Source organism: Podarcis filfolensis (assembly GCF_964270895.1).
Source record: "Podarcis filfolensis genome assembly, chromosome: 13".
Lineage (NCBI taxonomy): Eukaryota > Metazoa > Chordata > Lepidosauria > Squamata > Lacertidae > Podarcis > Podarcis filfolensis.
The window spans coordinates 35,790,673-36,007,699 of record NC_139615.1 but is presented as its reverse complement, the minus strand read 5'-3'; the positions used below and the strand labels follow the sequence as shown (position 1 = coordinate 36,007,699).

At 46.0% G+C, this 217,027-nt stretch overlaps 6 protein-coding genes, 1 long non-coding RNA gene and 1 pseudogene across 30 annotated transcripts; 5 read left to right on the top strand and 3 right to left on the bottom strand.

Annotated features, from left to right (window-relative positions):
* The first annotated feature begins 200 nt into the window (after positions 1–200).
* Positions 201–47,192, top strand: PRR12 (proline rich 12). Its single transcript, XM_083582315.1, has 14 exons — positions 201–505; positions 10,588–10,700; positions 13,015–13,176; positions 14,761–18,239; positions 22,133–22,751; positions 24,383–24,702; positions 26,191–26,307; positions 27,558–27,691; positions 28,575–29,038; positions 31,470–31,595; positions 35,695–35,792; positions 36,369–36,497; positions 42,246–42,341; positions 43,891–47,192. The coding sequence occupies exons 1-14, from the start codon at positions 420–422 to the stop codon at positions 44,029–44,031; spliced, it is 6,084 nt and encodes a 2,027-aa protein (XP_083438441.1). The 5' UTR covers positions 201–419; the 3' UTR covers positions 44,032–47,192.
* A 1,255-nt stretch (positions 47,193–48,447) lies between these two features.
* Positions 48,448–59,560, bottom strand: RRAS (RAS related). The gene is made up of 6 exons (XM_083583634.1): positions 58,892–59,560; positions 56,478–56,565; positions 54,852–54,954; positions 53,240–53,348; positions 51,743–51,861; positions 48,448–50,038 (listed from the first exon to the last, which is right to left on the bottom strand). Exons 1-6 carry the CDS (start codon positions 58,994–58,996, stop codon positions 49,951–49,953), a joined length of 612 nt encoding a protein of 203 aa, XP_083439760.1. The 5' UTR covers positions 58,997–59,560; the 3' UTR covers positions 48,448–49,950.
* Positions 59,561–70,029: 10,469 nt separating this feature from the next.
* SCAF1 (SR-related CTD associated factor 1) lies at positions 70,030–95,808 on the top strand. 3 transcript variants are annotated; one of them, XM_083582415.1, is made up of 11 exons: positions 70,030–70,236; positions 73,720–73,877; positions 78,643–78,709; positions 81,191–81,318; positions 83,132–83,250; positions 84,008–84,120; positions 86,532–89,756; positions 91,333–91,415; positions 93,258–93,542; positions 94,811–94,939; positions 95,050–95,808. In XM_083582415.1, exons 2-11 carry the CDS (start codon positions 73,740–73,742, stop codon positions 95,224–95,226), a joined length of 4,464 nt encoding a protein of 1,487 aa, XP_083438541.1. In that variant the 5' UTR covers positions 70,030–70,236; positions 73,720–73,739; the 3' UTR covers positions 95,227–95,808. The 3 variants fall into 3 exon arrangements, with proteins under 3 accessions (XP_083438541.1, XP_083438542.1, XP_083438543.1); XM_083582416.1 differs by having other exon boundaries at positions 70,074–70,313; XM_083582417.1 differs by lacking the exon at positions 70,030–70,236 and adding an exon at positions 70,797–71,347.
* Positions 95,809–98,642: 2,834 nt separating this feature from the next.
* On the bottom strand, positions 98,643–112,528 carry IRF3 (interferon regulatory factor 3). Of its 4 annotated transcripts, none has more exons than XM_083583196.1 (11): positions 112,109–112,330; positions 110,593–110,764; positions 107,955–108,129; positions 107,748–107,845; positions 107,535–107,589; positions 106,240–106,305; positions 105,823–105,933; positions 105,138–105,254; positions 103,472–103,840; positions 101,827–101,945; positions 98,643–99,912 (listed from the first exon to the last, which is right to left on the bottom strand). In XM_083583196.1, exons 2-11 carry the CDS (start codon positions 110,755–110,757, stop codon positions 99,748–99,750), a joined length of 1,440 nt encoding a protein of 479 aa, XP_083439322.1. In that variant the 5' UTR covers positions 110,758–110,764; positions 112,109–112,330; the 3' UTR covers positions 98,643–99,747. The 4 variants fall into 4 exon arrangements, with proteins under 4 accessions (XP_083439322.1, XP_083439323.1, XP_083439324.1 ...); XM_083583197.1 differs by having other exon boundaries at positions 105,138–105,248; positions 112,109–112,324; XM_083583198.1 differs by lacking the exon at positions 106,240–106,305 and having other exon boundaries at positions 112,109–112,528.
* A 6,405-nt stretch (positions 112,529–118,933) lies between these two features.
* Positions 118,934–172,704, top strand: LASP1 (LIM and SH3 protein 1). 2 transcript variants are annotated; one of them, XM_083583548.1, is made up of 7 exons: positions 118,934–121,444; positions 128,822–128,916; positions 144,951–145,035; positions 159,138–159,245; positions 165,719–165,884; positions 167,029–167,132; positions 169,012–172,704. In XM_083583548.1, the coding sequence occupies exons 1-7, from the start codon at positions 121,376–121,378 to the stop codon at positions 169,183–169,185; spliced, it is 801 nt and encodes a 266-aa protein (XP_083439674.1). In that variant the 5' UTR covers positions 118,934–121,375; the 3' UTR covers positions 169,186–172,704. The 2 variants fall into 2 exon arrangements, 1 of the variants encoding a protein (XP_083439674.1); XR_014541066.1 differs by having other exon boundaries at positions 121,053–121,444; positions 167,029–167,689; positions 168,537–172,704.
* Positions 172,705–177,486: 4,782 nt separating this feature from the next.
* LOC310747635 lies at positions 177,487–179,003 on the top strand. The gene is made up of 2 exons (XR_014540968.1): positions 177,487–177,716; positions 178,259–179,003. It is a non-coding gene; the product is annotated as an uncharacterized lncRNA (long non-coding RNA).
* Positions 179,004–183,189: 4,186 nt separating this feature from the next.
* Positions 183,190–183,502, top strand: LOC310747225 (large ribosomal subunit protein eL43-like; annotated as a pseudogene). Its single transcript has one exon. The product of its transcript is annotated as a large ribosomal subunit protein eL43-like (transcript).
* Positions 183,503–183,933: 431 nt separating this feature from the next.
* On the bottom strand, positions 183,934–207,108 carry FBXO47 (F-box protein 47). Of its 17 annotated transcripts, none has more exons than XM_083583216.1 (13): positions 206,778–207,108; positions 205,029–205,097; positions 204,799–204,909; positions 201,631–201,838; positions 199,723–199,893; positions 196,773–196,849; positions 196,579–196,656; positions 195,169–195,277; positions 194,516–194,692; positions 191,316–191,462; positions 189,535–189,677; positions 186,914–187,073; positions 183,934–185,439 (listed from the first exon to the last, which is right to left on the bottom strand). In XM_083583216.1, the coding sequence occupies exons 3-13, from the start codon at positions 204,856–204,858 to the stop codon at positions 185,330–185,332; spliced, it is 1,440 nt and encodes a 479-aa protein (XP_083439342.1). In that variant the 5' UTR covers positions 204,859–204,909; positions 205,029–205,097; positions 206,778–207,108; the 3' UTR covers positions 183,934–185,329. The 17 variants fall into 17 exon arrangements, with proteins under 17 accessions (XP_083439342.1, XP_083439338.1, XP_083439330.1 ...); XM_083583212.1 differs by lacking the exon at positions 206,778–207,108 and adding an exon at positions 206,680–206,743; XM_083583204.1 differs by lacking the exon at positions 206,778–207,108 and adding an exon at positions 206,680–206,699 and having other exon boundaries at positions 205,029–205,093.
* Between the last annotated feature and the right edge of the window lie 9,919 nt (positions 207,109–217,027).

Below are 217,027 nucleotides of genomic sequence, written 5' to 3'. Positions count from 1 at the left end.
GAGCGGAGCGCAGACAGACGCCCAGCGAACATGGCTGCACCATGAGCCGCCTCCCAGAGGCTCGCCGCCGCCGCCGCCGCCACCACCACCGCCGCCGCCTCCTCCCGCCGCCGCCGCCTCAGCGCTAGCGCCAGCCCGAGGCTTGAGCCCAGGCCGAGCGGCGGGGCGGGGCGGCGGGGAGCGCCGCGGCCGAGGGGGGGAGGCGGAGGCAGAGGCGGAGGAGGGACCCCCCCTCTCTCTCCTTGCCTCCCTCCCTCCCTCCACGGTCTCCTCCCCGATTGCCCCCCCTCCTCCCCCCGTCGACCGACGCCGCCGCCGCCGCCGCACGGGGAGGCGCTGTGGGGACCCAGACTGAGCGCGGAGACGGGCCGACGGACCGAGGCCGGCCCCAGGCGCCCGCTCCCCGGCGCCCGCTCCCCATGGATAGGAACTACCCCAGCGCCGGCTTCGGGGATCCGCTGGGCGCCGGCCCGGGATGGAGCTACGAGCGCTCGGCCAAGGCCAGGTCAGGCCGACGGACGGGGAAGGATGGGGAGGCGGGAGGGGGGGAGGAGGGAAAGGGAGAAACAAACCCCCCCTCGCAGTCCCGGGCAAGCGCTGGGTGGGGGGGTCAAAGAGGGAACCCCCCCCCCCTCAGCCAGCCCCTCCTCGCCTGCTGCTTCTGCTTCGCGGGCCTCCACTTCTGGGCCTGGGAAAGCGGGGTGGTGGATGGGTGGGGGGAAGCGGGGTGCAGAGTGCGGGGTGGGGGCCCGAGGCAAGGCCAGGAATAACCGGAGGGTGTGCGCTTTTTGCCCCCCCCCCGAAGGCATTTGGGGGGACCTTCCTCGCGTCGGGAGGGTTGCCTTGTGCAAAGTGGGGGGAGGGAGGGAGGGAGAGAAGAGGCCTCTAGGCCATGCAGAGGAATGGGGGAGCCACTGAGGCGCACGGCTCCCCGCGGCGGCGGTTGGAAGTGGGGGGGTTGTTTTACACGCGAACGGGTGTGCAAAGGGTAAGGGGGGTGCAAGGGAAGGTGAGGATCCTCGGGCTTCCCCCATCTCCCCCCGTGCAAGGCAACCCGGCAACCTCTGCAGGGAGAAACTGTGCTCGGTTTCATGCAGGTGAGAGAGGAGCAGGGAGAGAGAAAAGGAGCTGTGTGGTGGGGCTTTTTGGGGGGGGCGTCCTCTGCTTCCTTGCCCCTAGGGATACACACGCTGAGAGGTGTCCGGTGGGGGACACTCCTTATCCCCTTCCATGATGCTGGCGTTGCATCCCCTGGATTTCCTTCATGCGATGCAAGAAGCTTTTGCAACTCCCACCTACATCCGTGTTTGGGGGGGGCAGGGAACGTGGCCCTGGGAAAATCAGCCCTCCTTGGAGAATTTTTCTCCTTTGCTAGGAGGACTGTGCAGAACTGATCTCCCTCCTGCCTTTCAGAAGGCTTTGCATTTGGGGACCTCTTTCCACATTTCAGCATTCTTTGCACCAGAAGAGAAATCCAGAGTCAGGGCCTCTCGCAAAGTGGGAGAAACTCCCCTTCTTTTATTCACATGGTGACATGTATGTACCCCCTTGTGCAGCGTTGAGGGTGGTTCAGAGTGAGGTTCCTTTGAATTTGTGTGTTGATATCTGGTGTTGGAAGTTGTGGAATATAGGATAAGCCCTTTGGTTGGGGGGTGGAGACAAAAATATAGAGGTGTTTGTAAAAGGCTTGGGGAGGTATGCTCTAAATGAAGGAAGGAAGTACAGGACATTGGGAACCACCTATGTTTCCAGGGACTTCCCTGTGAAATAAGGCTCTGATGGGGGAGGCAAAGATCCTGTGACCCTCTTTATGCTGTGCTTCTTAACTGGGACACATATCCTCTATGTGGTTTATGCCTGTGATGGCATCATTCAGCCGTAGAAGAGAGCCACAAAAGGGGGGAGTTGGCCACCTGAATCTCTGAGACCTAGTGGAGGAGGGTGGAGGCCTTTGAATCTTCGAACTTTAGATCTCTGGCGATTTGTTCCTGGGAATGCTTCTTAGGAATGAAAATAACTTGTGGGGGAGTTCCACCAAGTACAGATCTGTCCTACCCCATTTACTAAGAAAAGTGGGAGAAGATTGGCTACACAAATCCCCATCCCCATTGCTACAGGACACATCCCACTTGCTCTCTCAGAGAGAAATACAATAGCCCTGCCCCCTCCCTTTTGAAGAACCCAGTTATTTGGATCCTTATACCCTTTGATACCTCTGCTCTGACAAATTAGGGCAGGCTCCCTCCAGATGTTTTGGACAATACAACTCGGACTGGCTGGGGCTGATGGGAGTTGTAGTCCAAAACACCTGGAGGGCACCAGGTTGAGGAAGACTGTATTAGGCCTTGCTCCCCACTGGGAGAACCCAGGAATGCTGGATTCCAATAATTACTGCTCTCTTTCTGTAAGGAGTCCTGGATCCCTAATCCCACCTCTCCTCTAAAGAACCTAGCAAGAGTGGAATGGTCTTTCCTCCCTTCCAGTAAGCGGGAAGGGTCATAGCTCACCTGCTTTGCATGTGGATGGTCCCAGATTCAATCCCCAGCATCTCCAGGTAGGACTTTCTGGGAGAGACCCAATGTCTGAAAGGCCAGAGAGCCACCGCTGGTCCATGTACACAACACTGAGATGGGTGGACCTAACAGGCTGTCTTGGAATAAGGCAGCTTTCTATGTCCAAATTTTCTTTCTCATTTCCCACAACATTCAGGAGTTCCATCTCTCTCTTTTTTGCACCAGAGGCCAGTTTGCTTCTTCTTCATCCCCTTTCCCAGTAGTGCTTTTACAGGTAAGGAGTGCAGACGGATGGCGTGTTGTGCCGTGTTACTTCCACACATCTTGTGCAAACTGTTTGAGGCAGCCCTCATGCTTGTTAGCCTTTGATAAGAAAGTGGCAATCTGAGACTTCATTTAAATGAGATACTGGCCACAAGAAGTGCTTAACCCATATAAACATTCCCTGAGGCCGCCATCCATCTCGTATAAATGCACTTACTGCGTGTGCTGCCACACATGGGCAGAGCGCTAGTGTAGCAGTGGTCCACGCAGGTGCGTTGCTGGAATGCTTGTGCTGCTGGAACTTGTGTGTGCCAGCACATGCACACTTAAATGTGCATACTTGTGTCCAGTGTGCATTATGGATTTCCCTTGCAGCAAGTGAAGGACCATGGGAGAGGCAAGGTGGTGGGGCCCAGAATCCCTGGCTCCCCTTGAAGTATATGGTCCAGTGCTTTAAGAATAGTGGATTTTCAGAGGCAGCGCTTTAGAGTTTTCTGGGAAGGGGAACTGGGGTCAAGTGAAGGTGGAGAAATGAGGTATCAGATTCCAGACAAGCCACCTCAAAGATTCTTAGTGGGGCACTGCTCCAGTGTTTATTTGCAGGGGTCATGGCTTTAGACATGTACATATGTATATATACATTAATCTCAAATGGGCCAAGGAGCAGAGTGAGACCACCTGGGCACAGATTGTCTCCAATGTACAATATGCATGCAGACATACAGGAAGCAAATCAGGAGGCTACATTTATTATCTCTCACATTTATTGTTGCATTATCTACCCCAAAGGAGCCATCCTCTGGTGCGTACAAGCTTTTGGCTTCTCCTCAGCTTGTCTCCCTGAAGAACCCTCTTCCTCCTTTTTTCTCCTCCTGCCCCTGGGACGAGGGCTGCTGAGGGATGATCTATATTTATTGTGCAGTTCAGTTACATTTGTGGAACTTTGGAACAGTTGTGTTTGTGGCTTAAGGTGGGGGGCTCATCATCAGTATGTCAAAACATGGAGAATTCTTGGCCTTTCTTACTTACTGCTGCCTTGGTGGGGGTGACCTTTTAGAAGCTGATTGGGATCACCTTCATTTCCTTTTGAAAGCACAGGTATGTATTTGGTACTGGGCATGGGACAGCAGCTTCTCCCCTTGCTGCAAGGTGCATCTGTGTGTACACAGAATACATTTCAGTCAAGTCTCTGTTCCCTTTGCTCCCAGTGCAGTAGGACTTTACCTGTCTGAGGCTGGCAATCAGAGTTTCCAGGTTGGAGGGCATGTTTTCTAGGTAGTCTTGAGGCCCGGGATTTCACTCTTTGCCTTTGGGCCTGAGGTGAGTTGGTTCTGTGGCTGTGTCTGCGAATGGCTTTGAGGCAGTCTTGAAAATAAATCTGTAAAAGTTGCTCGCCCAGTAAGTTTGTATTATCTGCCAGCCTGCATGCACAATCTTTGATGTCAGGCTCATCAGTAGTCTTAAGCGGAAAGTGCTCTTTTTCCAGTTGACAGAGGCTTTCTGGCCTTCCTTAGGAATTACAGGCAACCTAGACCAGTGGCTGTTTACAGGCCTTCTTTGGAGGCAGCAAGAGGCTGAGTTGGTGTGGTGGGCAAGCTTTTGTGTTGAGGAATCAAGCCTATAACATCCATTGCTTTGTTTCCTAGTGGAGCTTTGTACTTTGGTCTGTTGATTCCCCCTCATTCATAACTTAAGTTTTTGACGTGTTTCTCTTAGACTTAATTTACACCTCACCCTCAAACCTGCATCTGACCTTAAAAAGCTCACACTCTCCTTCGCAGGTTTGTGATGCTCTTATGTCACAAGGCAGTGATACTCAGTGTGTAGGCTTTGGCTTTGGGGTGTGTTTCCTGTAGATGTTTCAGCCTGCAGGGTGAGTGCTCCTTCTCTCGTAAATTACGCTTTGACTACCGTGCGTGCACCTGAGTCTCATAGCGTGATGATTCTGCCACCACCACACAAACCCGCAACAGATAAAGTTAGTGTGCTTTCTGATACAGTTGTTTGTGGCGTGTATCTAGAGAGTACCCCATTGCTGGGACTTGTGTGCCATACGTTTATTTTTAAAACGTTCTCCGAGGCAATTCAGATTTTCTGTCAAGAAAAGCAGAGTTTGAAAACTTGCATAAATGATGCAGATTTGCATGTGTTTTGCTTATTTTGCCTAATATGTGCAGCTTCAGATAAGGAGAAAGGCGAAGGAGCTACTAGGCAGGCTGCCCAAGTGCAGAGATCCAACTCTACCAGCTTTGGAGACTTCGCTAGGTGCTGAAACCCATCTTTGTATCATCATTACGGGACAGAAGTTTCTCAGGAGACTGTGCCCAGCACGCAATATTAAATACTGTGTTTGCACAGTAGTGCATACTGTTCACAGCTCTTGTCTGCTGCCAGCTTGTATTCCTGCACTTCGGAATACTAGAAAGCTGTGTGGTGTGTTTATATCAGGGGTTAGCAAGCTTTCTCAGCAGGGGGCCGGTCCACTGTCCCTTAGACCTTGTGGGGGGCTGGACTATATTTTGGAAAAAAATAATAATGAACGAATTCCTATGCCCCACAAATAACCCAGAGATGCATTTTAAATAAAAGCACACATTCTACTCATGTAAAAACACCAGGCAGGCCCCACAAATAACCCAGAGATGCATTTTAAATAAAAGGACATATTCTAATCATGTAAAAACATTCTGATTCCCAGACCGTCAGCGGGCTGGATTTAGAAGGCGATTGGGCCGGATCCGGCCCCCGGGCCTTAGTTTGCCTACCCATGGTTTATATCCTGCCACATATGGATTGTTGGACTGGCAATCTCTTGATGTTACCCTTGAACTTGCAGCACTACATGCACATTTTTGTTTGCCCTCCCTGAGATGCATCCTACCATAATTTAAGAGTTCCGCTCCCCACTGTCTCCACTTCCTGTGTCCATGGCTTGCTTATTCCTGTGCATCATTTTGCATGGATCACACACCTTGCTCTGCAGGTATTTGAACACAATTAACCAATAGCTGTTGGATTTGTAGCTGCACTTGCAAGACCTGCATTTAGGGAGTCCACTTGCAGGCTGCACTCATGGATTGTAATACAAAAGTTCTGCAAGTAGAACATTGGGCCAGTTGTCCTTTCAGTTATGTTGTGGGTGCTTTTTGTGCAATGCATTTTCACCTGCAATGATTATATTTGCTTATCATGTAGCTTCTGTGGAGGAACTAAGTGGTTGGGACAACGATGCATGTGTTTCTGTACAGTTGCATCTACAAAACCTTATGGCTATCATTGGGCTCCAGAGCTCTTAAGTGCACGTTCCATTAGCTTACATAGAATCCTGCATGTATGTGTGTTTCTCAAAAACTGCAAGTTTCTAGTTCTCATGGGGCTAGGGATTATTTGAACAAAGCTCAAGTTGATTCCTTTCCTTGGGGGGGGGGGATCCTGCAATCTTTCTTTGCCAGCCACCTTCCTCTGTTCCTGTTTCCTTCCACCTTATTTGTTGTTTCTCCACACACACGCATACCATATTAAGAAAGACAGGGTGGCAAAGCATGCTCATTTGTAACCTTTTATTTGCTGTTAAAATTTTCAGGTGCACACTGCAGGTGCCTGGCTGCATCCTGGTGGGGAATACCCCACCTTTGCTGTTCCTCCTTTCCCCGCTACAGACAGCTGAACATGCATCTTAGGCTCCAATCACATGTCGTGTATTCTCAAATAATTCCTTACAAACCCTCAATAACCACAACTCCCACCTGTATGATGCTGGAAGCAATCCCTGTAGAAAGGTTGCCCCGCAAGAGAGGAAGAAATCTTGGTAGTATTCTAGGTTGTGGTTTCCTGGAAAGCGGGGGGTGGTGTCCAACTCTGATAGGTGGTGGTGTGTTTTTTTAAGTAAACAATCCAGGAGTAGGGATATCTATTTCACTTTTAACTGTAGTCTATATTATTCTCCTTCCTAACTTCAGCTTCTCTGTATTAGAAGTGAAGAGAACGGTATTTAACAGTTTCAACTAGTGTTGTTTGTGTGAACATGGTGCTTGCATTTAATGCTAATGATATTTTACTGCTGTTCTGCATTTCTTGCAATAAAACAGGGGCTACATTTAAAGCAATATCATACCACTTTATTAACAGATCTTGCTTCCCCCAAAAGAATCCTAGGAACTGTAGCCTGTTACAAACTCTGAGGGCTTCTAGGGGACTCTTATTCTCTTGACAGAGCTGCGGTTTTTAGTGTGATTTAACAGTAACCCTCCCAATGTAAGGCAGGCATAGGCAAACTCCTGCCCTCCAGTTGTTTTGAGACTAAATTCCCATCATTGCTGACCACTGGTCCTGTTAGGTAGGGATGATGGGAATTGTAGTTCCAAAACATCTGGAGGGCCGGAGTTTGCCTATGCCTGCTGTAAGGGGAATAAGAGTCTCCTAACAACTCTCAGAGCCCTTAACAAACTACAGTTCCCAGGATTCTTTGGGGCAAGCCATGGCAATTTTAAGTGTATACTGCTTTGAATGTATAGTGCAAGTGGGTCCAGGGTTAGGTTTGTAGCCCTCTGCCACAAAGGATTTGTCCGTAACGTCATTCATCATCCTCAAGCTACTCTGGGAAACGGGTCACTCGTCTTCCTCAGTTACAGGTGAGGGAAACTGTTGCTCAATAAACAAGACCCACTGACTTGCTCAGCATCCTCTCATAGCTCCCAGAGGTCCAGTGGTTTATCAGCTGTTGCTTATGTCATCTGGGTTTTTTGGAAGGGTGCGACCTCTTTCCTTCTGCCAGGAGCTGTGTAGCTTATTAGTGGCAGACCTTGTAGGCAAGATCCAGTGTCCTGAGCAGGGAGAGGGCTAGGATAGGTGGTATTTGGGCCTGGGGGGCCTGAACTCAAGTGTTGACCCATGTTTTGTGTTTATTGTGTGGCCTCGGAAAAGTCACACACTCTCAGACTCAATCCCCGGGCTCTGTGCAGTGGGAACATCAGTGGCCTGCCTAACTGGATTGTTGTGAGAGTGAATTTAACAGAGGTCATAAAGCACTCCTGCAAATTAAAAGTGTTACTATACCGCAACTGAAAATGGTATAGAGCAAAATTACCTCCTTCTGCAGACACCCGAACGGAGCATGTCTCGCATGTGTGGATCCAGTCATCTGAATCTTTCTGCCTAGTTACTAGAGTTCACTGGTATGATATGCATTTGCTTTGCCATCTCTGCCGAAAGGGCTTTCCCCATCAGCTACTGTCTGCTTAAGTGAGGAATCGGCGCTTAGTGCAGAATTGGGAGAGTTCTCTGTTCTGTGCTAACCGTCACCGAGGGAGGCTTGATTTCTATTCGCCATGACGGCTGTGCTCTTATCTCCACAGTTGGAGGCAGCAGTGTCTCTGAACACCAGTTGCTGGAAATCACAAGAGGGTAGAGTGCTCTTGTGCCCAAACCTTCCTTGCTGCTTCTCTCCAGGCAACTATTCGGCCCCTGTAGGAACAGGACGATGGACTAGACGGGCAACTGGCCCGATCTGGCAAGCTTTGTTTACGTTTGTGTGCGTCTATCTCTTTCTCTGCCTCGGGATGGTTTTCCATTCAGCTGTTGACACAGTGCTCTGTAGCAAGCGAGACAGTGAGGAGGGTGAATGAAAGACTCTCTTATTTCCTGTTTCCTGTAACCCTTCGCAGAATGGCCCTCTCGTGGTTGCTACAGTGCAGTCCATCCCTCGGCTGCAGGCAGGCATGCTGTGTGCAAAGGGGGGTTTGCCTGCTTTCATGGCCAGCCGCCTCCTTCCTTGCCCTCCCTGCCTCGCTTTCGCATTGCAACCTCTGTAGCTCCCTGCGAGTCTCCCCGCCCGCTAGCAGGTAGCTGCATTCCTGAGACAGGCGCGCTTGCTGCTGCCGCCAAGATCACTCGTACCACCTGCATTCCTCCCTGCAAAGAGGGGTGCACACCCCACGTGGCTTCTCCTGTCCCAAAGCTGTGCTTGCGTTTCCTGCACGGCACGTGCATAATTGTGCGTGTGTGTCGAGGCATGTGCCACATTTCAGAAAATAAGTAACGGTGGCAGGTTGGTTTGGTGCTGGGAGGAGGGGAGTGGCAGCGTTGTACATAATTAGGCACATGAAGTGTTTCCCAAAGGGAGTGCGGAAAGAGAGAGCATGGCCTGGGTGTTGTGTACAGAAAGCTGGGAGAGTGGCGGGTGTTTCTGTGAAGGAATATCTCTCCCCCCCCCCAATAAAACTTGGCAAACCTGTGTGGCGTACCAGGCCCCTCTGGCACATTATTTACTGCCCCAAGTGAATAGCTGTCTGCGGTTTAGGGTGCGGTGCTGTACCCTCTTAACCCCATTCACTTCAGTGGGACTTACTTTGGAGTAGCCTGTACAGTGGTACCTCGGGTTAAGAACTTAATTCGTTCCAGAGGTCTGTTCTTAACCTGAAACTGTTATTAACCTGAGACACCACTTTAGCTAATGGGGCCTCCCACGCCGACGCTGACGCGTGATTTCTGTTCTCATCCTGAAGCAAAGTTCTTAACCCGAGGTACTATTTCTGGGTTAGTGGAGTCTGTAACCTGAAGCATCTGTAACCGGAGGTACCACTGTATAGGATTAAATTTTAAGTGTGTTAAATCCAAGCGGCTGGGAGCTCTAGCACCTGTGATTTCTGATAAGAGCAGACGAACTGTCAGCTGGGCACATATATTTGGGGCGGGAGGCAATGGGAGAGTATTGACTTCTTCTTTTTTTCTTCTAAAGGGGTGGTAAAATCCAGTGCTTTAGAGCAGGTGCTTAAGAGGCAGGGCCTGGGAAAGGGGATTTTTGTGGCTTAGAGCAGGGAGCTGGAAGCAAGGCCTTTTGAGCTCTCAGTTTTCTTGACCTGGTCATTTTTTTTAAGAGTGCATGTGTGTGAGAATGTTTCTACAAATCACCCAAGGTGGAAATGTGTGTATGTGTGTGAAGAGAAGAAGAATTTCAGGTAAAGGACAAGAGTCAGCAGCATCAGAAGCAGGGCTGAACTGGCTGGGTTGCAGATAAGGAAAGAGAGAGAGAGAGATCTCGGCAGCACCTACAGCTGAGGAAGCAGGTCAGGAAAGAGGGGCGTTCTTCTGTGAGCTGCGATTGCTGCGTTTTGGCCGCTGGGCTAGACAGCTGCGTCCTCCTGTGCAAGGCGGGGGAGAGGAAGGGATGCGGGTCACATGCAGAGGCTGTGGGAAACCAGGAGGTGGGGACTACATTTCCCATCATGCATCACTGGTTACACATTCCAGTCTCTTTTCCTGCATATGTGAGTTGCTAATGAAAGAGGATAGAGTGGGGGGAGTATGCTTGGGGAAGTGGGAGGAGGTGCCTTGATCTTTTTCCGAGCATCAAAACAAGGCAAGGCGAAACCTTCTCCTGGTGCCTGTGGTGTTTCAGTATCAACTGTGGCACTTTTGAACGTGCAGCGTGTTTTGGCTTAATGTAATTATTTCGTTCCTCTCAAATGAGGGCATTGGTGTGCCCATTTTATGGGTGAGGAGCTCACGCCCATGGCTGCGCAAGGTCACCTAGAAAGTTAATAGCTGAGCAGGATCCTGAACTCTAGAGCGCATGTTCTAGACCCCGCACTTCTGTGCACTCGAAATTAAAGAATCCCATATAATTGGGTTCCTTGACCTCAGCCACTACCAGGCTTTCCGCTGATAAGCTTTGCATGAAACCTTTTGTGCATATAATCAGGATGTCCAAACTGTGTGAAGTGCATCAGATGATCTCAGCCACATTTCAGCCACATTCCCAGAGAAGTTGCCAAGTCTGACCAAGTCTTTTCTGTGTGTCTTTGTCCTTCAGCCTGGTGTACGGTGGATCCCGGAGCTCACACCCAGACACGGATATCTTACACCGCCAGGCGTACGCCACCCCCCATCCTCTGCAGGGCTACGCCACAAACCACCACCCGGCAGGTACTGTGGTTCTGTTTCTCTCTCTCCATTGGCGTTTCTCTTTATGCACATGTGTTTTAACCAAGCCTCCCCTTCCTTCCTCCTCTCCCCTCTCGCTGTGCGTTCGCCCTTCTTGTGCAAGTGTGAATGACCGTCATGCCTAAGTTCTCTTCCCCTGGTTCACCTTGATTGCACTCCTTTTGCCCTACACTTTCGGGGCGAATTCAGGTTACAGTGATGCAGTCAGTGGTACTTCTGAAATGCAATTGCTGCAAACCACAAGAGAGTAGGGTGCTCCTGAACTCAAGTCCTGCTTGCGGACTTCCCACAGGCATCTGGTTAGCTGCTCTTGAGAGCAGGGTGCTGAACTAGATGAGTCAGATCCAGAAGGGCTCTTCCTCTTAACGCATTTTTTAAAATGTGCGTAGCGCACAGGACATTCTCTTTTAACCCAAAGCAGAGGGTGGGAATCCAGATCAGAACTGTGGCCTGGGAGAAAGGGAATCTAATCCTTTTCTCCATGCCCTTTCCCTGCCTCTCCGCCCAAAGCTATTAATTTTCTAGAACAAAGAAACCACGCTTCTCTTTCCTAGTCCCCACTGCTGTTGATTTCGATCAAGAAGTACTGTATTTTTCCATGTATAACACCCCCCCCATGTATAAGACGACTTCTGTTTCTGGGGACCACAACAAAAATGGAGGGGGGAGAGATTGCCCAGAGTTGTTGTGCTTTTCGGGTGGGGGGGGAGATTGCCACCAATCGTCAGCACGCTAACTGCTGAAAGCCCACTTGACACAACCACAGCCGATTGCACGCACAACTCGCCGTAAATCGACCACCCAGTTGTCACAGCCAAAGCCAATCATCAGCAGGCCTTGCCGCAGCAACCAATCACACGCCCAGTCGCCACTGCCAATCTCCTGCTGGCTGCTGCCACCAATTGCCCGTCCCCGCTCTGCTGTCCGTGTATAAGATGACCCACAATTTTTGCCTATTACTTCTAAGGAAAAAATATCGTCTTATACACGGAAAAATACAGTAACGTGCCTGTGTTCAGCACACAAAAAGAAACAGTCTGGCCAGTGTAAATTATAATTTGGCCCTCAGTTTATGTGTTTCCACCAGAGCCAATTTTCTGACTTTCCAGCCTGTCAGTTTTGTCTCAGTTCCTCATTTGTCCTTCATTTCCTTCTTTTTCTGACTTCTCCCGTCTCCCTTAGCAGCCACCTGTCTAGCTGTCTATAACTTCTCATTTCTCCCCCTTCTGTCTGTGCATGCCTTGCTCTTGGCTGAGTCTCCCCTTCACCACCAAAACAAACAAACTAAAAAAAACACCACCCCAAACCCTCTGTGGTTGGTGTGTCTTCTAATGGTGCCAATGTTTCTTCATCCTTTTGCTGCTCCGTACCACTGTCTGTCTCGAGGCTCTCCTGTCTGTCCAAAGTGGTGCTCCTCTTCCTGCCTTCTGTATCAGGCGATTTGGCACTTCAGGCCCAGAGACCAACTGCGGCCCTCAAAACTCTCTTCAGGCCACACCCCTGTCCCCTGACCCACACTCTTCACTGACTTGCCTTCATACACAGAAAGGTTTTGCCCTGCTGGAAAATGTCATTGAACTTTGATAATGCTTTCTGTTTCCTGGATGGAAGACAGAGAGGGGTGTGGATAGAAACTAGCCTACAGTACAAAGATAAAATCCACATTTTATTTACAAAGATTTAATTTACCAAGATAAAATTTACATGGACTGAAAATTAAAGAGGATGGGACAGGAAAAATCTTGGACAGAGTGGGCTGTGCAGTTAAGAAGTATAGGGAAAACGTCTAAAGAAAGCGAGCTATTAGGTTTTCATACACTCAGAAAGAAGGAAAGGAAATTTATTTTAGAAATAATTATTGATCTTTTGTGGATTGACAATCTGATGAGCAAACTCACTTCTAGATATTTGAAGTGTTACAATATTGTACGTGCAGGAATTGGTAAATGGATAGCTGATGGCTAAAGAAAAGAAGTTAAAAATGACCAAAAAAATTTGTAATATAAGGTTAATTTTGGAAAATTGAATTTATTTTAATTTGTGGTTGATTTGTTGAAATTTGGAAAATTAATGAAAATGTTTTGGCCTTTTTTTTTTTTTACATTTGTTGCTCTGCCCAGATTTGCCTCTGGCCATACCTACCACTATCATGTGGCCCTTGTATTGTTGCCTCGAATGGAATGCGGCCCTTGGGTAGAAAAAGCCTCTCCACCTCGGATCTATCTTTTCTTTTTCACTGTATTTCGGCACCTGACCTCCTTTCTCTGTCTCCTTGATTCCCGCCCCCCTCCCCCAGGTCTCTCTGGCCTGTTCGAGACAGGGCTCCATCATGCCAGCAGTGCCACCCCGGATGCCTCTGTCATGAATCTCATCTCAGCGCTGGAGTCTCGGGCACCTCAGCCGGGCCCTTCTGCCTCTTCCCTGCTCTCCCAGTTCCGCACCCCATCCTGGCAAACAGGTAACTACCGTAGCACACCTTCCAGAGGCACAGAAAGGACATCATGGGCTGGGCTGAGCTTTCACGAGAGGGCTTTTGTTGATGCACTGATGTACAAAACACATGGTGGCTTTGTTTTACCTCCACTATCAGAGCACTATGCCTCTGAACACCAGTTACTGGGAATCACCGGTGGGCAGAATGCTCTTGTGCTCATGTCATGTCCTGCTTGCAGGCTTCCTACAGGCATCTGGTTGGCCACTGTGAGAACAGGATGCTGGACTAGGTGGGCCATTGGTCTGGTCCAGCAGGACTCTTCTATTCTTATGTTCATATAAAGGTAAAGGTAAAGGGACCCCTGACCATTAGGTCCAGTCGTGGCTGACTCCGGGGTTGCGGCGCTCATCTCACTTTATTGGCTGAGGGAGCCAGCGTACATGTGACCGGGTCATGTGGCCAGCATGACTAAGCCACTTCTAGCCAACCAGAGCAGTGCACGGAAACGCCGTTTACCTTCCCGCCAGACCAGTACCTATTTATCTACTTGCACTTTGACGTGCTTTCGAACTGCTAGGTTGGCAGGAGCAAGGACCGAGCAACGGGCCACCAAAAAAAAAAAAAAAGGACCAAGCAACGGGAGCTCACCCCGTTGCGGGGATTCAAACCGCCGACCTTCTGATTGGCAAGTCCTAGGCTCTGTGGTTTAACCCACAATGCCACCCATGTCCCTTATATGTTCATATAACACCAGTCTTAAAGGATCTGCATTGGCTCCCAGTATGTTTCCGAGCATAATTCAAAGTGTTGGTGTTGACCTTTAAAGCCCTAAACGGCTTTGGCTCTGCATACCTGAAGGGGTGACTCCACCCCCATTGTTCAGCCCGGACACCGAGATCCAGCTCCAAGGGCCTTTTGGTGGTTCCTTCTCTGCAAGAAGTGAGGTTACAGGGAACCAGGCAGAAGACTTCTGGGTGGTGGTGCCTGCCCCATGAAAAGCCCTCCCATCAGATGTCAAGGAGATAAACAGCTAACTGACTGTTAGAAGACATCTGAAGGCAGTCCGGTATAGGGAGGTTTTTTAATGTTTGATGCTATATTATGTTTTTATATGTGTTGGAAGTAGCCCAAGAGTGTCTGGGGCAACCCAGTCAGATGGGAGATGGGCGGCATATTAACAACAACAACCTCTGATAGGAGGGACCAGGTGGTAGAGTGTCATCTCTTGAGCAGGGGTCGCCTGTAGCATTGGGTCATGACTCTTGATCCCAGCTTCCCAAGGCAAGAAGCCTTTCCCATAATCTGTACCTGCTCCTGAGCTTACTGGGAGCGAACATGGAAGCTTCTGCATGCAAATCACATGCTCTTATTCCTGAGCTGTATCCTGCATCGCAGAAACCCTGTCTCAACAATGAAGCACAAGGTGAGCCTGCCTCAACATGTCTTTCAGGAGCGTGTTTTGTTGACTCTTTGGGCACAGCTTACTCCTCCTCTTGTGAGTAGGCCAAGCTCTGTGCCTTTACCCCCCGCCTCCCGTGTAAGTGCCTTGCAAATCCTGCAGCTCTGTGCAGAGAAATCCAACTAACCCGATGCCTTTGTTTCTTGCAGCCATGCACACTCCAGCGCCCGCCGAGCTCTTCATCTCGGGGGCCCTCCCAGGCTCCGGCACCTTCCCCTCCTCGTCGGCACTCTCCGCTTACCAGCACCCAGCCTCCTTCAGCGGGCGCAGCTTCCCGGTCACTTCCTCGCTCACCCTGCAGGATGCCACCTTCAGCCCCACCTCCAACGGCCTCTTGTCCCCACATGACCCCCTGCTGCACATCAAGTCCTCCCAGCCCAGCGTCCCCTCCTCCCTCAGCTTTGACCGGCTGGGCAGTGCAGTGCTGGGCACGGGCTTGCCCTCCCAGAGCTCAGCGTACCGCAGCGCTCAAGAGTCGGCTTCCCGCCACCTGCCCTCCCAGTTCAACCTCCTGTCGTCCTCGCTGGGGCCCTCCGACCAGACATCCCAGCTGTACAACACCTCCGTCTTCTCCAGCTCGCCCGCCTCCTCCATCGACAGGGCCATCCCGCGCCAGGACAGTGTCATCAAGCATTACCAGAGGCCCTCCAGTGCCCAGCCCCAGCTGCCCGCCGCCCATTCCCTCCAGCACTACCTGAGCTGTGGGGGCAGCTACCAGCAGATGCCCCACCGTTCCAGTCTTTCGTGCAGCCCCTTGGGCGAGCAGTCGCCCGCCAGCAGCGAGGGCTCGCAGCAGCAGAAGACCTCCCAGGCCACGCGGCAAGAACCCTCCCAAAGCTACCGCCCCATCATCCAGTCCCCCGGCTACTCTGGCACGGCCTCCTCTTCCAAGTCCAAGAGCTACTCAGCCTCCCGCCAGCCGCCACGCTCCACCGCCACGCCCAAGTGCCAAAGCAACTACAGCTCATCCACTCCTAAGCCCAGCTCCGTCATCGCGAGCCAGTCGCAGGCCTATTCGCCCGGGCAGCCCCAGAGCCTGCTCTCCATGAGCCAAACGCAGAGCTACTCAGTCAGCCAGCCGCAGAACCTGTCTTCGGTCAGCCAGGCCTCACAAGGCTTCAGCAGCAGCCAGGCCCAAGACCTCACAAGCGTGAGCAAGGCACAGAGCTACTCAACGACAGGGCAGGCCCAGCAGGGCCAGGCCGGGCAGGGCGGGCAAGGGCTGCAGACCTGTCAGAATCAGACTTACTCGCCAGAGCAGCTCCAGGGCCTGTCGTACAGCGTCCAGGCCGAGCCTCATGTCTCCGTTAGCCAGACGCCGAGCTACGTGCCGGCGCACTCGCAGGGGATGCCCACAGCCAGCCCGTCACTGAGCTACAGCACTGGCCACTCGCCAGCCATGCCAGGGCACAGCCAGTCCATCGGCTACTCACACAGTCAGAGCCTCCCGGACTCGAGCCCTTCACAGATCATCCGGCCCCTCCAGTCGCCCACCACGAACCGGCCCCAGAGCGTGGCGTCGCCCGGGCAGTCTCAGAAGTACCTCACCTCCGTGCTGTCTCCTTCGTTCATGCAGCCGGCCCACACCCAGAGCTACCAGAGTTCCCAGGGAGGGCTGGAGAGGGCAGCGTCCTATGGCAAATCCAAGACCGACTCGGACCTGCTGTCCTCGGAGCGGACGGAGGACGAGGAGTTCCTGATCCAGCACTTGCTGCAGTCGCAGAGCCCGCCCCGCGTGCCCCCCGAGGGCATGGTGGAGTGCGAGGAGAGGGCCGGGAAGGGGATGGGCTATGAGCTGAGCAAGACAGAGGAACGCTACCACCTGCAGAGCGTCATCCGGACCAACTCCAACCTGGACAACCAAGGCCTCGAGATGTCCCTGCAGGGCCTCAAGGACAAGAAGAAAGGGGAGCGGCAGAAGGAGTATTCGCACACGCGCTCGACGCCAGAGTCCCTGGCCACCTCTGTGGTCCACTACAGCCACCAAACTGGCTCCATGGACTCCTACGGGCAGGAGATCAAGAAGTCGGTTGAGCAGCACCTCCAGGGAGGACACATGGACACGGGGGGCAAGGAGATATCGCAAGCACACTCGTACCTGCAGAAGACCCCGGAGCATGCCCCCCAGCCGCACCCCATGGAGCCTCACGGGATGATGCCTGGGCAGCAGGGGGGTGCTTTGATGTTGGACTCCCCTCCTGACCTGCCCCCGCTCTCCCTCTCGCAACAGCAGCAACAGCAACAACAATCCCAGCTGCTCCAGTCGGTGCTCACTCACACACAGAGCCAGCTGCACTCGCGCGGGAAGGTGCGCACCCCGCTGGACGTCCACCTGATGGAGCCGCAGCGCATGCACCAGGCTGAAGCGCCCTCTCCGCAGCTCCAGATGCAGGCGCTGGAAGCCCACCTGCACCAGGCGCATGTGCGCTCGCAGAGCATGGAGGCGCAGCTGCTGGAGCCTCAGCAGTCGCCACAGCTCCAGGGCCAGCTGCAGCAGGAGAGGATGCAGTCGGAGGGCATGGAGGTGATGCCCCAAGGCAACCTTTCCCAGTCTCAGGAGATCCAGGATTTCCTGGAGCCCGAGCTGAGTCTGGAGTCCCACCTGGGACAGAGTGGCTCGGTACAGAACCAGCAGCACCTCCTGCCCGACGCCGGCCTGGACCCCGACTCCTCCCAGCAGGTCCCTCAGGGCCAGCTGGAGGGCAAGGACCAGTTTGAAAGCCCCAGCCCGCAGGGGGCCAAGCAGCGCTTTGTCCCCCTCACCTCCATCTGCTTCCCGGACTCTTTGCTGCAAGATGAGGACCGCAGCTTCTTCCCGGGCATGGAGGACATGTTCGGGCCTCCTCCTTGCGCCGGAGACGAGTTCCCCAAGCCGGACGACGGGACCCAAGGCATGGAGAGGGGAGAGGGCATGAAAGGCGGAGGCTACGACATGATGCAAGGGGGGCAAGGCTACCAGAGCTACTGCCAGTCAGAGAGCGGAGATGGGCAGCACTTGGGCCTGGACTCTGTCTCTGTGAAGCATGAGCTGCCTTCGACGGTCAACACAGAGCAGCTGGGCTTGATCCAGTCAGGGCAGCACGGGACGGCCCCCGTCTCGGAGTCCAAGTCTGGCCTGACGTCGCCCATCTTCTGCTCGTCCAAGCCCAAGAAGCTGCTGAAGACCTCATCCTTCCACCTGCTCAAGAAGCGGGAGCCCCCCTTCCAGCCGCCCAAGAAGAACTACGCCCAGGAGTACGAGTTCGAAGACGACGAGGACAAGGAGGACGTCCCGGCCGACATCCGCCTCAACAGCCGCCGCCTGCCGGACCTGCTGCCGGACCTCATCTCCAGCTGCCGGACCAACCGCACCAGCCTCAGCCCCATGGGCGACATAGACTTCTGCCCGCCCAACAGCGGCCTCCTGGAAGGGCCCAAGCGCCGCGGCCGCAAGCCGACCAAGCCCAAGCGGGAGGGCCCGCCCCGACCCCGCGGGAGGCCCCGCATCCGGCCCCTGACTGAACCGCCCCATGGCGTGGCTCACGATGGCACCAAGAAGCCCCGTGGCCGGGGGAGAGGGAGGGGCAAGAAAGCCGGGGAGGAGGGGGTTGAGCCAGGAGCAGGCTTGGAGTCCCTCAAACCACTCAAGGTAAGCGGGGACTGGGAGGCAGCGGGGTTCATTTTTTAAGTGGCAGGGCTGGCGGCGGGGGTGGGAGGGCTGTGGCTCCTCTCCTTAAGAGGCTGGTTGGATTGGGACCCCCTCACCTGCCTCGGCCGAGGCTTTTGGGGGCTGCAATCCACCCAAAGCCCGGGGGGGACACACAGCTTCCCCATCCCTGACTTGCAGCGGGAAAAGAATAATTTGAAAAATAAAGAGATTGGTTCTGAGACTAGAGACAGACAACGGGCAGAAACGAGCTGTAGGGACGTGTGGTTTCTGGCTTCTGCAGAGTGGGCTTAGTGAGAGAACCCAGGGAGTTGCCTTAACACCAGCTGAAGTCTGTGTGTGTTATCTGATCAGGGTCCTTTCCCATCAATTGCTGACTGGTCCCTTTTAAGTGGAGATGCAAAGGACTGACGCCAAGGCATTCTGCAGGCAGAGCAGGTGTTCTGGCGCTGAGCTATGGCCCCAACTTGCGTACAGGAAAGGGAGCAGGCAGATTTTTGAGGCTCCTGGTGTTGTTGGCTCTGGAGAATCTGTCACAGGCAGTAAACTACTACTTGACTTACCAAGTGCCATTCATGTGTACCTATAGTGTTGCGCTTGCTGCTGGAAATTGCTTGTGCGCAATCTGGGCTCCATAGGGCTGCAGGAGTGTTTCAGACTTCTTTCCAGGAAACACACCGGTGTCTGAACAGCTCTCATAGATACGTTGCACTGATGTCTGTACTTAACAACGCTCTCCGTGCAAACACTGGAGGGGTTTTCTGGGGGCAGCCACCGTGCCATGGGTACACATGAAATGGCTCTCGGAATTCTCTTCTGTGTGGATTACAGTGGCGGCATAGCCATATATATGGAGTGGGTAGGTGAATTGTTGGCTGGAAGGAAAAGTGAAAGTTTGATGGACATGGTACATATTTGCAGCCGGGTCTTTTTTCCATGTGTTGTTCAGCCAGGAGGGAGAACCTCAGTCCTGGGGCACTTGGCTGTGCTTGCTTTTTGGTTAGGGTTCCAGTCATGACTGGCATGTGGCCCAGATAAGGTTGCCCCTAAGAGAATGCAGCCCATGGCCTGAAAAAGACCCCTCCCTCCATTGCACACCAGCTTGTGAATACAGAAACTATTCAGATTCTGTGCTTAATGTTGTGGAAAGCAGCAAGTTGTTCAAAGTTGTAAGTCTTAACACATTTCACACTTTGAAGTGGCAAGTCTAAAGGATGCTGCTCTCCTGTTCATTAAAAAAGCAAAACAAAACTGGAAGAGAGTGAATTTGGAGGCAGAAAGTGGCACACTCCTCCCTACCTCTAAATCTACCATATAAAGTTCATTTGCCACCCATAAACCTTGCCTTGCATAGCTGTTTCAGCATCCAAAGCTCCTCCTTCTATTGAACAGCTTATTCTGTGCTCTTGCACTTACAGACTTTTGCATTAAGTTTGGCAAACGTCACGGAGGTTGCGTTTTTACTCTGCAATCCAAGGCACACCTACATTGAACACTGTGAGTGAGGCTTGCTTTGCAGTTAATTCGCACAGGATTATGCTGAGTTAATGTGCACAGGGCTGTTGGGTCCCCCCCCCCGCCCTCTTCATTATTCCCTTTGCTTATTTGTCCCCATCTTGGCCGTTATTGTTGCACAGAGAGGTTTGCACAGATGCAAAAGGTACCAGATCGTGTCTTGGGCAGGGTTTGCCATGTGTTGCATACACACCTCCTCTCTATGGCCTGCTACCGCTCTCCCAACCCCATGCTGGTTGGCTCTGGGTTTGAGGAGGGCTCTCTTTTCTCCTACACCAGTGGGGCCCCTTGGCAGGCTTAGCTAGGGATGGCAATAGCCGTCTGGTAGAGGTCATCTGGTAGCCACCATGTAAAGTTCCTACATTGAGAGCACTCTGGAAAATTAAAATGACAGCACCTTGAACTCGCTCCACCCACCCTCAGGGCCTGCCACTCAAACGAAAAGGGAGATTTTGAGCAGCGAGCCCTTCCCAGGGCGCTGATGCCAGGCCCAACTTCATGACTCCTAATATCATGCACCTACTCCTTAATACCTTTCCTGTCTCTCCTGAAAACCATGTCACTGCCACTTCTTGAAAAACAGCCATTGAAATGCCGCCAACACACCATGCACATTCAGAGGTGCACAGCATGGACGTTTAGTAGCGTATTCTGATGGTAAAAATATTTGGGTCTCGCGCCTGTAAAAATTTCCTGTACTTTATTGCAAAAAAAGGAACTTACCCAAGAGGCCTTGCTCCTCTTGTAAAATCTTCAGTTTAACGGTGTTCCTATTTGATTCATTAAAACCGATGGTTCCTTGCCTTTCCATTAAATAACCCTCAAGGCAGCTTGCAGTATCAAGCAAAATCATCCTGCTACGAGTCAAGGTGGAGAATTTTGAGAGGCCGACACTCTGAATGGGGCCTGAGTCAAAACAGGCAGCAAGGGCTGCTGAAACAGCACTAAAGTGGTGCGATCAGAACACTTTACGCCAGACAATAGTTTGGCTTCCACATTCTGCGCCCGCTGAAGTTGCAGTTCACTTTTCAGAGGCAGGCCATGTAGAAAGCATTACAGTAATCCAATCGGAATATAAGCTAGGACGTGCATCACCATAGCCAGGTCTCCAGGAAGAGATGCACCTGGTGCACTATCCCAAGTTGCTGAAATGCTGTTTCCGCCAGCTTGAAATTCAGGAGTAGCGCCAGATCCAGAAGCACTGTACCAGATCAGCAGACCCCCTGACCAACAGTTCTTCCACCTTGTAGGGATTAAGCTGTCCAGTCCATCATGGACACCAGGCACCGATTTCAGGACTTCCTCCACCTCCCTTGGGGGAGATGAAATAAGTGGGCATACTGACAGCACCAGCCCAAATCTCTGGAAAGCCTCACTCAGCAGCTTAATATACACATTATGGCAGATGAGATGGGAATTCTTTCTTAAGGACACAGCTCGGAATGCGTCCTTAAAAAAAGTATCCTTTCACCTAGCTGTTGGTTGTTTCTAAAATCTAAGCGGAGTTTGAAAATAAATAAAATAGCACAAATAAAATAGCCTTGCAAGCTGTTACTATTTGCACACTTAACATAAGCATGGCTGTTTCTTGGCACAAGAGTTTGGGTTTCTAGAGTGCAGGATGCTACTAGGACAGGATGGCAGGGTTGGTAGATGGTAGGGATCCTAGATTGATGTCTTGGGAGTGTGTGAAACTAGTTCAGTACATTGTGCATGTTTTGAGGACTAGTGAGTGAGGCGAGCTTGCCGGTTGCTAGATCTGTGTGTGAGCAAGCCATTCATTTCGCTCAAGCACAGAATTTGTTGCTGAATGTGGTACCTAGTAGATTTCAGGTTCTGTTTTTCAAAAATTTGGTTTCTAGTCCTCGTGTGAGTGGAGAAGATAGGCTGTGTCTACAGTGGGGTGGCTTCAAAGCCAGAGATGAGCAGGGTGGGGCTTCCAGTTGGCTATAGGGTGGCTTCCGGTGCCGCACAGAGCTTTCCTGTTGTTCGCTTCCTTCTTATGTGAGCTGACTCCTGGGCATCCTGCAGTTCTCTCACTCTGTTCCCTTTCCATCTGCCACCCAGCTCCTTCAAAACAAACAAAAAAAAAAACCAAGCCAGAGCTCTCAGAAACCCAAAATTTTGGAAGCAGAATAAATGGTGAAGATATATGCAAAATGTATCTTTGATTTGGTTGGAAAATGGTGGGTCCAGAAAGCTGGTGAATGGTGAAGCCCTAAAAATAAAATAAAAAGGAGAGAGAAAAACGGAGGTCGGTTAAGTCAAGAGGCAAAGCCAACATTGGGGGGCGAGTCCAGGAAGTCTCCCTGAGACTCCTCCTCCCCTCCCCCAATTCCTGTCCCTTCTCTTTTCCTCAGATCAAACTTCCAGTCCCCAAAGGTTTGGAGGGGTCTCAGTTGGAGGCTTCCACACCATCTCATCAGCCCGCTCAAGAGAGCAGTCTGGATAGCAGCCAGACCCGAGAGAAGATCAAACAGAAGATCAAGGAAGTGGAAGAGAAGCAGCCTGAAATGAAGTCGGGGTTCATGGCCTCCTTCCTGGACTTCCTTAAGTCGGGCAAGCGTCAGACGCTGCCTTCCTCTGCCTCCTCCACCTCCTCGGCCGCCACAGTCGGGGCCCCCGGCACGGCGGTTACCATGGTCGCGCCTTCAGGCAGCCCCTCCAAGACGCCCCGTCCCCCATCAGCCACATCCTCGTCCTCCTCGTCCCAGCCGCCGCCTCCCTTCAGCATGGCGCCCCCGATGCTGCCTGGCGGCTTGGATGGGCCCGAAGGGGACCCTGCCGGGCTCGTGATGAGCTGCACCAGCCCCTGCAAGCGGCTGGATGAGGAGCTGAAGCGCAACCTGGAGACGCTGCCCTCCTTCTCGTCCGACGAGGAGGACTCCGTCAGCAAGAACCAGGACCTCCAGAAGAGCATCTCCTCAGCCATCTCGGCGCTCTACGACCCCACCGACCGCAAGGAGGGAGAACCCAATGGTGAGCGCTGGTCCCCTGTCCAAACCTTGAGTTGGTTCCCAGGCCATTGTTTATCTCCTAATTTACATAACCTATCTCATTTCTTGATTTCGGGAGGGCATTAATTTCTGAGCAGAATAGACTTCCATCTGATATTTAGTATGCATTTTTTTTCTGCATTCTTTTAACAGTTCTTGCATCCTGAATGTAGACATTCTTCCCGATCAAATGCCTTTCTGCTGCACACAGCAGTGTTAGAAATTAGCCAGGCGCCAGGCGCGTTTTGCACCTGGCGTGGGTCCAATTGCAACTGCACAGCTTTGGATGCCAAGTTGGCAACCAGGAAAAGCAAAATGTCACTTAGAGAGGGATCTGAAATATTTCTTTGAAGCTTGAATTGACCATAGCCTAGGTTTAAGGTGCCATTTGGCAATTAGATTATGTATCTGAGTTTCTAAACACTGCACACATGCTCCCTTATATTTTCCTAATAACCTGTCTACTTACCATGTTACTTTTCTCTTTCCCGCAAGACCCAAGCGCCACCCCGCCTCAAAACTCAAACTCTAGATAATTTTATGCAGTATTGATATGAAGTAAAAAATAATAATCAAGAAAGCCCTGCTCTTGTCAGCATAAAAGGGAACACATTTACTAATCCAGTTCCAGGCAGAAAACTTTCTGGGGGATTTTTATTGGAAAATCAATAAAAATTATTATTATTTTTTAAAAGAAACCTTTCTGGGGGATTTTCCACTACTAAATTTTTCTTCTGAAAAATGTTCCATTCTGAAAAGAATAAGATAAGGAATACACATAGAAATACAGAATTGTAAAGTTGGAAGGGACTCCAAGGGTCATCTAGTCCAACTCCCTACAATTCAGGAATCTCAGCTAGATCATACACAACAGTTGGCCACCCAGCCTCTGATTAAAAACCTCCGAGGAAGGAGAATCCACCACCTCTCATGGGATCCTGTTCCGCTGGCATAGATCTTAAAGACTGATGAATTTATTATGGCAGACTTTTTCATGAATTGCAGTCCACTTCATCATATGTGTGAGGCGTGATTCCCTAAGTTACTAGTATATATGTGCATGGTTTGCAGGGAGGATTGGTAAATTAAATTCCAAAGTACCCATTTCTTTAATTGATTGGTGTAGCTTTGCATCAATAAATACTCCCTGGGCATCTTGCAAGCAAAACAACGCTTTAAAAATACCATGTATAATAATTAAAAACCATCCAAGAAACAAATAAAAAACAGCAAAAAAACCCACCAGCCAATCCACCCTTTCTGGTGATACAGCCAGCATGGCATAGTCCTGATTTAAAACCAATTAAAAAGCCTAGGGCAGAGGTAAGGAGTCTGTGGCCCTACAGGTGTTGCAGGACTACAGCTCCCATCATCCTGCCCATTGGCCATTCTTGCTGGGGCTGATGGGAGTTGTAGTCCAACAACAGCTGGAGGACCATATCCCTGGTCTAGGTGGATAAAAAGGTCTTTGCCTGACTCTAGAAGGACTATAGAGAAGGTGTCAGGCAAGGCTTTCTGGAGAGACCATTCCCCAGCTAGGAGGCCACTGCTGAGTAAGGTGGATTTCTGTTCTTGCTTGCTTGCTAACCCCTGCCACTTCCCCCACCACCATAGATGTGCCACCCGTGGAGGAGAAAATCCCCAGCCCAGCTCCCTCAGTGGAGGCTGATGTCCAGCCAGAGCTACCCCCGCCGCCCATCTCCCCAGCTCCCTCGCCCAAGGAGGCTCCACCTGTCCCCGAGGAGCCACCTGTTCAGGCGTCTCCTGAGCCTGAGGACCCTGAGGACACACGGCCTCTTCACCTTGCCAAGAAGCAGGAGACAGCGGCCATTTGTGGAGAGACGGACGAAGAAGAGGCAGAGAGCGGTGGGGAAGGGATCTTCCGAGAACGCGATGAGTTTGTCATCCGCGTGGAGGACGTTCAGGCCCTCAAGGTGCGTTAAGGATATATTATTATTATTATTATTATTATTATTATTATTATTATTAATTTATTCAGAAAATTTTCAGTGAACAAATAAAGAAGCGAGGAATAAAGCAAGAAAGGAAAAAGTGCTTGAGGTTTTAATACAATATAACATGTTGGTAAATAAGTACTGCTATTACTACAGTCAGTATACAGTTATTAAAGGTAAAGGGACCCCTGACCATTGGGTCCAGTCGTGGCCGACTCCGGGGTTGCAGCGCTCATCTCGCTTTATTGGCTGAGGGAGCCGGTGTACAGCTTCCGGGTCATGTGGCCAGCATGACTAAGCCATTTCTGGTGAACCAGAGCAGCGCACGGAAATGCCATTTACCTTCCCGCCGGAGCAGTACCTATTTATCTACTTGCACTTTGACGTGCTTTTGAACTGCTAGGTTGGCAGGAGCAGGGACCGAGCAACGGGAGCTCACCCCATCGCGGGGATTTGAACTGCCGACCTTCTGATCAGCAAGTCCTAGGCTCTGTGGTTTAACCCACAGCGCCACCCACGTCCCATACAGTTATTAGCAAGTCATAATTTTTATAAATGCGTTCAAAATAACATTCTATTTATCCATGCACAATCTGCATTGAAAAGCAAGTCCGTTCCTATGTTGCGGGTGGTGCTGCGGTCTAAACCACTGAGCCTCTTGGGCTTGCCGATCGCAAAGTCGTTAGTTCGAATCCACCCGACGTGGTGAGCTGCCGTTGCTTTGTCCCAGCGCCTGCCAGCCTAGCTGTTCGAAAGCAGACCAGCCTAGTAGTTAAATAGGTACCACCGCAGCGGGAAGGTAGATAGCATTTCCGTGCACCAGAAGTTATTTAGTCATACTGGCCACACAACCCTGAAAAGCTGTCTGCAGACAAACGCCGGCTCCCTTGGCCTGAAAGCGGAGATGAGTGCTGTACCCCATAATCAAATTTAACTGGACTTAACTGTCCGGGCTCCTTTGCCTTTACCGTATCTTCTATTCATTGATCAAAGCGGGCCATATTATTATCTTTCTGGGCTTGGAGCAGAAACAAAGCCTTAAAAGCATAAAATGTGAATGACATTTTCAAGCGTTTCACGTATTTCAGTGTCTTGAATTCTTTCTCTTGGGTAAGTTTTAGTTTGAGCTTTTTTAAAAAAAATCATAATAATACTTAAAATCAAAATGTTACATTGGATCTGACACTAGTTTCCCTTCTGAGGGACTAAGTAGGATCCGCACTTGGGCTTATAACCATGTGCTGTAAATCACAAGCGAAGAGGGTTGCTGATGCCCTCAGATTCTGCTTGTGGGCTTTCCATGGGTGTCTGGTCAGCCGCTGTGAGAGCAGGATGTTCGACTAAGTGGGCCTTTGGCCTGATCCAGCAGAGCTTCTTATCTGCAGAGTAGTTGCATCACAGCAGCTAGGCTTGTTTGGGGTTCTTTCCATCCCTGTGACCATCACCCCTTTCTCTGCCCTCCTGCAGCTCGCTCTTCAGACTGGGCGGGAGCCGCCGCCAATCTGGCGGGTTCAGAAAGCTTTGCTCCAGAAGTTCACCCCTGAAATAAAGGATGGGCAGCGACAATTTTGCGCGACCAGCAATGTAAGTGTCCCCATTACTCCCTCACCATACAAAAAATCGTACTTTCAGTGAATGTGGGCAAAAGAACTTCAGAAGTGGGAGGTCTACATGAGCTTTACGCAATTGTATTCAGCACAATGGCTTGATTTCTGGGTTTTAACCACCAGCGCCTCTACCATTTTGTATATCCCTTCTTTTCTTTCTCTTCCCACTGCTGAAGAAACACATACTTCCACACCAATAAGTTTCTCTCTCCACTCCCGTTTCAGCAGGTTTCTGCCACAACTGTGGCAGAATTTTTTCCCTATTGCTTTTATTTTATTGATTAGCATTGCTGTGTTATAGCATTCCCTGATTAAAAGTCTTGATGCAACCCTACTCTGGTGTTACTTTTAGCAACAAAGAGTGGATAATAAATATTTAAATAAATAAAGTTGTTGTTAATTTTCTGCCCTTCACATTAAGTTTGCAGGGCAGGTAATGACATTAAAACACAATATTAAAACCTAAAACTGTTGGGTGAAGGGCGGACAATTAACAAGAAGAAGAAGAAGAAGAAGCAACTTCCCTCGCCACCGCCACCAACAAGAATAATAAGCAACTTCCCTCAAAACGCCCCCCCCCCCAAGATTTTATTAAAGTTTCCACAATACAGTAAAATAATATTTGGAATAAAGAAAATCAGAAAAACAAAAAGGAAAAGAGGAAAAAAAACAAGAAAAGATAGAGAAAGAGTAAAAAGAAGAAGAGAGGAAGCAGAGAGAGAAGGAACATTAATAATAACACCAGTAATAATAATAATCATGGTGAAACAAAAATTATATATATCTAGTCCTCGTATCATAATTAAACCTTAATCTTCAACCCACATACAAAGAAGTGAGCCTTTCCAACTCTCACCTGAAAAAGCTTCCACCTTCCTCAGCCTCACACCCTGAGGAAAACTCACTCTGACCTGTCTCCCACCCAGGTTTCTCTCTCTTATCCAACACTTCTCTGTAAGAATAATATTAAACAACTTCATAAAAATAAGGCAGTTCCTAAAAATATACACCTCAAGGGTGTGAGGTAAGCTAGAGGCAGACATACTTTTTTGTGCTTGAGGGAAGTAAATCTGCTTGAACTGACTGATATCGTGGGCGAAGGATTGGGTTTTTCTGCTGTGTATCACCTCATTATTTCTGGAGGTGGGAAAGAGCTGTGTTGCAGACATTCTCTCCCCGCCACCCCCATTTTGATATTCAATTCCTTCCTTCCCTGTCCCCCCTCAGTATCTGGGCTATTTTGGCGATGCCAAGAACCGGTACCAGCGCCTCTACGTTAAGTTCTTGGAGAACATCAACAAGAAGGATTACGTCCGCGTCTGCTCCAAGAAGCCTTGGCACCGGCCCCTGCAAGCTGTCAGGTAAAGGAGCAGGAAGTGGGGGGGGGTGTCTCCCATGTGAGAGGCCAGTTCCACTCGCAGGAAAGCACCAAAAAGCATTTGAGCCACTTCCTCATGTTGATTTATTCCAGTTTGTGAAGTGCCCCTTTTCCAGAATTGTGAGTTCGATGGCTGAAAATCACACCTCCCCACAAAAAACCCCTTCCCTGTATTAAACTGTTCAGGTGACATGCCTGGGGGAGATTTTTCCTCAGATCCTTTACCTCCCCCTCCGCTGCCACCCTCTATTTCTACAGTTATTTTACCTGACACGCGGGAGAGTATTTAGCTCCTCACCTGAAGGAGCAAAGAGCCCAGCCTCTTTGTTTTCTCACCTGCCTAGTCATGAAACTGACTCTGTACCACGCCTCTTCCACCTGTCAAAGGAACGAGCTATTCCAGGCATAGGCAAACTCGGCCCTCCAGATATTTTTGAGACTACAATTCCCATCCTCCCTGACCACTGGTCCTGTTAGCTGGGGATGATGGGAGCTGTAGTCCCAAAACATCTGGAGGGCCGAGTTTGCCTATGCCTGGGGTATACCATGACTGCCTTCCTCACTAGCCTGTGTTTTTCTGTGCCACGGCCTGTTCCCCTCTTGACTCCAGCTTGAACTGTGAATTGGATGGTAGCAAACACTCCTTTTTTTCACAGAATTAACAGTATATAAGGCCGGCCTTGTCCTCTCAGCTCCCCAGCCCTCCATCGCCCCACTTCTCCTTTTCCCCTTAAAGCCTCCCTTGCACCCCAACACACACACACACACACACACACACACACACACACACACACATGCCTCAGCAAACCTGTCTCCTGAGGCAGAGCCTGTATTTGGATCTCATGGCTATGTCTGTCCTGTTGCAGGAGACAGAGCCAGCCCAAGGCGTCTGGCCCCAAGACCCCGGTGCTGCCCAAAGTGGAGAAACCTGAGAAGCTGGAAGTCCCAGAGAAGGCCGAGAAGCCTGAGAAGCCCGAGAAGCCCCCCAAGGCCGAGAAGCCCCCCAAGGCCGAAAAAGCGGACAAAGCCGAGAAGCCCCCCAAGGCCGAGAAAGCGCCGAAGCTGGAAAAGCCCCCCAAGGTCGAGAAGTCTGAAAAGCCCCCCAAGGCGGAAAAAGTGGCCAAAGTAGAAAAGCCCCCCAAGGCGGAGAAAACTGACCCCCCTGTTCCCGTCCCCACAAAAGCTTCCCCAGCCGGCGGAGCGTCGAAACCCAAGCCTAAGCCAGCCAAGGTGAAGGCTGAGCCCCCTCCCAAGAAGAGGAAAAAATGGCTTGCTGAGGCAGCGTCCTCCTCTGACTCAGATTCCAGCCCTGACCAGCAGAGCGAGGAGGGTGAGTAGACTGATGCAGCCCGGCATCCATTGGTGCCGGAAGATGAGGCGGTCCTTGAAGTGAGTTGTGGGCCCACGGAGAGTTTTTGAGGGGAGAAACTCTCCGTGGTAGAGTTGAAGAGAGAGACTTTTGACTTGAAAGCTCAGGGAGAGGGAGAGAGAGAAATTCATGAAGGATTGCCCAGTTGGTTAGAGTGTGGTGCTGATAACACCAAGGTTGCAAGTTCGATTCCCATAAGGATCAGCTGCATATTCCTCCATTGCAAGGGGTTATACTAGATCATTGTTTCCCAACCTTGGGTCTCCAGCTGTTTTTTGACTACAGTTCCCATCATCCCTGACCACTGGTCTTGCTAGCTAGGGATGGTGGGAGTTGTAGTCCAAAAAAACAGCTGGAGACCCAAAGTTGGGAAAAACTGGACTAGATGGTCCTCGGGGTCCCTTCCAACCAATTTCTACGACAGCCTGATGTTTGTTTACTTACTTACTTACCGTATATACTCGAGTATAAGCTGACTTTTTCAGCACATTTTTAATGCTGAAAAAGCCCCCCTCGGCTTATGCTCTAGTGAGGGTCCTTTCGGGCTGCTCCTTCCTCCTCCTTCGCCTTTGCCGCTGTTGGCAGCGGAGGAGGAACAAGCAGCCTGATAGCAGCCCTTTTGGGCTGCTTGTTCTTCCTCCGCCGCTGCCGCCACCAGCCTCTGCCTCTTTGCAGCACCCTAGGTGGCAGGGGGACAGGAGGGGCTGGGGGGGGGGAGAGAGAGCAGCACCCTCTGCCATGTGTGCATGCGCGCGCACACACTCCGGCCCACCAGGAGGTTTGTGGTGTGGTGAACTGGCTTATACTCGGGTCAATAAGTTTTCCCAGTTTTTTGTGGTAAAATTAGATGCCTCAGCTTATATTAGGGTCGGCTTATACAGTGGTACCTTGGGTTTAGTACTTAATTCGTTCCGGAGGTCCGTTCTTAACCTGAAACTGTTCTTAACCTGAAGCGCCACTTTAGCTAACGGGGCCTCCTGCTGCTGCCGTGCCGCCAGAGCACGATTTCTGTTCTCATCCTGAAGCAAAGTTCTTAACCCAAGGTACTATTTCTGGGTTAGCGGAGTTTGTAACCTGAAGCGTATGTAACCTGAAGTGTATGTAACCCAAGGTACCACTGTACTTTAGTATATATGGTACTTACTTATTTACTTGCTGCCACTTACTTACTTAGCACTGCAATTTCTAAGCAGTGTACAATGAGTTTTCAAATAGATACAAAGGAGAGAACATCTCCCTTCTTTATTACATTTATATGCTGCCTTTTCCTTCCAAAGATCAGAAAGTGGTGTACATGGTTCTCCTTCTCCCCATTTCATCCTCCCAAGAACCCTGTAGGGTAGGATAGGCTAAGCGATGGTGAATGGCCCCAAGCTTCTCGGCTGAGTGGGGATTTGAACTCCGGCCTCCCAGGTCACAGTCCCAACACTCTAACCATACACCACACACTGGCTCCAGAGTATTATCCACACTAACTGGTGGCAGCTCTGCACGGTTTCATGCTGGGGACATTCCCCAACCCTACCTGGAAATGTCAGGCATTGAATCTGGGACCTGCTGCGTGCAAGGCAGATGCTGTATCACTGAGCAGCTTGTCTCCATAATTAAAATCTTAGCAGTTTAAATCAGCCATAAAATCAGAAGAGTGCATGTTAAGAGACTTGCTGAGATAAAGGTCGTCACCAGGCGCCTGAAGGTTTGGCAGGGAAGGGCCCACAGTACTGAATACCCGGGAGCACAACTAACCACAACTCTCTCAGTGACCTTGGTGATCAAGCAGGGAGATTAGGCACTGAGCAGTCCTTGAGTTCTCCCTGGATCCAAGTTAAGAGCCTTGTAAATAACGTGCGATGAAACTGCAAAGGTTTAGAGCAGGTGCGAGGAACCTTTTGAAGGTTGCTGAGCTACACCTCCCACAAGCCCTTGACCTCGCTTGCTGCGGCTGATGGAAGCTGTAGTCCAATGGTGTCTGAAGAGCTAAAGGTTTAGAGAGCCGCACATTGTGTGTGTTGGTGTTGGTGTCTTCCTAGTGACCCTGGAGCCAGACTGAGGGAGATTCTTACAAAGACCTAGATGTGAGGAGGGAGGAGTAAAAGAAGGAATTCCCCTGTCCCTAAATGGACTTGCCCAGAAAAAAAAACCACTTTAAAATACTGTTATAAATAAATGAATACAAAAAGTAATATCTGAAGGGCCAGGTTGAGGGAAAATTCCACTCCAGTCAGAATAATAGCTGGACTGCGTTCTCTCTTCCGTTATTTTATTTGTAACGTTTTCCTGCCCTTTCATCGTGTGTCGTTTTTTGTGTCAGCCGCCTCAGAACGTTTTTAGGAAAGCCCGGGATGTTAGTGCCTTAAATAAATGCTAAGCTAACGCTCCCTCTCCTATCTAGAGCGTGTGCCGACGGGCCGTATTCTGAACACGCGAGCCATGAAGGAGATGTACCGCAGCTACGTGGAAATGTTGGTCAGCACTGCCCTCGACCCAGACATGATCCAAGCTCTTGAGGATACAAACGGTGCGCATTCGTGAATGGTGGTATATTGATCGGCCCTGCGGGTCAGTCGCCTGCCCCCACAAATGGCAGGGTTTATTTGCTCAAAATTGGCCAGGCCTTGGGAGACCTCTGGAGCCCTGCGCTTCCTTTCTCTGCCAGCGGGGCTGAGCTGCCCATCTCTGTTATGTCATTGTTGGCCTCTTGGAGGTCCAGAGGCTTTTGCTCCCTGTAGAGATGCTTGCTTGGAAAACTCTGAAGCTGCCCGAATGATAGGCTTTCCTTTTCTTCGTTGCCATAGTAAAGGCTGTAAGTTTGCCCTTCTTTCAACATTAAATGCTTTAAGGCAGGGGCTAGCAAATGGTGGTGTTGCCTTCAGCTTCATTCAGGAGGCCTGCAGCACCTTAAACCTAGGTTGTGGGTACAACAATGGAATCTCGATGCACACTTTTTTATATATATAAAAAGAATATGAAAATGAATGAACTGCAGCTAAAAGATTTCATTTATTTCGGCCATAGGCCCATACAGGTAAAAACAACACATAAATAACAGCTTGTGCCGTAGGGGGGGGAAAAAAGCAATTGCTAAAACACCACTATAACAATAAAATACTATAAAATGGAAAGGCATACTACGCCTTAATTTGCTTGTAGTGCTCCTTGGCGTCGCTTTTGGGAAAGGACTGCAACTAGGAACCTAGCCACCTTCAGGGTTGTGTGGGTATCCTTGTCCTGCAAGCTAAAAGATTATGTTCATTTTTCATATGATCTAGTCCTTCTCCTGCCCACCCCCCTAATATTCCTAAGAAGGTCTCTTCTCCAGTCTTCAGAGAGTAGCTGGAAGTGGGGAGGCAGAAAAAGGTCCTTCTTTCCTTCCACTCTGCAGCTTTAATCTGAAATCGTAGGCGCAGTACTGCACCCAGGATTCAGAAACTGCTCACCCTAATGAAATTCCCTGTTGCAAAATGTGCCTAGGGCAATGGGAGTTTCGAACACTGCCTGCGGCCTGTCTGTGAAGAATGCAAACTGCAGTACAGCAAAATACAGTGTAATAAATTAAAAGGCCAATAAGAATACCATTAAGAATTGCAATTGCTACAACGGGTGGTGTGTGTCCACCAGCAATTTTCAAGGTGGTGGGTGGAGGTGGCGGGTGGAGTTTGGAAGCCACTGTTTTAAGGCCTAGGCCAGCTACTTAGCTGATACCTTCGTAGGTTGTTGTTGTTTTAATAGGTTTACTGTTGTAGAATTGACTCAAGAGCCTCCGCATCTCATGAGCTGCCTTGGGTGTTGCATTGCAGTGAGGTTACTCTTTATAAACAAACAAACAATAAGCATTTTTTTTGTAAATAAATAATAACAAGTAAATAATGGTTTTAAAATACTGCATAAAGATGCCAGATTTCACACTGCGCAGCAGCCTTGTAAACAAGTCCACAAAATGTACTAGTCCACGTAAAATGTTTTACTAGCCTGCTGGGGCTTCATGAGAAGGGGACTGAGGGCTCTGTTCATCCTCCAGCACCTCTGCATTTTTATGCAGGAGGAAGGTGGCTGTTAGTATTTGTAATGTAGTTTCCTTGCGAATGTGTTTCACAAAGAATACCGTATTTTTCTTCCCATAGGATGCTCCGTCCCATAGGACGCACCTGGTTTTTCTGGGGGGAAATAAAGGAAAAAAAATTTCCCTTTATTTCCCACCCAAAAGCAGGTCAGAGAAACCGAACCAGGTTGAGGAACAGCGGGATGGCAGCTCTGCGCCTCCCTGCTGTCCCCCGAGCTTGTGGGGCTGGCCGATGTCTGTCCGGCGCGCGGGGCACTCTGCTTCAGGGCGCCCCTCGCGCCGGGTGGCAGGCTGCTATCCGCAGCGTGGGGAGCCCTGCGGGGAACTCCCGCAGGGCTGCCTAGGCTGCGGATGTGTTCCCGAAGCGCCGGGCGCTCTGCTTTCAGCGCGCCCGATGCTCCGGGAAGCAGGCTGCTATCCGCAGCCTAGACATCCCTGCGGGACCTCCCGCAGGGCTGCCTAGGCTGCGGATGTGTTCCTGAAGCCTGGAGAGCGAGAGGGGTCGGTGCGCACCGACCCCTCTCACTCTCCAAGCTTCAGCAAAAGCCTGCATTCGCCCCATAGGACGCACCCAGATTTCCCCTTCATTTTTGGAGGGGAAAAAGTGCGTCCTATAGGGCGAAAAATACGGTAGATGGTGCTGGAGAAAGGAGGTGGCATTTGGAAATTGGCACTTGGGGTTTGGTTGGTTACTCTGCTAGTCCTCTCTTGACTGTGAGGGTGAGAGGTGTGGGGACTTCATGCAGACGCTATCTGGAGGAGTTTGTAAATCATACTGACAGTGGCTCCCCTCCTTTGCCAGCCTTCTTGCACCACCGTCATCATCATCAGATAACAATAATTTATTATTATTATTTGTTTGCAAATTGTTGTTTGTTATTATTATTATTTGTTTATTATAGATATTTGTTTGCATGCCACTTTCCCACCAAATTCTGCCTGAGCAAATGAACAATTAGCATGGCCACTCAAAATGCAGAAATTGCTCCCTTTGGTAGGCGCAGAGGCGGAACAGAGAGATCACTCCTCATCTACCACCTCACTCCCTCACATTAAATTTCCATGTCGCCTCTGGCTACCAGGCCTGTGCTTCAATCCAAAGCTGTTGCACAGTTTAATCACAGCTTTGACCTCTTGCAGGTTAAAGCCTTATGCTTCTCTGGGGCTGGAAAGGAGAGATATGTTGCCACAGCTTCTCAGAGGAATCAAAGCACTAAATACCAGAGGACAAGAAGAGACAGTTGAATATGGTTGGCGTTTTCCTTAAAGTGAAATGATTCTCTTATTAATGTGTAGCACAGGAAGCTCCTTTCAAGGAAGTCAGATCCTGCCCAGGAGTTCTTGCACCATCAGAAAGCAAATGCGGCATTTTAAATATTTCTCTGTGACTTCCCCTTCTCCGCAGAATTCTGGCTGCAGAAAATTGGATCCCCTTAGTGCAAAATGCTAGACATTTCTGGCTTTAGTCACAGGTTTGTTTGTGTTCGATACTTGTTAAGGGCCTAGAAAAATTACTTAGTGAAAACCACAGTAACATTTTAAAGTATACCAGTGTAGAGATAGATAATTTATTACAGTTGGAGATCAGCTTATATAACACACTTGGGGATACAGTCACAGAAGGAAAACAAACAATTAAAACAATGTACAGCAATAAATTGAAAATTTATAAATGCGATTAGCATATAGACACTTAAAACTTTAAGATAAACTACCGCAGGGAGCTGACCCAGAGTCATCCATGGAACCGTGTTTGGGGATTTTCTTAACGGACTAGCTTGAGTCAGGAGATGGTCTGCGCCTACAGATCTGTACACAGAATCTGGCAACCATCAGGGTCATCTTCTGATCTTTGCCTAACAGGCAAAGGTCAAATTTTTGCTTTTCCGGGAGGTCAGCGAGCCTCACCATTAGGGGATCAGTGGTCTTATACTATGTGCCTCTTCATAAAAGGGATGTCTAAAGAACAAGTGCTCTGAGCTTCCTATCTCCCCCAATGAACAGGTGCAAAGTCTCTGAGTGTATGGAACTTTTTTAAAAGCTCCTTCCAGGGCCGGCGAGGGCAGAGCCGAGTTCTGGCGAGTGTAAAGGCCCTTTTTGCATTTTTTACCAGTGTATGATAAGAGCCCACGATAAATTTGAAATCCAAGCCACTATCTCCCCATCCTGATTTACAAAGCTGCAACCAAATTAAAATATAAATTGGCCTTTCCCAAGCATGTGCTGGCTGGGGCTAATGGGAGTTGTAGTCACTATCTTTGGGCAAAGGGTCATATAAATCATAGGAGTTAAAAACGTGACCCAAGAGCAGCGAGGAAAACTACAAGAGCTACACATTGAGATGATTCATTTGCTTTAAGGAAACACCAACCAAAACATGGTTTTTAAAGCCCTGGGAGGTTAGAAAAGTCTTGGATGCTGGAAAGAACACACTGTGGATGTCAGGCAAGCTTCCGCAAGGAGTGCTCCATAACTGGGGGCCAAAAGTGACCACTGAAATACCCACCAAGGACACTGTGTGTGATGCTTAAAATCTCTTTTGTCAATCCTCCCGCAGATGAACTTTATCTTCCGCCCATGCGAAAGATTGATGGGATATTGAACGATCACAAGAAAAAGGTGCTGAAGAGAGTATCTCTTAATCCATCGCTACAGGTATGGAAATGGGGCAAGTGGAAAATGAGATAGCATTGTGTAGAAATGCCTATTTTAGATACATAGTTTTCTCTATTGCTAAGGCCTGTCTTGGATACTTCCTTCCAATTTACCTTCACAACAACCATGAGAGAGTGAAGTCCGGAAGATTTGTCGTGCGACCGTGGCTTAGGTGATGGTTCCCCAAATTTCTGAGTTCATTGATGCCATTGAGGAGCTTATAAAGTTGTTGTTGACCCCTTAGGAGTGAAAGTGAAGTAAAGTCAGGGAATATCCGTATATAATCAGCATTTGTTAATCCTCAACCAGCATTACTAAGCATCATAAAAATTAAAAATAAAGAAATAAAACGTGAAAGTAATGACACCAGACTTTTCATTTAGCAACATGGCCTGAGATACTGTTATGTCATATTGGTATCTTACTCAATACAGAGGCTCATAGTTCCTAATTACATTTTTAGCACTATACCACATAAACTACCTCTGGCCCTTTTTGACACAGGAGGTCAGTCCGACAGCCACAGGTTATGTGAAATCTGCTGTCTCACAGTGAATATTTTTGTCCATCATCCAGGAGGCTCTCCACACGTTCCCCCAACTCCACACCGACACGTGCGACACCACAGTCAAGTTGCGCCTAGGGGGCGAACCTTACAACCGCAAGACACTCAACAAACTCAAGAAGAATGTATCCAAACAGCAGGTAGGTGGGAGCCAAGATGGAATCAAGGACCTGCAGCAAACTGATCAACACTGAGTACGGTTCTAGATGCTGTTTTTTTGAGTGGGAGAGAGAGAGAGGCAGGCTCAAGGTCACCCAGGGAGAGCTTCATAGCTGAACGAGGATGTGAACCTGGCTCTCCCCACTCCTAGTCTGAATCTCTACCAACTGCAGCATATTAGCCACGTTTGCGTGCCATGGTAAAATGTAAACCATAGCTTACTGTGCCCGAATGAATCACTCTGCTCCTCCCAGCTTGCAGGAGGCAAACTACAACTACTGGCTTAACGTTAGGCCCAAACCAGGGAACGTGGTTCATGTCACTCCTAGCAAATCACAAGTAGTACGTATGGAGCAAACCTAGGCTACAAATTGTGGTTTGTTGGGAGTGGAACAAGTCATTATCCCTGGTTCAGACAAAACATTAAGCCAGGGGGTTGTGGTCTGTTTCCTCTAGAATAATAGAATTAGAATTAATAATAGAATTAGATTAATAGCAATAGAATTATAACTTCCAAGAAAAGTCTTAACAGTTCAAATATTCATCCAAGAGAAGAGAATATTGACGCTGTTTAAAGCCATGCCATGGTCTCTGTCTGCCTCTCTTTCTCTTTTGCTCCCCAGCTTTCTTGCTCTCCTGTTACTTGGGTATGGTAGTTCTGTTATGTAGAGTGCTAGGGATGTCTAATGAAGATTTTTCAGCACCCTCCCCAAAATGCAGCAGCCCAGTGCTTGGAGTGCAATCTCTCATCAGTCGCTCTTCCTTCCTGTGTCTGAAGGCATGGACAGAAAACTCTGAATGGAAACCGTGCAGTGGCTTATGCAAGAGACAAAAGAGGGAAACCAGGAAGTGCAGAAGCACAATCCCTAAAGGCCCTAACTGGAATTGAGGGGAGGGAGAGAAAACCTCCCATTTTAGCATATGAGAGGGTCCTATGCTCCCACCAGTGAACAAAATGGAAATGGAGAGTGTTGACTTTTCTTTCTTGTTTAATCAAGCAAGCCAGTTGGGCAAGGGGTGCCCCAAAAGAGGTTCTGTGCCCGGACGGTGCTCACTCTGGGACACCTTCTTAGCATTTTAACAGAACTTTTTATGGCGCCCATCTCCCAAAGGAGGCCTTTGCTTTATACAAGCGGGTCAGCTCTGTAGTGGAGCACAAAGGTGTGAAGTGCAAAGTCCTTCCCAAAGACCTGTTGTTACGTCTTCACACCAACCCCACCCCAGCGGTGCACAGCTCAGCAAAGCTGACAGTGTGATGGCTTGCCTTCCATCAGGAATTCCACCACAATGGAATTTTAAACCACCAGCATGCCAGTCTTCAGCTGCCCAGGCTACAGGAGACTCCCTTCTTCTAACCAGCAAGCAATGATGGTGGTGGGTCTCTAGTTCCTCATGCCTTTGTGTAGTAAAAATTCAGAGCATGGCATGCATCTCAGCCTAGGGATGGACAAACAGGCTAAGTCTGTTTTCCTCTGTAGCTGCATGTGCACAAAAGTGAGTGCACCATCCTGATTCAGTGTACATATTTTAGGGGAAATCCTGCAGCCATTTCTCCCCTGCGAAATGTACCCAGGGGAGCTCACTCCAAACTAAGGAGCAGACAAAATCCTCCCTCTTCTTACCACTCTTTTTCTTGGATGCAAGCAGACTGTGTTAACAAAATTAATAGCATCCACATCCTGTGCTGCAGTGCTTGTATTTGGAAGAAAAGAGGCATGAAAATTTCTAAAATATGCTATTTTGATTACACACCAGGAACCCACAGTGTGTTAAAACATATTTATATTTTTATTTTGGAAATGAGAACCGTTGAGCACTGCATCTTCAAACCACAGAACTCTAAGGAATTTCTCATTTAGTCTGTATCTCGCATTTCCGGCTCTGAGGAATTAAAACATTCTCAAGGGAGCAAATGTTCAGAACTCACCACTTTCAGTTTTGAAAAATAAATAAGGGGTTTTTGCAAACTTGAATATAGTTCTTCCTCACCGTTCTCGTTCTTGGTTTCGGCCACAAGAATGCCTGTTGGGTCTCTTGCTGCTGTTGTCGTTTTCTGCTCTTTGCTGCCTGCAAAAGTAGTATGATCATAAGAACCTAAGATAAGGCTGCCTGATCAGTCCTGTTCTCACCATCACCAGCCAGAAGTCTGTGGGAAAGCTCTCATTTTTTTTCTTTATTCTTTTTTGCATGGGAAGCATGCAGTCTTAAGAAAAATGGGCAAAGGAAGGAAAAGTAGGTGAAATTCAATGAAGCAACAGCAGCTGTCAAGGATAAGAGAGGGTTAAGAAGTTCAGAACAGGCCTTGTGGGAGGGAAGGTGTTCTGGAAGGGTGGTGGGCGGCTTGGCATAGAGACAAGAAGGCCGTTTCCATCGTAGGGAGGGAGCAACAAGATTGCAGGAGAGGGGAAGAAGGCAGCCTTGGAGCAGATTATGATCTGTGGTGTGTGCCAGGAGAGGGGAATAAAGGGGGGTGAGTGAGGAAGCAAGGGGCTGATGGACACATGGAAGAGGATAAGCGGGATTTCACCACTTCAGATGGCAGGCAGAGATCATATTGTTGGAATATTTCCCTTCATAAGAAAATTCCCTGCAGGTAAAATAACTAATTAGGGAAACAGGATTCTAGTTCACCCCCACTGCCTTTCCACTTGCAGGGAATTGTTTCATTTTTGAAACGTTGGGAGGGGTTTGAATATTATTGTCAATTAAATTCATTAATCTCTTCCTATGAAGCATCTCAAGGCAATTTCACAGTACAATGAAAATATGTATAAAGCAATTGCATATGTAAGAACTGTTGCCCCAATTGCATAAATAGAAGCAGTTTGAAATCCAGTACAGATACAAACTGAAGTAACAAAAACAACTGCTTGAAAGTTTTGTTGAAAGAGGAAAGTCCTCAGCAGAAGCTTCCCAATAAATAACAGGAGAGAGTTCCAAAGGAAATTTGATGTCACCCCCCACTCCAGTCTGAAATAGTACATCCTATCAAACCACCTTTTTAGTTCTGCTATTTAATTCCCTTGTCATTCTACTCATTTCAGGCCTCGGTCAGGGCTAGGGAGGTGGAGAATCTTGAATATTGACTATCTGTAAGCTAAGGCAGCTATCGCCAGCCTTTTCGGACCAGTAGCCACATTCCTAATTTTGTGTGATTGCTGAGGGTGCCATTCACAAAACGGCCACCATGGAGTACTGCAACATGGCTGCCAAGGGGTGTGTGACATAACACAATATTGTCACCGCTGCTGTTTCCCACCGCTAGCCATGTCCTGCTAGGCCTGATTGTGGAGGTACAGCTGTTAAAGGCACAAAACCTTAAAACAAAGCCTAGACTGCTATCCAGCACCCGCTTACCTGGCAGTAAAGGTAAAGGGACCCCTGACCATTAGGTCCAGTCGTGGCCGACTCTGGGGTTGCGGCGCTCATCTCGTTTTATTGGCCGAGGGAGCCAGCGTACAGCTTCCGGGTCATGTGGCCAGCATGACTAAGCCGCTTCTGGCGAACCAGAGCAGTGCACAGAAACGCCGGAATGGTACCTATTGATCTACTTGCACTTTGACGTGCTTTCAAACTGCTAGGTTGGCAGGAGCAGGGACCGAGCAACGGGAGCTCACCCCGTGGCGGGGATTCAAACCACCGACCTTCTGATCGGCAAGCCCTAGGCTCTGTGGTTTAACCCACAGCGCCACCCGCGTCTCTTACCTGGCAATAAGCTGCATTAAAAACAGAGAGACTGACTTATGAAGTACGCCTGTGTGGCCTTGTATTGTAAGTTAACCATACAAGGAATTTTTAAGGAGTGCCTGCACAGCAGCAGACACACCTGAGCCACTCTGTCAATATTTCACGTTTTGCATTTGCCATTTTTTTCTTTTTTGCATGGGAAGCATGCAGTCTTAAGAAAAATGTGCAACAGAAGGAAAAGAAGGTGAAATTCAATGAAGCAACAGCAGCTGTCTAGGATAAGAGAGGGTTAAGAAGTTCAGAACAGACCTTGTGGGAGGGAAGGTGTTCTGGAAGGGTGGTGGGCGGCTTGGCATAGAGACAAGAAGGCCGTTTCCATCATAGGGAGGGAGCAACAACATCACAGGAGAGGGGAAGAAGGCAGCCTTGGAGCAGATTATGATCTGTGGTGTGTGCCAGGAGAGGGCAACAAAGGGAGATGGGATTCTTTAATAGCCACACTTACGGTTAAGTAGTATTTTCAGAAAACAACTTCTAGGGAATGCATGATCTCGGACGAACCCACCACAGGAAAGATGTATCCTGGTTGCTAGGTAAAAAGATAGGGCTACTAGAAAGGACTACTAGAAAGGACTACTAGAGAGAAGTAAGAAAATTGCTCTTAAAGGTGGGGAGGGAGGGTGGCAGGGCGGTAAAAAGAAGCTCTTTAGGATCCCAGAAATTCCTCTTGCCTGTCGTCCAAGATGCTCAGTTATCAATCACAGCTCTTAACTTCACTCATTGGCTAACGACTCTGAAAGGCAGAAGAAGCCAGGCTGGCTAATTTCACATAAACTGATTAGGGTACTTGCACATTTTTTTAAAAAAAATGAAGTTATGATATTGAGATGTACAGGACTCGATGGATTGTTTGAACGAAAGACTTTGTTCTGATATGCAAGACTAGATGCCAGGCCAAGACCAGCCAGCCCCTATGGAAGGAAGAATCCTCGGCCAAAGAACATAAAAGAGAAGAAGATTGGCAAAATAAATTATTGAACTATGCAGGACAAATTATTACAAAAAACGGCAATTGTTCAATGCATATTTTTTAAGCTTTGTGTACAGATTTTTACATCAGTGTAACTTTTAAAAGTCACTTGTAATAAGATGAAGAAGGTTTTAAAATTGGGTTGTTAAGTATATAAGGTTTTATGGACGTGCTTAAACAAGTACGTGCTTAAACAAGAGGGGAAGTGGAGGGAAGTCGACTAAAAATTTATGGTTTAATTTGGTTATGATTTTTTTTCCTGTTTTTTTCCGTATTGTTATTTTTGGAAAATTAATAAATTGTTATTAAAAGGGGGGTGTACTTGCACATTTTGCAACATAGCTTTCTTTCTAGGAGGGCTAGAAACTTTCCTTTTCTAAGACAGGCCTTGTGGGAGGGAAGGTGTTCTGGAAGGGTGGTGGGCGGCTCGGCATAGAGACAAGAAGGCCGTTTCCATCGTAGGGAGGGAACAACAAGATCGCAGGAGAGGGGAAGAAGGCAGCCTTGGAGCAGATTATGATCTGTGGTGTGTGCCAGGAGAGGGGCTAGAAACTTTCCTTTTCTAAGACAGCTCAGAGTCTAGGGTCCCTTCCAGAGGGTGAAGGCCTTTGCAGGCATCATGGGTTGGCAACCTCTGGGCTGAGGGATAGCCCTTCAGAAAGTTGCTGGGACATCCCTGACGATTCGCCACACTGACTGGAGTCCCACAGCAACCGGAGGGCACTGCATTGACTTACTGCTGCAGGAAGTTCCGGGCGCTGAGGTGAAGATGCCATAGCAACAGGAGGGAGAAATTAACTTTGCAGAGGCAAAAGGGGAAGACATGGCTGCGAGGGAAGAGATAGTAATGAGCAAGGGCAGGCAGACTTATTGATTATTGTGAAACATTTAGGGAGGGAACGGTATGATTCTGAGGTACTTTGGGTAGGTGAAATGGAGGAGCTTGTGAGCAGTGGGCCGTGATTTCTTGTAAGTGATTTCTCCGTTATTTCTTCACCCTTATTGCTGACAGGAATTCAGTGTGGAGGTGGAGAAGTCCTTTTTCTACACTCTGTACCATTCCCTTCACCACTACAAGTACCACACATTTCTGCGTTGTAAGGATGAGGTGAGTAAGAACCGTACCATTTTACTTCCATCACCTGGGATCCCTTTTTTCTACGGATAGAACACCCCCCCACCCCCGTAAAGAAGTGAGGAGTGGGCAGGTCTGAGGTGAAATCCAGGCTGCACAAACTCCTCTGTCTTGGCTGTGCTTATTTGGCGCAATGAAAACACGTCTTTGCACAAATAATTCCGGAGGTTGTTGCACAGAGACGCTGCTGCATTCTCTGGGAGACAGGTGCTCTTGGGGGGGAAGCGGCCAACCAAGGTGACTGGAAACTTGTTTCTTAATTTTTTAAAAAACAGATTTTTGTGGCAGCTGGGCTTTCTGGAATACCTTGGGTATGCTGGCCTTCTTAGAGGCTGGGTGTCCCTTGCATTGAGGAGAAAGAGATCAAATTGCAAGGCTCAGTCATCTTTTCCAAGGTCATCTTTTCCAACCCGCTGCAGTGCAGGACACTTTTTGCCCAAAGTAGAACTCAAACCCACAATCCTGAAATTAAGAGTCTCATACTCTACTGACTTATCCATGGTATTCAGTTAAGGTTTACTCAGAGTTAGACCCATTGAAATTAATGAACACAGCTAAATTAGGTCCATTAATTTCAGTGGTTCTACTATGAGGAGAACCTGGCTGAATTCCAAAAAAAAAATTCCCCACTGTCTTAACTCATAACAGTGTTAGTTGACAACAGTATTGTTGGTGATACCGCGAGATGTCTCCTCAGTCCTTACGGTAAAACTTTGAGCTTTCACTCTTATACTGAGGATGATGTATATACTGCAGGGTGTGCAGATCATAGAGGTGCAAAACCTGGAATTGGGTTCAGAATTCAGCTACTATTTTTAGAAAAAAAAGTTGATTGTCCCTGTTGTTGCAATTATATCCTTGTAACTTTGTGATCATGGCCTAGTAAAATCTAAAAAGCCAGAGAGGTGGTAGGATAGGATTTCCAGTGGCTAGAGGGATCTGCCACGGGTGGTTTGCATTACATTTGTACTACTCCTGTATCTAACAAATCAAGAATGAACTTGTGCATTGTAGGGGGTTGAAGTAGATGAGCCTCAGGGACCCTTCCAACTCTACAACTCTATGATTCTATGAAATTATTGAGGGGCGTGGGGAGTGGGGAATGGCATGAAGGTGCTTAACTCATACGGGTGCCTTCCATGCCAGCTTTTCAGTGCTTGCTGAAAACTTTTCTATTCCCCCAAGCCTATGCAGACAGTCAAGAGCACACAACGGTCTCTTGATGTTTGCTTTCAACTTCCTTTTGCTTCTAACTTGTTTATGACTTTATAGCTTGACTGTGTTTTTATGGTGCTGTAAACCGTTGTGCTACGTTTTTACGACACAGCGCTATATAAATATTTTTATAAACAAACGAAACACAACTTCGCTTTCTTCGGATTGCAGAATTTGGTTGGCCTGGTTGCGGAATCCGTTTGTTTTCGTGAGTCCCGTGCTGCCCACGTGTGTGTGTGCGTAATGAAGCCTCTTAGCTAACGTTTTGTCCTTCTCTTGGGGGGCGGGTGGGGCTCTCCTTCTGCAGACAACGGCGATCGAGGGTCAGGACGAGGACCTGGGCCAGGAAGAAGTGGTGCAGCAGTGCATGCGCAACCAGCCGTGGCTGGAGAAACTGTTTGACTCCTTCAGCGAGTTGCTGACTCAGGCACAGAGCAAATGTGCGTGACGCAGCCGCCGGAGCCACGCCCCGGGAGGGGCTACCTAACGCCCGCCCCTCTGCAGAGCCAGAGCAGGAAGTGGGGAGAGGAAAGTCGAGGGGTACCATCACAGGCAACGAGTTCAGACTCAGCTTACCATCACCACCACCACCACCCCTTCCCTTTTCAGGTTTTCATTTCTTTTTTAAAAAAAATCAGGACCTGGGACGCGCCTCTTTTATTTTTATTTTTTGGTGGTGGGGTGCGCGGGAGGTTTGTGATGGCAGAGAGCACACGTTGAGGAGGGTTCTCATCAAAAGGAGCGGATGGCTGGACAGCCCCCTTTCCCTTTTGCCCTGGCTGTACAGAGAAATATTATTTATATATAAATGTATAAATGTCTAATTGGAGCAGCCTCGCCCCCTGCTCTGGTGGGGACCGAGAGTAGGAGGACCCCGATAGGAAGGTCAGAGGAGTGTTGGTGCCGGGATCTGGAGCTTGTGGGGATGGGATCCAGGAGCCGTAGGTTTCATCGGGGTGACGGGGTGGGAATGGGGACGCGTGTGTTTTGGCGGGCAGCGTGAATAAACACATACAAGAGGGTCCAGGGTACTGTCCTGCATCTTGTCCATCAGGAACTTCTCCCGAGGGAAAGCCGAGTGTGTGTGTGTGGCAGGGGGTGTATTTGGCCACCCTTAACGCAGTGCCCAGATCCTTTTACCCACAGTCTGACCAGGCAATGAGACCCCACTTCCTCTCCCTGCCCGTAGACAACTCTCATCCCATCTCTGCCAAATAAACTGTTGCTTTGAGTTGAGCCTAGGGAGAGGTACTCCACTCTCACACACACACAGCGATTGCCTCTGTTATTGCTTCCAACAGGAATATTTATTGCCAAGTTGCCCCTTCCCAACCAAACGGTTGCAAAGAGCCACCCCCCAACCCACTCCCGCAGGCTGCCTCTGGAGCACCTTCCTTCTTCACTCAGCCATTTTCGTGGGGGGCGATGGCTGCTGGTGGACCTGCCACGAGCCACTCTCCCCCCTTCTTTTCTTTTTGCCCGCCGAGTTTGGGGTTCTAGCTCTTTGGGACGTGTGGAGCATCTCTCCACCCATAACCCTTCTGAATAGGTAACCGTAAATGGGGGGGGGGCACAGTGACCCCCATAGCAACCTGTCTGTATCAAGGCTCCCTACATCTCTCTCCTTCCCATCCCTTCCACTTTCCCCCATTTTTAAAAAAGACTGTTCGGACTTTCTCAACTGGCCCTCACACGGATCACGGAAAGGGGTGCGCTAGGCCGTAGTTATGTCCCTCTGTGCTTTTCTTAGAACTGAGCTCCTTTGAGGAAAGGATAATTCCCTTCCACCCCCTTCCTCGTGGTGTTTGACAAGGCAGGATTCTGCTCCCCATCCCTCCCCTCAGCTGTATATACTGTATAGGATAAAAAGTCTATGTATCATATTGTATTTGACTAACTTGAACTTAACGATACGCAGGAGTTTCTCTCTCTCTCTCTCTTTCTCTCTCTCCTCACCTGTAGCTGTGACGTTATTTGGTTTGGACTGAAACTTTTCATTAGGAGGTCGTTATTATTATTATTTTTAATCACCATTATTGTTGTTGTTGTTATTGAGGGGGAAGGGAGATTCTGTGTCCCCGCCACCCCGCAGCCTCCTAAGCAAAGATCCCTCTCTAACCCTGAGCTGAAATGCTAAAATAAACTCTCTTTAGATAGACAATTAGGTCCTTGCCCTGTTTCACACACTTTCTGCTCGCAGCCCAGCCCGGTCATTCAGCCAGCCTCTCTCATCTATCACCCATAGCCCAGCCAGTTAACCAGTTTCCACCTCGGCATGTTTTCTCCTTTAGGTTTTCCTAGTGACCTCCCAGATCCATCTCACATCTCCACGTAGATTCCCCTGCTAGATCAGATTCCCGCCCCCGCCCCCAACCAACGTCTACCTCATTCCCACTCCCCGAGACTACTTCTGATTTCGCTGTACCAGCCCAGTCTCCACACGGTTCTGTTTTTGTTTCTTCTTTGCTTTTCTCTACCGTCAAAAGGTTGCAGGTTTGATCCCCATATGGGGCAGCTGCATATTCCAGCATTGCTGAAAGCACCCACCCACCGGTTTGATTTTTTAAAATCATGGTTCCCACACACTTCCCATGGAGGAAGTGCAAAAAGGTACTCTAGGATGGAGGAGAAAACAGATCCCACCTCAGAAGAGGGCTTGGTCCCATTGCCCCAGCAGAGCTTCTTCAGTTAAGTTTCTGGACAGCACAGAAATGTGCTGGGGGCCCATCTGGCTGTGTTAGATCAGGGTCCCTTATATATACACAACTCTCCACAGCCCCCTGGATCCTACCCTTTCCCCTTAATTATTTATTGTGGATGAGTAGAGGTTGGCAAGTGTGATTGTGAGAGTGCATGGAGGGGGGTGGAACTTGGTGTACATGAGCTCCACTCAGAATGGAGTGTTTTTAAAGGGGGAAGAGGGTTGACTGGCTTCCTTTTGGATATTTTAAAAGCTTGCAATTTAGTTTTTAACACCTTTTCCCCTCACAAACCCGGTTTACTGATAGCTGTTGGGCCTTAGAGGCGACGGACTGTAGCTTGAACCTGTGTGTGGAGGTGGGGTTAGTAAGTTGAACATGGGGTTTGGGAAACGAAGGGATGGGGGGACATACACGTGGTTTGTTTTCGAGGGACATTCAGAGCCTCGATACCTCCTGGAACGACAGACTCGCACCATCAATTTCATGCAAAATTTTGCTAAGGCGTTTGCCCCCTGGACGGAGGGGCCAAGCAGCCCAAACCCTGTGCACCAGAATTGGAAGGGCCCAGCTCAGAGTTGTTTAAGAATGTGTGTGCGCGCGCACACACAAACACACCCCACAGCTTCCTGTGACGAAAAGACTTCTCCTCCTCCCCCACCCGCCCCAAATTTGGATCTTGGAAGGCCCCCTTTTTTACGATGTGTATTTCTGTGTATCTTGTTCGCGCCTCAAGGGTATTGTTCTGAGATAATGGGATTTGTGTTCTGTATTATTGGATGTTCCTATATATTTTTATTGTTTATTATTAGTGTCTGAGACGTTTTTTTCTCTCAATATGTAAAACTCACATTGTATACTGTGTACACAAACAAAATGACAAAAAACACTTTTCTTTGCAAAAATCAAATGCCTGCTGTACAGCTTTATTCCTTGTTTTTGGGGTGGCAGGGGAGAGTAAATCTGTCCAAGCTGGTTCATTTGCAGCGAGCAGTTTGGAAAATGAGAGACATCCAGGAGACCTGGCTTCTTAATTCTAGAGCAGGGGGCAGGACCTTTGGCCACCCAGATGTTGAACTACAACTCCTTGGTGCAGTTGCGAGTTTTAGTTCAGCAACATCTGGAGAGCCAAAAATTTCCCATGTCATAGAGGTTTGTCCCCCAACGAGGTCCCCCATGTTGGCTCGGTGTCTGCCTAACGAACGCACAACCTCTGGCTTAAATAAAGCAATCTAAGTCTGTTTAGACCAGGGTTTCCCAAACTCAGGTCTCCAGCTGTTTTTGGACTACAACTCGCATCATCCCTAGCTTAGCAGGACCAATGGTCAGGGATATTGGGAACTGTAGTCCAGAAACAATAGGAGACCCAAGTTTGGGGAACTGGTTTAGACTTTGGGAACCCCATTCCTTGCTCCAGATAGGTTTTTCCACTTCAAATCTCCAAAAGTCTAGTAATCGTGTCCCTACTTTAACCCAGTATTCAGTTTTCTTAACTTCTGAAAGAAAGATCGCAACAAAGGACAGTACCTGCCCCGAGTTTGATTTTATTTGCAGTACAAATACCTTTCTTTTCTTCAGGAATTAGAATACAGAAGTTGAGACTCAAAACACTGTTGCCTGAGGATAGGGGTCAGTCTTTCCATTAAGTTTTAAGTTACAGGTGTTTTAGGGCCCACTCATGAATTTGTCCAATCCTCTCTTAAAGCGATAGGTTCAGTGGTGTGCCCTGTGAAGGACTTCCTTTGGTCTGTCCTCCATCCCTCAGGTGTAGGTTGATCATGGATAGATCACCTTGAACACCTATGCTGTTCACTAAAGTCCTGTTGACCTGAGCGCCCATCGCACCTCACCATTAGCCATTTTTGCCACGGCTGGTGTGAGCTGGATCCCACGTGTTTGGCGGGCCACCGATTCCCCATTCCTGCTCCACGGGCTACATCCTGAGACTCCCAAGGCAGCCTGCTCACCCTTTAAATGTGGATGGACCATATCCAAGGGGCCACACTGAATGTCTACTCAGAAGAAAGTTCCACTAAGTTCAAGGAGAACTTGTTTCTCAGGTAAGTGTGTATCGGATTATAGCCTGAATGTCTCCATAGCCTACTCAGTGCTGCCTGCTTCCTGACCTGCCCAATTTTGTCCGCCGCCACAAACAGCAACACACACTGATTTGGGAATGACTCCCTTTTATTCAAAACCACTTCTGGGTATGTGAGAATTTCACAGCTTCCTACCCTAACATTTCATGGCCCTTTGGCCCCACTGTTTGCAAAAAAAAACCCACCCCTCTGTACCATGTGTATGTGTAGATTACATATAATTGCCAACAGAGAAGACTTCCTACAGCTGACAACGCGGACTCTATTCAAGGATGGCTTATGCCATAATAAATCTATTCGTATTTAAAGTGCCACAAGATTATGGTGCTTGAATAGGTGGTAACTCTTTGGTGTTTAACAAGCTGGAATGATCTGCAGCAGGATGCCAGGGGAATTGGCAGAAGTGACCTTCACACACATCCCTTAACTGCTTGCGGGGGGGAGATGCCTTGCATTTGGGCAGGATTTAATTTCCTTATGCCCATTTGCTCTTTAGGTGGCAGGTAGAGGATCTTAAATGGGTAGATAGCCCTTGGGGTTCATTCAACCCCCTGTCCCAGACGGTTTTTGTGGGGGGGCACCCTCCCCACAAAACTTGATTTTTAAAAAAAAGATTGCTTCTTTGGGTCCCTACTGTAATGTTGCTAACCTATTTTTGTTTTGGACTACAATTCCCATCAGCCCCTGCTAGCACGTGTTCTGGGTGGGGCTCATGGGAGTTGTAGTCCAAAGCAGCTGGAGGGTTGCAAAAAAAAATAAATTCCTTGCTTAATTTGTATTGACTGTTCCTATTAATCATGTGCTGTGCATAATGGTGGCTGTGATTTTTTAAAAAATAGATAACACCCCTTTAGATGCATTTGTACAATACGGCTTTGAACATGTCCATAAAAGTGTGTATGTGCAAAAAGCTTGCTGGCTCTGGCTGCATTGAAGGGTCTGAGCCCCTCGTTTTCCTGCCCACTCTCTCACCCATCCTAAAAGCAGACTATCCTATTCTTTCCGGATTTAAACCCATGAATGCACATTTCTCAAATTGCTCTGCCTTCTACCACGGGCAGATTTAGAGAAGCGTGACCGGTTCACCCGCACTGGGATTTGGGGCAGGGACACGACACCAAATTTTGGCATCTCTGAAAGCCCCAAGTCCGCCTCTGCTCCTACCCCCTGGTGTAGGAGATTCCCCTTCTTCCCAGTTTTCTCTGAAGACTTAACAGAGAAAGGTGGGGGAATGGGATAGGAAGGCACTGAGTACTCTTCCCGCACCTTGTCCCAGTCATCATGTATATAACCTATTTCCTGCCTATTTAGTGGGTGTTGAGGGGTACATGATTTATCTACTTCCTGACCTGTTCCAGTTTGCAGGAACGCTCTGCGCCAGACATATTGTAGTATTTGGACACAACTGCAGAATATACATTGCCAGCCCTTGTTGCATAGGTGAGGGGGGTGAGAGGTGTGGAGAGGTGGAGATAAGGGAGAAATCCTGCCGCATCCAACTCCTTAGGAGGGAACCTGAGCAGTTGTTCTTCCCTTTCCGGGCTTTGTAGCTTGGTGTGGGAAGGCAGTTTACAGCAGGGAACAAGGACAGCCTTTGCTTTCTTTCTTCTTAGGGCTGACAGCCGGGGCAGGGGGGGATTCCAGCTCATGAAACCTCCTGCAAATTGAAAGAGGAAAGAGGTGAAAATTGGGACAGGAAGCAGAGAGAGAATACAGTGGTGCCTCTGGATGCGAAGGGGATCCGTTCCGGAGCCCTGTTCACATCCAGAGCAGAACGCAACCCACATCTGCGCATGCACAGGTTGCAATTCGCCGCTTCTGCGCATGCGTGTGACATCATTTTGAGCGCATGCGGCAAAACCCAGAAGTAACTCATTCCGTTACTTCCGGGTCATCATGGAGCGCAACCCAAAAACGTTCAACCTGAAGCAACTTCAACCCGAGGTATGACTGCATAGCAAAAAAAGGCAGCATAGCTCTTATCACCCGCTCAGATTTTCAGGAAAATGCAAGTTTTCCTCATAAGTTCTGAGATTGCATGGGTGTGTGGGATGGATACCCTTCCAACTCTACAATTTTACTCTCTGACTAGGTCACAGGCAGCCCTCCAGTTGTTGTTGGACTACAATTTCCATCAGTCCTAGCCACCATGGCCTTTGGTCAAGGTTGATGAGAGTTAGAGTCTGACATCTAAAATAACACCATATTGGGTACCCCTGAACTTGGTGGCCAAATTTAGCAAGGCTCTAATTATTGGATCTTGAGGATCTAGTAAAAGTAGATACCACAAGCCACAAATCTGTTTACCCCTAGGCTAAGGGCATTGTTGTTGTTGTTTAGTCGTTTAGTCGTGTCCGACTCTTCGTGACTCCATGGACCAGAGCACGCCAGGCACTCCTGTCTTCCACTGCCTCCCGCAGTTTGGTCAGACTCATGTTTGTAGCTTCAAGAACACTGTCCAGCCATCTCGTCCTCTGTCGTCCCCTTCTCCTTGTGCCTCCATCTTTCCCAACATCAGGGTCTTTTCCAGGGAGTCTTCTCTTCTCATAAGGTGGCCAAAGTATTGGAGCCTCAGCTTCAGGATCTGTGCTTCCAGTGAGCACTCAGGGCTAATTTCCTTAAGAATGGATGCGTTTGAGGTTAAGGGCATAGGGATATATATGTGTGTGTGTGTGTGTAAATCAACTTTCACCAAGCTGTGTTGGCTGGGGCTGATGGAAACTGTAGTCCAAATTATTATTATCAGCAGTAGTAGTATTTCATTTATTTATTAAATTTGTATACGGCCCTATACCCATAGATCTCAGGACTGTTCACAACATAAATTACAAAATAAAAACATAGGATACATAATAAAAACAAAGACAACCCAATAATCTGAAACATCTGGAGGGCACCAGGTTGAAGTAAATAATGAAATAACAGTACAAATAGCCACAAACGGCCTCCATATTGATGTTATTATCAAAGGAAACTGCTTCCCCCAGGCTTTGGGGAGCCAATTTTATTTACGTATTCATTATACAGTCGTACCTTAGATCCCAAATGCCTTGTGAGTCAAACATTTTGGCTCCCAAACACCACAAACCTGGAAGGGAGTGTTCCGGTTTGCAAACGTCATTTGGAACCCAAACGTCCACTGGGGCTTCCATGGCTTCCGACTGGCTGCAGGAGCTTCCTGCAGCCAATTGGAAGCCACGCCTTGGTTTCCGAACATTTTGGAAGTCGAACGGACTTCCGGAACCAATTCCATTCGACTTCCAAGGTACCACTGTATTTGACACCCCTGCCAAAAAAAAAAAAAATTTGTCTCAAAGCAACCGATTTAGTCGCACGTCCAGCAAGTCACCTGTCCTCTTACCTGATGGCCCTGACCAGCTCATAGAAAGATTCATCCACATTGAGGCGGATTTTGGCAGAGGCTTCCGTGTATGGGATCCGATTCTCCCGGGCAAAGCTGAGGGCCTCCTCCTTGGGTACCTGGATAAGAAAGCAGTGATGAGAAATAGCAATGGATACCGTTACACAGCGGAAGAGTGTAGCTGCGGTGGTGGGAGGGAGAGAGCAAAAGGAGAGAAACAAAATGGCGGCTGGCATTGGGTAGTTGTAATGTTTTGGTTGTACAGCATCCCACATCCACCTCATTTCTGACCCCTGCCCCACATTTTTAAGGGAACTGGAAAAGCGGAGATACTGAAGGGGCATGTAAGGAGGCATAGGTGCCTCGTGGCAGCCAAATCTTGCCCACTCATGGCTGCTCACAAAGATAAATTTTCTCTCAGCCAAGCTCTCCTAATTTTGGAGACCAACTGGGTCAAATACAACACTCCTTGCTGCATACCATATAAAACAGCCAGGGAATCGCAATTATTCAATTTTATTTATTGTCATTTACAGTGGTACCTCGGGTTAAAAACTTAATTCGTTCTGGAGGTCCGTTCTTAACCTGAAACTGTTCTTAACCTGAGGTACCACTTTAGCTAATGGGGCCTCCCACTGCTGCCGTGCAGTTTCTGTTCTCATCCTGAAGCAAAGTTCTTAACCCGAGGTACTATTTCTGGGTTAGCGGAGTCTGTAACCTGAAGCGTCTGTTAACTTGAAGCGTCTGTAACCCGAGGTACCACTGTATTATATTTATTAGTTGCCCAGATTTGGATGACCTGCTAAGGCAAATCACGGTTCAGCTCAGGGCAACAGCAGAACGAACGCCGGAGGAACAAAGTGGTCATCATTTCCCTGTAGAAGTCCACCCACCTGCACGTTCATCCTAAGCCATGGTTTGGCTTAGCATCATGTAGTCAGAACTTGCAGCAGAGCAAAAACAAATGTAGCAGCAGCAAAAGATGTTAAATCAAAGATGGCTTAACCTGTGGCCTTCCACATGTTATTGGACTCCAGTTCCCATCAGCCCCTGCCAGCATGGCCAATAGCTAGGGATGATGGGGTTACAGTCCAACAACATATGGAGGGCTGACGGTTCCTTCTCCCTATTATCCATTACAACCGGCAATGATAAAACTGGGTGTGAAACACACACAAAAATCCCCCATCAAAATAAAAGTGCATCCCATCTCTGACAAAACACAGAGGGAGCCTGATGAAATAAAATTGGGAAAGCATTCAGGAGTTGTGGTGCCACCACAAAGAAGGCCTTGTCTCTCAAGCTCATGCCTTGCCAAATCTCCCTAGAGCGAGGCATTACACATTTATCTTAATTCTCAATCTGGTCTATATGGGTTTCCCAAACTGAGACTGGAGAGAGAGGATTCAAAATATTATCGACTCATGTACCACCCCAGAGTCCCACCACGCAGAGACTGATATCACGATAAGTGATTGAATGCTATGGAAGGCTCACCTGCCGATAAAGGTCAAGGTCAGCCTTATTCCCCACAAGGATCATGGGAAAGTCGTCACGGTCTTTCACTCGAAGTATCTGAGTGTGAAACTTGTGGATCTCATTGAAACTGTGGCAGAGAGGCAAAGAACACAGGTGAGAGAAAAAAGAAGAAAATAGCATTTATTTATTTTGTTGCTATAAGAACCAGTAAGAGGTTGACTTAAAAAAACCTGACTTTTTTTCCTCACCAAACCATGTACAAAAAATGGGCTTGTCAAAGGCTTGAGGGAAGGGGCAAGGGTAGCCATGTTTACAGACAGCTGGGGCTGCCCCTCTTTTCCCAGATACATGGGTATTTGGGACCAGAGGCAACTTTTAAAAAAGGGGGGGGGGACATAGAGACAAAAAAGAAGAAGGAAAAACAGCTGCAGGGATGGAATGGAAGTCACTCTGAAAGGGGTTCTGTATTTCCCCAAGTCCATGCCATCCCTACAGTCTTCTCCACCCTGACCCCCAAACACACACACACAGAAGAGGGCACAACTTGCATTTACAGTGCTGCCATGGGGAGGGGAGGGAAGTGGCCAGCTTTGTGCGCAAGTCTGAATTGTTAGGGGAGGGTTAAAAAAGGAAGGGAAAACGTGGAAATTAAAAAATACATATATATATATATAAACACAGGTGAGACTTTTCAATAAGATACTCCCTAAAAAGGACACTGTTCTAAGTTTGGTTAAAAACTACTAAGGTTAGGGGAACTGGAAACATCGTGTGTGGCTAACCCAGAGCCAAATCCTTTCTTAACCGTAAGCTTACTGGACAGTCTAGAATAGGTTACTCTCAGTCTCAGTTTCCCCAGCTGTAAAATGGAAATTAGAACAGTCTGTTTTGATGTTGTGAGGATAAACAATATAGAATATTCTGCAGAGTATATGTGCAACGTAAGCTATTAACTGGCAAAACTGTTTTATTCCAAAACTAGATCTTTGCATCTTTTAAAATGTGCATGTTATAACCTCATAATTAATTGAGGTTTTATTAATGTTTTAAATTTCATAAAATAAAATAAAATCCTTCCAGTAGCACCTTAGAGACCAACTAAGTTAGTTATTGGTATGAGCTTTCGTGTGCATGCACACTTCTTCAGAAAGCTCATACCAATAACTAACTTAGCTGGTCTCTAAGGTGCTACTGGAAGGAATTTTTTTTATTTTGTTTCGATTACGGCAGACCAACACGGCTACCTACCTGTAATTAAATTTCATATATTGTGTATTTTATTGCTGTAAGCAGCTTTTGAGATCTACGTGGTGAAATGCAGGATATCATGTTTTAAATATACAAATAAGAGTCCTGTTGAGCATTCTGGCAACAGTTACTTCATTTAAGTAAATGTAGATGTTTAATTTGGCACAGCGAGGTGTTCTGTTGTACCTGGCATTATCAAAACTTGCGGTCCTAGCGAAGCGCCAACCATTCTAAACCAACTGCAAATTAAACACCCCCTCCGAAAAGCACCAGAACAAAACACACCAACTCAACTCAGAACCCACAGAAAGCTTTCCCCCCCCCCATCCTTTGACCACTGAGAGGACAGGACCTTCTAATGTAACCATGGCTTGGGTCTTACCTGCCACGATCATTGATGGCATAGACAAGGAGGAAGCCTTCCCCAGTACGCATATACTGCTCTCGCATGGCCCCAAACTCCTCCTGGCCAGCTGTGTCCAGAACTGAAATCATAAGGGAAGCAGTTTAGGTCTGAGTCATTCCAAATGTGATGGGTGTGAAACAAGAGACAGCCTTCTGGGACTGATTGGGTCCACCAAGCCTTCCCATTTGGTCTGCTATGATGCCTTGGCCTAGTTAATGCTCACCTACCCTAGATGATGCCAGGTGTGGGGCAGGTAAATATGATGGACTGCAATTCCCATCAGCCCCAGCCAGGAGGGCCAATGGCCAGAGGTGATGGGATCTGTTGTCCAACAAACATTTGGAAGGCACAATGTTGGCTATCCCTTCCCTACATTCATGTGCTCTCCCACATCAAAACAGACAGACAAAATATTCCCTGCAAGTAAGAGGCAACCAGCACCACCCCTTCCATCAGCTGAGGGAGAAACCACTAGTTTTGTGGGGGTAATTTGCTATTTACAGAGTTTAGGGCACGGGCAGGCAAACTAAGGCCCGGGGGCCAGATCTGGCCCAATTGCCTTCTAAATCCGGCCCACGGGCAGTCCAGGAATCATTGTGCTTTTACATGAGTAGAATGTGTGCTTTTATTTAAAATGCATCTCTGGGTTATTTGTGGGGCATGGGAATTTGTTCATTCCCCCCCCCCAAAAAAATATAATCTGGCCCCCCACAAGGTCTGAGGGACAGTGGACCGGCCCCCTGCTGAAAAAGTTTGCTGACCCCTGGTTTAGGGTCATTGTTAGTGTGGTTTTAAGTGCAGAACTGGTACATTCACCTGGAGTTCAAAGTGGTACACTCCACTCTTATCACTTGCAGACCAGGCCATAACCATTATGACATCATTATCTTTATTCTTTGTATATTGTATTGTTGTTTTGTTGCTATGGCCGGTGGCTGATGCAAATAAAGATTCATTCGTTCATTCCTATGTCCTTCTGATATTGACACGCACCCCTACTAAACATGTACCTCCTATTCACCTTTGAGAAAAAACATTTGTTCCAAATTCCTTTATGGTTCCCCCACACCCAGTAAGTGCTTCCAGATCTTTAAGCCTCCATGCAGTAGCATGGGCTACCCTTCTGTCCAATCAGATGATTTCATCAGGAAGGGACAGCTTTCTTGCGAGTTTGTTGCAATAAAGCACTTGGGACATTATAACTGTCTGAGCTCCCTCAATATGGCACTTCACATCATATTGTTCCCAATCATCCCTTTGTTGTTGGGTGATTCTCCTCTCCCAATACTTTCTGTCTAATTTCCCTTCCTCAATTTGCTTCTCATGGAGCCGTTTGTCACACAAACTGAATGTCCCCCCCCCCTCATTTGACCACTGATGGAGGACACTGGAAATGGGGGAAAGCATAACAAAGCCCCATCCCACAAAGCTGTGGTCATGATACACTCGATGTCCCTCCATTCCTTTATAAGCAGTGCTAAGGAAGGATGCTGCCCATTGCAGAATGCAAGGTTCGTGTTCTCCCAAGCTTCTGTCTCCCTCAAAACATTTGCATGCAGCCTCCACATCACCTGAATAGGACGCCAGCCCAGTAATACTCACTATCCAGCCGTGTGGAGGTGCCATCGATGTTGCAGATTTTTGTGTACGAGTCCTCAATTGTGGGGTCATAGTCCGAGACAAAATATGACTGGGGGGGGGGGAATAATGGGCAAGGAAGAAAGGAAGGAAGGATGTTAAGGATGACAGAAAGAACTAAACTTGAAGACCCTTGCTACTCCATAGGAGCAAAAACAGGACACCCTACCCCCAGTATTGATCCTGTGTTCCCCATGAGAACCATAGTTTTCCAGCACAAGAGTTTCTTCAGGTCTCTTTGACATCAGATCAGTAATTTGGTCACCAGAGGCGACTAGGAATTCCATGCAGGCGAGTGAATGGGCTGGCTGAGGAGAATGAGATTGCTTTCTGTTACTCCCTGGCCAGCAAGCAGATAAAGCAGGACGCTGGAGGGATGGATCTGGCGAAAGGCCGTTTTTTGAACTATCCTGCTAGGAAGTTAGTAGCCTGGTTTCCATCCCCATGTTGGCTGCGAAGGAGAACTTCTCTCCTCCATTGTTGTCTTGGGATAGCTCAGCTGATAGAGAATGAGACTCTTAAACTCAGGGTTTAAAGCCCCACATTGGGTGAAAGATTCCTGTATTGGAGGGGGTTGGACTAGATGATCCTTGTGATCCCTTCCAATTTTATGATTCTATACTCTCTTAAAGGTAAAGGTAAAGGTACCCCTGCCCGTATGGGCCAGTCGTGTCCAACTCTGGGGTTGCGGCGCTCATCTCGCTTTATTGGCTGAGGGAGCCGGCATACAGCTTCCAGGTCATGTGGCCAGCATGACTAAGCCGCTTCTGGCGAACCAGAGCAGCGCACGGAAACGCCGTTTACCTTCCCGCCGGAGCGGTACCTATTTATCTACTTGCACTTTGACGTGCTTTCGAACTGCTAGGTTGGCAGGAGCAGGGGCCGAGCAACGGGAGCTCTCCCCGTCACAGGAATTTGAACCGCTGGCCTTCTGATTGGCAAGTCCTAGTCTCTGTGGTTTAACCCACAGCGCCACCTGCGTCTCTTACTCTCTTAGCAGACCACTAAAATGAAACAGAAACATGCTAATAACGTCTGTGGCTTTATTTGCAAGGATCTCTGCAGTCTGCTACACAAAACTTGGATTCTGGTCCTTCCCTTCCCTGCATTCTTAAAAAATTTATAAAAAGGTTTGCCTTTCTGGATCAGATCCAAATTTATAAAATAATGCAAGCTTTGCATCGGAGCCAAAGGTCATCTGATCATTTGAAACTGCCTGGTCCACCTAGCCTGGGCACATCAGCTTGAACAGTGGCTCTCCAGGGTCTGAGCAGAGATCCCTTTCTGGCCCTCGCATGCAAGATCCTTTAGCTGGAAATGCCATCCAGCCCAGCCCTTGTTTACAACAGGAGCCAGCTGCCTCTAGAAAGCTCACAAGCACAGTGTGATGCTGATGGTCCCAGTCCCGGGTACCTCCCTTTTTTCTCCACTTGATTTGGCCCTTTCCAATCCATGCCAAGGATAACTCCCTTTCCCCAACCTCCTGGGGGCCAAGGTCCCTTCGCCCCCAATAAAATATATGAGGGGACCCCAAAGTTGATCGGCATTGCCGTTCAAACAGTGTGCATGTGCCGTGTCTTGTAAGTGGGATGGGGCTTACCTGCCTCCCTCCCCAATATTTTATTCAAGCTGGCACCCTTGCCCACCCTCATCACCTGGTTCCCAATAGGGGAGGTTCAGGAGGACCCGCAATCTCAGCTTCTCCAGAGGGAGAATTTGGGGCTGCTCAGGATTGAGCAGCAGCAAACCCCAATCGCCCTTCCAGTTCACCGGCAAACATCAAAGCCCTTTTCTCTCTCACCGTGGATCCTGGTTATTTGGGAGGGAGGCAGCGACGGGATCGGCTTAGAACAGTACTGAGAAACTTTGTGGGACTACAACTCCCATCAGCCCCAGCCAGCGTGGCCAACGGTCAGGGATGATGGGAGCTGGAGTCTATCAACATCTAGAGGTCCACCTTGGGAGAAATCCCTGCCTCCGCCGCTAGGGGGAAACAGGCAACGGAGTTCCTGAGCACGTTTAATAGGAGCCCCACTGAACTTCCACGGGGATTACTCCCGAGTAAACGTGCGCACAGCGTCGGCAGTCGGGACTTGCTCAAGCCAGGCGGCTACGCGCTGAACGCTTCTCTTGGGGAGGAAAAACGTCCCAGCAAAAGCGGCAAAACTTCCTCCCAGTTTAAAAAAAAACTCATCCTCATCAACAACACAGGATCTTGGCTCAGGTTTCGCTTTCGCCACCGCCCTGTGTCACCTGAACGAGAACTTCGGCGCGGAAACATATGGTAAAGTTTGGGGAGGTTTTTAAATATATATTTTTGTCGCCATCTGCCCCCCCGGCCCCGCTCTCCCGCCCTCGTCGCCTTGGGCTCTCCGTACCTGGATGAATTGGATGGTGAGCGCGCTCTTGCCCACGCCGCCTCCGCCGACCACCACCAGCTTGTATTTCTCCAGCGGCGCCGCGCCTTCCTTGGGATTCATCATGGTCGGGGGGGGGATCGGATCGGTGAACTCAGAACCCCCCCAGCCCTGCCTCTGCCATCGCCGGCTCCCGTCCCTGCCGCCCCTCGAAAGATGGCTGAGATCCGGGGTGGGCCCTCCTCCCTGCACGATACGAATCGGCGCTCGGAGAAGCGAAGCGCGGCGATTCCCGGCCGCTCCGCTTCCCTATTTGGCCAACGGGAGCCGCTGCGGGGCGGGTCCCACGTCCGGAACAAACTCCGCCGGCCCCCACACTCCGCCCCCGCCCCGGGGTGGTGGGCCCCGTCGCTAGTGGCGGAGGGAGGTGCTCGGCAAGCGGGGAGGAGGAGGAGGAGGAGAAGGGCCGCTTCTCTCCTGTCGTGCGCTTTTCTCCCCAGGACGCAAGGCGCGCCTTCGGAAGCGCAGCTACTCCCTTTCCGCCAAAGCGCAAAGCAAAAGCAAGATCGGGTCAAAACAACAACAACGACACGGTTACAACCCTGCGGTTTAACGATTCGCACTGACCCCGGAGTGACGGCACCCCGGGGAAAGAGCAGGGACTGTGCGCAACAGGAACTAGTAACTTGACTACTGCAGCTTCCCACGTGGCGGCCTCGCGCTGACTTTCTAGGCGCGCCCTGCGCGTCGCCTGCGGCTCGGGATTTTGCTTTGCGGGGTGGCGGAGAGGTTCGGTGCTGGAAGCGTATGGCCGGACTCCTGGGTCCTTTTTAGCGCTCCGGCTATTGGAGGCGGGAAGTGGATGCTGATCCTTTGGGTGTCGATGATGATGATGATGATTCAAGGTGCATCACAGCATCGGAGATTAGTCCGTGAGACTTTATTCCCAAGGTGGCGCACATAGGATCGGTTGCAGCCATAGCTGTTTAGAATAGTTTGGGGCGGGGTGGGCTTAGGGCTGCCCCAAACCTTATAACACGCAGCGTGCATACACACCATTTGAATGGCAATGCCCAGTGCTCCCCCGCCCCCCTAGAAAAAATGTTTAGCGGTACTCTCATTTTGACTCAAGAAAATCACCATTTTATAGTTAAAATCAAGGGAAATAAATACAGTAAATGGACAAAAGTGCAAAGGTTCACCAGAAAATTTATTTTGGAAAACTGTTAAAATGATATACACTTAAATTCAACTATGGGGGTTTGTGGAAGTCACTTAACAATGTCACTAAGATTGGTTTAAATACGGTTGAGATTTATGTTTATTTGTTTAAAATTTTTGGAAAAAAAAATTGAAGAAAAAAAGTACAAAGATTCACAAAATGTTTAGGGGTATGCGTACCCCCAGAAAAAAAACACTGGCAACTGGGTTGGGGGGGTTCGAATAATTTATGGCGCGGGGTGGCGAATGGAATCGGGAGTCAAGATTTCTGTGTCCTCTGGAAGTGCGGGGAATTGGCCAGCTGTAGGGCTGGGTTCCAACCGCTCTTCTCTCCTCGTTGGACAGAGCGCAGGGCGCTAGGACCCGGCGCGGGGCGTGGCGCGCGGGGCGAGGAGCCATGAGCTCACCACCACATTCCTTTCATGTGTTGTGCGAAGGAAGTCGAGGCACCACCCGCTGCTTGTTGCCTTCCTCCCTCCCTCCATCCCTCCACCCGCCAGCTGCCTGCACAGGACCCTCCTTGCCATGCACTAAAGAGGAGAGCTCGGGGATCGGCGGAATGCGCTGGCTTTTCAACTTGGCATCTTGTTCTAGCGCACAGGCTGGGCTCAGATTCTGCAGATGTGGAAACAGCTGCGTTCACCTGGGAAACAACAGCAAGAGTTCCACTGAGCCTGGGCTGGTACTCGGGGAAGCACAGACCTATTTTAGAAACGTTTGTGCAAAACAAAGGGCCACTTTTCTGAGGCCCAGAATAAGTTTTTTTTCATACTGCTTAGTGTTTGTCTATTATTGAAGAGGGGCGGGAAATCAGGAAATACAACAGTAAAGGTAAAGGGACCCCTGACCATTAGGTCCAGTCGTGACCGACTCTGGGGTTGCGGCGCTCATCTCGATTTATTGACCGAGGGAGCCGGAGTACAGCTTCCGGGTCATGTGGCCAGCATGACTAAGCCGCTTCTTGTGAACCAGAGCAGCGCACGGAAACGCCATTTACCTTCCCGCTGGAGCGGTACCTATTTATCTACTTGCACTTTGACGTGCTTTCGAACTGCTAGGTTGGCAGGAGCAGGCACCAAGCAACAGGACCTCATCCCGTTGCAGGGATTCAAACCGCCGACCTTCTGATCGGCAAGCCCTAGGCTCTGTGGTTTAACCCAACAGTACCAAGGTATAATTGGAGTGCACATGGTTTGCACCATCCTTGGACAACTGTATCAAAGTGGTTTAAATGTTACAAACAACTTCGTTATCTTTTGTGATTTAGAAATACTTCTATAGAGATATAATAAACATGGCTCCCTGCAGATGTTTTGTACTACAACTCCCATCAAACCAGCCAGCGCATGTCCAAAGTACCGGGAGGGCACCAGGTTAGTGAATTAAGGTTTATAGAGCCAAAGATCAAGTGCTCAGGACATTGTAGGAAAACTCTGCACTCTCACCATGTGCTACAGCGGGAGCAAAACTAGGCTTTATTTCACCCCGGTCAAAGGCACAGTTTGACACACATCCTATGTACATTTGCGTACACACACACACACACACACACACACACAGAGGCTGGGAGCCTCAATGGCGCCCCTCGGGAGGCTTCATTCAGGGCAAAAAGCCTGGTTAGCCCTTGCCCCGTAGCTCTGGCTACAAACAAGTGGCCAACTCCTCTGGATCAGCACTACCAAAGACTTAAGCAGGATCTAAGAGGCTTGATAAGGGACGCGGGTAGCGCTGTGGGTTAAACCACAGAGCCTAGGGCTTGCCGATCAGAAGGTTGGCAGTTCGAATCCCCACGAGAGGGTGAGCTCCTGTTGCTCAGTCCCAGCTCCTGCCAACCTAGCAGTTCGAAAGCACGTCAAAGTGCAAGTAGAGAAATAGGTACCGCTCCGGCAGGAAGGTAATTGGCATTTCCATGCGTTGCTTTGGTTCGCCAGAAGCGGCTTAGTCCTGCTGGCCACATGACCCGGAAGCTGTACACCGGCTCCCTCGGCCAGTAAAGCAAAATGAGCGCCGCAACCCCAGAGTCAGTCACGACTGGACCTAATGGTCAGGGGTCCCTTTACCTTTAAGAGGCTTGATAAATAGGTACTGCTCCAACAGGAAGGTAAACGGCATTTCCATGCGCTGCTCTGGTTTCGCCAGAAGCGGCTTAGTCAGGCTGGCCACATGACCCAGAAGCTGTCTGTGGACAAACGCCAGCTCCCTCAGCCTATAGAACGAGATGAGCGAAGAACCCCCGAGTTGTCCGCGACTGGACCTAACGGTCAGGGGTACCTTTACCTTTTAAGAGGCTTGATAGGCTACAATAGCTCTTGGTGATCTTCAGGTCAGGAGTGTGTTATCCATAGCCAGTATGTGGCCCTCGGGTTAATTTCATATGGCCCTCACCAAACTGTTGGTTCAGACCTCTAAGAAGAGACATCTGCGCCTCTTCCTACATTCCACTGGATAAAGAGAGAGGGGGAGAAAAAGGGAGTAGAAGACTGAAAAGAGGTCACTGTTTAGCACTCTGCCCCCCCAACTTCCACCAGACCCCCCCCACATCTCATATTAACTAACAGGCAAACGGCTGCTCACCTATGCTTTTAATGGAGATGATCAACCAAGGACCATTGTGCAGAATGAAAGCAGAAAACTGATGGTACTTCGGGATGTGTGAGAATGGGAGGAGGAGTTGACAGTGACACATTAATTCACTTTGACCAAAATGAGATGAATGAAACTCTGGGAGTTGGGTAGGGAAATCTGCACTCAGGTTACCTTTTGGTAAGACCAGGGCCAAAAGGTCTATTTATTTATCTTATTATACCACTTCATAGTGGATTATATATCGCAGCAAAACTTAAAGACAGGTGCCTAGCATTGTGAAGTTTAGGCACTGATGTGTAAGCACTACTGAAGATAATTTGGTTTAAGAGTGTGACCCAGTCATTTATAGGATATTACTTGCTCATTTGGGTTTATTAACAAATTTTATTGATTTTCAGCATACAACAAATAAAAAAGAAAGAAGATTCTACAGATATACTGAATTCCTCCTTTTCCCAATCATCCCCCTTAGTTATGGTTTTATTGATTTCTTTTAGAGTTTGTAGAAAAAGTTTTTATTGCTTTTAGAGTTTCTATAAGTAATTTAATTGTTTTTTATAATTTATTTTTTGTATTTTTTCTCATTTTTATCTTAAAAGAACAGGAATCCAATACTTATTATTTTATTTTAAAAAGCACCACATTATAGGCTGCATTACCAGATTGCTTTAGGGCTACAATTTATCTCTCAGCCCATATGCATTCTGTTTACAATGTTTCTTGCTTGATGTAACAGCCATAGTAACACATCTGCTTTATTTATTGTATACCGCTTCAGTGCTCAGGCTACAAAGTGGTTTATCATTTTAAAAAAATAAATGAATGATATGAAAAATACAATACAAATTCCACATTCAAAATGAAACGAGTGATAATTGTTAATGATATTATTAAATAATAATAATTTCACATGTCAAATTACATAATTAGGCAGCAGCAGTGGCGTAGCGTGGGTTGTCAGCACCCGGGTCAAGGCAAGTAATTTGCGCCCCCTAACCCGTGGATTTGCGCCCCCTAACCTGTGGATTTGCGCCCCCTAACCCTAACCCCCAGATGTTGCGCCCAGTGCGGCCGGCCCCCCCTGCACCCCCCACGCCACGCCACTGGGCAGCAGTATCTCAAAAACTCCCGTAAGTAAAATAAATATAAACCGCAACAGCACATCGTATACACAACTTCAGCATACATGAAGGTACAACATCAAAATGCAACATAATTACAGTGGATGTCATCCTGACAACCTCATAAACATAGCAAAAGCTATGGTACAATCACCAAAATAATTCACTTACACATTCACACGACACAAAGTGAACTGAAATGCACAACTCCACTCAACAATCACACTTCCCTTACACCCACCACTGCAGTATAGTCACTCAAATTCTCACTTCAGTAAAGCACTCCTTCAGCTAACCCAGTAATCCTGCACAGAACAATATTTCTGGTCAATAAGTGCAATCCAATAACAGCAGCAAAAAATTGAAATTCATAATGCACGATTGTGTGGCGTCCGACTCGTTATATGCTCTGTACTCTAGGTTGTTGGTTGTAATTCTTACAACTAAAAAAAGTATAAAAACGTTTTGTTTAAAAAGGCTCCTCTGTTGCAAACTGCTGTACTTGAGTTACTGCATATATCGTCTCAGATTCTTGTAAACTGCTTTGGAAGGCTGTATACTTGAAATGCAGGTTACAAATAAACAATATTTTAAAAAGCAAACCCAAAACTTTTATTTGATTAAAAAGGCACCCAAAACCAGGCAGATAGGTTTTTTTAAGCTGCCTTAAGGAGGTACAGTAGAAGTAATTAAAAACTGTCTGTCCTCTTTACCATACAGGAAAAAAGGGCATCACAGCAGGCAGGATGTGTCTCAGTGTGGCTTTGGGCTGACTATGACACTGTGGTCAACAACTACATAGTTCTATGAGTGGACTTCATTGAAGTGCAGGAAGGAGCTGGATGGCAATAGGCCCAGACTTGACTTAGCCTCCCCAAACGGACTCCCAGCAAGTTCTCTTGCTACTGCTGTTGCCCTTTGCACAAACACAGAAAACCCTCTTGCTTTAAGTCTTAACGCCGAAGGCTTGCTGTTCATTTATCTTGCCATAGCCTTCCTGCAGTAGCTTTCAAGGCAGGGAAACTAATCCAGATAGGCCAGCGGTTATGGGAGGAAGCTGCGCACACTGAGAATCCATGTGGATGGATTCATCTGCACATGTGCTGGAATCCAAGACTTTGGTAGGAAGAGGTGCTGAAATGGGAAGGAATCTAGTTCATTAGTACACAGGGCAACACCTTTTTAAAAGGACAGTCCCTTCATCCCCACCAAAGGCCGAAGAATGTGGAGCAATGTTTCATCAATGATACAATAAAACAGGGACTGTTGTTGATGTATAGGGACAGCTGGAAAGTATGCATCTGTTGTGTCTATAAAGCAGCTAGCTATGAACCTTAACTCTGTAGCTGCAGCAGCCAGAAACAGAAGACATGTTTAATTCTATAAAAGCCAAGAACTGCCAACGTCTGAGAGCCTTCTCAGTTGTGGCATCCTGGCAGTGGAATAAGCCTTTCTACGGTGGCTTGCCTAATGACTCCTCCATGGACTTATTTTGCTACCAGCTTTACCATTTTATTCACCCAGGCCTTTCTACATCCTGCATTATTTAAAGAAAGCTTTCAAGGTCTGAAATTAAGTATCACTTTGATAATCCAAGCTGCTAACTGGCTTCATTCTTTCTTTTCTTTTTTTTTTTGCTGTGAGAAATGAAAGGGTTTTTTGTTTTGTTTTTAAAGCTGCATTTTAATCTTTGTACAGTAGTACCTTGGACGCAGGTGGCTCTGTGGTTTAACACCGATCAGAAGGTCGGCGGTTCGAATCCCCGCGACGGGTGAGCTCCCATTGCTCGGTCCCTGCTCCTGCCAATCTAGCAGTTCGAAAGCACGTCAAAGTGCAAGTAGATAAATAGGTACTGCTCCAGCGGGAAGGTAAACGGCGTTTCCTTGCGCTGCTCTGGTTCGCCAGAAGTGGCTTAGTCATGCTGGCCACATGACCTGGAAGCTGTACGCCGGCTCCCTTGGACAATAAAGCAAGATGAGCGCCGCAACACCAGAGTCGGCCACGACTGGACCTAATGTTCAGGGGTCCCTTTACCTTTACCTTACCTTGGGTTAAGAATTTAATTCATTCTGGAGGTCCGTTCTTAACCTGAAACTGTTCCTAACCTGAAGCACCACTTTAGCTAATGGGACCTCCCGCTGCCACCACTGTGCGATTTCTGTTCTCATCCTGAAGCAAAGTTCTTAACCCGAGGTACTATTTCTAGGTTAGCGGAGTCTGTAACCTGAAGTGTCTGTAATCTGAAGTGTCTGTAACCTGAGGTACCACTGTATTGTATTTTTTTGTTGTTGTTTAGTCGTTTAGTTATGTCCGACTCTTCGTGACCCAATGGACCAGAGCACGCCAGGCACTCCTGTCTTCATTGTATTTTAGGATTGTATTTTTATTCTTTGTTGTGAATCTCCCCCAGAATGTACATTGATAGGAGGCCATACAAATGTGGTTGGTAAATTAAACAACCTCCAGCACCATGTCAAGCATTGCCCACAAATCATCTGGAGAAGACTACACTCGACAGGACTATTTCTGCGCACCATAATTTAAGAAGGATATTGACAAGCTGAAACGTGTGGAGAGGAGGGCGACTAAGATGACTAAGGGTCAGGAAATCAGGTTTCTACCACATGCAATGAGGATTCGTCATATAACATTAACTTTAGTGTTATTTTCAGGATTTGACGAGTGGAATCCTGCATATGTGCCAATCAAGGTTTGAGAATTTGAATTTGGGTCTGGAAACCAAGCCTTATGAGGAGCAGTTGAGGAAGTGGTTGAGGGATGTTTAGCCTGAAAAAGAGGAGACTGCGAGGAGATAAGATAAGCATCTTCAAATACCTTAAAAGGGCTGTCACATGGAAGATGGAACAAACTTGTTTTCTGCTGCTCTGGAGGGTAGCTTCAAGTTACAAGAAAGGGGATTACATCTAAGTAACAAGGGAAACTTTCTGACTGCAAGAACTGTTGAAGAGTGGAATGGACTCCCTCAGGAGGAGCTGGACTCCCCTTCCTTGGAGCTTTTTAAGCAGAGGTTGGATAACCATCTGTCATGGCTGCTTTAGCATCCATGCACTGTAGGTGGTTGGACTCAATGACCCTTGATGATGATGATGATGATTTTTTGCATTTTAATTTAACACAGAATAAGCATACTATTACCACTAGAGCAAAAGCAGGTGGGATTACACCAAGTTCAAAAGTGACCGACATGTGTGCACTGCAACAGCTGTGCTTGGACCCAGATTTATTCCCCCCCCCTTTTTAACTAGTTGCTACGTCTCTCAATTCTAACCCTTAACTGTCAAAACAAAAACAAAGCAGGTCTGTTCCAGGGACGCTTTGCCATTTCCTTCTCAACCACGTTAGTCTCACAATTCAAGCATATGAGCACAAGTTTTAGAACACATCAGCTTCTGTCTGGGATCGTTTGATGGCCTAGGATCACTTGATCCTGGGATCATTTGATCCTGATTGGGAACCCATAATTGGAACATGTCAAAAATTCCTTCTTTACTTTGGGATGCCAACATCCTGAATTCAGCATTGCTGTGTGTCCCTTGGTGTTTGCCATGTCTACGATGTGCTGGTCTCCTTTTACACGCTCCATTACAGGAAAGCCATCTCTGTCAAGGACTTTGGCTTGGGAGTTGCCCGCAACAACAAGAATGACATCCCCTGTGCTGCTGTACTGCAAAGACTTGATCTGGCGGCATTTACATGGTTGCAAAGATCAAAAAGCTTGAAGAGATGCATCCATTCCAGCAAAATCCCAAAATCTAACATCATAGTCGTAGCCTCCAGTTACCAAATGGACACCCGAGGGATCCAGTCCTAAAGCAGAGACTGTTTTTGTCCCATGATGCAGTGTAATTTCATGTGAGTCAGGAATCTTCTTGACAGGATCGTGGAGGTGCCTGGGATTGAACCTGGGTTATTTGCTAGTGAAATACAGCCCTTTCTCATAAAGGTAAAGGGACCCCTGACCATTAGGTCCAGTCGTGACCGACTCTGGGGTTGCGGCACTCAACTCGCTTTACTGGCCGAGGGAGCCGGCGTACAGCTTCCGGGTCATGTGGCCAGCATGACTAAGCCGCTTCTGGTGAACCAGAGCAGCGCACGGAAACACCGTTTACCTTCCCGCCAGAGTGGTACCTATTTATCTACTTGCACTTTGACATGCTTTCGAACTGCTAGGTTGGCAGGAGCAGGGACCAAGCAACGGGAGCTCACCCTGTCGTGGGGATTCAAACCGCCGACCTTCTGATCGGCAAATCCTAGACTCTGTGGTTTAACCCACAGCGCCACACACGTCCCTAGCCCTTTCTCATATCTGTCCCTTAAAAAAGCTCTTATTTCCACTTCCTTCCCTAACAGCCCAATCCCTCCAACAGCATGACCCTTGACTCTATGTTGCTTGCAAGATCTGCCTGCATGTGATTATTTTGCATGTGACTTTTGATTATTATTTTTTTAATGTGGTTTTTCAGCAAGATCCCACCGGTTTCTGCGTGTGCATGTGTGTTTAATTACATATAATTTGATTACATATAATTTAATTACATATAAACACATCTCTAGCGATACGCCCACAGCACTCGGTGAATCGCGGGTCAAACCCCATCTCTCAGCGCGCCCGTGATGTCATCAAGGAGTGGCGTTTCCCTCCTATGACGACATGCCCTTATTTCTATGGATACGACATTGCCGCTGCGAACGGGACTCGCCCCACCCAGAAAGATTCCATCTCCCGCAACTCCCCAAGGAAGAGCCCGTCGCAAAGCATTATGGGACAGGAACTCCTGGAACTCCTGCTCCACAGTCCCGTTGCGACTCGAGCTCGGAAACGGGCTGGTCCAGTGCCGGAAGTCCAACCTCCTCCATGCCTACGTTCGAGGAAGTGAGGCGTCTGTCCCTAAGAGATGTAGAAAAAGCCAAGCGCCTCAGGCAGCTCTCACTTCCGGCTCCCGTTAGATTTCCCCTCCATGTGCGGGGTGGGGGCAAAGGATGCCGGACACTATATCGGAGCCGATGTAAACAAACGGAACCGAGCTGCCTTTTCCTTGCAGTGCTTTGAGATACCGATGCCCTGAGACACCTTCCATCCTCCACCGTTGCGGGAGGGGGGAAAAAAGGCTTATTTTGGGCCCCAAAGGAGCTTGCATGCTGCCCCTTTGATGGTTGGAATAGAAGTATTTTTATTTCCCCCCCAATGAAATGCTATAAGTTAGGCTAGAAGTACCAGAGGTCATAAAAGCTGGCACACCAAGTGTGGGCGTTAAATCCGATTCGTGCCACGAAGATCACGCGTGTTGTGTGTCGGCTTTTTTGTAAATCGATGAGCTCCCGTGTCTTTTCTGCTCTGGGATCATTTCAAGCGGCCAGAACACTGATTTTATTCTGAACCCTGTTTTGCTTTCGGTCGCTTTTCTGGGTGCAGAACAGATGCTTGCAAAGTCCTGCAACGAAACTTAAGGCGGTGGGGCAGAAAAGCGGCGCAAGCGTGGAAATGCATCCCCGCGTCGGGGGAACGGCTGCCTGTCAGGGAGAGGCGTTTGGAGAAACGCGGACCGTGATCAAAAGTGCAGATCATGCCGCCTTAAGCCCCTTTCCTTCCGATTCACCGAGTGCTGTGGGCGTATCACTAGAGATGTGTATATATGTAATCAAACACACATGCACACGCAGAAAGCAGTGGCATCTTGTTGAAAAACCACATTAAAAAATAATAATAATCAAAAGTCACATGCAATACAGGCAGATCTTGCAAGCAACATAGAATCAAGGGTCATAGAATCAAGGGCCATGCAGTTGGAGGGATTAGGCTGTTAGTGAAGGAAGTGGAAATAAGAGTTTTTTAAAGGGACAGATATGAGAAAGGGCTGTACTGTATTTCACTAGCAAATAACCCAGGTTCAATCCCAGGCACCTCCAGGATCCTGTCAAGACGATTCCTGACTCATATGAAATTACACTGCATCATGGGACAAAAACAGTCTCTCCCACCCACGGCCCCGCTCAGCCCCTCGGCCCTCGCACTGCGGGGAGCAGCCTCCACTCCATACAAGGCCCCGTCAGCGGCGCGGCTCGCAAACTACATCCCCCATCACGCCCTGCGCGCTCCCTACCCACCCCGCCCCTTTTTCCCGTGCCGCCTCGAGGCATTCTGGTCGTTGGAGTCCTGGGCTCCGCCGCGTTCTACGAGGGGCTCTCCGGGAGCAGACTTCATCTCCCAGAATGCCACGGGGGCCGCCCTCTCTCGGAGGCCCCGCCCTCCCCGCCGCGGAGCCGAGCGGAGTAAAATGGCTGCCGCAGAGGCCGGGCCCGGACAGTGTCGGCGGCGGCGGCGGCAGCGGCAGCAGCCGCGCCTCCTCCTTTTCCTCCTCCTCGTCCTCTGGTGTTGAAGTGGGCGGGCGGAAAGGCCTAGCTTCCCGGTGGAGCTGGGTAATTATGGCAATGGCTCGGGAGGGGCTGCTGGCCGAAGGGTCTTTCGCGGGGCTGGTGTGCGAGCGCGCGTGTATGTATGTGTGCAAAAATAAGCGTGTTTGTATACATATATTTATTTATTTTATTTGCGCCGGGAGTCTGTCTGTGTGCGGGTGGGGGGTGAGGCGAATAATAAGTGTACGCAATGCAGGGGCGAGGGCTTAAAAAAATTAATACAGTAATAATAATAATAATAATGGGGGTGTTCGGTTGTTTTAAAGTAGCGGTGACGGGCGGAGAAGGCCTCGGAGCGCGCCCGTTAAGGACGTGATGGGGGGTCGGGGGGGGCGGCGGGTTGGTCGGGGGCTGGGGTGGGGTGGGTTCATTTTGGCTTGGAGGCCATTCCCGTAAGCCCTAAAGGAGGGGCAGCTGTCGTGGGGGGGCGGCCCCGAGAACCGTGCCTTGTCTTGTTTTGGTATTAAAACAGTATTTTTTGGGGGGTATTGTGAGGAGATCTGTGGGGAAGCGATGCTTGTGGGGCGGCATCCATCCTGCGCCCACTTAACCTGAGGAGAAGCGCTGCTGGGGTCAGTGGGGCTTGGCGCTCCCCCCCCCCATACCCACTATACAGGCAACGGATAGGGCTTTGTTTGCACCCCCTGGGAAAGGGGGAAGAGGGCATTCAAGGGGGTGTGCGCCTGCTTCTGGGGCTGTACATGGAGTGAAACGGTGGGGCAGAGGGGTTTGAGGCATGTGGAAGAAGATGGGTGGGGGGGTTGTTTTAGTATGGCTTAGAGACGGATGGGGGTTCATTTGGGGTTGTTGGTGGCAGTCAAGGTCCTTTCTTGTGTCACTTGGGTAAGGAGGAGCTGATTTGACCCTGGGAAAGGGAACTGGATAGCATCAGTTAGACTAAATAGAATTTATCTCGTCATTCCGGGACAAAATGTTTGGACACCTGACATAGCGTTGTCTACTCTTGAGAGAGTCTCTCGAATCGCAGGCAGGGATTTTTTTTCCTCTCATTGTCCGTTACTTTTGGACTGGAGTTGCCGAGGACTGAAGCCTAGGACCTTTTGCACGGAAAACATAGCCTCTTTATCCCTGAGCTGCAGCAGTTGATGGTCAGGTAAATTCTATAATGGGAGTTGCGGACCTGAGATGCGGCTATGGTTAAGGGTGCTTTTTGTGGCTGAAGATGGCACAGAAGGCTTGTGGGTTGCCCCAAATGTGGTGTCATCAATGGGCTGTGGGATCTTGGTTGGTAAGCTGATGGAACGGCATGTCCAGGGTGAAATGACAGGAGAATTGTGAGGTTCCAAATGGAAAAATAAGAGAATGGGAAGGCTTTTCAGTGCCATGTGGTGAGAAGGTGGGTGGCAGGGGATTGATGGAAGGTTTTTAAGGAAATGTTGGATAAGCAACTTAATAGCAATTTTTAGACGTAGAATGTCTGAAGCAGAGGATTGGGCAGATGATCTGAAAGGTTGCTTCTAACTCTCTATGCTTAAAACTTTACCTGTCTTTTGGGTCTGTTAGTATTTAGAATCTAGCACAAAATTGTGCAATTTAACCAAATAATTGTTTAGGTAAATAGGGGATTGAGGATTAACAGGTCTTTTAAAGTCTCATTTATCCATACCTACTTAAGACTAGAAAATACGGTTGTACATACCTTCACACACGCCACATATCTAGGATTTGCAGATCTCCCAAAGAAACCAACATTCTATTAGTTTCGAACCTGGATCCTGGTCATTCTACCAAAGTTTCTATGTCTTCGGACAGCCTCAACATCTGATGCTGTTCAAGTTCATTCTTATTAGAAAGGAAATTAGAAAGGAAATTATTTAAGACTAGGAATGGTGGGGAAAGCACTAGTGTTCTGAGCTGAGAAGATAAGATAAGGATCAGGGTTTATAAAACTTAGAGAGTCAGCTCTTGTGAAAGAATGGTGCAGCAGAGAAGAATTATTTATGTGTGGGTGGGTAGTCTGTGATGATTAGAAAGGGGGGGAATTTACTGGGTGAAAGTCAGACTCAGGGATGGGGACTATGTGGCCTTTCAGATATTGGTGAACTACAGCTCCCATCATCCTTGACCTCTCGCCATGCTGGTTGGGCCTGCGTGAGTTGGAGTCCATCAATAACTGGACGGCCACCCCATTCTTGGTGTAGGTGGAAAGGAACTTGGAATACTGGGCTCCTAACAGGCTACACGTATAATGACAACTTTATTTTAAAATAAGCAAATGCTTAAATGTACTGAACTATAAATCAGCTAATCAGCGGGGTTCTAGCACATTATCATTGTCGATCTTAAGGACACTGCAATCACTGTATTCGCTTCTCCCACTATCTTCACTTAAGAGCACACTGCTCCACACAAACAAAAGTAATTTTAGATATGCCCGCGTACACTCTTCTTTTAGTATTATGTTTATTACCTATTTGGTTCACAAAACGGGGTATGAAACCGAGCTGCTTTCTTGGCGTTGAAGCTGGCTCAGAAAATAACCTGGAACATTTCCCTTCTCGAAGGGAGTGCTGGCAGGAGACTGTGATCTGGCTGTGCAGTAAGAAGCCTTTCCTCTTTGGCTGAGCCTGACTTAGGTGCTGTCTTACTGATTTAAATATGCAAACCTCAGGTGAGGCAAATGGCTTATATGCTGCCATGGCGTTTTAGCTACTTCCGTTGGGCAACAATTAGAAAAGCATAACTGGAACACTGAAATACCGTATTTTTCACCCTATAGGACGCACTTTTTCCCTCTCACTCTCCAGGCTTCAGGAGAGCCCCACCGCCAGCCCCACAAGCTCGGGAGACAGCGGGGAGGCGGAACGCCGCCATCCCGCTGTCCCCCAACTTGGTTAGAAGGCTGGCGGGGGGGGGGGGAGAGCCCCGTCGCCAGCCCCGCAAACTCGGGGGACAGCGGGGAGGCACAGTGCGCCATCCCGCTGCCTCCCGACTTGGTTTGGAGGCTGGCGGAGGGCTTCCCCCTCCCCCAGCCCCGCAAGCTCCCAGAGCGATGCCAAAGCTGCATGCAGCTTCGGCATGGCTCTGGGTCGCGTTCTGGGGGCTGGGGTGCGTCTAGGTGCGTCCTATAGGGCGAAAAATACGGTGGTTCTTACGGAAAGCCAGTTGCTACCTGCTCAATCCCAGCCCCTCTTCCCTTTGTTGCTTAGCTGAATTATGGACAGTGGAGACCTAGATCCCGTGTTGCAGCAGTGGGAGCAGGCAGAGTTTTCTGTGAAAGAAGCAGGGCTCTGGCGGATCAAAACATGGGCTGGCAGTCTTGCAAATCATGAATTCTTTTGGAGGAACATGAGGTATTGAGAGGATGGGATGGGGACTTGTTGCGGACTGGGTGTCCGGATTTCAGAGTTCTATGCAAAGGGACTGTATTTCATCTAGTCTAGTTGAACAAGCTGTATCTGAAGAGGATAGGTAGGTCAGAAACTGGATTGTCAGTCGCTAATGTCTCACTCCGTCAATATCTAGGATTTGCAGCTCCTGCAGACATGGAAGAGGAGGAGAATCGACGCCCCCCAGTAAGGGAGGATCCTGCACGAGGTGGCGAGAAGCCAGCCAGTGAACCTTCTCTCGATGCAGATTGGGACCAATCGGGTGCCCTCTGTGCTGGCCAAGCTATCATTCTGGTAATGACTGCTCAGTTTCTCAAGGGGTTGTGGGCTGGAGTGATGGGCATAGGCATTGCTTAATATTTATATTTCGAATGAGTAGTTCTTGCTGGGAAGCTTGTGGTTCCTTGAGGTTGAGCACAAATAATAGGTCCATTTTGAGCCATTAGTGGTGGTTTTGCTCAGAGGATTAATTTGTATTTCCACATTGCGCTGCTTTGTAGATGCAGACGAGTTTACGAAAGCAGGGCAGTTAAGTTAACATATGCAAAGTAACCAGTTGGGTGTTTGGAGATGCTCTCCCCTGCTTCTTTCTTACAAAAGTTAGTCCAGTGTATTTTCCAATTCAACCCCTTTACGGGCATGTAGCAAGTACTGAAATGATATATTGATTAAAAATGTACATGGCGCGTTTCTGAAATACACCAAGAAGGGGTTGTGGCAATCTGGAAGAGGTGACACAGTTCGCATTGGACTTGAGTGGCTTCCTGCCATAGGAACAGGAATGGGCAGTGAGAAGGACCCCAGGTCCCATCAGCCCTAGCCAGTATGGCCAGTGGTCAAGCATGATGTGAATTGTAGTCCCAACAGCGTATGGAGGGCCCTTCCCTATTCTGCACAGTCAACTACAACCACAGGACTCTGAAAATGAAGTTTGGAGAATGTGGGACTAACATCCTCTTAAAAAGCAAGAGCTCTCACTCAACCTGTTCACACACTTTTTTTGACAGCTGACAAACACCCATTTGTTAAAGATACTGCACAAATAGCAAGGCTGGAGATCTTGAATGATGTAGTTTTATTCAGAAAACAAGTTTAATGGACATTGTGAATGGGCTCACTGTAGATAAATGAGAATCATTATCATGTAGAATTATAATTCATATCGTTACCCCCGCCTTCCTCTACGGTTTTCAAGGTGCTGTATAGGAGTCCCGTCCCCAAATTTTTATGACCACAACGTATCTCAGCACAAAATAGTTTCCATGTGAAATAAGTCTGCTGGGCAATAGTAAAGAGAGAGTGGATACTGAAAAACGAGGCAGCCTCACAATGAGAAGATTCACCTTCCCCCAAGAAAGCAGTCTCTTAAGTTGACTCTTGCTTTCATAATACGGAAAGAGTTTCATAGGTCTACTTGCATGTATTTGGATACATTGCTAGACTTGCTTAGTTTTTTAACCTGAAAATAAAACTTTTCGTTTACTTTTGTGTCAATTCCTAAACATGAAAATTCATCATATGGGCTGAGATCCCAAAGGACCATGCACGCACTTGCGTTTTTGGGAGACTTCCTTTCCCATTGTGGCCTCCTGTGTAACCCAAACACCAAATTCCAAAGGGTTGTCATACAATTGCCCGATTCAAATGTAACGATAAACAGTGGTATATAGTTATGTGCACAAGCTTTGGGTTTATGCTTTTTCTTCTACACCTCTGTTCACTGGTGCAGACACAAGGAGGAAATTGGAAGCTTATGTGTTCGATTGCGGTTAGCCACAGTTCAGGATTGTGTCTTGAGTGTTAGGTTAAGCTTAAATGTGACTAGTTAAACAAGGTAGCTTCATAAGCTATGAAGCTGGCTTATTTCAACAGATCGTAGTTAATATTAACCCCCGTTTAGTGTCATGTCCAAACCCTAAACTGGGGTTATTTGGCATTGAAAGCAGTTCAGTTTCCTCCTGCTGATGTTGTGTGTAGTGTGTGTGTAGAGTGTGATTTGAAGCTTATTGCAGCTCATTCCTGCCATGATAAAACCATGGTTTACTGTGGTATCCAAACTAAGCTAATACAGGCAGAGATCATTTTGCATGGGGGTTCTGTATAAGCCCGCTCCGCCCTGTTCTTCCCTCTTCTGGTTCCAAAAAGACCTGCACGTCAGGACAATTGAACACACCTAAAATGGTCACTGCCTGTATACGTGTATCAGGATGATTTTTTTCTATCCATACGTGAAGTGTTTTTCTGGTTGCACATGGTTTTTTTGTATGTGTGTCACAGTCATTGCTTCCTCCCTAACAGTATTATAAATCAATCATTAGGCTTTCCTTACAGAAATATGTTTAGGCTGCTATGTTTTTGTTTTTTTAAAGTACACATCACTGCCATGTAGAGTTTACTTGAAGTAAATATTTTTTTCTTTCATTCCGTCCTACATTTGACTTCAGAAACCATAATTTCTTTGTTTTCTTTTCCACCTCTCCCTCACTTGCGCATCATTGTTCTTTTAACTTCTCTCTTGGTGCTTGCCAATTGTTCTGTGGAACTGTTTGTTTAGTTCTGCCAGCTGGTGTGGCGTTCCAGAAAGAAAGAAAAATCTGTAGAAGAGCATTAAAAAAAAATGGCCTTGCAGATAAGGATACAGAGATTGTAAAACTCGCCAGCCCACACATGTGGCTTCTTGCTTAACCAGCTTTCAGCAAAACAGGCTCCGCTTAGTTTTAGAGCTTGAAAAATAACGGTTCAGAAAACAACTGTTTTGGGTTTGGAGGGTAGAAGGAGTTGAAAAACAGAGAAATACTGGATATATTTCCCCATCGATGTAATAAGCAGCTCTTGCCAAAAATGAATAATTTTTTTTTTTTGCCCAGACATTATATGTGCAACCCAATATTGTATATGATTGAAAGGAAGTCTGAACTATTTTCATTGGTGCTTACCTCAGGAAAGTGTGTATAGCAGGGCATTTACATATTATTTTAGTGTCCAAATGGAAACTTGGACAAAGCTCTTGGATGTGTGACATTCACAAAGTAGTATGACCTTTTTAATGAAATTAAATAGTACCAGTAGAGCACAGCAGTATATCACACACTAATTCTTAGGTTCTTCACAAGCAGTAGCATTTCTGGAAAACATCTGAACAAAATCTTTCAATATGTAGTGTGATACCTCAATATTTTCTTCTGCTGCGGTTAATTCCCGCCCCCCCCAGGAGTCTCACTTTTGTCAGAACAGAAGTCAGTAGAAAAAGAGATTCATTTAAAGCATTGGGGGCTCTGCATACAAAATGTAGTAGACTATTAATATTTACATTAGTAATAGGATAATAATATCAAATTTATAAACTAATGTGTGGGTCAGGGTATTTTTCATATATATCCATATAATGCTCTCCCTCCTCCCCCCCCCTTTACACAATTTTGTGGCTTTTTTTTCTTTTGGAATCACTTTAATGCTTTATAGTTGAAAATTCTTGGATAAAATATCACTTTTTTAAAAAGCATCAGGGCTTCACTTTTTGGAAGATTTGCTTGCAGACATGTGTACGTTCATGTAGTTAGATTTTTATCCTCTGTGCACCTACTTGGAAATAAGCCTCACCTTGAAACTTGGTGAGATTTTTTATCTTTTATCAGCCACCCATTGTGCATTTAATATGCTTAATTAATAATTACTTCTAAAAGAAATGTCCTAGGGACAGGGAAGTCTGGAACGAACATGCATTCAGGTAGCGTCTTTTGAAGCCTTTCCCCCTAAGAGATAAAGAGCAAACATTAAAAGATGCTTGGCCTTGGGGCATGCAGAAGAATGCAGCTGGAAGGGAAAAAACAGCCTACAGCTGTAAACTTGCACAACTAATTAAGCTGAGACCGTGATCTTGGATCATTGGATAGGCACAAGATAAATGAGACAGGTGACGGTGACAACCAAGCAGGAGGCTTCGGGTTCAAACTTCAAGGTATTGGCTCAGTCTTGGGTGCTGAAAGCACATCTGAGTGCAGAGAAGACCACATGCAACGGATTTTGGTTAATTTTTTAAAGTCCTGGCTACAAAGCTACAAAGGAGAAATTCTGGATCAACGTTGGCTTCTTAAGGATGGTTTCTACTTGCCCCACATTCGTGGCAATTTGCAGGTCTGGTTTTAATAAAAATCATCTATCTCCGTCAGGTTCAATTTTTGGGTTAGGTTTTTATTATATTATAATGTATATAAAACAGAGAACAGGGATAACTACGGGCAAAAATTAAAAGACAAAAAACAAAATTATGAATAGGCACTTGAAAGAGTTGAAATAGTAAAGACAATCAACGTTATCAGATAATCATGTATAATTCCAGATTTGCCAGGCTTGTGACCTGTTGTCTTGAAAATGGTGGTTCCATTGTATATGTCATAAAGAAATGTCAAATCGTATAAAAACCAAATGTTGTAATCCTTGTCAAAATCTACAGCTATGTGTAGTTTTCTCCATTATAGCTATATTCGAGAGCTAGTGATACCAAGCATCCAGTGTAATTCCATTGAATTGCAGTTACTATTCTTACTCCCAAGATCATATATATAAATCATTTTTAAACAATATATTTACATTGGTGTCATCAAAAATACTCAGTAACATTAATTCTGGACAACAAAAGATTTATTTTTGACAACCTGCACTGTTTCTAGCGAATCGTTCTTTTTTAATGATGAGCCATTCATCACTCAGTGTGTATATTTAACTACATCCTTAATGTGAGCTTTATGTCCAGTATTGCAGTGTAATAGATTGCTTGTTATCATTGTTCTGACGTTTCTTAAAGTGGCGCTTAGGCTGGAAACAAGACCTCCAAAGTTCTTGGGCAGTTTTTGTTTTATTTTGCAAGGTTCTCATGTATAAGATTTCTGTCTTGATTTCATATCAGCCTTTGACTCTTGCCCCATTGATTGTCCCTGTGCAAACCCATCCAATGACCGCCAATGAAAGCTAGCCGGTCACTTTCAGTTGGGCTTCTGGGAGTTGCAGTACTGGATGTTCTCAGCAAGAGCTAAGGGTTGCTGCTTTTTTGTCCTTGCAGAAAGCTTTGCAGCAAGCTGTGGGCAGCGGACTGCCAGGTGAACTGCAGGATCCAGCCAGTGAGAAAGGTAACTCAAAATCAAGAGGCAAACCAAGGGACCAATGGGTTCGTCAGGTGGATTAGCTGCACTTTCAACAATAGGCGCCTCTGCTGTGAACATCACAATTCAACATGAGCATAGCAGATCTCAGGCCAGGCTTGAGGGATGTGGGCTTTTTGTGGGGAGGAGCGGTGGAGAACAAGAAGTTGCCTTTTACCAAGTCGCATCAGTTGCCCATTTAGTTCAGTGTTGTCTGCTCTGATTGGTAGAGTTTCAGACAAGAGTCCCTCCCAGCCCTACCTGGAGACGCCAGGGATTGAACCCAGGGACTTCCAGCATCCAACAGGTGTATTCTTCCACTGAGTTATTCACATTCGCCTTAAGTTGAAGCCACCTGTTTCTTTTATTTACTAAAAAAATTAAAAATGTCTGTCCACAAGGTGCCTGATGTTCACCAATAAAAAGCCTGAACTAAATTATAGGTGCTTAATGTGCCTAATAATAATAATAATAATAATAATAATAATAACAACAACAACAACAACAACAACAACAACAACAACAACAACAACAACAACAACAACAACAACAGCAATATATTATTTATACCCCAACCATCTGGCTGAGTTTTCCCAGCCACTCTGGGCAGCTCCCAACAGAATATTAAAAACATGATAAAACATCAAACATTAAAAACTTCCCTAAACAGGGCTGCCTTCAGATGTCTTCTAAAAGTCAGATAGTTGTTTATTTCCTTGACATCTGATGGGAGGGCATTCCACAGGGAGGGCGCCACTACCAAGAAGGCCCTCTGCCTGGTTCCCCCTAACCTCACTTCTTGCAGTGAGGGAACTGCCAGAAGGCCCTCGGAGCTGGACTCAGTGTCCGGCCTGAACGATAGGGGTGGAGACACTCCTACAGGTATACTGAGCCGAGGCTGTTTAGGGCTTTAAAGGTCAGCACCAACACTTTGAATTCTGATCGGAAACATACCAGGAACCAATGTAGGTCTTTAAGGATTGGTGTTATGTGGTCTCAGCAGCCGCTCCCAGTCACCAGTCTAGCTGCCGCCTTCTGGTTCTTTTCATGTGTCTGGTTTTCCAGGGCAACGCAAATATTCAGAATTGTGAAATGATGCTTCTCGGTGCCTGCAATGACTTCAAGACCAGGAAGCATTGAGCTTTCCAATAATACCAGCATCTTTCCCTTCAAGAGGCACAAACTGGCAAGAGATCTAGAATATATAAATACACATACATCTGTGACTGTATTTCTTAATTAAAGCTGGTGTCTGCATGGTTTAAAAGAACACAACTGTTATCCACAGCTAGTCGAGAGGAGGTGGGCACTGAAGGGGGAGGCTCATCATGCAGCCGATCCCTGTTTCAGTCCCCGGCATATTCAAGTAGAAACACTGCCAGTTAGAAGACAGTACTGAGCTAGATGGGCCAATGGTTTGACTCTGTCAGAGCAGTGATGGCCAAACTTGGCCCTCCAGCTGTTTGGGGACTACAACTCCCATCATCCTTAGCTTACAGGACCAGTCGTCGGGGATGATGGGAATTGTAGTCCTAAAACAGCTGGAGGGCCAAGTTTGGCCATCACTGGTCTAGAGGAAGTTCATGTGATCTTAGTAGTCCTTGATAATGCTTTTCGCTAAATGCTCAAAGTCCTCCTCATACCAACCGTTACTGATTTATCTCAGGCTACCCAGCAAGTTCTAGGGACGCGGGTGGCGCTGTGGGTTAAACCACAGAGCCTAGGACTTGCCGAACAGAAGGTCGGCGGTTCGAATCCCTGCGACGGGGTGAGCCCGTTGCTCGGTCCCTGCTCCTGCCAACCTAGCAGTTCGAAAGCACGTCAAAGTGCAAGTAGATAAATAGGTACGGCTCCGGCGGGAAGGTAAAAGGCATTTCTGTGCGCTGCTCTGGTTCGCCAGAAGCGGTTTAGTCATGCTGGCCACATGACCCGGAAGCTGTACGCCGGCTCCCTCAGCCAATAAAGCGAGATGAGCGGCACAACCCCAGAGTCGTCCACGACTGGACCTAATGGTCAGGGGTCCCTTTACCTTTACTTTACCCAGCAAGTTCATGACTGAGCTAAGTTCTAAGGATTCCCAGTGCATGACTCTTTAGTACTGAGGTAGAAGTTTGATTGTGGCCTACAGGTGAGCCACTATACCATTTCTGGTGGATCTCGTGGACAGGATCTTGATTTGATCTAGCAAGGCGTTTCATGTGCTCATAAGCAAAGAGTGCATCCTCTAAGATTTGTGGTCGTTCACTATTTGTGATAAGCAGTCTGGGTATGGACTCTTTTTTTAAATGAGAATTTGCAAAGCAAAAGAAAGAATGAAGTCATCCAGTCTTTGGGCTGTGTAATGGCAAGAGTTCAGCTACCTGTATAGTTCATATGCAGGTGCTTTTCGGAGCAGTATATCCCTGCAAAGCAGGCATGTCATACCTTTCTAGTGGGGTCCCTTTTGCTGTCATTGCCTCTTTTTTTCAGATGCTGAATGCAAGCACACAAGCTGGAGGAAATGGTGCAAGAGCTCCAGATCCGAAGGACTCGGAGGTACCTGGCTGGGAACTGGGGACCCTGCACTGGCCTGTGATAGGAATGCCACAATGGGTGAGGTATGTTGGCAAACACTGCATCCCTATTATAATGTGTTAACATTGGAAAGCTTGCATGTTCTGCTGCAGATCTGTGTAAGGGCCAAACAGTTTGGATTTGATATCCCGCCTTTCACTCCCTTTAAGGAGTCTCAAAGCGGCTAACATTCTCCTTTCCCTTCCTCCCCCACAACAAACACTCTGTGAGGTGAGTGGGGCTGAGAGACTTCAAAGAAGTGTGACTAGCTCAAGGTCACCCAGCAGCTGCATGTGGAGGAGCGGGGAAGCGAACCCGGTTCACCAGATTACGAGACTACTGCTCTTAACCACTACACCACAACAGTGTGACTGCTGGAGATTCCTAATGCACTGGGGTCAACTACACATGGGTTTGGTCTTACCGGGCAAATAAATTCTGGTGAATGGTGTGCTCACCTCCTTTCTTCGGTGATGGGGCCTGCTGAGGGCCTGAAGGGCCCCACCCTTGCCTCTTTCCATCTGGCTTGGGGCAGGGCCTGACAGGGTCTAAAGGACTGCTGCTGCTGCTTAGCACCAAGGGCTCCTCTTTTAAATTGTTTTTAATTTTTATCTGTGTTGTTTTAAATGACACCATCTTGGCTGTGAGCCCTGGATGACCTGCTCCCTGCCTTACTGACCCGTTCCCATCTGGCCTGGGAGAGTGGAGTGCTGGCTGACTCCAGCTACAAAAGCTGAGGCTGTTGAACAGTTTGATTCTTGGGCTGGAGGATTGTTTACAGGCGAACTATTGCTGTTATTGTTATTATTGTTGTACTGTATCTTTAGTTTTAGATCTTGTGATTTATCTGGAAATTGTTTCCATTAGGTTGTGTGCTTTTTGATGTGTTTTACTTGTTGTTTATGACTTCTGTTATGTTTGTAATTATGTAAATCTTGTCGTGTTGTAAGCCTCCATGAGCACAGTTTCAGCTGTGGAAAGGCAGCATACAAATACTGTAAGATGATGATGATGATTCATCATCTGTGAACAGTTGTGGGTTTTCTGTTGTGAATGTGGGCCTGTCATGGTGGTCTTATTATCATCATCATCATCCAAGAATACAAAAAAACCTAAAAAATACAAAATTCTGTTAAAAAGATAAAATATCACAAAGTGAGAATATGATTTGACTACAAAGTACAGTGGTATCTTGGGTTACATATGCTTCAGGTTACAGACTCCGCTAACCCAGAAATAGTACCTCGGGTTTAGAACTTTGCTTCAGGATGAAAACAGAAATCGTGCTCCGGTGGCGCAGCGGCAGCAGGAGGCCCCATTAGCTAAAGTGGTGCTTCAGGTTAAGAACAGTTTCAGGGTAATAACTGACCTCCGGAGCAAATTAAGTACTTAACCCGAGGTACCACTTATAGAGTTGGAAGGGACCCTGAGGGTCATCTAGTCCAACCCTCTGCAATGCAGGAATATGGCAGATGTCCCATACAGGGATCAAACCTGCAGCCTTGGCGTTACCAGCAACATGTTCAGTTACAATTGTTATATTTGGTAAATTGGTACTTTCACTGGAGACAAGATGCACATGATTGCTGTTAATTTACTCTTTATCATATAATTCATACCATTCGAAAGGACATAAAATATGTGGATGATAAGTAACATTATTCAGTTTCAAAGTAGACCCATTAGGTCAGTGAACTTGCATCCACTGTTTTTTTAACAATATAAGTCTGCTCTGAAAATGACTTCATTGCCTTTCACCCCATGACAATCCCAGCATTGCCTAATTTTTCCTTAATATTTATAACCAGAGGGTCCCAGTTACTCAGCACTTGTTTATTTTCCTATTCCTTCCTCCAGGTCCTTGAGGCTCCTTCTTCTGGTGTGGTGCCTGACTTGGCTGGAGTCTGTGACTACCTGGAGTGGACTTACCATTTGCCGCAGGGAGTAGAGAGCTCCATAGGAACTCAGGCAGTTTAGTAAGTGGGACTCCTACAGGGCAACTATCTCAGGGAGGACAAGAGCCCATTCTTGTGGCTGCAGTCTGGAGCTTCACAGTAAAAGCTCTGAAATTCTACCATTCAGTAGAAGTTCTGTAAAACATCGGAGCTGCACAGCTGGCAGGATAACGGTAATAACAAGGCTTTTAGAAACATAAGCCTGTTGGCAAATTAAATTCAGAAGTGCGTCAAGCAGCAAAATGCACGTATCAAAGTATCCTTTTTAGGAACTTGGGAATTAAATCTGAGTGCAGTTGCAGAAGGAGGGGAAATTGCAGAAGCCAAATGGCTTTGTAGCAGAAAAGGGCTCTCGTGAGCTACTGCCCTGGCAAATAGAATAGTATTGACTGCTACTTCTATGCAGTCCCTTCTGGAAAGGGAGCTCAACTAAGGGGGAGAAGCTGCTGGATCATGACCCAGGTCCCCTCAAGGATTTAGACACTGCCAAGCAGAGTTTAGGGATCACAGTGGACCAGAGGGAACGAGAGAAATTTCTAAGGTACATGGGACCGAAATGCCTTGAATTATGCCTGCAAGTCAGTGGAGTTTAGTGCAGACCACAATAATGCTTCCCTTATTTCTGATCATTGCCCATGCTGGCAGGAACTGGAGTCCAATATCTAGGGGGCAACAGGTTGGGAAAAGGCTGGCTTAGAATACCGCGCTGGAAATTGGGATCTCTGGGTCGCTGGCGCGGGATCCGCTTCCTAATTCCGTTTTTTGTCTCTTTCAACAGCGGGGATGAAGATATGGAAGAAGTGGAGCTGGTGGCTGAGGTGCGGCTGGGGGATGTGGGCGCCTTGTCTGGCATCTTGAGAAGAAATCTGTCTTGGAGGATGCAGAAGTCTGGTGGGTGTCTGCACATATGCGAGAAAAATGAGACAGATGAGGAAAGGGATGCAGGCGTGACTCTCTAGGATGGAAACTACATTATATGGTAAACCATAGAGAGGGGGTCAGGCAGGATGTATTAGCAAGATCCAGGGTGGCGGTGCCATTCAGCAAGTTCCGTGTCTTGCACATCCAGAGCCTGCCATCTTATACATGTGGACAGGCTGCTTGGACGAGTGAAACCAACCACCTGTCTCCTGGATCCTTGCCCATCCTGGCTTATAAAAGCTAGCCGGGAAGGACTGGGCGATGGGCTTCGTGGGGTGGTGAATGCTTCCCTCCGTGAGGGAGCCTTCCCAGACCCGCTGAAAGAGGCGGTTATTAAACCGCTTCTTAAAAAACCATCTTTAGATGCGGCCACGATGGCCAACTATCGCCCAGTCTCAAATCTTCCATTCTTGGGCAAGGTGATTGAGCGAGCGGTTGCCGAACAACTCCAGGCACGCCTGGAAGAAGCAGACCATTTGGATCCCTTCCAGTCGGAATTCAGGCCTCATCATGGGACTGAAACTGCCTTGGTCGCACTGGTTGATGATCTCCGGCGGGCTAGGGACAAAGGTGAGAGCTGTTTCCTAGTTCTGCTGGATCTCTCAGCGGCGTTTGATACCATCGACCATAACATCCTTCTGGACCGCCTTGAGGGGCTGGGAGCTGGGGGCACTGTCATACAGTGGTTCCGCTCCTTCCTCCTAGGCCGTGTTCAGAAAGTGGTGGTGGGGGATGAGTGTTCAGACCCCTGGGCTCTCACTTGTGGGGTGCCTCAGGGTTCTGTCCTCCGTCATGCTTTTCAACATTTACATGCAGCCACTGGGAGAGATCATCAGGAGGTTTGGGCTGGGTGTTCATCAGTATGCGGATGATACCCAGCTCTACCTCTCTTTTAAATCAGAACCAGTGAAGGCGGTGAAGGTCCTGTGTGAGTGTCTGGAGGCGGTTGGAGGATGGATGGCGGCTAACAGGTTGAGGTTGAATCCTGACAAGACAGAAGTACTGTTTTTGGGGGACAGGAGGCGGGCAGGTGTGGAGGATTCCCTGGTCCTGAATGGGGTAACTGTGCCCCTGAAGGACCAGGTGCGCAGCCTGGGAGTCATTTTGGACTCACAGCTGTCCATGGAGGCACAGGTCAAATCTGTGTCCAGGGCAGCTGTTTACCAGCTCCATCTGGTACGTAGGCTGAGACCCTATCTGCCTGCGGACTGTCTCGCCAGAGTGGTGCATGCTCTGGTTATCTCCCGCTTGGACTACTGCAATGCACTCTGCGTGGGGCTACCTTTGAAGGTGACTCGGAAACTACAACTAATCCAGAATGCGGCAGCTAGACTGGTGACTGGGGGTGGCCGCCGAGACCATATAACACCGGTCTTGAAAGACCTACATTGGCTCCCAGTACATTTCCGAGCACAATTCAAAGTGTTGGTGCTGACCTTTAAAGCCAGAAACGGCCTCGGTCCAGTATACCTGAAGGAGCGTCTCCACCCCCATCATTCTGCCCGGACGCTGAAGTCCAGCGCCGAGGGCCTTCTGGCGGTTCCCTCATTGCGAGAAGCAAAGCTACAGGGAACCAGGTAGAGGGCCTTCTCGGTAGTGGCGCCCGCCCTGTGGAACGCCCTTCCAGCAGATGTCAAAGCGATAAACAACTACCTGACATTCAGAAGACATCTTAAGGCAGCCCTGTTCAGGGAAGTTTTTAACGTGATATTTTACTGTATTTTTGGTTTCTATGGAAGCCGCCCAGAGTGGCTGGGGAGGCCCAGCCAGATGGGCGGGGTATAAATAATAAATTATTATTATAGCAGGGGGAAACGGGCTGCCACACTTGGCGGTAGGGTAGTAAAACGGTTTCTTTTCAGTGTTGGGTCTCTTCCCCCACCCATTCATAATTGTGTGTGTGCTGATAGAAGATCCTCTTTTTCAAGTGCTCCAGCCCAGTTTCTCTTAGGCCCAGGACCCACAAAGATACTCGTTTTTCAGGAGACCCCCCACCTCCGCTGCTCAATCCTGCCCCCATATGATCTGCTGGCAGTCCCCTGCAATAGCACCTCTCCCTTTCTGCTAACCTTGTACCTTGAGCCCAGATATGGTGAGGATAAATCCTGCAGTTGGTGGAAACACAGGTCGCTGTAGCTTGAGATTTAGACTGAGACTCTGAAGTTGCTGGCTACAGCTTTAGGCAGCTCCAGGGCTGGATGCCTCTACTGGCTAATGGAGTACTGTATGCTATCAGAGGCTTATACCCAGTTGATAGCAGCAGAATTGGAAATATCGGAACCCTGACTCCTGTGAAGCACCAGTTGTGGAATGTGATAAAATTCCCGTCGTCTTCCAAATTTGGGTGCACGCCTAACCATTTCCATTTTTGCTCCCTGCAGCCTGCCTTGGATTATCTGCACCTTGCTGGAGAGGAAGCAACGCCTGTCCCCTTGGCCACCGTTCCCTTTCAGAGCAGCCTTATCCTCTGGACTCACACAGAACTCTGCCTGTAATGGACCTGGCTCCTTGGACTTCTCTTTTAGCCAGGAGCCAAGTTCCGCAGTCCCCTAAAGCAGACAGGACTTCTCCTTCACCTTGCTTGGGCATGACTCTGGGTACTGGCATGGGGGTATCCAGCGGGGGGCAGCAACGCCCGCAGAGCGCCGCCAGCCGGGAATCTGAATCCCAGCAGCGTTCCCAGCCACCTCCCGCCAACTCCTTGGACAAGGCCGATTCCAGCACCTCTTCTTCATCATCCTGCTCTTCGTCGTCATCTTCAATCTCCTGCCACCAGGGCCTGCCGGGCGAAGGTGGCGGCGACTCTTCAAACCCCTGCCCCCCAATGCGCTCCCCGGACTTAGATATTTATGATCCCTTCCACCCGACCGATGAGGATAACCTCAATGGTGATTTTGCCTTTGGCGACTCTCCCCACAAAGAGGCAGAGGGTGGGCGGCATGACCAGAAGTACGACCCCTTTGACCCCACGGGCTCTAACCCCAGTTCCTCCATCAGCACCCCTTCGCACGAGGAGGATGACGAAGATGAGGACGACGACGAAGACGACAACGACCAACACCCTCCGGACATGTCCCACAGCATCAGTCGCATCTCAGAAACATTGGCTGGGATCTACGACGAAAACAGCCTGAGCCAAGATTTCCCCAGCTCAGACAAAGGGCAGGAAGATTCTGAGCCAGAGGTGGAAGCCGGCAGGGATTACGAAACAGAGGCAGCCTGCTCTGCTGAGCTTCCCGAGGGCAAAGAGCCCCCGGGCGCTGATTCCACTCTGCCTGAGGAGCTTCCTTCAGAGCAGGTGGAAGCTAAAGCCCCTGAGCCACGCCGCCGGGTCTTTGTGGTAGACTTGGCCCCCAAAGGACGCTTGGATGCTGAAACCAAGCCGCAGCTGGAAGGGAAAGTGTCCCTGGAGGTGGTGACTGTTGGAAACGCCAAGCTGAGGAGTGGCGAGAAGACATCCAAAGGAGGCGGGCATCATCGGGCTGGACGCCGGTCATCCATGGAGTGGGACGGGAGTGGTGGCGGCGACTCGGAAATTGAGGAAGGCGAGATTGTCCAGCCAGAGGATGAGCGCTATAGCCCCATTCGACTTTTCCGGAGCAGGTGCCGGCCTGCCGAACAGCGCGCCCTGCGGGTGGTCGAAGGAGACGACTTCCTGTCGCTGCACGCCGACTCAGATGACGAGGGAGCCCTACAGATCGACTTCAGCGAGAGCCAGCCTGACCCCCGTTGGAAGGGCGTGGACTTGAGGAGAAAGATTCTGACCCAGCGACGAGAGCGCTATCATCGGGCCCCCTCGCCCCTGCCTCCGCCACCACCGCCTCCGCCAGCCCCCAAGCGCCCTGCCTCCAAGTCTCACTCCGGCTCGAGCTCCGGCTCCTGCAAGAAATCGAAAAGGGAGCGCAAAAGGTCACGCGAGCGCAAGGCCTTGAAAACCAAGGAGGCCTACGTCTCCCCGTGGAATCCCAAGAAGAAATCCAAATCGCGTTCGAAATCCAAGGAGCGCCGGCATTCGCACCACAGGGCTTCGCGGTCCCGCTCACATCACCGAGCCTCCCGGTCCTGGTCGCCGTCGATCAGCACCAGCTTGTCTGCGGTTGGCTCCTCCCATACCTCCGCCGAGCGGCGCAAGAGCAGGAGATCAAAGTCGAAGGAGAAGCGCCGCGGCCGGCGCTCTCGGTCGCGCAGCAGCAGCCGTGCCCATCGCAGCAGGCACAAAGAGAAACATCGGGGGGATGGCGGCAGGAAGAAGAAGAAACGCTCCCGGTCTCACTCGCGGGAGAAGCACCCTTCCCATCGGTTGTCCAAGGACAAGGAACGGGAGGTGCACCTGCAGGAGGAGCCCAAGTCTGAGAAGGTCCTGATGGAACGCCGTAGAGATGCACGGACTGTGGTGCCCCCATCAATCCAGGACCTCAACGACAACGACCTCTTCACCATCAAGAGGACCATCACGGTCAACCAGCAGGAGAAGATGGAAGGGCTCTTGGAGACGCCAGAGAGAGCTAAGCGGGAAGTCCTTTACGATTCCGAAGGGCTGAGCTTCGATGCGTGCTTCTCAGACCGCGAGCCCGCGGAGGAATCCAAATCTGGTGGGGGGCGGCCAGCGGCCAAGGAGGACGTGGTCCCGTCCCGCAAGGACAAGCGGCCGGAGGAGGACATCAAGCAGAAGGTGCCTAAGGAGAAAGAGCGCAAGAGGGCCTACCTGGAGGAGCGCCCTGGTGCCCGCGATAAGTACAAAAAAAAGTTGAAGGAGGGGCTGCCCTGTTCCGAACAGCAGGAGTTGCCCAAAGTGGAGAAAAAGGCCCGGCCGGATCGGGACAAGACTGGGAAAAAGATCAAAGCTGGAAGCCACAAGGAAAGTGGCAAGTTGGGCTCCGGCCGGAAGGTGAAGCTCCAGTCCAAGGTGGCTGTTTTGATCCGCGAAGGGGTCAGCAGCACCACATCGGTCAAGGAGGTGGGTTCCATCGGTGTGAAGTTCAGCCGCGACAAGGAGAGCCGCTCGCCTTTCCTCAAGTCGGAGGAGAAGGTGCTGATGGTTGGGGCCTCGGCAGCCGGCCAAGGAGAGATGGCCGACGTCAAGGAGCCAGGCTTCAAACCCAAGAAAGTCAAAGGGCTGAAGGCCAAGATGGGCGTGAAGAAGCTGAAGGGCATCAAGCCCAAGGGTGCCTCAGAGCCCAAGAAGAAGAAGAAGCTCAAGGTGAAGACTGGGCTGAAGAAATCCAAAGCCGACAGCTGCAGTCAAGGCGCAAGCAGCCCCTTGAGGGTCAAGGAGGAGCCCTCGTGGTCTGGTTCGGAGAAATCGGAGGTTACCGCCAAACCACCTAGCCCGCAGCCCTTGGCCCCAGGCCAGGAGCTCACGCCTGACTCCCAGACGGTGGACAGCAGCTGCAAGACGCCCGATGTCTCCTTCCTTCCTGAAGAGCCCCCCGTCGAGCCCCCCAGGGTGCCAGCAGACGAGCCGGAAGCCGACAGCTTGTCCGAGACCAAAGAGGAACAGCCGCTGCAGCCACCCCCTCACCCACCTCGCAGCTTGCCCCAGCCACCGGCCCCCATGTCATGGAACCTGCAGGGTGGGGTAGACTGCACCAGTGGCGTGTTGGCATGTAGGTATATGGATGGGGCCAGGGAAGTGGGGAGGGAGTGCTGTCGTGGAGCCCTACTCATTGGTCTTTTTTAACGCATTGCTACATTGCTTAATACTAAAACAGTTTCCAAGCAGGTTACAAAAATAACTTGCGTTTGTGTGTGTGTGTGTGTGTGTGTGTGTGTGTGCGCGCGCACAGAGTGAAACTGAAAAACTGTAAAGCAAAGCTAAAACACAACACAATGCAAAACAACAAAATCCTAATGAAGCAGAAACATATCAACACATTTTGAAAATGTCTCGAGGGCCAGGTATCTCTTCCCTCTTCTCCCTTTTACCAAAGCACAGCCATTGGTGGTTTTAGTATGAATCAGAAATACGGCTGCAGACCCCTGTATTGCTTGCGTGCCATAATGGCATTGCTTTTTTTCTTTGATGGATCTTTGCCTTATGGAAGCTGTTCCCGTCCTTGCCTAGAAGGTAGAGCCTCCTTTGTGTCCCCATACAATTGGAAGAGATCTCAGAGTTCACCTCTTCCGCCACTCTGCTCAGCACACGATGCAAGTGCAGCATCCCTGGCAGGTGCCCACCAAGAGCTGCTTAAATGCAAAGGAGGGTTTGCCGCCTCCCAAGGCAAGCCTTTTCCCATTTTGGACCGCTATCAGCATAACGTCCAGCTGATAGCTGCTTCCCTCCCAGTTCTCACCTGTTGGTTCTGATCCTCTGGAGCGACCAAGGGCCTAAGTCTGCTCTGTTTACTGCATGACAGACCTCCAGATATTCAAAGACTGCTGCGTCTTGAAGGATTAAACCAGTGTTAAGTCCAGGTCACCACAAAACTTCACTGTCCACGCACAAAATATTGAATGCAGCCACAGTCTTCACAACCTTTTTGTTATGTTTCTTGGGGCTGTGGATAAAAGCCTGAAATTCTGCACTGCTCATCCAGTGAAGGGTAAAAATTCAGAGGACTGGGGCAGTGGTATGAAGTGTTTCTCTTCAGCCATAACTCGTGCGACCAAAAGTTCCCAAGTCATTAAAAACCTGAACCTTACCAGCATGAGAAATCACATAAGGAAAGTACATGCCTCTGAGTGTATGTCATTTTGCCCTAAAGGCACCTGGAACTTGTGTTCCTTGGAGCAGAACCTTCCCAGCTCTGCTAACAGTCGGAGCCAAGAAGCACAGCCCTTTTCATAGATCCACTTTCATTTTTCAGTGCATCTGTGTTTTTAAACTCTGCAGAGCAGTGTTAAAGCCTTAACTATAGGTGTTGTAGGAGATCCGCATATTTTAAAGAGCACCTAGGGGTGGGATTGAATTTGGACAGCGATAGGATGTTTAACCCCATCTCTGTTACAAGTTTATTTCTCCCCCCACCCCGGTGCTGTTTTTCCATGCTGAGTGGGCAGAGAGGGGAGAGAGAATGGAATTATAGAGCAGACCACCCCCCTCTTTGATAAGGGAAAACCCAGGACTTGAGCGCCTGTATATCGGGTGAGGAACCTCTTAATTGTCCGCCTGCACTCCCTTCTCCACCCCCACCCCATGCCTGTTTGGGAAACCGTTTCTGAGCCTCTTGTTTCTTAACCTAGTGACTGCCCTGCTTTTCAAGATGGAAGAGGCCAACCTTGCAAGCAGGGCAAAAGCCCAGGAGCTTATTCAAGCAACCAATCAGGTACGGAGCAGGTTTGAAATGGTTAAAACCGCTGTTGCAATTCATTTTCATTGTGTAGATAACGGAGATTGGTCTACCCAAAAATCACAGGGTGTTGGCACTCGGGTTACAGCCACAAGTAGCATTTTCAGTACAAAAACCTCAAATTCAGCCAAGAGATCTGGCTGCGGCAACTGTTAATTCTGGGAATGTGTGTGAAACTCCTTTCTAGCCATAATGTGGGAGGGGAGGGCAGGAGGTGGAAGGTTGTGGGGCTGACTTGATAACACAAACGAAACAAAGTGCAAACCTCTTGGAAGGCAAGAAAAAGATGACCATTGCACACTTAAGGGTTGCATCAAAGCCCAGAGCACTGTGTACTCTCGCGAAAGCAAGGTGTGCTGTCTAGCACAGAAGCTGGCACTTGTGAGAGTTGCAGCTCTTCCTTTTAAAAATAAAATTATTATTATTATTAGATTCCTGGTTCTCATAGTAGCAGGGACAAGCTTAGATGTATATGGGTGTTTTCTGGTAAAGGACTTGCATACAGTGAGGGCTTTATCTTCCCCAGCGCGAAGAGATGGGGGCTTCATCTCTCCCAGGACAACAACTGGGTCTCCATCTCCCAAGCTGGCTGCCATGTCCTTCCTGGCCTCCCTCTGCCCCTCTACTCTTTGATAGACTAGTTCCCAAATTTAATGCGAACCTGCTTTTTAAAAAAGCAACAAAAAAAGCATGGTATATGCAAAATGAGATGATGTGAACATATCACCCATTTGAATAAACAAGCATTACTCAACAGAGACTCTAGCCCTGTAACCACTTACCTGGAAACAAACCCCAGCAATCAAAGTTGGGTTTGCTTTCAGAATACACTCGGGCGATTGGGTTGTAAATTCTGTCCAATCTCAGAATGTGTTGTTTGGGGCTTCCCCCCCCCACCCGGCATCAGTGACAACTAGATCTTCCTCTCATAATCACGTGGTGTTTCAGAGCTGTACAGCTGTTACACCACATTCAGCAGCCAGTTTCTCTTCCTCCAAATCAAGTCTGGTCATTTTCTGTTTTTCTTGAATTGAAAGCCATCCAAAGACACTGAGGAAGTCGTATTGCTTTGAAAGTTCTGCTCAAGTGGTGATGCCAGTGTTTAGCTGTCATTGTAGGACCCATTGAACGCGTCTCCAATGCCCAGTTTGGGCTGAGAGGACAAATCAGCTTTGGGAAGGTTGCGTTTGTGGCTGTAGCAGGGCGCATGGCTAGCGGAGGAAATCTGGCAGTGCAGATTCCCTGTGTAAAGGGAGTTGGGTTTATCTCACTAAGAGTGAGGCACACGTGGTCCTAGGCCCAATTTCATGAGGTTGGGGGTAGCCCCGGGGGGAAAGAAAGAAGGCAATAGAGGAAAACGGTGGTAGGAGGAGCCAAAATGAATAGGAGGAGAAGGGGGGAAAGCCCTCTGCAATCAACACATTCAGACCTCTGGCAAGTGTGAGCTGGCCCCACACACTTTGGCTTGGGGGCCTGACACATTGCCCCCAAAGAAATGCAGCCCTTAGCAAAAGAGAGGTTCCTCAGGCCTTGTGTAACTATTCCCTCAACTGCCACCGGTAGGTGTAGCTTCCTCTAAGCTCTTACAGGGAGCATCAGCGCTGCTTACTGATTTTGCAGTGTGCAGTTGCACCCAATTGGGGTATCTTTTAGGGAAGGGTGATTGACAGGTCGCCCTGTCCCATCCACAGCCAGGTTTACCCATCCCATTACCTGATTGCTTCTGGGTGGCATCCCAACATCTGGCTCTTGAGTTTGGAGAAATGGAAGGCCAATGACATGCCGTCTTAACCATCTCCTCCTCCCCTCCCCTACCAGATCCTGACCCACACCAAGCCTGCTGCCTCCTTGGGCCCCCCTCAGCCGCCAGCACCACCGGCCCACCCGCCTGCCTCGCACTTGGCTGTACCGCCCGTCTCCTACCTGCTCCAGAGCTCCCTGCCTCTCGGAGGCTGTGGCTCCACCCCCACCACTCCCACTGGAGTCTTGCCCGGGACGTTGAGCCAGGCTTCGTCAGGCCCTCCCTCGGCAGCCATATTTGCCTCTTCCTCCGGCACCGATCTGGGGAGCACCAGCTCTGAAGGGCGCGGAGACAGCGACAAGGTAAGAGCTGGGGTTGTTTTTGGAACGAAGCAGCTGGTGCTTTAAGGCAAGCCTTCCCCAGCCCTAGTGCCCTCCAGAAGCTGCTGGGCTCCAGCTCCCGTCAGCCCTAACTACCATTGTCCATGCCAGCTGGGTTTGTGTCATGGACTGGCTGGACACAGAAGAAGGATGGGATGCACCAGCTGGGGAACCCCCCCCAAGGGAAGAAGGCTCAGAGCCCAGGGAGTGGTGGTGCCACGCCAGTGAGCAGCCGGAGGGAGAAGACTGGGAAGAGGAGGGGTCAAAAGCTGAAGGGGTAGCGGTTTAGTGAGCAGGGAGAGTCTGTGACAGAAAGAAGTCCAGAAACAGGAGGGAGGGCAGAGATTAGTCAGACTGGTGAAGAAGCCAGGGTGTCTCCCTCTCCTGCTTTGACAAGCTCCCCTGCCCCTGGTCTCCCAGGAGAGGCAAAAAGTGGGAGGAGCAAAGGCAGGCGCATTGGTGTAGTCTCAGATTGAGAAGGACCTTGGGGAGGAGGAGACTTAGGCAGCTGTGGGAAGGTGCAGGTTTCTTCAGTCTCCAAAACTGCCTCCTGGGGTAAGACCTACCAGAGATGAGTTGCTGTGCTAATTAGGCCCGATACTCCAGTGCAGCTCCTGTTTTGCTAAAAGTTAACTCTGAGTGATTTCTTGCTGGCCAACTTACTTACAGAATGTCGGAAGTTTGAGAGTCCCGAAACATCAGGAGGGCCACAGGCTCCTCGCTTCTGCGCCAAGCAGCATAGATTGAGGGCAGTTGCCCAGCACTAAAATCAACAGGCACGCTGGTGGCGCTGTGGGTTAAGCCACAGAGCCTAGGACTTGCCAATCAGAAGATCGGTGGTTCGAATCCCCGTGCCGGGGTGAGCTCCCGTTGCTCGGTCCCTGCTCCTGCCAACCTAGCAGTTCGAAAGCACCTCAAAGTGCTCCGGTGGGAAGGTAAACGGCGTTTCCGTGCGCTGCTCTGGTTCGCCAAAAGCGGCTTCCCGCCGGAGCGGTACCTATTTATCTACTTGCACTTTGACGTGCTTTCAAACTACTAGGTTGGCAGGAGCAAGGACTGAGCAACGGGAGCTCACCCCGTCGCGGGGATTCGAACCACCGACCTTCTGATCGGCAAGTCCTAGGCTCTGTGGCTTAACCCACAGCGCCACCTGCGTCCCACTCAAAATACCTTAGAACTAGCTTTACTTCACCTTGCGCCTGCCCCCCCCCCCGGCTTCAGCTGACTCTCCTGCCTCTGCTCCACTGCAGTACCTGAAAAAGCTCCACACACAGGAACGGGCAGTGGAGGAAGTGAAGTTGGCCATCAAGCCCTATTACCAGAAGAAGGAGATCACCAAGGAAGAATACAAGGACATCCTGCGTAAAGCCGTCCACAAGGTGAAAGAGGCTCCTGGGGTCACGCGGGAGACTTGGAAGTGGGGAGGCCCACGGTGAGAGGGGGAAAGGTATTGACTCTTTGTTTTGTCCTCTTTACAATCCTCCTCTAGATCTGCCACAGCAAGAGCGGCGAAATCAACCCCGTCAAAGTGAACAACCTAGTGAAGGCGTACGTCCAGCGATACAAGTACTTTCGAAAACACGGGCGCAAGATGGATGAGGAGCCAGGCCCCCCCAAGGAGATAGCGGGGCTGGACAAGTCTGGCTTGCCCATGCCCCCGCTCTGATTATCCCCCTCTTGACCACCAGGGGGGGGAATCAAAAAGAATGGCCCTTCTTTATGCAAATAGGCTTGGCTGGGCCCCCCTCCCCCAGCCCCCTTTCCTGTGTGTGGGGCGTGTGGAAGGGAGGGGTTGGGGCGACCCGCTTTGTTTGGGGAGGGGTGGCATTTGGAGAGTGCGGTTCTTCTGCATCTGCTACCTGCCCCTCAACACTCAACAGTTTTAGCCACAAAGCGACTTGTGTTTTACCCTGTAAATACAGATGAGAGGATGGGAAACTAATTTTTAGTTTCATCACTCTCCAGACCCCACCACCCCCATGATAAAATGGGTGGATGTTATTCCCCCCACCCCACCCACCTTAGTTTTTACTCATTTAGCATGTTTTTAATTTGACGGTTTTATTCTCGCCCTCCCTCCCTCCCGTCAGGAGTCATGAAAGAGCAGTACCGTGGCCGGCCTGTAGATGGCAGCTTCCTGCCACACTGGGCGGGTAGCACATCCCTCATCCTCCCCCCAGTTGTAAGTTCGTCTGCCATACTCTTCCCCACCCCTTTCTCTTCATAAAACTGCATTTAGCCATCTAAACCGAGCTCTGTCTCTCTGGTCCTTTAGTGAGGGGTGTGTGCATGTGTCTGTACTTTTTTTGGGGGGGGTGCACTCCCCCAGAACGCAGATGGATCACATTTGTTGCTACAACTACCTTGTGGAAGAACTGCTTTGGTTTTTTTATTCTTTAAAGGGTGCTTGAGGCATCGGGCAAAATCTTGATTTGCAGATGGCAACCCTCTCTCCGCGCTATTCTGGGGAGCAACTGCATCTTTGCACCCCTATTTAAGCAGTCACGTTAGAGTAGGCCTAGCACTCTGGATCAGCTCCTCAGCCTTTTCTTCTTCTGGAGTTCCCATTTTCTGAATTCCTCCTCCAGGGCCAAATGTTGATTCTTTGGGCTCATCCCTATCTCATAACTACCCATGAAATCAATATGAGACATCGCCTAGGGCTGGGGCGATACCAGCTTTTCAACACTGTGATGCACCGCCAGCCAAACATCATGATAAAGTGATACACTTTGCGGTGTTGCAGAGGAAGGAATGAGTTGCATCGGCCACATACCTGCGGTGAAACTGCTGCCTCTCCCGCTGAGGGAGCTGAGGCAGCTTCACCCCAGCGCCTTGTGGGGCTGCGGCCGTTGCAGCTTCTTCTTCCGCATGGCGGACGGGCTCAGGAATGGCAGCGGTTTCACCTGCGATACACTGCTGGATGAAGGCACCGTCGGGGTCTGGCCCTGGGCCATGTATCAATCAGGCCTAGTGTTGCCTGGTACTTAGTTGAACCCGATCACATTGTATAGTAGTGGGGGCTGTGGCCCTCCAGTTGTTGCCGGACTCCAAATTCCATCCGCCCCTGCCGGCATGTTCAGGGATGGGAGATGTCTGGCAAAATCTGGAGGGCCACAGCTTCGCTTTTCCTTTCCCCTTGCTGTAGTTGGTCGACTGTACCCTTTTGGTCATTGATGTTGCCATCCCCCAAGGATGCCCAGGGTCAGGTTTCCCAAGAAACACCTGAGAGGTCGGGTAATACAGGGGTAGCCAATGTAGTAGAGGTATTGGGAGAACTACAGTTCCCAATATCCCCTACCAGTGTGACAAATGGCTGAGGGTGAAGAGAGTAAGTAGGAGAGCACTACATTGGCTATCCCAGGAGGAAGTGTATAAACCAGAGTTTCCCAAACCAGGGTCTCCAGCTGGGGTTTTTGTGTGTGTGTGTTTTGGACTACAATTCCCATCACCCCAACCATTGGTCCTGCTAGCTAAGGATGATGGGAGTTGTAGTTATACAAACACCGGTGGGAGGTGGGAGGAGAATGTAAGGAAGAAACTGTGCAGAGAAGGAAGTCTATGTAACAGCCCTTCTGAGAATCCGGTATAACATTGCTAAAGGAGTCTTCTAAGCAACCCCCACAAACAGCTGCTGGCAAACAAAATTCTCATTTTCAAGAAGGTGGGGCAGTTTTCTAAGATTACGTTGTTGCTGCTGCTGCTGCTGCTGCTGCTGTTGTTACTTTGACTTCCTGCGCCAGGCTATGAATTGGAAAAGTTGAGAGTAAGAATGGGGCGGCAGCCTTGAGCCCAGAGAACCTGGGTTAATTTGCTCAGCGAAGTTCTTGCCGAAAGGGCTGCAGGAGCAGCCGTGTTGGTAGGGTGGGTGCTTCAGCTAACCCTGCAGGAGCTGACACCGGTTAGTGGGAAAGAGAGCAAAAATGGGAAATGCTGTCGGGGACAGATGTGGACTTTGTCTGAACTCACACCCCTCTGGCATTCGGGACTCCAGCTCGGATTAGCTGCAGCACCTTCTCTGTAAGGGCGCAACACAAATGTTTGGGGCTTTTCAGTTTAGGGAAAAACGTAATCAGCTGGGGGTGAAGAGACCCTATAGAGGCTTACTGCATCAAGCATATTGCAGAGAAAGCAGGTTGAAGTTTTTCTCCCCCCCCCCCCCCGAAATAGTCAAAAGTTTTGGTCATCCAGTGAAACGAACTGGCAGGTTGTTTCAGAGCAGATGAGAGAAAGTGCCACACAGTGTATAATGATTCATGGGATTCGCTGCCACAAGATGAGACAGCCGCTGACTTAGGTGGCTTTAAAAAGGGGATTAGAAGGATCAGTCTGTCAAAGGTAACTGATCGTGATGGCTGCGTGGCGTTTCCAGGTTCAGAGGCAAGATAGTTCCTTCCCAGTACTAGTTGCTGGACCTCTGATCCGATCCTGCAGGGCTTTTCTTGTATTGAATTCTTCAACTCTTTGCTGCTCTTGCCTTCAAAATCATGGCAGGTTACGGGGTTGAAATGGTGTGTACATAGTAATTTTAGGCACTTCATAAATAAAACTCAGAAGACTATGTACTGCACATTTTAGAAAAATCATTCTCTGCTTCGCAGGGTCACGCTTTGAAATCTAACCAGCATCATTAGGAAGTGAAGGGAGGGAAGAAACTGAGAAAGGGAGTACTGTATAGCCAAACCTGTAATGGCCTGTTGAAAGGAAATGCAGTCCAGAATAAATTGGCTTTCTAAAAGAAGAAACCAGAGAGGCAGAGGTAGGGAGTTCCATGCAGAGTTAGAAGCCAGTGGCCTGGTTCACACATAATGCTGAGCCATGGTTTGCTCAGCATACTTCATTTGAACATCCAAACCCAACCCAGCAGACTAACCATGGTTTGTTTTCTGGCAACCATAATGTGAAGCAATTGAGGGATTTTGTTGGCTTACAAACTGGTTTGTTCAAACCATGGTTTGGCATAATACCTGCACCCAGCAGCCTTAACTATGGTTTGTTTGGCACCTCCACCCCAGGCACTATAGAAAAACAAGGCAAAAACAGCTGGAAAACAAGTCACACTTTGAAGAAACCAGTTGTTGCTTGTTTGCTTGTCTGTAAAACTACTCTTGTGTTTATTGAACAAACCGTGGCTTAGAGGCGTGTGAACACAGCCAGAACAAATGACTGCAGACAAGAGGGGAAAGGGAGGGGACATAACCAGAAGATGGTATTTTTTAATTAAATCTTGTTCTACTAAAAGTACTCAGATCAATGAGTGGACTAAGGAGTGCATAACCAATGAAATCATGTAAGGAGAAATGGTGAGAAAGGAATAATGTCAAGAGGAGGGAGGAGACTTTAAAATAAGTTTATAGATAACAAGATGATTAGCAGAGCTGAGGACTGAAATAAGGAAAAAGGCAGGAGACCGATTGGAGTTATATTAGGGCAAACAGGGTGAGACTTGGCAAAAACTTGCTACCATCTTAGCACCATCAAAAGGACTGGATGCATCTAATGATTTTTAAGAAAAACAGCAAGCCTACATCAGAATTACTGTGGATTAAAAAGTGAGATAAAAAAAGCACACTAAGATTGCAAACAAGAAGCAGTAAAAAGTAACATTAAATCTTAAGCATAATTGGGACACTCAGAGATGATAAATCCAGTTTTTGCCATTGTTATTATTTCTTAAATTTTTATACCGGCTTTCACCTAAAGATCACATGGTGGTTTACAACATAAAAACACAAAGTGCATAACATAATAATAAAAAAGAAAAAACCCTCACATTTTAAAAGCCAGAGTGTGTTTAACAGCCAAAGACCTAGTTAAAGAGGAGTGTTTTCGCCATGTTCAGCTGCTGGTTGTGGTTGTGACGCCTACGGTGAAACCAGCGAACAATGTGAACAAGAACAGATGAAGCAAAAAAAAACCCAAACGAAAACCCCTCACAAACTCTTGAATATCCTCTGCATACAGGGATGCTAATAGAAACCGACAGCGGCTGCCAGCTGTCTCAGTGGAAGGTTTGTGCAAGTGAGCAGTGACCATCTCCACCAAAGGGGCTGCCGGTATGCCCCTTTCTCAGGACTGGCAAAGAGGAGTGTCGATTCTGCTGTGTAAGAGAAACCCCGAAAGCTGTCTGAGGAAGGAGGACCCAAATCTGCAGCTATCTCTGAAAGGGGATAAAAGTTTTGCGCAGCTAATTAAACTGCACCTCCATCTTCTCTTGCCATTCTCTCAGTTGGGCCAGATAGGATCCTTGCAGCGAATCCGATATCCTTAGGTCCGGCTCTGCTCCCTTTAATGATGAGGCCCCGTTGGACTGGCTCAACTCGTAGAGAGCTTCCAGGGTCTTAGGGATGACCTGTAAAAAGGGAAGTGGGGAGAAAACGAGAACAAAACAGTTGCTGCTACTTGTGTTCCGTTCATTTAGTTCTTCCCTGGTACTTAATAGAACTGCCTACCTTGTGTGGCAGGGCAGAGACTACAGCATTTTTCCACTTTATCCCCAGGGCTACATAAAAGGAGGGAGGGCTAGGGTACCTTAGAGGGAACCGCTCTGCCCACTGCAGTGACAACAGACTTTGGCTACAGAATTTTGCTGATTAGTGGACATACAGTGGTACCTTGGGTTACAGACACTTCGGGTTACAAACTCTGCTAGCCAGGAAGTCGTTGCTCCAGGTTAAGAACTTTGCCCCAGGATAAAAACGGAAATTGCGTGCCAGCAGCAGCAGGAGGCCCCATTAGCGAAACCACGCTTCAGATTAAGAACCGTTTCAGGTTAAGAACGGACCTCCGGAACGAATTAAGTTCTTAACCTGAGGTACTACTGTATATATACAGTGGTACCTCGGTTTATTAACATAATCTGTTCTGGAAGCCCGTCCTTAAACCAAAACCGTTCTTAAACAAAGGCACGCTTTCCCTAATGAGGCCTTCCACCATTCGGATTCCATTCTTAGACTGAGGTAAAGTTCTGAAACCAAGACACTATTTCCGTTTTTGGGGAGTTTGTAAACCAAATAGTTCTTAAACCGAGGCACCACTGTACATATTTATCAGCTAAAGAAGTACCCACAGTTGATCAGGTATCCAATTTTGCAAAAAGGTAAGTCCCTATGAAAGCTGTAGATGATGTAAACTATCTGTTGCAGGGGGTGTGGGAGAAGTGGAATTGGGAGTCCTAACAGATGGGGACCTGTGGTCCTTCGCATGTTTGTTAGGACTCCCAATTCCAGTTCTCCCACACCCCCAAGCTGGTTTGCATGACATCACTGCTTTTACCCTTACCACTGAATAATCTTATTCTCTAGCGTAAGCAGAGGGAGTCTGAGGCTTTGATTTTTAAGATACTTACAAGACTTAAAGGACCTATTACTCAATTCAAGAAATCACAGTCAATCTTAGTTTTACATAATCCTGCCTGTGTATAAAACAGTTGTAAAGATTTTCTTATGTGCTTTGATTCAAAAATGATGCATGTGTCACCTTAGCCAATATCCTAATTATTTCCCTCTTATTTCGCAATAAAGCAGGGAGGGGAAACCTGTAGTCCTCCAGATGTTGCTGGACTACAAATCCTATCATCCCTGACCACTGGCTTTTGCTGCCTGCGGCTGATGGGGACTGTAGTCGAACAACAACTGGAGGTCCACAGGTCCCATAGTGAATCCTCAGACAAAGGAACTTTCATTGCTCATGTCAACATTGCTCTGTCCTAAGTGGTAAAACAGGCTTCCTCAACCTCGGCCCTCCAGACGTTTTTGAGACTACAATTCCCATCATCCCTGACCACTGGTCCTGCTAGCTAGGGATCATGGGAGTTGTAGGCCAAAAACATCTGGAGGGCAGAGGTTGAGGAAGCCTGTGGTAAAGCTTCTCAAGGTGTGTTACCAATATCTGCTTTAGTTATCTTTATGCCCGGGTCAAAGTATGATGGGATAGCCTTTTTGTGAGTACCTCAGATCCACACCAGGCTTGGAATAAACAGGAGGAAGATGGTGCAGGAGGACATGTTCCAAGCAATGACTGTGGCAGAATTAATCTCAGGTCTTCCTTCCACCCCAGCTCATAGATGCCTCCCCCCCGCCCAATAACAGACTAAAAGTATACCGCACTTTTCAAACCATGCATGAGCAACCCTGGTTGCAGCGAATCAGCTGTGTTACATCAGTTGGAGGCAGCACTTGTAGATATTTGCTTCTGAGCTGTGGAAAAGAGAGCAGCATATTGGACGGTGCTTAAGCAAAGCATGGAAAAGGACAGAAGTACTTACTTCCACCATGAGCAGTTTTTTCTTCCAGGGCCGGCGGGTGTCTGGCCAATCTTCCCCAAAGCATAACCACAAGGTGTACTTAGGAGATCCCTGTCTGCCTTCCATATATCCAACCAGGTCTGGGGAGGCAGGGAAAGAAAGGGAGGAGAGCATTTCCTTCATATTCTAAAGCCCTATCAGTTCCTCAGCTGGTAGCTGCATGCTGATTACTATTTCTGTGGCCTTTAACTCGGCACGAGGGCTGTGGAGGGGTATCAAATGTTGCCAAGGTCCACCAAAAAGGCTGCATGTTAGATCACCGTGGTAAAGATGCTAAAACAGTACAGGGGAGAGGATGGAACCCTGCAGCCCAAGTGCCATGGGGCTGAGGAGCGTTCATCCAGTGCCACTCTCGGAACACAACCTTGAAGGTAAGAACAGAGCCAATGTAAAAAGGTAAAGGACCCCTGAATGGTTAAGTCCAGTCAAAAGCGACTATGGGGTTGCGGCGCTCATCTCGCTTTTCAAGCCGAGGGAGCCGGCGTCTGTCCGCAGACAGCTTTCCAGGTCATGTGGCCAGCATGACTAAACCGCTTCTGGCACAACAGGACACCGTGACGAAAACCAGAGCGGACGGAAACACAATTTACCGTATTTTTCGCCCCATAGGGCGCACCGGCCCATAAGGCGCACCTGGTTTTTTGGGGGGAAATAAAGAAAAAAAATTATTTCCCCCCCCCCCAGGCGCGAGGCTGGGGCGGGGGAAGCCTGAGCTTCCCCCGACCCCAGCCCCCGGAACAGGCTGCACTGCGCAAGCCAGGGGAGGGATCCCGCGGCTTGCGCGGAGCTACCCGAAGCCCCGGCGCGACTGCTGAGCACGCGGGGGCTTCGGGATAAGAGGCAGCTCTGCGCAAGCCAGGGGAGGGCTCCCGCAGCTTGCGCAGAGCTACCCAAAGCCCCGGCGCGACTGCTCAGCGCGCCAGGGCTTCGGGATAAGAGGCAGCTCTGCGCAAGCCATGGGAGGGCTCCAGCGGCTTGCACAGAGCTTCCTGAAGCCTGGAGGGCGAGAGGGGTCGGTGCGCACCGACCCCTCTCGCTCTCCAGGCTTCAGCGAAAGCCTGCATTCGCCCCAGAGGATGCACACACATTTCCCCTTCATTTTTGGAGGGGGAAAACTGCGTCCTATAGGGCGAAAAATACGGTACCTTCCCGCCGCAGTGGTACCTATTTATCTACTTGCGCTGGCGTGCTTTCGAACTGCTAAGTTGGCAGGAGCTGGGACCGAGCAATGGGAGCTGACCCTGTCACAGGGATCTGAACGGCCGGCCTTCTGACCAGCAAGCCCAAGAGGCTCAGTGGTTTAGACCACAGCGCCACCTGCATCCCAGAACCACTGTAATAAGTTGCTTTCGATGTTTTCCCCACTACATCAGTCCAGGAGGACTAAGAGTCCATGAACATCCGGGGAGCCCCATCGGTGTCCTGAAGGCACAACCATTTACTTGTATTTCAGTTGGCATGTGAGTTGAGTGCCTGTCCCTCTAGCAGTGGTGGAAAGAGAATCAAAACTTGTTGCAAAAGTTGTCTTAACAGCGAGGGTGAGCCCTTAAGACACGAACCCTTACCCAGGAGCCCTTATGGGACAGGCAACATAGCCCTTGCGTACCTTGCACAAACTGCTGCAGGCTGTAAATGGGACCTAACCGTTCCTTCGGTAGAGCACCGTGAGGCGTCTCGTCTTCAGGCATCTCTGACTGGCTCCAGGACACATGGCAATGGCCTTGGCGCATGCCACACAGAGTCATACCCTCGATATGGAGAACCACCCCCGGAGCCACGCCTCGCAGAAGGCGCTGAGTGTAGGTCACTTGCAGACTGTCGTTCAAGCAGACTGGGTCAGGCAGGACCACGTCTGCCAAATCGGGGTAGCGGCTCTGGGAGCCTGGAGGCACGAAGCACAGGCCTCGCACGTTCTTGAACACGTCAGCGAGGACCAGCCGACCCCGATAGTAGACTCGGACCTCGAAATCTGACTCTGAGGAAGAGAGAGGAATAGTTTGGGGGAGCCAGGTACAAAACACCACCCACTCTTCCTGTCTCCCAGCGGCAGGAGACACAGCCTTTGCTGTTCCCCCAGGATGAGAGCGACTTATTGCTCTGCTCGTGCAGCAGCCAGTATCATTCTGGAACGCCCGCTGAAAACAGAGAGCAGCAAATTGCCAAACCTCTTCCAGAGAAATCACCCATTCAATGTACCAGCACAGTCTTATACGTAAGTCCTCCAAAGTACAGTGGTACCTCTGGTTGAGCAGAACGCAACCCGCGTCTGTGGGTTGCAATTCGCCGCTTCTGTGCATGCGCGCGACATCATTTTTGAGCAGCTGCGCATGTGTGAGTGGCGAAACCCGGAAGTAACCCTTTCTGGTACTTCTGGGTCGCCGCGGGACGCAACCTGGAAAGATTTAACCTGAAGCAAACGTAACAAGAGGTATGACTGTATGTGGCACTGCATTCACTCACAGCTATGTGCAATAGGGACTGCAGACTATCTTCCCCAACTGATATTGTTCATTCACTACTGCATTTATATCCCACCTTTCCTTCAAAGAGCACAAGGTGGTCTACATAGCTCCCCACTCCTATAATCCTTACAACAGCCCTGTGAGGTTGGGCACTTCTGCCCCAGGAAGGTCACTTTGGTGATGCCAACAACATGGGAGGGAAAGGTTTTGAGTTACAAGCTCAACCTGATTGGCAAAATATACGAGCGCTAAGGTTTTCCTTTATCGGGGGGAGAGATCATGAGCGAGACGGATGATGGCTAGTGGGTCAGCTCCAGCTTCCAAGCTATTTTCACTGGGCTAAATATATACAGTGGTACCTCGGGTTACATACGCTTCAGGTTACAGACTCCGCTAACTCAGAAATAGTACCTCGGGTTAAGAACTTTGCTTCAGGATGAGAACAGAAATCGGGCTCCGGCGGCGCGGCAGCAGCAGCAGGGCCCCATTAGCTAAAGCGGTGCTTCAGGTTAAGAACAGTTTCAGGTTAAGAACGGACCTCCGGAACGAATTAAGTACTTAACTCGAGGTACCACTGTATTAAACAACAAGCCAATCGATTTTATTTTCACAACTTGTCAGATGGTTCCCCCCGCCTGCCAATCATCTGATGTCAAAGTTGGCCTAGGAGGGAGGGTGGGTTGGTATAAAGATCTGGCCCACCGAGCCAAAGGAGTTCTCCACCTGCTACTTTACACCCTGATTTCTACTACTTAAAAGCACAGCAGCACCAAGGGGACCAGATACTTTTTTTAGATTCAAGGAGCTCACCGAAAGTATCGCTACTCAGGAGGTTCTGCAGGGGAGATGCTGCAGTTGTGGGTGGAACTAGATTCAACTCGGATGGGGGCAGGCCTCCACAGAAAGCGGGATTCTCTGCTCCTAGTGCTAAACATGGTTGAAGAGAAAAAGACAAAGCAAGCACTTGATACCCAACACAGACACAAAAAACAGAATCGAGAGAGAGGTAAAAAAAGCTAAAGGACCCCTGGACGGTTAAGTCCAGTCAAAGGCGACTCTGGGGTTGTGGCGCTCATCATACTTTACTGGCCGAGGGAGCCGGCGTACAGCTTCCGGGTCATGTGGCCAGCATGACTAAGCCGCTTCTGGCGAACCAGAGCAGCACACAGAAACGCTGTTTACCTTCCCGCCGGAGTGGTACCTATTTATCTACTTGCACTGGCATGCTTTTGAACTGCTAGGTTGGCAGAGAGAGGGAGCCTGACAATGCCGCAATTCCCGCCACTTTCAGAACAAAAATCTACTAGATTGTTCCTAAGGAGTTGGGAACTGCTTTTTGTTGCTGTTCAGCAACTGGGAGTCGGAAAGCCTTGCCGATCTACCACAAAGCACACAGTACATCTACCTTTGGTTCCTCCCACACTAGATGAAAGGGATAATGGTTGCAATCTTGGCTTGGCCCTGACAATATTTCCTCTAGATCCAAGAAGCTCACCAAACGTAGCAGCTCCCAGTATCTGATCCAGCTGTGGCTCTGCGATTACAGGTAGATTTGTATCCACGCTGAATGGGGGCAGGCCTCCAATGCAAGCTAGATTCTCTGCTCCTAGCAGCAAAAACAACATATTTCAGAAGAACAACAAAAAAAGAAAATGTGATACTCGGCAGGCGCACACAGAAAGAGGTGGATCTAGAATGAGTGCCTGAGAATGCCAAAATTCTGGGATTTCTGGGGAGTTAGGAATGCCTAGTGCATTAGGGCAGAAGCTGCTAATAGTCAAAGGTTCTTTGGTTGTGGTTTTGGAGGGAATGGGGCAATATAGGGCTGGAATGCAGGACTCCTCTTTCCAGATCTGGAAAGAAAACAGATTCTAGGGGTGGGGTGGGAGGTGGAAAAGAGAATTTCATTCACCAGCAGCGCTCTCACAACTTTCTTCTCTACATCCCATCTGATACATGGAGCACAGGCTCGGGACAGCTGAATCAAAAAGAAAAAAATACATATGCACAAAACTATGCAGTGAAAACCGATTAAAATGGTATGTGAATCCCCTAATTACTTGACTACAGAGTGGGGAACCTGTGGCCCTCTAGCAGTTGTTGGACTCCATTTCCCACCAGCCCCTGCCAGCATGGCAATAGCTAAGCATGATGGGTGTTATAGTCTAGCAACCTTTGGAGGGGATTACAGCTTACCATTCCCAGCTCCATCCCAGTGCTGACTCAAAAAGACATGAAGTGTAACACTGCTCAGCAGAAAGATGGAATACAGTGGTGCCCCGCAAGACGAAAGGGTTTTCCGTTTTTCAATGCGCTTCGCAAGACGAATTTCCCTATGGGCTTCCTTCGCAAGACGAAAGCCCATAGCGAAATCTCCAGGACAGCGGGGAAGCGCAGCGCGTCTTCCCCACTGTCCTCGGACCTCCTCCGAAGGCTGGCGGTGGGGCGGAGAGACCTTCTCCCCGCGCCAGCCTTCGGATGGCTGTCCTGAAGACTTGCAGTGGGAGGAGGGCTTTCCTCCCCACCGCCAACATTCAGAATGCTGTTCTGAATGTTGGCGGTGGGGAGGAAAAACCCTCCTCCCACCGCAAGCCCCGGGAACAGAGGAGAAGCGCTGCGCGCCTTCCCCTCTGTTCCCGTACCTGTCCTGAAGGCTTGCGGTGGGGAGAAAAGCCCTTCTCCGCACCGCCAGCCTGGCAAGCGGTCTCCATAGGAACGCATTAATTGATTTTCAATGCATTCCTATGGGAAACCGTGCTTCGCAAGACAAAAAACTCGCAAGAAGAAAAAACTTGCGGAACGAATTAATTTCGTCTTGCGAGGCACCACTGTACAATCTTACATGTTCTCTCTAATGATGGAGCTGTGTCAAAAGTTAATACGAGAGCAGCTGCAGAAGAAGGGTGCCAGGGTGTTTTTTTTGGAGTGGGGGGGACAGACTACTTCCATGATGCGTATGGTCACCAGCCCCCAAGATTCTCTGTTCAGGTGTCTCCAAGAAAAGTGAGCATCTATATATAAAATAAGCAAAACTAAGTAAACTAAGCTTGGTGGCCTGAGTGTTGAATGTGGCTTGATTTAGAATTTCCCCTTCATTTCTTCTCCACGCTTTTATTATCTTTATTTATTTATTTGATGCATTTATACCTCACCTATTTCCTGCAGCATCCGAACCAATCCCTTTCCAGTATCCTGGATCACACTCACCTTCTGCAGGGCTGCAATATTCCAGGGAACTCAGCACGCTGTCCAGGATATCACCCTGAAGGACAGGATAGAGAAGGTTCACAGACTGTTTATTCCTCTTTCCCTGTCCTCCTCCCCCTGGTGTCTCCCCTACAGGCTGCTCTGCTTCTTCTTTCCACTTCCCCATCCCATGGCTGCAGGGACTGGGACAGGGAGGAAAGTAGAAGCACTGACCTGAGAAGAGGAAGAACTGTCTCCGCACAGTCCCGTGCTCCCAGACAGGGTAGGCGAAACATCACCAACTGCTGCCCCCTGGGCAGAGTCATTCAGATCTACAAGATTACAAACAGAGGAGATTCTCGGTCTGATCCTTGGCTCCTCCTCGCATCTTTTGCCTAGCAATCCCCATCGGAAGCCCTCTGCTCTGTCCGATCTACCTACTTGGGGCATGCAGGATTTCAAACACCTTGTGGGGGTCTTCGGAGTCTGTGCTGTTATCCTGAAACATGCGGATCCCCTCCTTCCGGTTCAGGGCTGAGCGGAAGTTCCTTTTCCACTCAGAGGGTGTCCGCTGGTCAAAGCCTGGGCGATGGCGGCCTCTGGCAATGGCCCAGTCCTGGAAAGAAAGCAGTTAGGTAGGGAGATTTCATAGGGATGCGGGTGGCGCTGTGGGTTAAACCACAGAGCCTAGGACCTGCCGATCAGAAGGTCGGCGGTTCGAATCCCCGCAATGGGTGAGCTCCCATTGCTCGGTCCCTGCTCCTGCCAACCTAGCAGTTCGAAAGCATGCCAGTGCAAGTAGATAAATAGGTACTGCTCTGGCGGGAAGGTAAATGGTGTTTCCGTGGGCTGCTGTGGTTCGCCAGAAGTGGCTTAGTCATGCTGGCCACATGACCCGGAAGTTGTACGCCGGCTCCCTCTGCCAACAAAGCAAAATGAGCGCCGCAACCCCAGTCGGTCACGACTGGACCTAATGGTCAGGGGTCCCTTTACCTTTACGGAGATTTCATACCCCCACACAGCAGACTTCTAAGCCCAGCTATAGCACCCTGCTCACCCATAAAGACAGTCTATCTGAAAGGCTCACGGTCAACTCTTTCCCTCCTTCAACCCTTGTATCATCTTGACAGATGGATTTAGGTCAGCTGCCCCCAGGACTCTCCGACCTGCCACAAAACTGGAGGTCCCTCCAGATTTTACTGCACATTCTGAGTGATTTGTGCTCAGGATGTGGCCCAGGGAAGTCACACACTGCTTCGTTTCCAATCAGTGGTTATCCCGTAATTTCCTGCTGAAATCCCGTAACCTTTTACACCACAAATTATTATTATTATTATTTATTGAATTTATATACCGCCCTTTACCCGGGGGTATCAAGGCGCTTCACAGAATAAAATCAAGATATAAAACCACGAAATACCTAATAAAAATCAAAACAATAGCGCCCCCCCCCAGTTTTGTTTTGCTTTTTAAATCAGATCAACCAAAGGTCTGGTTAAAATTAAATGTTTGTGCTTGATGCCTAAAAGTATATAATGAAGGCACCAGGCGAACTTCCCTGGGGAGAGCATTCCACAGAGGGAGAGCCACTGCAGAGAAGGCCCCGTTCTCGTGTTGCCACCCTCCAGACCTCTCAGGGAGGGGGCACACGAAGGAGGGCCACAGAAGATGATCTCAGGGTCTGGGTAGGTTCATATGGAAAGAGGTGGTCCTTGAGGCGTTGCAGTCCTGAGCCATTTAAGGCTTTATAGGTTAAAAGCAGCACTTTGAATTGGGCCCAGAAACTACCGTATTTTTCACTCCATAGGATGCACTTTTTCCCTCTTAAAAACTAAGCCTGTCTGCTGCTCTTTGGGGCCGGGGGGGGGGGGGAAATAATATTTTTTTTATTGATTTCCCCCTCTAAAAACTAGGTGCGTCTTGTGGTCCAGTGCGTCCTATAGAGCGAAAAATACGGTGATTTATAGCCAGTGCAGTCGGACCAGGATCAGTGTAATATGCTCAAACCGTCTTGCTCCAGTGAGCAACCTGAATTCTGCACCAGCTGAAGTTTCCAAACCGTCTTCAGAGGCAGCCCTACGTATAACGCATTGCAGTAATCTAACCCTGAGGTTACCAGAGCATAGACAACAGTAGTTAGGCTATCCCTGTCCAGATAGGGGCGTAGCTGGGCCACCAGCCGAAGCTGACGGAAGGCACTCCGGGCCACTGAGGCCACCTGAGACTCAAGTGACAGCAAAGGATCCAGGAGTACCCCCAAGCTATGAACCTGCTCCTTCAGAGGAAATGTAACCCCATCAAATGCCCCAGTGCTGTGTTCAGTTCTGAGTGCCGCAATTTAAGAAGGATATTAATAAGCTGGAATGTGTGCAGAGGAGGGTGACCAATGTGATAGTGTCTGGAAAGCATAAGCATGACCCAATCACTAAATATTTTGAAAGTGAATCTTCGGAGGGATGCGAATGCCCCGTGGGATCCAGTATCCTATCTCTGTTTGTGGATGGTGCAAGGCAGAGGGGAAGCCAACGCAAGATCATTGGGGAAGGAAGGGCAGAGACCTTTGTTCTGCTGCTTTGTTCAGTAAATAATAATACAGTGGTACCTCGGGTTAAGAACTTCGTTCTGGAGGTCCGTTCTTAACCTGAAACTGTTCTTAACCTGAGGTACCACTTTAGCTAACGGGGCCTCCCGCTGCCGCTGTGCCGCCAGAGCACGATTTCTGTTCTCATCCTGAAGCAAAGTTCTTAACCTGAGGTACTATTTCTGGGTTAGAGTAGTCTGTAACCTGAAGCGCCTGTAACCCGAGGTACCACTGTAATTTGTTTTGGTCTCCCTTGAACCCCATTCATCCCGCCCACCTCCCACAGCTATTCCAGAACGTTACAGTTAAAACACGAAAGAAACCTCTTCCCCAGCTTTCCCCAAGCTGACGCCCTGAAGACATTTTGAACTACAACTCCCAGCAGCCCAACCAGCATGGGACGATGGGAGTTGTAGTTCAAAACAGCTGAAGGGCACCAGGTTGAGGAAGATGGGATGCGATGTGGGACACACACCAAAGGAAACACGACAAGATTACCTCAAAGAGCTGGAAATCCTCGTCGCAAATATTCTGCCGTGAGCCGTGTTTCCACGGCACTCGGAACAGGGTCCGTTCTGGGTTCAGCCATGACAGCCCCGGGTACCGCCGGGCGTCCAACTGTTCAATTAGCCAGGGCACGATGAGAGGTCTTTGAGTACCCATGGGGGAACTGTGGGAGCAGGAGAGTAAAGGGGAGATGTCACAATGAAACGTGACGGGGAGAGAGAAGGGAGTGGTAGGATAATGAGTCACTGCAACACAGCTGCAAGGCTGTAGGGAGAGAAAAGCTGTGTGTGTGTGTGTGTGAGAGAGAGAGAGAGAGAGAGAGAGAGAGAGAGAGAGAGATTGTGTGCTTTAGCATGGGACCCCAAACTCTAGTTTGCAGACCTCCATGAGCTTCATTCAGGTGGTGGTGCCTGCAAAAACACAATTAAAAACCATACAGGCCCTAGCACTGCATACAACTGGCTACAACAGGCAGAAAAATCATTAAGTGGTCCGCCAAGTCCCTCAGCCATGTTCAAGCAGTCAGGTGGGGAGTTTGGGGACATGGGTGGTGCTGTGACTTAAACCACAGAGCCTAGGACTTGCCTATCAGAAGGTCGGCGGTTCGAATCCCCGCCACGGGGTGAGCTCCCGTTGCTCGGTCCCTGCTCCTGCCAACCTAGCATTTCGGAAGCACGTCAAAGTGCAAGTAGATAAATAGGTACCGCTCCGGCGGGAAGGTAAACGGCGCTGCTCTGGTTCGCCAGAAGCGGCTTAGTCATGCTGGCCACGTGACCCAGAAGCTGTACGCCGGCTCCCTCGGCCAATAAAGCGAGATGAGCGCCACAACCCCAGAGTCGCCCGCGACTGGACCTAACAGTCAGGGGTCCCTTTACCTTTATCTTAGAGCTTGTCCTTGATGGAGAGCGTTATGTATGGCTGACAGCGATTGTGTGTGTGTTTGAGAGAGACGGAGAAAGACAGCGCGTTACTTTGATCCTTGATCTTTTTAGAAGCCTTTTCAAACTGCTTCCGATCTTCAGGAACACAAAGAGCCCCTTGCTGGATCAGGCCAGAAACAAACCCAGCAACGCCTCCTCCCAGGAGTCCGGGGCTGGATTAAGCTCAAAGATCCCTTCATTGCAGGGGGTTGAACTAGATGACCCTCGTGGTCCCAAGTCTACAAATTCTATGATTCTATAAGCAATAAGAAAGGAAGACCGCAAAAGCCCCGCGCAACGGGCCTGTTTGCATGGTTTGGCTGTAACCCAATCATATAGCAACTAGAGGCCGGTCCCACCGAAACCGGCGTTGCTGAATTCCGTGCAGTGCTGCATTTACTTCCAAGTAAATGCGCCTCAACGAGGCTTGAGCTGCCGTTTCGGGATCCCTGCGAAACGGGGTTTGCGGCTTGGCCAGCTTGAAAAGTCTCCCGCTTGGGATCTGGAATGCGGAAGTCCAGGAAGGATCTCCTTTCGGAGTGCGGGGGAGGGAGCCCTTCGTTGCCCCCCCGCAACCAAGCACCCACCTGTCAGGATCGCTTTTGTTCCGAGACCCCCGTCCAGACTACTTCTTCCTCTCCGGCGAGCCGCAAAACGGAGCCTCTTCGCCCTTCTCCGCGGCGCCACGTGATTGCGAAAGTAGCTTTCGGTTTTCAGTCCCGACAGCCATTTTCGCCTGATTCCCCTCCTCCCTCGGCGGCGCGCAGAAAAGAGGGGATTTTCTTGTGGGGTTCCTGCGTTTTCGATTCGTTCGTTTTAAAAGAGAGAAAACGCCTAAGGTGCAGGATAGGTTTTAATAGATGATGTATTAATTGCAGTCTATCCCTCCAGGCTCACACGTGTGTGACAAGTTGTGCAAAGTTCCAAAGGCCCACCCATGGCAGCAAAATTAAAAACACAGGAATTAGGTATTTGATCAAGTCCAGAAGTAATCTGGCTTCCTCCTCCTCCTCACCCCACTTCAGAAAGACTCAGGCAACAACTTCAAAAAATCTCTACAAAACACAAAATCTGTATTCCTGCACAGTACTGAGCCCATAACCTTTGTGGGATGGGTTTTAATGGGCAGGAGAGGATATATTAATTGCAATATATCCCTCCAACCCATTAAAACCCATCCTGCTTCAGGAATTGAGATGGCTTTGGTTGTCAGTATGTTCTCCCCCCTTTTTTTGTACATGCTGACAATTCCAAAACTATGGATGCGTTCCTCTGCTGCATTGTGTGTGGGGGGGGGGGCATTATTTATCAGAAATAGAGCTTCCAGAGCAGCTTGCAAATATCTGTGATTTACCTCTCTCAACGTATGAGAATATTCCTGGTGTAAGAGTATCACTGGTTAGAGAACATCTGTATATACAGGTGTCCAACCACCTTCATCTAAAAGGAAAGGTGTGAGACAGATGATACTTACAAGACTTCCTTCAAACCAGAAGGCAACTTATTTTATTTATTTAAATTATTTTTATTTCACCTTTCAGCCAGAAAAGGCTCCCAGTGACTAACCACTAAAAAAAGGACAGCCCCTGTCCTTGAGCTTATAATTTTTAAAAGTCTTGACACAAAAGGAAAATGGATTGGGAGAGAGGAGGAAATAAGCAAACTCGGGTTCATGTTCTTTCTGTTACAAGTGGTTTTAATTACCACCTTCTGGTTTGTATGTGTGTACATATGTGTCTATGTATTTTGCATTAGGTGCTTGCTTTACTACAATTTGTGTGAATTACTAGAGTTTTTATTCTTCTGGTCTCTAACTATTTAGTCTCTGAGTAGGAGGACAGCCGCACAGGGGAACAATCATATCTCACAGAACAAATCCACCATATCTCTAGTTGACACATGGCTAAATTACTATACATGGACAATACCTTGCCACGTAGTACATAGCTTGTCATATTCCATCCTGCAGCTGCTGAAATACATTTCTGGAGGAACTTCACATGGAAATTCCAGGATGAAACTGCAAAATTACAACTCCAGCTTCTCAATAAGTTGAATAATTTAGATCTGAATACAGACAACGGTTTCTTGTTCCACTGAATTTACTCAGCAGCGCTGATTGTTTTAACACCAATTCCTGTTTTGAAATGTTGTGTTCGTTTTGCATACATTTAAGCTCTGAATTGTCAATGGCAATACTCTTTATTGACATTTGTAAAGTAGTTTATGACATAAGAGTTTTGTTGAGGCTTTAAGGATCTGCAAGACTTGGGTTGATTTTTGCAATAATATATTTAACCTAAAGAGCAAACGCCGAGGTTTATTAAATCAACAGAGGACAGATTATTGAAGTGATCTCATCTGGGATACTGCCTTCAATTCTGAGTGCAACACTTTAAGGTTGTAGACAACTTAAGAGAATGTGGTCGGAAGCACACAACACACAGTTAGGAAAGGGTGAATAAAAACAGGGTACATTTGGTCTGGAGCAGAGAATGGCTGTCACATAGAATAAGTCAAACCTGTACTCTGCCGACCCAGAGTTGGGAGCACTTACTGTAATGGGCTTAAATTACAGGAGGGTAGATTTTGGCTGACCCTTTGGGAAAACTGATTGTGCACATCATAGGTCGAGTCTGCTATGTTCAGCGAGGTTCCCCTTTACAGACATTCCTCGCCCCCACCCACAGGGCAGTGGGAGATGCAACAGCAGGGGTCAGGGGCAGGGATGCACCCCAAATCTCTCCCTCAATGTGATTGTGCGGAAGACACTAAGGGGGAAAGGCTTCAGACTCTTAGGAAAGAACATGGGAAGCTGCCTTGTACCTAAGTCAGATCATCAGTCCATCTAGCTTAGTATGGTTGATACTGACAGGGAGTAGCTTGTCCAGGATTTAAGACAGGGCTCTCTCCCAACCTCACAGGGACCTTCTGTATGTATATCAAGCAGCTGCTCTACCACTGAGCCACAGCTCTCCTCAAACTTTTAAATGTTGGAGGGTATGTAGAAACATTTGCTCTCTGCACAAAGCAGTAAGAGCAAGAACTGCAATAAGCTCTGTTCTGGGAACCTTAACTTCCATGAGATCTCTTTAATTCTATGGATTCTTCTTCGCTGTTGTTTTGGCATGCCCTGTCATTCTAATGAAATTAGAATTTCCTCCTTCAAGTCTGCTGACAATACACGAAAGTGCCCGGCTGGGTCATTGTGCTGACAGAGCAGGAAGCTGTTTGCCCTTGCTCCACTCTGTGCCTTGTTTTCAGAGAAAGGCAAAAATTTGTTCTTTTAAAATGGACGGTGGTGGGAGGGGACAGTTTGAATAGCCAGAAGAAGGGCCACAATTTGCTTTGTGAGATTTCACAGTGAAGCAGAAAGCTGGCACCAGAAACCAGAAGCAGTTTTGATCCAGTGACCTCTGGGTTGGGAGAATAACACAGTTGCACTGTCCCACTCTTGACAGAGTAGTAGTTCAGCTTCTTTCTTGATGGAGCTGTTGCCCTGGGCACTCCCAGGGCACAAGCAATGACCCAGAGAAGCAGGCTGCTGTCAACAGCACAGTAGCTAGTATTATGGTATTTGTTTTCAGAGCAGAAAACCCTGTTGTTGTTTTTGTCCTGTTGTCAGGGGTAGGTGGGCTGAGCAGCCCTTGATTCTAAGAGGGCAGGAATCTCTTATGGGAAGCAGAATCCTTTACCCTTACCCACCTTTTGCCTAAAAAACAAACAAAAACAAACAGAGCCAGTGTGGTGTAAAGTGTCAATCTAGGCTAGGGTTTGAGAGACTGGGGTTCAAATCCCTGTTCAGCCATGACCTTGGGCCAATCACAGAACTCAGCATAACCAACTTTGCAGGGTTTTTGTGAGGATTAGATTGAGAAAGGGAGAAAACATGTGTGCTACTTTGAGCTCCTTAGAGGAAAGTTGGTATATAAATGTAAGAGAATAAATAAATTAAATTACAAAGAACACTAAGCTTGTATGAACAGAAGCAAAATACCCATCCTACTAATAAATAAGTTTTTGGCTGGATAGCAGATAAGCATTTTATGGAGATGTGTTTCAGAGGAAATATATTTTTATCCCACTAGAGCCGAAAGATTGTGGGTACGCCCACATTACACACGCTGTGTGTGTGTGTGCGTGCGTGCGTGCATGTCTTGAAAACAGTTCAAAATTGGAACTGAGAACAGAGGGAACTGCTTCTGTAAAACACATAAAGGAGAGGAAGTAATAGCCATAGGAGAAGACGTCCCCAAACACCCACCCTTGAAATTTCAGCAGCAGATACAACCTACGCATTTCCAAGCTTTTCTCTACTGTCATGAGGTCTAGAAACTTTGCCTTAAATGAAAAGTTACATTCTTTGTTTTCTGATACCTGTTGAAGGTGCAAAGACTAAACACAGTGCTGAGTGAATAGCCATTACGATGGGGAACACATGTAGGGATCTGAGCATATTACTTTTAGTGGCAGGTAAAACCACACTAGCCAAATCCCTTCCTGCCGTACAGCTATTAAAAACCCAGAAACACACCTTAAGGCTACAGTGATATCATGCACACTTATTTGAGAGTAAACAACATTAAAGCCACTGACTCTAGTGCAGTAGATAGCATGTGAGACTAGAACTGGGAAGGCCCAGGTACAAATCCCTGTTTAGCAATGAAGCTCACTGGGTGATCCTGGGCCATGCACTGTATCTTGGCGTAACCTACACCATAGGTTTGTTTTGTGAGTATATGGTGGGAATAACCATGTGTATTGCCTTGAACTCCTTAAGAGGGGATGGAATACAGTGGTACCTCAGGTTAAGAACTTAATTTGTTCCGGAGGTCCGTTCTTAACCTGAAACTGTTCTTAACCTGAAGCACCACTTTAGCTAATGGGGCCTCCTGCTGCTGCCGTGCAGTTTCGTTCTCATCCTGAAGCAAAGTTCTTAACCCGAGGTACTATTTATGGGTTAGCAGAGTCTGTAACCTGAAGCGTCTGTAACCTGAAGCGTATGTAACCCAAGGTACCACTGTATAAATGTAAATGTAAGGAATAATATTATAACACACACAGGACTGTATTGTACAACTGGGAAACCTAGGTCTGTTTGGAGACTGGGGATGGAAGAAGCACAAAATGATTTGACATAGCAGATGCCTTCCTTCTCCAGGAAATACTTCTATTATTTGTTTTTATGTGTAAAAACAGTATGTTGTTGCTAAAGATGTTTCACAACCACAAATATTTATTTTGACGTTACCAAGATGTAACACCAGAGGGTGCTAATGTCCAACATTTGCTGATGGCATCATATGTTTTGTATTATTGATTGTAAATTGTTGGGTGGTTTAATTTCTTTAAGCAAAAAACCCCAAGATGGATCCAGTACACAACCAACTGGCTAGAGAATCTTCCTAACAGTCTTTTTCCATTTGTGATTCCAGGCGCCTATGCTTTCATGTCAAGAGGCACTGAAGTGGATTTGGAAACACTTGCACAGTAAAACTAAACTGGAACTCAGGGTCAACCTAGTTATAGCTTGGCTCCAGATCTGTGCTTCTAAGTGCAAGTTTTACTGAACACAAATTGTTACTGTAGGGTCCCAAATTCAGACCCTAATGAGGAAACCTAGCATAGAAGGCTTGTTTCAAGCCTAATAATGGGTGTGTGATGTGGTCATTTACAGGGGAGGAGGCATAGATGGGAAGAGGTTAATAATCTCCATGTACTGAGATTCCTGGAATATGCCCCCTACTTACCATAATTAGAGTGGTTTTTTCTTTTCTTTTGGAGCCAACCTTCTACTGAAGTCTTGTTTTCTGCAGTAGGTGAAGACAGCCAGTTCAATTCACGGTTGCTCACATGAGTGTTTACAGCCCTAAATGACTTAGACCACATATATCTGGAAGACTGCTTCCCTAAAGAACCTCTTCAGTGCTAAGATTGGCAGATGGGGCCCTCTTGGTAGTTCCACTGCCCTAGGACTTTTGGGGGGTGGGGTGGATAACCCAGAAGATGGTTCTGCTTCAGTTCCTAAGTTGTAAAATTCCTTCCCTACAGAGGTACATCTGGCCCATTTATGAATAGCTTTCCTCATATGCTAAAGAACTGCCTCTTAACTCTGACCTTTGACAGCTGAGATATATTGATAGGACCCTCCTCTTATTTCTCTGCTGTGAACTGTTTTAACTGATTTTAATATGGTTTTATTATATTATTGTAAACCCACTCTGGAACCCTTATGGTGAAGAATCCCCTATGAGGAAAGTTGGCAGCATTTGGGGCTTTATAGTTCATAGAAATTTATTAATTGATGCACGGCATGGAAAAAGCAGGTGGAGAAAAAACTTTTTCTTCCTCTCTCATAATACTAGAACTCACGGACATCCAAGGAGGCTGAACGTTGGAAGATTCGTGACGGATAAAAAAAAGTACTTCTTCATGCAGCAAATACTGTATTTTTTGCTCTATAAGACTCACTTTTTCCCTCCTAAAAAGTAAGGGGAAATGTGTGTGCGTCCTACGGAGTGAATGCAGGCTGCACAGCTATCACAGAAGCCAGAACAGCAAGAGGGATTGCTGCTTTCACTGCGCAGCAATCCCTCTTGCTGTTCTGGCTTCTGAGATTCAAAATATTTTTTTTCTTGTTTTCCTCCTCCAAAAACTAGGTGCGTCTTGTGGTCTGGTGCGTCTTATAGAGCAAAAAATACGGCAATTAAATGATGCAGCTTGCTCCCACAGCAGGCAGTGATGGCTACCAACTTGGATGGCTTTAAAAGAGGGCTAGACAAACTCATGGAGGGAAAGGCTCTCAATAAATAGCTGTTAGTCATGATGGCTCTGCTCTGCCTCCAAGGTCAGTGGCAGTACTCCTCTGAACAGCAGTTGCTGGAAACCACTGGAGGGGAGTGTATTCTTGTGCTTGGGTCCTACTCACTGGTTTCCCACAGGCAGTGAGAACAGGATGCTGGACTAGCTGGGTCATTGGCCTGATTCAGCAGGACTCTTCTTATGTTCTTAAGAGTGAGTAAGAGGAAATGGAATAAATAAATAAATACACCCCTTCTTGCTTAGATAAGCCATTGGCCCGATTATTTTGTTGCTATTGGATTGGTAGCTCTGGTCTTAGTAGTTTAGCCAATGATTTCCCCTGCACTTTCTTGTACATCTTTTGTACATTTTTAATTATATTGTAATTTTATGTTTTGTTGTTTTTAGTTGCCTCGGACACCTAGTGTAGATAGACCTTTAAACACATTAATAATTAAACTATGTGGAGCAGTAATGCTTTCTAGAGATATTGATAGGACAGGAAAAGGGGAGATAAAAGATTTGCAAACTCCATATATTGGAACACTGGTGACAGACAGAAAGTTCAACACTAAATTAAAAATAAATTGCAAAAGACATCCCAACTGTATTGAAAAGACATGATTCATTTAATATTAGAGAATTGTAGAACTAGAGGTTCACTTTTCTGGGCTTGTCCGCCCGCTTTTCTTGCTCTGTGGTTCCTCCTTCCCCAGCAAAACTATGATCCCACAAGTAAGAAGGGGCAGTCTGGGTGGTAGAAGGTGGGCTGCAACTCTCCCTTTTCTTTATTTACTTACTTACAACTAGTTTCCCCGCAATGGAACTCACCCCTCTGGCCAATGTTGGGGTGGTGCCTAGCCCCTTCTACCCACCCTGTCTTCCAGGGTGCCTGCCCACAAAGGAATATGCCCTCACTAATTCATTGCAATGCAAAATTACATCAGGTGATTGCCAGGTGGCTATGCTCACCTACTTATCAAAGTTTGGCCCTAGGTGTGTGTGTGTGGGGGGTATATTTACCAAGCAGGGAAAGCAGCACACCTCTGCCAGCCCCATATCTGATGTCGGGCCATAGGCTCCTCACCTCTGATCTAAAAGGATTTCAGGAGTGTGAAAGCCCTCAGGCTCAGACCATGGAGAGTCACAGCAGACAATACAGGGCCCACTGACAACATCATCATCATCTTATTTACGTATACCCAGCCACTCTGGGCGGCTTACAGCATATCTAAAAACATCATAAAAACATCAAGCCTTAAAAACCTCCCTATACAGGGTTGCCTTCAGATGTCTTCTAAAGGTTGTATGGTTACTTATTTCCTTGACATCTGATGGGAGGGTGTGCCACAGGAAAGGAGCCACTACCAAGAAGGCCCTCTGCCTGATTCCCTGTAACTTCACTTCTCGCAGAGAGGGAACCGCTAGAAGATGCTTGGAGCTGGACCTCAATTGTCTGGGGCTCTGGGCTGAATGATGGGAGTGAAGACGCTCCTTCAGGTATCTTTCTTCTTTGGCGATCACTCGTAGCCAAGTAAGATTGTCTTCCATAAACATGGTATAATGTGCGTTGGTCAGCGTGCACTGATCTACACACATAAAACCAATTCACGCACAGGCGTCTTCCGTCTTGTCAATTCAAGAATACTGGGCTGAGGACATGTGCCAGCCTTGAGAAATACAGGCTGCACTGGCAACATTTCTTGTGTTTCCAGAAAGCTGCACAACAGGCAGGCATTCAACAGGTGCAGATTTTCCTATTGCTTACTTGTTAACGTTTTGGCATTTTGTACCCCCCTGCTCAGCGCCTTCCCAGGGCAACTTACTGAGCAAGTCCAGAATAAAATGACCTAGTCAAACATAGCCTTTCTTCTCTTCTCTTCTCTCTCCCCTGCTTTTAAAAGCCCTGGGCAGACAGCAGCAACTCAAGACGACAGGCGGCCATTTCAACAGGTATAGCATGTCCCGCAAAGTAACACCTGCTGGAAATTCATCTCCGACCTTCTTCTTCAGGGGAGGAAAGTGAGAAAGGTAGAGATCGATGTCGTGAAGGCCGCCAGGGAAAAGAGGCGCGGTGGTGGTGGTAGGAAGCAGAGAGCAGACCATTATTTCAAAAACGTTGCCACCACAGAGAAACAAACGCCCGACTCCGCCTGAGGGTGTGTTTGGCCGTATTTCACCTTTTACAGCCTAGCGCCCTAGGCATGTTTTACTCGGGAGTAAGCCCGCACTGCGCACATTGGGTCGGAACGACCACAGACCCGACCTTTTGACAGGCGCTGCATCCTATAGGCCATTTCTCCTCAGGAGCCATGAGTCCCGCGCAGCTTACTTGGCGGCGGGAAAGAGGAAGAAGATACGACTCAATAAAGTCCTGACGACGTGGAATTAAGATTTAATTCTCCAAAGAGCCCGGCTGTGGTGGGGAACCATAAGGAGATTGGGGGGGGGGGAGAGAGACACCACCGTCATCCCCGCCGCCACCCCCACATAAGCTTCTGACAGACATTAGCCTCCTTTTCGGGTTATTCCTCCCTCTCGCGACTCGCCGCCCGCCCGCCTTTTTTTTTTTTTCTTCGTTTAGTCTGGCCGTTGCTTCAGGCGACTCACGCACGCACGCGCCGCAACCCCGCGCGCCATTCCCTCGCCGCCCCCACGGTTGGCTGGTGCGCGCGCGCGGGCGCGTCGAGGGCGGAGGCGCGTGAGGGAGCGACTGACTGGGCTGGCTGGCTGGCCGCGCCCCTCCCCTCAGTCGTTTCCAGCCGTTGCCGAGGCGGCTTCTTTTCCTTCCTCTCTCTCTCTCTCTCTTTCCCTCACGCCCTCTTCCTCCTCCCGCTCGCTTCTGCGTTACAAGCCTCGCCACGGGCGCAGTTTTCCAGGCAGCCGGGGCCAACTCCCACCGCCGCCGCCGCCGCCTTCCGCGGGGGTCTCTCTCTCTCTCTCCCCTCACCCCTATTTTTTTTTCCTGGTTCCCTCCCTTCCTTACACGCGCAGGCATTTCTCTCCCCTCCCTCCACACACACACACACGCTTTCCTCCTCGCCTCGGCCGCCATGAACCCCAGCTGTGCCCGCTGCGGCAAGATCGTGTACCCGACCGAGAAGGTGAACTGCCTCGACAAGGTGGGTGCTGCTGCCGGGTGAGGAGAGGGCGGCGGCGGCGGCGGCGGCGGCGACCGTTGAGCGGGCGGGGCTGCGAATCAGCGGAGGGGCTGAGGGCAAACTGAACTGGGGGTGCTGGTTCCCCCCCACACACACTTGCTTTGGGGGGCGGGCTTGGGGGGGGTGAGAAATCAGGCTCTTGGGGCGTGTCTCAAGCTGAGCTGGGGAAGGGGAGAGCAGGAGCAGTGGGGAAACAGGGAGGGTGGTGGTGAGGCGGAAGAGGGGAAACGACCCCAGCAAAAAAGAGGGGGGGGGAAATCTAGGGGTGTGGTGGGTCGCGGGGAGCCTGTAGGTGTATGTCAGGGAGTGTAGAGGTCTCTTGGGGAAGACTGTCGAGTGGGCAGTCCCCGAAGTGAGGAATTGGTGGGAGGGGAGAGTCTATGGTCTGGGGGGGGGGGACGGAAGGAGGGTGTAAGGCACAAAAGGAAGGGGGGCGGTTTATGAATGGCTAGAGCGGAGGGGGGGGGTCAGAGGGGTTGGGAATGGAAGACTTAAGGGGCAGAATAAAAAGAGAGAAAGGGGGGGAGTTGCTATTTGGCGGGTGGGGGAATTGGTGATTGGAGTGTAGGCCAAAGGGCATGGCAGATAAGCAGAGAGCCTGGAGGAAAGGGGTGTGTGTGTATACAGTATATGTATGTAATACACGCTCACTCACACGCACACACCCAACCCAGAAAGGTGGCAATAACAGGTTGTTCACTGAAAGGAACGAGTGCAGGGATTTTTCCCTGTCTTAGGGATCAGATCCCCTTCTCTTCCCTCCTCCCCACCCATTCCGAGAATGAGTTTCTTGGCTGGTGAATTGGAGGAGGCTTTCTGTGGATGCCCAGAGGGTGCTAGTAATGACAAGGAGGCAACTTTGAAAGGTGTTGAGGAGGATATAAAAGGTATTAGAGAGTGTGGTGTATTGCCTGCAAGGTGTGATGAGGAGCAACCTGGGTTTAGCAGCTGCTGAAATTCAAATGTTTTATGCCATGGGGTGCACAGTTGTAATGGTTTGCAGCTTTGCAGGGAGACAGTATGGGGAATGTTTAAAGAGGGCTGTGATCTGTGGCAGCAGATTCACCCCACCCCCCTCCGGGGTTGCTAGTAGTAGACAAAGCTTGAAATAAACGGAGGAATGCAGAGATTTGGTCAGAAGTGGTGGTTAAGGTACAGTTTGGGAGTGATTAGGTTAAAGTTACCAGACGTCCCTGTTTCCCGGGGACAGTCCCCGGATTTACAAAATCAGTCCTCATGCGAAATCCATTGAAGTTGAAAAGTGCCCCCGATTCATTGAAAAAAATCTGGTAACCTTAGATTAGGTATGTGTATAAGAGTGTGTGTGTGTACACAAGAGAGCAAGTAAGTAGTCTCACTCCTAGTCTTGGTAGGTTTGACAGCTCCCATTTCCTAAAACAATGGAATAAGACTGTGGATATTTAGATACCAGTAGATAGCTTGAATCACAACAGTCTGCCTTTTGAGAAAGAATCTGGCTTTAGGGGACACATATGGGAAAAGGTAAAGAGCATGTGCTGTCAACACAGCAAATCACCAAAGGAGATGCATTCTTAGATCATTCATCTGGCACTCTCTTAGATTGCTTTTCTTCCTATCAGTAGTGACTGTTAGTACTCCCCAAGCCCTCTCCCTCAAATACTACAGTCTTCCCCTTTATCTGAAGGGTGTGAGCATTGAGGTAACCTAAACAAATCTGCAGTCTAGCTTTCCCCTATCTTTTCCCTTGTTTCCCTTTTTCCTTATTTGATGGTGAATTAGATTGGGAAATAAGCAAGCTATAGCTTATAGCATTTCTACCAAGTCTTCTGTCCAATAAGAGGTGGCTGTATGGCAATATTGGAGAAAAGCACCTTCTCAATTTCTCCATTAAAAAAATCTATGGAACAACTGAATGTGATGTTGGAGGTATTCCAGTTATTCCAGTTTTGACTGCTAAGGTTAAAAGACAGGAATTTCTGAGCTGTTCTCAGCTGCTTGTGTGAACCCCATTTTAAGAAGCAGTGTAAGTGCCACATCACCTCAACTTTTTTTCTGTAATGTTCTTAAACTAGTTTCTGATAAAGCCAGTAACAAAGAGAACTTCTAGTGCTTTTTATTTTCCGCAGTTACAAACACAGCTGGGTGTCTCAACAGACAAAATGAAAAGGGACTAACAAGCTATCATCTGCTTTACATTTAGATTCTGTTCCCTTGCCTCCTCCCTCCAGATGGATTGTTCAGCAGTGTTTCAGAGTTTAAAAACTTAGAATTGGTTTTATAGATTTATTTAAAGGGCAGGCTTCCTTCTTTTTGCTGCTGCTGTTTGTGTTTGTTTAAGTTTTTTAATCTTTTATGCCATATTCCAAGACTGAAGAGAGACCAGATTTAGTTTTGCGAATGATTGTCAATACCAGAATAATTAGTAGTTCTTAATAAGTGTAATTAGTCTTAGTTACACTAATTATTTCTCCAACAAAATTTTGTAAGACTTAGAAAAATGTGTCCGAAAAATGCATATATCTCGATCACATCACTCCAAATTCAAGAAATTCAACTTCCTCCCCCCCATTCCTTGTTCCCAGTCCAAAGTGAACTTAGCTGTGTAACTGCATCCATTTTCTCTTCAGAGTGGTAGGTAGGGGCAAAATTAGACTTTATTTCAGCCAGGTCAAAGACCCAGTTTGGCACACATACAGGCTGGGAGCCTCAATGGTGCCCCTCTGGAGCCTTCACCCTGGCAAAAAAATGTGACTAGCCAGCCCACCTGCCCTGTAGCTACAGCTCTGTGGTAGGCACATCCCACCAGCACTTTGCAGTAGTCTGTCAATATACCTTTTAATTCACTTTAAACTAGATTCATTTAAATCCTAATCTGGTTTGGATATTTAAAGCAAAAGGGGCATGTGGATGAAGGAAACTTGAATTATCACAAAAGTGCACCACTTACCTCCTTATAGCCTCTGAACCCAGGTGCTTTTTGCCAAGCCATGTTCTCTAGTATCAGACCTTAAAGGGTGTGTGTGTCAGGATAGTCAATTACATGCAGAAGAGGGTTTATATCACCTGCGTTCCTTTCTTCTCTGTTTAAAGAAAAAATCACATCCACTCCCTGCTTTATCAAGGAATGCTGCAGGCATAGGTTGAAAGAAATAAGCCTGCTGACTGTCCTATAAAAATGTGTGTTTTTTTAACTAGATTAATACAAAATGTAGATGGGGTGATGCAAAATATTCCTACAGTCTTAAAGATGGATGTTTTGAGAAGAAGGGGTTGTTTTTAAAAGGGAGAGAAAGAATCAGAAGTCCTGGGTTATAGGCACTGTGCTATGTGTGTCTTGTATATTTCCAAATTGTGCAGCACATGGTTTGTTTACAGGTTCATCAGGATTATATTGTACCCCCTCACCTCCATACACATTCTGGACTTTTAAAAAAATCATATTCCTAGGTGCCTTAGTGAGGCATTTGGAGTTTTCCAGCTCCACACATTGTGCCTCTTTTGGAAAGAGCGGACAATATTTCCACAAGCTATAGCTACTGATTAGATATTTGTGTTCTGAGGTGGTAGAGGAGTGTCTTTTAATCCAACTGCGTGTTGCTGAAGTTCCTGCTGAGTTTCCTGGTGTGAACAATAGAAAGCAAAAAACCCCTTTTATTGAATGCAGTGAAGGGGTATAATTTGACATGCAGAATAGTCACTGGTCTAGTTTTCATTCAGAGCAAGTTGTACTAGTGCTTGCTGATAATAATAATTGAGCCAGTGTTTCAGAGAAGAGTGTTTATGGGGAAATAAGAGGAGGAAAGAAACTGTCCCACCTTCACAAAAGAAGAGATTTTATCCCCCCACATACATCACTGCCCACTGTTCGGTAGTGTTTATCTCATAGTGGGGATTTGCATGGCTTTGACAAAATGCTGATAGAACTGGTGTGGAATTGAGCCTGAACACTAAGTTCAGAACTGCTGTTTTAGATCTCTGTGCTTCAGCAAATGCAGAAACTGGCACACTGGCTCCCTTGGTCAGCATCAGAACTCAAGGCATACATCTGTGTGTTCTAATTTCAAAGCAGTAGGTCATAGGAGTTGCATTGCATATAAGATGAGTGTCAGGCTGTCGTTAAGGAGACCATAGCTGTCAACCTTTCCTTTTTCTTGCAAGGAATCCTATTCGGAATAAGGGAATTTCCCTTTAAAAAAGGGGAACATTGCCAGATATGTAAGGAGACAGCATTTCTGAAGAGTTAAGGTTAACTTCCATATAACCATATATGGATCCAAATGGCAGGTGATGTTGAAACGTAGATTTGTCTTAAGTTTACTGGTTTTCCTTAGTGTGCAGACCGCTGTCATATCAACTTTCCAGATATTGTCTCAAGTAGCTTCAACTTACAGTACTGGTATTCCACACAAGTATTCTGTGATCTTGGTGACTTAATTTTGGGTATAATTTCCAAGTTTCAAAAAGGTGAGGGTGAGAGGAACATTTTAATGCTGACTAGCTGTATTTCTTCAAGCATTTGCTTCCTCTGTGACTGGGGGTGGTGGTTGAATTTTAAACTTTGTATGCAGACAGAAGCTGTTGAGGATTTAAAGCATCTCTGTTAAGCTGAAGTAATGTGTGAGCACGGCCCCACACTACACTAGTTTCAGTTTTCCATTTTATGTTTAAGGTAAAGTTTAAGCCACATAGCTTTACCCAGGGATAAGCTTGTATGTGATTGCAAACTATGAGTACATACTTGACAGAATGCTAATGTTGAAGGTTGAGTAGCTTTTTGTCTTGGGGCAGTATTGGAGTTGCATGCTCCTTGGTTATGTGCTTGAGATGCAGTTTTTAGACAGCCTGAAGTCTGCATACATACTGAAGGTGGAAATGCTGTGGTTTAGAAACGTTATTTAAGGCTCTCTGCAACCCTGCATCCTTTTGGTAATGAAAGACTTGTTATTGCCCAAAGTCTGAATTGTTGCAATAGACTACAAAAAATAAATAAATGGGTACAGCTGATTTTGTCAAATCTTAAACTATTTACTTATACTAAAAAGTCTGCCAGTCTGGGGTACAAAACTTGGCAGACATTCCAGGAATGCAGTGACCCTTGCTCTCTATTGCTAATGCAGTTTTAAATATGTGTAAACATAAATGAGTCTGAAAATCTTAAGGTTTCATATATGTGCATTAGAAACAGCTAGAGGTTACATAACAGGAAGAGTTAATAACAAGTTTTGCCTGTTAGCAACCAGAGGGGCCTGTTGAGCACAATACAGAAATTCATTTCTGCAAGAGGAATTGGCCATCAGCCATAGGTGAAGGTGCAAATCTATTGCCCTGGGCGATCAAAGTGAGACAGGCTTGCTTTGCTCGAATACTGAGTCATCTCATGCTAGGTTGTGGGCATGTTTAAGTATTGGGTGTGGTACTCTCTCATTCACACCATACCGTATTTTCAATATAATGCAGCCACCACTAAATGTTGGTTTTACAAGACTAGCAAACCTAGCTGTAGATCTTGGTCATTAAATAGAATTCTGGCATTTGCTTATTATAATATTTCTTTTAAAAGCTGAAATTTTTGCACATGAAGGAAGCACAGGTCAGCTGGTAGAACCTATGGACAGAGCAACTTAACTAGGTACAATCACATCATAAAATATAAACTTCACTTTGCATGGTATCTGATAGTTTCTACAGAAGTTTGTTCAAGTCAAGTTTTTTTAGCTCTTACAGATGAAAAGCCAAAAAGGAGTCCCTGTGAAGTTTTTGATAGTGTGTTGGCTTAGAAGCCCCTTCTTTTACATACCCACGGACATATCTCTATTTTTCATGCTGCTAAGAAGGGGGCATAGAGAGGCATTATTGCCCAAACTTCTTGCTCTCCACCTTTAGAAATATGTTCCAACTTTTTTCTTCTTAATATCCCAGTCTGAGTTTTTAAAGATAATTTTATTTCTGAACCATTGACTTTTCTGCATGATCACAAACATTTACAAAATATGTTTTGGAAGGATATTGTAAAATACTTGTGATCTTGTACATTTTCTCAGAGCATGTGAACTTTTGAAAATAATTACATCCCTTTCATCATTTAGATGATGTGCCACTCCTGAACATGTGCATTATTTCCCACAATAGTCCACATATTCCCTTCCCCAAGCGGTTAGTGCTGAATAATTTTCAGAACTGTCCAGAATGGTTTGTAGAATTTAGAATGTGTTTAAGATAAAACAAGTGACTTTCTGATCGTTTGCTTCGCTTGTTTGACAGAGGTGAGTAATTGCACTTCCAAGCTGTGGAAAGTGGGAGAAATTAGCATAGATTTTCAAAATTTAGAGGCATCTCTGCTCTTGCTCTCAAAATCCAGTATCTTCTAGTCAAACTGGCATGCTGCTTGGCTATAAGAGATCTCCAGCTCACCATGTGGTTGTGGAAATCTGTATTTCTACTTATTACCAGAATAGTTGCTGGTTGACAATTCTGTGTTACCTGTTCTCAGTGTGGAGCTTTTCTCCTAGTCTGCTTTTTATAAGACATAAAATATTTCATTTAGAGGAGCATCTGGGAATCAAGGCTGCTTTAGCATCAATCTTGCATGATGAGCTATCTTTCAAGACCATATGGAAAGCCTACTACAGTGGTTTCAGAGTTACTGTGAAAGGAGACCTTCCTCAGCGTATCAGGATTAGATTTCTGTGCTAAGGCCACATATGGCAACTTCCTGTTGGGGGAGGGTGGGGAGAGAACTCGCAGTCAGGTGATGAGTTGGAAATATTTCCTAAGGCTCATCATGTGCCAATATAATACAATTTTGGTTAGCGCTGACCACATTGTATAAACTGCTAATGCTTGTTTGTTGAAAAACAAATAGGTCATTGACTGAATACAAAGGAATGTTTTCCCTAGCCTGTCTTTAAACTTTAAACACAGTGTGTTTTTGGGTTGAGTAAATGCTGTTGAAAGGCTCTTTGGTCAAGCATATGTCTAAACAGACCTTCATAATGGAGCAGACCAGAGCTTTCCAAACTGTGTGTCATGACACGTTAGTGTGTCGGCTGCAGCGTGTAGCTGTGTTGCATGAACGCTCCCAGGGCAGGAAAGGGGTTAGTTTAACCTCTGGTTTGCTAGTAAAACCTGTGTTTCTGTGTTGCAAAATGATGCATATCTAAAAAGTGTTTTACCTGAAGTTTGGAAAGCTCTGGAGGAGACAGTGCTGCAGGATACTAGAAAGAGTCTTCTTGCAGCATGCTTGATTGTAATTTCTAGAGGCTAATAGCCACTGCTGGGAAAAACATTTTCCAGCTAGGAAGAAGTAGCCCACTATAAAACTTTCTACATTAACACTTGTTTCTCATGTTTTCCCAGTTTTGGCATAAAGCATGTTTCCACTGCGAGGTCTGCAAGATGACTCTCAACATGAAAAACTACAAGGGCTATGAGAAGAAGCCGTATTGCAATGCGTAAGTTGCTGGTGTTCACATTACTTTGCCCTTCTACTCTGTAAAGCTGGTTGTGTATAGCTGCAAGTGAAAAGTATATTTCAAGGGGCTGTATGTATCTGGAAATCTCAATGCAATTTAGTTGTTGAATGTGGCAGGCAAGAGACACAAGGAAAGAAGCTGAGCTGATACCTGTGGAGGTATTAATCCTAATTAGTCCATCCTTTCAAAGTATCCTTCTAAACCCTTGTCAGTGACTCTGAGAGAATGGAATTTGTTATTCATTAGGAAGCTAGTGCCAACAGCATGATAGGTGACCTATTTTATTTTTCAAAAATTCTGAACTTTATCCTGACAAATTCCAGTGTGGTATGCAATAATAAAAATACAGTAGTATAAACATCAAATCCCACATCCTTCATAACAAAATGAAACTATAGCACAGGGGAGGGGAGTCTCCAGTCCAGATTTGGCCTGCAGTTCGACTTATTCTGGCCCTTTCTGTCCCCTCTCACCCATCACTTCTTCAGCTGGGAGATGCATTTCCTCCCCCATCAGCTGTTTCATGTTAAACAGCTGATCTGTGCAATCAGCTTAGCTGGGGGGAAAGGGGAAGAGGGAACCAAAAAGAGAGGGAGAGTGTACCATTGCATTGGGAGGTGGGGGAGAGACTTTCTTTACAACCTCCTTTGCAAGATGTGAAAATGCAACTCCTTCCTGCGCAAGGAGATCTTCTGTAGGAAGTAAGAAACTCTAGCTACGTGAAGACTTGAGCTTGCACTTTGCTAATATGCAAAAAGTTCTCCATACATTTTGCAATTGTTTACATGCAATTTTGGGGATGCAATTTCATTTTGAAGTTTGAGACTTTGAATAGTTGTAAGGCAAGGTTTGCTATTCAGCTGTACATTGTATTCTTCTGGGATCGCTGAACTTTTTTGACAGGTAAAAGGAAATCTTTCGTTCTTACAAGATTGGTTTTTTTAAAGTCTTTGGAGAAAGTGGAAGATGTAACCTGAGTGCAGTTACTAAGAATTTAACATATGTGTCTTTCCACGGGAAGTAGAATTTAATCTGTGTGAGATTGTCAGTGATGTATGATTATGTATGACTATTGAAATGTGGCCTCTGACAGCTTTTCACTGGGGTAATGTGGCCCTCCATCCCAAAAAGTTCCTCCTTTCCTGCTGTAAAGCAAGTAGAGGCAAGGCAATAAAACTAACTTAAGACCTGGGCAAATAAATATGTCTTAACATGGCACTGAAGGGATTGCAACAATGACACAGTCCACAAAGTGATGTGCTCAGTACTAGAATGTTGGTAATTTTAAGCATAGATGGATAATGCAAAAGTCATGGGATAGCAAGAAGGATATATGGATTAACTAGTGGCCGTGATTCAAGAAAAACTCTGAAAGCTGCAAGTATTTCAGAAAAGGACATGAAAGGGAAAGATCAACGGTGCCAATAGCAAAAGAACAGGAAGATGAAAATCTTCAAAACTAAGTTTGCAGTGGAAAGTAATGGAGATCATAAAAAGAGATGGCATGGAAATATTTGGGTCAAGAAAGCTGCTTCAGAAGCTTTCTGAAAAGGCTTAGGGACGGGGAAGACTTGGGAGCAAGTCAGGGTTAGGAATTTTTGGTAAGGAGTAAAAGTTATACATAAGTGTAGGCGAAAGTATGTGGCAAGATTCTGTTCAGGAAAGTTGCCTCCAACCATTCTGAGGCTGCCCCCACACCACAGCCCATCCCGTTCAGCAAATTCCCTTAAGTCCCTGTGTTGCATGCGTGGGTAGCGGGGACTGCCAGATGTAGGAGGTGGTGGGAAGTAGATTTCCACCAGTCCCATTAGCACACTTAACTCTGGATCCAGCCCAGAATAACTACATCATCTGGTCCAAAGATGAAAGCGAGATGAGAATATTGTTAAGAAGTGACAGATACATTTAAGAAACAAACAGAACATGTGATTAGCCACAGTGGTTTGCTATTATAAACATGGGTTTGAGTAAAGCCTGTGAAAATGGTGACTGCCCGCAACCCTTGACCCATGTCTGTTACTTGGCATTCTCAAGAGGTGGAAAAATTAATTTCCCCCTTCAGCTTCTATAAGACCCACTCACTTGTAACAAACAGAATGAAGCTGTGCTTTACCAGCAGCTTATGGCTCATTTAGACAGATCTAAATGCTTGGGAAAGCCTCATTTCCAGTGTTTTTGCTTATGCTTCCAACCGCCACTTCTGTCTGGAGATATGGGATACTTTAGTTCACAACTGGTCTCCTGATCAAGACAGATGCTGTCTTCCCCAGGACAATTGCCATGCTCCTGGTTGTGTCACTAATAGTCAAGATGGCTGCAGGGTGACCTCCTCTCCTCCAGTTCATCACCTCCAAACCTTCAGTTTTCCATTCAGCTTGCTATGCCCATGAAGGTAGCTTAGACTATGGTAAAGCTTTGTTCTTGCCCCATTCTTCTTGTTGAAAACTTCAGCAGCACTGGGTGGGAAATTTGAGTATTTAGATAGAGCAGCAGAATATGGAGTTGTCCCTTTATGGGCAGCAATTCAGGAAGTGTGTATGTGGGACAGAACTTCAAGAGAGGCTTTAAGGGCACCCAGAATCCATGTCCAGAGCAAGGATATTTTAGGAGGGTGGGGTGCTACTGGGTTTTTCTGAGCTTAGTTGTATCGCATGCCACATTCAGCATCCGTCAAGAGAGGTAACATGAATTGTTTATTCCTATGGTTCTAGATTCAGGTAGATAGTTGTGTTGGTCTGACGCAGTCAAAATATATTTAACATTTTTTAAAAATTGTCCAGTAGCACCCTAGAGACTGTTGCAGGAATTTATGTATAGGTTGGGGGGGTTGCCCCTCCAACAGATATTATGCATATGCAGCCCACTACCAAAATCAGCACAATCGCTTTTGTGACTTTTGTGATTTGTCCCCACAAAACACTTCATCACAGTTTCTTCCTATCTATTCAAAGGGCCTTTGCTGCATGATACCAAATGTAACAATTCACTGATAAATGTATCTATGTACTGGCTCACTGGGAAAACTTCAGAAATTCATATAGACATGTGAGCTCAGCTACTCATCAGCCCCTCTGCCTGAGTGATAATCCCTGGCATCCTAATACCTGAGTGCCAGACAGGTAGCCATTCCAGAAATAACAAACCCAGATGAAGACAAAAGGGTGTGATTAACTTGGATGGGAAGCAGGGAAATGTAAATATCTTTTTTGTTACACTTGATGGGTGTTTGGTGGAGGGCAAGGAGAACCATGGGGCAGGGTCCAGGATGCTCAGATTACTGCCACCAGACCTCCCCTTTCATGATGTAACCATGATGTATGAGTGATGTAGTTTAGGGTGTGTGACATGGGGATTAGCAGCTAATAAAAGTTTGGGGGCTCTTTTGTTTGGGGCTTCTATCTTGTTCCACCTTGTGGCAGTTGGGAGTCCTGTCACGACAGTCTTCAATAAAGACCAAGCCTACTGGCTGCTGTTTTGCTCTGGTATTCCTGGCTGGTGTCCTTGTTTTTTTGTCTAAGAGAGCCCTCAGATTTCTCCGGTAACAAGACCAACTAAGTTTGTTCTTGGTATAAGCTTTCATGTGCATGCACACGAAAGCTTATAGCAAGAACAAACTTAGTTGGTCTCTAAGGTGCTACTGGACAATTTTTATTTTTATTTTTTTGTTTATTCCTATGAATCTTTTGGTTAAAAAACAAAACAAAAACCTTCCCAACTAGGTTTCAAACTTTAATGGAAAATATGATTAGGTTTCTGATTAGGTCTGTAGTATTTAATTGATTTAAAAAACACTTTGCTATTGATGTCCCCCCATTAATCAGGCAGCAGAATTAAAAGTATTATAATAGAAGTAGTGAAAAAATATAGGTTGTAAATGCCATCTTAGAAGAAATGACCCCTTTTTCTTCTCACAAGAAAAGATGGTGGCTCTTCTAAGATGGTTGCTGTTGTGACATGCATATACACTATTTAAAACACTGTTTTTCTTAACTTTTTTATGCATATACTTGTTTCTTCCTATTTAGTTAAACGGCTTATGATTAACTTGGCTAGGATTTCTTTGACCAGGTGTGTTCCCCAGGTATGTGAGGGCAAGATTGAAAATAGACAGATACTGTATATTCTCAAAAGTTTGAGATTCAGAGATAAAGAATTGCCCTTCTTTTAATTAGTGCTCATGTTTCCCTGTACTCATCTCCTCTTCAGACACACTGCTCCTTACCAAAGTGCAGAATTTTGCCAAATATAAAACACTAGATTTTATATAAAGTGTGTAAAATAGCAGTTTGAGACCAAACCCCCAATTTATGTACTCTTTGGCATAATATTTTGGGGTGGGGGGATTCCAACTATGGTCAGTGCTGACAGAGTCTTGTACAAGGCCCTCCTTTCTAAACATCCGCCATAAAAAGTGGAATTGTACAATGAATGTCCTATCATTTTCTGTGGAGTGGGGAGGGAAAAGGCCACGTTTATGCTGGCAGGAGTAAGCTTGCTTTTTCAAACATGTCTAATACAGGCTTTCTTCTGTCCGTGCTCTGGCTTCCTGCCAGGCCGTAAGCTTATTTCTCAGTCAGAGCAGTAGGAAGAAGGCTGGGCTTCCTCTTTGCTGCCTTGATGCCATACGGCAATCTGAACATAACCTTCCAATGGCGCCTTTGCTGTGTGGTTTTGCCCTCTGAGGCTTTCCTTCATCAATGAGGTGGGGTGAACAGGGCATGTTTGCTCTGATCTCAAGGGCTTACTTCCTAGCATCTTCTGTCAATAGTGTCTTTGAAAAGCTAGATTAAATGATATACTCTGTTAGCCCCACTTTTACAGAGTTAGTGTAGCATATAAAGATAGAGCCATGAATTGGTAAGCTCCTGATTTGACTGTTGCTACTTCTGTGAATTAATTAGTATTTCTCTGACCCCTATCTGTAATATAGGGATAATTCTGGCTTACTTTACTGGGTTAATGTAAGGATTACAACAAAAATTAAAATACACTGATCAAAAACTGTATAAGCTTGACTCGGGCTTCCAGTAATGGAATTTTGCATGGTTTTACATTGTTACCTCACTCTTCTTTGAGTGAGCTCAGAGGTGGTAATGCATGGATGTGGGCTAGCCCCCCTTGTCTTCACAACTCTGTGAGGTAACTTAAGCTGCCTGTGTGTAACTGGCCCAAGGTTACCGAGTTAACTTCATGGCTGTGTGGGCATGTGAACTCCTTGGACAATGCTGACTCAGAACTCTTCCATCTCTAATTTTTCCATTTGAGAGATTGTATAATTCTCTCTTCTTCAGTTCAAGGATTCTTAATGTATGAAAAGAAACATCTTGCAGCAGCTCAGTTCCATTTGCCCTCCCCCCTTCAAGCTAAGACTGATTCAAGTGTGAAGGGGAAACTTCCACAAGCTAACATTATATCTAGCTTCTCCTATTATGCTAGTGCAGTCCTAGCATAAAATGAAAGCATCATGTCCAAAGTGTTGACTATTAAGACATAAAAATGCCATGCGCTCAGATTTTTTCAGTAATTGAGTTTTATGTGACTTCATGTATACAGTACTTCAGCTTTCTAGCTGTTTTGGAAGTACCGTATTTTTCGTCCCATAGGACGCACCGGCCCATAGGACACACCTAGTTTTTTGGGGGGGAAATAAAGGAAAAAATTTTTTCCTTTATTTCTGCCCCAAAACCAGGTCGGGGAATCCAAACCAGGTCGGGGAACAGCGGGATGGCGGCGCTGCGCCTCCCCGCTGTCCCCCGAGTTTGTGGGGCTGCTCGATGTCTGCCCGAAGCGCGGGGCGCTCTGCTTCAGCGCTTCCCGCACTCTGTGCAGCAGGCTGCTATCCGCAGCCTAGGGAGGCCTGCGGGAACTCCCGCAGGGCTCCCTAGGCTGTGGATGTCTTCCCGAAGCGCTGAGCTGCGCCAAGCCCTGGAGCGCAAGCAGCTCCGTGCAACCCTCCGGAGCCCGGTGTGGCTTTACGCCGGGCTCCTGAGGGTTGCGCAGAGCTTCCTGAAGCCTGGAGAGCGAGAGGGGTCGGTACGCACCGACTCCTCTCGCTCTCCAGGCTTCAGCGAAAGCCTGTATTCGCCCCATAGGACGCACACACATTTCCCCTTCATTTTTGGAGGGGAAAAACTGCGTCCTATAGGGCAAAAAATACGGTACCTTAATTTGGAATAAATGGCTCACCCCAGTTTTGATTTTGAGACAAACAAATGTTCTGTTTTAGGTGTCATTTTACTAAGGGGTTTGGGTTACGTACATGCTGTATTGATTACATTTAAATATGCAAACCTCTGATGGGTGTGTTAGTATAAAAGTTATTACTTGTGATGAAAGAAAACACCTCCTTTAAAACTTCTGTTTTATGTGACCCAGAACTAAAGTAGCTTCTGCAAAAAGTGTGTTTATAATTCCATTGATCAAAATGAGCCTCTGCTGCTTTGCCAGAGGAGGCTGCAGGCTGGAGTGTGTTCCTGTTGCGATGTAGCTATGTCATAGGATCAAGTAGGCTAGGTTTTTGCGGTTTTGACTAGTTATAATACAGTAGTGGGGAGGGGTGTAAAATCAGGCTCTTCATTTCTCACATACATTTACTTCAGAAACAAAACATACCTTGTCAGTAGTGAATGCCTCATAATATTCTACAGAGCAACAATGCACACTATTGCATAAAAGCACACTTCATTCTCTACATCTCCAGTTTACTAGTAAGAAGAGGAAAGTTCAGAACAGAACATGATTTTTCTGCACAGAAGCAGCAAAGTTTCCTAGAGTTCTGGAACAGGCTATTGTCAGTCCACACTAAAAGGAAGTGGGTGCTGGTAATGAATTGCTTGAGTGTGGTGAATCTGGAAGGCTGACTTATGTACACTCCACTGAGCAGACCTCTTTATTTCTTGAAATGCTGTAGAATAGATGGCAGGAAGTGAGTGGCCTAGTTGCACAGTTATTTCCTCTTCCCCCTCCTTGGAAGGAAGATACAGCACTCCTTTCTGCAGAACAGCTGCTTTAAAACGGTTTTTGTCTGTTTATTTGTTGCGACTTTTACTGGATGAATTAATACTGTTGGATGACTACATTTCCGTGTTTCTTTCAGTAGCATCTATTTCTTGTTTCTCTGTTTTGGGAAACTAATATATGTGGTTCCTTTTAGTAGAAGCGATTTATTATCGCCATGGAGGGGGGAAATGCATGACTGGTTTGCCTCTTTGGTGTCTTTTATCATTATTCTTAGACTCCATGTGGCTGTCCCCATGTCCTTCCCTCTGTTTTGCAGTTATAATTGCACATAGGAAGTCAAATGCTGTGGTGCTCTGTAAGATCAGCACTTTTAGGTCTTTGCTCTCTTCGGGGGCATGTTCAAAGTATTTGTTTTATAATCCTCAACTGTCTAGTGTTATTTCTCTGATCTGAATATTGCAGCTTTTTTATTTGCATCCCTGTTGCTCTTAAAAATGGCGCTGTACTGGGGAGATCTTATTACTCTGTTGTGCTGCTGGAGTGCTAATGTTTGATGAATGCTATTGCTTGATGAATGAATAACTATTATTCAATTAGTCCCTGTCATTTGGAAGAAACCATCCCAGAAGTGATCTTCTCTTCAGTTCTGTACTAGCTTTGCTGAGAATCCAGGCTCTTTCTTCCATCAGTTATCACTTGGCAGCAACCATTACATCAGACTGTAGTAGAGAAGGGATGTAGAGCCACTCTATCAGTACAGTGGACCCTCGGGTTACGTTACCTTCAGGTAATGGACGGTAACTTTTGGGTTGGGAACATGGCAAACTTCTGGGTTTCGCCATATGCGCAGAAGCGCTATATCGCACCGCGCACATGCGCAGAAGTGGCACCTCTAGATGTGGACTTTTCAGGGTATGTACAGACCCCTGGAACGAATTAAGTTCATATCCGGAGGGTCCACTGTACAGCTAAGCGACCAGCAGCTTTTGGCTTCTGTTCTTGAACTCTTCAGTCCTAGCAGATCATTATAGGAACTTGTAACTAAGAACTTGAAAATGGATTTGCCCGCCCCCTTCCAATCCATTTTATTTTTGTGTCAATTTTTATTATTTTTTATTTTAGATTGTAAGCCTGAGGATAGGCACTTTCTGTAGTAAACTGTAAGCTGCTCTGGGAGCTTTTTTGACTAAAGAGTGGGATGAAAATTCTTTAAATATATAAAATTGTCTTCCTCTTGGAATGATATTTTGGGAGTATCATCTCATCTCGAACCTTTCCTTTAGGTGAAAGTTGAGCCTGGATTAGTCACAAACAGCATGTATGACTTGAAATTGATTCTCACTAGAAATCAATATGGGAATTGTTCTGTTGCTGTTGGTGAATAAAGGATACTTTCATTTCTAACTCAGGAAGGAAATGAATGATTCCCAAACTGAATCAGAATCTGTGATTGAATTGTATGGAACTTGCAGGATGTTAAGGTTGTCAAAGGCTGGCTCCTGAGCTGTATACGGGTCTTTCTGGAAAACTATGGCATTTTAACACACACGTTTAGTTAAGAGTGACTATTTGAAATCTCTCCATTCATGAATCTGTGCTCCAAGTTAATCTGCTGTATTATTTATTGGATTTATATTCTACCCCCCTTCCAAATCAACCTCATAGCCTGCTTTTTCAGTTCTTGAAAGCTTTTTCTCAGAAATTGCAAGCCTTCATACAAATGTCACATTTTGCAATGCATGATGCTAATGATTTGCTTTCAGTAGAGTAGGAAGATTTTAAATAGCTGTCACTTACCTATTGTGTCTGCTTCTAGGTAACTGTAAAAAACTTGTCATATTTTCCAGTTTTGTTTTCCCTTTTAAATACAGATCTTCCAGTATACAACCCAATGTCATATCTGCACCTCCAAAGTATTATAGGATGTGTGGTGTCAAGTATTTGGTCAGCAATCAGCATGCTTCCCACCTGTTACATTGTTTTCTGCTTTGTAGCCTTCCTTCAAGAACTTAGGACAATGGATGATATTATTATTTATTTGACTTATTAGTTGCTTTTTTGCAACTTACAAAGGAGTTGCTGGTAGCACAGTATTATATGAACTAAGACTGATCACAAGCACCTGCAGTAAAGATAAAGGTGGAAATGGAAGAACTTTCATATTTAATTTTTTATCTAAAAGCTTTCTAAAGTTTCATGTGGAAATACATTTTAGTAATGAGGGTTGAAGTGCATCACATTTTTAGAAAATGAGAAGGCCTTGAACTTTTTGCATTGTTGTTAAGCCCCTCTACCCAACTTAACGTATTTTCCCCCAATTTTGCACACTCTCAGATTAATTTTCTCCATTAAAGAGTTCCTCCTCAGCGTTCTGAAATGTGTGCAAGCCAGTTTGTGACTTAGGGAATTAATACAGTACGTACTGGGAATTTTCTCTTTACTACCTTTTGATACATTATAAAAGTGTGTCAGTTTCATCTCTTTATCTTGTGGTGGAAGTGAAATGTAGGTATACTTTAATAACTAGCTTATTCAATAGAAAGTGAGCAATACAAATTCTCCCCCCCCCCCCCGCCGCCCCTTGCTATGAGGTAGCAAGAAGTAGAATCTACAAAGGCTGAAGGTGGACATTTGCTAAGTGATAGCAGATGATAGGGGAGGGTTTTTGGTTTTTTTAGGAATGGCATAAGTATGGAAGTGAAGGCCACATTTGTTTGGTAGAACTAAGAGGTAGGAGCCACAAAAATGGCTTATGTTATTGGAGACCACGTCACTTGCTAATTAAAACATTTAAAATAACTGCAGTGCATTTACTGCAGTTCTTGTGTCTTGAGTTCTTGTGCAGATGAGATCTGCTTCTGCCTTATTCTAAGCATTTGTATTTATGCTAGCTATTCAAGAGTTACATGGCTACTCTTATTCATATTATGAAGGAGAATCCAAACTTTTCCTCCTTTACATTTGGACTCATTTTCTGTCTCTTGCTTAGTAATTATAGTAGCAATATACATTTTCCACAGAGCAGATTTCAACAACTGGTTCTGCCAAAATAACTTGCTGCTGTTCACTTGGGCCTCTTACTGAAAGTGGCTGGTTTTGGGTTTCCCCCCAAATATTTAGTCTTCTGGTCCTGATTCCAAAAATTCATTGCTAATGCCAGTACTTAAGTATCTTTTGAGAAAATGAAATCTATGTGGACATGCTGCATTTAGTAAGAAAGTATCTTTGCTCTAGTCTAGCTCATGGGTAGGCAAACTAAGGCTCGGGGGCCAGATCCAGCCCAATTGCCTTCTCAATCCAGCCCGCAGATGGTCCGGGAATCAGTGTGTTTTTGCATGAGTAGAATGTGTCCTTTTATTTAAAATGCATCTCTGGGTTATTTGCGGGGCCTGCCTGGTGTTTTTACATGAGTAGTGTGCTTTTGTTTAAAATGCACCTCTGGGTTATTTGTGGGGCATAGGAATTTGTTCCCCCCCCCCTTCAAAATATAGTCCTGAGGGGTCTGAGGGACAGTGGACCAGCCCCCGGCTGAAAAAGTTGGCTGACCCCTGCTCTAGCTGTTAGGTCAACCACTGACAATGTTCCTACTGCAAGGATGAATTTCCACAGTGACTGTTCACTGTTAAATCCATTACGCTGCCACGTGGATTCAAGTAGTGATTCCAAACAACCCTGCAATATGTGAAACATTTAGCATTCAGAATAATTTTTTAAATTATGAGCTAGTATCAGACCCTTACCCTTATTGTTTCCTTCAGTAGTTTATGGGACTATGCCAACCTGATATGTACAGGAAACAATTAAATGCTGGTGAAATTGGGTGTTTTTGATGCAGAAGTTATTTAGAGAATAGAAAACTAAGTTTAAACATGAATGTTTTAATTCCTGATTCTGATAAGCCAAGTCTGTGGTTGTGAGATTTTCCCTTGCATTACACTGCTAATACTCTTGAACTGCAATTATTGGCAGCGATACTAGGATTTCAAGTACCAACTCCCAGAACTGAATTGTACATCTCTTTAGAATGCTAACAGATCTCTTTGGGGAGTTTGCGTGTTTGTTTGTTTGTTTTTTTTTAAATTCCTGCACCAAAACATGTGGCCACTACTGGGAACCCCCTTCTGGAACACAAGCACTGGAAGTGGTTGCCATGGCAAGCTAAGAAATTTGGCTCTTCATAGCAGCAACATAAAGCTCACTGCACAACCATAAATGTTCCAGTGTGTCTGTCTATAGTCTGTATCTTTGGTAAGCTTTTGGAAAAAACAGGTTTGAATGAACATCTGGTAGCTGCCTTCCATAGAATCTTTTCTCATTGACAAGCAAATACTGACAGTTAAAATGTCCTGACGAAACCTATATTTCCTCTCTTATTTGTCCCTTTTACTCTGTTATTGCTGGCTTCTGCTGTATCTTGCTACCCAACAAACAATGAATGGTAGCTAGACTGCATCAGCCACCCTTCCACCTACCCCACGAATAATATTTAATTTTAAAGTACAAAAATGCATATTGAGGATAACCAGATAAATATAAAATTAAAATACACTCTAACCATATCCACCACCTAGACTTGTTAATTATAAATACACTGTGTATGATCAGGACTTCTCTCAACCTAGAAATGCGTTTGCACCAAGGTTAGAATATGTTGATATATAGACTAGCTGTGGCCATAAGCTTTAATATAAGAGCCCGCACCACCCAAAATGTATATCCCTGCCTGCTCCCAGGAAGTGCTACTTGGATTAACTACTGCCAATTAGACAGGAACTAAAAGGTTGCCTTAATTTTATCTAACTGAAATATAAACCAAATATAACCTAAAATATAAATGGCTAGAAGATGGGTGTGTGTGCCAGCTTTGATTGTTTCTTGCAGAGTTGATGTTTGTGGTGCAGTACACTATTCAAAGTCAGTATCATACCACCTGACCCAGTCAAGACACATGTTCAGATTTAGGCTTGGAATTGGTTCAAGAGGAGCAATTTCTCAAGCCTCCCACTTAGAATCTTAATACTATACTAGAGACCCTGCATGTTGCTCTAACTGCTGGCAATTTTTTAAAAAAAAAATTCAGATGTCTTGCTTCCACCTTCCCCTCTGTCACATCTGAAGCAGGATATGAATGCAAGAGCACTCTCTCTACTTGCATTCCTCAGCAACTAGCACTCCCATATGCCACCTCCAATCCTAGTGGTAGTACACAGCATCACAACATAGAAGAGTTCTGCTGCAGATTCACGAAAAGGGAGAGCTAGACATCTGGCTGTTTTTGGCAGCAGATGCAGGTTTAACTTCAAATTTGGCCCTAAGCTAATTGGAGCAGAGAAGTGACAAGGATTCAAAATGGCAGCCTTCTGTCCACATGATGATCCTGCTCTTCAGGGATTTCAGCTTGGGTTCCTAGCAATCTCGTTACACTGCATTACAAGATTGCCTTGAAAGGGATTCAGAATTGCAAAATCACTTAGCATTTTTATGCTCTCATTAATCGAAAAAGAAAAGTGAAACCCATATCTAACTCTAATCCACATACTGTATTGAGATGCTATCTTAATTTCATTCATTGGCAATTATTCTTTGAAATACTATTTCTGTTCCATACTACAGATTGGGGCACTGAGTGAGAGTGGTTTGCTACAAGGCTGTAGCTGAAGAACTAAAACCTAAATCTTCAAGGTCTAATGCTCTTATGTGGGCTCAAGCTAGCTATCCCTCCTGTTCTGTGACGATACTGTGTGTGTACGCAGAATATCTCGCTGCTCTAAGCGGGTTAACCTGAATTGGGATTAAGGGGAATTTTGGGGGTTTATATTTTAGGGCAAACATAGGAACTGCATAATTCTTGCTCATGCATTAGTCTTGTCAGGTTTGCAGGCTAGGAGCTGGAGGAGATGGTCTTCAAGCAGGCAAGCTGCTTTCTGCTTCACCAGTACTCAAAATCGTAGTGCATTGTCAGACAGCCCTTAAATTAAGGCACATTTTCCACTTTTTAAAAAAAGGGTGGTTTTCTGTTCCTCTTCCTATTTTCTCCCTTCAGGGTTAGACCTCTCCATAGATCTTATTGAATAGCATTTAGCTGCCACAATTTCACTTCTTTTCTCTCTTTCCTCCTTCACTTTTTAATATGTGGGATGTAATACCCTTAGCTAGGTGGTCCCTTCTGTGTCATGTCACCCAGTGTAATCTACCGCTGATGTCCTTAAATTGCACAAGAGAGGGCCAGAAATAACAGCATGGCCTGGAATTGTATACTTTGTGCCCCGCAACTTGTGGGGAGGGGAATGTTGGTACTGAGCATGCAGTTGCTTGCTGCGTGCTTATTTTGTAAGCACAGTTAAACATATACTCATTCTTAATTGGTCTTTCTGAGTAGTCAGTTCTATTTTTAACCCTGAATTTCCTGCCTTTCTGCTACATTGTGCTCACAGGTTATTTTTCATCCTTGCTGTGGCTAGTGGCTTATCTTTGTGTGGTATCGGTGGATAATACTGTGATGTTCTGCAGCTTTGCAAAGGTGTGGTATAGAGGTCTGCGTGTGCATAAACTTGAATGTAATAAAATCCAGTGCGTGCTTTGAAATCAGAAAGGGCAGGGGGCTCTCTGCTCCTGGAGTATTTAACTTCTAATGGGTTCATCCAGAGTGTTAAAAGTGGAGGTTATCCAATGAGCGGAGGCTAATTCTTGTCACAAGAATATAGTGGAACTTTATATGCCAAGAAAGCAAAACTGGCAGTGCTCATGAAGGGGATGGGAAAAGCAATTGGCTGTTTCATCGGTGTGGCTCAAGGACAGATGAGATTCACAGAGCCAAACAGTTCTATGTAGACTGCATTTTAAAATGCCTCTGAATTTTGCATCAAGGTAACCCAAATGTTGTGGTGCAAAAGAATTGTGAATATTTGTAGATCCTTGCTTGTTTTATTTTGCTAGCTGTAAAGAAGGGTGCTAAAACCTCCACTTCTTAGCAACTGGAATCGTGTTCATGTGATCATAAATTCACCAATCACTGGCCGCATTTTCAAACTTTACACATAAGGGCTAGAAATTTGCTTTTAAAGAAAATGAGCCCTGAGCTAAAGATTCTACACCAAATAACTGCATTTCTGCAGGCATGTTCTTCTAAGTGGTTTTGATTGGCTACAATGCCCTCTAGGTTGGAGAACCTTTATTTTTGTGCAATGAAGGCACAAAAAATGTCCAACTATGTAGATGTAGGCCAAATAACAACCATTAATTTCCCCAAATTATTGCAGTTGCAAGATCTCGCTATTCTTTTTTTTTTTTTTTTGCAGTTGTGGGGCATTAAGTATGCAGAAACAACCACTGTATACCCACATGTAACATGCTTCTACTTTCTGAATTTTTAGCAGACTGATGCTGACTTTGCAATCATGGCTAAATGTTCTGCATAAGACAGCTAGGTTCCCCAGAAGAAAACAACAATTAGAAGTCAAACCAGAAATAATTTTATTAAATATATTTCAAGATAACAATCTGGATTTACATAATAATAAAGAATTAACATGCCAGTTACTACAAGCAGTGAGACACAACATAACCAGACACTGGAAACACCTTTCTGGCACAATGATAGACAGTTGATACAAAGCATTTTGGAAACAGCCCTCCTTGAAAGATTAACAAATAAACTATGGTTGACTTGTGGGCAGATCAAGAAAAATGGTGTAATTTCATAACATATCCCAGTATTCCAGAAAATAAACAACCCATCAGCATTTGGCTTAGTCTGGTTTATCTAAATTTTAACTTTAAACATAAATTATTACCTTCTGTTTGAACCCCTTTCCCACATTCATCAAAATACCAATGCTTTATATTGTTTCATTGGTAACGTAAGAGGAAAAACACAATCACAAGGGCTCCTGATTAGGTGTTTAGCTATGTAATGTTGAATGTTATCGGTTACCTCTGTTGTATCCTGTTTCCCTTTTGATTTTGTTTAATCAATTCATGAACCAAGAACCTATACATTGACCACTAATAATGAACCATACATTGTAGATATTACTGCAGATTTATTGTGCTATTTTTGTGATATACAGATAACATGAGAAAACTTGGTCTATTCATTTGTATTATTTATCATTCCTATGATCCTTTTAAATAAAATCCGATAAAAAGTTGTTCTAGAAAATCTAGGTTCCTCACAGTACAGTGGCACAAATGTGTGCCCCACTGCTAATAAGGAGGGAAATGCTATGAAAGCGAAATTTATGGATTAAAGTTTGAAATGTATCCCTTATTCGCCAAGCACCTTAGATATATGTGAAACAAGTCCCCTGTTGAGCTCCCTGATTTGTTGACTCTTCTGGAGAAAGAATCACATGATAGTTTTATGCTCGTGGAAGCTAAATTCATGATACTGTACTAGGTCAGACTTATGCACATCTTCAGTGGTTTTGCACATAGCGCCCCATCTGAATTCATGGACCAATGCTTAACTTAGCTACCAAACAGCATGGATTAGGGAAGCATTACAGGTTGTTTGACAAATTTTGACTGGCCTGATTTGTCTCGGTTGCCCCCAGCTGCTTTTACACTTGCCTCTTAAGGTAGGCAATGGATAATTGCATCTAAATTTGGATATATTTAAATGAGCTAAATTGTGGGGAGAGGCATAAGTACAAAACTTGCCAACTAAGAGTATAGTTTTCACAAGGTATCTGTGCAGGAATACATTTTATCTGTTCTTACTTCCTTCCCTACTCCCTGGATTTTGGTACACTGTAGCTGAGCCAATTCAGTGATGTCACAGACGCTACATCAAAATTTTCCTTTAAGTTTTTGCGTTATTCCTATCAATCTTCCACAGTACTAAAGACAGTATAGCAGCATCCATTATATTAGGTGGACAGAGGCACCTTGAACAGCTGAGTAAAATCCACAATTGGTCTGTTTAGGAGTTCACAAACTGGGGGTAGATGATATGTATAGAGACTGTGCTGGTGTTGGTTTCATCTAATCTGGCCAAACCAGATTAAGAATGATTCCTTTTTAACACAGCCTATTTTTTTTCCTCTTTGCAGACACTACCCAAAGCAGTCCTTCACTATGGTGGCAGACACTCCAGAAAACCTGCGCCTTAAACAGCAGAGCGAGCTTCAGAGTCAAGTAAGGCTATTAAAGTTTCTTCACATGTTGCCTACTGCTATATTCTCTCAGTTACAGTATTTTCCTCAGTGGTCTTCTGGAAACAGCACCCAAAGAGGATGTGTGTATATTCAACCTCTTTTAAAAATAGAACTCTCTCCTTAGCTGTCAGAAAGGAAAACTACTAAAATATTGCCTGAGGAAATGAAATTATCAAAGCTGAAATGAAATTAACAAGCTCTGACAAGCATCCCCCCTACAAACAGATGATATTTATGATACAATAATTGATGGACAAGAATTTGAAGCACCAATAAAAAAGAAGAAGCAGCAGCTGAGGAATCTGGAGAAATGGAAGGAGTTGCAAATTAAAATGTACCCAATAAAACTGCTCAGTGAAATGTGCAGGCTGCAAGTGTGCAGTAATTAGGTGAGCAAATAAGTTGTGGGTAGCACACAAGCCAAGCATTCTAGAATATTATAGTCAAGATGGGGATAAGATGAAGGTGGAGAAGTATGGCCAGAAATTAAGTGGCATTGGGGGATGAAATCAATGAGTTTCATACCCTGAACAAAGTACTGGCTGCCATAGTCAACTCTGAGGACTACAGGACACAAATTATTTTTCACATAGCACTCTCTATCATGATCATAATGGCACCTCAGGATGCATCTCATCCTTTAGCCTGTTTCTTCACTGTAAGTGGGTAGACAAATAATCTGCTGCACAGGTTTGTTGGAAGGCTGGGCAAATGACTGGAAAGCTCTTTGCCTGCTAGAAATGCCAGAGAAGGTTACCAGTGCAAGAATAGAATCTGGGATGTTGTACATTGTGTATAACATCAGTGAGGAACCTTTAGCTCATCGGCCTAATTAGACTCAGTGCTAATTTGGCCCATGAAGCCGCTTCCCCCAAACTGCACGTACCTGATGTTATCTGTGATGTCAGGTGTGGGGCAGGTAAGTATGCAGCTGCAAAGGAACTATCAAGAGCATACTTTCAGTTTCCGATGGTTCCTTGGCAAAGCAGAAAACCCTGATTGATCAACTGGTCAATGCTTACAGTGAGCCCCATCTGCAGATAAAGTTTGAATTCAAACCATGCCTGCAAACAGTTTTCTCTGTGGATCAGTTTTGAAGCCATCTTTGTAAATCTGCAGAGCAAAATGTCCATTTGTAGGCATACTTTGAATCCCAGCCACACCTGAAAATGACAAAGCAGTGCTTGTTGTCGGTGGCAGTCAACTAATTGTCTGGATAGTGAGCCCAGTTCCCTGGTGCATAATATGCTTAGTGACCTTTAGTCGAGGAGAAGTGGGCAGGGTGCATAGAGTACCTACTTAGTAGAGGATGGAAACATTTCTTCCCTGTGAGTGGGTGACAACAACCGCCTAAAAGAAAAGTTATCCTGGAATGTCCAACTAGAGGATGCTGCTTGGTGCTTTAAAAATTAATAGTGACAGTTTATTATCGGTATCTCTCCCTCTGAGGGGTGTGATAATTTATTCTGTCCCATGCCCTACTTGACTAGGAATTGTTATGAGCCACAAGAAACTTTGGATAGCTTGAAGAGGGGGGGAAACATGTTGTGTTGAAGCTTTTAATGTGATCTGGCTACAGAATTTGATGCTTAGATATGATGGTATGAGACTGTAGATTCTCTTGATACACCTGCACACAAATACATCTTGTCCTTCTTTATAATTGTTTTAATGCTATTCTTTTTGGTCTAGATTGCTCGGTATTTGGGAATTCGTATGCTACTCTAACTTAGGGTTCAGTCAACCATTAGGGCAGTGATTGCCAACCAGTTGTCATGTGAATAGCTTTGGAGGGGGGTGGTTGAAATGACAGCCACTTCTTCACTGGTAAAGAGGCCTTTCAGAGGGGGTGCACGGTGTGTGATTAAGAGAGATGGACAAAGAAAGAGATTCGTGTGGCTTGTGTGGTTTGTATGAGTAACTGAGAAGGCGGTATACCGTATATGTGGTCTGTGAGAGGGAGAGAGGCACTTGGAAGAGAGAGGAAGAGGTGCATATGTGAAGTGCATTAATGCATGAGAGAGAAATACATGTGTGTGGTGTGGTCAACATGTATCCTGGTACAGTCAAACCTCGGTTCCTGAACGGCTCTGTTTTGGAACGTTTCAGCTCCCGCACGCTGAAAACCTGGAAGTACAGTGGTACCTCGGGTTACATACGCTTCAGGTTACAGACTCTGCTAACCCCGAAATATTACCTCGAGTTAAGAACTTTGCTTCAGGATGAGAACAGAAATCGTGTTCTGGCGGTGCTGCAGCAGCGGGAGGCCCCATTAGCTAAAGCAGTGCTTCAGGTTAAGAACAATTTCAGGTTAAGAGCAGACCTCCAGAACAAATTAAGTTCTTAACCCGAGGTACCACTGTAAATGCTCTGGTTTTCGAGCATTTTTCGGAAGCCAAACGTCCGACGCAGCTTCCACTTGAGTGCAGGAAGCTCTTACAACCAATTGGTAGCCATGCCTCGGTTGTCGAGCATTTCGGAAGCCGAACGGGCTTCCAGAACGGTTTGACAAGCGAGGTTTGACTGTACAGTCGTACCTTGGATCCTGAATGCCTTGGTACTTGGATGTTTTGGCTCCCAAATGCCGCAAACCTGGAAGTGGGTGTTGCGGTTTGCGAACATTCTTTGGAACCCGAACATCCAGCGGGGCTTCCGCGGCTTCCAATTGGCTGCAGGAGTTTCCTGCAGCTAATCAGAAGCTGCACTTTGGTTTCCAAACATTCTGGAAGTCAAACGGACTTCCGGAATGGATTCCATTCGACTTCCAAGGTACAACTGTACTAAAGAAAGCTCCCTGTTAGATGGCAACTGTGTGTATCTGTGTAATGTATGATCCCCACAGTCAGGACCAACAGGACATAGGTGACTTCCCACAGCAATCATGATATTTTCTGGGGGCAGTGGAGTAATCAAGCACCTATGACTTTTGCTCTTAAGTTGTGTTATGCCACATCCCCATGGCAGCCATTTTGTGACCAGTGCCCATAGCACCGTCTCAAAATTCAGAACATGTCTACTGCTTCAAAAAGGACGGCAGACCCTTTATTAGGATAAATTAAATAAATAGGGTTCCACAATGGCTTAGGTAGGTTGTTTTTCTTCAGCTGCTTAATCTCTCCCTTGTCATTTTCAATCCCTGACTGGATTTCTTTCCCCCAAATCACTGTTTTTCTTATCTTAACCTTGATCTCAAAGTCATCTGAAAAAGGGTCACACAGTGCCATGTTTAGCAGACATTCTACCTAAATGCTATTGATTGTGGATTGCAACCAGGAGGTCTTTCAGCAGTTTGTGTGTGTTTTAATGCTGAAGTTCTTGAGGTGTTACTTTTTGTGCAGCTGTACTTTTTGGAATGGCCTTGCTCTGGGTTCCTCTAGTTAGAAATCCTCTTTGCTGAGGCCACATTTTTGTACTGGGGCAGGTAATCTGACTTCTAAGGTGGGAATGTTGTTGTTTCTTATACCACTTACTTGCTAAAATGGTTTCTAAGCAGTTATAAAAATATATCAGCACACAATCAAAATATGCAATAAAACCATTTTATTAAAACATTGAAAACATTCATAATAAGCCCACACAGAGATATAAATAAGACTAAAAAATTTTTTTTTTTTTTTTTTCTTTCTTTCCAGTAGCACCTTAAAGACCAACTAAGTTAGTTCTTGGTATGAGCTTTCGTGTGCATGCACACTTCGTCAGATACACTGAAATAGAAGTTGCCAGATCCTTCTATATAGTGAGAAGGTGGGGAGGGGTATTACTCAGAAGGGTGGTGGGAATGGGTGGTTGGCAGATAGCTGAGATGAGCCTGTTGACGGCTCTTAACGACTGCAATAGGTCTTACAGGAAAAAGCAAGGGGTGAGAAGGTGAAAAATGGCTTTGTCATGTATAATGAGATAAGAATCCAATGTCTTTGTTCAGACCAGGTCTCTCCATGGTTTTAAGTTTGGTAATGAGTTGCAATTCAGCAGCTTCTCTTTCCAGTCTATTTCTGAAATTCCTTTGTAGTAATACAGCTACTTTGAGATCTTGTATAGAATGTCCTGGGAGATTGAAGTGTTCTCCTACTGGTTTCTCTGTCTTGTGATTCTTGATGTCCGATTTATGTCCGTTTATTCTTTGGCGTAAGGTTTGGCCTGTTTGTCCAATATAGAGAGCTGAGGGACACTGTTGGCATTTGATGGCATATACAATGTTAGACGATGAGCAATTAAATAGTCCCGAGATGGTATGTGTGATGTTGTTGGGGCCAGTAATGGTGTTGTCCGGGTGTATGTGGCAGCAAAGTTGGCATCTGGGTTTATTGCAGGCTCTGGTGCCAGTGTCCGTGTTACGTCTGGTTGTAGTATTATTGTGGGTTAGGAGTTGTTTAAGATTGGGTGGCTGTCTGTAGGCAATGAAAGGTCTTCCTCCCAGAGCTTGAGAAAGAGAACTGTCATTGTCCAGGAGAGGTTGTAGATCTCTGATGATGCGTTGTACTGTTTTGACTTGGGAGCTGTATGTGATGACTAGAGGTGTTCTGTTATTTTCTTTTTTGGGTCTGTCTTGCAGCAAGTTCTCTCTGGGTATCTGTCTGGCTCTGTTGATCTGTTGTCTAACTTCATCTGCTGGGTATTTTAGTTCTAAAAAGGTTTGCTGTAGATCTCTTAGGTGAGAGTCTCTGTCTGTAGAGTTGGAACAGATACGGCTGTAACGTAGTGCCTGGCTATATACAATGGACTGTTTGGTATGTTTGGGATGGTAGCTAGAGGCATGTAGATATGTTTGTCGGTCAGTTGGTTTACGGTATAAGGTGGTGTCTATGCGTCCATCCTGTATTTTTATAGTAGTGTCCAAAAAATGTATTTCTTGCATAGATTGATTCATTGTTAGGTTGATTGTGGGGTGAAAATCATTGAATTTCTGGTGGAAGGTGTCCAGGGTCTGTTGACCATGTGTCCAGATGATAAAAATATCGTCAATGTATCGCAGGTACAAGAGAGGTTTGAGTGGGTAGGAGTTTAGGAAACGTTGTTCTAAATCTGCCATGAAGATGTTGGCATACTGTGGGGCCATGCGGGTGCCCATTGCTGTGCCGCTGATCTGAAGGAACAGGTCATCACCGAATTTGAAGTTGTTGTGGGTAAGGACAAATTGGCAGAGTTTGGTGGCAAAGTCCGCTGTGGTTTTGTCTGAAATGGTGTTCCTTATAGCTTGTAAACATAATTAACTATTTAATTGCTCATCGTCTAACATTGTATATGCCATCAAATGCCAACAGTGTCCCTCAGCTCTCTATATTGGACAAACAGGCCAAACCTTACGCCAAAGAATAAACGGACATAAATCGGACATCAAGAATCACAAGACAGAGAAACCAGTAGGAGAACACTTCAATCTCCCAGGACATTCTATACAAGATCTCAAAGTAGCTGTATTACTACAAAGGAATTTCAGAAATAGACTGGAAAGAGAAGCTGCTGAATTGCAACTCATTACCAAACTTAAAACCATGGAGAGACCTGGTCTGAACAAAGACATTGGATTCTTATCTCATTATACATGACAAAGCCATTTTTCACCTTCTCACCCCTTGCTTTTTCCTGTAAGACCTATTGCAGTCGTTAAGAGCCGTCAACAGGCTCATCTCAGCTATCTGCCAACCACCCATTCCCACCACCCTTCTGAGTAATACCCCTCCCCACCTTCTCACTATATAGAAGGATCTGGCAACTTCTATTTCAGTGTATCTGACGAAGTGTGCATGCACACGAAAGCTCATACCAAGAACTAACTTAGTTGGTCTTTAAGGTGCTACTGGAAAGAAAGAAAAAAAAAAAAAAAAAAAAATTTTTGTTTTGACTATGGCAGACCAACACGGCTACCTTTCTGTAACTATAAATAAGACTGTTTCTTTCAATCCACTTGTGGCGAGAACTCGGAGGTGACTGAAAAGGAAAATGAGTAACGACAAAGAGTTGAGAAGATGGGACTGAAAACATCATTGTAAACAGGAAAGCAGCAGAAATATGGATGATTGGGCTCCTGACGATCGCGAAGCATGGGTACCCCACAAAAAAATTTTAATTTGGAAAACATTTGGACTTTATGATGTGTATTGATACAATTTGGACTAATTGGTATGATATGTTTAATTTGGTAAATGGAAACTTAATTAAAATTATTTTTTTTAAAAAAAGAAAACATTCATAATAAAATGCACAATAAAACCTGTTAAAATAGCAATTAAAATAATTAGATCAGGGTTTCAGGTCAGGAGATCAGGGGAATGCACTTTAGAAGACAAGCCTGTGTAGTTTTTTGCAAGGCAGCTTGTGAGAGGGAGGCCATCAAGGAATGGTTCTTTTTCTCCTCTGCATGCCATGTGAGAGACGAGGAGGCTGCCAGCTTGATTGCATGTTGCCAGTTAACTGCTCTCTGAATTTGTAGCCTCATCTAGATGGGAGTGCTGTGTTTCTCTAGGAAGTCTGATGTGCCCCCTTTCTGTTTCAATCTGCCACCTGGAGACGCTAGGTTTTGATTTCATCATCTGTACCCAATTGTAGTGGCTTCAGGGAATGAAGGATGCACAGCTAAGTGCCAAGATGTTCTCTTAGAGGAGAGCTTTGTATAGCTTAACAAAGTGACCCAGAAGTTTCTGTCCCGGATGCCCAGAGCCCAAGGCCTAGTGAGGAGTGACTCAGTACTTGAATCTGCTGTGTGGTGCCTGTTCTTAGTGTTGCAATCTCTTATCTAAAAGCAACTAAACTATTAGAAAATTCATGGGAAGTTTTACATTTTTTCCCCTTTTGGACAGCAGTGTGAAGGTTGTTAAAACATTTCAGCAGAGCACATAGCAATGGATTGAAAAGGATCACTCATACTCTTCTTCCCCACTCCCCCCAACACATATATCTTCTCTAACTGTAGTAGAACTCGCTGTTTTTGTTTTTGTTTTTTATTTCTTCTACAAAATACAATGTTATCAAATAGGATCTGGGGACAATATACTTAGTCCATATACAATTATAGATCACTGTTTAACAAATATAAAATAAAACCAAAATTAACAAACCACAGGTATGGTTACAGATAGGTAGCCGTGTTGGTCTGCCATAGTCAAAACAAAAAATTTTTTTTTCCTTCCAGTAGCACCTTAAAGACCAACTAAGTTAGTTCTTGGTATGAGCTTTCGTGTGCATGCACACTTCTTCAGATACCACAGGTATGTGAATGTGTGGAAGGTAGCAAATTATAGTGACTATTATGTCTATGTTATAAATCAGTGATGGCCAAACTTGGCCCTCCAGCTGTTTTGGGACCACAACTCCCATCATCCCTAGCTAACAAGACCAGTGGTCAGGGATGATGGTTGTAGTTGCTATTTCTACACATTCACATACATGTGGCTGCACTTTTCTTACATTTTTAGTTTTATATTACTGTTCCTCAGTACATGGCCCTTGCACACATTAGGCTTTCTGAGCCTTTTATTCCTTTTCGTTTTCTGTGTTCCATATATTTTGCTGCTTGGGGTAGTAGTAAAACCCTGTCTCCTTCACATTATTTTCTTCTAATGGCGTTATGTGTGAGCATATTGGGGAACACAAAACCACTATGAGTTGGAGTGGACACAGGGGAGGTGGTAGCCCTGAAGTGTTAGGTCAGGAGGTGGACTGAGCTGCCCCACAGGTGAAATAGCGTTGTGTTGTAAGTTTGCTGGCTGAGGCAGATAGCTCTAGGTTTGCTTTTTGTGTGACAGGAATTCTAGAAACCGCTGGATGCAAAAGTGGCTTAGTTCTTGCCAGAGGGTTTAGACTTTTTTGTCCACTTGTCCATCTGGTAGCTCCTACTAGACTTCCCCCAAGGGCATCTAGGGCAGAAATAACCACACTGAAGGCCCTCCCACATACCTCTCTGAGTTCTGTGCACCGTATTTTTCGTCCCATAGGACGCTCCGTCCCATAGGACGCACCGAGTTTTTTTTTGGGGGGGAATAAAGGAAATTTCCCCCCTTTATTTCCCCCCCAAAACCAGGTTGGGGAAACCGAACCAGGTCGAGGAACAGCAGGATGGCGGCGCTGCGCCTCCCTGCTGTCCCCCGAGCTTGTGGGGCTGGCCGATGTCTGCCCGGCGCGCGGGGCGCTCTGCTTCAGCGCGCCCCGCCCACTGGGTGGCAGGCTGCTATCCGCAGCGTGGGGAGCCCTGCAGGGAACTCCTGCAGGGCTCCCCACGCTGTGGATGTATGCCCGGTGCGAGGGGCGCTCTGCTTCAGGGCGCCCCTCGCGCCGGGTGGCAGGCTGCTATCCGCAGCGTGGGGAGCCCTGCGGGGAACTCCCGCAGGGCTGCCTAGGCTGCGGATGTGTTCCCGAAGCGCCGGGCGCTCTGTTTTCAGCGCGCCCGGCGCTCCGGGAAGCAGGCTGCTATCCGCAGCCTAGACAGCCCTGCCGGAACTCCCGCAGGGCTGCCTAGGCTGCGGATGTCTTCCTGAAGCCTGGAGAGCGAGAGGGGCCGGTGCGCACCGACGCCTCTCGCTTTCCAAGCTTCAGCAAAAGCCTGCATTCCCCCCATAGGATGCACGCAGATTTCCCCTTCATTTTTGGAGGGGAAAAAGTGCGTCCTATAGGGCGAAAAATACGGTATTTATTTTAAGTAGTCAAGAAGGCGTAGCTAGTTCCGATAGCTTGCCAGAAGCACACAATTACTTTCTGTGTGAGTAAACAAGTCCACCAGTTGGACTAATTTTAACGCCTTCAGCCCACATATGACCATGAAATAAGAGGGCTTATTTCCTGTGGCTTGGCTTTCTCATGTGTTGAAAATAGTACCTTGCGGGGAGTGGGGAATACTTTGAGGCAAAATAGTGCCTGGGACTTAAGAGTCCTTTCTGCTCAAATGTTGGATGGCTTATTTTAATCATGCATGAAAGATGGTTGTCCAATCTTTCCCATGGCAGGTGTGAGGCAGCTTCATATTGTACCTGACCAGCTTTCTTCATACAGTAAATTTGCACGGGTTTGTTATTAGCATGTTTCCTTCAATGTCACAAAAAGTGAGGTCTTAACCATGAACTATTGGTACTTGTGAATGAGCATAAGGTCCACTCCTTCATATGGTACCCATCTCCACCATAGAGAGTGCCAGTTCCTCCCTGGAAGATGAGAACTTTGGGATAGAATTGCTTAATGGAGTACAATCCTTCTTGAGGGGTAAATGTTTCTGTAAAAATGAGAGCATGTGAAGTAGGGGATATTCTCTGTAAGAGAATTAAGGCAGTTTGCCTTTGTTCAGGTGAAGGCAGCCATTAATATATTTTGACTTTCCTAGTCTTTAGTACAGACTTTGGGTTTTTTTATGAAAAGATAAACCTGTATTGTGTTATTTAGAGCAGAAGAACAGAAAAGCAGAATGGCTTACTGCTGGTTAAACTCTTTTTTTCTTTTTGCATATTGTCAGTGTAGTATCGGAACAGCCCTGTCAGTATACTCTGCGCGACTAAAAAACACACAAAAATCTGTACCGATGAAAGCTGGAGGCTACAACCAGTGATAGAAACTCAGCTACACAATTTAGGTGCCAAATGGCTCTTTAAACCAGGGTTACAGACATCAAAATGGAATGCCTAGTTGTCATTTTTGGGTCAAACAGCTGGAAGGTCCTATTTTTCAATACAGTGGTACCTCAGGTTAAGAACTTAATTCATTCTGGAGGTCCGTTCTTAACCTGAAACTGTTGTAAACCTGAGGTACCACTTTAGCTAATGGGGCCTCCCGCTGCCATCGTGTGATTTCTGTTCTCACCCTGAAGCAAAGTTCTTAACCTGAGGTACTATTTCTGGGTTAGCGGAGTCTGTAACCTGAAGCGTCTGTAACCCGAGGTACCACTGAACAACTTTTTGATTCCTGAAATTCAGTGTGATTGTGCAGATAAAATATAACACATAGAATTCTACAGGATGTGTAACTACTGTGTGAAAACAGTCAAGGTCCATGGATCCCCAGGCATGCACTTTCAGATAGTGAAGACATCAGGTGCCATCCTGGCGCCCAGGCATCTTCACATGGTTGCAAGTGGCCAGGTGCAAAATGTGCCTGGCACCCGGTGAATTTCAAACGCTGGCTACAATCTTTGTGAACCTTGGAAATTTGCACGTGTGCTCATTTTGCAGGGTTCATTCTGCTTGTTCTAGGGAAATCTTCAGACCACCCAACTTAGTTTGATACTTCCCAAAATTTCAAGCATGTTATTTAATTAAGAGCTAGAAGCTTGATTTTCATATACTTTTTTTTAATGAAGGTTGAGATTGTCAAGATGGTGATTTGTGTCCAGTACCCAGTTATGAACTGGTGGAGACAATTGAAGATGGCCACTTATTCTGGAGCTGATGGGGGTTAATTTTAGAACTGTTCTGGGGCAAGGGGGCTGTAGGCATGGCTTGGTTAAACTTCCATAGCTCCTTAACTGGTGTGACTAACTGAGTGGAAAATGCATACTTTTTGATCTGGTGAGTAGAATCGCTTCTTTACTGAGACTGGTTCTGGTCCTCTCTTCTTCTGGCTGCCCCATTGTGTTCCCGCTTTCTTGTTGTCTTCCACCCTCACAGTCCTTTTTAGCAACTCATAATAGCCCAGCATTGAGCAGGACATGGGAAAAAGCTAACCAGTTTGCCTGACTCACTCATGTCTGGCCTTCCGTAAGCATCAGAACTGAGTTGATTCCAGCTGAGTGCCCATAAAAGGACAGAAAAAACTGAAAGCCTGCCTTGTCTGAGCACTTCCTCTGCATGTAGCACTCTGTTGCTTCACTCTCTGGTGTGCAAAAGAAATGTCTCCCTCTGCGCACAGTCTGCAAAACTTCAACAGGGATCACACTTCTATGTTGAATTCTCAGTTATAATTGATACAGTAGCCCTTTTACAAGGCACATTTTAATCCTTTCTCTAATTCTCACAACTCTGGGAGATTTGATTTCTGATTTTACAGATAGAGTCAGGAACTCATTGTATTATTTGCCTTATGTCAGTGAGTTTGTGCCCGAGTTGCATTTTGATAACAGAGGTGCAAGGTCGAGATAAGGGGAAATTATTTGCTTCCATCCCCAGCCCTTCATGGTGAAAATAGACGTTAATGGAATAAAATAGTGGGGTGGAATTCTTAAGCAATATCTACCAATACATTCACTAAGCGGCAGAAGCGGATGGTGGGCTGGCTGGCTACCAAGCCAGTTCAAACCACTTTGCAGTCCTCCTTCCTCCTCATTTTCAGATATATCACAACAGTGTATCACAATGTTTCGCTGGTGATACATCACGATGTTGAAAAGCAGATATTGCCCAGCCCTAGCAGGTGAGACTCAGGTCACCTTGCAGAAGAGAAGTTGGCAATTGTTTTACGTCATACTGGAATGTTGAATTGTTATGCCTAGATAACTGTGTTCTGTGTTAACCCAGGCGAGGTTGAGCCCAAGTGGCAGCTGGAAGTCTTCTGATGTTTGGAAATAGTTATCTTGGTAATTTTGGATTAACATGGGTCAGTGTAGCAGTAAGCAACCCTGTAAGGTTTTTTTCCCCAAAAAGCTCGGCCACAGGCAGAATTCAAAGGAGCCAAATTTCAGAATTCTGCAGAGCAACTGGCTACTGCACCAGTACATACATAACTGATCATGGTAACTGATGTTCACATTGTGCAAATATACTTGTAAGGCAGCATACTCTACATATATTGGCTCCTTATGTGTATTGTCAAAACTTTGCGTATTGTACCAACCCAAGGCATCATATTTTCATTTTGCCTACACCACATAGCCTGCCTTTGGGACCAATGTGGCAGCCATCACCTACAGAATTTTTAACACTTGGTACAATTGCAAACAAACAAGTGGGTTTTTTAGACTTCTTGCACTGGCAAGTAGTTCTCCTGAAGCAGCTCTTACATTGCTACTAGGCTATGCACGCCTTGGCACACCCCTGAGAATGATCCCTCATGGCTTGCTAAAATTGCAGTCATTTATGTCTCTGTCCCTGTTAACCCCACACTACTCTTCTGTATTGGCATGCTCTATTTATTTGAAGTTTCTCAACCATTTGAGATTTAGGAAGCTGCTTGCAGCTGTGGCTGTCTCTCCACAGCCTATGAGAACAAGGCTCCCTCTCTTCTTTTCCATTCTGGCTCCCATTGGGACTGCCAGTGAAGCTGTTCGCATCCACCAAGCAGATGATTTTAGGGTTTTTGTCCTTGCTTGGAGGACAGAGTTGAGTTATTGGGTAAAGAATTATATTGTATCTTTATTTTTGAGTTTCACGGAAAGTGTCATCAGGCAGAAGCATTCAAGAAAAGCAAACTTAGGGGATGGACAAAATTGAGTCCATAAAATTCATTCTAATTATTTTGTAACTCTTGTCTGTTGTGGGGCCAACATGGCAACCGCTGTGACACATGCATATATAACATTCTGGCCCGGTTAATAAATATTTTAAGTGAAGAGAGTTTTAAAACTTCATTATCTTACATATATGTGGAGCAGTCTATCTGTAGGCATTATTCAGGCATATGTTAAGACAATCAATTGTTTGATCAGTTAGTGGGTAGAAATGAGGAGGAATTTTATTTAAAATATATCACATAGGCCAGTCAGCTGCTTTGAAACAAAATATTTGTTTTTGCTTGGGGGTTTTTTGTATCCAGATTGCCTCCACTATGGTACTTGTTGCCACAGGAGGCGGCAATGGCCACCACCTTGGATAGTTTTAAAAGAAGATGGGACCAATTCATTGAGGAGAGGGCTATTAATGGTCACTAGCCACAATGGCTATGCTCTGCCACCATAGTTTGAGGCTGCAATGTTTCTGAATACCAGTTGCTGGAAACCACAGGAGGAGAGAATGCTCTTGTGCTCAAATCCTTCTTGTTGGTTTCACTCAGGCATCTGATTGGGCACTGTGAGAGCAGGATGCTGCTCTAGATGAGCCATTGGCCTGATCCAGCAGGCTCTTCTTACATGCCTATGGTTTTCCCATAAAACCTGTTTCATATGATCATATGGTTCAAATTGAAACCTCCCAGCAATCTTTGATCAGCATTTGTGAGTTGCAAACGTTTTGAGAAGTGTTCTGTGTGAGCCCAGGGTATCAACAACTATTATTTCAAGCAAACCTAAAGGGGAGAAAACTTTCCAGATGTCTCCATACTGGAACTTGATCTGAGCCTCTGCACTCCTGTTGGGTAGCTTGAGATTAGAGTTCATGAAATGCTGTTTTTTAGGGAGGTTTAAACCACGAAGAAGCTTGCTGGATAAAATACCCTCTGCATTTGCCTTTGCATGTCTATTTTTAGATAGCCGAAGCACATATTAGACAGTTTTTGGGGGCCTGATGTCCTGATAGCTGCAAATTTCTATCAATCTTGATGGCACTGGAAGATGATACAGAACACCATTGTACCAGATGTCTGTATTAGAGACTCACAGGATAGTTGAACTGTGATGCTGACATATTCGAGAAGCATAGAACAGAATTTGTTGTGCTCATATTGCCAAATCATTTGGAGGTAGGTGATAAATGTATAGCCACTTAATGACCTGAGCCTAGGTATGTTTAGACAGTGAGGGGGGGCAGTAGTCTACAAGTCTACAAATTCCAATGCCTTGCTGGACAACCTATTCTTTCCTTTGTCTATGTTGAAAGTCTCAGTTCTTTGAAGAGTGAAGATGGGGAATTCTTCCCACAGTTGTGTTGTGGTTCTGAGGTGCTCAGTGCACCTTGGGAGCAGTGCAGCTGTAGTGACAGTCATCCTTCCCTCTTCACATCCAAGCTTCCCTTCTGTTGTACTGCCTTTAGGAAGTTTTCTGAACACCTAAAAAATGCACTGTGAGATGGATTAACTCCATCCTTCCTCCTGAGGTTGGATGACTCTATGCTATACTTTCAGAGACAAAACCCTGCAAGGTCTTGAAACCCTGAGTTTTGGCTGACTGTTAGGTTTTCTTGCCATGGAGGTCTCCCACTTGCTGCCCCTGCAAGTCAGGGATTGTATTTTTTAAAAGAAATTGCTAATAGTAGGAGAGCACTGTAATACATATATATGCTTCCTCATTCACATACACAGGTCCGCTACAAGGAGGAGTTCGAAAAGAATAAAGGGAAGGGCTTCAGCGTGGTGGCTGACACCCCGGAATTGCAGCGAATCAAGAAGACCCAGGATCAGATCAGTAACGTAAGCCACCCTGCATATTCTGTTTTCTCTGTGCATATTTTATACTGTTCAGCTTTGGTTTTCCCCTTGGCAGGTACTACTGCAACACAGTTTTCGCTTTCAAAATCCCTGCTGCAAACCTCCCAAATTCTATAGTTGTTTTGAAACTGGGCAGTGTTGCAGAATTTTTCTTGCAGCCTTAGCCTTACTTGTTCTGTACAGCACAGAAGACAATACAGTTAAAGGTATTATCAAAAGTTTTAAATGCTGACAGTGAGTTTGTGTGTTACACCGAAGTGTCTTTTCTCTCTCTCTTTATTGCAAATAGTATAAAAATACTTGAGCTTTATCATGTTGGAATATAATATAAAAACAGGAAGTATATGCACTATTTCAACAATATTTCTTAAGACCATTCAGCATCTTAATTTATATTCTAGAAAAGCTTGGTGCTTTAGAAAATCTAGATTGTACCTATTTCTCAGAACTTGATAAAAGAAGACCACTTTATGCAAAAAGTCTTAATTGTTAACAGCATGTGTTGGTTTTTCCTAAGGAAAAATAAAATACCCACGCTGGTGATCGCTCACTACATTGAATTTTTCTTTGAAACAAAGGAATAGGAAGTGGGTGGGTTTAAGCAGGAACTGTGGACTCAGGTTACTAAATGTCCAATGTTGCTGAAGAACTGGGTTACATAACTGTTTCCTCCCACATACAACTTAGTAAACAATTTCACCAAGGCATAGAAAGAAAATATCTGGCAAGAAATATAAACTAATTTTTGGATATTGACTACTTTCTTTTCCTGCAGGCAGAGTAGAATTTGAACTTGTAGTATACAAATGATAGGAATCTTGGAGGCAGTCAGTTCTACCCATGAGAAGAAATGAAGTACTTTTTCTGAGTCAGGTACCATTCTCTGAATAGCCCTAATGTCTCCCAGACCTCTTTCCCTTGCATTTGCCTGTAAATTATTTACCAGCCTCCAGGGGTTTTTTTGGCCAGGAGGGCTTGAAATGTCCCCCCCCCCCCTCCTGAGGGCTGAACCTTGCTGAACCAACTGCATAGCCTGGAACATTTTTACTGTTTGAGCTCTCACTTCTCCTCCCCTGTGCTATGAGTGATTTGCAAAATGAGGAAACAGTAGCAGAACTTGACCTGCTTCTCAGAAAAACACCGTCCATGAGACCTTGAACTAAACATCTTGTGACTGTATAGGATATAGTAATCAACCATATGTAGCTGCAGAATCAGACTACAGGGATCCATGAATCCAAATTCTCCCATAAGCAAACTGAGTAGCTGTGGCTTAACCCTGCTGTATTGTGTCTCTAGCCAATGCAGGGGTGCCTTCTTGCGCTCAGGATTGTGGGTGCCTGTCACTGCAACGTAGCCGCCTGCTGCCTTTTCTCATTGACTTTGTGGGTACCTGGCCCCCCCAGTTATATCATTGTGGGTGCCCAGGCACCTACGGCTCCCTGGAGTTGGCTCCTATGAGCCAATTCAGGCACATTTCTCCCTCCCACTCTGAAACTGCCTACGTACTGTCATCTTTGGCTGTTTTCCCTCTTGACCTCTGTTCCACCCCCAGCTGCACACAGAGGGCTTCAGCAGTGCAGGCACTGGAGGATTCGAACCAGCTGCTAGCTTTCTTCCGTTATGTATTCCTTCCATATGTGTTGGAAGGACATGGGCCCAGCCTTCCCAGCACCTGCTCTTGCTGGAAGCTGTGATGGAATGGGACAGAGACAGCCTGACGCCTTGTAGAGAGCCAGTTGGGAAGAGGTGACCAGCTTGATTTCCTCTTTCAGGAAAACAGCAAAAATAGTCTTATCTTCTTCCATGGATAATTTATATAGTTTTTAGTACATGGTGTGGTCTACAACTCCTACCACACAACAGTTTTGAGGTTGGTGGGAGATGGTAACCCTAACTACACAGAGCTTCCAAATAGGGTGGAAGAAAATGTTCCAGTTTCTGAATGCACCAATTAACAATGTGACCAGGCACCTGTGACTCTTTATAGTCAAACCTCGCTTGTCGAACCTAATCATTCTGGAAGCCCGTTTGGCTTCCAAAATGTTCGACAACCAAGGTGCTGTTTGGCTGCAGGAGCTTCCTGCACTCAAGCGGAAGCTGCATCGGAGGTTTGGCTTCCGAAAAACGTTTGAAAACCGGAGCGTTTACTTCCAGGTTTTCGGTGTTCAGGAGCGGAAACGTTCCAAAACCAAGGCGTCAGGGATCCGAGGTTTGACTGTAGTAGTTACTTATTATTCTCAAAGCCCAGTAAGAGATTTTATTTCCATTTTACTAAGTTGGTGATGGCGGACAAAGCATGCAATTTTCTGAAGGCCACCCAGTAATTATTTTAAGATGGGAGTTGAACCCATGTTCCCCAGTACCAAGCTGTGAGCACCATTTTTCACACTGATTTGGGTGGGTGAGACTGCACTAGGTGACTAAACCGATGGGAGCAGGGTCCTCCCTACAAGGAATTTACATACAGTAGGCGTAAAGAGTTCTGAAGATCAAAAACAAGGAAGTGACAAATGGCATAAAGCAAGGAAGGAGAATGTGAAATATCAAGACTTCCATGGTTAAAATTAGTGTGTGGTGATTTCTTCTGTTTAATCCTAGCTGCAAAATACTTTTTTTGAGGTCTGTTGACTAATCTGGCCTTAATAATTTGCTTTGGCCATCTGGCGTGAGCTGGCGCTCTGGGGGTTAATTCGGGGGGGGGGGGAGCCCTGCAGGATGAGTTTAATCCCACAGGAATTCCCTTCCCAGGCCCTCTGCTCCACAGTCTCTTTCGCCAGACACACTTTGAGCTTTTAAGTACAGTAATTGCCCTTTTCTGCTTTTTTCCTCTTCGGTTGCAGACTCAGTTCTGTCCCCTCTTGGCTGCAAACCTCCCAGGTTTGCAATTGGATGTGTGTCTTGGGAAAGGGCTTATCTGATGCCTATAGCAAAACCCAGTTTGGCGCACACTCCTTAGAGAAACCCATGGAAGCAACAAAACCACATGTGGGGCTGTCTCTGTAGATTCCAGCTTTTTTGCATGGTTTGCATGATCCTTAAGAGAGCCAGATACCTTGGAAAGGCTTTTTCCATCCTGTTAGGAGGATTTTTTTGTTTTTTTAAAAGGAGGCAGTGGGCCACTGCTATATAAAGAGAAGTTAAAGTATGGCTGTGTATATTCCTATAATGGCAGCAAAGATAATCTTTAATAAAATGTGAGTGGTGCCTGGCTAATACCTCTGAACCCCAAAAGGTGTGGAAAGTATATATCCACATGATGGGATGAGGTTTTGATCCTTATGCTCCCTAATCAAGCAGAGGATGCTCACCCAAATAAAGGCTCAGATCTATCCCTGCACAAAATGTGCCCTTATTCCACCTCCTTTACTCTTACCGCTTCAGGTACCGTGTTGCTATGGAGGAAGATGAGGTATCACATGTAATGGTGGAAGAATACCTAGGGTTGTTAAGAGTTGTGACCGCAGATATGATCACATGTAGGGAATTTGCAGCCAGACTTTGCCCTTGCTAAACACAACTGGAGATAGAGGACTGTTACCAATAGCAACCTTTCTTCGGCAGTGCAGGGTTTTCCCCAACGTTTATGATAGCTAGCTTCCTGTATGGCTGTGGGCATGCCATAGACTGTAATGAGCATATCTTTAAACATACACAGAGAACCAAACCCTCATCAATGAGTATTGTGTTTTATGCGGGGCTGCTCTGAGGTTGTGTTGGCGTTTGCTATAGCAGGCCTTGCCAGCAGACCAAAGAGGCCATTTCCCTCCAGCCATGCCCACATGTCAATCAGCTGACATCATTGAGTGATCATGCTGGGTGCTGCTTCAGCAGCATATTTCCTGAAGGGAAATATCCTTGCCCCCCCCCATCAGCATTGACACCCACCTGTCAAAGTTTGCTTGCGGGTTGGAGGAGAGGGAGCGATCGGGTCCACCAAGCCACAAAAGTTCCCCCTGTCTGAAGTAGAGGGTCGGTAGAGGGGTACTTCGACTTTTAAACATTTATTGAAAACTCTGTTATTCAGACAGGCCTTTGAAACATTAGTTTCTTTTTCCCAACCAGTTTTTTTTATGCTTTATCAATGTTACTGTAATTTTATATGCTATATACCACCTTGCTGCATTTTATACATATTTAAATAAAAACACTCACAAGGGCTTCTTTCCAGGTAGAAAACTCAAGTTCCTCACTGCTTTAGGGCCCAACTTTTCTCACTTTAGAAATTGGGGATTGACCTTAATTATTGAAAAAGTTGTGATTTTATGTGATTTTATGTTGGACAGAGTGCCTCAGATTTTGAGTGGGCAACACGTGCTCTGGTGTTGCCTCTTGCTTTGTCGGTAGGCTCTGGCAGGCTTGCCTGGTGGTGGTGATAGCCATGCTGCAAGTTACACTAGATGGCTGGGTTTACTGTATTGGCCCGAATATAAGCCGCACCTGCGTATAAACCGCACCCTTAAAATTCAAGTCTTATTCACAGGTGCGGCCACCAAGCTGGTGCCGATGCTCAGCGTCCCGCTCTCCAAGCTGGTGTCTGCTGCCCCTGTTCAGGGTGGTAGTGCCGGGAGGCGGGCGCGGAGTGAGCTTGAAGTTGAGCGCCGGCTGCTTGGTAGTGTGCATGCTCCCTAGCTGGTTGGCCTGCACACGCTTCCCCCCTCCCCACCGCCGAGCAGCTAGGAGGTGGGCACCGCTTCCCCCTCCCCCAAGCAGATAGGGAGTGCACACACTCCGCAGCCGCTTTCAGCAGCATATGGTAAAAAGTCGCAAATATAAACCACACTTTAACTTTTCAGGGTCCGAAATTGGAGCAAAAATGCAGCTTATATTCAGGCCAATACGGTACCTATTTTAATATCCCACAATGCCCTAGACTCTAGGGGTGAGGAACTTCTGACCCTTTAAGCTGTCAGACATGGCCCACAAAGCCATTTTTAAAAAATGCCCATCTGCCACCAGCTGACGTCACTCAATCCAAATGATATCATGGGGGGGGCACAGGATTTTATTCTGAATTTGCTGTGTACACCAGTTCCCTTGCTGGGAACAATAATGCACAGCTAAAGCATCAAGATTTAACTTCAGTTTATAAGCTGATGAGCAGGGGTTAAAGCAGGGGTAGGCAACCTAAGGCCAGTGGGCTGGATGCGGCCCAATCGCTTTCTCAATCCAGCCCGCAGACGGTCTGGGAATCCGCCTGTTTTTATGTGAGTAGAATGTGTGCTTTTATTTAAAATGCATCTCTGGGTCATTTGTGGGGCATAGGAATTAATTCCCCCCCCCAAAAAAAAATATAGTCCAGCCCACCACATGGTCTGAGGGACGGTGGACTGGCCCACGGCTGAAAAAGCTTGCTGACCCCTGGGTTAAAGCTTGCTCAGCATTTTGGCTGTGTGCCACTATTCCCCTGCTGGAGTTTGGTGCATGTACCCAAAGCTCATGACGGGGTCGCTTGAAAGCCCTTTTCAGACTGTCCTGTGTTGCTCTTTTAAACCTCTGGTTTTCAGACATTTAAGAGCAGTGCCGGGCTGTTTGCAAAAGACCTTTCAAGCAGCCCGATGCTGCATTTTGAAGTCATGACTGTCGGGGCTTCAAAGTACAGCGTTGCCTGATGTCACTATGACATCAGGTGGTTGTCAGGAGGGCAGTGGGGAGATAAAGATCTGACCCACCAGCCAAAAATGGGTCCCCAGGCCTGCTGTAAAGTGACACTACATTGGGGAAAATGTAAATGGTGGCTAGACACTATCGTGCTGTTTGAAGTGCTAGACCTGTAAAATTAAATGGAAGGCCAGGGGCAGGCCCTGGACATTGCCCAAGGATGTTGACGCTGGCCCTGGCCCTGCATCTTCAGGTAGCAGATGTTTAATGTCTGTACATCAAAAGCAGCTAAGATGCAGGAGCAAGTAACCAACAGTAGTGATGCTTTGGTATTCCTGACTGTAGAATTTCTGTCTTGCATCTACTGAATAAAAAGGCAGCTGAAATGTCTGGAGGGAGAGCCTAGCACTGAGCTTGGCGGTATGTGCCAAGCCATTCCTTTGCTTGTACTCTCCAGCCACAGGAGAAGGGGGAGGTAACAGTTCACAGTACGTGAAGTGCTAGTTGTCCACTGCCACCTTCTGGTTTATATGCAGTGCTGCAGTGACTTCTCAGATGGGGAGGGAAGTTGAAGGGGGCGTTTCTGAAGAGAGAATGATAGGACTATATTACTGAGCCTTCCACCCTTGGGATTATCAGTTCATTCACTTGCAGCTGCCAATTTACCATTCACAACTAGAGAGAGGGCTGAAAGCAGTGGAGACTGGGGCGGGGGCCTTGCATTGTAAGAACTTTATAGACCAGGCAGAAAGGCACCTTCTGATTGTGTGGGGAATATCTTAAACAACACGAAAACTTTCACACTGTGTGTGTTATTGGTGCTGCTCTAATATTTTCTTCCCCTTCCTCTGCAGATAAAGTACCATGAAGAATTTGAGAAGAGCAGGATGGGTGCACCTGGTGGAGAGGGAGGCGAATCGGAACGCCAGAACTCCCAGGAGGGCGCCAACTACAGGAGGCCAGTGGAGCAGCAGCCGCCACCACACCAGCAACCTCATCATGTCCAACCAAGTACCCCTGGTAATACATTGTGCTGGAGAAAAGGGGGTGGGGAGAATACCAACAACCCACCCTACATACCTGAATGAATGGGTCTTCCTGTGGCATTTAGCAACCCCACCACCCCAAAAAAGGGAGGGAAATGAGTTTGACTCTGTTCACTGTGTGATGATAAGGTAGTGCCTTTGTAAGGACCTATTAGAATGATTGAATTGCTTTTCTGATCAGGAAAATTCCATAGCAGCTAAGGAGATGGAGGGTGGGGCGTAAGCTGAAGGTAGAGTCTACCAGAAAGAGAATATTCCAAGTCATGCTGGGTATTGCAGCTATCCATCTGCAGCTTCTTCAAATGTACTGTGCATCTGTTAATTGTTGTCCTAGCCAAATGTGGACAGCTGACAGAGTAATTGAGGGCTGAGAGTCTGAAATGAAAGAAACCACTTTAGACTAGGTCTGTCAGTATTGTGTGAGAGCTCTGGGTTGGTGTATCTGCAGATGTATGGGAAAGTATTAGGAGAAACCATGAATTCAAGAGACTACAGAAGAATGTGGAAGTGCTGAAAGTAACAAATTACAAGTGAAAATTGTCTGGACTCCTTTCCTTTATTGAGTTTATAGTTGGGCTATTTTATGATTATGCATTTAACAGCATGTTTTATGAGCTGTTAGAATTTAGTATTTATTAAAATTCATTCAAGGTTTGTTAGAGAATAACTTGATTGAATTTGATAGCATTTTGTTCAAGGAACAGGCAGGCTAAGATAGCTACTTGAACATTTTCTGGACCTTAGCGGCAAAATACAGAGTTCCATGTTCCGTGTGTGCTTTGCAAAGATAGAACAGTGATTTCTGCAACAAGGAGATGCCAAACTGCAGTCACTTCCAAACAAGGTGCAGAAAGTTCTTGAGTTAAAAGGAACCCAACTAGTTGAGTCTTTTCCACCAAAGCTAGTAAAGCACTAGGAGGGAAGGGGGAGGGGGAGCACTTATGCTGTTCCAGATTTATGTCTGGACAGTGGCTGTCAAATATCTCTACCTATAACATTTACTCATTGCAGATTTACTCACGTGCAAAAATTCTGCATTGTTTCCTAAGGGCCTGAGGCAGGTTCTGCAGTTTCAATCTGATCAATAGACAATTAACAGTAATCTTTGTGTCCCACAGTTTACCACCACCAGCCACCAGCACAACCAGCCTCTCAGTCTTACAGCTACAAGGAACCAGCAGCACCTGTCTCAATACAGCGTAACGCCCCATCTGGCGGAGGGGTAAGTGTGATCTAGGAAGAAGGAAAGTAACCAGTCATCAACTGACAGTTGTGGGAGGAAGGAAGAAATGAAACTGAAATGTTAATTAAACCTGGCCTTTTGCAGAAGCCTGCCTGCCTGCCTGCCTAGACATAGACAGACAGACACACACACACACGCAAGGATGCAAAAGGTTCGACTATGTACTCTGAAATACGTAGCTTGGCTCTTCCCTGTGAAATGTTCCATCTCTGAGGTTGAGTAGTGGGGAAGGCAGGAAAAAGTGTGCAAACATGTATATAGCAGATATAATCTGATTGGAAGTGAACAAAATGCTTTACAGGTGCATTTGTGGGAAACCGTGTAAAACATAAGGCCAAGAGATGGCAATATCCTGCCCTGAGCTGCCTGTTGGCTCTATGACTCTGCCCTTTAGATACTGATCTGAAGCCACTTCTCCCGCCGCCAGCCTTCAGAAGAGTTCCCGCAGGGCTGCCTAGGCTGTGGATAGCAGCCTGCTGCCCAGCGCAAGGGGCGCTCTGAAGCAGAGCGCCCCTCGCGCGGGGCAGACATTCGCAGCTTGGGGAGCCCTGCAGGACTTCCCCGCAGGGCTCCCCAAGCTGCGGAAGTCTGCCCGGCGTGAGCAGATATAATCTGATTGGAAGTGAACAAAATGCTTTACAGGTGCATTTGTGGGAAACCGTGTAAAACATAAGGCCAAGAGATGGCAATATCCTGCCCTGAGCTGCCTGTTGGCTCTATGACTCTGCCCTTTAGATACTGATCTGAAGCCACTTCTCCCGCCGCCAGCCTTCAGAAGAGTTCCCGCAGGGCTGCCTAGGCTGTGGATAGCAGCCTGCTGCCCAGCGCAAGGGGCGCTCTGAAGCAGAGCGCCCCTCACGCGGGGCAGACATTCGCAGCTTGGGGAGCCCTGCAGGACTTCCCCGCAGGGCTCCCCAAGCTGCGGAAGTCTGCCCGGCGTGAGCAGATATAATCTGATTGGAAGTGAACAAAATGCTTTACAGGTGCATTTGTGGGAAACCGTGTAAAACATAAGGCCAAGAGATGGCAATATCCTGCCCTGAGCTGCCTGTTGGCTCTATGACTCTGCCCTTTAGATACTGATCTGAAGCCACTTCTCCCGCCGCCAGCCTTCAGAAGAGTTCCCGCAGGGCTGCCTAGGCTGTGGATAGCAGCCTGCTGCCCAGCGCAAGGGGCGCTCTGAAGCAGAGCGCCCCTCACGCGGGGCAGCAGGCTGCTATCCGCAGCCTAGGCAGCCCTGCGGGAACTCTTCTGAAGGCTGGCGGGGGAGAAGGGCTTTTCTTCCCACCGCCAGCCTTCAGAACAGCCTTCTGAATGTTGGCGGTGGGGAGGAAAACCTTCCTCCCACCGCAAGCCTTCAGGACAGGTCCAGGAACAGAGGAGAAGGCGCGCTGCGCTTCCCCGCTGTCCCCGGAGATTTCCCTATGGGCTTTCGTCTTGCGAAGCAAGCCCATAGGGAAATTCGTCTTGCGAAGCCGCTAAAAATCGGAAAACCCTTTCGTCTTGCGGGGCACCACTGTAAACTTGTAAAGCAGCAGGTTGGTGTTAACTCGGATTGTGCCACATGCCAGCATCAAACCTAAGTTTTTGTTGCTGTGTGTGTGTGTGTGTGTTTGCATACATGCATGCAAAAGATCATAAAGCATGGCTGCTGGAGCACTCTAGGCTACTACCAGCAGCTTGGAACAGTGATTTAAGAGATCAGGCCTGCTAAAAAAATAAGGTGGGATGTACCTTTCTGTTGGGATTTGGGAGCCACAAGTTTTGGACGTCCAATGTACTTAAAACAAGGGTGGGTGAGGAGCCCCCAAAGTCACTGAACACTAATCCATCCCTGCTCTTTTCTTCCCCGCCCCAGAAGCGGTTCCGTGCAGTCTACGATTACAACGCAGCTGATGAGGACGAGGTCTCCTTCCAGGACGGTGACACCATAATCAATGTGCAGCAGATTGATGACGGCTGGATGTATGGCACCGTTGAGCGGACCGGTGACACAGGCATGCTTCCAGCCAACTATGTGGAGGCTATATGAGCTCCACTCGGGTGCCACCCTGAAAGCAAGCAGGGGGAGGGCTCTTGTGTGCTTCTTGTTCCATTATCCCTTCTCTGCTGTCTTGTCACACATCAGTTATTTTGTTCCGAACCTCTGACATGGCCATTTAAAAAAAAAATCTTCTGCCAACATAGCCTTGTTTTGGAGGCATTTGAACTTGGGGTGGGTGTCCTTTTTACTATCAAAGATCAATTGTCTTTCCATCCTCTCCCGCAGCTTTCATGAAGCATGGCACTGTGCCCTCTTCCTGCCCTTTTGGGAATTGATTTTGATGCCGATTGAAATGTGCACATCTTAACCAAACTGATATGTGGAACCAGAATTGGTGTAGGGAGGCCCAGGGGCAGGAACCACCGCCATGCTTCCCTTTGGGAGAGTGGAGCTTTGAGTAACTTGCGCAAGTCTCTGATCATTCCCATTGAAAAAAATTGTCCAAGGCCTCTGTTTGCATGTCAACTCTTGCTCATTAATTTTCCTTTCTATAAATCTTTATCAGCTGGAAATAAGTCAAACCACTTGTTAAAAGCAGGAGAGCTTTTGGAGTCAAAAGGAACCAGCACATCTGTCATATCTAGAAGGGAGATGAAAGCGAAAGCAGTAGCTGGTGCAGAGGTACAGAAGGGGAGGTTTAGGAGAAAAATAACAATTCTATCCAGGACTCTTGGATGCCGTGTCTTAATAAGAGTGTACATTTACTTTAGGCTTAATATTATAGGGCATGAGGAAAACATGCACCCTGCGTTCCTGGGGAAAATTAGTCTGGAGTAGAATGTGCACAGGACCTAAACTGCTGCCCAAGTTTCTGCAGCTAAGGGATACTACTCTGCACAGCTTCATTTGGTGCTACCCCCTTGAGCTGAGAGTGTTTGAGGAGGAAGAGAAGCATATTCCAGATGCTTCTGACCATTCCTGCTGCCCTCCTCACCACCCTAAAAGTAGCTTCAAGTAAACTTTTGAACTGGCCTATGCAAGACTCCCCTAGCTTAATGCCTGCAAATAGTCATTTCTCGCAGATTCCTGGTGTTTATCAATGCCCTTCCCGCTCTGTTTTTGTAGAAGTCCAAATTCTGTTGACACCTAACCTGTAGAGAGGCAGGTGGGCACTCCTCTGAATAACCTTGACAACAGCAGCCTTGGGCAAGAAGAATCCCAGTTACTGTGGAGATGTTAGCATAGGGACCAATTGCTCCTTGCTTTAGGGAGTATTCATGGGGCTCTTACTGACGGCAGATCCGTATGTGGAGCTTTTCTCCTGAACCCACATTCCTGTCAGCCCAAAGGCAGACTTGCAGAAAGCATCATCTCCCTTTCTTGTACTTTTTGAGCCAAGCAATGTTTACAATCCTTCCTCCTCTTTCTACTGCCCCCCAAGCCAGCCTGGCAATTGGATGAAGGGATCAGGGGAACTACTGCCTTGCACTAGAAACATACCTCTTCCTCCCCCTCAAGATGCTGTTGCTGGCTTGGGATAGTCTCATGGACCAAAAGCAAATTCTTTGGAGTGTTGCTGTCAGTATAACAGGGAACTACGATATAACTGGAAATTTATAGGGCTGTGCTGCTGTGATGGAAGAGCAAAGGCTGAGCTCCTCTAAGCAGGAGAAAGATTCTTGAAAGTCATCCTTCTCTGCATATTGATTGCTGCTTCTCCTGTTACTTTTAAAGAAGCTCAGTGACTTCCCAAGGTCACTTCTGTGTTGGGACAGAAGGCAAATCCAGTTAAACAGCCAGCAGCCATGCAGTGCAACAAACCCTTAAAAGTAGGTCTTAGAGCCTTTGTCTAATAACTCATTTAGCTGTGATGTGATTGCAAAGCTCTACCTATGGAAGAGGCCTCTGGAAAACATCTAGTGTCTTTAAATCTAACATGAGAGAAGTGGCTCTAAACCACTTTATTTGGTAGTTGTCTCTTACTGGGATAACTGAAATGGTTGGCAAGTGGACCTCCGGAGGCACACTTCTTACCTTTTCGTTTTTAAGAACGCCCGTCAGAGGCACATACAGAGAGAGAGGTGCTCAGTCCACTGAATCCTCTGGTGGTTTTTAGTCGTCGCCTCTCAAGCACCTGGAAAGTACAAGGACCAAGTTAAAAGACACGTGTCACCCTCACACATTCCCCCATTCCAGTGCTGTTTGCATGTATGTGCTCTTCCTTTCCCCTTTCCTCCCCTTCTGTGCATAGAGGCATATCAGGACCTTGCCTTTCCCTCACATTGCATCCCCTCTTGCCTGTGGACTTTGTGGTACAGAGAGAACATACATATGCAATGTTAAAAGCACGAGCTTAGTCTCTTTACAAGAGGTGTGAAATAGGCTTACGTTAAGCAAGAGTTAAGGAGAACTTGCCTGCTCAATGTTTAGGCCCCTGAAGTTTGAAAGCAAAGGGATGCTACATTTCGTCATTCCCAAAGTACTCTTGCATATCTTCGTGGCTGGTGGAGTACCGCACACTAGTGATTTGTAGCTAAATCTCTCAGGAGGGTTTTAAATCCCTTTTGGGCTCCCTATCCAAGTTTAAAATGATGAAGTTCCTGCACACCCCTCAGATCAGTGGCAGAAATAATGACCAAATCATTCTTTTCATAAAGTCATAGAAGCACAAACATTTTAGCATATTTTCTCAAAAATAAAAAGCCCTAGTCCCTACTTTTCCTTTGCACTAGTGATTAAAGGGAGGAGGGTTTTGGTCTCCTCTTCACCATATCCATGTCCCAGAGAGATCCATTTGTAGAAATGAAAAGGTCAACAAGAATGGTGACAGGTTTTTCTATAACGCAACCATTTTTAGAGGGATACAGGTGTCTAGGGACCACCCAATCTTAGGGTGAACTTTCTTAAGGTGCCAACGAGAATGACTGATGGGTGAAGAGAAATCACATTCTTCTTGGTGCTAAGACAGAAGCACAACCTTAGTACTGGCTGATTTCCTAACTGAAAAAGACAAAATCATGTATAGACAATCCTTAAGAGGACAGCTTTTTGTGAGGAAGATACAAAAATAACGTAATGTGAATAAATATTTTTAGAGGACCAAATAAAGTTACAATAAAATACTCTCTCATTATTTTATAAATCTCCTAGTCTTTTCAACCCTGCCCTGGGAGAAATGGTTTCTCACTGCTTGATTTATTTTTTTTCTGCCTTCTTTATGCACTTTTGCCTTTTTCCCCAATAGCACCTAAACCTGTATTTAAATAAAATGTTAAAAAAGAAAGAAAAACAGCTAACTTGCATCTGTGTAGCCATTTTTATTCATGTCAAGTCTCTTGTACATTGTAGCTTTTCAAATAAGATTTCAGTGTCTGAACTTAGAATGATTTTTTTTTCCCTTTGGAGTATATTTTGGGGTTTTCATCTGTTCTTTGTGTATTTCTTCTTTGTGGGCTTGCACGCCCTCTCCAAAAGTCATTTGGCCTTTTTCAATGGCACCATAGAATCAAATGTAGTACCAGTTCTCTTCTGGTTGACGCCAATTTGAAAATAAAAGTATAATTTTTACTGCTGACTGATTTTTGGTGGTCTTTGATAGTTTTCTCTTTCCTTTGGTAGAAATGGGAAATAAACTTACATTCAGAATGCTGTAAGAAGTGACTTTCCTTCAAAATGTAAAGCAGCCTATCTATAGGGCAAGTAGTCATATAAACAGACCAAAGTTGGGTAGATTTCCCTGTATGCACTGAGAGTGACCAAACCATGATTTAGCTGCCCTTTGAAGGATTTGGCCCCTCTTACATCCTCATCTTGTGCACTTGCTCCCAACTGTACTTCCTGGTACAGACAAACCATAGTTTGCCTACAAAAGAGAATTGTAATCCCAATTCACATCATGGCGATTTGCTTGATAGCCTAAGTCAAGATAATGCAATCATAACCTTTTGCTCACTGTCCTGTTGTTCCCTGATATAATTTATTTCTACAATGAAGCCACAGCTGTACTCCACAGGACTGTAGGTTTTACTCCCCTGATTAAGAAAGTCTGCTTAATAAACTCCCCCCCCCCCCCCCGCAAGGATTGCTTAAGAGGGAGGATGTGCTGGTCATCCCAAAATTCCACTCTGGAAGTAACGAGGGAAGGATAGCTTGAAGCCTGGTGTAAAGGGGCTGCGCCTTATCCTGTAGCTAAAGTACTTGGTAGTGCTGACCAAAGAGAGATGGAATAGGTCTGGGAAACAAAGAGCATAAAGCAAGGAAGATGGAGGATCAAACTGACTACACTGAATGTATGCAAAAACAGCTGAAGTATAAAAGCATTAAAAAATAGTATTTCTATCTCCTATACACATTCAAATTTAAAATATACATTCCCATATCCAAATCACTAAGTAATTTTAATCTACATTGCATCTAGGGTGTTTGCATTTCCCAATTTCTAGTTCCTTTTCTTTGAATTTTTTTTAGAGAGTTTTCAGATTATATTTCTGTAGCATCATAAACTTCGTTGCTTACACCACAGCAAATCCAAGGGGCTGAACACTAGGCACACTTTCTCCTGTCATGTTAGAGAATCTAAAACAATCAACCTTGACCACCAAAAGCCAGGGATTCTGATGCTGAAAAGCAGGTTGGAGGAGAGAAGCATAGAGTTAGCACTGGAAGACAGGTATGTGGGTGGGTGGGTGGGAGGGCAGTGGGATTGCTGAAATCAGACCCCATTTTTGGTATGGGAGGTCTGGATGCAAATGCCATAATGTAGAGAAGGGCTTAAATACAAGCTCCTGGCAGGGACGCGGGTGGCACTGTGGGTTAAACCACAGAGCCTAGGACTTGCCAATCAGAAGGTCGGCGGTTCGAATCCCCGTGACGGGGTGAGCTCCCATTGCTCGGTCCCTGCTCCTGCCAACCTAGCAGTTCAAAAGCACGTCAAAGTGCAAGTAGATAAATGGGTACCGCTCCGGTGGGAAGGTAAACGGCGTTTCCGTGCGCTGCTCTGGTTCACCAGAAGCGGCTTAGTCATGCTGGTCACATGACCCGGAAGCTGTACGCCGGCTCCCTTGGCCAATAAAGCGAGAGGAGCACCGCAACCCCAAAGTCGGCCATGACTGGACCTAATGGTCAGGGGTCCCTTTACCTTTACCTTTACCCTGACATGGCCTAGCACTGGCTAAAGAGAGTGGCCAGGACTTGGGAGACAAAAGCCAAGCAATGAAAGCAAGAATAAACTACTACAGCAGGGCAAGTCTGCTGCCTTTAGCCTAAAGCACAGGAGTCCATATAAATATAATAAGTGGGATATAATACTCGTATTTTCCATAGAACTGTAACTTTCCTCTGTGTGCATTAACAGAAAGCTGCTAATTCAGGTTCCTAGGAAAGCATGCATGGTTGTGTTTTCCTTCAGGTTACCAGGACGGCACAATTTTCATACAAATGGCGCTATGGCCGTGCCATATAATTAACCCCTTCTTGGCTCAGACATGTTTTCACCTGTCCCACACCTAACATCAAGCCAGTAAGATGAAAGGCGATAAAATACAGGAGAAGCAGACTGTAAGAAGACCAATTTCTACAATTAATATTCCATAAAATGACTGCCGTACATCGGAGAAAGCCTTCTTAACCAAAAGCATCTTCAGTAGCCACTTAAACATTGTGACACAAGGAGCCTGTTAAATTTCAGCTTCTAACTGAATCCAGAGGGCTGCAGCTGCCACACTAAAGGCTTATTTCCTAGTACACACAGTGCAGCCCTTAGCAGTGCCCTATCTGCGGAGCACAGGTGCCAGGCAGGGGTATATGGAGCAAGGTGGTCTCTTAGGTTATCTGGAAGTTGTTTAGGGCTTTAAATGCTACAAGCAAAACTTTGAAGTGTACCCGGTAGCATACTGAGAGCCAAGGTAGTCCCTGCAGCAGAGGTGCTACATTAGGCATCCCCAACCTCTGGCCCTCCAGATGTTTTGGCTTACAACACCCATGATCTCTAGCTAACAGGACCAGTGGTCAGGGATGATAGGAATTGTAGTCCAAAACATCTGGAGGGCTGAAGGTTGGGGGTGCCTGTGCTACATGATGTCAACAGAATGCCCCAGTCAACAATCTAGCAGCTGCATTCTGAATCAGATAAAACGTCTGGATGGAGCTCCACATGGAGTCCATTGCAGTAATCCAGTAATGAGGTTACCCAGTGCCAGGACCTCACTGGCAAAGTGATCTCAGGAAAAGGCACCCATAGCTGTTTTACCAACCAAAGCTGGTAAAAGGCACTTCCAGCCACAGAGGTCACCTGTGACAAAAACAGATTCAAGGGCACCCCAGAACTATGTACCCGTTCCTTCAGAGGGAATAGGTCCCTGCCTTGAAACAGGTATCTAACCTGTCTCCCAGCACAGGAACCACTCACAAAGCTTCAGTCTTGTCAGGGTTTAAATTCAATTTATTGGTCCTTACCCAGTGCACCACTGTGCCCAGACAGTGGTCCACACCAGAATCTGATGATCATTGCTGCAGATCCCCTAATGACCACTCCTGATGGCTTCATGAAGTTGTTAAATAGCACTGGGGACAAAAGACCCCATAACAGACATGCCAAGGGTCCGAAAAGCATTTCCCCCAGTGCTGCTCTCTGGATCCCAAACTCCAGGATGGACCAGAACAACTACAGAGTCCCAACAGCCATCCTAAAGAGCCCAATGGTATCAAAGGCAGTAGAGAGATCAAGCAGAAAGGCAAGGCCATGTTCCTCTTGTATTTTCCGCTTGCATGCTATGCCTGATTTCTGATCCTTTAGACCAGGAGTGGGGAACCACTGGTCTATGGGTCAGTCTCAGCCAACCAGAGGGCCCAATTTGGCCCACAAAGCCATTTCCCCCAACTGACACCCACCTGCCAAGCAGCTGACATCACCAGTGATGGGAACAGACAAGGTAAAACAATCCTGGGTTTTATTTTGCCATGTGAGGGAGACTTCAGCCTCATGTAACCAATTATTGAAGAAACACTTTGTCAGCTCTGTGCCTGAGCCTTCACAAATTCACTGAATCCGGGGCAGGCAACACCACTTTAAGTTCTCATATGTCTGGCAATCAGCAAAGGTTTTTGACAGGTGGTGAGACAACCTGCCTGTCAACCATTTGGCATTCTAATGATGCCATGTGATCAACAGGTGGATAGTTCTGCCCACCTGTGGAAGTTGGCCCACAAGGTGGGGACAAACGAAAGGTTTCTTATCCCTGTTTTAGCTCAGCTGCCACCAATGTTCTGCAAGCTTTCAGACTTCACAGGCACTTGCTAGACCATTTGGGGTTGTTTATTTCCCTCCCCACTTTTATCTCCACAAACTTCTGCACACTTATCAAGTGCCCTAATTATATAGAAACCACTCCCTTATCTTTTGGGAGGGGACCATTTTGCTTCCAAAGAGTTCACTGTTAAGAGGGAATTATATTAAAGGTTGTTATTTCTAGAGTATATTCAGCCAGCATTTTAAAATTCTGCCCACTTAAGAAAATAACAGCAATCCAGTGCCTTCTGGAAACAACAGAGAAACTACTTAGATGACCTGGCAGTCAAAAAGATTACTGTTTTAAAAGACAACTAAATCTTAGTAATGATGGATCAAGAAAGCACCAAGAACCATCTCATCTGCACCCTTCTATCTAGCAGAGTCCTCCATCCATCAACCATTCTGTGGCATCCTGAACACTGCACCACGAGGACAGAAAAGTTGCTAATACCGTCCTGATGAACGGAAATGTACCTTGGAAAGCAACAAAATTAAAGACCACTTTCCAGGGTTATCAATATCCGATCTGGGAGATCATGCCTTCCCAGTTCCAGACCTCAAGATCTCATCCAGCTGTTTTTTGCCACCTAACTTCAGGTTACCTTGTGCAACAAAAATAGGGGCTAAATTCTGGAGGGCATCAGAATACAAATCTAGATTCTTTGCCCGTGCGTGTACATGCAGAGCGAGTTGACTTCAACAGAGATTTAACTACGCTTCATTTTCTCTGCGTTGTGGCTGGCATTCCTGCCAGATTCCTAATATTTTTAATAAATCTGCAGTGATTAGATATCAGAGAATCCTTGCTGTTAGGCACAAGAAGCTGGCACCTTGGCTACATTCTCATAGATTCCACAAACACCCAATTTTTTCTTTTTCTCCATCTTCCTCCCCTGAAGAAAAAGACAGCTCTGTTTCATCTGGCATCATCATTCTGTCCTGTTAGATGCTGATGTGCAGGCAGGCAGGCAGGCACCCCTGCAATTACCTTGCCTCAGTCTAAACCCCTCCCTTCCTCTGCACCAGCTGTCTGTCTCTCTCCATCTCCCTCTCTCCCTCCCCTCCAGCCTCCGATTCCAGGCAGCACCATTGCTGTCCCCATTTCCCCCTCCATCACCATGTTGGACATTTTCATCCTCATGTTTTTTGCCATTATTGGCCTGGTTGTTTTATCCTACATCATCTATATGTTGTAGAATCTCCAGCCACACCACCGGCAAAGCCTATGGAGGGTGGCGAAGCAGGGAGACTGCTTTCCTCGCTTTACGCTGTTCTCTCAGCAATACTGCAGGTGGGAATTCTGATTTATGGTTAGCAAAGCTTTGCGGTATTTAAAAGCCTGACTGTTAAATCTGTGCTGCGGGGGTGGGTGGGTGGGAGGCAGTAGACTGCATAGAGGAATAAATGGTGTGTTTTTGTGTGTGTATGAAAACTCTTCTGCCATCACTAAATAATGCCCATCATCCGATCTTTCTGCAGATAGAAAGCTGTGCGCCTTCTGTATTTTGCTGAGCAAAAATGCATTAAAATAATAATAATGCCTGGGCTATTACTGTACTATTAATGCCCTTTCTCTGATTAAGAATCATTTCTGGGTCTTTATAGCTGCTCAGTGTGATGTTTGTGATAAGGGCTCTGGGCTGAAGGAAGTACAGAGGCATTGGTAACACCTATTGTGACATTTACTCTGCTTTTAAGAAGCAACGGGTAGCACTGAGTGCTTTGGAATTGTGTTTGGTAAATAAGGTGCCTGCTTGCTCCCAGTCCATGTGTATTTATATCCACATCCTTTTTCTTCCTTCCTTTTCTTGCCTTAATGGGGATTTTCTACAGATGGGAGACGCCACCTTGGAGGAGATCCATGTTTACATGTCAGCGGGGTGGTCCTCTAGAGTTCTTCCAGAGCATTCTGGAGAAAGGTTAACCCATTGCACAACCAACTGGCAAAGAGAAGAATGATTCAGCCCAACGCCCTGAAGATGCCCCTTGAGATTTTGAAGGATTTGGGCTGGAATTGCAACGGGAACAGCAAGGGAACAAGGCCAGGGGTGGACAAAAATGGACAGCAAGAGAAAGGTGACTGAAAGGTTCTAAGAGGAAAAAGGGGTAAAGCTATTGCTTGGACTACCCTACTGTTGTTTTTTTAAAAAAGAGGTTTTCTATATGTGAAAATATGCAGCCTTTGAATGGAAAAAAAAGTATTTCCTGTTATTTGTAAGTTATGGGTTTGTTTGTTTTTTAGTAAAAAGGAATCTGGGAAAATATGGATTACTAAAGGCCAAATGGTGGCAGGGCTGGGAGACACAGATGGATAACCAAACATATTCTAGCTAATGTTTGTCATGCTAAGGTCCCAATATGGACAACACAGTCTCTGTGCAGAAATGGGTTTGGGCATGTACATCACCTATCAGGTGGAGAAGGGGCAGCACACCCAGCAGCTCAGTAGTATATTCAAAACACCCCACATTTCCCTGTGTGGAAGCTGGTACATGAAACACTATGTCTCTGAGAGGTGTGGATTTGTGCTGCTATTGCTGTTCAGGGGATCAGAATGCTTATTTTTGCCTTTTTTTTTTTAAAGAAAATTTTCCAGAAAATATTTTTTATACATAGTTGCTTTCTCCCCTATATCTTTCTAAGCTGGTCAGAGTTTTGCACAGGGACATGAAAGCCACATGCGAAATACGTAGAAAGGAGTGAGTCTTTTGGGTTGATATGAAAGCTTAGGGATTCTCTTTCTCCAATATGTCACATGTTCATAATTTCTATGAATATGAGAGAAACGTGAAAAGGAAGTATTGTTTGAAAGCTGTTGGATGGACTTATCTCCCTCCCTCCCTCCCTCTCCAAAGGAAAATGTTTCTGCGATGACTTCAGTGCACTAAAATGCCAGAATGTTGGCTTAGTACAGTTACTAATACAGATAAAAAAATTGACATAGTGCAAATACTTGTGTGAAAATAATGTCCTTGCAAACTGTTGCAGGTTGTAACTTTTTGCCTCCACATCCAAACTGATACTCTCAGCTAGGCGAGGAAGAGAGATTTGAAGTAACATTTAAAGGTGAATTTACCCAATCTGTACTTTCTGAAACAATAAGCGAACTGGAACACAGCCATCCTTTGAAATGTGCACTTCTCCAAATTTTGCAATGCCATTTGCCAGCCAAGTGATGCGTAGAAAAATGTATGTGCTAGTGAAGTAAAATGTGCATCAAAATACATGTATTAGTGAAAATGACTTACAGAAATGTATATGATGAGGAGAAATATGCTTTGCAAAGCAAGCATTTGGCAAAATGGCATGTCAGCGTATTAGAAGAAATTTGCACTGAAAGGCTGATGAGTTTCCGTGGACTTTTTAAAAACAAAACCAAACCAAGAATCATAAATTGATATGGAAATGTGGAGAGCTGAATTTAAGATTGGAAGAAGCAGAAGGAGACTGAAACTGACAGATTCACCCCATTCCTACTTTCAGACTGGAAACAAAACTATCTCTAATGTGCAGGACCCAATATATAAGCTCCATGGTTTGTGGTTTTTTGTTTCCTTGTATTTTTGGAATGTGTAAAATGACACAAGAGGCAGAACCAAACATATTCCCTCACACAAACAGTAGTTTTTGGAAGGTTTGAAATGTAAAAATTAACAATTTAATGTGAATAAACTTCAAGGCACCTTGCATTCTTGAGTGCTCATTAAAAAAAGAGAGACAAAAGCGTGGCTAAAGGATGGGTTGGTTTTGAGGTGTTAAATGGAAAGTTAGTAAAAACTCAGTTGCAATCTGTTCAATGGTTTAGCTCAACCACCAAAAAGGTGTTTGCCCTTCATTTATAGGCAAGGAGGTAATTTTGCTTCCCTTTGAGGAAAAGGACACAACATTTGGGGTTTTGTAGTCTAGAAGGAAAAAAGGTGGGGACATGATAAACTTTTTAAACTTATCCATGGTTTGCAGAAAGTGGATAAAGGAACGTTTCCCTCCCTCAGTGCCATCCAACCTAAGCCGACTGTTGGAAGAATCAGGAAAGTACGGTACTTCTTCGCACCCACAAGACACAGTGATGGTGACCTACTTGGGTGCCAGAATTTAGGGGTACCCAGATTTAGTAAGTTTTAGAATTTAATCTTGAGTGAATTTAATCTTTGACCAAACTGCGGGAGGCAGTGGAAGACAGAAGTGCCTGGCATGCTCTGGTCCATGGGGTCACAAAGAGTCGGACATGACTAAACAACTAAACAACAACAGAATTTAATCACTGCTCAAATAGTTAAACCCTTCATAGCTGGGCTCAGCTTTCCCATGTCCAAGCCAGCCCAATAATGGCCAAGCCATTCAGCAAACAAAGGGGGCAGGAAGATGGGCAATTAATAAAGCAAAGATTCTGTGCCAGCGGGAAAATGGGTGAAGCCCTTCCCTGAGCTCAGAGTTGGGCAGAGGAACAAAGCCCAGTAGTAGAGTTTCAGGATCGCAGTTTTCCTGGTGTGCTCAAGGGGGAAAGGTTTATCAGTCAGTAAACAGCAATGGAACAGAGAAGCAAACTAGGTAGCTGCCTAGAGCAAAGTTAGGAGTTGTGCGCCCTGAAGCCCTGGCTTACCTGGCAGCAAGTCAGTATGCAAAGTCCAAGGGTGAGTCCACACATGCAAAGTCCAGGAAATGCAGTCCAGGGTCAATCCACATCGCCAAGCTTGAAGTCCAGCAGTCAGGATACAGTCCAGGGTCAAACACAAAGCATAATCCCATAAACTTGAAGGAGTCAAGGTCTATCAACATGGGCAGTTGAGCAAACATAGCACCTCAGCTCTGCTTCCCTTTTGAATGCTGATTGCAGCATCTGGGCTTGATGAAGCATACGACCCTCACCTGTTCCAAGCTTACTCCAGCTGAGGAATCACAAACCTTCTGCCAGAGCTAGCGAGCCCCACCTGGCTAGCTAGGGAACTGGGCTGTGGGCTCTTGTCTTCCTCAGCCTCCTAGAGAGCATGGGTAGGCAAACTAAGGCCCAGGGGCCGGATCCAGTCCAATCGCCTTCTAAATCCGGCCCGCAGGCGGTCCGGGAATCAGCATGTTTTTACATGAGTAGACTGTGTCCTTTTATTTAAACTGCATCTCTGGGTTATTTGTGGGGCCTGCCTGGTGTTTTCACATGAGAAGAATGTGTGCTTTTATTTAAAATGCATCACTGGGTCATTTGTGGAGCATAGGAATTCCTTCATTTCTCTCCCCCCCCCCAAAAATATAGTCTGGCCCCCCACAAGGTCTGAGGGACAGTGAACTGGCCCCCTGCTGAAAAAGTTTGCTGACTCTTGTCCTAGAGCGCCCCTCTTGCTTCTCCCTATGCCTCAGAGCCTGTTGTGTTATTGAAGACAGGAGACCCTCTAGTTCTGGTCATGGGTCCTGCTGCTCTAGTTCCTGTGTATTGACCCCCATCCCCTCGCCACCGTCCATCACCCTGTGAGTACTTCCTTTCCCATCCCTTGCTTGCCCCTGCCCCAAACACACCCCTCGGGATCCTCTTCCTCCTCCCTGTCAACCTGCCAGTTTTATGACATTTATGTTAGTGGGAGAGCAAGGCAAGCATGGCTGATGTCTGCTTGGACACAGAACTGCACCTATGGGAGAAGCAAGACCCTCTTGGAGTATAAAGCTGGGAGCCCTTCCATTGTAGGATCAGGTTGTAAAGGTAAAGGGACCCCTGACTATTAAGTCCAGTCGTGGCTGACTCTGGGGTTGCGGCGCTCATCTTGCTTTATTGGCCGAGGGAGCCGGTGTACAGCTTCCGGGTCGTGTGGCCAGCATGACTAAGCCGCCTCTGGCAACCCAGAGCAGCACACAGAAACGCCGTTTACCTTCCCGCCGGAGTGGTACCTATTTATCTACTTGCACTTTGACGTGCTTTTGAACTGCTAGGTTGGCAGGAGCAGGGACCGAGCAATGGGAGCTCACCCCGTCGCGGGGATTCGAACCACTGACCTTCTGATCGGCAAGTCCTAGGCTCTGTGGTTTAACCCACAGCACAACCCGCCTCCCCAGGAACAGGTTGTATATATGTGTAAATAAACCACATATCATAAAAACACCACAGTCTCTGCTGTGCCTCATTTCCAAAGGAAACTGAAACCCTGGAACTCCCTGAAATCTCACACTGCTGTGGAGATTGAGGGTGGGGTGCAATAACATTCTTCTGTCAATGAATGAGAACTGAAAGTGGGGTGTTACCGCACTCAGATCTTGCTTGCTGGCTTCCCCTAAGTATCTGGTTGGCAACTGTGAGAACAGGATGCTGGGCTAGAGGGTCATTTGGTATGATCCAGCAAACTCTTATATTTTTAGTTCTAAGTTAACAATCAAGCATGCTTTTGTCAGAAACGGACCTTCAAGAAACAAATAAATTACATCAAATAAATGTCAGTCGAGCTACTAAATGCTTTTAAAAGTATAAGTGTGTGTCTAGTTCTGGGCACCACAATTTAAGAAGGATAATGACAAGCTGGAAAGTGTGCCGATGAGGGCAACAAATACGATAAAGGGGTCTGGAAACCAAGCCTTATGAGGAACGGTTGAGGGAGTTGGGTATGTTTAGCATGGATAAGAGGAGACTGAGAAAAGTCATGCTAGCCATCTCCAAGCATCTAAAGAGCTGTCACGTGGAATGTTCTTTCTTTCTTTCTTTCTTTCTTTCTTTCTTTCTTTCTTTCAACTTTATTGAAATTCAAGAATTAAGAGTGTGTATAGCAGTTCGAAAGCACATCAAAAGCTCTCTCCCTGCGGCCTGCAGTGGTAACAAGATGGCCAAACGAACCAAGAAGGTTGGGATTGTGGGTAAATATGGTACCCGATACAGCGCTTCCCTGAGGAAAATGGTGAAGATTGAAATTAGCCAGCATGCTAAATATACTTGCTCCTTCTGTGGCAAGACCAAAATGAAGAGGAAAGCTGTGGGTATCTGGCACTGTGGCTCTTGTATGAAAACAGTAGCTGGTGGCGCCTGGACATACAACACCACTTTAGTGATGACGGTGAACTCTGCCATCACTGAAGGATTTAAAAGACCAGTAGAAGCATATTTTTGTTCCACTGTTACACTTTTTCTACAGTTCATGTCCTTATTGTCAATTAAAGGTGGTTATGAACATGGGGGGGGGCAGGGAGAAAAAGAAAGCACATAAAAGTGCAAGTAGATAAATAGGTACCGCTCTGGCGGGAAGGTACCGTAAATGGCGTTTCCGTGCGCTGCTCTGGTTCGCCAGAAGTGGCTTAGTCATGCTGATCACATGACCCGGAAGCTGTACGCCGGCTCCCTCAGCCAATAAAGCAAGACGAAAGCCACAACCCCAGAGTCATCCGCGACTGGACCTAATGGTCAGGGGTCCCTTTACCTTTATAGATTTTCTATAACTTAGAATCTCTTGCAAAACCTTTATAATTCTGTGAAAATCTAAATTCCAATTGACTTTTTATCTTCTTTGAATAGAAATAATGCACATAAAAACAAACCACCTTCAGTACATGCTCATCATTTCTTGTTATTTAATGTAATGTCCAATAAATAGAAACATAATTTAGATAAGATATATACATATATATTCATACATTTTAAAAAATGTTCTTATAGTTGGGCATTCAATATATTCTTTCAATTTCACTGAGAGTTTAAAAAAAACTGACAGTAGTTTAAAGTCATAAGTATATTCTGGAATTTCTTTTCTTTAACTGAAAAAAGCATTTTTTTCCAGTTATAACAGAGAAGCAGCAAAAGTTTTTTTTAGAAAACCAGCAGAGGGAAAGATAAATACTGCTGCTCACATCACCTTCTTGTCTCTCTCATCACAATACATAAGCATAAAGGTGTAACGCCGCTTAACCCAACATGGAAGCTTAACTTTTTAAATTTGTCCTACTCCCACACCAAATTCAGAACAAATCCATAACAACTTCAGAGTGCATTTTGCCAAGTCCTTTTTGGGAGTCATTCATTCTGTAGTGATGTACATAAACACAAAAACAGCATGGCTTATTTCTGAATGAATAAATCAACCAAGGTAGCTTTAAAATAACTCCATTTGCATTACTGATTTTACTACAGATGGGAGCAAAGGAGTATCAACGATCAACGTCTGCTTTGTTCCTTCAGTATGCAAAAAGTTAATCAGCCCAATCCATTAAATGCAGTCCACATTTACGTACCATAGTACAAAGTCCACAAAAAATGTCTTTCACTGGGGCCAACATAATGCACTTTGCAATGTGCTAATTTTCTACATGCTGTGCTATGTGGAGATCCTTCTGCTACTCCTCCAGTTCTGGGAAAATGTCTATTTTAAACCTTCTTTCCGGTGAAATTACATACAGTTAACAACTTTAAATTATCCACAGCAGAGTTCTCTGTTTAAAAGGTTAATAGCATAATAGGGACTGGATATAAAACTGATTGGGCCTCTTTAATTATGCTTCCTTCATTTTAATGAAATCCCAAAGGGAAACCAGAACCAAAAGTTACTTCTCTCGGTCTCAGAGTGACTTAAAAATGAAAGAAGAAGCAGTTGCACTACCTGAAGTATTTAATGTGACTGTTTTGTGCTCCTCTGCCCAGTTTTTCCAAAGCATAGCTCGCTTCTCCTTTCTGCAAACCGATATCCACCTCCTGCTAATGCAACTGGTTTTCCAACACAGCTAGTATAAATATGTATAATCAATATATAGATATATAGTTTGCATATAAATATATAAATATTCAACAACACACTTCAGAAGCTGCAAAAAAAATTTTTTTTACAGCTATAATGCAGTTTCCCATGACCACTGAGGTGTGAATCTTGAAGGCCGGTTAAGATATTGGCAACCACATGGGAAAGAGGAAACACTCCTCATGGTGGTATCTTCTCCAAAATGCTGAGAATTTTACATGCTGTTACTCATGGCCAGATAAAGGATTTCCTTATGAAAATTTGCCTGTGCATTTACCAGATGAAACAGATTAAGAAAGCTGCTGTCTTCCTCATCGTGCTCCCCTAAGTGAAATAAACAAGAGGTAAAAAAAAAAACACATACTTTTATGGAAACAGATTTTGCAGAATCTGCTTAAAATGTGCAAGTCTGTGGACTATTCTTAGTGGCTACCCTATCTGTGCTATATTAGTGATTTGTGACAGCACTGATTGCATTGTTGTAAACGTTTAATGGCAAGTAGCGAGCCGATAGCTCACGCTGCTGCATATTCATAGTGACTGGGTAGCAGATATTAAGTTTTAATTTATTTTTCACTTCTGCAGTGTGAAGCCATTTAGAGAATTACACATTTATAAGGACACTCAACTCTGGGTGCTCACAGAGCTTAATTTGAGCTAGGACTAGAAACTGGGTTGTTCCTTTTTTTAAAAAAAACGCAGGTTGAAAACTGCAGGAGTCCAACTTCAATATTTTGAATAAAAACCCAATGATGATCAAGGATGAATTTGTTTTTCAAAAAGACAATGAAGTAGAAGAGAAGAGAATACAATCACAAATCCGAAGCACAAAAACAAATATATGTTCTGTTAGTTGCCCTGAGGGCCAGACAACACAATGTATGAAATACATTGCTGTGGTTCTGCCCCCCACTCCCAGTAAAGTAATAACTATGAGCTCAGGATTGGGAACACTGAAGGTGCAGAGAGGGTTTTAGATTTTCACAATGCAGCCCTGATAAAAATCACTCCCTGGAGATTGTTCGCTATTTGCCCTTGCTATTGTCACTCCATGACAGCTCTGCACACAAGTCAAATAGCAGCCTCACTAATGTGGTCCAAAGGAAAGCAGAGCAAGATGATTGGCACCAGCTTGGCTGCAGGAGTTGCCAGAAGGAGGCGTACAAAAACATTACAATTATTATCATTAATTGCATAATTAAGAACATAAAAATGACTTTAAATGATATTTTGGAGTATGCTAAAGAGGAACCCTAAACTCAGGAAGACGTTTTATCAGAATATAGAATCACAGAGTTAGAGAGTTGAGGAAGATTTTGAAGGGCAAAAAAACCCCTGGAAATTTGTAGCTACAGCATCCCTTATAGGGGACCATCCAACCTCTGCTCTAGGGCTGCCATACGTCCTGATTACTGGGTTTTCCTATAAAACAATTAACAATTTTGGGGTCTTCCTAAAAAAAAGAAAAGAAAAGAAAAAGCTCAACAACCTTCAGAGTGTCCTGGTTTTTACTTTTGGCAACCCTAAAAACCTCTTATGTCTATGATCTAGCAAACCTGCTACGTGTGCTATCTGTCTGACAGAGCTCTCACTTCAGAGCTCAGCCAAGCAGCCTTGAGACAATGCATTAAGTGAAACTATTTCCTGCACCTAGACTACCTAATTTGTGTGAAAGGCTATCGGGCATTTGTGAATTTACATGGAGCAGAGGCACCCAGTGAAACTAGCTGACAGGGACAAGCAGTAATTAAAGAAATGAGCAGGTGACAACGGTTCTGCTACCTGTAGGATTTCTTACCCGATATCACTGACTGCAGTGCGTCCATGATAATGTGTGCAAAAGAATTCTCCACGCCTTGCAGGAAGTTGTTCCTTTCACCCAGAGTACTGAAAACCTTGCAGACTTTCTGCATCATTTTAACAGCCCAATCCATGCAGTAGAGGTCCTTCTCACATACCTAGAACAGAAAATATTAATGACCGTTCCATTGATGGGACGGACAGCAGTTGTTGATCTTTGCTTCCTCCCTTTTCACTTCAAAGCATCAGTGATGGGGAATCTATGGCCTGCAGATTGGCCCATTAGCCTGTTTTGTGAAACCATGTCCACCTTTCCTGTGCTTGACGTCATATATGACATCAGGCACAGGAAAGTTCAAGCCATGGCTAAAAGGAAGATGTGTTCTCTAAGTGTACTGCCAATTCTTCCTTTGCAGCCAAAGGTCAGCACTTTCTGTAAATTTAATAATATTATACTACAGTGCTTTCAAATGTTCAAAGTGATTTACATAATCTTTACAACAACCCTGTGAGGTAGACTGATATGATTATCTTCATGTCGTAGAATAAAGGGCCACTGAGTGAGGTCATGACAGAAGTGAGACCTGAACCAAGAGCTTTCCGATTCATAGCCCAGTTTTTTAGCCACTGTACCATGCTAGCTCTCAGCAGGGATTGGTTTGCTCAGTCTTGCATGAAAAGCGGTATCTACCCTCTTCTTCTGTGCAACAATTGAAGGTACAGAAGTCTGTCATCCCCACACCCCGCTGCATTTGCTTGCCTGACAGAAAAAAGCAGGAAGATGCACTTGTTATCTGTACTAATTTGCCAGACATCACAGTGTAGCTCTGACACATATTGTAATGCAGGCAAAATGTGTTAGATGCAGGGCATTTTGACACATTTTCCATGTGTGTGTGTGTGTGTGTGTGTGTGTGTGTGTGTGTGTGTGTTGGTTGTGTGTGTGTCTGGTGTGCAGATTCCAACTAGCCTAAATGGGAACCAGGCTATTAAGAGAGTAAAATGTAGCTGCAAAACCCAAATGAATTATTTCTCCAAAGTGTGTTGTACAAAACAAATGCTTTCCCTACTTAAGAGCAAAATCGTGCAGTGGGCAATACACAAAGCGACATACTTGGATGCTGCCATAGAAACACCCTAAGGCAGGATAATTAGTCTTGCAGTATTCACAGAGATAATATTAAACTGTCTCTTTCAAAACTTTGCTGCAATTTTGTTAATTTTGGCAAGTAGCCTGAACACTGTAATAGAAAAGCTGGTGCAAAAGGGCCAAATTAAGATGACATTAAACGTCTCTAGTTTTTTCCTCTTCTAAATAACAGGCAACAGAGAGGGAGAAGATAGTAATTAGGATCAATACTGTAGGTTGTTATGTACTGAGTTGAATAGGATCCAAACTGCAGCAGTCTGATTGGTCCTAGAACAATAGGATCCAAAAGGCAGCAGTCTGATTGGTCCTAGAACAATAGGATTCAGAATGCAGCAGTCTGATTGGTCCTAGAACAATGCAGCAGTATGATTGGTTGGCAGGAACCACCCAATCATGCTCCAGATAGAAGTGAATCCACAACCTGATTGGCTTACAGTAGAATTCCGGAATTAGCCAATCATGTGCAGCCCATTGTGTAAATAATATATATAAAGCAGATACTTTGAGGGGACATTCATTCATTCCTCCTCACCACTATGAGCTGAATAAAGAGCATGAAATGACTTTGCGACTCTGAGTATATTTCAAAGTCATAAGGAAGAAGTTATCCCACCTGCTGTGGTCTTAATAGAAATCTCTCTCTCTCTCTCTCTCTCTCTCTCTCTCTCTCTCTCTCTCTCTCTCTCTCACACACACACACACACACACACACACACACACACACCGCGCTATTAGGCCTGGGAGGCAGCTTCCTTTGAGGCCATTTTCTTCCCATGCCAAACAACAGTTTCAAGGAGGAGGTGTTTAATCAAGACTGTGGTGGAGTGGGAAGTGTTGGCTCCTCCCCACCCAATGCTATTGTATCAATCATTTCTCCCCATCCCTGGCCATTCATAGCGGCCAACTCCTAGGGTCCAAGGTCCCTTTGCTCCCCCCTAAAAGATTTGAGGGGGCCGCCCCCTCCAAAGTTGATGGCCATTGCCATTAAAATTGTGTGTGTGTGTGTGTGTGTGTGTGTGTGTGTGTTGCATCATGTGATTGATTGTGTGGGGTAGGGCTTACCTGCTGCCCCCCCCCAATATTTTATTCAAGTTGGCACCCCTGGCACCCATTATTTTAAAGAAAAAGTAGCCATTAAATGCAATAGTGCAGTTAACACCATGATTAACAACTGCAGCTCAGAGGTAGAGCATATGTTTTGCATGCAGAAGTTTCTCCCACGCCAGGTTCAATCTCTGGTGTCTTGAGGAAGGGCTGGGTAAAAAAACCCAAAAACCAAAACAGCCTGGAACTCTGGAGAACTTCTGCCAGCCACTGCCAACAATACCGGGGTATGTGAATGTTCTGACTTGGTATAAGGCAGCTTGCTGTCATGTTTCTATGGACAATGAGTTTGGCTCTTTGATATGCCTTAATTTTTGAAAAAGGTACTACAAGAAAAGGAAAGTTGCCGGTTGATTGCTACTCACCAAAGCCAGGAAAACCACCAGCCTCGCCAGTTCGATAGCTCGACCGTTCACAGCTTTACTAGCCATAAAAGTGAAGCAGATATTGTTTCCACACAAGATAAGGAGCCGGGCACTGTTTTCCAGAAGCCAGTCACGGGGAACCACTGTTATAAAAGTAAGATTATTTTATACCTTCACAAAAAAACTCGAGGCCTTTCTTCTGGGGATAATTGGAGAGGAAATCAAAAAGGAAGATCAAACACTTTTTCAATACGCAACAGTGGCTGCCAGAACCCTAATAGCGCAAAATTGGAAGACATCAAAAATCCCAACTATAAACGAGTGGCAATCCAAACTATTTGATTATTTAGAATTGGCAAAAATGACACAGAAAATAAGAAACCAAAAAGGCATAAAGTTTAATAACGAATGGAATAAATTTATGGTATACATTGAAACAGAGGTAAAAAATCTAAAAATCACAGTAGGCGCGATATAACGCTTGTGATGTAAAGAGTCTTTCGAGGAAATGAAACTGCAGATAGAAAAATTTTATAACACATTCCGAAACCGAGCTGAAGGGAAGTCAATTATTGTTGTGTGATTCAGTTATTTAGTTAATGTAAGTTAATTTGTTGGTGTCTTATGTTAGGTAATTTTTTTTTCTTTTTTTGTCTTCTTTATTATTATTTTCTTTTTTTATGTATTTCTCTTTTGTGTGTCTGTGTTTTGTATGTTTCTTTTGTTTGTTTTAATGTATGATGTGGTATAAGGAATCAAAATCAATAAAAATTTAATAATAATAATAAAAAAATAAAAGTAAGATTATTTTTTTAAGATATTCTAAGTATTTTAAAAATACGTTTTCAGCTTTAAAAAATAAATAAAAATACTGCCTTTGTTAGTTGTATTTCCTCAAGATACAATACAGCACCAATAAAGCACATCTAACCAACAAATCAGATAATAAAAAATATGAGCTACAAAACCAACCAGCTTCTCAGCCAAGCAATAAAATGCCAAAATGCCAAAAAACCTGGAACAATCTACTGCAGAGAGTAAATAGAATCCAGCACCTCTCTGTCTCCTTTTACAGTTGTACTTCAGGTTGAGCGCTTTCGGGGATGCATTATTTCTGGGTTTCACCGCTTGCGCATACGGTCAAAATGACGTCACGCGCATGCGCGGAACCAGTGAAGACTCAGATTGCATTCGCTTCAGGATGTGAATGGGGCTCCGGAACAGATCCCGTTCGTATCCAGAGGTACCACTGTACTATTAAATAAGGCAGACTTCCTCAACCTGGTGTTCTCTAGATGCTTTCCTACATCTTCCAGCCAGCATCTCCTACTTTATCTGTGTCCAGATCCCCATCTCCCCCTGTGAATGGAGAAAACACATGATAGCCCCGCTGCACCCAGTTTGGCCCTCAGAGCCAATCTGCGTAGTCAGCGAGTCATTCCGAATTGTGAGTAGCATGTATCTTGGCTGAGTGTGTGCACATTGCAAGATGGCTGTGTTATTGCTTCACCTTGTGCCGACATTGTAAGTTTCCCAGTTTGTGGCCACAGCTTATTGCACCACTGCCAAGTAATTGGGGGCATGTCAAACTATAGGTCTGGGCATACTGAAATGTCATGTTCAGTGAAATTATCCTGCCATCCAAGCAAAACACTCAGTCTAGACAGAGTCGGTTCACAATTCATCACCAGCCCTGAGTCATGTGAACTGGCTCTGAATGTGGCTATGTCATAATCTTCCGGATTCTTAGGAGAATGAGTAGAAGAAAGGCAGTACTGTACCTGAAAGTTCATCCAACAAACTGATGACATCATCTGCCGTCCACTCTTTTGCTTCTGTGTCATACAGTAGTTTAATGGCATCTGCCAACCCTTTCAAACTGGTTTCGTCTGCGGGACCGTCAGTCGTTTTCTGCCAAACCACATGCCCTAAATTACATTAAGGACAACAGTAACTCAGTAGAGGTGACTGCACAGCACACTACACACAGACACACCAACATTGTGGGGTTAGGACTGTGGCAAAATTACCACAACTCTTTTAAAAGTTAAGTAGTATTATAACTAATATTTTAATCCTCCCCCCAAATGGATTGGAAATATAGAAGATAAATGTTGAATTAGGGTGAGGTATGTGGGTTACACGAGTGGCGCTGTGGTCTAAACCATTGAGCCTAAGGCTTGCCAATCGGAAGGTCAGCGGTTTGAATCCCTGCATGGGGTGAGCTCCCATTGCTCAGTCCCAGCTCCTGCCAACCTAGCAGTTCGAAAGCATGTCAAAGTGCAAGAAGATAAATAGGTACCGCTCTGGCGGGAAGGTAAATGGCGTTTCGATGCACTGCTCTGGTTCACCAGAAGCGGCTTAGTCATGCCGGCCACATGACGCGGAAAAACTGTCTGCGGACAAACACTGGCTCCCTCGGCCAGTAAAGCGAGATGAGCACCGCAACCCCAGAGTCGTTTGCGACTGGACTTAACCGTCAGGGATCCTTTACCTTTACGGGTTACTAAAATGAAAGTGACTGGAAAAGGTTTTTCTTCAAAGTCATTGTTAATGTATTACAGTGCTCCAGTCCTATTTTGTTCAAGCAGCATTTTGCTAATATTTTATAGTAAAAGATATATAACCAGATAGGCTCCATATTGCTAATCAGAAGATTGATGGAAAAATTAATGAGGATATGAAATGCCTACCAGGAAGGTTATATTGAGTGTGTGCTGAGTTGCAATAGAGTCACCTGACTGTCTACATAACTGTCTACATCAGAACTGTGTCTCCTTAAAAGATGGAAGTGTAGCGTTAAGGGCATTTAAACCTGTGTAGGAGATCATGTTACTCTTCTGAACGTCTCAGAAAGAGTCAGACTTTCTTCAGAAGAAAAGGCAAAAGCACTGGGAAAACATGAGAGGGCTACAAGTGGATGATGATGCCATGTGAACACCCCATAAAATGTGAGTGAATGAGTCACGCTAAATGCCTGCCAATGCTTTGGTGTCAGGTACAATTGACAGCACTTGCTTTTTCACACGAGGTGACTTTGTTAAGTTTCCTGCAAAACTGACATGAGGGAGCAGTAGTCTATGGGCATGGAGAAGCACTGCTGCAAACTAGACATTGTATTTTGGAAAAAAGAAACATAGCTGTGTAAGAAGACACAGATGGGAAATAATATGGTGGAGGGGTGAAATGACAGAAAAACGAATCTTTCCTCACACTAAACTGTGAAAATCTGTCAAGCACTTTCTTTACTAGCTGAGGCAGGCCAAGTCTGGGGGCAATGTGTAAGATGGTGCCTTCCTTGCAAATGCCAAGGTTCATCAATCAAATTGTGCCTTTCTCTGCTCATAAGGAGAGGGCATGAAACAATTACAATGCCTGTCTACTGCAGCATAAAAGGTTAGAAGCTGGTTCCACACCTAACAAGGACAGCCTCTTCAACAAGAATGATGTAAATCAGAATACTTTCATGATGCTTTCCCTAATACAGTGGTACCTCAGGTTACATACGCTTCAGGTTAGACGCTTCAGGTTACAGACTCCGCTAACCCAGAAATAGTACCTCGGGTTAAGAACTTTGCTCCAGGATGAGAACAGAAATTGTGCTTCAGCAGCGCGGCAGCAGCAGGAGGCCCCATTAGCTAAAGTGGTGCTTCAGGTTAAGAACAGTTTCAGGTTAAGAACGGACCTCCAGAACGAATTAGGTACTTAACTCGGGGTACCACTGTACAGTGATACCTCAGGTTATATACGCTTCAGGTTACAGACTCCGCTAACCCAGAAATAGTACCTCGGGTTAAGAACTTTGCTTCAGGATGAGAACAGAAATTGTGCTTCAGCAGCGCGGCAGCAGCAGGAGGCCCCATTAGCTAAAGTGGTGCTTCAGGTTAAGAACAGTTTCAGGTTAAGAACGGACCTCCGGAACGAATTAGGTACTTAACCCGGGGTACCACTGTACAGGTTACAGACTCCGCTAACCCAGAAATAGTACCTCGGGTTAAGAACTTTGCTTCAGGATGAGAACAGAAATCGTGCAGCGGCGCAGCAGCAGCAGCAGGAGGCCCCATTAGTTAAAGTGGTGCTTCAGGTTAAGAACAGTTTCAGGTTAAGAACGGACCTCCAGAACGAATTAAGTACGTAACCAGAGGTACCACTGTACACTGAGGAGTTCTTGCAATTGCTATAAAATTTTAGGGTGCACACACACACACACACACACACAAAGCTGACACACAATCCACAGAAAACCAATCCTTCTCCCTCTAAAATTTAGGAAATATTCCCTGAAAAAAATTATACATTATTTTCGCACACAGAACAATCTTGGTTCTCCTAATGACTCTAAATATTTCAGAAGAGAAATATTTCTGCAGAAGAGAAACCTTTCCCAATAATACTTTCTCTTCTAAATACTTCAAATCCTGCCTTAAGGGCATATTTTTTATATGAATAGGGTGGTCCTGTGACCTGGGTTCAAGAACTAAAGTATTTACCATCTCAAAAGAATGGCCAGACTGCCCAGGTAATGCAATCACTAAAACATTATCAGGTATCCTGGCAGACAGGAGAGAAGCCACACACTCAAATTTCTGTGGTAGACCTACCTCTTTCTGTGATGTATGCATGATGCGTTTGGGTGGTCTTTGGCTAAGGGATTGGACAATGTCTAATGTCTTAAAAGGGGCTTGCACATCTTTGTTCTGGGTCTCTCACCTCCTTGCAAGGGGTGGGGGAGGGACTTTGTTGCAACAGAAAAATAAAGATCTGCTGTGCTTTCCCTGAATCCTGCCTCTAGCCATTCTTCTCTGACCCATCATGGACTTAGGGGAATCAAAGTCCCTTGGGGAGTTGGACAGCAAAAGCCAACCCCAATTCTTTCTGCAACAAAACATTTGGAATTGCATAGGCAGAATTTACAGGTAGCCTACCCATATATTTCTATCTATGTTATAGATTCTGTGCCTTATTACTTAAAACAGCTTACCATCCAAGTTAGAGGCAGGCCCAAATAGTATGTATAGTAGCCGGGCTTGATTTACCATAGGCCATGGCTTTAAAATACGTGTCAGCCAAAATGCCGAATCACTCCGATGAATCCAATGGTTCAAAAGAACACTGCGGCAAAAGATCCTTATCCTCAGCTCCAGTTTTCGGGCACTTCCTAAGATATTAAATCAACATGTAGGAATCAGCCTTGGTACAGAATAGCTTAATTTTACATTGCTGCAAATAATAGCAGAAAGTGAGTTCTACAGACTCAGTCTGCAAGAACATTACTGGTTTAAAACACAGCTAGCTCACAAAATCATAGAATCGTAGAGTAGGAAGGGATCGCAAGGGTCATCCAGTCCACCCCCTGCAATGCAACCTCAGTTTCGATTGAAGCTGGCTTGGGGAAAATGCAGGAAAAGGCAGCATTTTGTAAGAAGCAACAGGGCTAATGTAGATAGATATGGTTTGTGGCTAATGTTGTGTATATACTGCTTCCTAAAACAGTGGGGGGGGCACACTGGGTGCAAAATAAATGGGAGTGTGTACACAGTCTCAGAGTCAAGGATCTTGCCCTTGCCTCGATGCCTTCTGAATTCAGAACAAGAGGGTTGTAGGACACCATTCTCCCTCACGCGGTGTATTTACCAGGTTTGCTGCCGACAACTGTCTGCACTCTCCGGGGTAAATTGCTCAACTCACAGAGGAAGTTATAAACCCGATGACATTCTAATTCATCCCAACCTGCTGTTAAAGTCTGAAAATGTTACAGAGAAAAACAAAAGTAGATACATAAAGATCACCAAATCACTTTGATAGGTCCAACATCTCTTAGCTATGTATATTTTTTTTGTGTGTACAGTATTCTAATATTACTCAGTACTGAGCTCTAGTTGCCTGACTCTACTGTCCTTGGGAGGAAGGCAATGAAATTAATGCAAGCAGCCAGGGGAAAGTAGCAGAAGTAGAGGGCTGACAGGGGAGACAAATACTAATCCTCCAAAGATGAAGAGCTGCATCAAATACCTGGGAGGCAGTGAAAGAGTTATAGCTCTGCCTTTACCAACAACAGGAAGAGAATGAAACCTCAAACAGTAAAAGTATTATGCCATAGAGCGAACTCTTTGCTGCAGAGAGAATATCACACCTTCAAAAAGGGAGTTGAGGCTCCTACAAGTAATTTGAGAGCTGGGAACAAGGCTAAGGTAAAGGAACCCCTGACCATTAGGTCCAGTCGTGGCCGATTCTGCTGTTGCGGTGCTCATCTCGCTTTATTGGCCAAGGCAGCCGGTGTACAGCTTCTGGGTCATGTGGCCAGCATGACTAAGCCGCTTCTGGCGAACCAGAGCAGTGCACGGAAACGCCATTTACCGCCGGAGCGGTACCTATTTATCTATTTGCACTTTGACGTGCTTTCGAACTGCTAGGTTGGCAGGAGCAGGAACCGAGCAACGGGAGCTCACCCCGTCGTGGGGATTCAAACCGCCGACCTTCTGATCGGCAAGTCCTAGGCTCTGAGGTTTAACCCACAGCGCCACCTGCATCCCTTGGGAACAAGGTAGGGAGGTCCATATATCCACACAGTAATACAGGCGGGAAAATTAAGATTCCCAGGACAGATGGAGGCATATTTTTTGTCCATTCCAGAACCTCACAGTCACAAATTCAGGTCAGAAGGATTCCCTCGCGACACTCATTTAAAGCAAATTTTACAGTGTGCATCAATATTTCCAAATTACTTCTTGAAAAATGAAGTATCGGGTATTTTCCCCATGGGAGCATCCTCAGTGATCTCTAACAATCCAGTTCTCCCTCTTTCTGTCACACAGTGATTCGGAGAAATGAATGGAATAACAGTGACTTCTGATTATGATTTCTATGACACATCAGTGCAATTAGCATTTTGGAAAATAACAGACAACGTCTCTGCTAACTCATATTTTTATCTGTGATGACCAAAAATAGGAACTACAGGTGAAAACCAAGTCCCCAAAACTTTGTTTTGTTTCAAAGCAACCACGGAACCCAAATGCTTTTCTCCCTCAAAGTATCCTTTACCTGTAAAAATACTCCGTAACACTGTAGTCCTAAACAATGAAATGGATCTGAGCAGCCACTAAATTTAAAACAGGAAATCTATAAAGATAAAAGAGGGGTGGAACCTTCAATTTACTAGGCATTTCAGGAAGCATAAGGCAATTTGCATGTGCACATGTACAAAGGTGGGTTTTTTAAAAAGCTGTTATGCTTACTTCTGAAAGTATCTTGTGTATGTACTTCAATCTCTCCTTTGTAGGTAGCAATAAAGTACACCTTTTTAACAACAGGCCTGCAAAGAAAGAAAAAAGCACACAAGAATATTTTGAAATATTCTGAATTGTACTGTATTGCCAAACCCTGCACGCCCATGCTGTTAGGAGCCAGAAGCCCGTTTATTTAATAAACTAAATAATAGGCTACACACTGTTAATAGACAGCTAGTTAGGATAGTCAGATGGCAATGACTTTTCTTCTTCTGTTTCCAGTAAATCATTTCCTGAACTACCCTTCCCACTCTAAGCTTCCTTGCTTTTCTGCTGTCACTATACTTCCTTCTTTCTTTCTGATCCTCCTACTTACTCAAATTTTTCTAATCCTACTACTCACTCAGAACTGTGCCCTTCTTGCTGCTTGTCTTTTGCAAGAAGCAAAAGTTGTTGACCTTTTTTTGGGATTAGGCCACCGAAACAGACTTTGGACATGCCTGATTTACGCCCTCTGAGCAGGACAGCACTGACTGCTGCATACAGCCTCTCTGGCACACAACAGGTATTACACAAATGTTTATTATTAGCATTGCTAGTTGTAAATTGATTTAGTTTCATTTACTTAAAATGACTGTTTGGACTTAAAGCCACATCAGCTGGATAAAATGAAAGTGCTCCAGATTAATTGGTTTATAGATCAGTCTATAAAGCTGAAATCCTTTGAGGCCTCTGCCAACTTTGGCTCCTTGTGTTGAGACTTGCACATCAAAGCACCTCAGAAATGGTTGTTGTTTTTAAAAGGTCATGTAAATAGCATTTCAAGCCTTGCAAGAAAGGTTGTGTCAACTGTAAAGTGACAGTTACTAAAAATATTTATATTAAAAAGAAATACAATAGAATCTGAAAGTACACTGGGGGAAACTCAGCTACCCTTGTCCATCATGGAAAGAAGAGCTTTTGACTTTCTTCCAAGCCATGTTAGAGGATATATTATTCTGAATTATTATGGCATAGCACACAAGGAAGCAACAACAGAGTTGTTTTTTGATGTAGAATTTGGAACAGCTTGTTTGTAGTAGGGGAAAATATTTCTCAGCCAGTGGAAACTTATGGTTTAAATTTTTATTTTTAAAAACTAGGTCAACAGTGTATTGTTCAGGAAAACTGGTAGCGAATTCTGAGTGGGAATGCTGGAAATTTATTTGGGGGACAGGCAAAGAAGGCTGAGGGATGAAACTGTAAAACAGCTTTTTTGCTCATTCAGCTGCTGAAACAGAGAACTAATGCCACGTAAGGGCTAAGGACTTGGAACATAGTCCTTTGTCCTGTGTTCATATCCCTGCTTAGCTATAAAACTCACTTGGTGACTATTTTGCTATTCCAAAAGGAGCAACACATTTTGATCATTTTGTAGTGCTGTTTCCCCTGGCCGCCAGCCATGCTGCCTGGGGCTGATGGGAGTTGGAGTCCAACAACATCTGGAGGGCCCAGATAACTGTAACTTTTTGTGTACAGTTCTGGTTGCCTTATCTGAAAAAGGGTATTGTAGAGTTGCAAAGGTTTCAGAAAACAGCAATGAAAAGAACACCTAGGGCTTTTTCCTTATTTTTTTTTTAAGACAAGTAAGAGAGGACATGATAAAGGTGTATAATATTATGCATATTGTGGAGAAAGTATCTAGAAACTCTAGAAAGTATCTAGAATCTCTAACATACCGGTAGTACTGGAACCCATAGCCATTCAGTGAAGTTGAATGTTGGAAGATTTTGGGCAGACAAAAGGAAGTACACCACACATTGTAAAGTATGGAAATTGCTCCGACAAGTTATAGTGGTGGTCACCAATTTGCAGGGCTTTAAGAGATGATTAGCAAATTCATGGTGTATGAGGCTATGCTCTACCTCCACTGGGACTCACAAACAAGGGAGAGCACCATTAAATTCATGCCCTGCTTATGGGCTTCTCATATAGGCATCTGGTCAGTCACAGTGAGAACAGATCGCAGAACTAGATGGGCCTTGGGCTTGATCTAGCAAAGCTCTTCTTGTGTTCCTTTTGTAGAAGCCATCTTTCAAAAGTGGGCAACTTGGGTTGCTGTGACCATCACAGACTTGCTGAACTACATGGGCATTATTCAATTCCCAACTTTGTACATGGAACTGGTTCCGTTTTTGCAGGATGCAGCAAGTGTATGTTACTACTAATGATGTAGAGGCCATCTTGACTCTGGTCCTGGAACACCTGCTCCTAGCCTTGCAGGCCTTTTCCCAACTAGACTGGGAGAGTGGGGCCCTGACTGACTCCAGCTACAAAAGCTGAGGCTGCGGAAAAGATTCTTGGACTGAGGTGGTGTTGCATGGGTGCTGTTGCAGCTGGGCAGGGGGAAGTTTTTGCTTTTACTGAATTTTTTTTTTTGTATCTTTATTTTAGATCTCATGATTAATGTGGAAATTGTTCGATTTGATGTTTTATTTATTGTTTATGACTACTTTTGTTACGTTGTCATTATCTATTTTTTCATGTTGTAAGCAACCTTGAGCTTGGCTTGAAGTATGGAAAGGTGGCACACAAATAAAATTATGTATGTATGCATGTATTGTATGTAGTAGAAAGTATTAAAATGAACTACTGTTCTCCTTTTTTTGGTCTTTCATTGTAAACCAAAGAAATTTCCAGCAAAAGTCTTTGAGACTTGAGATTTATGCTCATCTGTTGAGAAACTAACCCTTGTTCACTATATGACTAAAACTGGATCTGGATTAATTGCCATAGAGAAATTAGCCTCCTATGCTGCTCAATAATATTTCCCTGTTATTTTAAAAGGATTCAATTTGTATCTATGTTCTTATTCTCCAGTTAACCAGGATCTTGAATCCTGGCCTCTTTTTATTTGATTGAAATCTATTTTTGTGTCCCTGGAATAAAAATAAAAAATAAAAAATGTGATTGTTGTCACCTAAGGATTTGTAGTGTTCTAGCATGGAGGATCCTTTCCTACAGCCAGATAGCTCAGGATTATGAAAGTCCTGCCGCAAAAGTCTTCGGTTTCCTGTAGGAGTTGAGATGTAATTAATAAGGCGGCTGCTGATAGTCTTTGATACCATGCTTAGCATGCTGATATCCTTCACTGAATATAAAGGGAGGAAAAGGAAAAGAAAAAACACACACATGAGCCCTTATTCTCTAGAAAAACATTGTTGCTTATCAAGTCAATAATTCACTATATCTTAGACAAAGGGTGGCCTGAGGATTCATTGTGGCCCCCAGTGACTTAGTATCAGACCTTCAGAGCTCAGCTAATTTTCCCCGTCACAAGACACAGGCAAATAGCTCTTTTGCCCTTTCCTCTCACCCATATGAGGTTCAACAGAAACATTTCCCCAGAATCCTTATTACGAACTTCAGGATGCTGACTATTCCAAGACCATTGTTGCTCTTACAAATTAGTTGACAAGCTGGGCTCACGAGGTGCTTTGCTCCCCTTGTTTCTGTACTGCTGGGAAAGAAGCAGTAGGCTGGCCCTGAGAAGCAAGCCAAGGAAAATGTTTTGCTTGTTTCCTGGCAGTGCAGCAGGAGCAGGTGATGAGTGAAGCACCTGCAACTAGCATGCCACTCGCTCACATTAAAACACATTTTATTTTAACTATGTTTTAATGTGATATGTGAACCAGGTCAATGAGAATACACAATTTAATCATGTGACTAAATAAGCCCTTCTGTTTCCATTGTTCAGGCTGTGAGTGCTACTGCTTATATATAGTCAAAATGGCGCAAGAATAAAAGGGACACAGGGAACCCACAGCAAGTGGGGAGGCAAGTAATTGTTTCTGACCTTGCACAACCCTGAGTACTTTTCAACTCCATAAAAGCCCCTTCTGCGCACTGCATAAGATACCGGTATATATGTACAGCAGGCAGGGGTGGGGACATTTTTCATCCCAAGGGCCACATTCTTTTGTGGGCAAGTTTCTGGGGGCCATATACCAGGGGTGGCCAGGACCAGATGCAAGAGTAGGCAGAGCAATGGGCACACCTGTTACCTGTGTACAGTAGGTTACATTCCGGCCATGCAAAAGTCGGAGGTTTCTATACCCACATATACCACACACCTCCCCATTCTCTTTCCAGGCAAGCAAGAGGCATTGACACAGTTAAAGGCACATTCCAGCCAGGCAAAAGGAGTCAAAGAGGATGTGGGAAAGAGTTCCTAGGGCTGAACCAAGAAACTGAAGGACCACATTTGGTTCCAAGGCCTGAGGTTCCCCTGATGTATGGACCAGGAGTCTACAGTATAAACTAGGAGTTAACATTTTTAAAAAACCAATGTAGGCACTCTATACTGAGAGGTAAAAACACATACAGTGGTACATTGGTTTACGAACTTAATCTGTTCCGGGAGTCCGTTCTTAAACCAAAGCGTTCTTAAACCAAGGTGTGCTTTCCCATTAGCAGCGGGGGACTCAATTTACGAATGGAACACACTCAACTCCAAGGCAAAGTTCACAAACCAAAACACCTACTTCGGGTTTGCCGTGTTCTTAATCCAAGTTGTTCATAAACTAAGCTGTTCTTAAACCAAGGTACCACTAAATATGTCCCAAAAGCATGAACAGTGGCATAGGGGCAATTGGTCCCGAACCAAAACAAGCCAAAGAAGTATACCACAGGACCACTGGTACAAAATACTCTGCATCTCAATAAACAATAACAGATTGCCACTGTCAATTATAAATGAGCAGCCTTGCCTGATAAACCAAACATAGTGGCTTGCCACATATGAACTGGCAGCTAATGTGGTATGCTACATTTGGCAAATGGGGTAGAGCTTTTGTAGCAGATACATCACAAAGCCTCAAATTCTCACCTGGCAGATATTCTAAAACCATCTGAAAGATTTCTAAGGGGAGTGCTTTGAAATCCCCAAGGGTTGACAGAGATGGAGAATCTGCATCCAGGGTGCTGCTAAACTTGCTGGAACGACGGTAGCTTCGTCGATATTTCTGGTTTGGAATCAAGGTATAGCTGGTTCTTGCAGGATATGTCATCCTTCTTCCTTGGTTCATTAATCTAGCCTGAAAAGCAGGAGGGAAATCCACAGTATAGAGATAAGGAAAATGAAATCCACAGGAAAATTGAAAGGAACAATGAACTCAAGGACTATAAAATGGCATGATTGGTATATATTACACAAACAGGGTAAATGTTGAATTTTATAACTATAATATACAACACATCAATCATCCTTCCAAATCTATGAGTCATTTTCTAACATCTACTGTTGTCATACATAAATGTGATGTCTCTGAAGTACTGGCAGTTCTTTGTTTTATAGCCAGAAGCTTTTCAGTGAATTTACATTTATTTCCTCTAATCTGGAGAATCACAAGAGCAGCAAATATGTAGCAATAAGCTCACTTCTACACTCACAGGCATGGAGTGGGCCATTCCATGTCAAGTGATCCAAAGACTTTTACATTACCATTCTATTTTGCTTTCAGTTTCCTAAAAGTAGTATAAGAGAAGGTCCCAGATCTCAGTTTATTTTTTATCTCATCCCGTTACGAGGGTTTGAAATTTCAAAAAATTGACAATTTTGGCCTTGTTGGACTACAGGAAAACCTTAAAAGCTCAGCCCAGAATTGAGATATTTCAAAACTAAAAATACAAATCTCTTCAAAACTTCATGGGCTTTAATATGATATGGCACGTGATGGACTTACTTTAAATTTTAAAGTTACATAATTTAAAATTTTAAAAAGTGATTAAAAAAGTAATATGATTAAACATTTCCATGAGCTTCCTGCAAAATTTCATCTTTGGGATCTCAATGGAATCACATTAAAATTTATCTATTTTTTACATACATGTTGGCCTTATTGGGTTCTATTTAGGATAAATGGCTCTTCCTGGAGTAAAATATAACAGAATAAACAAGACCAAACCTATGACAAATATGGGTTTACTATCATTATACTCTAGGCCTCTAGAAAACCTGCTTAGTCAAGACAGGAGCCTAGAAAAATGTTTTGCACAACAAATCAATCATCATAATAAATGATGCTGTTTGTGCATGTATCTGATTTATTCATAGAAAAGAAACCACAAATATTTCTGACTTCTTTTCTGGCTCTAAATGACTTGTAAATTCTCACAGTTTGAGAACCCATATTTGTTCCAGTAACAGTGCACAGATAATTTCTGAGCCCTTGCACTTTTTGTTTTCTTCTTCTTCTTTTGCAAAATATGCCTCAACAGAAGTACAATATTTGACAGCAGCTTCAATTTTTTTGGCAGATATTTTTCTCTAGGTATTTTCTTTTTTCTTTTCTTTTTTACAAACAGGGTATTTGGATTCAAATGATCCAATTTCCCTCCAAATGAAGGCTAAAACCTCCAAAGGTAGTCGGGTAGTGGCATCTCAGTAAGAATACCCAAACTTGGCAAAAGCCACAGCCTACAATGGGAAAAAATGTTTAGCAAATATACATATTCCAGAAGGAACGTGGGGGGGCTGTAGTCTAAACCACTGAGTCTCTTGGGCTTGCCAATCGGAAGGTCGGTGGTTCAAATCCCCGTGATGGGGTGAGCTCCTGTTGCTTTGTCCCAGCTTCTGCCATCCTAGCAGTTCGAAAGCATACCAGTGCAAGTAGATAAATAGGTACCGCTACGGTGGTAAGGTAAACGGCGTTTCTGTGTGCTCTGGCACTCATCACGCTCTTCCATGTGCCAGTAGCAGTTTAGTCATGCTGGCCACATGACCTGGAAAGCTGTCTCTGGATAAACGCTGGCTACCTCGGCCTGAAGCAAGATGAGCGCTGCAACCCCATAGTCGCCTTTGACTGGACTTAACCGTCCAGGGATCCTTTACCTTTACATATTCCAGAAAGGCACTCAGTTTGCATGATTTATTTACTGTATTAAAGCAGAAATCCCATCTATGAAAGTTTACTCCGATTGAACTTAGTGTGACATGTGCCATCCTAAAAACACTTAATAAGAAATATTGACCTGAGTAAACTTGCATGGAATTAGGCAGGTAGGCTGTATAAAGGAACTTCAAAATAAAGAATACAAAAGTTAACTTCTTAACTCACAGCCTTGGAAATAACTGGAGAAACTCCAAAGTTCATCTTTGGATTAGAATATACATACCACCACCTAGCTCCAACAACACCATATTTGCCGAAGTAATAAAATGTTGTTGTTTTTTAAAGATTGCTATGCTGCTTCCTAGTTAAACACTCTCAAAGAAGGTTACAACCAATTAAATATAGCATACAAAATATAAATGCAACCTAAAACAACCTATCTTTAAAACACACAACAAAGCAACTAGTAAAGAACAATCAATACTCCTTGATTTTGGAGTGAACACTCCTTTAAAGAGCTCTTTCCCCCAGCCCAGTTTCCTGGATGAGAAGTGAGGTGTCCACGACAGCTTTACTGATCAGGGATTTCAGAGGTATGGTGTCACTACTAAGAAGACCCTGTCCTGTTCACTGCTAACCATACCTCATTAGGGATGGTATACTCAACAGAGTCTCCGCTAATGACTTTGATGACAGAGGAAGGTAGAAAATTAGGAGAGAAGGTGCCCCTTTGTAGTACCCTGACCAAGACTGTTTAAGGCTTTAAAAGTCAACAACAGTACTTTGAATTGTGCCAAGAAATATACTGGCAGCAGACATACAAAGACTGGTCTCTGAGGCCATTTCTCGACAGTAACCTGGGTGCTACATTTTAGCAGTTAAAGTTGATGGACAGTCTTCAAAGGCAGACCCACATAAAATGCATTACGGAAATAAAATTTTGAAGTTATTATATAATTTAGAAGGTATGTTAGATGGTGACACAAGCATTATAATATGAGAAAGAGAACAGTTGATGCACCAGACTTAACAAGAAAAAGGCACTCTGGACAGAAACTGTCAAGCTATAACGCTGGATCCATGAACATTGAAGTGCTGTAAGAACGGGTTGCCCACTCACACTCAAATTGACAGGTTCACCTACCGTCAACTGGTTCACCTACCGTCAACAGCTCAGTCTTAGCTGGATAGAACTTCTTTTTATTGGTTTTTATCCAGCTCATTATTAACTCCAGACAACTTGTTCAGGGATTCCAGCACCACCTTGCCAAGAACTGAGGAAGATATAACAAATTATCATCAGCCTATTGCTGGCAATGAACTCCAAATCCTCAAATTGCATTTCTCAACACCTTCATGTACATGTTGAATAAGGTGGAAGAAAATACGAAACCTTGCAGCAACACAAGGGTCATCTCCCATAGGGCCGAGCAACTGTCTCCAGTCACCTTGTGGAATCTACCTGGCAGATAAGAGTAGAATCATGGTCAAATTTAGACAAGTAATTCAGAAAGATATAATAGATTATACTGAAAACTGCCGATACAGCAGTCCAGAACAATAAACATGGAGACAACGGTAAAGATTCTATTCTATACTGTAAATACATGTGAGAAGCAAGGCGTAAGATTTCATTTTTGTAAATGTTTAAGATCTGTCACTCTGTTGATTTTTTAAAAAATTGCTGCCTTCCTGTTCTCAACACATTCTAGTTTTAAGTCTGTATTTCTGTATCCAACAGTAGAGCCCTTGGCCCACATTAAATATTACAGAATACAGAACCTGTGGCAATTCTTCATTTTGACACAACTCCGCGATAATGTTTGCCTTCTCTGAAGTGAGGCACACAAACACACCTCAGCCCTCTGTAGCATCCCATGAAGCCCTTGCTACAGAACCTGTCAGATCGTGAAGACAGATTTACGACACCTGAAAATAAACGTATATACCAATGTTCAATGAGTCTCAGTTTAGTGCCGTGTTGTGCACAGAGCAGCAATTTGAACCGGCATCTCTCATATTCAAATCCCACCCTTCGGGCCCTCACAGGTGGATAAAATGAGATGAGGATATGACAAATTCAGTTACAATAAGATACAAAAAGAGAGAGAGAGAGGTAAACCTGCTTTAGCTATTTTAACCCTATTTTAGCTGCCTCTCACCCAGTGTGACTAAAGATAAAAACCTTCAGTTTTGTGTGAGGCAAAGCATATAGACATGCCACAGTAGCGGGGGAGGGGACACCTAGGCCTACTGCCTCAATTTAAAATTGCAGCAATCTATTTTGGGCTATTTTTTAAAAAAAGAATTAGGATTTCACTTTGCAGAGTATTAATGACGGTATTAAGGGAGTTTAGGTTTTCTCCGCATATGTCGTTTATCTGAGGGGGAAAAATCGAAGGGTGCTCTGTTAAAATACGGCATCTGCCTGCCTGTCAGAATTGTCAGAGTAATAAAACGCTTGTATTCAGAATTAATGAAGTGTTATGAGGAATAACAGCAGCTGTGTTGGTTCCACAGAGCAATAAACAGAGTGAGCGAGAGGCTGCTTTTTATAATTCATGCATTTCCGAGCTTCTTCTTTTTCTTGATTTTGAATATTCCACCTCATGGAAATAAAAAAAAAAAAATTAATAAGTGCACCACTAGCGAATTTGAAATATCCTAATTTCCCCTAATAGATAGATAGATTGTTGTGGGATGAAATATTCTTCCATCCTCCAAAGCATTCATTTTCCAGCCATATTTGAATCGTACTCATTTAAGTACGGTTTAGCATCGATAATGTTTTACTTCTCGTCATTCTGAGAATGCTCTGTACATAACTTTTTGTTAGTTAGTTTGTTTCCCACCCACCCGCCACTTCCCCCCTAATACAAAAAAGGTGGTTCTGTCAAAAGATAACACAGCTGTGTGCGCCTGCGTTTATAAAAGCATGGCAGGCCCTCATTTACCACAGGAATGTCCTTTCTCTCAGTAGCAGAGCCGAATTAGTTAAGCCCCTTTATAACATCTTTCAAACTTCCCGCTTTCCCGCCACATACGGGGAATCAGAGATCTCCCGCCTTCCTGTCTGATCACGCCCCCTAACCGGGAATACTTTGTTTTGCAGCGTTTTATGTGATGTTATTTAAACACACACCTTCCCCCTCGGCTTGGGACTCCTTCCCCGCCCTCCTTCCTCCCAAGCCGTGCGTGAATTTGGCGCGCTCATTTGTATGCATGCCGCCGGGGGAACACCTGTGTCGCTTCCCTACAGGAATAATTCAGAAGGAGCGGGTTCGGCTCTTTGCAAAAGGGCGCCAAAAGCGACGGCGGCCCCCTCCTTCCTTTGAGATATGTGAGGCTGGGAAGGAGTGACAGGAGTTTAAAGTCCTGCCTTAGCGACACTTTCCCGTGTCAGGTTCTCTCAGCCTCGCCTCTCACATATTTGAGGCGAGAAGGGATGAATCCTGACACATAAAGGCGTGGGAGAAAGGACTTCTCCAGAGCAGAGTGCTGCGTTTCCTGACGGGGTCGAGAATCCCGTTTTTCCTTTGTTTTCTATTAAAAAACGTACACATATTGCATATATTATATTGCATATATTGCATGCATGCATGGGTATACACACACACACACACATATTGCATATATAGTGCTTTTTTCTGGGGGTTCACAGGGGTATGCATACCCCCAAACATTTTGCGAGTCTTTGTACTTTTGTCCATTTACTGTATTTCTTTTTCCCAATTTGAACTATAAAATTGTGGCTTTCTTGAGTCAAAATGAGAGTACCCCTAAACATACACACACACACACACACACACACACACACACACACACATATATATATATATATATATATATATATATATATATATATGCACAGTGTGTGTGTGTGTGTGTATATATATATATATATATATATATATATATATATATATATATATATATATGAGTATGAGGGGCAAGGGAGCAGGGCAGGATGTTGAAAGTCCCTCATGCTACCTGTTAGGGTAAAAGAGTCTCTTCCAACAGCAGCAGCAGCAGCAAAAAGTCCTCTGCATTTCTATTGCTGCATTTCTATTGCTGGCTGGCTGTGCACGGGTGACAACTTGAATAAAATATCGGGACTGGTGAGCCCCACACCACATAATCACATGTCGCGGTGCATGCACGCTACAGTGGTACCTCAGGTTACATACGCTTCAGGTTGCAGACTCCGCTAACCCAGAAATAGTACCTCGGGTTAAGAACTTTGCTTCAGGATGAGAACAGAAATTGTGCTCCCGCAGCGCGGCAGCAGCGGGAGGCCCTATTAGCTAAAGTGGTGCTTCAGGTTAAGAACAGTTTCAGGTTAAGAACAGACCTCTGGAACGAATTAAGTACTTAACCCGAGGTACCACTGTATTTGAATGGCATTGCCCATTTAATGGGGAGGGGGGGCTGCTGGTCCTCTCTCTCTCTCTCTCTCTCTCTCTCTCTCTCTCTCTCTGTGGATTGGGATTGCACCGACTGTTGCCACACCATTTGCCAGCAGTCCAAAAAGAGTCTGTGTAAATAGCTTGTACACACTTTATTGTGCAGGATTCATATAGGCGTATAACTTCACTCATCTGGAGGCACCCTCAAGTGACTTTCTAGGAATCATATAGGAACCAATTCCTATGGGGTTAGGTCCCTTTGGCCCTACCCTAATTAATTTTCAGGTGGGCTGGAAGGCCCCCAAGTTGTTGAGCATTGTCATTCAAACAGTGTGCATCATGTGACCAGTTATGTGAGGTCGGGCTTACCCCCCCTGCAATATTTTATTTAATTTGGCACCCCGATAGGAAAAAAGTGCAAAAGACGCTAACAGCACCAATGCAACAATACAAATACTGAATACTAAGCTTTCCTGCAAAGACAAAAAATAATCTGAAACAGCACATGGTATCAACCCTTTCCACACAGGATAAACACCAGTAGTCACCCAAAGCCTGGTCTTAAGTGCTGTCCAAATGTCTGAAAAATAAAGACATCTTCAACAGGCACCAAGAAGATGACAGAGTCATTGCCAGGCAGGCTTCCCTGGGGAGAGACAGCATTCCAGTATTGGGGGCCCCATAGAGAATGTTGTTTTATTTAGATTTATATACCACCCAATAACTTAACATTCTCTGGGTGGTGAACAATACAATACAAGCAGTAAAATATTATTTTTAAGCAAGCAAGTGAACATTGACAACAGGCTCTCTTTTTATGCACTTGATAATGTAGGCTCTGTTCATGTACATGGGAACCCTGCAAAAAACTGGGGCCATTATGAATACAGAAACGGCGTTCACATCATACATTTAAAACACAGTTCCCCATAAAGAATCCGGGGAACTGTAGTTTGTTAAGGGTGCTGGGAATGGTAAGAGGTAAACTACAGCTCCCAAGATTCTTCTGGGTTGTGTGTTGCTTTAAATGTGTGTACACAGCCAGAGCTTACATCCGAACAACTTTCAGTCATTAGTGTCTGTCATTTTTCTAAATTTAAGCTGACTGAAAGTTCAGTCACTTCAATGCAGAGAAGGGCCTGCATCTTATTCCCTGATATGTTACCTTTTCAACAGGTGGAATCTGGAGCAAGGCTTTGCCAGCGAGAGCTTAAAAGATAAGGGGATTTCATTTTATTTGTAGGAGAGAAGGCACTCCTTGATACAGTTGGCTAGGATGTTCTGTGACTGGGATGGAAAACCTGTGGCCCTCATCTTGATTTCATGCAGTCCTTGGTCTAATTTCATGCGGGTGGCAAGGAGAGGGGAAATGGGAGGGATTGGAGAGGCTGGCAGAGAGAAAGAGGCAATTGAGTGGCCAGCAGATCACTCTTTAAAGAACTTCACTTGTCCTTTGTTTTTTCCGGTGTTATGCTTTGCTGACTAGCTGTACGAGTTAATCTGGTCTGTGACCGTTTAATAAAATTTGATTGATTGAACTTCACTTCCTGTGATGCCTTGGAGAGAAGTCATGAGAGTTAGAACATTTTTTTCTGTGGCATAGATTTGGAGAATGTTCATAACACTTCATCTACCCAACAATTTTCATTACAGTTTAAAGTGGATGTCTTAAAAAAACACCACTAGAGGTCTCTTCTAACTCAGAATTATGTTAGATCCAGAGGAGGGGAAGTCAAGTAGCCAAATACAAGCCTAACTTTTGCAGATGAAACTATTTACATATGCAAGACTGGATATCCCCTTTCACTTTATGTTCAGCAAACAATTCCCTGCCTAAAATTTCCCAGCTGGTCTTCTGGGGGGGAAATGGATGCACCACATACTAAACTCTCCAAAATACTTGACTTACTATCTTGGTGTCACAAATTGCCTTTTGAAAAAATATGTTTATATATTTTGTTACTGTTTTTGCAAACAATCCAGGCAAATTACTCCTCTGATCTTCCAGGAGAAATAGGGTACAGTATACATAAACTGACCTAGAACTGGGTCAGGGTAAACCTCTGTTGCAGTTGCCAAGTGACAGTTTGTTATATCTCATTGGCTCGCTACTTGCAGCCACTACTTCAAAAAAGGAAGTGGAATTTTACCGTATTATTTAATTCTGTAAACAAGTTCCGCAGATGTTTCCATCTTTCAGTTATGAAAATTGGAAGAATGTGACTTTGGTTCTTACATTAGATTATGTATTAAATAAATGCCAACCTTTACTGATGTATTGGGAGTTCCTGCTTTCTAACTCATGTTGTGCCCCTCAAGTGATAAGACCATTCCTGCAATGCTGTTACAAGGAGTTAGGGACTTTGGTCTTCTTGTCTGCACTGAAGATTCTGTGGCTAGTTTTTTTGAGGGGGTGTTGGTCCATGTTTACAGTGTTTTTGACTTTTGATTATATTCTCTATCTGGTCCCCTCTTACATGAGAAGTTGGGTGATTCTGGGGCAACTGAGCCGGCCACTGAATTTTTCCTTCCCAACGCCGATTTCTGGTTGTTTTGAGAAACATAACACAGATGCCTGAAATTGGCAAAGGAGCATAGGAGACTATTAGCACACACATGCCTTATTTCTGGCTAGCAGTAATAGTAAGGGTCCAGCTAGCCTACCCTCTGTGGGATTGTTTATTTCACTGCAAGCTCACTAACTGTAAAGCCATTGCATGCAATAAACACCCAACACACTTCCTACATGGTGACATGCATTCATTTTCCTTACTTTTATTTATTATTTTTAGATCCTTACTTTCTTCCATCATGGAATGAATTTAAGGTGCTGTTCACAGCGTTGCAGGACCAGGCATCAGACTTCCCATATAAATAAGAGAGCAATCAGACTGGGTTTTGGGTGAAAACAGGCTATAACTTTACTGAATACAGATGAAAGAGGTTTGGTTTGGGCATGGGGCAATCAAAATACTTCCGGCCCGCCCGCCAGAAGTGACGTATGGTCAATCCAGGTGGGGGTTCCTAAGACTTACATGCAATAGGGTGACCCCCACAGGGCAATGCCTTTGGCCCTGGCCCCCCTGGGCACGTGGAGATGGCCACTCCCCCTGGAATCCTTTAATGGGATACCCCAGCGTTTGGAGGGGCAGGCAGAGACTACAACCTCCCCTCCGCCCAAAACAAAGGATTGTCCCAATGTTCAACCAGTTGTGACGAATTGCTATGAGGTAGGCAAAACCACCAGGTCAGTGCCAATTAGCCCAGTGGGCAAATTCCTACCCGGCCCCGTAAAGAACGGCGACCACCATAGTCACAACAAAGTCATTGCCTATCAGCGTAAACTGTGGGTGGGTGGGATGGGGGGAAAACCCGGCGCAGGAACAAACAGGCTGTGCCCCAGGTGTGGGCTGCTTAAATGGGCAGGGGGCGGATCCGAGGGAAGCCCACCGTGGGCTCCATTGGCTCCGCCCACATCCCAGCCTGCATCCCCATTCGCAATGCAGGGTGCAGGCTAAGATCCAGCTCCTGATAGGCAGCAGGGGCATATGCCCCCTCTGCCTATCAGGAAGGGCACTGTGTTTGAATTCCACCATTGGGGCCCCAGTGAAGCCTCTTCTGTCCAGCAACGCTGCCGCACCTAGAGAGGTGAGCGGACTTCCAAAAATCCCAGGTGGTCTCCATCTGGGCACTGGCCAGATGGTGACCTGCTTAACTTCAGCAAATTTGCTGCAGCATGGACCTTCAAACCATGAATTGGGGATAAAGCATATGTAGGTAGGTAGAAAGCCTGTCAATGTACAATTTGGGGAGTTGCGGGGACTTTGTCCCACCACTATCCTATGCATGTTTACTGAATTCAGTGGGACTTACGTGCAATTACGTGCATCTTTCAGGTTTTCGAATGCAGTTCTTAGACTTTGGACCTTTCCTTTAGCATCTGCAGGTGTGGCAGTGGTTGTGCTGGATCATTGCCTTGCCTCGGTAATGGACTGGATGAGTGCCAACGAAGTTCAGTCCAGATAAGAATGAAGTTCTTAGTGGGTGGTTCCCTAGACCACAGGTATAGGACCTTGCGTGCTCTGAAGGAGCAGGTACACAGCTTTGGAGTATTTCTGTTGCTTGAGGCTCAGGCGGCCTTGGTGGCATGGAGTATCTTCCATCAGCTTCGGCTGGTGGCCAAGGGATAGCCTAGTCTGGCTCAACCGCTAGACTAGGGCTGCCATTTGTCTACCATTACTGGGATTTCAAAGACGGAATTGACATCCGGGGGGAATTTCCAAAAGGTGGCGCTTTGTCCTGGATCTTAGGCAAGTCAATCAAAAAATAATGGTTTTGGGCGTTGTTGGCTCAACAACTTTGTGGGTTGTCTTAAAAAAGCTCAACAACTTTTGGGGGTTTCCTAAAAAACGCTCAACAACTTTTGGGGTGTCCTGGTTACTTTTTGAAATACCGCAATCTTACACTAGACCCAATCCTTTTTTTTTTTTTTTTTAGACTCTAAAGCTCTGGGCTAAGTTGTTCTACTTTATTTTTTTTCTTTTTTTTAAAGAAATATTTATTGAAGTTTTACAAAAACACATATACAAGAACACATAATAAAAGAAAAAAGAAAAATAAAGATACAACATCTAAAAGCACAGAAAAAATAAGAAAAATTAAAAACAATTCCATTTTTCATAACTTAAAACTCATTTGCTTGTTTCTTTGACCTCCTCACACCTCCCCTTCTTGTATTCCCATTTAAATAATCAAATCAGCAAATCCTTACCCTCTTTCATTCATCTTAACTCTATATCTTAACATTTTATAACTCTGTATTTTCATCCATTATCAATTCATTTTTGCATATTCTTATTAACTTTGTTGCTAATACCACTTATTTCCAATCCAACATCATTTTAATTATGTTTTTACCTATTTATAACCCTTTTTTCATATTCTCTTAAAGCATTACAGCTGGAAACCACTTAATTTCTATCCAACATCATTCTAACATTCATTAATTTTACAATATTTCTGTAGATAGTCTTTAAATTTCTTCCAATCTTCTTCCACCGACTCTTCTCCCTGGTCTCGGATTCTGCCAGTCATTTCTGCCAATCCCATATAGTCCATCACCTTCATCTGCCATTCTTCCAAAGTGGGTAAATCTTGTGTCTTCCAATACTTTGCAATAAGTATTCTTGCTGCTGTTGTAGCGTACATAAAAAAAGTTCTGTCCTTCTTTGGCACCAATTGGCCGACAATGCCCAGAAGGAAGGCCTCTGGTTTCTTCAGGAAGGTATATTTAAATACCTTTTTCATTTCATTATATATCATCTCCCAGAAAGCCTTGATTCTTGGGCATGTCCACCAAAGGTGAAAGAATGTACCTTCAGTTTCTTTACATACACTAGACCCAATCCTGCCCAGTGCTGGTTTTGACCTATAAAGCCTTAGACGGCTCAGGACAACAATCCCAGTCCTGATGGAGTTCTTTTTGATGTGCTCGGCTCCTTTGGAAGAGCAGCATAATTAATTAATTAATTAATTACATGTTTAAAAATTGCTCCATTGCTTTTTTGTTCCTTTGACTGTACTTCTCGGCTTGTATCTTTAATAATATTCCTGCAAGGTTTTTTTTTTTTTTTAAGCCTTCTTGCAACAAGTATGGGCTTATCCACACTTAACTTTTGCCATTTCTCCCAGGCAGATGTTGATGCTTTAACGCTCCATGTCTGTATGTGTGTTTGCCCCGAGCTTTTATCGCAAAACGTTTAAAGCTGAACTGGCGCAAATGTCAATTTGAGTTTAACGTTGGCACCCTTGAGCTTTAAAGAGCAGGTTTTCATGGGGAGAGCTCAGGGGGGGGGCAGGCGGTGGCTTTCGGATACAGAGTTTTAAATTGTGGGCCATGCCTGGAAAGACTCAAGGTAAGTGAGGATATGCCCTATATTGATGTCCATGAAAACAGGTATCTGTCTGGAACCCTGAGCGCCTAATTGCTGTTTGAATGCATAGCTGAAATAGCGCCAACACCCCTATCGTTCAGCCCAGGCAATGAGATCCAGCTCTGAGGGCCTTCTGGCTGTTCCCTCACTGCAAGAAGTTACAGGAAACCAGGCAGAGGGCCTTCTTGGTAGTGGCACCCTCCCTGTGGAACACCCTCCCATCAGATATCAAAGAGATAAACAACTATCTGACTTTTAGAAAACATCTGAAGGCAGCCCTGTACAGGGAAGTTTTTTTATGTTTGATGTCTCACTGTATTTTAATTTGTTGGAAGTTGCCCAGAGTGGCTGAGGCAACCCAGTAAGATGGGTGGCATAAAAATAATACATCATCATCATCATTTACTTTATCTTTGCAATATACAGTAGGATTGTGGCCTGTTTTCCAGATCCTTGTGCACTGCTTCCTTTGCCAAAGGCTCTTTAAGTCAGAGTCCTTTGAACAGAAGATTAAAATATGGACAGTGTTAGCAATGGCATGCTTACTGCAGAGTTTCCTTATCACTACACAAATCTATAAAACCAACAGAGTAACAAATGCTCTGCACAGCTAGGCAGGAATCAGAGGCATATTGGCATACAACCCTGTCCAAGAGGATGAAATCCAGGAGCCGGCCTGAAACTAATAATATCAGTTTTGTTTTGGGAGATAAGAATTTCCCCATTTATTGTCACTTCCCCTTATCTAAACAACCCAGGGATGAGTTTTTGTATATCTATGTCCATGTGCACGAGTAACCAGATGTGAGGAAAAGGGGAGAAAAATGAGTATGACAGCACATTTACGGCACCTATCTTTTAAAGAACAATAGTCACTGTCTCTTGAGACTTACGACTTTGAGTTCCTGTTCTGAGGACAACATGGAGTTCTCCCTCAACCCCCCGCCCTTGCAGGCCTCCAGCTGTTCCCCCATGAAGCCAGTTTTTTCCTAGCTAGGCTGCAAGAATGGAAGTAAACTCAGGAGGAAAATAACCGAGGGAGAAAGAAGACTGGATGTATGGAACGTGGTGGGTAGCAGATGAGTTCAGCAACCCCCTGTTTTGCATGCTGCTTTTACAGTTGAAATTGTCCCTACCTCCACCCCCCTTTACCAGGTGTGCACACAGGTGACCTGTGTTTAAAGACACAGTCTTTTGCTGCTGGGTCTCATTCTGCGTCCCATCAGTCACAAAGCAAAGGAAAAGATTCTTTGCCGTTTACCAATGTGACCTGAATGAATGAATGAATCTTTACTTGTGTCAGCCATCGGCCATAAAAACTATAAGCTATAAAACAACAATACGATATACAAAGAATAGAAATAAAAAGTCAATTACATAAAATACATTTTAGGGTTTTGAATCAATAGTCAAATAGTGGATCTTATTCTGATTCACTGGCAGGATCTGAATAAACTTTCACAATTTCATTTGAGTAACAGATATTTCAGAGAAATGATAAGAGATTTTATTTTTGTGTGTAGGAAAAACAGGATACGATAAATATAATAAATAACTCAGCAGAGGCGGAGTTGAGGCAAGTCCAGAGAAGGGAAGGGCGAATAATTGTAAATAACATGATGAATGAGATTTGTATCATTTCATTATTTGTTATAAATATTCAAAAACAAACAAACAAAAACCCTTGCAGACTTTGCTGTCACCTGCTCATCTTGATCTGCCAAGAGAAAGGACACTGTGGCAGTGGTTGGGCGACCCGGAATGGAGAATAAAAGAGGGGTGATAATCTCATTCCTCAAGTCTTTGTAAAGAGTGCAAGCCAGAAGGGCATGCGCCACTGATTTGGTACTGCCGTCTCCACAGGGACATAAGCATTTTTTGTGTGGAATCTGTTGGAATCATCCCTCAAGTACAGCCAAGGGCAATACATTCAATCTTTCGAGAGTAAAAGCGCATCTATATTTTAGAATTGCTAGGTTATGCAGATAGGGTGCCAGAGAGTCAAAATGGGAAGGTGGAAAATAGTCATACCATGGGCAAACTTTACATATTGTGGCCAAGTTGTTCTGATGTTCGATATCATTTAGGTAAAGGTAAAGGTATCCCTGCCCGTACGGGCCAGTCGTGTCCGACTCTGGGGTTGCGCACCCATCTCGCTTAAGAGGCCGGGGGCCAGCGCTGTCCGAAGACACTTCCGGGTCATGTGGCCAGCGTGACGAAGCTGCTCTGGCGAGCCTGCACCAGCACAGCACACGGAAACGCCGTTTACCTTCCCGCTATAAAGCGGTACCTATTTATCTACTTGCACTTTAAGGGTGCTTTCAAACTGCTAGGTGGGCAGGAGCTGGGACCGAACGACGGGAGCTCACCCCGCCGCGGGGATTCGAACCGCCGACCATACGATCGGCAAGTCCTAGGTGCTGAGGTTTTACCCACAGCGCCACCCGCGTCCCTTACGATATCATTTAGGTGCTGACAAATTAGACTGTTTGCTTTACCCAAAGTGAGTAGCTGTTGTGGTGATAAACCACAAGAGTGAAGTTTTGATATGACCTATGAAACAATCAGGGGTTACAAAAGGCAAAACCAAAACAGATAAAACATACAGCTTTAAAAAATTGTGAAATTGGTCTATTGTCCCAGCCTTTCCCCACTCTTTTTTTTATGGAGTGAATGAGATATGAGAGAATGCTTGATTTGATGCACACATGCACAACTACAAGTGTGAAACATGGACCATTTATAAATACGCCATGTCCAACTCCTTGAAAGATTCCATCAACGGTGTCTCTGAAAAAAATTACACATTACTTGGGAAGACAGGCGAACTAATGCCAGTGTACTGGAAGAAGCAAATATCACCAGTGCTGAAGCAGTGATTCTTCACATCAACTTCGTTGGACTAGTCATGTTGTGCGGATGCCTGATTATCGTCTTCCAAAGCAACTACTCTATTCCGAACTTAAAAATGGAAAGCGTGATGCTGGTGGTCAACGAAAGAGGTTTAAAGACTCATTCAAGGCAATTAAAAAATGTAGTATAAATACCGACAA

Bases quoted from the DNA above. Each gene is read 5' to 3' on its own strand.
- IRF3 (XM_083583196.1), bottom strand. From the start codon at position 110,757: ATGGGTACTCAAAGACCTCTCATCGTGCCCTGGCTAATTGAACAGTTG. The intron at 107,846-107,954 runs GTAGGTAGATCG...GTAATCTTGTAG, and splicing joins TGAAATCCTGCATGCCCCAA to ATCTGAATGACTCTGCCCAG. The intron at 99,913-101,826 runs GTAAGTACTTCT...CCCTTTTTACAG, and splicing joins AAAAACTGCTCATGGTGGAA to GTCATCCCTAAGACCCTGGA.
- LASP1 (XM_083583548.1), top strand. From the start codon at position 121,376: ATGAACCCCAGCTGTGCCCGCTGCGGCAAGATCGTGTACCCGACCGAG. The intron at 159,246-165,718 runs GTAAGCCACCCT...CTTCCTCTGCAG, and splicing joins CCCAGGATCAGATCAGTAAC to ATAAAGTACCATGAAGAATT. The intron at 165,885-167,028 runs GTAATACATTGT...TGTGTCCCACAG, and splicing joins TGTCCAACCAAGTACCCCTG to TTTACCACCACCAGCCACCA.
- RRAS (XM_083583634.1), bottom strand. From the start codon at position 58,996: ATGATGAATCCCAAGGAAGGCGCGGCGCCGCTGGAGAAATACAAGCTG. The intron at 53,349-54,851 runs GTAAGACCCAAG...TCTCTGCCACAG, and splicing joins GCCATCAATGATCGTGGCAG to TTTCAATGAGATCCACAAGT. The intron at 50,039-51,742 runs GTAAGAGGACAG...TTCAATTTGCAG, and splicing joins GAGCTGGTCAGGGCCATCAG to GAGGTTTCATGAGCTGGAAT.
- PRR12 (XM_083582315.1), top strand. From the start codon at position 420: ATGGATAGGAACTACCCCAGCGCCGGCTTCGGGGATCCGCTGGGCGCC. The intron at 35,793-36,368 runs GTATGGAAATGG...TCCATCATCCAG, and splicing joins CTCTTAATCCATCGCTACAG to GAGGCTCTCCACACGTTCCC. The intron at 42,342-43,890 runs GTGAGTAAGAAC...CTCCTTCTGCAG, and splicing joins TTCTGCGTTGTAAGGATGAG to ACAACGGCGATCGAGGGTCA.
- FBXO47 (XM_083583216.1), bottom strand. From the start codon at position 204,858: ATGAGCTGGATAAAAACCAATAAAAAGAAGTTCTATCCAGCTAAGACT. The intron at 199,894-201,630 runs GTGAGAATTTGA...CTTTATATTCAG, and splicing joins GGTTTTAGAATATCTGCCAG to TGAAGGATATCAGCATGCTA. The intron at 195,278-196,578 runs GTAAAGGATACT...TAACATTTTCAG, and splicing joins GTTACGGAGTATTTTTACAG to ACTTTAACAGCAGGTTGGGA.
- SCAF1 (XM_083582415.1), top strand. From the start codon at position 73,740: ATGGAAGAGGAGGAGAATCGACGCCCCCCAGTAAGGGAGGATCCTGCA. The intron at 93,543-94,810 runs GTAAGAGCTGGG...GCTCCACTGCAG, and splicing joins GGCGCGGAGACAGCGACAAG to TACCTGAAAAAGCTCCACAC. The intron at 94,940-95,049 runs GTGAAAGAGGCT...ATCCTCCTCTAG, and splicing joins TGCGTAAAGCCGTCCACAAG to ATCTGCCACAGCAAGAGCGG.